General features: G+C 38.6%; 2 protein-coding genes across 4 annotated transcripts; both read left to right on the plus strand.

The window, feature by feature from the left end:
• Positions 1-4390: 4390 nt before the first annotated feature.
• Positions 4391-207889, plus strand: LOC131031610 (1,4-alpha-glucan-branching enzyme 1, chloroplastic/amyloplastic). 3 transcript variants are annotated; one of them, XM_057962766.2, is made up of 14 exons: positions 4391-4645; positions 19396-19518; positions 19667-19892; positions 20033-20102; positions 20348-20617; positions 20729-21635; positions 21973-22089; positions 22497-22559; positions 74052-74159; positions 122319-122420; positions 185897-185964; positions 186144-186225; positions 207156-207272; positions 207423-207889. In XM_057962766.2, exons 1-14 carry the CDS (start codon positions 4586-4588, stop codon positions 207510-207512), a joined length of 2403 nt encoding a protein of 800 aa, XP_057818749.2. In that variant the 5' UTR covers positions 4391-4585; the 3' UTR covers positions 207513-207889. The 3 variants fall into 3 exon arrangements, with proteins under 3 accessions (XP_057818749.2, XP_057818751.2, XP_057818750.2); XM_057962768.2 differs by having other exon boundaries at positions 4494-4645; positions 19430-19518; XM_057962767.2 differs by lacking the exon at positions 4391-4645 and adding an exon at positions 4907-4966.
• LOC131033135 (uncharacterized) lies at positions 194336-197696 on the plus strand. Its single transcript, XM_057964271.2, has 5 exons — positions 194336-195176; positions 195289-195587; positions 195697-196094; positions 196218-196629; positions 196740-197696. Exons 1-5 carry the CDS (start codon positions 194440-194442, stop codon positions 197342-197344), a joined length of 2451 nt encoding a protein of 816 aa, XP_057820254.2. The 5' UTR covers positions 194336-194439; the 3' UTR covers positions 197345-197696.
• Positions 207890-288358: the final 80469 nt, after the last annotated feature.

Below are 288358 nucleotides of genomic sequence, written 5' to 3' on the forward strand. Positions count from 1 at the left end.
CCCTTAAGATTCCAATAAGATAATTGCAACCATTAAAGGGAAAATCATTATTAGTATTTCAAAAAGAGATGAGACACATAAAATACCTCCTTGTCAATGAGATGAGCTTCATAGGACCAAAGTTGCTTTTGAAAATATATAGTAGATTGTGTGAAGTTTTCCCACACCAACAACACTTGTGCTTTGGTGGAACATCTATCATTCTTGTTGGTGACTTGGCACAACTGCCACCTGTTATGGACAAGCCTATCTATGCATCACACCCAAATGCCAAATTCCTATGGGAGCAATTCACTACAATTGTTACATTACAAACAATATTTCATCAACAAGGTGACACTCAAACTCAGATTGATTTCCGTCAACTATTACAAAATATGCGTGATGCAAAACCAATTGAACAAGATCGTGAATTATTAATGAACCACATGAACAAAACACTATGTCTTGACGAACAAAATGAATTTTACTAATCAATGCACCTATACTCTACCAATGATTTAGTGAGGACACACAACAAGAAAATGCTTAAACTACTAAATCTTCCTGTCACACTTAGTCTGGTGATAAAAAACACACATTAAACAATATGGTTATAATGATGCTGACCAACTCCTAAAATAACTCCTGCTATGTAGAGGCCAAAAAACAATGTTAACAACTAACCTGTGGATGTAAGCAAGCCTTGTCAATGGGTCACTAGGAGAGGTGCTAGATATTGTGTACACAATTGGCTCTAAACCCCCAAATTTACCTTTTTATGTAGCTGGACTCGATTTGATAATTAGAATGGCCCACCTTGGAACCAAAATGATCTAAAAATTATACCTATAGTTCACCCATATCCCTAGGTAATCATAGACAAGTACTGCTATCCATGGCATGGGCGATCACCATACATAAATCCCAATGACTAACACTACCCAGTGCAACAATTGATATAGGTAAAACATAAAGACAAGAGTTAACTTTTATAGCTATATCAAGAGTTAAATCAATAAAAGATCTATTTATAGAACCACTGTTGTCCTTTGATTGATAGTCAAGAATGAAAAATAATTCATACACAATTAACAGGAAAAAGGAGGAGTCCCGACTACATCAACTCTCATTGTAATGAGTAAAGGTACACAATTGTTTAATGCTTCCTTTCTTTGCTTCCTTTACTTTTACATTTCTACATTTTATACCTTTTAAATAACACCATCCATACATTCCTCCTTCAAATCCACTAACTTTTTGTTTCAATGTGTAGAATCTGTAATACCCTAAAAATGGTCACCTAAACCATAGGCCCCTAATCTCGGCTACATCACCAAGGTCCTAACCAAAGGTAATTAAGTTAATCATGAGCACCTAATTAATTAATTCTTAAATCATCAATGTCACATGGCAAGTAAATCATTCTATATTAATTAAATATTTATTTAATTAATTAATCATTCCAAGTAAATAATTTTAATCAATTATCCTATTTATTTAATTAAATATCTTAGCATATTTAATTAATAAATCAATTTGCCATTAAATCATTAAAAATGAATTAATTTGGAAAAAAGAATTAATTTGAAAAAAAATGAATTAAATTGAAAAATCTCAGAAAAACAATTAAATCAATTAAATATCAAAATTGAATAAAAATATAAAATAAATCAATATTTCTGATTTTATCTTAAATTTAGTTCAATTTCCTTTTAAGCTGAGAAAAACAGCCAATCACATCAATTCACCTGGATTGTGCTTCCTCTTGGAGAATTTCAACCGCTCATCATTAATTGATTTTGATTGTTGGTGTCTCTCTCTGGATTTTCTATAAATTCAAGCTCTCATCTCTCATTCAGATTACCTTGGAGATTTATTGTTATTATGTTGTCTTTGCTCTAGGATTATTGAGATTTTGTGCATTGAGAATATTACATCTTAGTTTATTGCAAATTAGTTTAATCATGACTGCTTTAATTCATCTAGCTCAATATTCACTCATCTAGCTTAATCTTGCATATCTTGCATCCATTTAGCTCAATTTTGTGCTCATATAGATTAACTCCTTCATTTAGGTGTTGTCTAGTCAGTGGTGTTGCATAGAGAAATTTGAGAGCAAGATTAAAACTCACATCTACTAGAAGGCAATAGGTCGCTTTGTAATGGTTTTATTATTCATTGATTATTGATTTACTAGCTGTAGATGTATAAAAATGACCATATTCCTAAATGAATATTCAATGATTCATTTTATTCTCATTCCTCTATTTAGTTAAATCTAATTTAATTAAACCACCCACATTCTTCTATTTTATTAAATAAATTATTCAATTTATTTAGTTAAATTCACTTAAGCCCTTTATGTCATTTAATTAAATAAATCATTTTATTTAATTAAATCCCTTCTTCTTACTTTTAATTAAATTTACATTTAATTAATAGTTTACCCCAAATTGAATAAATCTAATTTATTTAATTTTCCAATTTGCAACCAAATTGAAATAAAACAATTTATTTTAATTAATCATATTATCCCTCATCCACTTGCATTTTCCTACATCTCCCACTTGCCTCCTAAACCCTATTCCTAATTTATTCTAGAATCCATCTAATCCTAATCAATTAACCCAAATCTATTCATTATCCCCTTTCCCTAAATTTGAGGAGGTCACTTCTCAAATTTGGAGTAAAGTCTTCTAAAAGCATTAAAGCTTTTAACTTGTTAAATACCCCCAAATTTGGAAGGACTCTTACAAATTTGTCCCCAAAGTCTTCAAACCATTAATAGTTAACTAACCCTCAGTGGCATGGTTAGAGACTTTTTGCCTAACTTAACCCTTATCTAACCTAGGGGTCTCATCAAGCATTCATTGCTTGGACCATGTTATCCCTTTAACCATTGCACAAGAGTTTATCCTTTGGGTAAAAGCTTAATCCATTGGATAATCCTAACCTAACCTTAACTCTTACCTCCTAGGGTAACCATGAGGTATTCTCAAGCATTTAATGCTTCTTTCATCTCCTCTCAAACAGTCTTATGTTGACAATTATCACCATTTTGTTGGTGAAAATTGTAAACATGGATTGATAACTTTCAATCTTGACCCTTGATTAACTCTTTCAATCTTGACCATCCATTGCCCTATTTTCACTATAAATAGAGCTCTCATTCCTCCATTTTAAGGATCCATGCAAGCTTTTAGTATCTCATTTATGTTCCAATTTATCAATACATCTAGCTTCTCTTTGTAATAGGAATTAATCTAATAAGCATTTTAGATTATTTCCTTTACCATTAGCTTAAATCGATTAACTAGTATATCATGTTAGGATAGTATTGCTACTAACCTTGTCATCTTATAATCTAGTTTACTTCATTTGTAGAATCATGCATAGATAGGATAAATTTCATGGTACAATTAATCTAAAGCATCCCTCGTTCTTGCATTCGTTATCCCTAAGCCACTTTGCTCAGTGATCTGAGAGCAAAGACATTGATTTGAGGGACCTTATGAGATAGATAACCATGGAACCAACCTTGAGAAGTTGAGTCATTCTTCATGACTCCATAACTTGCACCAAGAAGTCCCGTGGGTGTGTGAACAAGCTCTTTGAGACCATATTTTCACATTTTAAGTTTCATTGACCCGCTTTTCCCGCACACACTAGTCATGCATGCAATGCCTTAATTGAAGTGTTGTGTATTCAGATACAGAGGTCCACTTTTCACACACACAAAATCAAATCAAAGAATAACCAAAAAACTTTCCTCAACATCACCCTCTGCAACCACAGGAAATAGTGAACTTAGAATCATGAAAATTGAAATTCACAAAAATAAACATTCTTCTGATTCAATATGACCAAATATATAATATTGATATTTTTTTAATATTGTCAAATAAGATTGTATATAAATACTTTCTTTCAAAATACACTATTCTAGAAAAATCACATATCAATAAAATCATCTTCAAATAATAGCAAGGAGATAAAAGCATTTGTTATAGATAAGTTTCGCAAGTGCACTTGGGATAAAAACCTTGGGAGAAAGAAAAAATACTGTATTGAAGAGTTTAACCCCACTTGTAATTATTAGCAAAAGACGTACAACTATATTAACATCTTGACAACTAACTCTTGGGATAATCTTTTCAGTGAGGGAATTGTTGAGAAGCTGGGAGCACTTATCATCACGCTGCATAAGAAGAGAGTTGAAATGCAGAGGACAATCAGTGTTTAATCCAATGTAGTTGGCAGTTTTGTCCCATAAACTATATTTAATCTCGTGAACGTTAAAATAATTATTTTTTCTTCTTCTTCTTTGCATCATAATATTATAACTTTCAAATACTTTCTTATCGCGTAACCCCACCTCCTTAGAATGCAAGTGCTAGTATAAAAATAAAAACAAAATAGACGACTTCAATATAGGCCCGGGTCCCATCCCCGATGTCCAAAATATCTAGACTGGACACCGACGGGAAATGTCTTTACTTGACATCAAGGGGAAAGAATATCAGCAGTTATGCTTAAAATAAATATGCGAAGTAGGTTGGCCTGACCGTACAAGGGTGGTCTGAGTGTTGCGGTAAGAGGAAGAATGCATATACATGCAACCGGCTTTCCTGCAAATCATCTCTCGTGGGCTACCTATGCCAAGGTTCTCTTTTCTCCCTTCCCTTGCCCTGTTCTCTGAGTGTTGTTACACTAGGAGATTGCTGGGATATCAAAGATCCGCTTTTTACTCTTGTTTGTCTCGATAATTTAAGTTTTTTTGTTATATTGGTTCTTGGATTGCATTTCTCTAGTTGAACATTTTCTATGAGCAGGTATCATCGTCGTTTGAATTTCTAAGTTGGTTTTAAGCACAGATGAATCAAGATGAATCAAGGTGATCTGATACAAGTATCTACTTAATCAGGACCTACTAAGAAGCTAAAAGTAATCAGAAATGCTGCACGTCATCAATGTTCAGAGCTGGGTGTGTTTTTATCCAATTTTGATTTTCCTAAGAAACTTGTTCTAAAAATGAGATTGCAAATTCTTGTTCAAGTTGTTCTAAACATGAGATTGCAAATTCTTGTTCTTGTAAGCGTTCCTCTGGACGACCCCCCCGAGGCAAGCTAAAAGGGGAGGTTTGCCGTTGAAATTTTAAAATTGTAGCCTCTTCCAATTTATTGTAATGATTTTAATAGCTGCTCTCTTACAGTCCGCCTGCCGTCCTCAAGCTTTTTTGCCGTCTTCGGGACGCCTCTTCCCATCCCGGAAACTCGGAGGAACACTGGTTTTTCTCCCTTCTATGTCTATCGTGATAATAGTTCATTTTCTCTGTGGTGAGATAGCAGGAACTATATCGAAATTGATGCATACCTATGGAGAATAATTATGGGTGTCTCTGTAACAGTAACCGAGCCCAAGTGTGCCACAAACAGATGATCATAAAAAGTAATGATTTGTGGCAGATTGGAACACAAAATTGTATAATTTTGTACAGCGTTGTGTGCCAAAACCATTTACTCATAATAGTGGATTCAGTTCATGTTTTTGGATAGGAAGAAAAATATACCAAATTGATCCGAATTATGGATTCAGATGATAACACCTAAGTGAGAACCTGCGGTATTGTGGATTTGTTTACACAAACAAGGTAAACACAAAATTGAAGCAAGCCAAAAAGTAATTCATTCTATTCGAAAATTCAACATATAACAATTCATGAGATTCCAAAGGTCACCAAAACCCCTTGAGAATCGAAACTCAACAGTCATATTTGTTTATTACATAATAAAATAAAAAACTACGAAATTTTCAAAAAAAACTATATCAAATTTTGTACTAACTTTGACTAGACCTAACTTTCTACTCAGGACTCGAAATTGCGAGCCGTTTAACTCGTTGGAAAGGTCTCCAAGAGTTGAAAGCGAAGTCCTGAAAGAGCCTGCCTACGACAACGCTCTAAAGGACCGAGCAAAGTTTCAAGGGTTGAAAATGCCCTGAAGGCCTTAAAAAATCCCAATTACTAACATGTAGAAAAAAACTAGGAAAAACATGAAAATATTTTTTCGATATTTCAAAATTGTTTCTAATCATTACTTCCCCTTTGAAAAGCAATGGGCCCCATTGCATCAACACTCTGGATGAGATGGGGAAAACGGAGCTGAAGCTGCTCCCGGGTAAACCACTTTCCTTGTTGAGCAATCTGCACTGCTCGAACCACTTTGTACAGATAGATCTGTTGCTGTTTGAGGGTTTTCATCATGGTTTCCACAATCTGATCACATTGCAATGGAGAAGCTGCTCTTGGATTCAATTCTGTAGTGGAAATTGCTTCTGCCACATTTGCAACATCTAATAGTGGGGGAAAATATGACTTCAAGAGTTTCACATTGAAGACTTGTTGAAGACCCAGAAAGGGGGGTAAATTGAGCTCAAAAGTTTTGTCACCAACTTGCTTGATGATTGTGTATGGCCCATAACACAGAGGCCGAAGCTTCCTATTGGCACCCTGCAATCGTTCTTTCTGGATATGCAACCACACCTTGTCCCTAACTTGAAAATTATGGGGAGTATGATGCTCATAATGTCTCTCCTTATATTTCTTATTGGTATGCTCCAAGATTTCATGAACTTGTTGTTGCAGATGATGAATTCTATCAATGAACTGTGTTGCCTTATCTTCCTCCTTATCAACACGTGGAACTAGATCAGGTTGAATAAGTGGTATGGAAACACCCATGGGTGCAAGTGGTTGATAACCAAGACAAACCTCAAATGGGCTGTCACCAGTCGAACTGTGAATTGCCCTATTGTAGCTATGCTGAATATATGGAAGACTTTCATCCCATGTGCGGGGATGTTTTGAGTGATACATGCGTAGGATGTGAATGATTATCCGATTCACTACCTCTGTTTGGCCATCTGTTTGAGGATGGAAACCAGTAGACTTTGTTAATTTTGTGTCCATCTTCTCCCATAGTGTAAACCAGAACTTACTAAGAAACCTGCTGTCCCTATTTGAAATAATGGTATTCGGTAGACCAAAATGAACCTAAATGTGTTCAAAGAAAAGCTTTGCAGTGTCCTCTGCAGAAATTGTCTTTTTACAAACCACTATTACTGCCATTTTTGAGAACTTATCTACCACAACATACACACAATCGTGGCCTCTTTTGGTGGCAGGAAGACCAGACATAAAGTCCATAGAAATTGAATGCCAAGGTTTTTTAGGAACAAGAAGTGGCAAATATAGTCCAAGTTTACGATTGGCAGGCTTAGCAATAGCACATGTAGTACAAACTTGAATATATGAAATGACATCATTTCTCAACTTTGGCCAATAAAAATACCTCTGAAGTATAGCAGCAGTCTTACCTATGCCAAAATGACCAACAACCTTACTATAGTGAGCTTCCCATATCAGCTTTTTGCGTTCTGCATTGGGCACACAGATTTGGCCAAGGTGACAAAGCATTCCATCCTGCAAATAGAAGTCATTCACTTGATTCCCTTCACCAATTGATTATAAACATCTGCAAACTCAACATCATTCTCATACAAGCGAGCCTAGGCTTCAGTTTGATGACCACATGAGTCCAATACCACAATTACAGCTGCAATCGGAGGCCTGCTCAAGCAGTCTGCTACTTTGTTAGTGCTTCCCTTCTTGTGGCGAATATTGAGATGAAATTGTTGAAGATAGGCTGACCATCGTTGATGTCGATCATTCTGCAACTTCCCTTGTGTTTGCAAAAATTGAAGAGGTTTGTGGTCTGTGTGGATGACAGTCTCCTCACCCAAAATATAATGTTTCCACTGCTTACAAGCTTGAACGATAGCATACAATTCCTTGTCGTAAGTGGCATACCGACGCACTGTATCAGAAAAAGTCTCACTATGATATGCAACTGGGTGACCATGCTGCATGAGGACTGCTCCTAGGGCGTATTCTAATGCATTAGTTTGTATTTCAAATGACTGTTGCAGGTCAGGAAGAGATAAAACTGGTGCAAAACATAACCTTCGTTTTAACTCCTCGAATGCTTCTTGTTGAGCACCTGTTCATTTGAACTTTGCTTGTGTTCCCCCCCACAATGACTGATTTAAAGGCCAAGACAAATGGGAAAACCCCAACACAAATCTGCGATAAAAGTTTGCCAACTTGAGGAAACTTCGTAACTCTGTGAGATTTCTAGGAGATGGCCAGTCCTTAATCACTTGTATCTTCTCAGGATCAACATGGACACCCTCATTGTCAATAACATACCCTAAGTATCTAATACTCTGCATACCAAAGGAGCACTTTTCTTTGTTTGCATAAAGCCCATGATCTTGTAAAGTTGAGAGATTTTTTTTTCACATGTTGCAAATGTTCCTCCCAAGTATTGCTGAAGATGAGTATGTCATCCAGATATACCATCACAAAGGAATCAGTGAACGGTCTGAGTACATCATTCATCATTCTCATGAATGTCACTGGGGCATTTGTTAGATCGAAAGGCATCACTAGCCATTCAAACAATCCCTATTTAGATTTGAAAGCTGTCTTCCATACATCAGTTGAGTCAATTGGTACTTGATGGTATACCGATTTCAAATCAATTTTTGTGAAGAATCGGGCCCCTCTAAGTTGGTCCAAAAGGTCATCTATTCGGGGAAGTGGATACCTATTTTTGACTGAAATTTTGTTCAAGGCCCTATAGTCAATACAAAGTCTCCAAGTTCCATCCTTTTTCTTTGCCAGAACAATGGGACTGCCACAGGGTGATGCACTTGGACGAATATGTCCCTTCTCAATCAATTCTTGTATTTGCCTCTTAATTTCATTATTTTCTAATACTGATCTATGGTAGACTAATTCATTAGGCAATGGAGTTCCTAGTATCAAATCAATAGTGTGTCTCACTTGGCAGTGCGAAGGTACCCCAGTTGGTAACTTAAACAGATTCTCATATTTTTATCAAAACCTGATCCATTGATCTTTTCTGCAGTGTTGTGGTGTTTGGGATGGCATGGGAATTATATACTGATTTCCTTTCTTCTTCAGATCGAATCATCAATAATATGAATGTTCCCGTTCTGGCAACCAACCTCCTACATTGCTTAGCACTAATCAAAGATGTAGAGTATACAGGGCTTACCTCTGGTATTCGGTACTTCTACTCACCCAATCTGAATGTCACGCTGCGAGGTCTGGACTCATAAACACCATGGTGCTGGTACATATATGGTTGTCCCAGCAGAACATCACAAACATCTAGAGGAGCTACATCACAGATTACCTCATATTTGAAAGGCTTTATAGAGTATGAAAGGCGACACTGCTGGTGCACTTGAATATCTCTCCCTTGACTCACCCATCCCATTGAGTAGGGCTGTGGGTGTGCTGTTGTTTTTAGATTCAATCTCTTCATAGTCTCTGCTGATATTAGGTTCTTTTGACTTTCACTATCAACAATAAAGTGCAGGGCTTTTCCTCCGACCCACATTTGTGAATGGAACAATCTTTCCTCATCCTCCCGAGGCAATATCTTTGTAGTAGCTACTGTTGCATATGGATCAGCCTCAATGGCCTGTTCATGACTTTATTCTGTGCAAGATTCTGCCACCTTAGGTTCTGCCTTGTCCTCATGCGTCTCCATCATTAAACTTTTTATAGTTCTGCAATTTTTTGTGTTATGAGAGGGACTTTTATGGAATTCACATGACATACCGTTCTCTTGTGCCTTCTTCATACCCCATGCCTTTTTCAGTGGTGAATTGGGAGCAGATTCCTTGGAAGTTTGTTTCCATGCAGTTTTGCAACCTTCACCCTTCCATTTGTTGTTTGCGAAGTTTTCCCTCCTTCCTTTCTGTTTGAATTTCTCCTCAATTTTTGCAGCAAATTTATATGCACTAGGTAAAGTTTCTGTGTTCAGGAATTCCATTTCGGTTTGGATATACCTATGGAGCCCACTTTGATATTTCAGAACTCGGTGCTCCTCTCAATCTTTGATGCCAAACTTTGCTGCTAAAGCATGAAACATATTAGTATATTCCTGAACAGTTTGGTCCTTTTTTTATTGAAGCAATTGCCACTGCATATATTTCTGTTTATATGTATCTACAGGAAAATATCCTTCCTTTATGTGCTCCATGAATTCTCCCCATGTGGGATTTTGATAAAAAATAAAAGTACTGCCAGTTTCTACTGCCTTGGATGCTAACTTTGCTTCCCACGAATCTTTCACATGATTTTCAGCTTTGAGAAGAGCGAAGGTAATTTTCTCTTCATTTGAGAACTGGTTGACAGAGAAATACCTTTCCAATTTTGAAACCCAATCATCAACAGCATCCGCATCAATCTTTCCTTGAAACGTGGGTATATCGAAATTCACTTGCACCTTGAATGGTGTATACCCTGTGAATGGTGGGTTTGCTTGTGACCCACGACTTTCCAGCATTTGCTTGAACTGCTCCATCATTTCTTCACGTTGTTTTGCTAATGCATCTGCAACTAACGCCTTAATGTCATTGTCGGTCTGTAACTTAGCCATTTGCGATCGTGTGCGTCTCAAAGAAAGTTAGTCTGAAGGATTTCTTGTTTCCAACCCCAATCTTTGATATGTTGATCGTGTGCGATATGACATACATGAGCGAACTTGCTCTGATACCACTGATCCGAATTATGGATTCGGATGACGACACCTAAGTGAGAACTTGCGGTATTGTGGATTTGCTTACACAAACAAGGTAAACACAAAATTGAAGCAAGCCAAAAAGTAATTCATTCTATTCGAAAATCCAACATATAACAATTCATGAGATTCCAAGGGTCACCAAAACCCCTTGAGAATCGAAACTCAACAGTCATATTTGTTTATTACATAATAAAATAAAAAACTACGAAATTTTCAAAAAAAAAACTATATCAAATTTTGTCCTAACTTTGACTATGTTAATGTAGATTAGATTTCTTAGTAGATAGAATTAGAGGTATCTTTTAATTTTATGTTTCACAAATGATGCTCTTACTAACCTATGAATCTTGTAGGTTGCTGCAAGTGTAAAGAGGAAATAATAAATGCAAACAGTAAGTTGATTTGCCAAGTATGATTATATTGCTGAGTGTGAAGAATGGACCGATCTTCAAAGGCATGTACTTATCGATTGCTGTAACACCTTTCACTGATCTATTCGTGGATTATATATATGGGTGAGAAGACACATCGATGGATAGACATGTCTACACACGCGTGGAGACATGTCTCCACCGATATGTCTATTCATTAATTATTACAAACATCATACTGATTCATAATCGGTAGTTTATAATCCATTAACACAAAACCGATTCATTTACAAAACCAATTCTAATCGATAGTTTACAATTCATTTAACACAACTGATTCACAATCGGTATGTTAAAATGATGAATCATTAATCGATATACATTATCGATTATGGTAAATCGATACACATTATTGATTGTGATGAATCGATGAAAGTAGTCGATACACACTATCGGCAGGTTTCAGATCATGCACGATATTCAATGCAGATTGGTAAACACAAATTTATACTTGGAAGATGATGATCGATGTATGATCAGCCATTTGATCATTCAATCGAATTGAGCTTATTCATAACATGATTATTAATGTATGTATATTAATATATATAATAATAATAAACTCAATTATTATTATTATGTATATTGGTATACATATATATAAATCATTCCAATGATGTAAGTCTCATTCATGATCATATTTATCTGACTGAAGCTATCATCATTAACACTCCCTCTTAGCTAGGGAGGATAAAATCTATCCAAGAGTATAACACAATAGATCCATTAATTGTGCAGGAAGGGAGATACCTTATCGAGATATCAGGAGATATGGTATAACCGGGAATATCAAATCACATGATATTCACCATATCTCATAAATATCCATTTTTATGGTATGTGCACTTGGCATCATGTCTCATGATGCCTACCATAATGGATATCAGATCATGGCATATCCACGGATATTAAGATTCATAATATCCACCATGATGATCTCTTGCAGAGTTATTATGGTTTCTTCTGATGTATTCTGATGTAAGTGAATTTAGGAAATTGAATGAACCATGCACCATGTTTCTTCACGAGTTCTTGTGCTTCTAGAGATAGTCGATGGTGGATACCTCCTTGTAATGTCCTGGTGATATGCATTATGAAAGTATCGTTGACCAGCTTGTAGTAATTCTTAGGTGGATGATGCAATTGGGCATAAGAATCACATACTCTTATCTCTCCGGGTCCTCTCCCAACAACTCCTCTGTGTGGTAATCCTACATATTCAAAACATCTGGCTAAAGAATATATAACATATGAACTCATGTGGAATGACTTAGTAGGGACTAGCCTCCTCAACTGCACATCTAGGTTATTGCTAATAATCCTAGCCCAGTTGATCATTCCTTTCCCTTGAACGATCACTTGTATAAAGAAGAACATCCACCTGTCGAAAAAGAAGGCTTGGGAAGCACCTACAATTCGATTGAGCATGGTTATCAAGTCCCTGAATTCCTCTTGGAAATCAATTCTGTGAGGCGTATTAGGTATCTTATTCGAGCGAGGCCTACTCTTGAGTAACCAATTCTTATTGATGAAGTTTAGACAGGTATCAGGGTCATCTTCGTAGATAGATTTAGCTCCTTCTATGCTCTTGTAGATCATATCTCTCAGTTCCGAAAGATGAAAAGCTTCACTTATAGCTTCTTTTGAAAGATAGGCGAGGATAGTTCCATCCTTGACTATGATTGTCCTTGAATGTGAATCATAGTGCCTGACACATTCGATCATTAGCTCATGACATTTGACTGGGGGAGGGAAGCCTGCGGCCTTGATGATGTCACTCTCAATTATCTTCTTGGCTATGGGTGATGGCTTGCCGATGTAGGGTGCTTCTCAAACTTCTTCACATTGAAGTTCCTTAAGTTGGTGTCTCCAATACTGCTCCATTTGGATACGATCCTTGTCTCCAAGTCGTCGCTCTTTTGATCTTCTTTAATGAGAGCTTGCCGGGTAGCGGATCCACTTGCCTTGGGGGCCGCCATTTGCTACCTACAAAAGGCTTAAGTTAGGTTTAGGTATAGTACCCTAGATAGGTGATTTGAGATCTTTTAAAGAAACAATTGAACTTTAATTTGAAAATAAATTGATAAACCCTTAAAATTATGAATTTTCAAAATGATATTACCTATGAATCAAACTAGATTACTAAAGACTTATCCTTAAAAAAAAAATGATATAGAAATTTGAATCAGATCTTCAATACATCTTCAAAAATCAGATTGTACATACCTTGTCCTTGATTTTAACTATCAACCTGAAAAGATGGGTAAAATAGGGAGATTGCTGCTGGATTCGCCTTCTTTCCAAGTGATGTTCAAAGGAGTTCACAAGCTTCAGGTCTGCTCCTCAGGTTCGCCCTTGCTGACTCAGACCTTGACCAGCCTTCCTGAATCAGAAATTCGCCTATACCTGCTGCAAATTGCTTCTCCAATTCTGCTCCTCAAATTCGCTTAGGAAAAATGAGTGAATGAATGATTAAATATTTCAAAATCTATCTTTCCTTTATAGGGTGTTTTCACTCTTTTCCTAAGAGGCCGACCTCTTAAGTAAATAAAAAAATAAAAAAAAACCATCTCCAAGCTAGCCGACCTACTATTAAAGCTTTAAAAAAAATATTCTTGGGCGGCAAAGAGTGAATTTTTTAAATTTTAAAGCCCAAAGGTCAATTTAGGCAATTTGACAATTGTTTAATCAAGGCGAATTTGCATTATTTATTAAAAAAATGAGGTTTGATTAGCAATTTAAGAGAGGAATAATGTGTCTTGAATGTGAATTGCTTGTGAATCCTTTGAAGAGACATAGGCAACCCTAGGAGATGTTGAGGTTTCTTCAAGATTTGATGTTTGCCATTTTACTCCATCTTTCCATTATTTCACCATCTTAATCTTTAACCTCTCAATGTTCTTGCCATCATGACCTTGCAACTTGCCTTTTACCTAGCTCAAACAAGGTGAAAAATAGGGATTTCAAAGGATTTCGCCCTGGACCCTTTGGAAGGGTCAGGAGCGATTTTTATGATTAGGTCCAAATTCCATCATTTCTTTACTCCAAATTGTTTCCCAAGGCAAGTATATACTAGTCTTCTCTCCACCAAGGCCTAGGAATTCATATTTTAGCCTCCATCATGAGCAAATTAGGTGATTTTGAGAATTTCGCTTTGGACCCTTTGGAAGGGTTAGGAGTGAAATTCATGATTTGCTTGTTTTTCCCTCACTTAGCTTCATTCTTCATCCCTTAAGCCATTAAGAACAAGTCTTTGGGCTTCAAAATTGATTGGGAATGCACTAGCTTGTAGATTGGAGCAAGGAATAGTGTCTTATGAAGAAATTCGCTCTGGACCCTTTGGAAGGGTTAGGAGTGATTTTCTTCCTTTAGGTTGAATTCTACCTTCTTCTTACCTTGCTTTCCTTTGACTCTCACCTTTGGATCCCTCTCTCACGAAGACAACACTTGTTTGACCCCAAAAAAGGCCTGAAAGGAGAAATTCGCTCTAGACCATGGCCAAGGACATGACCTATTTAGGATTTCGCTCTGGACCCTTTGGAAGGGTCGGGAGCGAAATTCATGCTCTAGCTCAAAACCTTCACTTTTGGTGGTCACAAGCTATTCAAAGGCATGCCTAGGGGTATCTTCAAGCTCAATTCACCTTGAACAACGTTTGTCTTAACACAATTGGAAGGAAAAAGAGATTTTGAGAATTTCGCTCTGGACCCTTTGGAAGGGTCAGGAGCGAAATTCAAGATTTCGGCTTGACTCTTCATTTCTTCAACTCCAATCTTCTTTGCAAGGCAAATATACATCACTCCACTTCCATCCACGCCATAAGAACCAAAGTTTTGACCTCATCTAAGGGGAAAATAGGTGCTTTCAAGAATTTCGCTCTGGACCCTTTGGAAGGGTTAGGAGCGAAATTCCTAATCTTTGACAAAAACCTTTATCTTTTTCACTTTCAATCACTTCCTATGGCGAGAGTGTATCATTCTATCCCCACTATGCCCAAGGAATAAGGATGTTGGTCTAAACAAGGAAGGAAAAAGTGCTTATGGAGAATTTCGCTTTGGACCCTTTGGAAGGGTCAGGAGTGAAATTCTTCTAAGTTGACTCCACACTTCTTCCATTCAATCCACCTTCAAACTTGATCAAAGTCACCTCTCCTCACCACAATCGAGTCTATTTGCCATCCACTTAGCTCAAAATCCTCACTTTTCAATGTCTTAGGCAAAATAGAGGGTCAAATTGAGGATTTCAGTCTGGACCCTTTGGAACGGTCAGGAGCGAAATTCCTATTTTGGGTTGATTTTCACTATTCCATCGCCTCAATCCACCTTTCAAAGGCAAGAACACATCAAAGTCTTTCCAACCATGCCTTAGAAGTCAAAAACTTGGCCATAACAAGTAGCAACATAGAGGTTATGTGAATTTCGCTTTGGACCCTTTGGAAGGGTCAGGAGCGAAATTCATATTTTGAGCTTATTTCTCACTTCCTTTCTCCTTTCCATGCTTTGGACATAACTTCTCAAGCCTCCTTCAATCATCATCAAGTGAATTTGCTTCTCAAATTGGCATTAAGTTCAAGATTTTGTGAAGAAATAGGGTCTTACAAGAATTTCACTTTGGACCCTTTGGAAGGGTCAGAAGCGAAATTCCTCCTTGGGCTCAAATCTTGACTTCATCTCCCACATTTCCTTATCCAAACAAGTGCTTTGCTTTTACTAATGCCTGGGAATGAGTTAGTTCCTAGTTTGGGTCAAGGTGGAGTGTCTTATAGAGGAATTCGCTCTGGACCCTTTGGAAGGGTCAGGAGCGAAATTCCTATTCTAGGCTCAATTTACCTTGAATTTGACTTGAGGGCGATCTTGGAGTTATTTTTGCATGTGGCGCCATTGTAGTGAAGGAGAGATTTTGCCTAGAGGTGTTTTGGGCACCATTATTGACAGATTGAAGACATTTTTGTGAGAACACCATTGCTGGTCCAGTCTGAAACACCATTTCCAGAATTATTCTTAGACTGAGATATCATTCCTAGATATATGAAAGTATATACTAAACTGAAATATATAATTATGGTTTGTATGATTGGATATTTGCTGTGCCGCCTTTTCTGAAGATGCTGTTAATATTTGCTGCCAAAGAGCTAATTTACGGGTTTTCTTTATGTATAAACAGATACGTATGTCTACTGATGTATATGAAGTTATGAACAGATAGTTTGCTGTTTATAAGCTGATATGTATATGCTCTGAGTCTTTACACAAACATATATGTAGAGTAGTCTAAGTCCTCAATCTGCTGTATCATTTACAGTCTGATCACTCAGAGCTGTTTGCGTATATTATAGTATATGTACCAATAAAGTATATATACATGTATGATCATCAAGACTTAGTTGTCTATTGTCTGTAGTATCAGAATGGGATCATAATTAATATATCACATAATGATATGTGTATCACCCTCAATAACCTATACACTTCTTTGACATTAATGACAATTTTCCATCAAATAGTAGTGAGCAGGTGAAAAATTTGATATGTGAAATTTACCTGCGTAGTTTGTGCTCGCTAATAACTTAGATTTGAATCCCAACCCTTATGTAGGGGATGCACAACTAAGATCTTTCTTGTCTTATGCACAAAACCATCTCCAATGGGTGGTAGAATAATTTTTTTATGAGGCCAAGGAAATCAAAATCAAAATCTTCATTAGAGGGGAACATATCTCTGTAATGTAAATATGGGGGAATGCCTATAAATTAATTAATACCATTAAAACTAATCAATTGATAGAAGATATAAGATTTGAAGTGCTAAAGGCTGCAGAAAACATTTGTTTGAGGATTTGGAGGGAGAAATGGCATGCTAGTGGAGATGGCAGATGTTACCCCCAAAGTTGAAGTGTAAAGAACCCTTGGGGTATCTAGCATTTCGGGTGCAGGATACAGGGATATGGTGGATAGATCTGAAATGACATTCTTCTATTATCTAGACACCTATCCTAGGGCGGCAGCAAAAGAATCCCTAGACACGTCCAGTGACATGATGGGAGAGTATGGAGGAGTATCAATCAGAGGATATTATTCCCCGGGCTCCACATTACACCCTATTTCCCATGATCTCACCAGACCAACAAGCTCTTTTCAATCTTAGTTGCATAGAGGTGTGTAAGAAGGTAAGTCATGGGGGAAATGATGAGGCATGAATATAATCTTTATTTTTTGTAACTTCTTCCTTGATTTGCCCTTGTTTTAGCCCAATCACAGTTGAGAATCCTTTATGATGTTTGAAACGATTTATTTTCATTAAAGTCTTAAGGAAGACAAACGGACTTTCTCTCAAAGACAGCTCCTATTCTGTATCTTGGAAGATATGGTGCATGACAAAGAACAGGTATTAAATGCTATATGACATGCCTTGTAAACTGGTACAGGCCAAGCATATTTGTAAAGTACACTCATGAAGCACTCATCAGTTTCTATCCTATTATGTAATCTATATTTTTATACCACATGTTATTAGTTTTTATGGTAATTAAAATGTAATTTGAATAATACTAACCTAGAATTTAGAGCTTACATTTAGTATACAAAATCAGAATCTGATATGGCAAGTCATGCTTAAATTATTGTCTATGCCCATTAAGGTTTTTTGTTGTGGATAAATATGAACACTACTCTGTCTAATTTGAGTCTGACTAAATTTTATGCTGTGATATAATTTGGTTTTGCTAATAAACGTGCATTCAGTTGGCAAGATTATCTTGCTTCAGGTTTATTTTAGATAATATCTGTGGATTTTTCAGGCTAGTTGCATAACAGCTGACAAATGTATTTTCTTTTTATAGTTTCTTGACAAAGATTCTTAAGAGTAAATGAAAGTTACCTTTTGAAAGGCAAAGCATTCTGTGTTGAATGACATGGAATGAGCCGCTTACTGATACTAATGATTATTTTGATTATATTGTTCATTGGGATTTGTCTTGACTCTTAGGTTGACTCACCTCTATTAGAGGAGGAAAGAATAGGTATCACACCTGTTATTAATCTTAACATTTATTAGACTATCAGTATATCTTTGAGTAAGAAACATAGTGGGCATTGTCTGGAGCAAGGTTGAAAAACTCGGACTCGGCAAGACCAAATTTTTTTAAAAACTCGGGACTCGCCAAAACTCGGGGAAAAACTCGGCAATACTCGGCAACTTTATCGAACATTTGAAAATACATTTTTAAAAAAAATATTATTCAAAACCACACATTTTTTTTAATATATTAAGTTTTTTTTCACCCCAAACAAATAATAATGTTCAACTTTCAAACTTTCAATAGCAAATGCCAAAAAACACCTATATTATAATTTAAAATTTAATCTAACTGAATCGTAGGAGATTTTTATTTGAATTGCTTGTTTCAATATGAAAAGAATTCATAACAAACCTGCAATCTTGCTCTGAAATCTGCGATTTGTGCCCTCGCCCGTGGTTTTACGATTACCTCCCCTGGTCACATCAAAAATCTGCAATCTTTGCTCTTGCAATCGTCCATTTTGTGCCCTAGTCACGCACGATTTTTTCTGCACTGGTTGCGTTGTCTTTTTCACCTTTTGTCGCGGCTTGGAATGAAAATAGAAGACGCGTTTTAGGTTTTTTTTTAAGTTAAAACTTAATATTGTTTTTCGTGCTGAATATTTCCCCCTGTTTTTGCTATTTTCTGCGATTTTTTCGCTCTAAACTCGCTGCGATTTTATCAGATACTCGGCGCTGAGTATATGCGCGAGTGACTTGCGAGGGTTTATGGCTCGCGAGTACTCATGATTTTGTTTTGACGCGCCGAGTTTTGCAAGCTTGGTCTGGAGTTTGCACATTTTTTTTGGTTCACATAACTATGGTCCTTTTCTGCATTGATAATTCTCCTTGATTGACGTATATGACACAATTTTCTTTTCATCTGGTGCATTTGATTAAGTTCTTGTTACAGTACAGTTCAACTATGGCATGCCTTTGAAAACTGGAAGACTGTTGGAGATACATTTAATGGCTATTACTCTAGAATTTGTCTCTTTGAAGCATTGACTGAATATTTGCAATGGATTGCAATTGTAATCTGAAGAGTACATTTGCCCGCCTGGTTTTTTACTATTCTTTTGAAAACTCTAAAACTCTTTGTTTCCACTGGGACATTCTGGGAAACTAGATTCGACTATTTACTTCTAGTGTATAATCCCCAATTGAATTTAATATTGTGGGTGGCTTACCATGGTTTTATATGATCATACAAACTCTTAATAATTATGTATTTTATTGCCTTCTCAGACTCCTGAAAGAACATGTTTTTCTACAAAAGCAGATTCAAGATGTCAATTCAATAGGTGTAAATATTTGCCTGGAAAGAGTGTTCATCAGCACTTGCACATTCCGATCTTAAATGGAAGAAGGGTACACATTCAAACCACTTGAACTAGATAGGTTGAAAGATCAAATTGATTGATGGATGACTATGTATAAGTTTTTGTGCATTTAGATAACTCTCATGAAGGTATAATTACAGTTCTGACTTTGTTACTGTGGGTGGCATACCTGATAGTTTTCTGTAAGGAAGCATTTTTTGACAGCAAATGCTATTGGTCTGAAAGACGAGGAGTCTTCAATGAAAAAAACTATTGAAGAAGAGTTGAGAAATTTAGGTGTGCTAAATGTGGATCCATCCTTGGCTTCACATAAAGCTCATTTGCAGTACAGATATAAAAACTATTTGCAACAAAAGCAAGCAATTGAGAAGCATGAAGGAAGCCTTGAGGAATTTTCTCAAGGTTAGGGAATTTGTGATATTGTCAAATATAATGCTAATTGAAGTAGCTATGTGGTAGTTCTTTCTGTGCTAGTTTAATCTTGCATGGCACAAACTGGTATAGTAGATCTCAGATATTGCATGTGTTCTTTTGTTTTGTAGGATATTTGAAATATGGGTTCAATCGAGAAGGAAATGATATTGTATATAGGGAATGGGCACCTGCTGCTCGGTGAGTTTGAGTTGTTTTTTTATATAACCTTACATAGAGGAAAACAATCTGAACAATTAACTCAATTATTACCCATATTATGTGGTAGAAGGAACCATTTAATTTTTGATATTATGGTCATGATAATTATTCATAATTTAAAATTTGCTATATTTCAATACTAAATTCATTTTCACCAATCAATGTTTTGTTATACTGTCTACTTATTTGTAATAAAGGTCACAGTAAAAGGTTTTTGGCTATAGGGAAGCTCAGCTTACTGGAGATTTCAATGGCTGGAATGGATCTGAGTACCCAATGGAAAGGGATCAATTTGGTGTTTGGTCAATTTACATTCCTGATAAAGATGGGCAGCCTGCTATCCCACATGGTTCAAGGGTGAAATTCCGAATGAAAACTTCTGATGGGATATGGGTAGATAGGATACCAGCCTGGATCAGGTATGCAACTGTGGATCCTAACAACTTTGGTGCAGCATATGATGGAGTTTATTGGGATCCACCGCCTTCTAAGAGGTGACTTTTTTTTGACAATATGCTATATTTTCTAGCTTTGAAGTTCACATTTCTAATTCAAACATCACTCTTTGCAACTGTCATCTGATGTTTTTAATGACATCTGCCAAGGTATGAGTTCAAATATCCTCAAACACCAAGGCCTGAGGCTCCGCGTATATATGAGGCTCATGTAGGAATGAGTGGTCCAGAACCACGTGTGGCATCATATTTGGAATTTGCAGAAAATGTACTCCCTCGCATAAAAGCAAACAACTATAACACAATTCAGTTGATGGCTGTAATGGAACACTCGTACTATGGATCATTTGGATATCATGTCACAAATTGTTTTGCTGCAAGTAGTAGATCAGGAACACCAGAGGACCTGAAATTTTTGATTGATAAAGCACACAGTTTAGGTTTACATGTCTTAATGGACATGGTTCACAGTCATGCTAGTAATAATGTTACAGATGGTCTGAATGGTTATGATCTTGGTCAAAGAGCAGAAGAATCTTATTTTCATACAGGAGAGAGGGGATATCATAAGTTGTGGGATAGTCGGCTATTTAATTATGGAAATTGGGAAGTTAAACGATTTTTACTTTCTAATTTACGCTGGTGGCTTGATGAATTTCATTTTGATGGTTTCCGTTTTGATGGAGTGACTTCGATGTTATACCACCATCATGGCATCAACATAGGATTTACAGGCAATTATAATGAGTACTTTAGTGAGGCAACTGATTTGGATGCTGTAGTCTATCTAATGCTGGCTAATACACTAATCCATAATATCCAGCCTAACGCAACAGTTATTGCAGAAGATGTTTCGGGTATGCCAACTTTAGGTCTGCCTGTTTCTGAAGGTGGAGCAGGATTTGATTACCGCCTAGCAATGGCCATTCCAGACAAGTGGATTGAGTATTTAAAGCATAAGCCAGATGAACAGTGGTCCATGAAGGAAATTGTTTCTACGCTAACAAATAGGAGATATACTGAGAAATGCGTTGCATATGCAGAAAGTCATGATCAGGTATTTTTCCTTATCTAGACAGTTTTCACTACACCAGACACATTTGTGAGTTTATGAGATTGTATAAGATATTGACAGTGAAATATTATGGGTAAGTAATACAAGCTTCATATTTAGGTCGAGAAGACTTAGAAATGGGCAGATTATTGGACTGTCTCCTTCATGTTTTAGTAGTTCTACTTTTTTTTTCGCTCTTGTAACTCTAAAATCTGTTTAATATTCATCAGAATTTATATTAATCTTTGTTGATTTTGATTCTGTAGATAATATTTATTTATTTTCCTTAAGCAACATATTCTATTAACACAGTGCTACATATTTGTCTGTGATTGCAAAGTCAATTGTTGGCGATAGGACTATTGCATTTTTATTGATGGACAAGGAAATGTACTTTGCTATGTCATGTTTGCAATCACTTTCCCCTGTTGTTGACCGTGGGATTGCGCTACATAAGGTTTGTAATGTTATCCTATGGCATGGTGAAATGTGGCTCATTTTACATCAAAAGCCTTATTTGGTGACATGGTTGAGTTTCCATATAGAGGTTATATTCTTTGCTTGATTTACTTTTTACAGAACATCTATATAGAATATTTTCACCTTTGGATTGCATATAATAAACTGATTATAACTGTAGTTATATAGAAAAAAATAGAGAAGCTACTGTCATGATATACAATTTCATGTTCAAGAATATTTTGTTCATGTGTTGATTTATTATTATAAAGGGATCTCTGTAAAAGTATTTTCATCAATAATTTTGGAACAGACATCAACATAATTATAATGATAAAGCAAAGAATAAAGGTTGGTGTCAGACTATACAGTATCTTACATTGGAGCATTTTGTTTGATTCACAGATGATACATTTCATAACAATGTCACTAGGTGGTGAAGGTTATCTAAACTTTATGGGAAATGAGGTATGTACTGGGACCTTTTCCTTTATCTTTACCGTAGGCTTAAGAAAAGTAACACATTCTATTCTTTATACATAGCCTTTCTGCAATACATATTTAAGAGTTAGCTAGTAGCCTTGGCCAAGTGCAACACGCTTCTTTTACCTCTTGCAGGGTCCTACCATTTTATGTAAAATTTATTCTCATAAATTTTGCAGGCCTGATATTAATAATCTAGATTGATGATGTGAGTAACAGCTAAAAAAATATCTTAAATACTGTATAAATCTTCTAATAAAATGTTCAAATTTTAAGAAGCGTAGAATTTCAAGAAGCAATTTTCCAGGATAATACATTGGAGCTGGTTATACCAGTGATGAAATTTGAAAGGCTTGTCAAAGTTCATTTTGATGACACAATCTTATACCCTTCAGTATTGAAGTATTAAAAATAAAATAACTTTCCTTGCTATTGACATTTGTAAATAAAAATCACACACAGATAATACTCTAGGAGAATACATATTTCACACAGATAATATTCTAGGAGGATGGAAATTTCACACAGATAATAATCTAGGAGAATACATGCACATATTACAGAATACGATGCCATTAATGATAAAAAACTTGCCAAACACTCACAAAACCTGTGATTACTAGCTAGTTGCAGTGTGGCCTGAGTAACTTACGTGGGAGTGAGTTTTGGCGAGTTCTAGGCTGGAACTTGAAGTGAGTACTTGTGGGCACCTAATGAGTGAGAGTTTGCATCCTGGTCTGCACTTTTCATGTGGGAATGTGGTAAAAGCACAGTTCTTTCATTTCTTTTTAAGCCTTCCACACTTTCCTTTCTCACTCACAATGATCATGGTAAATATCCAAGATGAGAACCCCATGTTAACAAATTCTGAGATTTGTGATGAACCCTTGCTGGTTCAACTCTTCAACCTGCTGTAATTTGTAGATCTTCTTTGTAATTTTTAATTATTAAGATGGTCTTTTAGAAATAGACAGAAGTTGCAGAAGAGGGTTTCTTTAATTTGCAACACATATTGAATAATACATGAATTTAATCAACTGAAACAATGAATTGAAAAATTTAGAAGCATACCCGTAACTCCTTAGCCAATTTATTGAAAAGAAAGAATAAATCAGCAACCTACAAAGTTCTGATTTTTATTCTGGAACAATTCAGATCTGCTCTTAGTTAAATACTAGGACACCCAAATAGTGAAAGATGGTGCCAATAAATGAGCAAGCTGTGTGTCTGGGAAAAGAAGCCTCCAAACCACAGAAGAATCAACAACAAAACAGTAAATAGGAAAACCCTACAACAAATCTGCCTTGTAAGAAGCCAAATCTACCCCAATTCAATTCAGTTTGACTTCTGAATGAAGCCAACCAAACTACAACAATTCGATTGATCTTTCACAATCTCGAAGCTACAAAATTCTGAAGAATGCACGCTTTCCAAAACTGGTCCAAACCCTAGCCGCCATAGCCAAGTACTCAGGAGAAAATGTCAAATGCTCAATATCAAGAATGAGGTTTAATTTCCATCTTGGCTGCTTGAATACCCAAAAGGTTTGATTTTTGGCAATTAGGGATTTAAAAATAATAACTTGCTTTTAGGGTTCCCAACTTAACCCTAAAATCCACGCCTAGCTTAGGAGATAATAAATCTTCACTTAAATAAATTTAAGTGATGCACTTTATGATTTTATATTAATATTTCATTAAAATATTAATTGCCTGTGGAACCACTAAAAAATTCATATCTCTCTCATTGTTGCTCGGAAACTGAATCTGTCAGAAGCTAGGGTCACAGTTCGCCATGCCAATGAAAATAGGACCATGTCTATTTTTAGCAATTTTTCCCTAAAAAATAGGAAATCCTCATAAAGTGTCAGAAACTGATGAAACGAAGACCAAAACTGAACTCAACACTGAACTAGAACAAATAGACAGACCACTCCTCAAGATACTGCATTACTGACCCCTTTATCCATACTCTGTTAGCCTACAAGGGTCCAAAAATAAGCTAACTCCTCAATCCCAAGTCCCTGACTAGGATGGGGACATTACAGTCCGCCCTCCCAAAATTTGCTTGTCCTCAAGCAAACTCAATGCTGGATGCTGTAAAATGCTATCACAATCCCAAGTAGCATCCTCTATCAGCAGATCCTTCCATTTAATAAAAAATTCCCTGATGACACTTCTCCGCAAATGATGTTCTCTGAACTCCAGAATGGCCTCAGGTACTAGCACTAACTTCCCCTCATCATCTAAGGGTGGTAGAACTGCAGATGGAACTATCTGTTGTCCCAATGCCTTCTTAAGGCGTGACACATGGAACACATCATGAACTTTACTATCAGCCGGTAAATCTAACTCATAAGCCACCTGGCCAACTCGCTTGGAAATCCTGAAAGGACCATAGTAACGTGGCTTGAGTTTCTCTGAGCCCTTCTTTCTAAGAGAGGACTGTCTGTAGGGTTGTAGCATCAAATACACCATATCCCTGATCTCAAAGGATCGCTCAACCCTCCTTTGATCAGCATATTGCTTTTGCTGATTCTGAGCTTTCTGAATATTATCATGAAGTGCTCTCATAATATCCTGGTTCTCCTATAGTAGATTCCCAACACTCCGTACTCGGCAATCGTTCATCAATAAATCCAGAAAACTAGGAGCTTCATATCCATACAAAGCTTTGAAAGGTGTCATCTGAATAGTCATGTGGTGAGTGGAATTATAACAATACTCGCACAAATGTAACCACTTCACCCAAGCCTTCTGCTGCCCTGAGATGTAGTTCAGCAGGTATCCCTCCACCCACTTGTTGACAATCTCTGTTTGTCCATCAGTCTAGGTGTGGTAACTGGTACTCGGAGTGAGCTTTGTCCCGCAAAGTCTGAATAACTCCTGCCATAAGTGACCCATAAATCTGCTGTCCCTATCATTGACAATACTCCGAGGTAAACCGTGCAATCTAAATACCTCATGAAAGAAAAGATCAGCCACCTGTCCAGCGGAATAAGTAGTCGTGATCGGAAAAAAAGTGCATACTTAGTCAACCGATCAACCACCACATATATGCTGTCTCTCCCTTGGGCTTTTGGCAAGCCCTCGTAATAAAGTCCATAGACACGCATTCCCACTTCCTGTTAGGAATAGGAAGTGGCTGAAGTAATCTTGCAGGGAAGTTGTGCTCCTGCTTGTTCTGCTGGCAAACAGAACACTATCTGACGTACTGAAGAACATCAGACTTGAGACCCTTCCAAGAGAATCTCTCTCGTACCTTCCTATAGGTCTTAAAGACCCAAGATGTCCAGCCATAGGTGAATCATGGAAAGTCCTCAATACTATGCATTTCACCTCAGAACCTGGAACTAAAAATATCCTCTCTTTGTAAATGATGAGGTCATCCACAAGAGAGTACCTGATGTCCTATACTGTTCCATCAATAATATTAGATGCCCATAGATTCTTGGCATACTCTGCTATAATCAAGTGTTTCCAATCTTCGTACACAGCTGCCATGGAGCTCAATTGGGGGCGGTGAGATAAAGCATCAGCAACAACGTTCTGAGTCCCTTTGACATAGGAGATGTCAAAATCATAAGACTGTAACTTGCTGACCGACTTCTGTTGACGCTCATTTAGATCCCGTTGTCCAAGAAAATGCTTCAAACTATTATGATCAGTTTTGACACAAAACTTGTTGCCAACTAAATATTGCCTGAATTTGGCCATTGCATACATGATGGCCAACATTTCCTTATCATAAATACTATAGCTCCTCTCTGGACCCCGAAGCTTCCTGCTCTCATAAGCTATAGGATGACGATCCTGCATAATTACTGCACCAATACCCTCTCCACATGCATCACAATGAAGCTCAAAAGGTTTGGTGAAATCGGGTAAAGCAAGAACTGGACATGTAGTCATCAATTGCTTGAACTTCTCAAAACACTCCCGTGCGAGAGGTGTCCAAACAAATGCACCCTTCTTGGTTAAATCAGTGAGTGGTGCAGCATGTCGTGAAAAACCACTAACAAACCGACGGTAGAAGGCACATAAACCAACAAATCCCTTGAGTTGAGTCAGGGTCTCAGGAGTAGGCCAATCAACGATGGCACGAACCTTATCAGGATCCATGCGAACACCCTCTTCGCTGATTATGTGACCCAAATACAAAAGTTCTGCCATTCCCAATGCACACTTGGACTCTTTGGCGTAGAAGGACTCCCTGTCAAGTATGCCTAAAATAGTATCCAAGTGAACCAAGTGCTCCTCCCAAGTTCTACTATAAACCAAAATGTCATCAAAGAAAACCAAAACAAATCTCCTCAACTGAGATTGGAAGACCCTGTTCATAGTGGACTGAAAGGTAGCTGGTGCGTTGGTCAACACAAAAGGCATAACCAAAAACTCATAGTGTCCACAATGACATCTAAATGCAGTCTTCTCAATATCCTGCTCCCTGACACTGATCTGATGATAACCTGTTCTTAAATCAATCTTGGAGAAGTAACAAGCTCCATGAAGCTCATCTAACAACTCATCAATGCGAGGAATGGGATACCTCTTCTTTATAGTCTTTTTATTCAGCATACGGTAATCAATGCACATTCTGAGTGTACCATCTTTCTTTTTCACCAAAACAACTGATGAAGCGAAAGGAGATTTACTCGGCCTTATGTGTCCCATTGCTAGAAGTTCTTTGATAGTTTTCTCAATTTCATCTTTCAATCGCTTGGGGTGCCGGTAAGGTGTAATCATAATGGGTTTGGTGCCCTCGTCAAGCTCAATAATGTGTTCTATGCCTCTATCAGGAGGCCTACCAGGAGGTATGTCACTAAACACCTTTGTATGCTTAACTCTAAGCTCCTGAATATCTGAATGATAAGGTGTTTTATGCTGCTCCTCATAAGTAGGCATGAGTTTACACTCTGTTGCCCAATCCACCATGTCATGCTTGACAAGTCTCTCCATTCTTTTAAGAGTGATTAATTTCAAGTTGCTGGCTTTGATAGCTTTAAGAACATGATTAGTCCCATCAACCTTGAATTTCATCTCCATATCTCTGAGGTTGAGTGTAAATTCACCTATGGCATGAAACCACGTCATGCCAAGAACCACATCCGTATTTCCCATGTTAACCACATAAAAATCAGCTTTGAATTCATAATTATTGAGTTTCATGGGTAAGTCTGAAATCATTCTATCACAAGTCAGCACATTACCATCAACAACTTTCACCCTTATGCCTTCAAACTCTTGAGTTTGAATCCCACGCTTCTCCACCAACCGTGCATCTATGAAATTATGAGTTGCACCTGTATCAAGTAGAGAATGACTCTTTGACGAGCCAAGAGTCCACACAACCTAAAAGAACATTCTCCTTTTATGCTAGACATATGAACTTCCCGTAGATCGAATTCTCCTTCATTTTCAACCTCCTTTTCTGCATTTTCAGTCTCAAAGTCATTTTGATCAGCTTGCTGGTCCGTGTTATCAATCATGTTTTCTCCCTCATAAAACCACTCCATATTCCTATTTTGACCCTTAGGCTTGAGGGGACAGTCATGGTTTTGATCATAAGGACCCTTACAATGAAAACATAGCCTCATTCTATGCAAATCATTGAGTGTTTCCCTATCCAAAGGCGCTGTAAACTTCTTCCCTTGTTCCGCATTTTCTGATTTCTTTTGATCATACTTGCTGTCATTAAATGATGAGGATGGTTTTGAGTTGTTAGGAGTGAACTTACTACGAGGAGCGGTAAGTTCCATGCTGCGTGCCTTCCTCATGGCTTCTTGCAAGGTAGGGGGATCAAAAACCTTAATCCAACCTTTCATAGGCTCATAAAGACCTTCAACAAAAAGAATGACCAGTATTCTCTCTGAAATGTTAGTTACCATAACTGAAAGCTTCTGAAATTCACTAATATAAGATTCCATGCTGCCCATTTGTTTCAGCTGAGCTAAATCCCTGAAATACAACTCTGGATCTCTTTTATCAAAACGCTCAACCAATCTATCAGTGAATTCTTGGTATGTAGTAATAAGGTCATGATGCAAAGTCACCATCCCATGGTGCCACCAATCATGGGCTACCCCATCCAAATGCAAAGCTGCAAACTTAATAGCATCTTCTTCTGACATAGGACGTAGATTCAGGAAGGTATCCAACTTGCTAATCCCAGCTCTGGCTGTAACACTACCACTGCCATCAAAAGTAGAAAGTATGAGCTTGTTGATTGCATATTTGAGATCATTAGTTTTGTTCCAAGGTTTCTTGTCATTCCAATTCCACTTCTTGTTGTGTTCCCTCTTTTGACTCATAAACCTGTCAAAGTTAAGATGTTCCTTAACTCTCGGTGGTAATGCATCCCATTCATCATGAAGTGTGGTTACGTTAACTGTAAAGGCCACCTCATCTTCCTCCTCAGCCACGTCCTCTTCTTCAGGTTCATTTCTAACAAAAGTTGGGCGTGTAGGCCTATCATAGGTGTGTGTGGGAGTCACTCTTGCCCTTGGGCGACCAACAACACTACCATTTTCCTCCTGTTTCTGATTATGCCCCCTTGGCCCAGTGATCTGTTGTATGGTTGTAGTCAACTGTTGCAACACATTTGCCACTTGTCGCTGCCCTGTTACTAAACCCCTCATAATAACTCCGGCATCTTGGTCCTCATTGTTCACAGCCTCTCTGCGTGGCTCATCATCATTCCTGTCCCCCATAATTTCCAAGGGTATTTCTTCAGTTTGATTAGAATCACCTTGTAAATCAGGTCTCCTGTGTGTGTAATACCTGTGAGGCCCAGTCTGTTATTGATGCATAAAAAAAATAAAAATTCTAACTCTCTAGGAAGGCAGGATCAAAGCTCTGATACCACTGTGATGAACCCTTGCTAGTTCAACTCTTCAACCTGCTTTAATTTGTAGATCTTTGTAATTTTTAATTATTAAGATGGTCTTTCAGAAATAGACAGAAGTTGCAGAAGAGGGTTTCTTTAATTTGCAACACATATTGAATAATATATGAATTTAATCAACTGAAACAATGAATTGGAGAATTTAGAAGCATACCCGTAGGTCCTTAGCCAATTTATTGAAAAGAAAGAATAAATCAGCAACTTACAAAGTTCTGATTTTTATTCTGGAACAATTCAGATCTGCTCTTATTTAAATACTAGGACACCCAAACAGTGAAAGATGGGTGCCAATAAATGAGCAAGCTGTGTGTTTGGGAAAAGAAGCCTTCAAACCACAGAAAAATCAACAACAAAACAGTAAATAGGAAAACCCTACAACAAATCTGCCTTGTAAGAAGCCAAATCTGCCCCAATTCAATTCAATTTGACTTTTGAATGAAGCCAACCAAGCTGCGACAATTCGATTGATCTTTCACAATCTCAAAGCTATTGAATTCTAAAGAATGCACGCTCTCCAAAACTGGTCCAAATCCTAGCCGCCATAGCCAAGTGCTCAGGAGAAAATGTCAAATGCTCAATATCAAGAATGAGGTTTAATTTCCATCTTGGCTGCCTAAATACCCAAAGGGTGCGATTTTTGGCAATTAGGGATTTAAAAATAATAACTTGCTTTTAGGGTTCCCAACTTAACCCTAAAAGCCATGCCTAGCTTAGGAGATAATAAATTTTCACTTAAATAAATTTAAGTGATGCACTTTATGATTTTATATTAATATTTCATTAAAATATTAATTGCCTGTGGAACCACTAAAAAATTCATATCTCTCTCATTATTGCTCGGAAACTGAATCTGTCAGAAGCTAGGGTCACAGTTCGCCATGCCAATGAAAATAGGACCATGTCTATTTTTAGCCATTTTCCCCTAAAAACTAGGAAATCCTCATAAAGTGTCAGAAACTGATGAAACGAAGATCAGAACTGAACTCAACACTGAACTAGAACAAATAGACAGACCACTCCTCAAGATACTGCATTATTGACCCCTTTATCCATACTTTGTTAGCCTACAAGGGTCCAAAAATAAGCTAACTCCTCAATCCCAAGTCCTTGACTAGGATGGGGACATTGCAAGATTGCTGATTTTGAGAGGAATGGAGGGTGTAAGAGTCATTGGATTGGATGACATCATGGTTGATGATGATGACAATCGTAAGGAGTCATTCCCTTCTAAATTGAGGGTGGAGATGCAATCAATTGTGAGGACCCAAACCATCACTAGGAATCTATATGGGGAAGAAAATTATAAACTGTTGTAACTTTCATTCAATTGCGATTTTTGATGATGATTGAGACATTTTCATGTTGATGTGATATTGTACTATATTTTTATCCAAATCTAATAAAAAACACTTCCCCAACACTCTTCAAACTTATTTTCTATGTTTTGTTATTGTATTTTGTCAAGTCCCCTTCAACTTGTGTAATGTCCCATTTTTGATAGGTTTGGAAAATTAAATATTCCATAGGGTTAAAAGTATTCAAGGATTAAATTATTTAGTATTATGATTCAAAGTATAATTAAAATAATATTAAATAATTATTGACTTTAATTAAAGTCACTAATCAATAATGCTGCGGGAAAGGAAGGTAACTGAAAATAATATTATATTAATGTCTTTGGGGATTGATGAAGTTAGGCAATTGATAATTTTCTTCGGTAGTGAATGATCTGCCCTGGGTGGGCTTGGAAGAATCATCCGGATTCTTCAGATGAGCTTATATTGGAGAAGATTTTGTGGAAATCAGTGAAGTCTTTGTGGAGGACTGATTTTGGACATCTTAGAGCTTTACAGAATTATTAAGGTATTTATTTGTGAATAAGTTTATCTCTATTATGTTGCTGCATAGCATTATAATGAGAATATCGTCTATGACATTATTTGGCATTGCATAACACTATGGTTCTGAGCGAAAATTCCTAGTGGTGGTTATTATACTTCCGCAAACACACTGCATCCTTCGGGTTGATAGAGTTATATTGGAGATATTGAATATTCTGGTACTGATAAACACAATAGAATAATCACAACAGCGGAGGCATTATTCACGAATAAGGGGAGGGCTCGATATTTACAGCGATAATATTATTGCAAGCTGGAATAAGTAGTGCGGCTACTGAAATGTATATATGCTTGGCATGGAGTTGGGTAGTAATATTCAATATCATGTCATATTTGATGAATCACATCATATTGTTTCCTTGGTGAGAGTTTTGTTTCTCATTTACCCGATTCTTTTAAGTTTGGTGTATAAAGTCTTTTTAATATAAATGTTATTGCCATGTTTTTTCTGTTGAACACAACTTCTATCGAGATTCCTGTAATTTGGTCTGCCTTCCAAATTTGAGGGACAAATTCCCTATATGCATAGTCGGACTGCAAGTGTATTTGGCATGAGATTCAATCAGGGCTTGTTGGAAATGTTGTCATTGATGTCAAAAGTGAATAGACGAGATTGAGAAGATTGTCATTAAAGTCAAAGGTGTACGGAAAAGATTGAAGAAGGAATGTCACATGGGTATTATATGTGATGTGCAATCTTGCACATGATTATACAAGGAAAGTTTTTGGAGTTAGTTTTGCAATGGAAAAGCAATTGAGAATTAACATGAATATAAAGATAATGCTGGAAATAGAAAAAGACGAAAGAGAATAAGACAAAATAGAATTAATCAAAATAGCATAAACAACATTTTAGAAGGCATCGATTAAGATAAAGATTGGATAATGAAAAGGTAGTGGTTTTTATAAGGGTTATCTCTCTTACAAGAGATGCATCCTCTCACTAGGATATGGAGATATAAAAGATGTTTGTGAATTAAGGAGAAGGTGTGAGTGGTGTGTAAAACATGTAATATAAAATTTAAAATACACTACAGATCCATGGATAGAATGCAGATTTGAGAAATAATATATATGCAAATAATTGCATCAAGTTTGTGAATAAGTGGGATGAAAATAAAATATATAATGTGGTCATAATAAATATTTGAAAATAAATAAAATGTTTAAAGAGCAGCAATTAGTTTATAAAAGGTAAGATTATTAACAAAGGGTTGTATCTTTTCAAAGAGTTCTCTTTTCTAAGAGATGCCTCTCTTCATGGAGGGATGAAGATATAAATTAAATTTGTGAAATGTGGAGAATATGATGTGGAAGAAGTGAGAGATGTGTGTGGAATATAAATAGAAATATATTAGCATATGAAGAGCAGATCTTAAGGAGTATATTTGTGGATTTTATGAAGGGATTTTGATTACTGTCAGAGTGAATTTAAAGGCAGACATGATGGCAGATTTATGGGCAATATTGTAGCAGATTTGTGAACAGACTTATAGCAAACCTTGAGGAGAAGAGAATATCATAAAAAAGGAAATATAGAGACAAGGCAGATTTCTAAGGAAGACATATACATGATCAAGACAGATTTGTAAACTAAAAGACACATCCATTCAAATAGTTGTCTCCTTTCTTAGAGATGCATCATTTCATGAAGATATGAAGATATAAGATTGAGTGAGATTTGTGGAGTTAAGTGCAAGTGGAGAAAAAGATATATACATACCAGCAGATTATACATAAAGAAGACATAGAAGATCATTCAATATGCAGATTTGAAAGAGGAAAATATGCATGATTTGAGTGAAACAATGAAGTGAATAGAAAGAACACTCAGAGATCAAGTGTGGAGAGAATATACAAGCACGTGTTGAATCAGCTTTGAGCAGATTTGTAAAACATATATGAGAGATCTGTAATGGATATATATTGAAAAGATAAGGAGAATATATGGAAAGAATATGCAAGTGTGTGTGAACATACAAGTATGTGTATATTATTGTTAATGAGAAGAAGAGAATTATAAGGTGAATATATGTAGGAGATAAATTATATAATCATAATGTCCATCATCCGTTGAAGGAGCAACATAGACGGTGGTACTTTGCTTTGGAAGTTGGTGCTTCCTAAAGGAGAGATTGTTGTCTCTGTCTAAGTTGGTGCTTAGCAGTGGGGGTTTGTGCCTCTAGTGGTTTGGTGCTCACAAATTGAATGAGGGGTTGGTGCCCAAAATTTGTAAAAAGAAGAATAATGTAAGAAATATTTATGTCATGATTTTCTCCCGCAAGGGTTTCCATATAAATCTCATGTTCTACCTTGTATTGTGTAATTGCTGCATCTTATGTTGTTGAATTTGTGCAATTGATATGCTTATGGCATTAAGTTTTAAAAGGTAAAAATTGTTGTTATACTGATTCACGACCCCTTCCACCCCTCTCGGTATAACTGTGCTCATCAAGGCTGACTTACACATCTGGCTTGGTTTTGATCTAATGCGTGAAGGAACAGATTGTATTTATATTGCCACCACACCTTGCATAGAAGGAACAATAACATTGTTGGGTGGTGAACCTTGTATTGCCTATGATGGATATTGGGATGCTCTTACATATGTGGTTGCTTTCTTCTATAGGAAAAAATCTGGCGTAATTTCATTGGTGTGATCACTTTTTGAAGCACTTTGTACACAAGATTGTAATATCCCTTGTATTATGTTCATATTCCATATATATACATATATCCATTCTATTGACTCCTTTAATTATTTGTGTACATTATTACTGTTAAAAGATAAATATCTTTAATAATGGTTACTGATTATTGTATTATTTACAATTAATATAAATGCTGTATTATATATAATTTATTATTATTGTATTAATTACAATTTATTATCATTAATAATATGGTATCATTAATATATACATTTCCTTTTAATTTAAATGGAATTATTTAATATGTGCATTACCTATATCAAACTAGTTTATTACAAAAGCACCGATGATACTACCAATGCTTTGGGCTGTGTTAAGAATAACAAATTTAAATCAGAAAAACACGACTCTAAGGGGGAGTCATATCCTTTAGGAAGGGTCATAGCCAGTCAAAGATATTAAATAACTCTGACCACCTTCCTCCAGCAACACACACACACGGAAAAAGTAAGAGAGGAGAATATGGGAGAAAGAAGAGGTCAGTATTCACATTGAATGGGAACTCTACGGGTATGGATATAAGGGCTGCTAATAATATCATTTGATGTTGTTTAATAATGTAAATACAATTTAACATTGTAAATACAATCAATACTATGAATACAATTTAATATTATTAATGCAAGTTAATAAAATTAATACTGATAAGACAAATTAATATTGTTATTAATACAACCAATACAACCATTCATTAACAATCAATTTAAAATTCATATAAGACATAGAATGTAAAAGAAATCTGAAAGTATTACTATAACAAGAATACATAAAGGGTAATTAACATAAAATTAATACTAGACAAGCTGATGACATTAAAACACTACCAATATTGATAACATTCATTTCATAAATGATAATACAACATAATGCTGTTAAGAAATATAATTAACAATTAATCTAAGTTACCGGTTCCGGTTCGGATTCGGGTTCGGATTCGGGTACGGGTTCACGGATTCGGCAAAAAAAAATAATTTTTGGGTACGGGTACGGGTTCGTCCGTACATATATATATATATATTTTAATTTTTTTTAATATATATATATATATATATGTTCAAACTTCAAACATCAAAATTATATATGTTCACAGTTCAAACATACAAATATGAAACATCAAACATACAATGTAACTTTCCCATACAATGATACATAGATGATAACAGATAAATCATAAATCCATAAATCATTAAAAATATTGTTTTTTTATTGTTTTTAAATGCTTGCTAACCCGTGGGCCTTGTTTTTGGGAACCCACGGGCTTGGGTTCACCCGGGTCCTCCTGGGTTCGCCCTGGGTCCCACCCGGGTCCTGGACCCACAGGGAACCCAGCCGCCTGGGCAGGACCCGGGTGGGACCCAGAGCGAACCGGACCAGGACCAGGACCGGGCACGGACCAGGACCAGGACCCAGCCAAAATAGGGGAGAACCGGTATCTGAGCAATTAATATTGTAGTGGACATAAATATTTATGACAACATTTCTAAACATGGTAAGGGGAAGTGTGAAAGTGTCACGAGAGGGGTATAGTTTATGGACACTCTTCTAGATACGCCACCTCAAAGTGGGAGAAGATGAGCTCATAGAGGCCAAAGGAGTACAAAGGGTACGACCTTTGGGTCTAGGAAGAGATGGTTTCTAGGGCACTCTCCGCAATCTTTCCCTTCTTCTCCACCATGGCTCACAAAAACAAGAAGTAAAATTGTTAAGGTATTAGAATGATAACTAGATGAGGGCCAAAGGCACCTTATTGTTGAAGTGAATCAATCATAAGAGGTTAGAGGTTGATATGATGGAGGGGAACGATGTAAAGCCCTCACTAGGTATGCCACCTCATGATGATGGTTAAGGACCATCGGTTAAGGACCACATGAGGCCATAGAGGATAAGGTCTTCTTGTTGGGCCTAGGGTAGAGGATACTTGGGACACCTCATCATGTCTTCCAACTTGTTAGAGTTATCTTTTATTAGCTAATAATTATTTATTTAATTATTAGTCTATTATACTCTATGCTTAAGCTAAACTTAGGAATCTTATAATTCTTTAGCGTTTTCTCCTTTAGGGTTTTAAGTATCCTTTTATAAGGATTCTCTCTTTGTATTATTATAACAACTGTAATTATTGAATTGCATTCTTGTTGGACAATCAATATGACTCCTCTTTTCTGGATCTTTGAATTTTGGCCTCCATAGCTTTTTTGCTTCTCTCCTTCTGTGACAGGTTTGCATGCAAGTGATCTTTGGGAGCTATAGAGTTGATTTTTCGTCAACTCCAATATGGTATCAAAGGTTCAGATCTGCATGCCTCTATTCTCTTCATGAGAGATTTTGGGCCTTGTTCTTCAGATTTGTGTATTCGGGGGTTTGTTCAGTTGCTTTTTTCCATTTCCGGGGGTAGCTGATTTTTTGGTACATTTTGGTGCCAAAAGGACCTCAGGGTTGGATTCAAGAGGCCGATTCAACGAATTTTGATATATAATTCGACCTATTTCGGTGATAAGGGCATCTGGCCCATGATTTTTCATTGGCACGCTTTACGAGGCACAAAAATCCGTACGGCTGTACCAAATGCGTCAAAAAATTTTCGTCCCCTCTTTATGCCGTAAAAGAGGGGTTTTTTTCTTTTGGTTGTAACTTGGTGATACGGAAGTGCTTTTTCAAAAACTTTATATTGTCGGAAAACTCTTTTCGAGCTCTCTTCAGATTTGGAGGTTTGATCTTCTGATTTTTCTTTTTTGATGGTGTTTTTTGCTATCAAAGATAAAAGTTCCTTTTTGCACTCCGGGAGACATAACTTGAGCATCTGAACTCCGTTTTTCAAAAACTTTATATCGTTGGAAAGCTTGTTCTGTGCACTTTCCAGTCATATGAGTTTTTTTTTCAGATTCTGCTCGAGGTACATTTTATTCAGTTTTTTGCTTTTCAGGACTGGTGAATATTTTGGATGTTTCAGGTCATGGGATCTCTTTCTTTGAGTAGGATGTCTCGTCTTTGGCTGTTCTTTCTGTATTTCCAACCTTATGTCTCTTCTGATCATTGTAGACATTTTTTTGTAAGGATTTTTATTTATGCAAACGCACTGAGATAAAGTGCCACTATGCATTGTATACTTGAGATTTTGCACATCTTGTGCCTTATTGTACATGCACTACATTATGAAGTGCCATGGGGGGTTGATGTTTGCCTTTGTTTGCCATCTACCTTTGTCACATGAGTGTTCCTTCCACGATATTAGCCTCATGATGTGTGTCAAGTGAGTGTTCCTTCCACGACACTATGTACTTTCTCTGCACCTTTGATGTTCGTGGTTCTTCGTCATGTAGTTCTTGTTGGCGGTTCTTTTCAATGTACCTGTCCCTCTCCCTTTTCAACATTATGGGGAGGTTTGTCTTGTTATTCTAATGCTTCCTTGGTTCGACTGATCAACGTTTCAAGCTTTGGTGTTTTATGCCATCTGTATCTTTGAGTTCAGTTGTTTGCCTTTGTTTGCCATCTGATTCGAGTAGTGTCATTTGAGGTTACTCATGCAGATTACAGTCTTCTCTACTTGGTCATGTTCTATTTCAGTGGAGGTTCTTCAGATCAGCAGTTACTCTTCGACAATGTTTGCAGCTATTTCATGCTTTAGTGGTGTTCTTCATGCTCTTCTTTTTGTTCCTATCTTCTGGAACACTCTTGTTTGGAGGCTTCTTAGTCCTTCACTTGAGATTTCATCTCTTCTTGGAGAGGAGTTTTGTTCCCATAGGGTTTTCTCCTTTTTCTCCACTTTACAGAGATTTTATTGTACTGGGGTACTGTTGTGACCATTTCACACATCGCCCCATTAGAATGGGGACCCCCTCTTTTTCGCTTTTGTTTTGCTTGTTTTTCTCTCTGCTTTTAGGGTTTTGAGTGAGTGAGTTGTCTGTCTGGGCTAGGGCTAAACCTTAGGGGTTTCTTTTGGATGTTATTCAAGCTGAGTCCAGTCAAATTTTGAAAGTTGTTAAGCGTCCTCCCGAAGAATCGAGATGATTGAAATAGGATAAGCCTTTCAGGAAAGTCAAATGGGTCTTAGGTTAGGTTTAATCAGGGTTTTTTAGGGTAAAATCCAATTTTGACTAAGTGTTAGCATTTTGAAGGTGAAATTGTGTGTTCTTGCCTAGGTAAGTTTTGATCAAATTTTGGAAGTAAGATGATGCCTGAAACAGAGAAATCGCTCTTGACCCTTGTTGAGGGCCTAGGGCGAAATTTATCCTAAGTGCAAATTCTTGTTTTGAGAGGGCTTGCTAACTGGTTCTTGGCCTTGAAAATGACCTGACTCTGCCTTGTGAAGTGATTGGAGACTTAAATTTTGAATAGTTTAGCCAGAAAGGGTAAAATCGCTCTTGACCCTTGCTAAGGGTCCAGGGCGAAAATGTTATTTAAGGCATATTTGTCACTGACTTTTCTAATTTGTTTTGTGCAGGGTCTCCAGGAGGGATGATTGGACGTGACTTGATGCTTTTGAAGATTTGAAGGCATGAATAATGATGAATTTTGAAGGCTAAGAAGGGAAAAATCGCTCCTGACCCTTGCTGAGGGCCCAGGGCGAAATTTTGATTTCCCTCATCTTGTAGTGAAAAAGGGACCAAGTGTTGGGCATGAATGGAAAACGAATGACTTTCTTCACCCGCCTGAAGGAGTTTTAACTTAAAATGATGAAGGATCTTATTGGAATCATCAAAATCGCTCCTGACCCTTGCTGAGGGTCCAGGGCGAAAAAACTTATTGGAGTCATTCTTGACCTTGTTTGGTCAAATTGAGATATCAAAGGCATGGTGGAGGATGAAATGAGCGTGATAAAGTATCCAGACTTGATTGAAGATGATGAATTGAAGGAGTTTTGCCCAAGAAGATCAAAATCGCTCCTGACCCTCTCTAAAGGTCCAGAGCGAAATTTTCAAAAGGCACATTTTCTTGCGAAGTCAAAGTGATTTTTATAATTGGAATAAATGAAAGCAAGTGTGTTTTACCCCTTGAATATAACTTGGACACTCAACGACGAAGCAATCAAGCCAGGTTTGAAAAATAGCTCCTGACCCTTGCTGAGGGCCCAGGGCGAAAAGCCTAATATTGGACATTTTTGTCCGAGTTTGGACAAATCTAAGCCTAGACGTGAGCTTGAAATGATGTTTAAATTGCCTCAAAGTGAAGAAGGAATGTTAAGAATGCAAGATTTGAAGGCAATTATCAAAATCGCTCCTGACCCTTGCTGAGGGTCCAAGGCGAATTTCTAAGTTTCTCTCCTTTCTTTGAAGAATTAAGACAAAATCTTGTTTGGATAGAAGGAGGACGCAATGTGTTATGCCTTAGAGGCGATTTGGAGTCTAAAGGATGAAGGGCTATGTCTAAAACCAAAAATCACTCCTGACCCTTGCTGAGGGTCCAGGGTGAAAATCATAAAACCAACATATTTCCTTCAAAATTGTGCTAAGGCAAGATTGTGCTAAGGAAGAAGCCCTTCAAAAACATGATGAATGATGATTTGCCTAGAGAGGTTGATGATGCTAAGCCAGGAAGCAAAAATCGCTCCTGACCCTCTCTCAGGGTCCAGGGCGAAAATTTTGAAAACTCCCATTTTACCTTGAAACAACAAAGCCAATTTGGGTGAGATGGATAAAGCAAGGACATTGCCAGGTGATGAATAAAATTTCAATGAAAGGTGATGGAGAATTAAGCCCAATTTGCAAAAATCGCTCCTGACCCTTGCTAAGGGTCTAGGGCAAAAAGCCTCAAAATCACACCTTTTCTCCAAAATTTGATAGAGCTAAGTCTGGAAGCCAGTGAGAAGATCTATTTGGAATGTCTTGAAGAGATTTTGAACGTTGATGAATGCTAATTTTGAGCAAAAAATGGAAAATCGCTCCTGACCCTTGGAGAGGGTCCAGGGCGAAATCTACATTTCCACCTATTTTCCTCATGCAAAATGTCAAATTTTGAAGTACAACACCTTAACTGGATATCAATTTACCCTCCAGAATATTTTCAAATCAAGGTGCTAAGTATTCAAGGCTAAAAACAAAAGTCGCTCCTGACCCTCAGAGAGGGTCCAGGGCGAAATCATCATGGAATTTCATCAAGCCTTGTTTTAAAAAATTAATATTCTCCAGTTTGCATTTGATCGCCAAAATTATAAATTTTGAGGCATTTGGAAAATTAAACTTAAATTCGCATTAAATTAAAAGCATTTTAGCATTTAATAAATTAATTTTGAGCCTTGAGAAAACCGAAATTTTAATTTGGAGGCATTTAAAATTAATTTTTATTAAATTAAAGTTCAATTAATAAGCGCTCAAGGCATTATTTTGCTTTTATTTGCCAAGTCGGCCACCCCTTTTGGAGATTTTATTTATTTATTTTACCTCCTTTTTGTCAAGTCGGCCTAGAGGAAGCAAGGGGTAAGCGCTCTATATAATAGGGATGCTTTGATCAAGTTTAATCATTCATTCAATCATCCTTTTAAGTGCGAAATTGGAGAGCTGATTAGAGGTGCGAAATAGAGCTTATTTGGAGCAAGTTTCTTCTAAGTGTTGAAGGCTAACTAAGGTGGAGTTTATTCTTTTCAAGCTAGAGGAGACGCAATTCATCCAAGAGAGGGCTTTGATCTAAACTTTGCCTAGTGAAATCCATTACTTGCATCATTTTTTAGAGTTAGTACTCAAGAGGAGGTATAGCGAAATTATCTTAGCATCCTTGTGTAAGATTTGATTTTTTAACACTTTTTTGGAGAAGTCTAAGTGTTGATTAGTTAATTAGGAAATGATAACTTTAGACTTATCATGAAGTTTCCTAATTAATATTTTTAATCTTCCTTTTAAGTCTTAATTTCTATACTTCAAGATATAATGCTTAAGAACTAATTTTGAAATGTTGTGTAGGTGTCAAGATGGCGACTCCAAAGGCAGGAGCATCTACTAGTCGCCCGGCTCTCATCAAAGAAGATCAGAGGAACGATGAATTGGAGACCAGGATCGTGTCCAAATGGAGTAATATCGGAGACACCAACTTAGGAAACTTCAATGTAAAAAAGTTTTGAGAAGTCCCCTACATTGGCAAGCCATCACCTGTTGCGAAGAAGATAATTGAAAGTGGCATCATCAAGGCGGCAGGTTTCCCTCCAGCAGTCAAGTGTCATGAGCTAATGATCGAGTGTGCCCGCCATTATGACTCACAATCAAGGTCGATCGTATCCAAGGAAGGGAACACCTTAGCTTATCTTTTAGAGGAGGCTATAAGTGAAGCTCTTCATCTTCTAGAGCATAAAGATATGATTTACAAAAGTTTAGAAGGAGCCAGGTCAATGTATGAAGATGATCCTGACACTTGCTTGAATCTCATCAATAAGAACTGGTTGCTCAAAAGTCGTCCTCGCCTGAGCAAGATTCCCAACACACCACATAGGATCGACTTCCAGGAGGAGTACAGAGATTTGATAACTTTGCTCAATCGAGTTACAGGGGCTCCTCAAGCCTTCTACTTCGAAAAGTGGATGTTCTTCTTCATCCAAGTGATAGTCCAAGGAAAAGGAACGATTCATTGGGCTAGAATTATTAGCCATTGTCTGGATGTGCAGTTGAGAAGGCTAAGACCTACTAAATCATTCCACATGAGCTCATATGTCATATATGCCTTGATCAGGAGTTTCGAGTATGCAGGGCTACCTCACAGAGGAGTGATCGGAAGAGGACCCGGAGAGGTGAGAGTTTGTGACTCTTATGTTCATTTGCATCATCCTTCTAGAGGTGACTACAAGTTAGTTAATGACACCTTCACGATGAACATCACTAGGATATTGCAAGGTGGGATTCATAATCGACTATCTCTGGAGGCACAAGAACTTGTGAAGAAGTATGGTGCATGGTTCATCCAGTTTCAAAAGTTTACATATATCAGAGTTCATGGGTGTCCTTCACCTCCCTACATGTTGCCGAGGTATCCGACAGACAGGATAGTGCTACTTGAGGTGACCAGACAGTTGGCAGCTTATGCAAAGGCATCTAGACACAAGCATGGAAATGGAGTTCCCGTGCCCATCATATTAGGGAATTCAGTTGAGGTATGTCCTAATACTCAAGCCTTGGATAATGCAGAGAAGGAATTGGCTCTATATTCATTCACATTCTTTGCCTCGAGGGAGAATTTTGATCCTCATGGTTATATGGAGGAGACAGTTGGTAAGAAGTACAAACACGAATTTCAGGTAGAGGACTTTTGGATGAATCTCTCAAGTGATTTAGAGGTTAAAAGAAAGATGCATTCCAGGCTACCCTTAGATCTCATCAGGAAATGCAAAGTTTATAGACTAGCTGATCAAGCACAGGATAGCGGTAGACATCTCCAGTCATCTTATGACAAAGAAGACAAAGCAGTGAAGATGGATTGGAATGAACCTAAGGTTTTGGATTTGAGAGCCTTGATGGCTCCTGTTTTATCATGTACTCGCAGATGGGTGGATGTACAACATCAGAAATTGAGAGAGCAGAACGTGTCAATGACTTTTACTTTGGAGGCAAGACCAGAAGAAGGAGAAGCAAGCGTGAGTGAGAACACTTCTCATCCTAGAGGTGCAAAGAGAAAAGAAAGACCTGAAAAAAGGGAGTCTTCCAAGAAGAAGCAAGAGGCCAATCGAGATCACCCATCAAGCACATCTTCTTGACATGAAAAGAAGGCAAGCCAAGGAGAAGGTCAAGGGAAGATGGTACCTGAAGTTGATGAATCTATGGAGTCCATGGTACAAAATGATAAGCCTGAAAAGGGGCAGACACCTCAGCATTCATCAAGTCAATCTCCCCAAGTTGATGAGCTGCATGAAGAGAAGAATGATGATGAAGCGACATCTCCTCTCCGAGAAGATGAACTATTGCCTAAAGAAATACAAGTGAGAGAGACAAGATCCGCCATTCCAGATTGGTTGAAGGAGAGACTGACAAGGGTGATTGTGATTGAAGAAGAAGAGGATGTGATTGACTTAGAGAACCTCATAGGGAATTCTCAAGAGGTAACGGAGAAGAAGAAGGCCACCAAGATGTCCAAGGTGATCAGAGATGAGACAGGATCTAGGAAATTGCAGATAGCTACACCAGTAGTGGACAAGTATGAAGGTGAAATTCTTGCAGATGAGTATGATTTAGAAACATTTGAGCTTGGTCCACTCACTACTGAGCAAGCAATGGAAGAAGCAACTAATTCATTTGAAGCACTTAAAGACAAACTTAAGGAAGAAATGGAAAAAAATAGGAAGCTTGAGAGAGAGGTCGGTGCTTGGAGAGGCTATTTTAGTCATCTCAATCAGCCCTTGAGACGTCAGGATCCAGCAGTATCTCCTTTGCAGGCACTTCCTCTTGAATCAATTGGCGAAGCAGAAAGGATCAAAAACTTGGTTCAGCTTATGAGCTCTTGGATTGATAAATCCCACACGGTAGCTGTTGAATTTGCAACAAGAATGATGAAGACAATCCATCGAGCTATCTAGGTCCTTGAGATTATCCACAATCTAATGATAACTGTAGCCGCTTTCGCTCACACTAGAGATGTTATCATTCCGGTCCTGCAAGTAATCAGGCAAACACCAAGGAGGATCCTGGCACAAGAAAAGATAATGGATGGAGGAACTCACAACCTACTACAGTGGTCAGCTCTACTCCAAATGAAAGAGGTTCTTTTCAAAGACATCAACACCAAATGCAGTCAAATTGAAGGTGTCATCCATCCAATTCAGGATAAGGTGTTTGAGGTGTTGTGTACCATTCTTGGCAGGCGGATCGAGATTGAGACAGATGTGGACCTCCAAGAATTGGAAGAGAGAGTCAAGGTCATCTTTTGCAAAGATGAGAAGGTCATCACAGATGAGCAACGAGACCTAATGTTCACTACCATGCTCCTGATTGAGAAGATCAAAGAACTCGAACCCGGATGGGAAACGACTCTTCTCACGGCTTTTGATCAAGTCATTCACTTGGAGGAACAAATGAGGAATCTTCCTGAGATTCCTATTGCTGAGATTGAAGGAATTGTGTCCAGATTCGTTGGATATGCTAAGAAAGAGCATAGGAAGGGGAACAAAGTTCTAGAAGAAAGGTTGTTATAGGATGATGTGGCATCTTAATTCTCATTGGTCTATGTTTCCTCGACTTTTGTGCCAATTAAATATTTGGCTATGCATTTAATAATGTTCATCTAAAAGGGGAACTTTTTGTAACAAACCCTAATTAGGGTTTAGGTGTCAGATTATCAGCCATTGATCTTCTTTCGATCTGGGCCATTCATTGTAATTGAGGATGCTATATATACCCTCACTCATTTTCATTTTGTCATTAGATGATTAGCAATTAGAAGAAGATTATTAGAGCTTAGAAGAGCTTAGAGAAAAAAGTTATTTTGTAGCAAGATTGAGTAGTGAAGAAAGAATTTTGAACAATTGTTGTCCATTTGGCTTTGAGATCAATAAAATATTGAAGTTATGGTGTTTTATTGCAATTCTTGTGGCTATTTTCATGGTTGTTTATCTTCTTGAATCATTCTCAGTCGAAATAGTATTTAAGTTTGAAGGACTAAGTGTTGTACTTGATCTTTGGTGGGATTCACGTTCCAAACCACTAGTTTCTTACTGATTGTAAGGACGCCTTGTGTGGTCAATTGGAGATATTGAGATTGTTTGAACCTTCAATCATTATTGAAATATTTATATGTATCTTTATGATAGTATCTATATCTTTGATGATTTGAAAATCACTAGTCACCTTAGAAGATCGCATCGATTCTAGTAGAGTTGTAATTCCTTGGCAATACTGAAATTGGTAGAATCTTACCAAGTCTAGACTACATTGAGTCATTCTTAGGATTAGATTAGAATTCATCTCTTGAAAACCCTATCTTTTGCTATTTTTTGAGAACCTGTTAACATTTAGGAAAATCCTGTTCCTGCAGATCGAAAATACGTAAGGCCCCTTGAAGAAACAACATTCACAACGACCACTGGTGCTTATCCACACGTAGAGATCCTACAATGAAGAACCTTGAAGTCACCCTGATTGATCCTTTTCGCGATATCTTCAGCATTCAGAGACTTTATTCAAGAGAGGATAAGGTACCATTTGGGTATTTTATTCTGTGTTTGGTTGTGTACAAAATACACGTCAACAGGTACCTCATCAGGCCTAGTTGCCGGGACCCATTGTTGCTTTCATGCATTTTTTTACATGCTTTTTTAGTCTTTAGTTGTTTTTAAGCTACTTCCTAAGTTCATCTTAAAGGGGGTTGTTAGAGTTATCTTTTATTAGCTAATAATTATTTATTTAATTATTAGTCTATTATACTCTATGCTTAAGCTAAACTTAGGAATCTTATAATTCTTTAGGGTTTCGAGTATCCTTTTATAAGGATTCTCTCTTTGTATTTTCATAAAAACTGTAATTATTGAATTGCATTCTTGTTGCACAATCAATATGACTCCTCTTTTCTGGATGTCTGAATTCTGGCCTCCATAGTTTTTTTCTTCTCTCCTTCTGTGACAGGTTTGCATGCAGGTGATCTTTGGGAGCTGTAGAGTTGATTTTTCCTCAACTCCAATACAACTCAACCTTCATTATGATTGACTTCCCATGTAATTGTTGATATTGATCGTGTAGATCTACATATACATATTGTAACCCTAGAATTGGATGTATTTCATGAGTTATATCCACATTGTTGTCTAATATCATTGGGAGTTAAAAAAAAATAGGCTTATCTCATCCCATTCTTAAATGAATATTATATCCCTAACTATGTTTGCCCTTGTTCCATTTTGGATTTGTGATTTTAGGGCAAGAACTAGTGCATCTACAAAAATGGGCTCAGTTATCGGGTTCGTCGGTTTTGGGCTCCAAATGCAAATCGGGTCTGTGCGGGTCCAGGTTCGCATTGAGTTTGCCAAGGTGAACCTAGGGCGAACCCACAACCAAAATGGTGAACCCTGGCCGGACCCAGGCGTGGACCTGGGCGAACCCACGGGCTTGGCTAGTCAAATCACCAAAAAGTGACATTTTTATAATAAAAAACTATTTTTTTTTTGCCTTTTTGAGGCCAAAAACCTTAATCCGCATCTGGCATTGATCAATGATGAAGTAGCATACTATTAAATGTATTTCTTTAAATTTTTGCATATAATATGTATATGCATATATATATATATATATATACGTGTACGAACGAACCCAAAAGGCAATTTTTTTTTTCCCGAACCCATGAACAAGGTTCGCTTCTTTGAACCCAATCCCGAACCTGAACTGGTAACTTAGAAAATGGGACATTACAAAGATTGCATCAATGGGAAAGATTTTCAAAAGACACCAAAGGATGCAACTAGTTTGGGGAAGAATTGCTTACTCTTTGTGGCACTTTTGATTTAATCATTTGCAATGGTTTGATTAGATGGGCAAAGTTAGGTAGTTTCACTTGCAACACTTACAATGGGACAAGCGTGGTTGACTACACAATTTGCTTGTATAACTTATGTGAGAAAATTGAGGAAGTTGTGATTGATGAGCACCTATGGGATTGAAAATCAGATTATAGACCAATTTATTTAAGTTTGTTGTGGGTAGAAAAGAAGCAGTACGAGGCAAAAACTCAATGCTCTTAGCAACCACATTCAAAGGGAAACATTCTTTTTACTCAAGAAAATGGTAGCATCTTCAAGGCTACACTTGAGAGGCTTTTTAAGGGGGAGAAATCCCATTTCATGATCTCAATAGTCATGAGTTAACAAATCTGATCCATGAGGCTCTTACAAAGTGCAAAAGAACAAAAAATCAAAAATCAAAGGCAAATTGCTTTCAAGTTAATGCATGGTTTGATGAGGAATGCAAAACAGCTAGGAGAATTTTAAGAGAGTCAAATAAAGAAGAGATTGACATCAAAGCTTAGAAGCAGATTTTAAAGAAAAAAAGAGCTGATTTTATAGATCACAAGGAGAGAAGAGCTAATTTTCCTTGGCAAAAATAATGTGATGTCCCCTTCTCCATGACAGTCAGTGGTAGCAGAGGATTAGCCTATTATACAGCCCGTGTAGGCTAATGAGGATGGTTAGAGGGTCTTCTGAGGGTTGTATCACCTCCACAGTTTAGAGTTTTGTAGGATTGGCTTTTGTTTGGCATCATTTGGACTCCATTTGCTATACTTTTTCCATACTATTTATAGTAAGCCAGAGGTGGATTGAGAGGGGACCTTTCTATTTTTAGAAAGTGTTTTTGGTCACATGGGGAAATAATTGGAGAGACTCCCGTTTCAGATGACATATTAAAATGTTGAGTATTTATGGAGTTATTTATATTTTTGTGGCCAAATTATTAATAATTTATTTAATGGCTGATTATAAAGTTATAATTTAACTTAATAACTTCACTTGAGGGTCTAGGCGTCATGCGAAGGGGGCCACATTATTAATTATTTATGTGCACAATACTCGAGATTATCAGTTATGGTACCTGGCATTAGCGAAAGGAGATTGGTTTTTTGGATATCTTCTCTAGTGTAGACTTGTGGAGCCAAGGGTTTTTGCAAACTGATCATTTGGGAACGAAAACTGCCTATGATTTGCATAACTGAGGAGGTGAAAGATCTTCCGAGGGGTTGCAGTTGAGAGTGGGAGATAATTCAGTCTTCCATGTTGTGCCTATCGATATTTGTTGCATATTCATGGTAGTTGGTTTCATGGTGTAATCAGCACACCATCTTGGGTCACCTAAGAGCATTGATTTTCATTGGAGAAGGAAGGCAATTTGTTTGAAGATCATTTGGAGGTGACATCTAGGAGAAAGCTGGTCAAATTGCAGGTCTGAGACAAATCGGGTTTCATCCACCAAACCCACGATTTTTCTCTTATTTCATTATTGAAGCATCACATCAAATATTGGAGGACAGCGCTAGCATAAGGGATGAAGGGCGATCCTTTTAGGAGTATTTTGAAGGAGTATTAAGAGGAGATCAGTGCCCAAATCAGGTCTGAAGACAACTTGTATGAGGCATCTAACTCCCCATGAATTTGCTCTTAGTCTTCCATCTTGACATCAAATCTCACCAAGGAAGGTAGCGCTACACTTGAGGGGAGGAGGCAATCATTCTAGGAGAAAAGGTGAAGACTTGGCAGCTGATAATTATTTATTTTCAGACCATCATGTGCAGCAGGGGCGATTCTGAGGAATAATTCGATTGGGCATATGTGAGGGCACCAAAAGATTGGATATTGATTGCTTCTTCAGGTTCCTTTTGGCATCATTCTCCTTGTAATTTCTTGTTGTATGCAGACCACCATAATTGCCATGTGTTTGCAGATTTTCTGAGCATTCAATGGTTGGTTGCTAGGACCTGGGATACATGTTAAGAGCATTGTAATGAACATATCGCCTCAAGAATAAATAAGGAGTAGTTAGTTTGCATATCACTGTTCATTGTTAAATGGTTTCATGCCAATTGTTTGATGTAATTACAGTCAGCTGTAGATTCATGGTTTGCATCCAAATTTGGTGTGATAACATTATAAACTAGTTGCATAATCATTTAAGGAATTCTTCTATCATTAGGAAGTTGTTGCTAGTCATACATTGATGCATATGTGGAGTTGATAAAAGAGGACTATTTACAAATGGTTAGAGATAGGGACAGGGCTATCCAATTGCTGAAAGATCAAGATAGAGAGATTGCTGACCTTTGTCTACTTTTGAGTGGGCATAGTCACTCTTCTCATAATCCAGAAAATCAATCCCTTGTAGCAGCTACTCGTAGAGAAGGAGATGAGACAAATCAAGACTTGATAGTAATTGATGACTACAATGAAAAAGAAGATTCTAAAGATCTGAATTGGGACAGTGATATTCCTCCTCATTCTTATGAGATTGCATTCCTTACACATGGAAGAATTTGTGAAGATGAATATACAAGTGTGAGACATGAAGCTTGCATTGAAGAGGTACTTGGAAAGGGTGAAGACTTTACACAATGGTATCATTTGGAACAGCGTGGAGGTGTTGTTTAGTTTGTGAACAATCCTTTGTTTGAGGTAGACGCTACATGGTCATGTGATAATCCACTCTTCGAGATAGATGTTGATCGCTCTCACGACCCCAGTTCCGAGGTGAGCATTGATCGTAGTGTTTGGGATCCTAGCAGTGCATCGGGATTTCAGACAAGACTCGCGGAGGAGTTTTTAGCAGTGCATATGGTGAGGAGTGCATACAACTTCACATTTGATCCTCATGTACATGATTTATTCCAGATGCACGGTTCTGTGGCACATGTGATGGACAGTTTGTATGACAACATATTTTTTGCCAAGTTTGGAAGTAAATAAGATCAGTGTTTTGAGTTGTTTCCACTTGAGACTCTTACTCCAATGACATCTGATGGCGAGGATGAGTTGATTCAACAAGTTCAGCTTGATGTGCTAGTGTTACAGGAGTTGTTGGGTGACTATAGGGACATTGCACAGGTCTTTACTTGGGATCTAGCTGGAGGAGTTTATTTGCAGTCGAGATTGCTTGGGGACAAGCAATTTCAGGTGGGGCGGATTGTAATGTCCCCTTTTTAGCAGACATGGATTTTTGGATGATTAGCCTATCATGTCCGACCCTCGTAGGCTAATGAGGATGGTTAGAGGGTCTCCTGAGGTTTGTATCATCCCAAGTGTTCAGTATGCGTCAGTTTGGTCTTCGTTCGACATCATTTGCAACACCATCAATTGCAGATTTGAAGAGTTTGATCAAACTTTGGGGTTGCTTTTTCGCAACACCTAGCTCCAGCAGTTGATAATCATCATTTTCGGGTATGCAAATCTATGTAATGGGTTCATATCTTTAAAGGAGAATAAAATATACATTTGCAGCCTGTTGGTTGAAAATTTTGTACACTTGGAAAATATACAAATTGGTGGTTTCAACCACAGTGTGTGAGTAAAACTCTCCTAATTAAGGGAAGGCTCCCCCTATCTATCTACAACTTAAAAATAAAATGAGATGGGACAACAGTCTTTCTTCTTACAAGAAAGCCAATATCCTTTTCTCTTCACATAAAAGTGATAGCAATTTGATATAAAACAACAGTAACAACTTTTTGAAATGAAATGAGAGAAAGGAAATGAAGTTTCCTGAAAGCTCAAAGACTTCCGTCACTTCCTTCGGGACGGGACAACAATATCAAGCTCAAAGTCTTGATTATGTGAAGTGGAATCTACCCTTTTCTATACTAATTCTATCAAGAACAAATTATAACAGCACAAAGACTGAAATATCTTATTCTTTCTACACAAGACAACAAGAACAAGTGTGAGCTCAAAGACTCACAGCTATTTCTCACAAGATCTACTTTTAAACTCTCTTAAGAACAAGTGCAAGCTCAAAGACTGCAAATCAAATTCGTTTAAGCTCTCAAAGAAACACTTGCAAGAAAGGTAATATGGAACCCAAACTCAAGAATGTAGCACAAAGACTCAAAGCTTGAGCAATTTTTTTCTATTCCTTTCAATTCTTTAATTTACACATAAAACTTAAAAGATCAAAGACTTCTTTGCTGCAAATTTGATAGAGTTTTTGCTTGCTTTCTAAAACTTGTTAAAACAAAATTACAAATGCATAACTAAAACTATTCCATGTGTCTAAAGACACGACTCTAACTGCATCATCCTTTGTCTGTGATGATCTTCATGTCGCTTCAGGATGCTAGATCTTGAAGTATTCTGGATTGGTAAAGACATCTTGAACCAGAACAGGAACTTGCATCCTTATCTTCTTGCTTGGGGTCGTACTAGCTTTTCAAGAGGGAAAGGGCTGCCTTCCTCTTTTCATGTCATGACCATCTTTGTCTTGAAAGCATTCTATGCTCTCAACCATGAATTGTTGTTGTATCTCTTCTTTGTATCATCCTCCAATCTTGAAATCTGCTTGCAAAATAAGGCCCATGCCTTAATCTATTGATTTGGTAGGTCGTGTGTGCAAACCAGACTGATAAGGGAAGGGATAAATTGATGCAAAAATGGGCTCACAAGTGAATTTCGGGTTTTTGGAAGCTGCATTACATGTGTGGGAAAAACAAGAGCATTAACTTGCAATTGTGGAGAACAAAACATGAAACTTCATATGTGTAATGGGTAACTACAAGTTTGCACTTGTAATTGGACCTTTAAAACTCATTTCCAAGTGTTTTTTGAGTGCATTTTGGACCAATTTTGGGTTCTGGATGGCTGACTGCAAGTGAAGACTTTAAATAGGAAAAATGAGTGAAGGTGTGAAACGAGTGGATGAACTGGTGGGAATGGTATGTACGGATGATGGCAATAAACATGAATGAAAATGAAAAGATTTTGGGAAGATCATCTTTATGAAAATGGGAAGAACTTTCAACATGTAATCCGGTTTTAAAAACCCGATTTTGGGTATTTTTCAACTTAGAAACTTGGAATTTCACCAAAAGATGATTAAAATATTCCAGTCAAAGGGGAAGATCAATTATTTTCATCCTACTTGCAATCGGGATTTAAAATCTCGAATGCAAGTAAAGAGGGAAAATGGAGAAAGACAATGCAATTTGCAAATTTCTTTGCAAACTTGGAACAAAGGGGAAAATCTCTCACAAAAACCGATTCTAGGCAAGAACAAAACAAAACTAACATATATCATGAAGAGAAAGAATCTCTTATAGACAAAAGAAGAGGATTCAAACCCTAGCCACGTTTTTAAGAAAACGCCATATGTAGCAAAAACGGCTATCAAAATGGCATGAGAATTGGTCAAATCTTCATCCACAAGCAAAAACGACTAAGGAGGAAGAGGATTCGTGGCACATTTCAAAGGCAAATCGTGGTATTTTCAAACACGTTTTTGCTATTAACATGCCATAAAAACAGCGATAATGTCTTCCAAATGGCATGGAGGGAGTTTCAAAATGCATGAAATCGAAACGCCTTTCTCCTCCTCGAATTTCTCCACAAAAATCGTTGGAAATCTTCAGAGGGTCCCCATTTGCAATGGGGCGATGTGTGAAAAAAAGGTCACAACAGGTCTAAGTCTGCCATTAGGAGATGATTGAAAGATGCAAAACAAGAATTGTTGATAAGCCTCTATCTCCGCCAATGGTGACCCCGTCCTCCTTTCAATTCACATGACAAGCAAAAAAAAAGAAAAGAAATCCATATCACCCTAGGTCCGCCAAGCTAAGGAGTGAAGTCGGCTGAGGTAGGTTTTTTTGAAGTAGTTTAAAATCGGGCTATTCATCAAGGGGTGTGACCTTACCCTTGGATCCCTATATCAGTGGGCTATTGCAATATCATTTTAGTATTAATTCAAAGCAAATAAGGCAGAGTGAAATTAGAGCAGAGCAGAGCTACCTAAAGATCAGGTCTGAAACAATCTTTCAATCAGCAATTGGTGGATTCAATCATCATCCAAGGCGAATTTAAAGTCTGATTTTGTGTGAATTTATTGAGGCCTCGTGTCAATGGGATTTTGAAGGCAGTCTTTATCACTCTTTGGTGTGGATTTGCCCCAGCAGTTGTGTGAATCTGTTATGTGCCTCTTTGTGTGAGATTTGCAAGGTTTTTTCCACCTATTTTCAGGGTTCTAATAGCAGCGAACTGGTCTTAGCCCTAGTGCGAATTTTAAGCGGGCCTTGCTAATCACCTTAATCAGTCAAGGGTAGATTGATTAAAGCAAGTTTCACCTATATCTTGACCTGGTTTTTGCTTACATTATCATTTTTCTAGTCAGAAGTGAAGTTTGAAACCATTTTACTAGGCATTTGAGAAGAGTAAAGGTATTCAAACTTATTGCTTCTGGATTTGATTGTGTATGCAATTTTTTTATAATCAACGTTTCAAATCACACTTCCTGATTCATCATCAGGATGACCAAGAATTCCAAGGAGATGAAATAGTGAGTTGCAGATCTGATTCTAAATAAAAAGAGGGAGGTAGGGAATGCCACAAAAACCAAGGATAACGATCAAAATAAATTAAGAAAAAAATAATAAAAGAAAACAAGAAAAACAATACTCGAGAATGCAAAAAGATAAAAACTTAATAGCAAAAATAGCAATAAGAAATCAAAGAAGGAAAGACAAACGGAAGAAATAAAAAATAAAGGAACCCAAAATAGCCTACCACACTATAAATGACAACACAAATAATAAAATAAAAACATATAATTATAATATAAATACAAATACAAATATAAATATCAATATGAAAAAACAAAAAAACAAAATAAAAGAACCTACCTACAAGGAAAAAGCAAATGCTTAATATAAACACACACAAAGACATATATATATATATATATATATATATATATGAACCTACATCCAAAGAAAAAATAAAAGATATATAAATATGTATTTGAGTGTATATATAAGAATCGACATACAAAGAAAAAACAAATGAAATATAAATGTGTGTAGTTTATATACACACACGCACGCGTGCACATAAATATGTATACCTATGTGTATATATATGAATTAAAATATAAGTATATGAGTAAATGTGTGTGTGTGCGACACACACACACACACACACACATATATAAACACAAAAAAGTAACCTCAAAGAAGACCCTAAGAAAAAGCAAATGAACAAAGAAAAAGAAAAAAGAACATCAATTGTGAGAGACGAATAAAATATTATAAGAAATGAAACACCTCTAAACAAAAAGAAAGCAACTAATGAACGAAGAAAAAAGGAAGGAGAAACAAGAAAAGGAAAAAAAAAAGAATCGAAGACCCTATAAAAGGAGAGAAAAAAGGTGGAAAAATGCTAGAACAAAGTGCAAACACAAGGGAGGGGGGGCGGGAGGAACAAGTTGGGGAAAGGGGAAAAATGCCAAGGTGGGGGAAGGGGAAAAAAAGTCAAGAGAAACAAAGAGAAGCGGGGGCAAGGTGGAGAAAGGGGAAAAAAGAGAAACAAAGGGGGAAGAGAGAGATCAACAAAGGAAACCATGAAAGGAAAGGAGTGAGGTCATGAAGGGGGGCGAAGATGGATTTTGAGGATGGAGAGTAACGGATGCCAAGAGCGACTAATGTTCTGTTGGTTGAAGATTTTGTACACCTGGGGGATGTGCAAAATTGTGGTTTCAGCCACAGTGTGTGAGTATGATACTCTCCTAATTTAGGGAAGGATCCCCCTATCTACAAACTAAAGTAATCTAATATGGATGGGACAGCAGTCTTCTTTCAAGAAAAACTATACTCTTTTCTCTTCACAGAAAAGTAATAGCAATTGGAAATAAATAACAACAAATACTCTCCTAATTTAGGGAAGGCTCCCCCTATCTACAAACTAAAGTAATCTAATATGGATGGGACAGCAGTCTTCTTTCAAGAAAAACTATACTCTTTTCTCTTCACAGAAAAGTAATAGCAATTGGAAATAAATAACAACAAATACAGAAATGAGACTTTTTTGTAGGATTTTTGGAACATAAAGAGAAGCAAAGTTTTCATGAAGGCACAAAGACCTCCGTCACTTTCCCGCGACGAGAAAACAGAAATGAAAGCACAAAGTCTTCAACACTTCTACTGTCCTATCAACCTTTGTAGATGATTTTCTAGTAACCAAACACAGTATGTAGCAGCTCAAAGTCTAACTACATGATGCACTTCACCTTACATGCACAAGTCTTAAAAATAGAAGCAACACAAAGTCTACAAGCTATCTTCCCTTTTGAGCTTTCCACACTAGCTTCAAATATGATAAGCAACTCAAAGTCTACAAGACCAAATCCGAAAACCAAATATATAACTCTAAATACAATTAGCAGCTCAAAGTCTGCAAGATTGAATTTAAATCTCTCTTGAACAATAGAACAAAAATCACAATCAACTCCAAAAAATGTCGTCACATAACAACTTGAATTGGCACAAAGTCTCAACACAACTTGCCTCTTTTATTGAAAGCAATCTGATTTACATCTAAGCTCAAAGTCATAGAGTGCACATACAAACTGGTAGAATTTTGTTGCATTGCCAAAAGATAAAAATTACAATAGATCCCCTCAAGTATTTATAGGAGAGGAGCCTTGAGAAAAAGTTGGGAGGATCCTAACTAACTTGAGAAATTCTCTTAACCACCATGACTTATTCCAACTACAAACCTAATTGAACTCAACTTGTAGTTGCTTTACATGAAATTACAAAAGTGTGAGTGATGAGTTAACTTGCAATTACAAAGTTTTTTTTTTTTTTACATGTAACTTGTCAAAACAAAATTACAAATGCATAACTAATCTAAGTGTCCAAAGACACGACTCCGACTACATCATCCTCTTTTTGTGATGATCTTCTTGCTGCTTCAGGATGTTAGAACTTGAAGTATTCTGGATCGGTGAAGACATCTTGAACTGGAAATGGGAATTTGCATCCTTAATGATCTTTGTGTCCTTGGCAAACGAACTTCAACCTTATCTTCTTGCTTGGGGTAGTATTGGCTTTTCAGGAGGGAAAGGGCTGCCTTCCTCTTTTCATGTCATGACCATCTCTCTCTTGAAAGCGTTCTATGCTCTCAACCATGAATTGTTGTTGTATCTCTTCTTTGTATCATCCTCCAATCTTGAAATCTACTTGCAAAATAAGGCCCATGCCTTAATCCATTGATTTGATAGATCGTGTGTGCAAACCGAACTAACAAGGGAAGGGATAAACTGATGCAAAAATGGGCTCACAAGTGAATTTCGAGTTCTGGAAGCTGCATTACATGTGTGGGAAAAACAAAAGCATTAACTTGCAATTGTGGTGAACAAACATGCAACTTCATATGTGTAATGGGTAAACACAAGTTTGCACTTGTAATTGGACCTTTTAAACTCATTTTCAAATGTTTTTTGAGTGCATGTTGGACCAATTTCGGGTTCTGGAAAGCTGATTGCAAGTATACTTTAAATGGGAAAAATGAATGAAGGTGTGAAATGAGTGGATGAAATGGCGGCAAATGATAATGAGAATGGAACGTGTGAATAAGGGTAATGAATGCGGATGAATAAGGAAAGAATTTTGGAATATCATCTCTATTTTAACCTCAAGAGTATGGCAAAAACCTTCACTTGTAATCAGGTTTTTAAACTCCGATATTGGAAAGACAAGCTTTTAACAACTTTGAAACTTGAACTTTTGGCAAAAGATGACGTCTTTTCAACAAAAGGGGAAAAAATCACTTTTTCATCTTACTTGCAATTGAATTTTAAAAACCCGAAATGCAAGTAAAGAGGGAAAAACGGAAGGGGAAAGACAATGCAATCCTTAAATTACATTCAAGACTTGGATAAAAATGGGAAGATCTCTCTCAAACCCGAAATGAAAAAGAACAACACAAACATAAACATGATCAATCAAGGAACTTCAAAACAACAAAAATAAAATAAAGACAAAACTGAAAACGAAACATACCTTGCTTGATCAAGATGCCCTCCAAAGAGATGGAATAACTTTGGAAGAAACAATCAGCTCCTTAAATAGAAGGCAAAATGAAAATGTTGAAACCTGTGATGTCCCCATCTAAACAATCAAAACATGCTAATGCCCGCTCTAAAATAGAATTTAATAATAAACAATAATAATACAATAAAAATATAAAAATATATATATAAAACCAATTCCTTATATAGAAAGCCTTTTGATTGATTTCAGATGCATAAAACAACTCCCATATAATTCAGATGCTATACCTCATACAGGGAATATTTTCTGATTATTTCTATTTTTAATCCTTGGAGCTGATATTTATATTTGGGTCCTTTGCCCAAGTCCTTGTGGGCCCCACTTCTCCTTTCTTAATGGCTGTTAGCGGAAGATAATGGAAAGACCCAAGAAAACACAATTAAAAATTCTTTACTCACTGGTTCCTTGAGCTTGATTGCTGCTGCTATTTTAAGTGTCTAGCATATCAAATGGTAATCTTTATGGCAGACCAGATCTGACACATGTCAGAGTGGTCTCCCTAGCAACAATATAAAGTCCTTCAAACTCTTCTGAAGTGAAATACGAATCACACACTGAGCCACATAACTTCTTGTCTTCATTCACACAACACAATTTTAAGGCATATCATTTCCTATGCTGTCAAAATAATAATCTTTAGAAATTTTGCCACGCTCAAGTATTCATCAGATGCCATAACACATAAGCCTGATTAGGAAATTATTCAGTCACCACGTAATTCATATAAACTATCTAACCGACAAATAACTAAATGGTGCGATTAAGCATTCAGTGTTTATTAACCTATTTGGATTTGAAGGCTAATCAATTACATAGTGTAGGGACGTGAATCTAATCGATTATCATAAAGTTAATGAAATGGTATGATCAAGGATAGATAAGAGAAGCGATTAGAAAAAGACAAGAGACGTGTCTCTGTAGACACTATTCCTCATCATACATTAAGATGATTCAAATTCTTTCCAAGGGGGAAGGAATAAGGTGGTTTATGAGTGGTATCGGTATTGGAATCTGCTCTAGTCGAACATCTGCCTTAGGCACATTCAGGTTGTATGGATTAGAGGAATGGAATTGGAAATCAGAGACGACACCATTTGCTGTAAGGGAAGAATATATGATTTATCTTTGCGTCTGAATGCTCAAGTAGAATAACAGAATTCTGAATCAGCATTCAACCAAATCTCTTAAAAGATCACAGGTAGATCAGAATTCATCACGTAAGCAAGAGGATCTTGTATATCAGGAACAGTGATAGTCAACATCCCACCAAACCATTACTGGAGACAGATATTAGTTTGACAAGGACCTGAAGCAGTGATCAACATACGACTTCAGTTTAACTGTCTTATATCATCATCAAGGATAATAACAGAGAATTGTTTGCACAGTATACTGTGCGTATATTTCAAGGAGATATCAGAGATAACAGTTTACCCGTACATCAATATTGATATATTCTTTTAATCTTGTATAATATAAGATTCATCTGATACATACCAACATATTATGAACTGTTTACATATCACTAATTCATTACAATTACGATCCATATACATAAGACTTACACAGTTAGTTGAGCACTGGGAGCACTATCCTTATGCAAGCTCGGTCAACAATCCAATTCTAGCATAAAGGGAAAGGTACAAATGTGGTGTTTTGGAAGACAATCGTTATATACATTTAATTGTAAGAGGGTTGTCAATGAAAGCATTATATCAGAGGAAGTGACAGCAAGAGATTTGGATCATGTATCATCTACTCCCAAGAAGCTATCAAGATAAGTTTAATCTTCTAAATTATTCTTAGAATTTTAAGTTAAATATTATAAGGAAATATATTCAATTTTGATAAAGTTATATCTATCAATATATTACGACTCTCACTTCAAGTTAAAATTTTTGGGTGGTAAACCCCAAAAGGGGACATTACAAAATCCTAGCCACGTTTTTGTCAAACTCAGATTTTAACCATAATCACCAAAAACGACATGCAAGAAGGAAGAAGAATGAATCCAGACACCTAGCAAGGGTACGTGGTGAAGCAAGGAAGCAAAACGTCTAGGTTAGAGAGACCAAAACGCCTTCCTTCATGCTGCAAAAACGGCTCCAAAGGAGGAAAACGTGGCACATAACCAGCAAAAACGCCTATCAAAATGGGCAAAACGTGGCACATAAACCAGCATAAAAGAGATAAGAATCACCACGCCTCCTTCTTGAATGCATTCATCCACAAAAATCGGTTTGCAATTCCTCGAAAATTCGAATTCCTTGGAGAAAAATCAGGTCGGGTTCTTGGGAAAAAAGAATATGTTTAAAATGTAAGCAAAAGACATCAAATCGGGTTTGTAAATCCCCTTTACAAGATTTAATTTGCTTCACTTTTCAACTCATAAGGCAAAATTGGGTTTGTGAGAGAAAAGAACAAGAAGACATGTCAAAATAACTTGTAATAGGTAAATAAAATCCCCTTTACAAGTTTTAATGACTTAAAAAAAGAACTTGCCACAGGGAAATAAAACTCCCTTTACAAGTGACTAAAAACATAAAAAATGTTATAGGGAAATAAATCCCTATTACAACTAAAAAGTAACTTTAAAACTTGTAATAGAGAAAAATAATCCCTACACAACTTAAAATCATTTAAGTAGGAACTTTTAAAAGAAATTACAAGTTCTTTTTAAACTTATAATTTTAAATTCACTTGCAATTTGTCCCAAAAGTTCCTACAGTGACTTTAAAGACATAATAAGGGGGGAATAAAAAGTAAGTTACAAGTGACAAGTTTTAAATAAACTGCACTTGTAATTGTTTTAAAATTTCCCTACAATACTAAAACAAGAGAAAATTAAAACTTGCAATCAAAGGAAAATTTCCCACCTGCAGTTAGGAAGAAAAAACCCGAAATTGAAGGAAAGACATAGCAAATGAACTCGAAACGCGATGAAATTTGAAATGCGGATCGAGGATGGAACGAAGATCAGCCCTGTTTAACCAGAGGCAATTTTTTGCCCCGGGAAGTGTGCCAGAAGAGAAAAATCTTCAACTTGCAGGTGATTGCTCTGAAACCCAAAATTGCACAAAAAGCTAGGAAAAGGAAGACCAAAACTCACCAAAAATTGGAAAATGATGGAAAAGACACCCCGCAATGATTTGACACTAACAATATAACCATAGATGACACACTCGCAGAGTACTCGGCGAGTTTCAAAAACTCGCCGAGTTTTTGAGCTTTGCGAGTTTTTCTGACTTTAACTCGTAGCAAAAACTCGGCGAGTTTCTTTTAAAAATTCGGGTAGACTAAAAAGAGGCCGAAACATGTGAAAAAATTTGGTCTCTCCGTCAGGATTCATATATGGAATATAACATTTAAGTATAAGAATTATACTTTAAGTTATATTCCATATATACTGTCAGGATGTTTGAGAGTGGTTTCGGACCTCCAGGAGTTATAATGCAAAATCTAGTTTTTGGAGGAATATCCAATTTTCTAGACTTAATCAAATTTCAGGATCCTTTGGCGATGCCCCTTGACCCCAACTTGGGGGCGCTGCCCCCAAACTCCCGTCGAAAAATATAGGGGGAAACTGTGCTGATGGAAGTAGGGAAAATTTAACCTCCGAGTCTGATTAGGCTCCATATAACAACATAATTAGCATTGAAGAAATCCTGGTATTATACATTTTTGAGTTGAAAGTTTGAAACTATGACTATGAATGATGAAATTTCAAATATGATGAAAGTTTGAAACTAGTTTTAGCTAGAGCTGGGAAGAGGAAGTTTTATTTACTTTTGGTTTTACAAAAACTATTTACTATTTTGCTTCCAGCCATCAGCATTTCTCATGAGGATGCGATTTTGTAGACACTTTGCATTTAAATATATCTAGAATCAGCTTGTTTCTTTTGTGTTATCATTTATGGACTCATTGCATGCATCTTCTCATTAAATTTTGCAAAAAAAATGAATTTTTAATTATAATTAAGCGTGTTTTTACGTTGCTGAGTTTTTCTCGAGTTTTCGCTGAGTTTTTTTCTCAAGGGCTTGGCGAGTCGAGCCGAGTCACGAGTAGTTCAACTATAATCTTACCCTTAGCATCTGAGGTGGTTTTGTTCAAGAGAGGGTAAATTACTTTGGTATTTTATTCTGAAATGTTATGTGGATAAAACACACATCAACAAGCCCCAAAACCAAAACTATGAGCAGCAGAGGCCTAATTTTCTAGGGTAGAACCAATGGAGCAATGCTAGGCCCTTGAACAGTTTGAATCCCATAGCTGCAAGCACCTCAAAGGCTATAGTGCCAATTCAGAACAATCTTGCACAGGAATAAGATTGGTGCATCCCATGCAATCAGCCACACAATCAGACCTTGTGTCAGAATGGTGTGTTTTCTCAGGCCCTAGTAGCACAAGAGGAGCCAACAACATCAGGGCAACAATTTGCCAACTGTCCCAGTCATACACAGGGAGATACAACTTTTATGAATTGGCAGGAGGCTGATTTTTGTGGAATGAATCAAACAAGTGGGGATAGTGTGGCCAACAACACAAGATAAAAAGGAGGGCCATAGATCCTAGTGCTAATTCTGCAGCAACAACTCAGACTCCATCTGTAGCTCAGGCTTCACAACCCGTCCTACAATCTTCAATGCCAAAGACCCCTGATAAGGTGGCTTCTCTGAGTAAGGAGCAGGATTTGACTCAAAAGGTCATGCAAGGAGAGCCAACTAAGGCTCCTATAATATCAAAACCAGAAGCAAAGGTCCTTGCTAAGGCTGCCATTCCCTTTAACATTGTTGAACAGATGAAGAGGGCCAGCCTCAATGTATCGATGTGGGATGCTCTGGCTATCCCATCTCAAAGAGACCTACTACAGGAAGCCCTAAAGGGGATGGATGTTGCAAAAGGTACCAGTCAGGGTTGCAGTTCTTCAACTTCCACAAGCTTGGTGCAACCTTTGGATGTAGAGAGTTCAAAGAAAATCAGTAAGCCTCCCCCTTTTTATTTGTCATTAATCATAGGAGATAAAATTGTTCATAATTGCATGATAGATAGTGGGGCTAGTGGTTCAGTTATGCCAAAAGAGATAGCTGACTGCCTAGGTATCAAGTATGAACCTATAAAAAGAGGGGTGGTGCAGCTTGATGGCACATCAGTTGAGACCGTGGGAGTCATTAAGGATTTGAATCTAACCTTGCATGCCTGCCCGGGTTGGAGTGTGTTGCAAGACATCTTAGTGATTGACCTCCCTGCTTATTTTGCCATTTGTTTATCTAGGAATTCATTGCCAAGATAGGTGGCTACCTATCTTCTGACTGGTCTCACATGTTGTTTAGGACAAGATATGGTACCAAAGTAACCATTAGGGCTGAACCTGTTGCCAATGATCATATAGAGCCCTATACCCCAAGTCCTATCAACATGAATTGTACTCTCCATGAGGAGAAAGAAGAAATTTTAGTAAGAGAGCCTGCAACTCAGTTGGATGAGGTTCCTGATTGCCTACTTGATGAGTGGGCAAATGCATTTCAGTTTGATCCCATTGATGAGGTCAATAATACCGGCCTGGGTACATATTGCATACATGAAGAAGACACCCCCATTCCCAATATTTCAAAGGAAGACAATGATATGCAGGGGATATGGGACATGTTCTTTGATGGTTCAAGGAACAAAAATGGTGCGGGGGCCGGTGTATTGCTGATCTCTCCTAAGGGGGAGAAATATTTCTTTTCTTTCAGACTTCAGTTTAGTTGCACTAACAATGTAGCTGAGTATGAAGCTTTGATTTTGGGTCTCCAAACAGCACAGAGGAGAGGGATCAAATCTTTGAAGGTGCATGGAGATAGTGAGTTGGTTGTAAATCAGGTTAGAGCTCAGAATATCACCAAGAGCAACCTTCTCAAGTCCTTCAAACATAGAGAATGAGACCTAATTGAGGTATTTGAGGCCTTCAATATTTCTCGTGTCCCTAGAAATCAAAATAAACATGATGATAGACTAGCAGCATTTGGTACCCAACATGACATTCCATCTCACATTGCAGCGGAGAAAGAACAACAAATCAGATTTGTGGTGAGACCTGCAGTGCTTGATAACCAAGTGAATTGGCAGGTCTTTGATTCTGATCAGCAGATTGTGAATTTCCTGCAAGATGAAGTAGAGTTCTCCCATAGGAAGCAGAGCATGCTATAGGACCAGTATGGAGATCAAATCATGCAACTTGGTTCTAACAAGCCGCTCAAGGGGCTGATCACCTTGGAAGGGATCTTCGACCATGATGATCAAATGAAAGGGAGAGCAATGAACCTGGCCGCCAAGAAAGGAGACTACAAATCAATAGCTATGTCGGAAGGAAAAACTCTCAATTTGGGGAAGGTATGTTCCCAATTAGATCAAGATACTTTTGTCACTCTCTGTCAAGAGTATAATGATATTTTTGGTTTTACCTATGAGGATCTAAAAGGGTTTGATCTTGGTCTAGCTCAACATACCATAGAGCTAGATCCTAATGCTAAACTAGTTAGACAAAAACAAAGGCCTATAAATCCCAAAATTGAGCCTTTGATGAGAAAGGAGTTATCCAAGTTGATAGAATCTAGCATTATTTTTCCAATTAAGCATTCTTCTTGGGTAGCCAATCTTGTTCCGGTTAGGAAGAAAAACGGGGAAATCAAACTGTGTGTAGGCTTTAGGGACCTCAACAAACTTTCTCTTAAAGACCATTATCCCCTTCCTTCCATGGAATAAATCTTAGCCAAGGTTAGTGGCTCTGAAATATTTTCATTCTTGGATGGATACTCAAGGTATAACCAAATTTTAGTCCAAGAATTTGACCAATACAAGACTGCATTCACTACTAAATGGGGCCCTTATGCCTATTGTAAGATGCCTTTTGGACTAACAAATGTAGGTGCAACTTTTCAAAGAGCCATGGATATGGATTTTAAGGGAGTATTAGCAGAATTTGTACTAGTATATCTTGATGATATTACTGTATACTCCAAGCATGCGGCAGGCCACTTTGCTCATCTTGAGCAAGTTTTCAAAAAGTGCAGGGAATATGGTGTGTCCTTGAACCCCAGCAAATGTGTATTTGCCACTGATCAAGTTAAACTACTTGGACACATTGTATCCAAAGATGGTCTAGCCATATACCTAGAGAGAGTGGAAGCCATTGTGTCTCTTCCACTTCCACATCATAAGAAGGGACTTCAAAGCTTTCTGGGTAGAATCAACTTTGTTAGAAGGTTTATCCCAAACCTTGTAGCCTTGGTCAAGCCTCTCACAACCATGCTAAAGAAGGATTTTCCCCTCAAATGGACTAAGGAGGGGAAGGAGGGCTTTGATTAGATCAAACAGGCCATTGCTCAGGCTCCTGTCCTAGTAAATCCAAACTATGAGAAGGATTTCATCCTTTACACCTTGGGAGGAGAATCAAGTATATCTACTATCCTAACACAGTTAAATCAGGATGATTTGGAGCAGCCCATAGCTTTTCTCAGTGAAGGCCTAAAAGACTATGAACTCAGATACAACTATGTGGAAAAACAAGTCATCACATTTGTGAGAGCACTAAAAAAGTTCAGACACATGCTCTCAAACAATAGGATTCAGCTCCTAGTCCCACATGCCAGCATTAAGGATTTCTTTCTCAACAAGGATATAGGTGAAAAGAGAGCTGGATGGATCACTAAGGTCATGGAGTATGACCTTGACATCAAAATTACCAGGTTAGTGAGGGGAAGAGGACTCTGTGAGCAATTCAATTCATCTTTTGGGAAAGAGTCAGAGACCTCCCTCTTGCTGTAGGAAAAAGAACAGGTTGATAACCAGGGAGATGCACAAACTGGCTGGTTGGAAGTGATGTAGCTATCCTTCTCACTTTGATAGAACCAAGAGAAGGCATCTCAGATTGCAGTCCATCCCCTATGCCTTAGTGGATGGTATATTTATTCAAAAGAAGCCTGGATGGTGTCTTGTTGAGGTGCATCCATGGAGATCAGACTGGTAGGATGTTAGAGGAATTCCATAATGGGCCCTTTGGTGGCCATTTCTCAGCAAGAACTACAACTATGAAGATCATGAGAGAAGGCTATTATTGGCCTTCTCTATTCAATGATGCTCACAAATGGGTTAGATAGTGCAAAGAATGTGCACTTTTTGCAGGTAAGCAAGGGTTAGCTGCCCTTCCTCTTCATCCCATTTCAACTGATCAAATCGTTGCACAATGGGGGCTTGATTTCATTGGCTCTATCAATCCAATGTCAAGTGCAGGCCACAAGTGGATTTTGGCTGCCATAGACTATTTCACAAGGTGGAGAGAGGCTGTTGCTTTGAAGTATGCGACTGAGAATTCAATGGTTCAATTCCTTGAGGGGATTGCAACCAGATTTGGAGCCCCTTCCACCATCATATCAGACATTGCCAACGCCTTTGTGGGCTCTCAAATCAGCTAATGGGTAGTCCAACATGATGCGTTTCTAAAAACATCACCAAATTGTTATCCTCAAGGCAATGGCTTGGTTGAGTCCTCCGACAAGAATCTAATCAGGATCATCAAAAGGACTCTTGAGGACAATCAAAGAGCATGGCACTTAAAGTTGGGAACAACCCTGTGGACTGATAGTATTACTCCCAAGATAAGTCGGAGATTAATCCTAGTATATGGGAGGGAAGCTAGGCTCCCCCTATCCCTTGAGTTGCCATCTCTGGACCTGGGACATCAGTTGGAGCTCTTGGAAAATGATGCCTTGTTAGTAAGGTATGCTGAACTTACAGAGCTTGAAGAGGTTAGAGAGAAGGCCAAGCAGACCTTAAATGTCCATTAGGGACAGGTGAAGAGGTATTTTGATAGGAGGGCCAAGTTGAGGACCTTCTAAGTCCGAGATTTTGTCCTAAAATGGGATGCTGATAGAGCGAAACCTGGGAGACACTCAAAATTTGATGCAATATGGAGTGGTCCCTATGTGATTACATGCTGCAAGGAGGCTAGTGCTTTCAAGTTAGCCAGGTTGAATGGGGAAGATCTTCCCATTGCGGTTAATGGGATTCACCTTAAAGCATGCGCTTAAAGGGTTGTTGCAGCTTCTTTTGTAAATATTGTAATTTATGTTCTTCTGCTTTCCAACAAGTGTGCATGCACAGGCTATTCTCCAGAATGACAAAGTTTTGACATTTTGCAGTGGCAAAGATTATCTTTTGCTTCAGGTTTTGACTCTACGCCCAATGGACTTCAGGGCTACTGATCAATGTGTCAAGCAGACTTGTCATCCCTGTTGAGTCGCCAAAAATGTTGGCAATTTTTGTGCCAACCTTAACAGGGTGCAAGAAAAAATGTTCTCGCGGGATAAGAGAACAAAATGAAAACAAAGAATTTCTTATCCCGCGCATTCCTGCAAGATAAGAAAATAAAGGGAAAAGAGAGACTACGTGGGATATGGAATAAATTTAAGCATTTAAGGTTATCCCGCGGAGTTACAAGGGCAACAACGACGGCTTGTGGGATAAGAGTTTGTGAGAAGACGATGTGTTTTTTCTTATCCCGTGAGGTAAAGTGGAGACAAAGGTGGTCTCGCGGGATAAGAAAATAACGAAGGCAGGGAAGCTTTTCCCTTATCCCATGGGATGAGACAAATGCACCAAGGGTCGCACGTGATAAGCTTTCCGGGGACAAAGTGTAGGCTTTCCCCTTATCTCGCGAGGTTAGAAAGAAGTTAGAAGACAACAGTGGCGTGCAGGATAATGAATTGTCCAAGCAAAGAAGAAAACCTTATCCCGTAGAGTTGAACGAGGGCACAAATGATGTTGCGGGATAAGAAAGTAACTAGGGCCGATGTGTTTTCTCTTATCCCGCGGGGTTAAAAGGGACACAAGGAGATGTCGTGGGATAAACAAACAAGGAAAAACAAGGAACGCTTATTCCGCGAGGTGAAGCTGGGTGACAAAAGATGCTGCGAGATAAGCAAGCAAAGCAAAAACATTGCATGGCTTGTCCCGCAAAGTTATAAAGATGAAAACAACAACCTGCAAGATAAGGAAAATAAAGCAGAAACAAAGACCCCTTATCCCGCATCAAAGAAAGAGAACACTACATGGCTCCCGGGATAAGAAACAAAAGGCAAAACAAGCATTAGGCTTATCTCGTGGGGTAAAAATAGACCCACAGAGACCATGCGGGATAAGAACTCAGTGCAGCTCAGCGGTCAAACACAGCCAGGGAAGCGTGGACCCGGGGTGCCACGTAAACCAATTGTGGTCATAGGATCTTCATAAAGGCCCGATCTGACGACCATGTTTTAATCACAGATTGGGCCTTCTGGATGCCTAGGTGGAGAGATCTGGCACGTCCATCTTGCGCAAATCTCTCACATCGACGGTGGACATTTGAATTCGCGTTGGCCATTGAGTTTTGAATGCTCTGCAAGAGGGTGGTTGTCGACCCGATGGTCGAGGCCGTTCTTTGCTCAGTCGGCACCCGATTTTGTACCCGATCTCACTCCAACCACCTAATTTGCTCGCCTTTACTCCAGATTGGACCTTGCAGGCATATTTTAGACGACACCCATGCCCTCTTCAATGCAAAGCAGAGACTTTTGTTCCTGCAAGTGTTCTCGGCCTTGCTTGTTGGTAGGGATTTTACTTCACCGATGGGTTATTTTCGCTCTTCCAGAGGTAGAGGACGCTTTCAGAGGCCAGATTCAACATGCCATCAGATCATCCTCGATCCGATCTTCTTCTCCTCTCTAAGATTTTTGTAACCTAACCTGGGTGGGGTTAGGGTTTCCATCAGTGGTTGAATTCTGAGTTATGCCCGAACTATAAAGGCAATTTTGTAACCTGTTGGCAGGATCTTCTCCTCTTTTTCTCTTACAGTAATTTATGATTTTCTGCAATTGTAAAATCACCTTGTCTTTGCATCAATAAAATTTGTTTGCCTTACCTAGTTTCAGTTTATGCAAATTTGTGTATTTTTTTTACCTGTTTGTGTGAATACATCTTTTTCTTGTTTTTTTTATATCTGGGATAGTGTTGACTCCTCTTAGAGTGGCATCTGAGAACATTGTTCGTTCCTCTGCCATTGTTAAGAATTCCAACCTTGACTCAGTCTTAGAAAGCTAGACTTAGATGGAAACGTGTATCTTTTGGGCAGTTTTATTGATGTTCTGTGCAATTACAGGTGGGGGTAGATCAACTTTCAGTCTAGGTGCAAGCCTTATTTCCCTTCTTTCATGCAACCTTTCTCTCTCTCCCTTTTCCTTGTCAGAACATAGGTTAGTATTATCAGTGTTGGGTTGGTCCAACACCTGCACTTAGATTGAATAGGAAGCTGACCTTCTCCGAAGATTCAACCTCACATTTAGCAATGTCCCACACTTGAGAGGTTGATTCAATGTTTCACAAGGTTGATGATGAAGGTTTCTTGGGTCATCAAGGGTGCAAACTTTTGTGACAACAGGAACTTTAATACTATAACTTTAAGGATCACACTCTAAGGGAGAACTTCGATCCATATCATCATGTTAGGGTAGTATGTGGAAGGAAGTTTTGACATCCAGTGCATCTTGAAGACCATTGGGCTATTGCAGTCGATGATTTTGAGATAAGGAAGAAGATGTGTTCAAGATTAGCATTGAATATGATTAGACTTGAATGATCGTGTCACGTGCTAGATCAACTTGAGGATCATGGTAGGTATGTTCAACAATATTTCACGAAGGAGAAGACTAGTGCTCTTCTTGCAATAGATTGGGTTGTTCAAGAGGTCACACACCTTGATGCAATAGTTCGACTTGTGATGGACAACACAAAGAGATGGGTGAGTCAACAAGTAAACAAATTGAGAGAGAGGAATGTTCCTTTAACTTATGATAATGGGAAATGTGGAGTCTTCATTTTCTGAAGATGAAATAGTAGAGGAGTCACAAGATGTTAGCAATGATGAAGATTTGAGCATTCCAAAGGACAAAAGTCTCGAGAGAGAAAGGGACATTGCCTAGGGCTCACAACCTAGAGGATTGAAAAGGAAAGATGCACCAAATAAGTAATTACAACAGAAAAGACATAAGTCAGGGACAAGCCATTCAACAGCTAGTACTTCTTCAGTGCGAGAGGTTGACCTTTTTGTACATGTGAATGCAACATCTATTGCACAAGGCGAACCACAATAGAAGGATGGATTATCTCCAAGCTTACAGGATAGGAGAAGTATAAATGAATCTGTGGAGTCCATTCAACAAAGGAGTCAAAAGGCTAATTCTCTTCATGGTGATGAAGCCCCTCTTGATGATCAACCTATGCAAAAGCTTACAAATTCTATTGATGAAGTAATAGGAGGATCAGATGCGGGATTTCAGGATGAGGAGTTCAATAAAGGAATGATATCAGGTTTGTGAGGAACTCATGAGCAAGAAGACTTGGGTGAAGGCATTGACCAACTTGCAGTGCTCGAATGGTTAAGAGAACGAATGAAGAAGAAACCAATAGTGGAAGTTGAACCGTAGAGAAGAAGAAACCAAAGAAATACTCCAAGGTCATAAGAGAGAGTGTTGGGTCTCGCGTGGTGCAAATCGCAACTCCAAGGGTTGATAAGCCAAGGGAGCAGATCACTCTGGAGGATTCTGATGTTAGCACAATTGACTTGGGGCCAATCACCTAGCATTAGTTAGTTGAAGATTTGCAAGATTTCGTGTTTAACATGGTAGAGCAATTGAAGAAGGAAACAAAAAAGAAGAATAAGCTAAAGATAGAGAATAGACAATTAATAGACTACATGCAACGTTTAGTGAAGCCACTCCAGCCAGAAGATGAGACATTTGTGCCCCCTATAATACTCTCGAGGGAATCACTTGAGAGCATTTAAGAGATAAGGATGATATCTCGGACAACTAAGGAATGGATTGGAGGTGCCTTTGATTTGTAAAGGGAACAAATTGGTATAGATTTGCAACTCATTGTTTGTTTTATCCACAAACCTATTACATTTCTACTTCTTATCGTCGACTTGGATGGTACCTTTATCTATATGGTCTTGGACAATGTGTCTCAGACGCATATAGCGTTCTGTATCATGATCAGGCATGCGATGATGCTGGTAGAACTTAGAACCATCATACCAACGAGGGTATGGTCTGTTATTCGGAAGAGGTCTTATCTTATGGAGGGTCACTAGGTTGTCTTTTAACAATTTTTGTAACACACTCAAGTAAGAATCGGATAACTTAGTGAATACTCAATTATGTTGAGGCTCTAGTGCGTTTTTCTCAAATGCCTGAGGTATTGTGATTACATTAGCTGCAACCTTGTTCTTCTGGTATGCACTTGAGGACGATGCACTTGCAAAGGTATCAGTATGAGAATTCGATGTAGGATTTCCAAATTGAGTCAATGTATGTTGATAATCAGTGAGAGCAATGCAAAGATTAGAGAAATTTTGATTTTTTTTTAAGGGGAGCTTGTCCCTCAGTGTTGGCTGCAGATTGCCAATAAACATCCTCTGAAAGGGATCATGGTAGATATAGATTGTTACCTCACTATGAAATTAGTCAATTTCTCATCCAGTTGTTGTTTGCAATGAACAAGGTTAGCGATGGTGACCTTGCTGCCAATGTTATCCAAGAATTGTTTGAGAAATGCATCCATCAATTCATCAAAACTTTGAATTGAGTAATTCGATAAAGAGCTATACCTTTGTAATGTGGTCCCTTTGAGAGATTGGGATAATAGTTTTAAAAAAACATGATCTTGACTATGATAATCATTGCATAGAGGAAGGAAAGAATTGATTTGCAAATGAGGATCTCCATCGCCATCATATCAATCGAATTTGAGAGCCTCAATCTGTTGGGGAAGGTTAGCATTAAGGATATGTATTGCAAGTGGGTTGCGGTGGTAATATGGTGGAAGAGAGGGTTGATTAGTAGCATTTGTAAAGTTGGCAAGTTGTTGCTGAAGCTGTCACATGTTCTGCAATATTGTATTAAGGACATGATTAACGAGTAGAGGAGGTAGAGGTGAATTATGCATGTCGGTAGAATCAGTAGCATTGGCACTAGTACTAGTACTCGGGCTAACACCAACACCGGCACCAACATGAGAGCCATTATTAGTACCAGCACTAACATTGACACCAGAAGCATGAGTTGCGGAAGTAGCAGTGATAGAGCTAGAAATAGGACTAGTATACCCCAAGGGAGTTTGAGAAACACTGGTGTTCAAAATGGTGTTACCAGATAGAGGATCAGTCGTAGGACTAGTGATGTCGGACCGAGTGTCTTGAGGCTTTGGTACAATAGAAGATACATGAGACCCTACTATCGTAGATAATGCCCTAAGTACCTCCAAGCTCTATTGATTTGAGATCAACGTCTCTCTCATATTATTAATGATAGAACCGGCCTAAGGGAGAATATTCTCCCGATTTAAGAAACCTTTGAAATCCCTTAGGTTCTCCTCAAGGGATTGAATCTAATCGAACAAAACCATTAGAGCAGACTCATGATGCAGAAGAGGAGACCCCGGAGGGGTACTTTTCAGAGTATTATTTCAAAAGTTAGGCTGAGAACAAGATGTAGTAGAACCTCCCAAACCTAAACCCAGAGGAAAAGATTGAGGAGAAAAATGATCATCGGGATTAATTGTCCTCGAGAACATTGGACCAAGTTTTGTAGGGCTATACCGTTTAGGGGGAATACTAGGTCTAGAAGTCCTCATCACAATCCCTGAAGCAGTCAGGGTTGTAAAGCTCATAGACAAGCCTCACAACAATATGATTAGCTCAAGTATGAGAATGAGAGAGCATAGATGAAAGCACTGATTGTTTGTGTTTTAGAAAAAGTTTTAATAAAAAGTTTTAACAAGTTTAAATCAAGAGGTGAGTTCAATCTGGTTCACCAAAATGTAGAGAAAAATTGAATTGCTGTGAAGGGTGGTCAAACCCCTCGAGGACTCAACTTGCCTAAAGATCTGTTCAGTATTGTCCTATTTTTAGATGACCTTCTATAATGTCTATTTATAGAGATATCTGATTGTATTGGAAATCTATTTGAAGATTCCTAATTTTAGTTGATGTATTTGTGGATTGATTCTGTATTTTACGGCATGCTTTGTGTGCAATTAAATTGTTGGCAGCATAGGAACTTCATTATGCTTTTTATTTGTCTTGAATAAATTGAATGCAAAATATTGCAACTCTTATAAAAAAGTGCTTTCGGCACTTAGATTTTTGAATGGCAGTTTTTATGCTATTTTCCATTGAGATTATAGTTCAAGCCTTTGTGTAATTTTGTGTGTGTTGTTTAAGTTGATATAATTGTTTGTATTGAAAATTGTAGGCTTTTTATTCCAGATTTTATTGAAGTGTGATTGTAGCTTTATATGCAATTCTCTCCATTTTTTTTTATTTCTAACTTTTTGTGTGTAATCTAACTGTAATGCTTTCTACCCTCTACTTTTATGTAATGTCCCTTATATAATACCAAGTAATAATATCCAAGTAAAGCTTGAACCAATACTTTTATAATTTCTTTGATCTGATTTGACAAGGTTTTTGGATTATGATTGAATATATGTATATGAATATATGAATTGGAATTAACAATAATGTCACGAGTCTGAAAGTAATGTTAAAACAATAAATTCTGATATAAAATATGATCTTAATGATAACTGATAAATCACTGTTTCTGAATTGATCTAATTGTTCATGTGATGGATACTTGAGGATCTATGCCTTAAATGGATAGCTGTGTCTTATTCTTTATGCTCTTGCTAAGATTGTTGTTGTATCTGAAATCTTCAACCTTGTGCTCATGCGAATTTACCTTGTAATGGGGTGGCTTGATACCTCTGTATTACTTGGTTATGTAAAGATCTGCTACTGCAGTCTGGAATAAATCAATAACACTTCTTCACACATTCCACACCACACATTTCCAATCTTCATTTATATCTTCATATTAAACTGAAGAGAGACACCTTTTCACAATGGATGCATTCTTTCTAAGAGAGGCATCCTTCCATTTATGGATCGCAGCCCTTCTGTCATGCTTTGTTTTAATGATTTAATCTCAACACAATGTAATACAATCGCTGCATTTTTATTAAACTCGCATGTCTATAATATTCACACCTCTTGCTTAAACTCTTAAAAAATGTATCTCTCACTTAACTATTATTTTATGGATCACACCTTTCCATCAATTGTTATTTTTCTCAACCAAAAATCACTGCTCTAATTAATATTCTTTGCTGCTTTCTTTAATTATATTCACTGACCTTATAATCGCTGCTTATGCAAAATGAATCATGGTTTTTAATTTTAAATCATTAAACAGTGCTTCATATGAACTGAACAATAATTGTTATCGCTGTATGAAGATCTCACCTGATCAAGCTGCATATTATAATCGCTGTCTTGAATTATTAATCCGTAATCTTTATCACTTAGTATGTATTTATCTTCACCACCTTGGTCAGAAGTGCTTAGCATGTAATAATTGATATATTCTTCACCATTCTTACAAAATCTCTATAAGCTCGCCATGTTAATCAAATCATTCACTAATTGCACAAGTATTAATACTTTATTCTTTAAAGGAGTCGGCCAATTTTTTAAGTTTATTGTAATTATTGTTCATGTTGTTATGATTGTTGTTAATCATCTCTTTGTAATCGCTGTCATAACCATATATAGTCATTGCTTGCACTCCAAACTATCTTTGTCATGGCAACTTATGGTGAATAGAAATTTGTCCTTATGAGCAGGTTCAATGAATGTTTCTTTTCCTTGAGTATCATAGACTGTCACTCCATGGGTATCATAAGAGTTTCAATTGTATCAGTCTCATTTATAAACATAATACAAGGAGCTTTCTCACAACATAAATGTCTGCTACTGACTAATTTGGAAATGTCCTAGGCCTACCATGCCTGGACCATAAAGAGTTTCTCTTACTCGTTTGGTTCTAGAGATTAGAATTTGGATGGGAACATCACATTTTAGCTAAAGAGCACAACTACTTTCTAGCTGTTGTAGTTGTATACTTTCAAGAAAGATAAAAATTCTCTCCTCTTGAGTAGAGTTTTTGATAAGCATTGTGCCCTTGCCCAAGGACTAAAAGGATAAGACATTTGTCATTTGCATGCAATATGTGTGCAGAATCTAGAGATCTAACTTGTATATATTGTAAAAAGCTTGAGGTTGTTTCCTTAGGTGCTAGGGTTTGGTTTTGTTTTCTATTACAAGAGAGCTTCCCCTTCTAATTTGAAGAAAGGTATATCATTACACACCCATCTGTTTTGTGTTGTTTTGAAGGGGACAAATTAAAATGCTAACATTTATTTAGCTTAATTGTCAAAGTTGTTTACTCGATTATGTTCTCATTGACTAAGCAAAATATTATATGTCTGAATATAAGACAGTTGGATGGTATTCACAAGTAGGTTTTGCACATATTTAATTTACTGCCAACTTAAAGGGGATCGTTGCTTTCTTGCAGTTTGGTCATCCCGAATGGATTGATTTTCCAAGAAAAGACAACGGTTGGAGCTATGACAAATGTAGAAGACAATGGAACTTAGTTGACACAGATCATCTAAGATACAAGGTAATTTATTTGCTGGTGAAGGTGCCATATTTAGACTAACAGTAAATTTCTTGTAAAAATCTTCTAGATTAGGCTACTTTTTACTTTCCCTGGCTGATCACTATACAAGGTGTTCCAGTGCTCTCCTGAATTTTTTCTTTTAAACTTTATTATTTAAATGTTAAAAAGACCATGATTTTGTACTTATTGGCATTACAAATAATGTTAATAATGAATTTTATATGTCTTGTCCATAAATGCTAATAATTTATGAAGTGCAGAATGTGTTAGACTTAGGATGCATACATTAGTTTCTTTACTGTTATCTAAATCCATTGACATGATGCCTACATTTACTTTAGCCATTGCTTTCATCCATATACTTGTCTACTATAATTTATCGATGCTACTTACAGCTTAATTGGTTATATATAACTGATATTTGAGTCAGTTTGAACATTCATTTTTGGAAATGTGCTATTGAATTCTAGATGCAAGGAATTTATATTGTGACCACCAGAAAATTTTTAGTTTTTCTAATAGGAATTTTCTCTAAGAAGCAATCAATTGCATGTTCAAACTACTGGAGGATAACTTCTGGTTATAGACAATCGTAAAAAAAGGGGTTGTTTCTAGTTTTAGCTATGATGAAATCATTTATGTTTATGATTTCATCATGTGATCATCTTCATAAAATTTATGGAAGTTCTTAATTGTTGAGTACAGACAAGTCAGTTTTCTCTCTCCCAGTTGACTAGGCATTGGTTACATCACTAATCACGACTCTGCTGCTGGCTAGGCTAACCATTGAAAACTCTGATTAAATTCCTCTGAATATTGATCACTACTGATTTTAGTAAAGCAGGCAGTGACATCAGTGAAGCTAGGGAAGATATTATGAAGTTCGTATGACTGTTTTGATCCCTTGTTGACTGAAAATGCTGTTGACTTTATTCTGTAATGTTGACAAGAACCTGCTTCATCGACCAGAATCTGCTGCAATTGCATTCATCAGAATCTTCTGTGATGACCTGCCAGTCTGCTGATCAACAACCAAATTGTGTAGTTTAGACTTTAGCCATTATCTAAGTAGCTAGGTTGTTAAAAAACCAGAAAATAGTAAAGGCCAAAAAGTAGTCCAGCATGACAAATGCTGAAGCCCAACCAATGCTAAGGTTGGAAACTGAAAGTCTGGAAGTGCAAATTGTTGATACATGATAGCCTTGGTAAGATAAATGATTGAATGAGAGATAAATGAAGTCTCTCATTCAATCATCTATCTCATCGATAGACTAGATAAGACTTCAGTTATCATTCCTTGTCCGATAATTATTATAATTACTCTTCGATATGCTATGTTCAGATTTCATCTGATACTAATAATTATATGCATGATAACTCAAGTCTATGTAGATATTCACTTGTATACGATCTTGCTGTGATCGTATTCTTCGATCGATACATATATAACCTCGCCAATAAATCCCGATCAACACCGGGTGCGCAACCAATGCCCAAACTACCGTTTAACATTGGTTGTTAATCATAATGCATAGAATACCGATTAGTATCGGTTTTGTTTGTTAATTACATACACACCGGTTGACATCGGTTAAACGCAATTATGATTTGAAGGGGCGCGATCAAGTAATATCTTGATCGGTCATGTCTAATAGACATGACCAGTCAAGGTATTGCTTGATCTTCTTGATTGGCATATATATATCGATCGGTGATTGTGAGAAGGACATTGAAATTTGTAAATGCTCTTTCTCCATCTGCAACATACCAGATAATAATCAGATTTATTATATTGAGATATAACATATACTTGAAAGAAAAATAAACTTGAATATAACTTGCACCTTGAATTGAAAATTGAATTACATTTACATGGTATCAGAGCTATAGTTAAATCGAACCTGAGTCTATTCAATTTTGTGGAAAATTCAAGACAAGCATATATTCAACATCACATTTCTCCTAATGGCTAGCACTATCAGATTCGAAGATAGACTTGGAGGAGGTGAAGACTTCTCAGCATGGAAGTTCAGAATTCAGATAATTCTAAAAGAAAATAAAGTCGAATCATTTGTAAAAACTGAAACTACAAAACCTGAGATTGAACCTGACAAAGCAACTTGGATATAGGGAAATGAGAAGGCCATCAAAATCATAGTTGATGGGGTGAGGAATAATATTATGCCCATAATAAGGAAACATGAAACGGCCTACAACATGTTCAAAGCACTTAAAGATGCATTTGAGATATCCAATGCTAGTAGAACCTTGGCTTTAAAGAGAGAAATAAATCATATAGCTATGATCAAAGGGGAGTCAGTCAATGCCTACTTCATGTGGATATCAACCCTAAGGGATGAGCTAGCAACCCTTGGATATGAGATCCAAAGCAAAGAATTAACACTTATGTCTCTAGATGGGTTGCCTAGTATATGGGAAACATTCGTCCGAGGCATCAATGCAAGGGATAAATTTCCAAAGTTTGAAAGGCTAAAGGCAGATTGTCTCCAAGAAGAATCAAGGTTAAATAAAAAAGGAATCAAACAAAAGAATATAGATGAAGATCTTCAAGTCCTAAATACAAACTCCAATAAGAAAAGCAAGCAGAAACAATTTAGGAAGAGGAAAGGTCTTCATGGCAAGAACACCTTCAAGAAGGATCTTTCACAGATTCAATGTTTCAGATGTGACAAATTCGGACACTATGTTGCCAAATGTCCGGAAAGAGCCAAACAACAAGCCACTTTTGCCAAAACAGGAAAATCTAAAGGGGAAGATGACTCCGAGAAGTATGTACTCTACTCAACACTTACAAACCAAGCATCAAACAAGCTTAACTCTTGGGTGATCGACAATGGCTCATCCAAACACATTACAGGGTTTAGAGTAGTGCTAGACTCCATGATAGAGGAGAATGATGAGGAAGTGACTATCGAAGATGATTCCACACATCCAGTCAGAGGAGTTGGAACCTGCACCATCAAACTAAAGTCAGGCATATCATTGCAACTTAAAGGAGTACTATATATCCCAGGCATCAAGAGAAACCTAGTCTCCATATCAACACTAGAGGATAATGGGTACAAAGTGACCTTCATGGACAACAGAGTATTGGTTTGGCCAAAGAATTCATCTATCAAGAAAGCTAAAACCATTGGTCAAAGACAAGGCTACTTGTATGAGCTGTGCACAGAGCCCAACCTAGCCCTAATCCATGAAACTACAGATGCTAATGAAGTTTGGCATAGAAGAATAGGTCACCTGAATTTTAGAGCTTTATCATCAATGGGAAACCTTGTCACAGGCCTACCTAAGTTAAAGCAATATCATTCAGGGGCATGCAAGGGATGTGCCCTAGGTAAAAATGCTAAGGGTGTTTTTCAAAATAGTACTAGGAAAACAAGCAAAGTTCTAGAGTTAGTTCATTCTGATGTATGTGGACCTATGTCCGTACCTTCTTTAGGGGGATTTTTGTATTATGTAATATTTGTTGATGACTACTCTAGGAAAACTTGGATCTACTTTCTGAAATGTAAAGAATCAGAAGAGATCCTTAATAAGCTTAAGGAATTTAAATCACTAACAAAAAACTACTCAGGAAATAAAATCAAAACCTTAAGAACTAACAATGGGGGGGAATACACCTCAGATTTGTTTAAAGATTTTTGTAAAAATGCTGGGATTAAGAGGGAGCTTACTATACCTTATAATCCTCAACAAAATGGGGTAGCTGAGAGGAAAAATAGAACAATTGTAGAAGTTGCCAAAGGCATGATTCTTGATCAGAATCTAAATACCAATCTTTGGGCAAAAGCAACAAGCACTGCTGTATATATACAAAATAGATGTCCTCACTCCCATCTTGAAGCTAAAATCCCTGAGGAAGTCTTTACTAAAACAAAGCCAGATATCAGCCACCTTAGAATATTTGGGTATCCTGTCTATATTCATGTAGCTAAGGAGAAAAGATTAAATTAGAGCCTTCTGGAAAAAGGGAAATACTTGTAGGATATAGTGAAACCTCTAAGGCCTACAGAATCTATATACCTGGTAAGAGGAATATTGAACTGAGTAGGGATGTAATCTTTAAAGAAGACTTAGCCTTTAAAAGAGCCCAAAGCTCAATAGAACCTGAAGTCTATATCCCTACCCCTAGCATAGAGGAAGACCCTGCTCTTGAGCTTCAGAGGGAGAGTCTTGAGGAAAATGTAGGTGAAACTCAAAACCCACCTAGAGAAAATTTCAAGAAAAGACCACTATGGGCCACCAAAACTATAGAAGAAGCTCAGAAGTATGCTGCTCCTTCAGGAACCTTCAGAGAAAGCAAAAGGCCTAACAAACTCACCAACTACATTGCTTTCATGAATGATCTCTCAAAAGCAGAACCTACTAATGTATCAGATGCACTTAAACATCAAGTATGGAAGAATGCCATGTCTGAGGAATACCAATCCATTATGAAAAATGATGTTTGGGAGATTGTTCCTAGGCCAGCTAGAAAATCTGTTGTCACCTCCAAAAGGCTCTTCAAAATCAAACATGCTGCAGATGGCAGCATTGAGAAACACAAGGCTAGATTTGTAGCCAGAGGGTTCTCACAAAAGGAAGGAATTGACTATGAAGAAACCTTTGCACTTGTAGCCAGATATACCTTAGTAAGAACAATCTTAGCCATTGCAACAGCAAAAGGATGGAAAGTACATCAGATGGATGTAAAGACAACATTTCTTAATGGAGAGATTACACAAGAAGTATACCTAGAGCAACTTGAAGGGTTTGAGATTCATGATGTAGAATCTCATGTATGTAAACTCAAGAAAGCTTTTTATGGGCTTAAACAGGCTCCCCAGGCCTGGTATGAAAGAATTGACACTTATCTCTCAGGGCTAGGCTTCTCAAAGAATGATGGAGATCCAAATCTCTACTATAAGAAAAACAAAGGTGATATGCTGATATTGATTTTATATGTTGATGATTTGTTAATCACAGGAAAAGAACGCCTCATAGATCAGTGTAAGAAAGACCTTGCTAAAGAATTTGATATGAAGGACTTGGGACTCCTTCATTACTTCCTAGGTTTGGAAGTATGGCAGAATTCTGATGGCATTATACTAAACCAGGGTAAATATACCTTGGACATTTTGAAGAGATTTAGAATGCTAAACTGCAAACCCATGACCTCTCCAATGGAAACAAACCTTCATAAACTTAAGGAAGCAACAACAGAATCACAACCCTCAGATCCTACTCTATACAGGCAAATGATTGGGTCCCTGATGTATCTTGTAAATACGATACCAGATATCTGTTATGTAGTTAATGCCTTGAGTCAGTTTATGTGTGAACCAAAGGAGATACACTTGGTAGCAGTAAAACATATCATGAGATATCTACAAGGTACCCTAAAACTTGGTCTGAAATATGAAAGAGTTGAACTAGATCTACACAGATTCATAGATTCAGATTGGGCTGGAAGTGTAACTGATAGGAAAAGCACCTCAAGATGCTGTTTCAGTTTAGGTTCAGCCATGATATCCTGGATTAGCAGAAAACAGTCATTAGTAGCACAGAGTTCCACTGAGGCCGAATACATTGCAGCCTCAATGGCTGCTCGAGGGGCAGTATGGCTTAGGAAGCTGCTTGTGGGGTTATTCGGTGAACCAATGAAGCCTACAGTTATTCATTGCGACAACCAAAGTTGTATAAAACTTTCAATGAATCCGGTGTTTCATGACAGATCCAAACATATTGAGATTCCATATCATTATGTATGAGACATGGTAGATAGGAATGTGATCCAGTTGGAATACATTTGTACAGGAGAGCAGACAACAGATATTCTTACCAAACCACTTTCAATGGTGAAAGTTGAGCACTTCAGAAAAGGTCTTGGTATGATTGAAATTTAATTTGCTTTGTACTCCTATACTTATTAAGATGTTTTATGTGTAAACTTCTTTGTCATGTTAGGACTTTTATGGGTTTAACCCCCTATGTTCATATCTAAGAGGTGACGATCTCTCAAATAATGAATACTTGTATGTAGACATTATAAGGTGACGATCTTATGATGCTCAAACTAGTTATCATGTTGGATCTCTGGTATGCCATGGATGTGCCATGATTGTGTTGTGGTCAAGCATTTGGATAAAATGTTAGTGCACTTACCACAACTTGGATAAGTTGAGAATTTAACTATTCTCATGTACTTATTCCTAAAGTATTGCGTGTTTAGGCAATACTGATATCACGTTCTTAGGTGATATCTTGTCATCACAAGTTGGTGTGATGAACGTTTGTATCACACGTTTAGGTGATACTTCATGTCACGTGTTTAGGTGATGTGATTTCTTGTATCAAATGATTGATGATACATCATGTCACATGCCTAGGTGATATGGTCCTCTAGAGAGTAAGATTACGTAAGGAATACTGACCATCATTAAAAATGTGATGCTAGATATGTTGTCTTTTATTTATCTTCCCTAGCTAAGAGGGAGTGTTGATACATGATAGCCTCGGTAAGATAAATGATTGAATGAAAGATAAATGAAGTCTCTCATTCAATCATCTATCTCATCAATAGACTAGATAAGACTTCAGTTATCATTCCTTGTCCGATAATTATTATAATTACTCTTCGATATGATATGTTCAGATTTCATCTTATACTGATAATTATATGCATGATAACTCAAGTCTACGTAGATATTCACTTGTATACGATCTTGCTGTGATTGTATTCTTCGATCGATACATATATAACCTCTCCAAAGAATCCCGATCAACACCGGGTGCGCAACCAATGCCCAAACTACCGTTTAACATCGGTTGTTAATCATAATGCATAGAATACCGATTAGTATTGGTTTTGTTTGTTAATTACATACACACCGATTGACATCGGTTAAACGCAATTATGATTTGAAGGGGCGCGATCAAGTAATATCTTGATCGGTTATGTCTAATAGACATGACCAGTCAAGGTATTGCTTGATCTTCTTGATTGGCATATATATATATATCGATCAGTGATTGTGAGAAGGACATTGAAATTAATAAATGCTCTTTCTCCATCTGCAACATACCAGATAATGATCAGATTTATTATATTGAGATATAACATATACTTGAAAGAAAAATAAACTTGAATATAACTTGCACCTTGAATTGAAAATTGAATTACATTTACACAAATAACACCAAGTTACATTAAAAGGACGTATGTATCGGCATATGTGAAATGGAGGATAGGAGTTGTAGCAGAAAACCACCAATCATTCCATTGTCACTGTGAGCTATAGTCCCTGGTAGGGGAGGTAGGGATTGATTCCCTTGTAGTTGCACTTGTACCAATCTCAATGCAAGCTATGCACACAAATGTCATTATACAAGCTCAATACCCAGCACCGGAGGCAATCTTTTGCATACCCAACCATCATCAAAGCTTGTAAATGAATGTTTGGAGGTATAACTAATGCCTTGAGAAGCATATTAAGGACATCTGCTTCAGCATATTGGATGAAGAGAATGCGAGTTTGCATTAGTAGTTACAGGGATCTATTTAATGAACATTGAATATAAAGGCATAGTAATATGATGGCATACAAGTTATACCATTAGTCGTAACTTACACTTGTTGAATCAACTTGCAATTCCAAAAAACTACTTCAAATGTTGATGGTGAATTTACTTGTAGTTTATGCCATAGTGTTTTCCAAATTTGTAATGTCCCCTCTTCTTTAGTTGCCATTCAATGCTTAGATTCACCTGTCATCCATCTCCATAGGTGAAGTTCGGTGTTTGGAGATGAATTTGCTAGCCAAAGGGGTCCTAGACTTAGTCATTTTATGACTTTGGTGAAAATAATAAAGTAACTTTATAATATAAAGTTACATAAGTCACTTTTTCTAAAAGTAGAAAAAGTCAATAAAGTAACTTATAAGTTACTATTTAATTTAATAAATGATTTTATGACTTCTCCCATGGCATGACCCCCTAGGTGAAAAAGTAAATTTTTAAAAAGGTGGTCAATGTTAATGTATTAAAGACCCTTGAGCAGATCGAACTTATGAGGAGAGGGAAGATTCCATTGGAATCTTAATTTGATGCCATTAGGGGTTTGATTTGGGAGAGGAAGGCATGCGTGTGATTTGGAATCATTATTGGGCATTCTTTTGTGGTTAATTTTATTGATTTTGCTCTGCAACATTCTGCCATAGCAGTCTCAGCAGCTTGGAGGTCCAAATTGAGGACGAAAACCCTTGGTTCAAGCAGGCTGGACGATACCCCAACCAATTATCTCACTTAAGCACTCAAAAGAAATTGTTCCAGACAAAATTGAGGGTCAATTTATTCAGATTTTTGGATCAGAATTGCAAAATTGACACCAAGTGATAGATTTGAGCATTTGGATCAGAGATTGCTGCAAGAAATAGGTCACAAATGCCAGCTGTACAGCTCCCTTGGCCAACCGTACCATTCTCTTGCCTGGGAATCCATAAAAAAATAAGTTGAAGGGTTTAAGTAGGATTTTTTTGTACAAATCTGATTGTCAGCAATAGGAATAAAGATTGGACACATTCTTTCAGGCTTTCAATGCCACCAGAGAGATTTGAGCAAAACAGTGTGGAAAATTGCCCTTTTTCAGTGAAGTCTCTTGGGGGTTTGAAGGAAACAGCAACAAATTGGTCAATTTATTTTAGATTTGTTTTTGGTAATTATTTACTAGAGGAAATAAACTCATTGGAGCAGTTAGGACTCATTGATAGCTCCTATAGCAGCACTTGGACTCATTTGTGCTAATTAAGTAGCCCTCCAGGCAAGACGTTGGACTCCTGGTAGGCCAATTTTGGCTTGTATTTGGTGAATTCCATTGTTTATTGGCATTAAATAATTTCTGTTACAAATTTAGTCAATCTGAAATTTAATTTCAGTCATTAGCTTATGTTTATTACTGTCTTTCAATTGCATTACTTAAATTCCCAAGGATACATACTTTGCAAAAACATACTTAAATTCCCAAGGATACATACTTTGCAAAAACACAAAAAAAGTGAAAAAACCACAAAACAAACAAACAAAACTAATTTACTTCTCGCTGGTCAATGAATACAAAAACCAGAAAAGTAAGTTAGTTTGCTACATTCCTAAGTCAACATCTTACATTGGTATCAGAGCAATGATCCTTCCAGCCTGGGGATCATCTAAGTAATTCTATGCAACGGGGCAGATTTGGTACCTACAGATATTACACATGCAGGAGACCTAGAGTGGATTTGAATTTTGTTACGGAACCACCTTTTGGGATTAATATGGGTGATATACCAGAAGGACATAGGAGTCCACCCAAACAGGAGAGACAGGCACCAATCAATCTTGATGAGATTATGAGGAGCTTGGCTGAATCACAACCAAGAATTGTTCAGGCAATCAACAAGTTACAAGACACACTTGACAAAATGGATCTGGGAAATAATAGGGGAAGGCATAGGAGTCGTAGCAGGACAGTATCAGCTGCAGGAAGTAGGGGCAGCAGTAGAACTCTATCTTCCTTGAGTAACGCATCCTTCTCACCACGGAGAGACATGACCCATACTAGGAAAGCAGATAGGTCTATGCTCCCTCCGTTCACTCTTAGAGATGAACCACCCTTGGCTGATCCATAAAATGGAATCACCTTTTAGGACACAGTTATGGCTGCCAACGATGAGTGGGCACGTCTACCAGCACATGTTAGAGATGCATTTCCGTTGCATCAATATTGTATGCAGTGCTGTAATTTCATGAGGGGACTGAATGACAGGGGACCCGAACAACAGTGGAATAATGATCTAAAGAAGACTACAGATAAGCTGATCTTATCCACTTTTGATGGCAGTGGCTCCACTAGTGCACGAGCGTGGGTTCACAAGCTAGATATATACCTCTCCTTGAAACCTATGGCTGAAAATGAGGCCATCCAGTTTGTTGTCTTGCATTTGGAGGGTGTCGCATATGACTAGGGGCACCATGGATTGGTCACGCAGAATCATGCCCTCATTCATTCATACACAGAGTTCACAGAGAGGCTGATTTCCAGATTTGACGGGAAAGACGTGGTACTTTATTACAGGGATTTAGCTCTTCTAAAATAGTCGGGTCATGTGGATACATATATCAATGAATTTTAGCGTATAGCAGTGATGATACCTGAGATGCCTATTAGGAGGGTAGTTATGCTCTTTATAGAGGGACTTCATGAGAGATACCGTGGTTTGGGTAAAGCTTTGAAGCCTAAGACTCTGCAAGAGGCTATTCAACTCACATTAGATTTGGACACCACTCTTCCATCCACTTTTCAGCAAAACAAATTTTTTCCCAGGAACTCTAAACCCTTTCAGAAGCCTTTCAATCCACAGAAGGGTAACACATCTTCTCTTAGGCTTGATCAGGAGTTTAGAAATGAATTGAGGAGGAAGAATTTGTGTTTTACTTGTAAGGAACCTTGGGCACCGGGACACAGGTGCCTTGGCAAAGGCAAAGCTCATCTCATTGAAGTGAGCTCAGATGTGGAGGATGAGTACATACAAGACACTGATGATGAGGGAGAGCATATTGAGCCTCCCTAGATTGAGCTTGACTCTACTGATGCACAGGCTACAACCAATGTCACCATGGCCACTCTTTCCAGTTATCCTAAGTTCCATGCTTTTAGATTGAAGGGAACCATACAGGGGCAGTGTGTAGTGTGTTTAGTAGATACTGGAGCGACCCGTAACTTTATTGATCAACACTTTAGAGAAACGTGGGTTACAAACAGAGGAATTTTCAGGATGTGGTGTGAAGGTTGCAGATGGTGTAGTGTTGGGATGTACCAGGAGGATTCCTCAGCTCAGTATCCAGATGGGAGACTACATTTTGACAGATGACTTTTATGTTTTACCGTTAGAGGACTATGATGCAGTTATTGGTATGCAGTGGTTACAGGGAATTGGTAGATATGTCATTGATCACCGCAGAATGCAGTTGGAGTTCTTAGTTGATGGTAAGAAGAGAATACTGAGGGCATTATCGGATGGAGGCCCCAAGGAGGTTTCTTCTTGCAGGATGGAGACTATTATCAGGCACAGAGATATCCTTTGGGCTACACAGTGCTTTATTTCATCTAAAGCACCTTCATCTTAGGATGGCAAATCATATCACATTGATATACAACAATTTTAGATAAGCATGGGGTGGTGTTTGGTGATATACCACTTGGTGTACTGCCTGATATAGGCTTTGAGCATGTGATAGAATTAGAGGATGGAGCAAAACCAGTCATGACCACTCCCTACCGCCATCCTAAGGCTTAGAGAGATGAGATTGAGAATACCATCAGGGAACTTCTGGACATGGGATTCATTAGACCGAGTTCCTTTGCTTCTTCAATTGTGTTGGTGAAGAACAAGGATGGGACCCTATGCTTGTGTATTGACTACCGTGCACTTAATAAGAAAACCATTAAGAACCGGTATCCCATTCCACGCATAGATGAGTTGTTGGATGAGCTTCATGGCTCAGTTTATTTTTCGAAGATTGATCTTCGATCAGGGTATCATTAGATTAAGGTGTGGGAGTCTGATATTCACAAAACAGCCTCTAGGTGCCATTATGGTCATTATGAGTTCGTAGTGATGCCCTTCGGTCTCACCAACGCCCCTACTACATTTCAATCATGCATGAACCACATATTTAATAAGCATCTGTGTAAGTTTGTGTTGGTATTCTTTGATGATATATTGATTTACAACAGATCATGGGAGGAACATCTGAGGCACTTAGATGAGGTGTTGAGAATTATGGAATCTCAGTCCTCGTATGCTAAATGTCCAAATGTGAATTTGGACTCACTGAGATTTTATACTTGGGTCATGTGATAGGAGTTGATGGAGTCAAAGTCCATTAGGAGAAGATCCAAGCTATTATTGATTGGCCACCTCCTAGGAACATCTCAGAGTTGCGTGGTTTTCTTGGTTTATGTGCTTACTACAGGAGGTTTGTTAGAGGTTATTCCTAGTTTGCAGCACCATTGACAAATCTCACCAAGAAAGGGGCTTTCAGATGGACTCAGGAAGCACAAGAGGTATTTGATAGGCTTAAGCAGGTGATGAGCACTTGTTCTATGTTGGCACTTCCTGATCTCACCCAACCTTTTGTGCTTGAATGTGATGCTTCAAGAGAAGGTGTGGGTGCAGTACTTATGCAAAATCATCATCCTATTGTGTATGAGAGTAGTAAACTGAAAGAGAATGAGAAATTATACTCTACCTATGATAAATAAATGTTGGCTATTATGCACGCTCTCACAAAGTTTAGACTGTACTTAGTGGGGAGGAAATTCATTGTTAAAACTGATCATAACAACCTTAAGTACTTTTTTAGAACAAAAAGATCTCAATGAAAGGCAGCAAAAATGGGTCAGTAAGATCCAAGCATATGATTTTGACATTGAATATGTCAAGGGGAAAAACAATGTAGCTGCTGATGCATTATCTAGGAAGCCATCCATTGCTGCCCTATGTTTATTGAGTGAGATTTCAGCTGAGTGGAAATCTCAACTTTTAGTAGAGTACTCCAAAAATCAGCATGCATGTGAAATTATGGATGGGATCATTCAAGATGATAGGTACACAATTGTGGATGATGTGATTTACTACAAGGGAAGAATTTATTTAGTTCCGGAATCTAAACTGAAAAATCAGATTTTACATGCTTTTCATGACACTCCTGTAGCAGGACATCAAGGGTATGGTAAGACCTACAGGCAGATTAGAGAGAGGTTTTCTTGGAAGGGCCTCAAAGATGACGTTTTACAGCATGTAAGGGAATGTATTACTTGCTAACAAAATATAACTGAAAATACATACCCTGTTGGTCTGCTGCAACCATTACCCATTCCAGAGCAAAAATGGATAGGAATTTCGATGGATTTCATCACGGTTCTTCCCAAGGTACAAGGGAAAGATTGCATATATGTGATGTCCCCTTCTAGTTGACATCTGTCAGCTGAGTAGATTAGCCTATCACTGACCCTCGTAGGCTGATGAGGTTGGGTAGAGGGTCCTCCAGAGTTTGATTCACCACCTTTAGAGCAAGCACTCCAGGTCTGGTCTTCGTTTGAGGTCTCCAGGACCCCGTTTGTGATACTTTCTATTTTTAGCAGTCTTGCTATTTATAGCCAGTAGGTTGGGCAAGGACAGATTATGGTTTGGCAGTCTCCAGTTCAGACGGCAGGCATTTTTGATGAATACTTAGAGAGATATTAATATTTAATTATTTTTAATTAAATATTAAATAGCAAACTTTAATGTTTTAATGTTTTAAATGTCACTTTAAGTTATAACTTAAGTGAGGGTCTATTTCTCATCAGATGGGGCCAGTTTTTATATTAAATGGAAGATGATTTATTTTTGACACTTCAATAGTCAAAAATATAAATAAATAATAAAAGTTAAAATATCATTAAAGGCCAAATCGCACCTTTCTTGGGAATCGCGCCAACCGTAAATGGAGAAGATTAAAGAAGATTTAAGGTCTTCTTTTGGGGATGCTAAGTTTTGATATTTTTGTTTGGAGCTCTGAGAGGAGTTTTGGCCAAGGGTTTCAGCAGAAGATTCTTCTACAGTGATCAGAGGTATCGGTACAGGGAAACGTGGGATTCTTGTACAACAGCATCAGAGGCTATGAAATATCAGTTGATCTTGCTCTTACAGTTGGTTTCATACAAGGACCAAGTTTGTGCTTATTAGTCAGAGAGGTACCGTTATTTATCAGTATTTTGTTGCTGCAGCAAACAAGGAAACAAAGATACCCAAAGAAGATATTTTTGATGGCTGTACGGCTGCCTGGGGAGTAGAGCCAATCACCTAAGGGGCTGCGATTTGCATGTTGGAAGGATCCAAAAAAATAAATAAAATAAGGAGAAGGTGCGCCTAGCCTAGAGTCGTTCATTGAGCTACCATGCAAGCTGTTTGGGTCAGTCTGGAGTGAGTTATAGCATGCTGTCATAATGGACTGTGTATGACCAGCAAGGAAGAAATAAGGGTTTCCAAAAATTCTTGGTATTTTTTCAGTTCCTATCTTTTATTGTCTGTTTATGTATTGAGGGTAAATAAAGGTTGAATACATGCAATAAGGGTTTGATCAGTTTATTACTGAATTAGAATTGATTTCTAGCGTTTCCCTATAGTTGCTTTTTGTGCTTAAATTTGTCAAAATTATATTTGCTGTTACAAATTTGCAAAGAACACACTTGAAATGCAACAGGTTCAGTTAAACGTCAGTTGTCTCAGTTGAGGAACTTTTAAGGTTCTTACAATATATGTAGTTGTAGACAGATTGACAAAATATGCTCATTTCTTTCCCATAGCAGTAGCTTATACAGCTTCACAGATTGCTGCTGATTTGTTTTTCAGAGAAGTATTTAGGCTCCATGGTCTTCCAAAGACCATTGTCAGTGACCGTGACAGTCGATTCATGAGTTCTTTTTGGCAGGAGTTGTTTAGACTTATTGGCACAGAGTTGACTCCTAGCACCAGCTATCACCCTCAAACTGATGGTCAGACTGAGATTGTGAACAAGTGGCTTGAGGGGTATTTACGCAACTATGTGTCGGGACAATAGCGTTTATGGATTCGTTGGTTGTAGTTGAGGGAGTTTTGCTACAACACGACACATCATATGTGGTGCAGGAGCACCTAGGCCTCATTTTCAACACAGGTTTGAGAGTAAGTTTGATTTTCCTTAGCTTTGAGTGGGAATGGTTGATTAAGTTGTTTTTGTGTTGCTTTAAGTTGTTTGGATGAGTTTTGAACTCATTGTGTGGTTTTGATTTCCTGTTTTCATCTTTTGCTCAAAATTGCCAGTTTTGGAGTAAAGGATAGCCAACATGTTTTGAAGATTGTACATGTAATCTCCCTTCTAAATTTGCAGGTATAAAGGATACTAAGCATGAAGGGGCAGAGTAATGTTAAGAAAGCACAAAGCAGTCCTTCGAAAAGGAGTTCTAACAGTGTGAAATGCAGGTCCAATGTGAAAAAGGCAGTGAGAGGGCAAAATGCAGTCATATTTAACTTGACAGTGAACTATTTGTTAATTGTAATTGCCTAATGCCTTTTGTGTAGGGCAAATTGGATTCCTTCTTGTCTCTAATGTTGGCCATGTTCATATGCTTCAATTTGTAATTGGAATTCTTGCAAAGTTGTGTTTGTAGAAGGCAAAAAGTGAAAAGTTGTCAAATGTTGTATTTCCCTTATGTGCATTTTGTGAAAATCTTGTTCTTCACCTTGTGAGGTTTAAACCTTCTTGTTTATGGCTTGGTTAGTCAACAGCAAGGTAGAATTAAGTGTCTTTGAGTCATTTGGAGGATCTCAAATTTGAAATTTGGTTTTGCCAACAAGCCCTACCAAAACCCTCCTTTTATGCCCATTTTTGGGACAGTCACGGAGAAGGCCTTAGGTGTTTGCCCTCTCGGGTGAATAACTTAAGACATAAAGGACATAATGCAGACTAATGCCGTAAATATCAGACAAAGTATATCAGATGTTCTATTCATAATAAGTGTGTTTTACAAGTTACATTCCGAAGTATAAAAGGGTACCGAGGGGGTGCGAGCGCCAACCGTCGCACCGCAACTTCCACCCCTCGGTTGCCAACTAACCAAAACAATTACACATAATTAACTAATGTTATTCCCATGTACAATTATGCCGCCAACATCATCCCCCCCAAAAAGAAAAGTCATCTCCAGGTGACTTACAAAAATGGAGATAATGCAACCTATACAATATACATATCTGAAAGAGTAGGGAGGGGGCTGAGAAAGCGTCCCTGAAACAGAAGTGTGAGATGTCGGTGTCTGGGCCGCCAAGCGGGCGCGGAGCTCATACACCTGCTGAGTGCGTGCAGCCACATCCCGTTCCGCCACCAGTACCTTCTCTAAAGCTGTCTTCACCATGTGTGCGGCTTCCAGCAACTCCTTCTCTTTTGTATCCACTGCCTCTGTCGCGCAGACCAACCGAGTCTGCTCAGCTGCCAGACGAGTCTCTACCTCGGCCTTTGCTGCCCGGGTCTCAGCCGTCTCTGTGCGGGCCATCTCTAGCTGTGCCAACAACTGCGCCCTCTCGGCTGCCCATGAGGCCTGCTGACAGGCCACCTCCTTCTCCAACGCTACTCGGGCAACCTCCCTGACTGCAGACTCCTGCTGTGTACGCCTCAATGTATAATAGGCATCCCCGTAGACCTGCTCGATCTCGCGGACAACTGCCATCACCCGACTCTCCACAACGGGCTGATGCAGCCTCCAAGCCTGGAGCATCTCCTCTGTCTCCGCAGTCGGCCACCCCTGAGACTCAAAGCAGGTAGCAAAGGCTATCGGGCAGCCCACCCGCATAAACTGTAAGACCTGCTCTAGCTCCACCACCACCTGCTGCAATGCTTGAGTCTGGGCAGCGGCCACCACCCGCCTACCCCTTGTCACCATATCAGCCATGTCAGCTAGATAGGTCTCAACATCCTCCCCCATCTGTGCCGAAGGCTGTGAAGTCCCTGGTGGAACGGTCACTACTGTATCCTGCTGTGAAGGTACCGCCTCCGCCACCGAAGGTGCACCATCTCCTGGTGCCTGCCCAGCAGAGGCGACCTCCCCCGCCTCGTTCCCAACTGTGAGTCCATTTGCCTCCCCTGACGAGTCATCCAAGTCGACTACCTCCGCTCTAGTCTCTCGACACGGTGAGAATACAACAACTCCCTCCGGCTGTGCCAGTGTCATTTGAAACCGTTGTGTGAGCCAGCTCTGCATAGCCTCGAGGTCAGCACGCATCTCTGTGACCGGGGGTGGTTCGCTGTCGTCGGCTCCTCCAACAAGGAAGCAGAAACAGTCACCACTGCGTCACTACCCACGACGTCCAACCGTACGTGAGGCTCGGTATCCACCACCTCCGTCAGCCCCTGCTCCTCAGCAACCATTGCCCGATGCGGTGACTCCTTCGTCCCTGACTCTACCATGTCCTCGGTAAGTGCCGCCGTGGTTGGGCCCGGTGATGCTCCCTGTTGCCCGTGCTGGAGGGGACCAAGTGTAATAGGCGTATGGCTCTGCCCGAAGGCTGGAATACAGGTGCCGCCTACTCCAGATGATGGCACAGGCGTGCCCATCGATAATAGGGGTGGGGCAAACAGGACTCGTATAGGCTCCTCCGTCGCCTGGTTGCTATCGTCCTCCTCATCTTCCGCCTTTGAATCCTCCGCGCTGCTGGAATCCCTCTCGCTGTCAGGCTCCTTTGAGGCCGAGGCCCTATCTACCGCCCGTTTCCGCTTCGCGGAAGAGTGCCCAATGTCCAAGTGCCTCCAATACATTATTGGAGGCTCTCCTGCTGTCAACGGTCCCTGCGGCCGTACCTCCAACTCGTCCTCCGGCACTGCTTCCCGCGTGGCCTCCAGGAATAACCCTATAGCGTAATGAGGCATATAGAATGTGCGATGTTGGAGTGTCAAAAACTCATACATACGCTCTGCCAGTAACGCGGCCCGGTCATATACGATGCCATTCATCAGCCCATTCATCAGCATAATCTGAGGGAGGGCAATGTCCGACGCCCTACCCGACCCTGTCAATCTGCTCTTGATGACATCCATAATGCATCTCCAGTGGCCCTCCGCAACAAAAGTCTTACGGATTCCGCGACCCTTCGTGGCTCTAGCCACGCTGTCCAACTCTGCTGTCGTCAAGTTCCGGGAGACTAATTTAATCCACCGCTCCTCCTCCTCCCATGTCATCTTTTTGGCCTTCAAGTCTATTTTCTTGCCCTGGCTGCCCGGAATGCCGAATACCCTCGTGAAATCCCCTGCTTTGAAGGATATAGTAACATCCCTCCGGAGGTATTCAAACGTGCTGGTGCATGTATGCCTGTCGAAGGTGTCCACCATGAAGCGTAGGGCACCCTCGTATTCCCGGATAGGGAACACGGGCATCCGAACAGCCCACTCTACTTGTGCCTTACGGAGGTTTTGCTTTACCAAGTCATTGTCGGGGGTGTCCTGCCACCATTTCCGGCATTCCAATCCATTCAGGCCTTCAAAAGTAACATTCTGTGGCGTCACTGTGTTTTTCGCACTTATAGCAGCCTGTGGTGCCTTCTGTTTTTGCTTTTGTCGGGCACTGGCATCCATGGTGCCGCCTGCAACACGTACTCCTGAAGCTAAAATCCTGATACTGCTATCCCTATCCCTCTGGCTGCTACTGGAAGAAGCGTGCAGTTGTTTCTTCCAACTTCTTTTCCCTGCTGAATCCATCAATCTCTGTATAACTGATTTCCTCGGGAAAAAAAAATTGTACCCTCTTAGGCACCTCCGTAACGACCTCCTTTTTCGTGCGGCTGCTTGGTCTACCTGCGGCGGTCCTTTTTCCCTTACGTGGCTGTGTGGTTTACTTTTGGCGTGGCTGCGTGGGATTGTGCGGGCTTGGTCTCTTTGTTTTTTTTTTCCTTTTCGGCTGTTGCACGTTGCTGTGCGTAAACCTTGTTGTGCGTGTTGCGTGGTCGGCTATGGGTGTGTGCGGCGTCTTCCTCTTCCTTTATCCTTCGCGTCGCGTGGTGGCGTGGTGGTCGGGCTGTGCGGTGTGCGGTGGGTTCATGTTGCGGTTTGTTTTTATTATTATTTTAAATTTCTTCAAATTTTTTTTTTTTTTTTCAATATTTTTTATTTATTTATTTTTTTCAATATTTTTTTTTTCTCAATTTTTAGCGGACTGACTGACTGGAGGGTCCTGGTTCCCTCTGTTCGTGATAGATCTTTAATTTCGACCCGTTGTCTGCGTCTGGTATCTCCTTCCCGTCCAGTGTCCACAACTTTATCGCCCCGTTCGTGTTGACCTCACGTATCCGGAAGGGCCCTAACCATCGGACTTTGAATTTCCCAGGTTTAATTTCGTTCTTCCCGTTGAATTTTAACACCAGCTGTCCGGGAATAAACTTCATTCGCCGCAGGTGCTTGTCGTGCCACACCTTCCGTCTTTGCTGGGCTGCCTCTGTGGCCCATTGTGCCAGCATTCTTTTCTCGTCCAACTTTCCTAAGGCATACAATCTCTCCCTCAGACTCTCCATATCCCCGAGTCTGTTCTCTACTGCAATGCGAAGGCTTGGCACCATGAATTCCGCTGGCACCACCGCCTCCTGTCCGTACATGAGTTGGAACGGGGTCTGACCCGTGGTCACTTTGTAAGTCGTTCTGTAGGCCCATAGTACTGAGGGTAACCTCTCCTCCCAATCTTCCTTTTCTACCCCACAGGACTTGTAAATTACCGATACCAATATTTTATTTGTGGCCTCCGCCTGGCCATTGGCACGTGGGTAGTACGGGCTCGATAATGAGTGAAAAATCTTGAAGTCTGATGTCAACCGCCGTATGACATGGTTCGCGAAGTGGCCTCCTGGTCACTGGTCAACTGAATAGGTATACCATATCGCGCAATGATTTGTTCATAAATAAATTTCGCTGTGCTTACTGCCGAATTATCCGGGAGAGCTCGTGCCTCCACCCACTTGGTCAAGTATTCTGTCGCAACTATAATGTACCGGCACCGTCGTGTGCGGCTGGCCTTAAGAGGATGCACAAAGTCGAGTCCCCATCGTTCAAAGAATTCCTGTGCATGCGACGGGTTGAGGGGCATGAAGTCCCGCTTCAAAGGTTTGCCCGCTCGTTGGCAAGTGTCGCACCCCACGACCCACTCCCTGGCGTCGTGATGTACCGTTGGCCACCACAGTCCTGCGAGAAGCACCTTGCAGGCTGTAGTGTCTAGGCCCATATGTCCACCTGCGGGCCCTTCGTGTGCCTCCCTTAGTACACTCGAGACTTCTTCCTCCATGACACAACGCCTTAATATCTGGTCCGGCCCAATTTTGTAGAGTAACCCGTTGATGAGTGAAAAAGTCCTGCTCCTTAATACGAGCTTTCTTCGTTCCCCTGGAGGCATACCCTCTAGAAATCGGGACGTCGATAGGTACTCTCCAATCTTCCTGTACCACGAAGGGAGTACGGCTATTTGGAACAAGTGTGCATTCGGAAAATCGTTATTTACTCCCTCTGGAGGTTCCCCCGACTTAATCCGGGACAGCTGGTCGGCTATGACATGGCTTTGCCCTGGTCTTACCACAATTAAAAATGTGAACTCCTGTAGTAGCAATAGCCAACGACTTATCCTCCCCTGGATAATGGGCTTGTTTACTAAATACATGAGTGCCTAGTGGTCTACGTAAAATGTGAATGGTGTGGCCAGGAGGTAATGACGGAATTTCTGTACGGCATAGACCATACCGAGTGCTTCACGTTCTGTGGTACTGTAGTTCTTTTCCGCCTTCGAGAGCAACCTGCTGGCAAAATAAACGGGGTGGTCCAGCCCGTGTCCTCCTACTTGGGCTAATGTAGCCCCGATGGCATAGTTTGAGGCATCCACGTGAACGTGGAATTCCTTATCCCAATTCGGGTATGCCAGTATGGGCGCTCCCATCAACCTTGTCTTCAGCTCTTCGAAGGCCTTGCTCTGTGGCTCTGCCCAAATGTATGGTTCCCCTTTCCTTGTCAACTTATCCAACGGGTGGGACACCTCAGCGAAGTTCTTGATGAACCTCCTGTAGTACCCCACATGACCAAGGAAGGACTTTACCCCCGCGACGTTCGTAGGAGGTTCCATTTCTACTATTACCCGAATCTTGTCCGGGTCCGTTTTCAATCCTTCTTTACACACAATGTGTCCCAGCAATCTTCCCTGTGGTACCATGAATCTACATTTCTTCGGGTTGAGGGCCAACCGTGCCCTCCGACATCTCTCTAGGCACTCCCCGAGAGTTTTTAAGTGGATGTCCTGTCCGCTGTAAATAGACCAATCATCCAGGAACGCTTTGAAGTTCCCCACCGACATCTTATCGAAGATGTGCAAGATGATGCGTTGAAAGGTGGCAGGTGCATTGCATAGACCGAAGGGCATTCGGTTGTATGCGTACACACCGTCCTCCACCACGAAGGTTGTTTTCAGCTTATCTTCCTCTGGGATGGATATCTGGTTGTAACCCGAGAACCCATCCATGAAGGAATAGATTTCATGTCCAGCTACTTCCTCCAAGATGCTGTCGGTGAAGGGTATGGGAAACGGGTCTTTAATAGTGACAGCGTTCAGGCACCAGAAGTCTACACAGATCCGGATCTGATTGGTATCTTTCTTGAGGGAAATTACAATGGGAGACACCCATTCGCTGGTCTGCACTCTGAAGATTATGCTCGCTTCCAACATCCGCTCAATTTCATCGTTCACGCGTACAGCATAATTTTTGTTCATTTGGTAAGGCCGCTTCCTCACTGGCTAGGCTCTCGGTACCAATGTTATTCGGTGCACACATAACTCTGGGGGCACACCCTTCAAGTCCTTGTATGTCCATGCAAAGACATCCTTGTATTCAAGGAAAATTTTGAAGGCTGCGGCCTTCAACATTGGATTCCAGTCATCTCCGACAAGGATGATCTTGGGGTCACTTGTCTCCCCGAGATTCGTTTCCTTTAAATTGGCATCCTGATACTTAATGGACTCCCCCTTCAGGAATTGGTGTGCCGGTGTCTCATTCACTGCTGCCTCCCCTTCCTTGTACTCGCCATATTCTGTGGGAAATATATCTGGTTCTTCTTCGATGCTCAATACGTTGCACGAGGGTGTAAATAGTTCATAATCTCCCATTTGCCAATGGAAGAGGCCATTCAAGGAGTCCCCGTCATCCCCTGAGCATGCCTCCAGTTCTAACACCCCTTCATCACTAGGCTCCATGCGGCATCCATCTCCACCCTCCACTAACTGGTCTCCCTTAGATTTCGAGTCAGAGGAGGAGGCTAACTCCTCACTCACCATCTGCGTACGAAGATCGATCACGTACTTCCTCCCGACGTTTGCCAAGGAAAGGGTGTTCCGCTTCTAGTTATGGTTCGCTTTTGCTGCAATGAGCCATCCCCGCCCAAGAATGGCGTCATATCCTTTCTGCTTCAGAGGGATTACCACAAAATCCAGTACGAATGGCTGTGTGCCGACCATCACCTGCTGGCCCATGAGGGTACCAAGGGGTTTAATCCTGTGTTGATCTGCCCCTAGTAGGTTGAACGTAGGGGCCCACAACGTAGGCTTTCCCAATTTTTTCCATGTCGCTTCTGGGAGTACATTTACCCTTGACCCTCCATCCACAATAGTGTCTGTTAAGGTAGTCCCCAATATACCCATTTCTACCACCGTCGGGTGGCGTCCGCTGTTGACTACCAACAACATGGGGTCGACCGCGGGGCTCGCGACCTCCCTAAACACGGGGTTGGTTGTGGGGCTCCTGGCCTCCCTCGTTTTTACTTGTGGGGGTACAGAGTTTAAAATAGCCGTTTTTAGCTACGGCAAGGTCTCCAGGAGGTCTTGAATTCTCACGGGTACCTCTACCTGTAATATTTGCTGTAAGATTTCCTCTTCTCCCTTCGTCCGTGGTGGACTTGCTGTCTGGTGACTGTTCTGTCCTTGTGCGGCCATTTCCTTTGTGATCTCGTCTCTGGCCTCCCGCACTCTCTCGGTCTCCGTGTGGGGATTTGGGTAGGCAATCTTTTTAGCCTGTGCCCTTGTGATTGCCAACACTTCTGCCTTCGTAGGTTCTATGTTTAGAAGGTTTACACCAGGCTTCGGGCAATTTGCGTCCTCATGGTCGCTTGGCCCGCACCATCGGCAGAGGTGCTGAGGGTTGGCTTCCTTCGTGCAATCGCGGGCGAAGTGTCCCCACTGATTGCAGGCCCTACATTGAATCATTGGCCGGCCCTTGGCATCATACTGGATCCGGTTTCTGTTGTTGTTATTGTTATTATTTCTTCCGCCGCCGCGTCTATTATCCCGGTATCCTCTAGATGATGCCGTTGTGTTAGTCTGCTGGCCCGTACCTGCTGGTGCGGATGTTGTGGCCTGCTCCGTGAACAACACCTGGTACGTGCTTCGGGTTTTCATGTTGTATGGGCACTCCTTGGTGGAGTGTCCCATCACTTGGCAAATCTCACAGAATGCCTTCTTCGGGCAAGTACCCTTTGTGTGCCCCTCCTCTTTGCACTCGGTGCACCATATATCCCCTTCGGTCCGACTAGTGCTTTTCATTGTTTTGAATTCCTTTCTCATTCGCTCCATGTCTTTTTGGAGCGCTTGCACCCGTTTGGCAGCCTCACTGTCTCTGCTGCTTTCCTGTGACGAGTCATCCTCTTCGGACGAGCTCTGCTTCTTCTTTTTCTTCGATGTCTTGGTCTCGCTCTCGAGATCCATCGCTCTATTATATGCGTCTTCGTACGATGTAGGTGGAACAATTTTCATCTTCTTTCGGAGGGAATGCTTTAATCCCTCCACGAACCATCGCTTTTTCAACCCATCTGCTGGTTGACTCTCCATCTTTCCTAGTAGTTCCTTCAGCCACCGACTATAAGCTCGGACTGTCTCATTCTTGTTCTGCTTCGTTCCATAGATCTCTGCGACTATTTCGTTGTCATCCCTTAGGAGACGGAACTCTATCCCAAACTCCTTCTTCAGGTCGGGCCATGTGCCGACTTTAGCTTTGTCCATATCTGAGTACTAGTCTATGGCCACTCCCCTCAGGGTTGCTGGGAATTGTGTTACTCATTCATCTTGATCGGTAACACCATTTGCCGACCATATGGTTTCGCACGTTCGACAATGTCGAACGGGATCCTCCTTCCCGTCGCCATTAAACTTCGGTAGTTTCTGTTTACCTGCCATTGATGGGGGTCGTCTCCCCTGCGGTGGCTGTCGTTGAGCCCCTACGCCGCTTCCTCCAACGCTCGTGGCGTGTCCTGCGTGGGCGACTAGGGGTACCGTGTTTTGCCTGTCGTGCGTCGCACCTACAGCCGTACGGTTGCCCTCCCCTTCGCTGTCACCCGTGCCCACTCCTGGTTCCCGTTGGTGATCTTCACTCCGTGGTGTAAGGGATAAGTTTCTAAACTGATCCCGTGTCTCCTCGACTAGGTTTCGCCGTATCCTTGTTTCTTCCAGAAGCTCTTCGTGGCTCCGCGTCCTATGATGTTTTGGCGACGCGTAGAAATTTCCGTCGGCTTCTGCTCCCTCCGTGACACCTCCTTGGTTCCCCTCGGGCCACCCTTCGGTAGGTCGTCCTTCGGCCAGTTGCCTCAGCCTCCGTCTACGTTCTACTTGTTGCTCCAGAATCAAGGCCCTCTACGCGGCCTCCCACTCGTTCGTTTCTGGTTTTCTATTCCTATCTTTATTCAATAGGTTTGGCATTAATTGTCGCACCTTCCCATAACTCACAATTCATAAATCAAAATATGTCTTTTATTAATTCATCTGCTCAAATACAACTCGTGTCAATGACACTTTTATTTGAAAATACGAGGTTCACGGTTCAATTCCCTCCTGGCCTGGCGCCATCTCGTTCCGTTTCCCGTCGGCTGTTCTCTTCGTAGCGTTGCAGAATTTGCTGTCGTCGCTCTTCCTAGGCAATCTCCTCCAGGCGGGCCTGTTGTGCCAGTGATGCCTGTGCAAGCAGCCGAGGGAGGTGGTTCATCAACCGGTTTACTGCCGGGCTAACCTCTAGCGCTGTCCACACGACACTTGGTGGGATTTCTGCCTTCGCCGCCTCTCTTCGGACGTAGGTCTGAATGGCTACCTGGAGCAAAATTGAAAATTCTCGCGTTGCCATGTCTTCTCTTGTGTAAAGTTCTGTCCGCGCGTCGTCGGCCTCTGGGTTTACTTCACCAACGGGTAGGCCCATTGTGTTTGTGCACCATTCGTGTCTTCCGTTCCCGAGTACGTTTAGGCAGCGGCGCCAAATGTTTGCCCTCTCGGGTGAATAACTTAAGACATAAAGGACATAATGCAGACTAATGCCGTAAATATCAGACAAAGTATATCAGATGTTCTATTCATAATAAGTGTGTTTTACAAGTTACATTCCGAAGTATAAAAGGGTACCGAGGGGGTGCGAGCGCCAACCGTCGCACCGCAACTTCCACCCCTCGATTGCCAACTAACCAAAACAATTACACATAATTAACTAATGTTATTCCCGTGTACAATAATGCCGCCAACATTAGGGACCCCTAAACTTGGTAAATCTTCAAGAACTCCCAAAAGGGTATCCAAATATGTGATGCTTTCAGTCTGGAAGTCCATCGCTTGAGCAGGGTGAGCACAAAACCCCAAAAGGAGGGCTAATTGCTTGTAGCCTTTTTAGGCCTCAAAATTGAGTTTTTATCAAATCGGGTACACAAATGGTGGATGTAAAACACAAAAGTCATCAATGCTAGTTGAAACAAATTGTCCTCACATGAATTTAACACTTTTTGTGTGGTAGACTCCAAAACTTAGTTTTTGCATTTGAGGAGGACTTCTACATCTAAAAACGTAGAAGACAAAAGATACCATTGGGAGCAAAACTTGGTATCAATGTGTAAACCAATAAAAGGAGACCTTGTGCAGTTAGGGAGCAGGTCAGGGATAGAGGAATGAATGCCAAGAGGGTGAATAAGGAGTTAGTTTACCAAGCCAGAGTGATTATGGGGTTGAAGCCCTCGAGCAACCAAGAAGTCTTGTCTTAGGGAGGTGGATCAAGAGGAAGTGCCAGGTTGTCTATGTTCCTTTTGCGCTCTGATTACAACAACAATACCTTGAAATTAGTAAGGACCTATACTTAGTGAACATACAAGTCACTTGCGCATTCCACTTACACTATCTCCCTATCATAGTGGTATCAGAGCCCAGCTACACTTGGGAAGAAGTAGCAGTTTGACAACCATGGTGACAAATGCAGAACTAGCAAAGAAAGTGGAAGACCAAGAAGAAGAAAATAGGTTACTCAGAGTGAAGCTAGACCTCTTAGAACATAAGTTGGGTGAAGTAGAAGTGAAGGCAGATGAAGCCAGTAATAAGATAGAGGGAACAGAAGGTAAGGGTAAGCTGATAGCTATAGAGGATGAGACCCCTATACTAGACCCTGTGATAGAGAATGAACCCTTTTTGAAAGCCTTGAAGGCTATGAGTGGGAGAACACTAGAAGGAGTCCCACTATTCAGTGGTAAAATGGACCCAGAAGTGGTCATGGAATGGATTGAGGGGCTTGAGAACCATTTTGAGTGTGATGGTGTGACAGAGGCCCAGAAAGTGAAGGTGGCTAAGTCCAGGTTGAGAGGAGCTTCCTTAACATGGTGGAAGTTCATTCAGGATGAACGTGAGAAAGAGGGCAAAAGGCCCATAGCAACTTGGAAGGGAATGTTGTCCAAGATCAAAGAGGCTTACATTCCAGAGGACTATGAAATACAGCTCCATAGGAGAAGGCAAAACCTTAGGCAAAAAGAGTTAGATGTCAGCACCTACACCGAGGAGTTTCAGAAGCTATGCCTTAGGTCAAAGATCCAAGAGGATGAGAATGTCAAGGTTGCTAGGTATCTCAATGGTTTGATTGGAACATACAGGAAGAGTTAAGTTTGTTGTGCCCTACAACAGTCCAGAAGTGCTATCAACTTGCACTCAAGGTAGAGGAAAGGAGTAAGAAGAAGCAAGAGCAGCATAACAGAGGTAGAGGAAGAGGCAGAGATGGTCGAGGCCATCGAGGCAGTTTTTGGGGAAGACACATAGACCAAAGATCCCAGGGGGAATCTAAGCTTGTAGAGCAAAGCGGGGATTCTCAGAGCAAACCTAATTTTAGGGGAAGGGGATCAAGCAACCCAGGAAGGGGTAGGTCTAGTGGCCCAGGTAGAGGGTCTTATTTCTCCACAATGAAATGCTACAACTGTCAGAAATTGGGTCATTCTGCTTATAGGTGTCCTGAAAAGCCTAGTTCTTCCCATGGAGGTGCAAGAAAAGTGAACTATGTTCAGGAGGAAGGGAGTAGTATAAGAACTCCAGCAATGCACCTAGCACCCGAAGATGGTGAAAGTCTAATGATGAGGAGAGTATTGATGCAAGAACCTCATAAGTGTGAAGTGTCTCAGAGAAGAGCATTGTTCAGGATCAAGTGCAAAATCTTGGGCAAGGTATGTAAGGTGATTATTGATTCAGACTCCACAGATAATATTATCTCAGAGGAGGCAGTTGGCAAATTGAACCGACCTAGAATGAAGCACAACGAACCCTACAAGGTAACCTGGTTAAACAAGGGGCAACATGTCCTAGTGAATGAACAAGCATGGGTAGACTTCAATATAGGTGAATACAAGGATAGGATACTATGTGACATCCTTCCCATGGATGCTTGCCATCTACTATTGGGTAGACCTTGGCAATTTGATAGGAGGGCACACCATGATGGTGAAAAAAACACATATTTCAAAAGAATAGCATTGTCTACAAAATTCAGTCCCTTAGTGAAGAGACAGAGAACAGTAAACCACAGGCACCTAAAGTTCTATTAGTCAATGAAAAAGAGTTTGTCCAAACCATGAAAGAGGGAGATGGGATTGGCTATGCACTTGTAGTGAAACCTAAGGAGGATAAGAAAGAAAAACAAGTTGAGATCCCACAAAAAGTGCAGCAACTTCTTGATAACTTTAAGAGCATCATCAGTGATGGACAACCAGCAACATTACCTCCTCCTAGAGCCATTAGTCATCAAATTGACTTTATACCAGGAGCTTCTTTGCCAAACAAAGCAGCATACAAGATGACTCCTGAACAAAACAAAGAGGTAGCTAGACAGATTCAAGAGTTATTGGATCAAGGATTAATAAGAAAGAGTATAAGTCCTTGTGCAGTGCCCACTGTGTTAGCACCTAAGAAAGGGGGCACATGGAGATTGTGTACAAATTCCAGAGCTATCAACAAGATCACAATAAGATACAGATTCCCCATTCCCAGGATAGAAGATCTGATGGATTGTTTAGGGGGTGCGAGGTATTTCTCCAAAATAGACTTAAATAGTGGTTACCATCAGATAAGAATAAAAGAGGGTGATGAGTGGAAAACTGCTTTTAAAACAAATGAGGGTCTTTATGAATGGTTGGTTATGCCTTTTGGACTCTCTAATGCTCCCAGTACCTTTATGAGGTTAATGAATGAAGTATTGCAGGATTTTCTCGGTAAGTTTGTGGTAGTCTACTTAGATGATATACTCATTTTTAGTAAGACTAAAGAGGAGCATTTGAAACACTTAGCTATTGTTTTGCAAAGATTATCTGATGAGCAGTTAACCATAAATCTTGAAAAATGTGATTTTATGCAGCAAGAGCTAGTCTATCTTGGTTTTGTTGTGTCCAGTGGAGATCTTAAGATGGATCAATCTAAAGTTGCAGCCATAACAAGTTGGCCAACCCCACAATCAGCCAGTGAGGTTAGGAGTTTTCATGGTCTAGCCCAGTTTTACAGAAAGTTTATCAGAGGTTTTAGTGAGATTTGTGCACCCATGTTAGATACAATAAAAGGTGGTCATAAAGTCAAGTTTCAATGGACCGAAGCAGCCAATAAGGGGTTTGAGTTACTCAAAACTAGAGTTGCTACACAGCCAGTGCTAATCCTTCCTAGTTTTGATAAACTCTTTACAATAGAATGTGATGCCAGTCATCTTGCAGTAGGTGCAGTCTTGAGTCAAGATAATAGACCAGTTGCTTTCTTTAGTGAAAAACTGAATGATGCAAAGAAAAAGTATTCATCGTATGATTTAGAGTTATATGCATTGGTGCAGGCACTCAGGAAGTGGAGGAATTACTTGCTTCCTAAGGAATTTGTTGTGTATACAGACAACCAAGCAGTCAGTTTCTTGAATTCTCAGGATAAACTCAACCATAGATATGTGAAATGGGTAGAGTACCTACAAGCATATACATTTACTCTTAAGCACAAGAAAGGCCAATGTAACAAAGTAGCTGATGCTTTGAGTAGGAGATTGTTAACTATTTAGGAGATCCAAGTAAAGAGTATTGGGATTGATTGCTTTCAAGATTTATATCCTAATGATGATGATTTTGCTGCTGCTTATAAAGTTTGTCTTGCTTTTGAGAATCATTTTCATAGTGAGTATGCTGACTATACATTGCAGAATAGTTTGTTATTCAGGGGAGGACAGCTATGTGTTCCTAAAGGTTCCATGAGAGAAAATCTCATTCAAGAGAAACACAATGGGTGCTTGAGTGGCCATTTTGGTCTCAACAAGACCTTAGAGTTGGTTCAACGCTTTTATTACTGGCCTAAGATGCAGAGAGATGTCTGGAGGTATGTTGAACAGTGCATGGTATGTCAGAAGGCCAAAGGTCATAGCACTAATGCTCGTTTATATCAGCCACTTCCCATTCCTTCTAGGCCATGGGAGTGCATCAGTATGGATTTTGTTGTAGGTTTACCAAGGACAAAAACAGGGCATGACAATATCTTTGTGGTTGTTGACAGATTTAGTAAAATGGCTCACTTTATATCTTGCAAAACTACTAATGATGCCAGTCATATTGCTTTTCTTTTCTTTAAAGAAGTTGTCAGAGTACATGGTTTGCCATCTAGCATTGTATCAGATAGAGATGTTAAGTTTTTGGGTCATTTTTGGAAGACTTTGTAGAAGAAATTGGGTATTGACTTATCTTTTGGCTCAGCTTACCATCCACAGACAGATGGCCAAACAGAGGTGGTGAACAGAACATTGGGTAATCTCCTCAGGTGTCTCACCAAGGAGTATGGACAAAGCTGGGATCAGCTCATCCCACAGGCAGAGTTTGCCTACAATGACAGTGTAAACAGATCCATTGGTAAGAGTCCATTTTAGGTTGTTTATGGTATGCATCCAAGAGGTGTTTTTGAGTTACATGATGTGACTAACTTGCAACATGTTAGTGGGACAGCAGAAGACATGGCACAATCTCTCAAAGAGATACATGAACAGGTTAAGCAGTCTTTGCAGGATACCACAGCAAGAGTCAAGGCAAGGGTGGATGCTTCAAAGAGGGATGTCCAATTCACGGTTGGTGATTTTGTGATGGTACATCTCAACAAGTCTAGATTGCAAAAGGGAGTTCCTACCAAGTTACAAATGAGAAGAATTGGACCTTGCAGGATTTTGGCTAAGTATGGTCCAAATGTTTATAAAATTGATTTACCTGCTGATGTTTCTTTATCTCCTATCTTTAATGTTGCAGATTTGGTACCTTTCAAGGGGCGGCCTCCAGCAGAGAATCAAAGAGTTTCAGACATTTCAAATTCCCTTTCTGATCTACCTCTCCCCTCTTCTTCTTCTCCCATTCCTGAACAGGTACTTGATTCCAGAATCCTCAAGAAGACTAGAAGGCATGACTACTTTGAACATTTGGTCAAGTGGAAAGATCAACCAGCCTCTGAAGCCACTTGGATACCTGAAAGTGACTTCCCCAAGGCTGGTATTCCTCTCTCTTTTCTGCCCAAAGGAGTCACATGACTTCTTTGTCACCGGGGGAGTATGGTGCAGGAGCACCTAGGCCTCATTTTCAACATAGGTTTGAGAGTAAGTTTGATTTTCCTTAGCTTTGAGTGGGAATGGTTGATTAAGTTGTTTTTGTGTTGCTTTAAGTTGTTTGGATGAGTTTTGAACTCATTGTGTGGTTTTGATTTCCTGTTTTCATCTTTTGCTCAAAATTGCCAGTTTTGGAGTTGCCTGGCAAAATGTTGTAAAAGTGAGTTTTTAATGTGTTTTTGTTTTGAAAAGGTCTAGGCATGTTTTGTGTTTGGTTTGTAGGTGTGAGAAGTGTTCTTAGGTGTTTTGTGGGTTTTGAGATCAACCCTACACCTTCTAGGCATCAAAAGTTGTCATTTAGGCATCAAAAATGTCAAATTTAGTGTTCTTGGACATGTACCTATCCATACAGGAGGCTAACCAACCTAGAGTGGTATTTATTCTCCTGTTGGAACTATTGTAAGGGTTGTTCAATCGGAGTTACCAATCATTTTGAAAGTTTGCACTCATTTTACCTTGTTTTTCCCTAGTTTCTAACTTGATGTGAACAACAGTCCGTACACCTGCTGTACTTTTCCGTACTGTTCTTGCATTTTCAGTTTCTAATATGTTTTCTTAAACTTCTCCCTTTGGTGGCATTCAATTTCATTAAGTTTTGAGTTTGTAGCAAAATTGGTTGGATTTGACAGTTTCATTGCCTTGTCTAGGAATTTGGCAAGGATGCTTGACCAACTTGGCTTCTTGAAGTCCTAAAATGTTCATGGCTTCTCAAGAACCAGTTGGTCAATCTGTAAATTATGTAAATATGTGTTTTGGTTTCAAGAGTGCAGGTGCAAGGAGTTTTGTGGCCATGGAGCCCTAGGCAAGTATGCCATTTGGCTAGGGTCTTGCATAAGTTTGATGCTTTGCTCTCCCATAGCAATTGCATTCTTTTGGTGAATAGACCTGTTTGATGTCCAAGTGATATATGCAAGCAAAGAGGCTTCCTAAGCCTGGAAAAGGAGGGTTATATGTTTCAGTTTTGTGAATTGTAAACCAAAACAGTGAGTCACTGTTTGGTAGTAGTTTTTCCTTCCTTTATTTGCTCTCCACCATTTATTGGTGTGTGAAAACCTTGTCAATACTTTGTTTGTTTGAAAACAAGAACAAAGAGAGGTGTAAGCCCTGCCCATGGGTATTGTAAATGCCAAGATCAAACAATGATCTCTTTAGGCAAAATGATAACGCCCAGCAGGCTGTCACAGTCATCTAGGACTGATTCTTACACTGTTTTGAAGATTGTACATGTAATCTCCCTTCTAAATTTGCAGGTATAAAGGATACTAAGCATGAAGGGGCAGAGTAATGTTAAGAAAGCACAAAGCAGTCCTTTGAAAAGGAGTTCTAACAGTGTGAAATGCAGGTCCAATGTGAAAAAGGCAGTGAGAGGGCAAAATGCAGTCATATTTAACTTGACAGTGAACTATTTGTTAATTGTAATTGCCTAATGCCTTTTGTGCAGGGCAAATTGGATTCCTTCTTGTCTCTAATGTTGGCCATGTTCATATGCTTCAATTTGTAATTGGAATTCTTGCAAAGTTGTGTTTGTAGAAGGCAAAAAGTGAAAAGTTGTCAAATGTTGCATTTCCCTTATGTGCATTTTGTGAAAATCTTGATCTTCACCTTGTGAGGTTTAAACCTTCTTGTTTATGGCCTGGTTAGTCAATAGCAAGGTAGAATTAAGTGTCTTTGAGTCATTTGGAGGATCTCAAGTTTGAAATTTGGTTTTGCCAACAAGCCCTACCAAAACCCTCCTTCTATGCCCATTTTTGGGACAGTCACGGAGAAGGCCTTAGGGACCCCAAAACTTGGTAAATCTTCAAGAACTCCCAAAAGAGTATCCAAATATGTGATGCTTTCAGTCTGGAAGTCCATCGCTTGAGCAGGGTGAGCACAAAACCCCAAAAGGAGGGCTAATTGCTTGTAGCCTTTTTAGGCCTCAAAATTGAGTTTTTATCAAATCGGGTACACAAATGGTGGATGTAAAACACAAAAGTCATCAATGCTAGTTGAAACAAGTTGTCCTCACATGAATTTAACACTTTTTGTGTGGTAGACTCCAAAAACTTAGTTTTTACATTTGAGGAGGACTTCTACATCTAAAAATGTAGAAGACAAAAGACACCATTGGGAGCAAAACTTGGTATCAATGTGTAAACCAATAAAAGGAGACCTTGTGCAGTTAGGGAGCAGGTCAGGGACAGAGGAATGAATGCCAAGAGGGTGAATAAGGAGTTAGTTTACCAAGCCAGAGTGATTATGGGGTTGAAGCCCTCGAGCAACCAAGAAGTCTTGTCTTAGGGAGGTGGATCAAGAGGAAGTGCCAGGTTGTCTATGTACCTTTTGCACTCTGATTACAACAACAATACCTTGAAATTAGTAAGGACCTATACTTAGTGAACATACAAGTCACTTGAGCATTCCACTTGCACTATCTCCCTATCAATATGTCTATTGATATATCTCCTTTTCGTGCACTATATGGCTACGATGCCATAACATTCATGGATTTGGCACTTGGAGATAGTAGAGCACCACTGGCACAAGATTGGCTTCAGGAGAGCTAAGACATACTTAAGGCACTTAAGGAAAACATCCAGCGAGCCCAGAATCAGCAAAAGTTATATGCTGATTGCCATAGGATTAGAGATCATTTGAGGTTGGGGGTATGGTATTCCTACACCTCCAACCATATCGACAGAGTTCTATGAAGATGAGTGGGGTAGAGAAGCTCAAGCCCCAATTCTATGGTCCGTACCGTGTTTTGAGGAGGGTTGGGGAAGTGGCATATGAGATTGAGCTTCCACTAAAGAGTAGGATTCATAATGTCTTTCATGTGTCTTGCCTCAAGAAGGCAATTGGACAGGGCACAATGACTTCTTCAGTATTACATTCCCTTGGATGAGGAAGGGAAGTTGGTTATGGTTCCAATTGAGATCCTAGATAGGCGTGAGAGGACATTGAGGAATAGGGTTATCAGAGAATTTTTTATTAGATGGAAGGATTTGCCCATAAAGGATGCCACTTGGGAAGGAGAAGCTATTCTACAACATTCAACTCTTCAATTGCTTGAGGATAAGCAATCCCGGGAAGGGAGGACTATAATGTCCCCTCTTCTTTAGTTGCCATTCAATGCTTAGATTCACCTGTCATCCATCTCCATAGGTGAAGTTCGGTGTTTGGAGATGCATTTGCTAGCCAAAGGGGTCCTAGACTTAGTCATTTTATGACTTTGGTGAAAATAATAAAGTAACTTTATAATATAAAGTTACATAAGTCACTTTTTCTAAAAGTAGAAAAAGTTAATAAAGTAACTTATATGTTACTATTTAATTTAATAAATGATTTTATGATTTCTCCCATGGCACGACCTCCTAGGTGAAAAAGTAAATTGTTAAAAAGGTGGTCAATGTTAATGTATTAAAGACCCTTGAGCATATCGAACTTATGAGGAGAGAGAAGATTCCATTGGAATCTTAATTTGATGCCATCAGGGGTTCGATTTGGGAGAGGAAGGCATAAGTGTGATTTGGAATCATTATTGGGCATTCTTTTGTGGTTAATTTTATTGATTTTGCTTTGCAACATTTTGCCATAGCAGTCTCAGCAGCTTGGAGGCCCAAATTGAGGACGAAAACCCTTGGTTCAAGCAGGTTGGATGATACCCCAACCAATTATCTCACTTCAGCACTCAAAAGGAATTGTTTCAGACCAAATTGAGGGTCAATTTATTTAGATTTTTGGATCAGAATTGCAAACTTGACAGCAAAGGACAGATCTGAGCATTTGGATCAGAGATTGCAGCAAGAAATAGGTCACAAATGCTAGCCGTACAACTCCCTTGGCCAGTCGTACCATTCTCTTGCATGGGAATCCATAAAAAAATAAATTGAAGGGATAAAGTAGGATTTTTTTGTACAAATCTGATTGTTAGCAATAGGAATAAAGATTGGACACATTCTTTCAGGCTTTTGATGTCACCAGAGAGAGATTTGAGGAAAACAGTGTGGAAAATTGCCCTTTTTCAGTGAAGTCTCCTGGGGCTTTGAAGGAAACAACAACAAATTGGTCAATTTATGTTAGATTTGTTTTTGGTAATTATTTACTAGAGGAAATAAACTCATTGGAGCAGTTAGGACTCATTGATAGCTCCTGTAGCAGCATCTGGACTCATTTGTGCTAATGAAGCAGCCCTCCAGGCAAGGCGTTGGACCCTTGGTAGGCCAATTTTGGCTCGTCTTTGGTGAATTCCATTGTCTATTGGCATTAAATAATTTCTGTTACAAATTTTGTGAATCTGAAATTTAATTTCAGTCATTAGCTTATGTTTATTACTGTCTTTCAATTGCATTACTTAAATTCCCAAGCATACATATTTTGCAAAAACACAAAAAAAGTGAAAAAACCACAAAACAAACAAACAAAACCAATTTCCTTCTCGCTGGTCAAAGAATACAAAAATCAGAAAAGTAAGTCATTTTGCTACATTCAGGTTGAAGAAAAGTAAGTCAGGTTGAAGAAATTAAAATGGCAGACAAGTTCGACAAGGCTCAAGGTTAAGCAAATGGAATGGCAAATGATTAGTCAAAATCATTCAAGGTTGTCAATCATGGAAGATGTTTTAGCAAAATCAATGTCTGACAAGGCATAGGAGAATTGTCCAAATAAAATTGTTCGACAAATGTTAAACTCCTACCAAGGGTTAACTAACCCATGGCAAGGGTTACTCAACTCCTGGCTAAGGTTAGCTTATTCAAACACAAAAATGTCTGACAATTTTCAAAGTGCACCTCATGTCCAAGCTCAAATTGTTTGACAGATGGCAAACTCCTACCGAGGGTTAACTAACTCATGGCGAAAGTTAACAAACCCCTGCTCAAGGTTAAGCAAACAAGAAACCAAGGCGTAAAAAATGGTTTAGTATATGCAATTTTCACCATGTCCAACACTTTCAAAGTCCAAAGATGGCAAAGATTCATCCAAGGCACAAACAAACATGTCAAGGAATTTTCAAAGTCCACCTTGTCCATCATACCTTCAAAATACGCCTAGGCAAAACCATGGCACAAGGAATTTGGACAAAGTTCGCCAAAGCTTGAGAAAGAATGAGGGGCCCACTTAGGCGAAATTGAATATGACATGGCAATGAAAGATGGCATGGAAAAGAAAGATGACATGGCATTCAAAAAGGATTGAAGATAGCAAAAATGATGACTTGGCAAATAAAGCAATAAAGCAATGTGACATGTCTTCCTAAAATTCGAACTTCTAGAAGGAGATTTAAAGCAAACAAAACTTTCTAAAATTTGATGAAAGCCTCTGAGAAGAAGTTCGAACTTCTTTTAAGAAGAATAAAGCATTAAAACTTTCTAAATTTACTTCCTTGTGTGACAATCAAAGTTTAAGATAAAGCTTCTAGAAGTCTCGAAGAAAACTATAAGACAAGGTTTTATTTCATTAAAGACTTCATCATATTCCTAGCAAGGAGAAGTTAGAACTTCTAGAGGATAAAATAAAGCTTCTAGAAGCCATCTAAGAATCTATAAAGGAGGTTCATCTCATTAACTCTTCTTTCTTCAAAGCAAAGATTGAATTCTTCCTAAAATTCGCCAAAGGGAGCAGCTCTAGAGATTGATTAAGTTATCAAATTTGCAGTAGGGTTGGCAGAATTTGACTTTGGATAACAGTTTGAAGGTATAGATTCAAGGGTTTGAAGGAAATAAGTTCGATATTCTCCTCAAAATCGCCATTAATAGCAGATTGAAGGTGAAAATTCTACCTTGATCATCTCCAAAAGAAGGAATAAAGCAGATTCAAGAAAGAAGTTCGAGTTCTTCTTGAAAATCACTCCAAAGTCTGATTAGATTTTAGGAGGATTGGCCATATAAAGCAAATCTAAGGGTTTGAAGGAGACAGTCAAGAGGTTTAACAAATTCGCCATTTATAGCAGACTGAAGGTTTGCTAATAATATTCTGATTCCATCATTGATCATTCTTGAATCCGCCTTGAAAGAGAGAGAGAATCCAAATCTGTGTATAGTCTTTTTAATAATCATTCAAGCCTGCACTTCACCTTGTCCAGAAGACTATCGAATCTGCCTTTGATAAAGAAGTAAAACAAATTTGGAGAAAGATACATATCCAAGACTTGTCCAAAATCATCTTTGACAGATGCTCTTCCAAGTTAAAGGCGAACTTTTGTGTAACCTGCCCTGCCAAGAAGAAAGTAATCTAAATTTACATATCTAAGGATTTGGAAGCAAATGAAATTGGCCAACTGCTGCAATCATGATCATACCTCTAAACTTTCCTTAGAAGAGAAAGGTTATTCAAATTTGATGCACATGAGATGCCAATAAATTGAGAACTTCGCCTTGTCAAGAGGAACATATTCAAGAATGAAAACTTTTCCATAAAATTTGACATCATCCAAGTCTGCCTAGGGTTGGACAAATGAAGCATCACACAAAGATGAAATAAAAGATATGACGGGAAGAAAGACAAACTATCTGATCCATCTTGAAATTCACCATGGACAACAAGCACAATATCACAACAGCTCCCAAAATTCACTAAGCATAAGAAAAATAGTTCATGACAAAAGAGATGCATGATCGTCCAAGCTCACCAAGACACGATGGATAAAGATTCATCTAAAGATGACTGTCCAAAAGTTCTTCCAAGAATTGATCCAAGACAATCCAAGACATGAATTGTCAGGAAAAACAAGATCAAAAGACAAGAAGACATGTAATTGTCCGAACTTTCAGACCCTAAGCCATGAGGAAATTGTCCAAACCCTTGCAAGTTTGTCTAACACAAGTTCAAATCCATTCCAATTATCCAGGCATAAATGGAACATGTGAAGATGCCTAACCAGAGACCTGAAATTTGAGGACAAATTTGCCATGCCAGGAGAATAAAATTCTGATCTCAACTCATATAAAATTAGACCAGCAAGTTGGAAAATGTTTTCCGAAATTTTCAAAAATTACAATCTTCAACACTTAGAAAATTTTTGAAATTCAAAATCTCTATAAAGTTCTAGAAGATTCTCGAATAAAATCGAATTTTGAGAGAAGAAATAAAATTTTATCATTTTGGAAAGATTAAAACAAAAAGAACAAAAACAACAATAAAAAAATATTTAAAAATTAAAAAACAATAAAACAAATCAAACACTTCGAAATTTAAGAACTCTAAACTCTATATTTTCAACCAATCCTTCAGAATTGTTCATTCAGGAGACATTTGGTATACCGACGCATAGTAAAACCACCTATAAGACTAAGGAGCAGGCCTAGAGGGTTTATGATAGTTAGTCCGAACTTTGTGCTGCGAATGTAAACAAATTTTGGCTTGAGAAGAAAAGACCTCAAGGAAAGGTGCTGAAGTATTTGCTGCGTCCATTCTTCAAGGAAGAATATGATGATATCATCCTACTATTGAATAGAATAATGGACAGCTCTAAGGGCCAGCTATTTCAAACATGGATGTACTATTTCATGGATGAAATCAACTCAGGAACCAAGATATTCAATTGGTCCCGCATAATCAGTGATAACCTTCATGAGTAGTTGATGAACTTGGAAAGGACAAAAACATTCCACATGAGTTTCTACTTAATTTATTTGCTGGCAGCCACTTACAAATATTCAGGATTGATTTGCAAAGGCATAGTAGGAGGTGTTGAAAAAGAATTATGATCATATGATTGTTATCCTCAATTGCAGCTCAAGGAGAAAAGTTTTTGAGCCCATGATGCATTCTTGATGTACATAACAAGAACACTGCAAGGAGGCACTCATATCCGACTTTCTCACGAATCTAAAAGTTTAATCAACCGATATGGATCCTGGTTTATCCAATTTCCTAAGTTCACCTAGATCAGAATCCAAGGTTTCACTGGTCGTCTCTACTGATTGCCAATCTATCCAACCAACAGGATGGTCCTGCTAGAACTTCTCAGACAATTGGAGACATATCAAAGTTTCAAAAGAATAAGATAGTGTAATGTCCCCTACCTGATCTATTTAAATATACTAAAATTGATAGATTTTCTTCAATAAGTTATTAACAAGTGCTTGTCTATTTTCCTCATTAGCTGATTAATTTCATTATTCATAGTTCTTAATATAGATATCAAACCCTGCTACTACTTCAGTTTTAAGGGAGAAGGGTTTACATATGTTACCAAAGTGCTTGGAGACTGACTACAATAGGTTCCCTCAAAGATTACAGATCCAAGCCCTTACCTATCTTGGGTCTATACCTTCAAGGCTTATTGGTCGCTGATTGCCACCCTATCTTGGGACTTAACCTATTGCTTGGATTTAGACTGCCCCTCTTTGGAACATCTCAATCCCATCTTCTTAAATACGGAAAGTAATAACATGATTTAGACTATAAGTATATATATTTCTTATGTATTATGAATACGTATATGAAATTAAGTATGACTATCATACATATTGCAGTCTATATTAGTATTACTATTAATTAGTATTACTATTAATTTTGCATAAGAACATTATTGGGCTTCATATATTTAATATTAAGGATACTTATTAAACACATCCCCATGCATACCTGTAATATCCCCACTTTGAAATAGAATTTAATAATAAATGATAATAATATCCCCACTTTGAAATAGAATTTAATAATAAATGATAATAATAAAATTAAAATATAAAATGATATAATTAAATATGATTAATAAAAAATTAATTAAGTTAATGAAAAGTCAAAAGACATGAAAGGAAAAGTTGTGACTCCCTCAACAATGATATATAAAAGGGAGAAGAAAACCTCATTTGAGAGGGGGGATAAATTTGTGGATGAGAAGTGCAGATTTGATTTAAATAATAAGTGTAGATTTGATTATGAAAGGTTGTGTCCCTTTCAAATGGTAGAAATAATGAAGAGTTACACTCTTTCAAAGGGTGCTAATGGTGAAAGGGTATGTCTCTTGCCAAAGGGCATACATGATGAAGAGGTGTGACCTCTCCCTCAAATTGAGAGATATAAAGGGAAGGAATCAAAAGCATCTAGTGAGATCACCATTGATAAGATCAGATCAGAATTATTATCAAGTTACAGGAAGTAACATTTGTGTTCTTTATGGTATGCCTCCCAATTTGCAGGCGACATCTACAGTGCGAACTCCAACCGCAGGCTACAATCTGCGTACAGGTAAGAGGGGTTAAGAAGTCTTAAGGTATATATGTGTGTGGATGTGTGTGCCACACACACACATATGCATTTTTATGAATACATATATCTCTAATGATTACTTATATGAATGTAGCAATAAAGATAGGAATCTATGTAGAATATGTATGTATATTTAGGATCATTAGAAAGATTAAAGAATATGTAAACGAAGACGTAAATTATGGAATGGAAAACAGTAATGAATTATAAAATGTAATATTAATGTGATTATATGATGAAGGTTATAGGGAAGAAATTCCCTTAGCCTAATGGAGGGATTTTGATAATCCCTAGAGGGCAGTATATACTGAATATCTATATGCATATATATGGCTTGGTTGACTAAGTTCATCCAAGAAGAGACGGATCTGGCCGGTCCCCTCTGAGGACTTGGATGATGGGATGCATCATCCAAGGCAAGGAATTGACATAGGGTCTTCCTTGGATGGCTTGAGTGTAAGAAGTTACACCCAAGACAGGAATCGAATTAACCTTCGATTTCCTGGAGGGCTTGGATGTAAGAAATTACATTCAAGACAAGAGTCGAATTAACCTTCGATTTCCTGGAGGGCTTGGATGTAAGAAATTACATTCAAGACAGGAGTCAAATTAACCTTAGATTTCTTGGAGGGCTTGGATGTAAGAAATTACATTCAAGATAGGAGTCGAATTCACCTTCGACTTCCTAGAGGGCTTGGAACCAAGATGGGTTCCAAGAAGGCGAGCTTCACAGCTGCCTAAGGACATACTTTCGTATGGCAATCGTATCCTTTTTATTAGATAAAAGTTGTGATTATGTTAACTAAGTATTTTAAAGTTAGATTGCAATTTAGATTACTTCTATATATATATGTTTGTTGTATTCTAACAATCTATTTTGCAGGTTAATGATCTCTAACTAGTAAGGACATTACAATACCACCAAGAACAAGGATGTTACTGCCTGTAACTTAATAACAGTTCTGATCTGATCCGATCCATGGTGCTCTTACTAGATGCTTTTGATTCCTTTCCTTTATATCTCTCAATGTGAGGGAGATGTCACACCTCTTCATCATGTATGCCCTTTGGCAAGAGACACACCCTTTCACCATTCCCTTTGATAGAGTGCAACTCTTCATTATTTCTGCCCTTTGAAAGGGACACAACCTCTCATAATCAGATCTGCACTTATCATTTAAATCAGATCTGCACTTCTCATTTCCAAATTATTCCCCCTCTCAAATGAGGTTCTCTTCTCCCTTTTATATCTCATTGTTGAGGGAGTCACAACCTTTCCTTTCATTTCTTTTGACTTTTCATTAACTTAATTAATTTTTAATTAATCATATTTAATTATATTTAATTATTTTATTTTATATTTTAATTTAATTTTAAATATTTTAATTTTATTATTGAATTTTATTTCAAAGTGGGGACATTACAGTCCGCCCTTCCAGAATTTGCTTGTCCTCAGGCAAATGTTTATTTTAATTTCCTCAACTAAGTCATCTACCAACATGAGTTAAACAACACAAAGCATATACATGGGAAACACGAAGCATACATGTGGAAGGCACAGAGCATACACATGGAAAACACGAAGCATACATATATGCAAACACGGAGTATACATGTGAATACACACATTGTGAAATTTCTTTCTTGTTATGAGTAGAAACACAAATCAACACCAGCTTGATGCAAAAACATAAACACTCAATCTAGTTTGTGATCTCAGGTAGATTATTTAAGAATATCAAATGGAGTAAATATAATGAGTCTGATTAGCCATATCGATAAAGAGGATAGATAGCACAATGTTTGGATACTTGCCTCAAGTATTAATTAAATGGACTATGCTTAACCCCCTATTCACCATTAATGAAAGAGAAAAGATTTAGACACAACGAGACGCCCGTAGCGCTTATCAGGCCCAAGAGCGGTACACTCCCCCTTGGCCCAACTGATGGCAGACTTTCAGTCATCCACATCGGGTTGCCTACCTGACAGAGGCCTAGTTTCTGCTGACCTCATTGCTCTATCTCTCTCCCACACTAATGGTGAATGTAAAGTATACATCTATTATTAGTCAATTTGTTTAAGATTATACTGTTATCAACAAGATAATTCCATACTCATTCCCTAGTGAGACCAAGGAGAAGTAGGTGCAATAGGATGCCCGTAGCGCTTATCAGGCCCAAGAGCGGTACACTCCCCCTTGGCCCAACTTGTGGCAGATGTTCGGTCATCCACAGTGGGTTGCCTACCTGACAGAGGCCTAGTTCCTGCTATCCCATGGCCCTATTCCCTTGTATCTTACTGGGTTTGGGTATGCAATTTATCCATTCATCATTACTTAATAATTAATCCATGGTTTCTTTATGGGACTAATCCTTGTGATCTTAAAATCACATTAATAATGCAATTCAATAGTGACTTGTAATTTCAATAAATATTTGTGTTTGCATTAGCCTTCTTCGTATTCACTTCCTCAGTGAGATCAAAAGGATTTAGATGCAATGAGATGCCCATAGCGCTTATCAGGCCCAAGAGTGGTTTACTCCCCCTTGGCCTCACTAATGGCAGACCTACAGTCGCCATAGCGGGTGATGTACTTGACAGAGGCCTAACATCTGCTGACCTCATTGCTCTACCCCATTTCCTCACTAATGGTCCATATGGAATTTATGATTAATTTATTCTCAATTTAAATGCCAACTTATTTGTTATTTTTTTGTCATTATTACTATATATATATATATATTAAGTATTTTAAATGCCACATGGATATGCCTAGTTATCCACTATTCTAATTTGAATTACTCTGAAGTCATACCAATTCAATATCTATTTGGCTGATAATAATATATTTTAAATTCATTTTACGAGATGGAACCCTCGTTGCTTATCCGTCATGGTATTTACCTCTGTTTATTGACTAGAATAATTCGTTGATTGAATCTTACCCTACAGGATGGCAAGATCATGGCTCTGATACCATTTGTAATGTCCCCTACCTGATCTATTTAAATATACTAAAATTGATAGATTTTCTTCAATAAGTTATTAACAAGTGCTTGTCTATTTTCCTCATTAGTTGATTAATTTCATTATTCATAGTTCTTAATATAGATATCAAACCCTGCTACTACTTCAGTTTTAAGGGAGAAGGGTTTACATATGTTACCAAAGCGCTTAGAGACCAACTACAATAGGTTCCCTCAAAGTTTACAGATCCAAGCCCTTACCTATCTTGGGTCTATACCCTCAAGGCTTATTGGTCACTGATCGCCACCCTATCTTGGGACTTAACCTATTGCTTGGATTTAGACTGCCCCTCTTTGGAACATCTCAATCCCATCTTCTTAAATACGGAAAGTAATAACATGATTTAGAGTATAAGTATATATATTTCTTATGTATTATGAATACGTATATGAAATTAAGTATGACTATCATACATATTGCAGTCCATATTAGTATTACTATTAATTCTGCATAAGAACATTATTGGGCTTCATATATTTAATATTAAGGATACTTATTAAACACATCCCCATGCATACCACCAAGAACAAGGATGTTACTGCTTGTAACTTAATAACAATTCTGATCTGATCTGATCCATGGTGCTCTTACTAGATGCTTTTGATTCCTTCCCTTTATATCTCTCAATTTGAGGGAGAGGTCACACCTCTTCATCATGTATGCCCTTTGGCAAGAGACACACCCTTTCACCATTCCCTTTGATAGAGTGCAACTCTTCATTATTTCTGCCCTTTGAAAGGGACACAATCTCTCATAATCAGATCTGCACTTATCATTTAAATCAGATCTGCACTTCTCATTTCCAAATTATTCCCCCTCTCAAATGAGGTTCTCTTTTCCCTTTTATATCTCATTGTTGAGGGAGTCACAACCTTTCCTTTTTTTTCTTTTGACTTTTCATTAACTTAATTAATTTTTAATTAATCATATATAATTATATTTAACTATTTTATTTTATATTTTAATTTAATTTTAAATATTTTAATTTTATTATTATCATTTATTATTGAATTTTATTTCAAAGTGGGGACATTACAGATAGTAGGCAGCCGTATCTTTTCCATTCTTCGTTGGAAACATGGAGGAATCTTGTTCAATTGCACATGCAGCTGAGGGTGCTAGACTTGAAATGTAGTGGTTACCTTTTACCTTTTACCAATCCAAAATCAATTATGATCCTCACAATAACATCAAATCAATAAAGGAGGAAAGATTCGGGCATAGAGTAGATATAGAAGATTTTTGGGCAAATGCTGCTGATGAATACGAAATCAGGAAAATGTTACATTCCAGGCTATCTATAAATTTCATCAGAGAAACTCAACCTTTTCTCATACCAGATCAGTTAGAAGATAATGGAGAGAATACTCAACCTGGTTTTGATGAGCATGGACCTCTTCCTCCTATCAAGTGGTCAGAGCCGGATCATGCAGACTTAGCCACGCTAATGCGGCCGATCATGAAATATACTAGGTGGTGTATAAATCAGTAGTGTCATAGGCTGAAGCAGAAGAATATAACTTTGACATATAATCTGATGGGAGTAGCAGAAGGATATTCTTCAAATGAAGAAGCAACGCAAAATGCCAGACCAAGCGAGAATGCTAAGAGGAAGGGGAAGGCATGTGGGAATGAAGAACCAATTTAGAAAAGGCAGAGGATAGAACCATCTCATTCCGCCACATCAAGGAATGAGAAATACATATTGAATATTGATGAACCATTAATTGAAATAGAAATTCCTTCTTTAGTTCATGAGGAAAATGTAGAATTGGTCCATCAAGAAGATGAATAACCACCATCACCTACTAGCACAAAAATCCTAGAATTAGAGCATGACATAGATATTGAAGAGGAAGAGTTCCAAGAAGGGATGATTTTTTCTCTTCGGGGGATTGCACGTGACATAGAAACAAAGGATGACCAAGATGTAGAAGGCATTGAGAAGCCCACTGTTCCTGAATGGCTGAAGGAGAGATTGAAGATGAATACACCATTTGTAGAAGAGCAAGAAGAGGCTGACATGGCAGACTTCTTGGCCAGGTTAGAGCAAACTGTTGTGAAGAAGTCAGCCAAGGGATATTCTACCATCTAGAGAGATGAGACAGGCAACCGCATAGTCCAAATAGATGTGCCTAAGGTGAACAAAGCAAAGGGAGAAATTGCCCCTCATGAGTTTGAGATCACCACTTTTGACTTAGGCCCAGTCACAAAAACCCAAGCCAAACATGACTTAGATAATTCAGTTGCTTCCATAAAGGCAAAATTGGATGAGGAGAGAGAAAAAAAGAATGAGCATAAGAGAGAAATAGAGCGCCTGAAAGAGTATATCAAGTAGTTGACCACTAAGCCACTTGATCAAGCCAATCCAGAAGCTCTCTTACTCTTGGATTCACAGTAGGTAGTCAAAAATTCTGAAGAAGATGCAGTGACAGCTAGAGAAACTAGGGATTGGATGGAAAGTACAAAAGAAGAGATGTACAAGTTCATAGAAGAAATATCATCAACATATGAGCAAAATTCTTCTTTTCTTTCCAGGATTGAGAACATGGCAGAAATGTGGGCTGACTTTCAAGATGTCTAGGAAAGAATCATTCCGTGCCTTCGAGAACTCAAAGGAATCTCATCTCAAGAGTTGGTTAATCATAATATAATTGAGGCAGGGGCTGCTTATGATTTCCACAGTTGGCTCCGGACATTGGTTGCACAGAATGAAGTCTTTGAAAAGGTATAAATTGATGCTGATAAAATAGAGGAGCAGGTAAGGGCCATTCGGGATAAGACCTTCCTTATAGTTGCAGAAATACTTGAGAAAGAAACAATTCGAGAAAGGGATATGCAGTTGGAGAATCTGAAGATCAAAATACGAGACATCTTCTTTGCCATCTTAGGACTGGCCTTGAAGAACCACCTGGCGAAAATATCAAACCACCTTTCCATCAGGGATGCCTTTCGGAAGCAGCAACTAGATTGGGAATTCACCTTTTCTCTTTGTGCAAATGACTTAGAAGGATTGGAATTCAAGGTCAACCTATTGCCACTTTTCACAATGGAGGAAGTGGACCGAATTGTGTCCAAGTTCAATGAATGTCAAAAAAAAGGTATACAGTCCTAAAAAATAGCATCGTACGACACTTGTCTCCTTTGTAATTGATCTTTGATATTATTTTGGTAAACTCTATCTAGGGTTGGGTTGTTTAGATCTCAGCCGTTGATCTTAGATCGACCTCGGCCATTCATTTTTCTTTCAAAACTCTATATAAACCCCCATTCTCTCATTTCATTGTGTTGTGGAGAGATTTATGAAATTGTTGCACAGAGCTATTTGAGTAATAAAATATTCATCATCAGTATTGTTTTGAAATCTTTATATTGCTAAATGGTTGCATGGTTACATACTCCCTTCAACAATTAGATTAGATTTGCTTACGCAATTTGTTTCTAGTTGTTAGATGAATGATAGATCTGATAGTATTGACTGGTGAAATCTTGCTCATACTTTTGTTGAATGGATGATTTCTTTTCAATGTGCAAAGTTAGTTTGAGCTGTTTTTAATATGGATGTTTAACTTCTACTTGGAATGATATTGTTCAATTGTTGGTATTCTTCCTAAGTATGAAAATCTTAAGCATAACCTTAGAAGATTGCACCCGCTTTGCGTAGCTGTCTAAGTGTGGCGAAATAGAGCGTCATTACCAGTTTCACCCAGTCATTACTGTCTCTTGAGTTCTTAGAAATAGCTTAGAAGTAGTATAGAATCCCTAAACCTTCATCCTTTTTATCTTTTTGAAGTCCTAAATCGAAAATCCAAAAACATGGAGCATAAATTGTTAAATCTGCCTAAGTTCAACTTGTGAGGGATACTAATTAACAAACGCAAGTCCTTGAGATTTCCAGCACACACTACCCAAGCAGCTATCCCACTAAAGTTGCTCATTCGCACATATAGACCTTGGAGTCACCTTGTGGTCTTCTCGCAATGTTGGCACAAGTAGTGATTTTGTTCTGGAGAGGATAAGATATCCTTGTGGTATTTTATTCTAAGTGTTCGGTAGATGATAAAACGTTCGCCAAGACCTAGTTTGAAAGCTAAGTGACTAAGCTTGTGTAGGAGGCAGTTGCTATTGAACAGCAGGGTGTGTTTCAAATTATCTAGGGTCGAATCTTCTCGAAGAGACATCAATAGTGGTTGTAATGTCCCCATTTTTAGCAAAAGTGATTTGTGAACAATCAATCAGCTTAGTTTCCAAGTTTTTCTGAAGGCTAATTGGTGAACGAGGGAGATCTCCAAAGTTTTTGGGGAATGTGAGATCAGTCAAGCTGAGTTGTTGGCAGTGAGCTCAGTTGACCTTGGTGAGCCTAGTGATACTTCAGGAATTAGTTTCTGACCTTTGTGGGGCTCTCCAAACTTCTTGGAGGAGCAGTCTATTTTTAGTAAGTCACCTAGTTGCCTTTGATCATTGTCCCAAGTCTTCAGTATCATGTTGGTATGATCAGAATTTGATTTATAACTATGCACTGCAAACTTGGGAAACTATTCTAAATCAAAATCTGGATGGAGCCTATCAAGCTCATCAATCACCTGCTCGATTTCCTTAGCTCTTTCCTCATTTCACGCTTCCTAAACTGTTCTGCAACAATAAGCTGATTTTCTGTTTCTCAAAGAGCCATTTGAGTACTCTCCAAAGAATCCTTAGTAGACTTAAGCAAAGGTGACCTTATCAACTTCTTCCTCTTTCCCTTTCAATGCATCAAGTATTTTTTCAGCAACTTGATGGTATGATCCCTATCAGAAAGTAAGTTAAAGTAATCTGATATCATTGTTCCCAAAGCTTCTTTGACTGCATGCAAATCTGTAAGAGCAGATCCTCCTTTAAAACCTTTCTACCTCTCTTCAACATGGGCCTCTTAACAGAAATATTCATTGAACTTGTGTGTGCTATCGAAATGTGTTAAGGCTGCAACAACCTTATCTTCAGTGACTTTCAACTGATTCCTCATAATGTGTCCAATTATATATGCATAAATAGTTACACTTAGGAGATACAGAAAACTTTATTGAGAAATGAATGCAAAAGAAACAATATTAGAAAAAGAAATGTCCTCACTCTCTATATTTGTGATGTGCACAGTCTCCAACTTTCTCATGCTTGAATGAAATCATAAAGCTCAATAATGAATTATATGTATAGAGAACTCAGAATTTATTGTCAATTTTCAAAATCAGAAGGGAATTTTCGCCAGCAAAGAAGTAATGTTGACTTCAGAACTCAGTTTGTGTCTGATTACATTGAATTGATGATTTATCTTCAGTAAATTCATTTGCTGAAAAAATAAGCTAATGCCATTTTAGGTAATTTATTTTTTATCTTTATTATAATGCAGTTTTTACTTTTTAGCATATTATCACTGTATTTTTCATTGTGTTTGTAGTTCATGAACAATTTCGATAAAGCCATGAATGAATTGGATGAAAATTTTCATTTTCTAGCTTCTTCGAAACAAATTGTTAGCAGTGCAAATGAACAAGATAAGGCAAGTGACTAAATTTTTTGTCTCTCATGCTTTGTTTACATAATACGAGGCCTATTTTAGTCAACCTTGTCTTGCTCAGTTCTATTCTATTCACTCCAAAAATGCAATTTTGCAAATTTGCAGCTGTTATATGCTCTAGTACTTTTGTTAAGATTTCTGCTTATGCAGGTAAACTTTTGGTGTATTTTGACAAATTGTGTTTTGACTGTGATGATGCACACTGAATAAATTAGCACTGTACCAGTTTGTGTTAATTTTCTAAAGCATAAAACTTGTTTTTTAGACCAAAGCAAGATAAATTTAACCTAACTCTGTAAGGAGGTTTATCATATTGGAAGAAATATTTTAGTAACTGCACAAATATCAAGCTCTCTCCAGGACCAAGGATCTTAAATATACTCCAAAATTCAAGCAAAATATAAAAGGGTTGCGCATGTAGGTAAATTCATCTATAAAACAAAGAAATTATAATCATATTTTTTACAAGGAGAAACAAGAACCTTTTTGTATTGAATCTGTCTACTCTTGAGTAGCCTTGAGTTTTCATATTCTAGCTTTTAGTGTGCTTTTGTTAAAACCTTATCCAACTTTATTTGCAATGTTTTCAATTTGAATCCAATTATTCTTCATGCGTTTTGAAAATTTCTCTTAGATATGTCTTTTCTTTATCTTTAAGGGGATTGTTTTCAAAGTAAATGCGAACATGCTTAAATTGTGATTTTATATGGGGGCCATGCACCCCCTGTGATTGATGTATCTGAGAAGATGTTCTCCTTCTATGTATATGATTCAGTTCTATTTTTGCAAATAGTTAGGTTGGCACTGGATACATGCCCTAACATTCAAAACTACAAATGGTAATTACTATATATGTTACACTTAAAAGGATTGTAATCAAAAGAAGCTTTTTGTGACATACTCTGGTCTTGTGTTTCAATGGACAGAACCTGGTTGCAACCACTTAAGAGATAGATAATAAGGGGAAGTCATAAGAAGGATTTGATATATTAGCAGGATATGGAAATGCCTTTGAAAACATTCTGAATTACATGAGAAAGTACCGAGCGTTTCAGCTGTGCACTGTGCCTTATCACAAATCAAAGTCGACTATAACATAACAATGGTTGGAAGTAAAGAACTTCTTGGTTTGTTTTCTGCATTTGTTGAACCTTTGTGTTTATCTCCAGATTCTAGATATGTCCTGGCTTGTGTCTTTTTGTTCAGCAATGTGACCATTTGGCTGGTCAGGATACTTCTTTCAGTGCCACAAGGAGGACTGGTATTCAAATTTTGTTCATGTGGCCATAGAGCTAATTTGCTAATGGTTCTCAATGTTCTTTGGAGTGTTCCCATAATCCTTCGTGCTTCATTTTGTTCTTTAGTAAGTGAGTATTTAAATTACCTTATGGAAAAAATGGTGCATGGATTATGATCATTTTGGTGGATCTAGATAATAGTTATTTTCAGGCTCTCGTTCAAACACTGATCCTTTGAGATAATTAGTATAAGTAAGATAAAGTGGTTGGTGGGCCTGTTTGACAGTGAGCTGGTATTTTATATTGTACACTGGCTAAGTGTGAATCATTTAGGTATATTGAGAGGCTGGCTTGGTTGCTTTTTTATCAGTCTGGCAATCCACTGAAATGCTTTTATGAGGATGCATATGATACTATGGCGAATATTGCTGAGAACTGTCATGTCCCCCCTAATAAAATGATTATCGAACATATAAACATATTAATTATTTTATATAAACTCCCATCTATTTATAGAAATAATTAATATTTTAAAGCATGTCTTTTAATCTCATATTTTGTTTATAACTCCGTAAATAGTTTTAACTATTACGGGAATGTTAACTAACTGGTGTCAACAAAAGATGGGCATTCGAGATGGTGAGCACGAAAGATTTTATGAAACTATCGCTGAAGCGAAAATTGATCATCGTAAGAGATCGGAGATTGTTAGGAATTCCTTTCGCCAGCCAACTGGCCTACTGGAATTACTGATCAGTATATTGCATTACCGCAGTAGAGACAGAGGTTCATATCCGGAAGGAAGCAGTATAGGGAAGACCCGATATCGGGCTATGTTGGATAACTGCGGGTCATTGTGGCTGTCGTTGCCATTACCAGGAGCGCGGCAGTAACACCCGATAGTGGCTATCGCGTGGAGTCATTGCTGCGGTGACGGGAATGCTAACCCGTGGAATCATAGAGGAGAGACGGGAACTCGTGGAACATAGGATCACATCCGCGGAGGCAGAGGGAACTTCGCAGAGGAGTCACGGTGACAGGAAGACCAAGACGTATATCACTCTGCATCCCCAGGTGTATGTACGCGCATTGCAGGAGCACTTTCACAATTGATTGCCAATGGACGAATGAAGATAATTCTGGAGGATCACTGAGAACTGCCGACATCGCAGGTCTACAAGTGCACGGTGAATGTTAAATATAAATCTTATGTTAAATGTCTGTTCAAACAATATAGAAATGATCCATTAGTAGAGGAAGCTAATTTTGAACCGCACTGGTTTTAGTATTGAATGAAATTCATAGGGTATTTTTTAATATCAACCAATCAAATAAATGCACCTCGGTTAAATTGGTCACACCATTTAATTACAGTCAGAAATAGTAAGGAATTTTACAGTGGTATCAGAGCTTTGAATCCTGCCAGCGTGTAGGGTAGTGAAATCTTATGAAAACTTAATGCACAGTTGAGTATGCACCAGGGAAATTATAATTTCCAAAGTACTAGCGCCTGTCAGAACAGATTTACAAATTCTCCTTTAACACAAAGTAGTTCATCTATTCCGTTTGAAATTGAGGATAGCCACACAGAAACTGACGAAGAACTTATCTTTGAATCCAACATGGGAGACCCAGATAACAATAGGGATTTATTAGCTGCACTAATCAGAAGTCAGCAAGATATGCAAAATAACGTTAACAGAATGACCAATTTGATGACCCAGTTTATGGCCAATAATGTAAATGAGCACCAAAATAATGGAAGGCAGAATAATCAACATCAAAATAATGGGGGAAACAATGGGGGTAGAGATGAACAGTCAGTTAATAATCAGCCAAAAAGAACAGGAACAACAAGACCATTTATGCCTACATTTACTGCTAGAAACCAACCACCTGAAAATGAACCTACAATAAGAGAAATTCAGGAAGAAATACATCAAGACTGGTTAGGTTCCGGTGAAGAATTCAGATCATCAATGACATTTAGAGAATATTTAGATGTCCAAATGAAATATAGGCCAAGAGGACAGCGAGGAAATAATAGTGAATTACAAAGAAAAATTGGAAAGATGTCCATTCCTTATTTTGATGGTTCAGGTAAGACAACTGCTCGGGCTTGGGTGCAAAAACTAGATACATACTTCCAATTAAACCCTATGATGGAAGAAGAAGCAATTAAATATGCTGCATTACATCTTGACGGTGTAGCCCATGAATGGTGGCATCATGGACAAATAACCTTGGGCCATAATTTGATTGGCACTAATTTTGAGTTCACTGAGAAACTTATTGAAAGGTTTGATTCTAAGGATCCTGAATTACACCTTAAGGATTTAACTCAGCTTAAGCAAAATGGAACTGTTGAACAATATATTTTTGAATTTGAAAAATTGGCTATCTTAGTTACTGAAATTTCAGAAAGACACAAGATTGTGATATTTATAGATGGATTGTCCGATTCCCTCAAAGGGTGGGTTAAATCCTTAAACCCCCTTACTTTACAAACATCTGTCAAAAGAGCAAGAGAATTGGAACCATCTTCAAAAGGAAATTTTTTTAACAAAGGACCACCTCCTAAACCGGAAAAAGACAAACAACCTTTCAACAAAGATGATTTCCCTAGAAACAAGCTAGATAAAGAGGAAAGAGAAGAACTCAGAAGGAAAAAACTATGTTTCAGTTGTAGAGAAGCATGGCAGCCGGGACACAGATGTTTAGGGAAGGGGAAATTTCATTATATTGAGGTTATGTCTGACAGTGAGGATGACGAGAATGTTGATCCTAACATAGAACGAGCACCACAGAGCACTGAGTTAGAAACAGGTACCAAACAAAGAGAAGTTGTAATAGCATCCATGACAGGAACCCCACATTATAATATTTTCAGAGTTAGAGGAGTTTTGAATTGACGTGTAATTGTTACGCTTGATAGTGGTTCTACTCATAATTTTATAGATACAACACTCGTAGAAAAACGTGGTTTGCAGATTGAAAAACATGAGGGATTTGATGTTAGAGTAGCAGGTGGAACTAATTTGTCTAACACTCATAAAGTTCCTAAATTGAATATTACTCTTGGCAATTACACTGTTATTGATGATTTCTATGTGATTGATCTGGCTGACACTAATGTTGTCTTGGGTATACAGTGGATGGAAACATTAGATGAATATACACAGAGCTTTAAAAGAATGGAATTCTCTTTTAAAATTGATGATAAGAAGGTAGTCCTTCGTGGTATGTCTAACAGTGGCCCCGGGATCGTCAGTGCGAAAAGAATGGAAGCTATTTTCAGACATGGAGATGTGGCATGGTTAGCACAATGTTTAATCTCCAACAAGGTATCAGGTTTTGAATCTAAATCTTATCAAGCTGATTTGTTAACAGTATTAGATTCACATCATTTGTTTTTTAATGATATTCCTCCCGGAGTCCCACCTGATAGGGGTTTTGAACATACTATTGAATTAGAAGAAGGTGCTAAACCAGTGATTACTACTCCTTATAGACACCCTAAAACATTCAGGGATGAAATAGAAAAGGCAATTAAGGAGTTATTGGATATGGGACATATCAGACCTAATTCTAGTCATTTTGCTTCATCTGTAGTGTTGGTCAAAAAGAAGGATGGAACACTTCGAATGTGTATTGATTACGGAGCTCTTAACAAGAAAACAATCAAAAACAGGTATCCAATTCCTCGAATTGATGAATTGTTAGAAGACTTGCATGGTGCCAGTTATTTTTCTAAAATTGATTTGAAATCAGGGTATCATCAGATTAAATTAAGAGAACAAGACATTCATAAAACTGCTTTCCGTTGTCATTATGGTCATTATGAATTCTTGGTTATGCCGTTTGGTCTAACAAATGCTCCGGCAACATTTCAGTCCTGTATGAATCATATTTTTAACAAACAGTTAAGGAATTTTTTGCTAGTATTTATAGTAAAACTTGGGAAGAACATTTGAAACATACTGATATAGTCCTTGGTATCATGGAATCACAATCCTTGTATGCAAAGGCGTCTAAATGTGAATTCGGAATGACTAAAATTTTATATTTAGGTCATATGATCAGTGCAACAAGGGTACAGGTTCATCAAGAAAAGATAAGAGCCATTTTGGATTGGTCACCACCACGAAACCTTACAGAATTAAGGGGATTCTTTGGTTTATGCAGTTATTACAGGAGGTTTGTCAAAGGTTTTTCACAGCTTGGGGCACCCTTGACAGATCTTACCAAAAAGGGAGCATTCAGATGGACTGAGGAAGCTCAACAGGTATTTGAGAAACTTAAAGAAGTAATGAGTTCTTGTCCAGTACTTGCTCTTCCAGATTTTAATCAGCCTTTTGTGTTGGAATGTGATGCTTCTGGTGATGGAATAGGGGCAGTTTTAATGCAAAACAAACATCCTATAGTTTATGAAAGCAGGAAACTTAATAAACTTGAGAAATTATATTCTATCTATGATAAAGAAATGCTAGCAATCATGCATGCATTGACAAAATTTAGGCAGTATTTGGTTGGTAGCAGATTTGTGGTGAAAACTGACCATAATAGTCAGAGATATTTCTTGGGACAAAAAGATTTAAATGACAGGCAGCAAAAGTGGATCAGTAAAATTCAAGCTTATGACTTTGAGATTGAATATGTAAAAGGTAAAAATAATGTTGTTGCTGACGCTTTATCTAGAAGGCCTGAAATCAATGCATTATCTGTCGTAACAGCTGATTGGAAATCTTTATTGCTGGTCGAGTATTCAAAGAATTCTTTTGCATGTGATTTGCTAGATGGTAATATACAGGATGATAAATATAAAATTGTTAATGATATTATTTATTACAAGGACAGGATTTATTTAACTCCAGGCTCGAAGTTAAAAGAAAAAAATCTCCAATCTATGCATGATATTCCTCTAGCACGACATCCTGGATACTTCAAAACGTATCGTCAGGTAAGAGAAAGGCTCACTTGGAAAGGATTAAAAAACGATGGCCTACGCTATGTCAAGGAATGCACCACCTATCAGCAAAATAAAGCAAAACAAACGTATCCTGCCGGTTTATTACAGCCACTACCTATACCAGATCAGAAATGGGAAAGTATATCCATGGATTTCATCATAGGTTTACCGAAATCCCAAGGTAAAGATTGTATATTTGTTGTGGTTGATAGATTAACTAAATTTGCACATTTTTTCTCTATCACTACAGAATTTACAGTAGTTCAGATTGCAGAGTTATTCTTCAGAGGTGTTTTCCGATTACATGGTTTACCAAAGAATATTATCAGTGATAGAGATAGCAGATTTTTGAGCATATTTTGGGGTGAGCTTTTCAGATTGACAGGTACAGAGTTGAATCATAGCACCAGCTATCATCCGCAAACTGATGGGTAGATGGAAATAGTAAACAAGTGGATTGAAGGTTATCTTCGTAACTATGTAGCCGGTCATCAGAAGGCTTGGGTTCGTTGGTTATATTTGGGTGAATATTGTTATAATACTACCTTTCATATGTCAATTGGTATGTCTCCTTTCAAAGCCTTATATAGCTATGACGTTCCCTCTTTCTTTGATCTTGCTTTTGAGCAGAGCAATGTACCTAAAACTTGTGATTGGCTTCAAGAAAACCAAGATATTTTGTCAGCCCTTAAGGAGAACTTGCAATGTGCTCAGAATCAATAGAAAATCTATGTAGATAAAAAGCGAGTTGAACACCATTTCAAAGTGGGAGACTTGGTATTTCTTAGGTAGCAACCTTATCGGCAATCTTCTCTCAAACGTAGTGGGTTTGAAAAATTAAAACCCCGGTATTATGGTCCCTATCAGGTAGTCTGGAAGGTTGGTACAACAGCCTATGAACTTGATTTACCAGTGGATAGTAAGATACACAATGTATTTCATGTCTCCTGTCTCAAGAAAGCTCTGGGGCAACAGGTGTCAGTGTCTGAAGATTTACCTCCTCTGAATGATGAAGGGAAACTCGAAATGATACCAGAAGTAATTTTGGCCACATAGGATCGGCAATTGCGGAACAGAACTATCCGGGAATATCTCATCAAATGGAAAAATCTGCCTCAGGATGATGCCACCTGGGAAAATGAAAGAGTTTTGGAGTTGCTTGAGGGCAAGCAACATGAGGGAGGGGAGATTGTCATGTCCCCCCTAATAAAATGATTATCGAACATATAAACATATTAATTATTTTATATAAACTCCCATCTATTTATATAAATAATTAATATTTTAAAGCATGTCTTGTAATCTCATATTTTGTTTATAACTCCGTAAATAGTTTTAACTATTACGGGAATGTTAACTAACTAGTGTCAATAAAAGATGGGCAGTCGAGATGGTGAGCACGAAAGATTTTATGAAACTATCGCTGAAGCGAAAATTGATCATCGTAAGAGATTGAAGATTGTTAGGAATTCCTTTCGCCAGCCAACTGGCCTACTGGAATTACTGATCAGTATATTGCATTACCGCAGTAGAGACAGAGGTTCATATCTGGAAGGAAGCAGTACAGGGAAGACCCGATATCGGGCTATGTTGGATAACTGCGGGTCATTGTGGCTGTCGTTGCCATTACCAGGAGCGTGGTAGTAACACTTGATAGTGGCTATCGTGTGGAGTCATTGCTGCAATGAGGAATGATAACCCGTGGAATCACAAAGGAGAGACGGGAACTCGTGGAACATAGGATCACACCCGCGGAGACAGAGGGAACTTCGCAGAGGAGTCACGGTGATAGGAAGGCCAAGACGTATATCACTCTGCATCCCCAGGTGTATGTACGCGCATTGCAGGAGCACTTTCGCGATTGATTGCCAATGGACGAATGAAGATAATTCCGGAGGATCACTGAGAACTGCCGACATCGCAGGACTATAGGTGCACGGTGAATGTTAAATATAAATCTTATGTTAAATGTCTGTTCAAACAATATAGAAATGATCCATTAGTAGAGGAAGTTAATTTTGAACCGCACTGGTTTTAGTATTGAATGAAATTCACAGGGTATTTTTTAATATCAACCAATCAAATAAATGCACCTCGGTTAAATTGGTCACACCATTTAATTACAGTCAGAAATAGTAAGGAATTTTACAAGAACAAAATCTGAACAGGGAGAATGTGAATTGAAAAGTGATGCAGGACTTTCTAAGAAAAGGTAAGCTTGCGGAGTTAGGAATTCCCTTGCTATTAAAAAGTATGATAGAACAGATAAAAGGGAATCTTCTCTGATACAGTCATTGCTAGTTTTTCAAGTGATGATAGATCATCTCACTTTCATTGACTGCATATATGATGAAATTTTTTGAGCATCTACAACGTTTTGCGAAACTGAATGAGGGCAATCCAGATGGACCTCAGAATATAATACATTTTAACTGAGATGACATAACGATGCGTGAACAAATGATATGAATCCATAGTGTAGTTATTCATGAGTTATATGAATATAAAAAAGGAGAGATTTTCTGAGGGCCTTTTGGAATACCATTGGGTTAAAGGAGATCAAATGACCGAACAGTGTAAAATGTAGTTTCTTCCTGTGCATTTCCATGGGTTTGGAGTGCAGGTGCAGCATTACATACAAGAGTTATTTGAGCCACTTTGGGCAATTCAAATAGATGATGTACCATGGAAGAACATACAAAAGTATCAAGAAAGAAACATTGCATCAAGTCTTGTGACAGTGTGACTATTGACATTGAGCAAGAGACTGATGGCTTATGTTGCCCTCTTGAATTTAAGCACTTCAGTTTTACAGAAGCTGTTTCTGCATGTTCTGAGGAAGACAGAGGAAGATGCTCTCGCTATGGGAATGCTTTAGTTGGATTTTCTATAGCTTAATATGTGAAGAGGACAATTCAGCTGGGAGTTCCTTCAGAATCTTATGAGAGTTGAATAAGTCATATATCCAATGCCTTTAATTTTGGTTGGCTTTCATCAAATACAACATCATTATGCAGCTTAGTGTAATGCTACTTTTTCCCCAAAGTTAATTTATTATTTACAGCAGATCTAAATATGGTTAATGCTAGAGTTAACATAATTTGCAATATGTAATGTTATCAAAAAATATATAAATAACAATTTACACTATAAATGTGATTATTAATAAGAATTGCAAAATAACTAATAAGTATTCAATACAATAAATTGAATAAAAGACAACATGATTCAATTATATTATCATTAAATTCATATATTCTCAATATCTTTTAACATCAAGGATTTCCAATACTTATCTGAATCTTGAGCACTTGGAATGACCATTCTCACCCTAGGAAGATTTCAGTGCTTTTGGCCCTCATAGCTGTGGTACATCTAGGAGGAACTGGTTTTTATTTAGAATCAACCTAGATGCTTCCCAAGCATTAACATAGTATGCTCTCGAGTGATAAGTCAAAATGCTCAACAACACCTGGCTAGGACAATCCCAAGTGTACACTGTACCTTGAATTGGACAACACTGTGTGCCCCTTCTCCCATTCCCATATCCCACCAATCCATTTTCTTCTTCTTCTTTGAGTGATCTCCATGTCCTTTCCAAGTCTCACAAAAATGAACTATATAAGCCTTTAAGGGTTGGTTTTCAAACCATCACACTCTTTCACAAAGGTTGCCTTTAATTATCATTTAGTAAATATATTTATTCCTCTCTTTTAAAATACTTTTTCATAAATTTTTCTTCATTAATCTTAATTTTAACCAAAGTATCATATTGTCCTTTATTTTTCCATCTCCTCTTAATGCTTCCATAACTTTATTTTCACTTTGGGGAAAAAGTTCCATAACACTTAGGCTTAAGGATTCCTGTGAACTTTCAACGTGTAAGCCTGTTGTGACGTTTTCACACATCGCCCCATTGCAAATGGGGACCCATGTTTTTTGCTTTTTAGGGTTTGTTTTTTAGGTTTTTTTAGGGTTTTGTTAGTTAGCCTTGGCATTTTGAGTGTCGCCCAGGGGATCACAAGGATAGCAAGTCCGGCTTGAGTGATGTTCTGATCCTGAAAATTTGGCTGAGTCTGGAATGTCCTGATCCTGAAATTTTACTAAGTCTGGAAACTGAAAAACCTCCGAAAACTAGATTTTGCAATATAACTCCTGGAGGTCTGAAACCACTCTCAAACATCCTGAAAGTATATATGGAATATAACTTAAAGTATAAGAAAGAGGAATATGTTTCTTCTTTCTTATACTTAAATGTTATATTCCATAAAATTTATCCTGATAGAGAGTTCGAAAAGTCAAATTTCGCTCCTGTCCTTCACTGAGGATCTAGAGCGAACTTCGCTCCTGTCCCTCCCAGGAGGACCAAGGCGAAGCGCTCCTGTCCCTCGCCAAGGGTCCAGAGCGAAAATGCTTATTTGAGCCATTCCTGACCTTGTCTGGACGAATTGAGGCATCAAAGGCATGGTGAAGGACGAAATGAACATGATAGAGCATCTAGACTTGATCAAAGACAATGAAATGATGAAGTTTTTGCCTAGAAGGTCAAATTCGCTCCTGTCCCTCACTGAAGGACCAGAGCGATTTTCTTTATATGCACAATTTTAGACCTTTTTTGGACATTAACTTTTATTCATAGCATTAAGTAAGATGATATCTTCCTTAGCCAAGACATTTTTTGATGAAAATTGTAACGATTTGGCCTAGAGAGCAAATTTCGCTCCTGTCCCTCAGTGAAGGACCGGAGCTTAAAATCAAATATTGCTTTGTCCTTGCAGGATTTTAATGACTTGACGATTTGAAGAGGTCCAAGGAGATGCATTTTACCAAATGAATATAACTTGAAGTGCCGTCGTGAAGAAAAATGAACCAAAATGCAAAAATCGCTCCTGTCCCTCAGTCAGGGACCAGGGCGAAGTCTATTGTAGCTCCCGTCCCTCTCCCAGGGACTAGAGCGAAATTCTTCATAAGGCACGTTCTGGGCAAAGATCAAGCAAGTCTTAAGTTCGAAGGCAAGAAAGGAGGTGAGTTGAACCCGTTGAAGACAAATTGAAGATTATGAAACATCAACAAGGGACCCAAATGCTCAAGTTCGCTCCTGTCCCTCACCAAGGGACCAGGGCGATATTTGCTAGAACACTTGTTATCCTTTGAAGATCACGTCAAAGCAAAGTTGCACAAAGTTTAAAACATCATTTGGAAGGCGATACAAAGGAGGAGAACGTTAAAATGTTACCAATTTGAGCTTGAAATGGAGAAAACATCAAGATCGCTCCTGTCCCTCTCCAAGGGACCAGGGCGATGATCCTCTAAACATCAAATATGCCTCGTAGAAGTCAAATGAAACAAGCGTGGAGTGGAGAAATGATGTCATTATTCGCCTTATGATGAAGATTGGAGATCGAAGATGCAAAATCAAGGAGAAAGCATGAAGATCGCTCCTGTCCCTCTCCAAGGGATCAGGGCGATATCACATCTAAAGGGCATTCGTTTGCAAAAACAAGTCAATCAAGCTCGAAATCCCTAGCAAAAATGGCAATTTCAACGTAGGAATGAAGATTTTGAACGTCAAAAGTACAAGGATCGAGACTAAAATGGTAGATCGCTCCTGTCCCTCAGTCAGGGACCAGGGCGATGAGGTTTGAATCTTCCCACTTTTCCAATTTTTGCGCTAAACAAACATTTTGAATTTATTTAAATGCTAGAAAATTCGATAATTTGAAAATTTAATTAAAAATGGCATTTAAATATTGCGCTTGATCATTAATTAATTATTTTTGCCTTGCAAAAAAAGATCGAATTTATTAATTAAAAAAACGATGGCATTTAATAATTAATTATTAATTAATTAAAAAATTAAATGGAGCGCTTGGTTTATGAAAGTCGGCCTTTATTATTTATTAAAAATCATTTAAATTGTCTTATTTTATAAAAGTCGGCCTAAGTGAATTGGTGGTGTAAGCGCTTATAAAGGGTGGTGAAGATTGTTATTTTCACATTACCATTTTATCATTCAAGTGCGATTTGAGGAAGACAAAGGAGTAGTGCGAATTGTGTGTTAGAGGTGCGAATTTCATTTCAAGCAAAGGAAGGCGCTAATATCATCAAAGGAGTGCGAACTTAGTTTCCACTTGAGCGAACTTGCCAAGGACATTGAAGATCACGTCAAGGACATATCAAAGGTGGCGAAGTTCCTAATTTGAACATGAGATCACGTTGAAGCCATCTAATATCAATTTTGCCTAGGCGAATTTTCTTCATTTTGCATTCTAGAGTTAGCTCTCAAGAGAGGTATGGCGATATGGATTTATTGTTTTGATTTTGAACGTTGATCGTCATAGCTTAAATTTTGAATTGTAATAGCTCAATCGTTTTTTAGGAAATAATAACTCAAGGATTTATTATGAAGTTTCCTAAAAATTAATCTAATCTATGTTATATGTTGCAAAATCATGTTGCTAATTTTGAAATGTTGTGTAGGCATCAAATGGAGATCTCATCAAGGAAAATCAAGCCGGATCAAGGACGATCTTCGCCGGGACGATCAAGCCAGGACAGGGGCGACCTCTTCCAATCCAGCATTCCAAGGCGAGGTACATCATCATTCTGCACATCAAGGACAAAAGGAGTTAGAACAAGAGTTAATTAAAGATAGCCTCTCAACGACATCAAATTGAATATCTAGCAAGCTACAAGTGTCAGATGAGGTGGCATCCCAGTCATCACTCCTCCAGTCAGTGTGGTCCACCTCAGCATGTCCAAATTCAATGTACCTAACTCATGGGGGGTGGCACAAACTCCTATGTACCTACCCCGGCTATCCATTGGTCGATTTTTCTAGAGGAGACATGTGTCCAAGCAATACAATTTTATCATTGGTCGAGCATTAAATGTTATGTAATGGTTGTAACAAACCCTAATTAGGGTTTTCATTGTTGAATCTTGGCCATTGATCTCGAATTGATCTAAGCCATCAAATTGTATTGTGGGCACTATATAAGCCCTGACATTTCATTTTGTGAAGAGAGGAGAGAGAGTTGTAAATAATAGAAAGCAGTTAGTAGATAGAGAGTAGTTAGAAATTGATAGAATAGTAATTAGAGTAGAATAGGAGGACAAGGCAAGAAATTGTTGCCATTGATTGTAAACAAACTCCATTTTCATTGAAGTAATGGTGAAGTGTGTCGTTTCTTGCAATTTGCATGGTTTCTTGTTGAGTCTTCAATCCTAGATGGTAGATGATTAGATGAATGAAGGAAATGCGATTGATTAATGGTGGAATTCGTATATCCATACTACTAGCAGTTTGTTGATTGCAGACTTGCCTTGTGTAGTCAACTGGAATCATTCAGCTTAAGCTCAATTTCAATTTGTCGCTTCTTCATTGATATGCATCAACTTGATGGTGTCTATGCCTGCGGTGATGATTTGAACATCATAAAACTTCCCTTAGAAGATCGCACTAGCCTTGTGGAGATGGTCCATTGATGTCAAAACAAGACCTAGTTAGAGTTTCATCAAAAATCAAATCATTGCTCCTACATTCTTAGTATTAGGATTAGATCTTCTCTTCGCCCTCATCCTTTTTCCATTTTTTCAAATCTAAGCCAGTAAGAGCCTGTGTTCCAGCAAAGCAGATCGGAAGTTCAATCATCAGATGTAAGTCCCCTTGTGATTCCAGCAAATCACATCATACCACTGGAGTTTATCCACACGTAGAGACCCTACTAACCAGAACATTGGAGTCATCCTAACTGATCCTTCATGCGAATCTTCAGCAGTTAGAGACTTTATTCAAGAGAGGATAAGATGCCTTTAGGTATTTTATTCTATGTATGATGGTGTACAAAATACACGTCAACAAAGCCTTACAACTATTCAACATATGGAGCAGACCTTGAAGTTCAAGGATTGCATGAATTCAGTTTTATCATGAGGCACTTGGAGGTAGTGTTTGATTGCAACTTTTTTATTGCTTCACTGCCTAGTTGGTCCAGGAGATTACATGACTTAGAGCACATGTAGTGATGCTACCTTTGTTGCCTTTCAAGCCACTGTGGTTTGGATTTTACCAGTTTCATCACCATTTTCCATGCCTCTGTCAGAGAGGTCTTTTCCCAAGAATATCTTGCACACCAGTTTTCTCTCTGTCATATGCACTTGCTGTACTTGTGAAAGATCTAGATCTGTATGGGCCTTTATATCATAATTTCTCTCATTTTAAAGGGACTATTAAATTATGGAAAAGATCTTTAAGGTATATTTTAATCAATAGTTATAAGACTCAGACTTGGCAAGCTGATTCTTGACTCGGACTTAGACTCAACCTTGACACTTAGACTCAGCGAATTGAAGAACCATGAAGTATATAGATTTTTTAAGGATCTAATGATTTTATTATGCACTCTTTAATAAATCAAATTTGAAGGCATAACAAACCTATCAACTAGATGCTACTTTGATCAGATATACAAGTATACATCGATCAAAATATTACAAAAGCAGATTTGAGTTGTGTTGTGACCATTTCACACATCGCCCCATTGCAAATGGGGACCCCTGCTTTTTGCTTTTTTTAGGGTTTGTTTCTAGGTCTTTTAGGGTTTTGTCAATTAGCCTTTGCATTTTGAGTGTCGCCAAGGGGATCACCTGGATAGCAGGTCCTGTTGGAGTGATGTCCTGATCCTGAAATTTGGCTAAGTCTGAAAGTCCTGATCCTGAAATTTGGCTAAGTCTGAAAGTCCTGATCCTGAAATTTGACTAAGTCTGGAAACTTAAAAACCCCCAAAAATTAGATTTTGCAATATAACTCCTGGAGGTCTGAAACCACTCTCAAACATCCTGAAAGTATATATGGAATATAACTTAAAGTATAACTTATACTTAAATGTTATATTCCATAAAATTATCCTGACAGAGAGTTCAAAAAGTCAAATTTCGCTCCTGACCCTCAGAGAAGGCCCACAGCGAAAAATCGCTCCTGACCCTCAAAGAGGGCCCACAGCGAGATTTTGATTTACTTCATTTTGCAATGGAAAAGGACTAAGTTTTGAGCATGAAAGGGAAATGAATGACTTTCTCCACCCACCTGAAGAAGTTTTGGCTAGAAATGATGAAGGACCTTGTTGAAAACAAAAAAATCGCTACGGACCCTCAGAGAGGGCCCACAGCGAGAAATCTTATAAGGGTCATTACAAGCTTTATTTGGTCGATTTGAGAGGTCAAGAGCATGATGAAGGATAGAATGAACATAATGAAGTATCCAGACTTGATCAAAAATGATGAATTGAAGGAGTTTTGCCCAAGAAAGGAAAAATCGCTACGGACCCTCAGAGAGGGCCCACAGCGATTTTCTTTGTGTGCACATTTTTGGACAATTCTTGGACATGAATTTTTATTCATAACAAAGAACAAGATGATATCTTCCTTGGCCAAGTGATTTTTAGACGAAAGTGAAGCATTTTGGTCCAGGTAGCAAAAAATCGCTACGGACCCTCAGAGAGGGTCCACAGCGAGATTTTCAAATATGCATTATTCTTGCAGGATCAAAGTGATTTCATGATTGGAGGGGATGGAGGAAGGCATGGTCTATCCGTTGAATATAATTTGGAGGATCAACACAAGGGGAAATCAACCCAAAATGAAAAAATCGCTCCTGACCCTCACTGAAGGCCCACAGCGAGAAATCGCTCCGAACCCTCAGAGAAGGCCCACAGTGAGAAACCTAAAATGGGAAGTTTTCATCCAAGTATGAGGAAAGCTAAGGTTAGGCATGGGTTAGAAATGATGTTTGAAAAGCCTTGAAGTGAAAAGAAATCGTTGAGAATCAATATTTTGAAGGCAATTACAAAAATCGCTACGGACCCTCAGAGAGGGCCCATAGCGATTTTCCAGTTTTCTGTCCTTGGTTTGAAGAATTGAGATAAAATCTTGCTTGGACAGGAGGAGAACGTGAGGTGTTATGCCTTGGAGGTGATTTGAAGATTAAAAGATGAAGAAATTTGCCTCGAACCAAAAAATCGCTACGGACCCTCATTGAAGGCCCACAGCGAGATTTTCAAAAAATGTATGTTTTCTTCAAAATGGTGCTAAGGTAAGGTTTGGACAATGAGAAAAGACCTCCAAGAGCAGGATGAATATTGTTTTGCATTTAAAACTTGATGATTTTGGTCAGAAAATGAAAAATCGCTACGGACCCTCAGTGAAGGCCCACAGCAAAAAATCGCTACGGACCCTCAGAGAGGGCCCATAGTGATATTGTTGAAAATCCTCATTTTACCTTACAACAACAAAGCGAATTTGGTTGGAGTGGATTAAGGGAAGGCATTGCCAAATGATGAATGAAGTTTTAATGAAAAATGATGAAGAATCGAGTCTAAATTGCAAAAATCGCTACGAACCCTCAGAGAGGGCCCACAGCGAGAAACTTCAAAATCACACCTTTTCTCCAAAATTGGATCGAGCTAAGTTTGTAATTCAGTGAAAGGACCTAGTTGAAATGTCTTGAAGAAATTTTGGAGGTGGAAAAGTGCTAAAATTGAGCAAAAAATGAAAAATCGCTCCTGACCCTCAATGAAGGTCCAGGGCGAAATCCTCAAGAAGTTTCATTAAGCCTTGTTTTAAAAATTAATATTCTCCAAATTGCATTTGGTCGCCAAAATTGCTAATTTTGAGGCATGTGGAAAATTAAGATTAAATTGACATTAAATTTCGGCATTTAATAAATTAATTTTAAGCCTTAAAAATCGAACTTCTATCTTGGAGGCATTTAAAATTAATTTTTATTAAATTAAAATTAAATATAAAGCGCTTAAGGCCTTATTTTCATTTATTTTGCCAAGTCGGCCCCCCTTTTTTGGAATTTTATTTATTTTTTAACCTCTTTTTGCCAAGTCGGCCTAGAGGGAGCAAAGGGGTGAGCGCTCTATATATTGGAGGTGTTTTTTTCACAATTCAAATCATTCAATCATTGCTTCAAGTGCGAATTTGGAAGGCTAATTGAAGGTGCAAAATCTGGTTTGCTTGGAGCGAATTTATTTCAAGTGTTGGAGACTAGAAGGAAGTGGAGTTGATTCTTGTGAAGGCTAAAGGAGGCGCATTTTATCCAAGGGAGAGCTTTGATCTACATTTTGCTTAGCAAAAGTCATCTATTTTTGCATCATTTCTTAGAGTTTAATACTCAAGAGGAGGTATGGCAAAATCATCTTGACACTCTTGTTCAAGGTTTGATTTTTGGACATTTGTTTTGGAAAATCTAAGTATTGCATGGTTAATTAGGAAATGATAACTCAAGATTTATCATGAAGTTTCCTAATTAAAATCTTAAATCTCCCTTTTAAGTTTAATTTCTACACTTCAAGATATATTACTAATTGTGAAATGTTGTGTAGGTATCAAGATGACGACTCCAAAGCCCGAAGGATCTACAAGTCGGCAGGTTCTCATCAAAGAAGATCCAGTCCAGGACAAAGATGATCTCCTCCAGCTCAGTATCATCAAAGAAGATCAAGCAAGGATAAGGGAGACCTCCTCCAGTCTAGCATTGACAAACACGGCCTTCTTCGGACTAACATCATCAGGAATGACTTCTTCCAATCCAGCATTCCAAGGCGAGGTACATCAATCATCCTGCACATCAAAGACGAGAGAAGTTAGAGCAAGGGTTCGTTGAAGAAGCAGATAGTTTCAGAAGAGTTAATTAAAGCTAGCTTCTCAGCGACATCAAATTGGCATCAACCAAGTGTCAGACAAGGTGGCATCCTAGTCATCACTCCTCTAGTCGGATAGGTCCACCTCAATGTGTCCAGATTCAATGTACCTAACTCATGGGAGGTGGCACAAACTTCGATGTACCTACCCCAACTATCCATTGGTTGAATTTTCTAGAGAAGACATGTGTCCTTAAAATGTAATTTTATCATTGGTCAAGCATTAAATGTTATGTAATGGTTGTAACAAACTCTAATTAGGGTTTTCATTGTTGAATCTTGGCCATTGATCTCAAATTCATCTGAGCCATCGAATTGTATTGTGGGCACTATATAAGCCCCGACTCTTCATTTTGTAAAGGCAGTTGGAAGCAGTTAGAAGGTAGGGAGTGAATAGTTAGAATAGTGAATTAGTCAGTTGATAGAATAGCAATTAGAGTAGAGTAGAGAGAGAAGGCAAAGATTGTTGCCAAGGTGTTGTTGTAAAAGACTTGTAAAACTTCATTGAAGAAATGGTGAAATTCATGGGTCGATTCAACAATTTGCATGGTCTCTATACTTCTCATATTTGATTTCATGTTATTAGATGAGTGGAAGAAATGTGCTTGATTGATGGTGAAATTCGTATATCCATACTACTAGCAGTTTGTTGATTGCAGACTTGCCTTGCGTAGTCAACTGGAATCATTCAGCTTAAGCTTAACTTCAATTGTCGCTTCTTCATTGATATGCATCAGCCTGATGGTGTCTATGCCTGCAGTGATGATTTGAACATCATAAAGCTTTCCTTCGAAGATCGCACTAACCTTGTGGAGATGGTCCTGGGATGTCAAAACAAGACTTAGTTAGAATTTCATCAAAGATCATTCATTGCTCTTACATTCTTAGTATCAGAATTAGATCCTTTCCTCGCCCTCGTCCTTTTTCCTTTTTTTTCAAATCTAAGCTAGTAAAATCCTGTGATTCCAGCAAATCATACGTTCAGGTCATCAAGTGTAAGTCCCCTTGTGATTCCAGCAAAATCACATCATACCACAGAGAGCTTATCCACATGTAGAGACCCTACATACAAGAACCTTGAAGTTTCTCCGATTGATCCTTTTCGTGATATCTTCAGCATTCGGAAACTTTACTCAAGAGAGGATAAGGTACCCTTGGGTATTTTATTCTGTGTTTGGCTGTGTACAAAAAACACGTCAACAAGTTGAAAGAAACATTATTTTTAAATATATAAATATTCTCAAGTGGTTAAGGTGTATAAAACTCATGGATTATAATATCCATAGTGTTGATGTGTCTAAAGTCGCATCGCTGCAACTCTATCCAGTCAATGCAGAATAGAATGTTCTCGCCGAGTATCCTATCCTCTCTTGTATAAGGAAGCCCTAATGCTGTTTGGTTTGATCATGTGGGGACAACCTCAAGGTTCCAAATGTCAGTTCTTGACTGCAGGATAGCTCAACGGTTGATGTGTTTTGCTAGGAGCACAAGGGGCCTTACGTTTTGCAACAAGCTGGTCAGTATCTAATTCTCAAACTAGGAAATAAAAGCAAAAGAGAAGGGTTTAGGAAACCTAAAAGTAATAAGACTGGTATGCAGGTAGATGGTTTCAACATAACCAATCCCTGCTTGGCCAGAATAACTCACAACCTCGCAGGAATGGTGCAATCTTCAAGGGGACTTGGAATATTTTCAGACCGCAGGAGCATGGCTAAGCACTCAATTCTGGCGCAATTGAACTAAGCACGTTTTAAAGGCCCAGGCTAACCATACACAAGGATACACAATCAACATATCTTGAATGGTATGAGCACGAAGCCATTAGATACATGCACACCAAAAGATCTATCTAAATTGTTGAAGGAAACCATGCAAACAAAATGAAACCAAGATGATAAACACCAAATCAATGTCCATATATTGATTTCATCTGCTATTACAACAATTTCTGCAACATTTCTATGCTAATCCTAAAATCTAACCTTATACAAAACTCTAACCTATTCTAATTGAAATCTACCAGCCTAACTGCCTAAAAATCTAACCCTTTACAAAAGAAAGGCCTCTGCCTTTTATAGATTTTACAGTTCGAACTGGCGGCCAGGATTGACTGCATCCAAGGGTTGCAATCTACCTCCCAAAAGTTGGCAGCTTTAACCCATGCCCACTCAATTTTCAGTTAACTACCCAACCACTATCTCAACTGCCTACAACTGTTTGCATTAATTCGGTTCTCCTGGTGGTTGGGAGTGGCTGTCCATAACTGACCTGTTTCCCCTTTGTTTCAAAATATCTTGAGTGGGGCCCACAAGCAATTTTTACATTAAACAATTTCAGTTTTTTAGGAACTGAACTTCTGGAATTAAATCCAGCTGTGTATCCTTCGAGAATGCATACTTGCTGCATTCTGAATGTTCTTCGGTCTTTGGTCTCGGTGGTGGACTTCAGCTTGGGGTCCAGCGGCACGCTTCCCAATGCCTAGTTCCGAATTCACGCTCCTACATCTTCTTCTTGGTGTCGATCGCAATCAAACCTCCAATCTAAACTTTAGGTTGATGCTTGAGCACTTCTTGATGTCGTCCTGCAAACAATCAATTTCACCTTTAATCAATCAAGTTGAAAAATTAATTAAATTAATTTGACAAATATTAAATTTTATTTAACGCCCGACTTCGCCTCGGTGAAGTTCGATCCTTGCTCTTGATTCGCTCTTTAACTTAGACGAAATTTATTCATGAGAGGTGAACTACGAGATGTTAAGTTCAATTTTGAATGCTTCACCTAAAATGTGAGATGTCTACTTCTAGCCTTGCTTTGATTTTTGGGCTTGAAAGACCTTTTGAGAGATGTCTTTCTTTTTTTGGGCATACTGGAGGTTTCGAGAGATTTTAGATGAATTTCGGCCTATGGGGCTACTTTGAGTTTTAAACTTTGTATTATGGCCATTCAGGCCAATTTTGCCCTTAAGTGGAATTTCGTGTCTTTTCTCCTATTGCGCGATTTTACTTTTGAAGGCGTTTTAGGTTGTAATGCCCTTGCAATTCGGGCCATTGGCTCAAAATGAATGATTTTGACTTGGTGTTTATTTTCGGCTCCCAAGGAGATTTTGTGAACTTGAAATTGCTTTTCACCTTTTCGGCGAATTGAGGGTTTTTTGAAAATTTAAGTTCTCTCTTTCACTTTTCGACTTAGAGAGACATTTCACGAGTTTTGGAAAGCCTTAAGTTTCGGGCCAAATAATGATATTACGCCATTTTTAGACTTGGTTTTCGGCCTGAAGGGCCAGAATATGCGATTTTAAATGATCTTCTTTCTCATTTTCAGCTCACTAAGCCCTTGCAAATTCGGACCTTTTGGCAATTCTTCCTTCTGTGATTTTCGGCCAATGAGAATGTTTTGCGCGATTATACTCCTCTGAAGATTTTCGGGCTTTGAAGAGCTTTTGTGCAATTTTTGAATTTAGGAGTTTTTTGACTTCTAATTTCGGCTCAAAAGCCTCTTTCTCGCGCTTTTTCTTTATCGACTCCTTTGCTTGCATTTCGGGATACTTTGGCAAAGTGAAGGCGCATTGGTGAACTTCGACCACCACAACTTTGGGATTGGAGCGAAATACACGATTCAAGGTTATCTTGGGCGCTAAGAGGAATTTACATGATGTAGGCTTGCTTTAGCTTTTCGGCCCTTTTGACCATAATGCACGATTTAGACTCTATTAACGAATTTGTTATTACTTTCACCTTTTCTTTTCTTTAGGCTCACTAGTCGATTTTGGCCTGAAACCACGTCTTTGCAAGCCTTGGTTATTTTCGGCTTAGAGGAAGTTTTGTGAACTTTTCGCACGTTTCGTCTTGAAACCACGTCTTTGCAAGCCTTTGTTATTTTCGGCTTAGAGGGAAGATTTGTGAACTTTTCTCATGATTCGGCCTAATAGGTTGATTTTCCAATTTGAAGCATTATTTCGGCTTTGAAAGACATTTTTAACTGGCATTTTTATCCTGGTTGAGAGGCTCCGAGTTTCATTGACAAATGCAGAAGGGAAGGCGACTCCACTTTGGTTGCCCTTTGAACACCTAAAACTTGGCCCGAAACTTTCGACTTTCTCTCATTCATCGAGTAGACTTAGACCAAAAATGGGGGTGCCTGTTTGAGAAAAATGGGGTGTGTGTGTGTGAGCATAACAAATGGCGACTCGGATGGGAAATGTTCCTAAACATTTCAAGGATGACTATCCGGATCGAACCCTAGAATCTCTGGTCTATACCCCACAAAACAACCCAAATGACAAAAGACAGATTCAAAATAAAAATGAGGTCGCAAACAGAATCAAGTCACCAACTTTGAGAATCAAGTGCGTGCAGTGACGTTCATTCCGGCTTAAATCCAGTTGAGATATCATCGTTCAATTAAGACAAGTTACGTAGGGCGACTCTAACTCCAAAAGCAACCTGGATATTGCCTCGCTGCCAACGAGCGTCCATAGCCCCGACGAGGTTATCGCCTGTAAGCTCACAAAGATTGCTCTGTTTGTGGTAAAATTTCCTTTTTGATTACTAGCAGAGGTGTCTGCATTCCCAAATCCAAGCAATCTGATATTTCTTTGCTTTTGATTTTTTCTTCTTTTGTTGTCACTTTTTCACCTTAGCTAGTAAGCAGTGAAGCCCACGTGGGATTGAGCGTTACAGTGGTCGCTGAAGTAGAGCTTCAGATTTTCAGTTGCAATGACTTCCCTTTGATAAAACGACAGACAAGCGATTTTAAACGTTTAAATGTGCAGTGATCACAACGTTGGCGACAAGACGCAGTAAGCAACTAAATTTTTAGAATGACTAAGCCTTAGACCAAATGAACTGACTATGGGGACAACCGTCAATTAGGCGCTCTACCAAAGTCGGCATCTAAGAAATGAGCCGGAAAAACTTCTTGACTTTGCACACCAAAGCTAGAAAAAGCAAACATACCCCTACAAAAACTGACAAGGAGACAACCCCTTTTGAAAGGACAACTACACTACGGAAAGAAAAACTAAACTAAGGCGAAAAACAGGGAAACTAAACTAAAAAATAGAAAACAAAACCTAAACCAACTATATACAAGGAGAAACCGACTGTACAAAATGCGGACTATATACATGCGTTCTTGACCCAGGGTGATTTCTCAGTACGTGTAGCAGTAACAGGGTAGCGGGAACAGTTCTAAGTCTGGCTTGTTTGTCTTTGTATTCCGAAAAGAAATTTTTCAGTTGGCCACTCAAGTTTAACCAGGTCATCGGGCAAAATTATCAGTTGGGGAAGTTCATTAGGTCTGTGTTTAATCCATTTACAGGTTGTTTTCCCGGCATATTCAAAATCAAATTGAAAAATTTCAAAATTAACAGCAGGAAGCAAAGAAACAACCTAGTGCAATTCTGAGTCGTGCAGGGTGTCATGCGGTGGGAGATCTTCAGCTTCCTCAGGAGGTCGCAACTGGTAGTGCAGCATCTCGCTTGCGTCCGGATTGTGCAAATCAGTGTCAGATTCTTCATTGGACTGCACAGGCTGAAAAGTAGTCTCGAATTCGAACTCAGGAAAGAGGGGTGCATCATCCGTCGGTGCATTTTCGGATTGCATGAACCATGCAGTCTTATGCGTTTCTGTCAGCATGTCTTTAAACAACAGGGACTCCTTGATTGATTGATCCTTAAAAATGTCCTTGACAGACTCTTGGACTGCATCATCCATTGGTGGAGCTGCTGCAAACTGCTCCTCAGTGTCGGGCTGATCTATGGATCTCACTGGATCATCCTCAAAAGCATCCTCTTCAGTTGCAAGGATAATAAATTCATCTACTGCCATAGTTTGATTGATTGGTTCATCTTGCTCAGCAATTGGCAACTCCATCCTTTCATCATCGGGGAGTGTGGTGTTGCATTGATTTTGCGTCCGTCTGTAATCATCTACAGTGAGGTAGGCACTCCACACTTTGCTGGTGATGCACTCCTCTAGTTCTTCTGGCAGTCCATATTTGGCTTTAACTTGACTGACTGCCTCCATGCATAATGAGCAAGTAAATTCTGAATGTGGGGTTCGGTGAATTCTGCACCACCAAGGTGACAACACGCTCTCCAAGCATAGTTCTTCTTCGAGACCAAACTGGTTCTCAATCTGATCCTTAAATCGTGTAAACTCATCAATGCTTGACAGAGGATTGGGGATATACGGTTGTATGAACTCCTCTAACTTGGGGATATCCCAAAAAAATATTTGCCCCTGCAAAGCTAACTTAATTCTTGACAAAAACGTCAAGCAATTCAACTCATCATGCTCTGACGTACCATCAATTCTACAGTGACCTGCAGATGTGAATTCGGATAATTGCTTTGGATACAATTGCAGACTCAGCCTTTGCTGGATTTGGAAAATGTCGGACCGTGGGCAGCCTTCATGAAGCAACTGACCATACCTTTTGACTCAGAATCTTTTGGTATTTTCAGATTTTCTGATTTTTTGGTTTTCCTGGTTTAACAGGGATCTTGCATATCCCAAATATAGCATTTAAATTGGCTCAATGGACTAACTTGCTGCAAGGAACCTGACAGGGCCCTCCTTCTAGCACTAATTCTGTTGACGTGTCTAAAGTCGCATTGCTGCAACTCTATCCGGTCAATGCAGAATAGAATGTTCTCTCCGAGTATCCTATCCTCTCTTGTATAAGGAAGCCCTAATGCTGTTTGGTTTGATCATGTGGGGACAACCTCAAGGTTCCAAATGTCAGTTCTTGATACTTAATTTAGAAAAAAATTGGAAGGTTATAAAAGTTAATTTTCTATCTAATTGTTACAATCTCGTCATTGATATCGAAAGCAAATCAGATTGAACGCTGTTGTACTTGCTTGATCATTGTTATAAATCAATACAATAGATGGTTAGAAATGTAACAGTGTTTGGTTTTTAATGATGAGAAAACAATACCTGAGATTCTGACTTTTTGATTATTTTTGGGACTGCATTTAAGATGATTGATCAGATTCCTCGAACTTTCTTTCAGAACCTTTCACTCATGCTGCACAGTATAAACGAAGTTTTCCACTGTGACCAGATTAATAATGCATAAGAGTTCGATTGTTTAAAGAGTAATGTTTGATTTCTAAATACCATAGATATTTATAAGAAGGATGGATGTTTGAATAAGAAGCCACGATGACAAGAAGTGGGTGGGAATTAGTTACACTTTTCTTGAGCAGTTTGGAAGTAACTCCTTATATGGTTAAGCAACTCACTTTTTGTATTTTATATGTGCCTCCTTTCATTCGGTGAATTGATGATTGATGTGTGAAAAAGAAAGTTAGTAATTCAAGAACACGTATTGTGAAGAAAGTTAGTATTTAGAAATCATTTTCAGAAATGAGTTTGATACGTTGTGAGGCATTCATATAATGGTGTTTGAAATGGAGAAGCAGCGAGAAAATCACAGCAAAGATATTTTGGTGAGGATGTATCATTCAGATTACTGAAGTCATTTTGTTTTGGAATCGGATTTTGACTGAGACATATTCTATTAGCTTTAATGGTTGTTTCAAGTGTATGTGAACAGAATTTCTGAAGATCATTGGGAATAACAGAGGTTGTAAGGGTTTATTTGCAGGGTGCAGATTTGATTGTTTCAAGAAATATTTGAAGACTCATATTGATCAGCTTGTAATTTCTCTGAAGGGTTATATTATATCATCATTTGAAAAAACTTTTATTTATCACCTTCAAAATTTGTAGATCATGTTATTGCAGTTTTAATTATATTTTACATATGATTCTGTTTTCATTGGTGTTGTAAGGGTTCTGAGTTGGTGCTCAGATTAACAAGATTGTGATTAAGAGGGTTGGTGCTCTCTAGTAGAGATTTGGTTTGGGTTGGTGCCCAACATTATTGTAAATGAATTAATTGTGAAGCTGGATTAGGACAAAAGATCCTAGGAGCATTTCTCACTGTGGTTTTCCCAAATTGGGTTTCCACGTAAAAATCTTGTGTTTTGTGTTTTTGTGATTGCATTACTTTCAGTCTCAGTTGCTATAAATTTCAAATTTCAGTTTGAAGTTGACAAAAGTTTTTGGATTAAAGATTATTGAAGTTTTACATCTACTATTGATTCCCCCCCTTCTTAGTAGTAGGTTTGAGTTCTACAAGTGGTATTAGAGTCAATGTTTGTAAAAAGACCTAAAGAGTCCAAGTAGATTCTGGGATTAGAACACATGGCTTGTTAGGAAGGTTCGTCTTCAAACAAAGCACAACTATTTGGTGACACTAATTATGCTTTTCGGAGCATAAGAATGGAAAGTTATTTGTCTTCACTAGGATTTGATGTTTGGATGTCAGTAGTTAATGGATATACTATGCCAACTCATACTATGACCGATCTTGCTGAAATAAAATGTCTATCAAAACAATGCTAGGGCAAAGAATGCTATTCTTTGTGGATTGTCTAATACTGAGTTTGTGAAGGTTATGCATTGTCAAACAGCCAAGGAGTTATGGAACAAGTTGAAGAGAATCTATGAAGGAGATGATAAGGTGAAGCAGCCAAAATTGCAAACGTACAAAGCAAAGTTTGAAGAGTTGAAGATGAAGGAAGAGGAATGTATTGCTGACTATCTGCTCAGAGTTGATGAGATAGTAAATGCAATCAAGGGACTAGGTGAAACAATGAAAGATTCAGTCATTGTGCAAAAAGTTTTACAATCCTTGCCTTGTAAATATAATGCAAAAATTTCTACTATAGAAGAGGCAAGAGATCTTAGCAAACTTTTGTTAGCTGATTTACACAGTATTCTAATAACTTATGAAATGAGAATGACAGGTGTGTTGATGTGAGTTTTATGCACATAACATTTCAGAATAAAATACCAAAGTAATTACCCTCTCTTGAACAAAATCACCTCAGATGCTAAAGGTAAGATCAACTAAAATGATTCCATGGTTTCTACATGTCAGGTCTTGACTAGTGGGTAACTCAACGGTCGATGCGAATTGTTGTGTTCACTTGGGGACTTACACAAATGTTTGAATTAACTTCATTGATCATGAATATGCGGAATGAATGTGCTAACAACTTAGGATATGGCAATGTAGTTCTGGACTTAATTCTTACTAGACTTACTAAAAGGGGGAAAAAGGAATAGGGTTCAGGAAATCTATTCTAAGCCTAGGAATGTAGGAAATGATGAACAAACTCAGTGGAATCAAACTAGGTAGGGTTTCACCAGCAAATCGAATAGATCTTGACATGAGCTTAGTGCAATCATCTAAGGTATACTTATAGATTTTCAAATTATCACTATCGAACATTGACACCATCCAAGTTGATGCTTATCAAGGGATGCATAATAATCAAAGTTAAGCTTGCATAAATTTCCAGTTGACCACACAAGGCGCACTTACCATCGGCAAGAGGCTAGTGGTATGGATTAAGGATTCCACACAAATATACTCAACAAATCTTCCACTCAATCTAACAAACATGAAAACAAATTCTAATCTAAAATTGTAATCTAACTTGGAGGAATTGAGAACCATGAATGCAAAACAACACTTGAAAGACAAAATCACCATCAAACCGAACAATGATTTATATTCAAATAGCTGCAACATATACCAACAATTCTACAAAAACTCTCTTACAAATGAGAGACAACGAGGTATATATAGAGTCTCATACAAAATGGATGGCCAAGATTAAAACTAAATCAGGGGCCAAGGTCATGCCAACAAAACCCTAGAATTGTCCTAATTAGGGTTTACATAAAAAATGGTGCCACCAACATATGGCCCAATAGAAAGATACCTAGTCATCAAATAGGGAATCTTCTAGAAGATTCCTCCCTGCATCTCTTTCTCTCCTAGCATACTCCAAGAATCTAGCCAATACAGAATCTAACTCCATGGAAATACTCGGTAAGGTATTTTGCTGTAAATCAATTACGTCCAATGCATCCGGGCAAGCATCCAAAGTGTTCTCCCAATCTGGCATGAGCTTCTGCGAACTATGAACATGAATCAACAAAGAGACCAAATCATCTATCTGACTCTTCCTCAAAGAGTCCAACTGACAAAAATACATAAGCTTCATCTTCTCTCTTAATTCTTCTAAGTGTAAACCACTAGCCTCACTGACATCAACACCCAATAACTCTTCAATTGAGTCAAGGTTCTTTGACTGAATATCATGAATTGATCCTTCCATCTTTGTAACTGAGTTGGGCGCTCTCATAAGTTGATTTCTTCATGGCCAATGAACAATACCAACCATGGAAATCATATCTATCTCCACTATGCACAACATTCTCCCTAATCAGTGTGGACTTAGGAATCTTCTTCAAAGCTCTGAGGCGTGGAAGAGTCTTCTCTTGAGTAGTCTTGAATTCTTCCCAAACTCCCTCTAAATACTAGATTTTGAACATGAGCTTCATTGTCCTATTGAATACCTGGACAAACTGAGTAAGGGAATCATCCGCCTGTTTCTTTGCACTTTCAATCCATTTCTCCACCTCCGAGAGTGTATCCCTTGCTACCTCATAGTGTGAATGTAGTCCACGATCAACTGCAATAGGGGAAATAAGGGTGGGATTCTCATGCCTTATCCCTGCAATGTATTCTCTAAGTCTGATATTCTCTTCTTTGTACTTCTCCTTTTCTTCAATCTCTCTATCCAATCTCGCACTGATTGCCCTAAGGTTATCACCAACCTCTTGAAATGCCTGCTCTTTTGTAGTACGACCAAGGGCAATTGAAGTAATCTGGAAATCCATAGGAGTAGCAATGTCTGCCGTCACACCTCCAATAGGAACAACCACATGCGCAATCTGCATTCCTATGTCATCTATACTTATGTGCGACAAAATCTCAGTTTTCTTAGGCTCTGGCTCCTTATTGCTCCTAGCCAAGTAGTCATCAATGTCATCAATAGGCTGTACCTCTATCATTTTCTCACTTTTCTCCATACTCTTCATCAACCAATCAGGAATAGTGGCCATCTCTATACCATCATTGAGACACATCTCGCGATCAAGCCCTCTCAATGCCGAGATAACATCATCATCATCGTCAGGATTATTCCTGGTCAAATCATATGCATTGTTTCCCAAACTAACCTCCAAAAAGATAGTAGGGGATCCCGACTGATCATCATCCTCATCAAGTGGAGCAGATGTCGCTGTGGCATGTAAATCTTGAATATTCTCTAGTAGTATCACTGTGTTGGAACATTGCTCAGTCTCCTTGTTTTGTTTTGCCCTTTCAACTTCCTTGATTGATGAGACACTGAGAGGTGGTGAAGGAATGATAGGCGAAGGAATGATAGTCTTTTGTTTCTTCTTCTTGACCTCCTCAATCTTTTTCCCTCTAACCTTGACTTCTCCTGGTGTGTTCTTCCTTCTCTTGGGAGCTTGACTTTCTTCATCCGCATGAATCCGGACATCACTCATAGTTCTCTGATCATCCTCGGAAGCGGATTCCTCTTGTTTCATCTTTTCATAAGTGAAGGAAACACCCATATCAACTAACTTATTCATCTGAATATCTACCCATGCTCGGGAGAAACTCAAGACCTCTCTCATCAATATACTCAAATCTATTTCTTCTGACTCTGACCAATCAGGCAATAAAATCGCCTTCATTTCATTTTCATACTGTGGATGTGTATGATCCCTGTCATCCAACACTCGGTCAGGAATGAGGAAAAGTCCACACTTCCTCATGAAATCCACTGACATTCTGGACCACATTCTTTCTCTTCATTGCTTGCTCCTCCATTAGGTTGGCCCAATAATCTTCTATGTCTACCTTGTGGATGAACTTTTCTCCCCTAATCCTTCCAACTTTCTTATCTGGATCAAATCTTTCTCGTCTCTTATATGCTGCAAGTCAATAGAATGCAAGTTCCTCACTCGCAGTGCTGGCTGCTAAGGCAAACTGGCAAACCTCTGATGTTTTCCCAATTGAAATAGGGAATGTCATCCCTGTCTTGTGCTTTTCTTTTTGGAGAGAATCAAACTCCAGAAGCTGTCTCACCACTTCCAACAAGATCACTCTATCAGAAGGATACCTAGGAAGCTTGTAGGGTTCAGATTGAAATCCATGAATCCTAAGGTATGTGAAAGTGGGAAACTGTATATACCATGATCCATATTTCTCTATCAGCTCTGTTGCCTCCTTGGACAACCTACTGTGGACTCCACCTTGCAACATCCGCGTGATGTACATTGTGAATACATCACTCACTCTCTTATAATCTTCAATTTTATACATGTTCAGCTGTGGATAACACTCATAACTCTTGAATTGTCCTTGCCCATTCTCGACTTCACCTCTACATATCAATCCTTTGTATGTAACAAATTGTGCAAGCAAGTACACCAAATAGGAAGTCATGGCGAATGACTTGGATCGCTCCACATTCCTCAGTTGAAAGTTCAGATTGTCACTTATGATTCTAGACCAATTTATCAATGTTCCTTTTAGACAATCCTGGATGAAATAGAACATCCATCCATCGTATATTGCACCCTGCGGCATCACCATCACTTGGTTAAGAAGGAATACTAAATCACTATATTCCTCTTTGAAGTCTTGTGCACATGAGTGTCTTGGAAGCCTTGGAATGATGAGTCCTAGGCTCAATCATCCACTCCTTATTCACCACGGTCTTGCACGCATCCATCTTTTTCTTATATCGGTCTTCATATTCATCCTTAGTTATATCTTTCATGTCTGCTCCACATGGAATTCCAAACACTTCAGCAATCACATCCTCAGCAAGGTAGGCAATGATGACACCCTTAGGAGTCTTGATCATTCGGGAGCGAGGATCATAACATCGTGCACACTCCAGGAAAAACTCACTGCACTGTATGGATTGGGGAAATCCAACGGCCTAGTAAATGCCACTCTTCATGATGTTCACATAGGTTGGGGAATTAATCTGACTTCCAATTCCGAACATCCGATGTCGCATCTAGTTCATGTTCCGGAAATGCATGTTCGTGTCTGTAATCTCCTTCCATCTGGATGACATCTTGGATTCCGTATTGTTGGTGTTTGTTTTATCATCTACCAAACATTAGAATAGGATACCCGAAGGTATTCTATCCTCTCCTGAAAAATCACTACTAATTCCAAGGTCTATATGTGCGAACAAGCGACTTTAGTGAAATAGCTTCTTGGGTAGTGTATGCTGAAAATCTCAAGGGGGAACGTTAACAAGTATCTTTTGAACTGCTGGACTTAGATAGATTTAGCAATTTTAGGCTCTCTTTTTTTTTTGGATTTTCTGGGATTTAGACTTTCAAGGAGGAGAAAAGAGATAGGGTTTAGGAAAGCTAATCTAATCCTACGAACTCCGGAGACGACATCAACTGGGTGCTCTCGAGAAACCAAACTTTGCTTCACCACACTAGGGACAACTACACAAAGCCGGTGCAATCTTCAATGGATTGTGCTTATGATTAAGATGTTGGGATGCACAGAGGATGGGCTCAGACTAACTTTGCACGTTGAAATGGAAATCATCCATTCACCAAAAGTATGAGTGGAGATACACCATCAATTGCCACTTATCAAATCCTTCATCCAAATTAACAACAATGAAAGCAAATCTAAATTAACTTTAACTAAGTGTTGAGGAAATTGAAACCATGCAAATCATTCAAACAATAAAGATTACAAAGCCTTAAGAGAAAGCGCATGTTGTCAGGTAATTAAGCAATAAGACATTTAATGTAATTAGAGTTAATGATGGCAGTTAACCCGTCGGTTGTCAACAGTTGACACCGGGTAACTGACCGGTCACCTTTATATATTAGCGAGTCCTTGGTCATGGAGACAGGGTTAGTATGGTCATTGCCATTGTACTAACATTATTATGAATCAATGAAGATCTGAGTTCCTCCTCCCTTCGCTTATACCTCTGTCGCCTTTCCACTTGCTGTTCAAGGATCAAGGCACGTCGGGCTACTGCACGTTCATCTATATACTCTTGCTTATTTTTGTCTTTATTCAATGTATTGGGCATTAATTCCCGTACGGCTTTATATATAACGACGAGTTATTTGCGGAAACCCGCCGCAGAATAGAGTGTACTAAAACTCAGTTGAGGGACTTAAGGGACTTGTCACACACACCAGAGGCTAGGGAAACTCCACGGAGTGGGGAGGAGGCAAGGGAGGGAGAAGACACCTGGGCTGCCAGGAGTGTCGGAGGGACACCAGGGCACGACGGTCAAGCACCTCTTACAGGATCTAACCCATCCGCAGTAGGACAGCAGCCACTAGTAGTAAAAAGACAAGGCATGGCGCAAAAACAAAAACTTCCAAAGTTCCATGGGGACGGGAAAGAAGACCTTGTCCGCCACTGTCGCACTTGTGAAACAATTTGGGGAGCGAATGGTGTTACCGATCCGGACGAGTGGGTAACACAGTTTCCCGCAACCTTAAGGGGCGTGGCCATCGACTGGTTCTCCGATACGGAGAAGGCTAAAATTAGCACATGGCCTGACTTGAAGAAGGAATTTCAAGCGGAGTTTCGTCTCCTAAGAGATGATAATGAGATCGTAGCCGAAATTTACGGCACGAAACAGAGGAAGAACGAGACGGTTCAAACCTACAGCCAGCGGCTCAAAGAGCTGCTAGGAAAAATGGAGAACCAGCCCGCAGACGGACTGAAAAAACGGTGGTTCGTGGAAGGTCTGAAGACGTCTCTTAGACGGAAAATGAAGATCGTACCTCCATCTTCATATATCGACGCCTATAATAGGGCAATGGATTTAGAAAGCGAGCAGAAGACGTCCAAGAAAAAGAAAAAGAAATCCTCATCAGACGACGATTGCTCTTCTGACAAAAGCAGTAGTAGTGACGACGAGTCTAATTGGAAGGTACGGGCTCTCCAAAAAGATATGGAGCGAATGATGAGAGAGATGAAGGCGACCAAAGGAAGCACAAGCAAAGCCGACTAAGGGGATTTATGGTGCACGGACTGCCGCAGCGACGGACACACCAAGGGGTCTTGTCCGAAGAAAGCATTTTGTGATATTTGTCAGATTGCCGGACACCTTACCAAGGAGTGTCCATACAATATGAGGACCCGTAACCAACAGGCTTTCTTTACGGAACCGTCTGCGCCAGCTAGCACGTCCTAGCCTGCGATCAACAACGCGTCGTCTGGCGGCTATCGGAACAACAGGCGAGGAGGAAGAGGCAATAATAATAATACTAATAATAGAAGCCGAATCCAATACAACGCTAAAGGGCGGCCGATGATACAATGTCGGGCTTGCAACCAATGGGGGCATTTTGCCAGGGACTGTACGGCGGAGGAAGTGCCGCAAAAACTTTGCAAGTGGTGCGGTCCGGGGGACCATGACGATGGCAACTGTCCGAAATCTAGAGTGAATTTGTTGAATGTAGAAACAGAGGATGTGCTCAAAGTCCGCCATGTTTGAAGAGGTCTTCCAAAGTCCGCCCTCCTTGGTGGAAGCCTAAAACTCCGCCCTATGTTGAGAGATGCTTAAAGTCTACCTTGGAAAGGTCATCTCAAACTCCACCCTCCTTGATGTCTCATGAAAGTCCGCCATGCTTGAGGAGGTAGACCAAAAGTCCGCCATGTTGGGAGGTAGACCAAAAGTAAGTCCGCCATGTATGTTGGAGAGGCTATGAAGAGGGAGCATAGAACTCCGCCCTATGCCTTGCTTGAGGTAACATCAAACTCCTCCCTCAAGGAGACCTTCCTAAAGCCCGCCTTGAGAGGCTTCAAAACTCCGCCCTATGCCTTGAGAAGGTAGTTAAAACTCTGCCCTTGGTGATATGTTCAAAACTCCGCCATGTCTTGTGGACTCTCCAAAGTCAGCCCAAACTTGTTGGTGAAGATGGTAAGGTCATCGAAAGTCAGCCATGCATAGTGAAGTTGAAGCCTTCAAACTCCGCCCTTGGTAACCATGTCTCAAAAGTCCGCCCTATGGTGGAGATGTCATAGAAGTCCGCCCTATCATGGGGAATGCTCAAAGTCCGCCATGTAGAGGTGTCCCAAAACTCCGCCATGCTTGGTAGAGGTCTTCCCAAACTCCGCCCCATGAAGTTGAAGCCCAAGCAAACAAACATGATGATAGAAGTCATAAAACTCCGCCCAAGCATCATGTTAGAAGATGAAAACTCCGCCCAAGCATGAAATTGAACACTTAAAACTCCGCCCTACTCTTGGAAGTCAAACAAAGTCAACAAGTTTGGAGTGATGTCATCAAATTCCATAAAGCAATTCGAACTTAAAAACCAAAATAGAAAGTTTTTTTAGAAAGGAAATATTGGAAGATTGCCAAAGATTTCGAACTTAAAAACCAAAATAGAAAGTTTTTTAGAAAGGGAATATTGGAAGATTGCCAAAGATTTCGAGCTTAAAAACCAAAATAGAAAGCTTTCAAAAAGAGAGTATTGGAAGATTGCCAAAGATTTCAAACTTGTAGCCAAATTAGAAACTTTTGGAAGATATTTTCTTCGAACTTGGAGAGATGACAACACTTTCCTAAAGAGTGGAGTTAAAATTGGAAACATGAGTTGGACGATTTTAAGTATTTCTAATTGAAGACTCAACTTTGTTTACAAATACTTCGTTGTAACTTCATTTTTACACTAAGAAAGTTCGAAGTTATTAAGGAGGGCATAGTAAAGTATTTTCAGATTGGAGTTCATCTTAAGAAATTTCGACATTACTTACAGTTGGGCAAGCTTTTTTGGCAAAAGTTTCATAGATTTTTAAGAAAAGCCAACCAGTATAAGGAAGAATTGTTGAATCCTTCTTGAATTTTCTGAGTATATTTGAGAAATTTCCAGCCTTACTTCCATCCATTTGAAGGTGAAATTGAATTCATGATGCAGATTTATGTATTTTCTGAGTATTTTTCAGAGTTTGAGAAATGATGCCTAATGAATTTATTTGAATTTCTAGGGGAGGAAAATCATTTTTTTTTGGCTAAGTATAAGAATTTTTTTGAAGTTATAACACTTTGTGTTGATTTACGATCACAACCATCCTTGAGATTGAAGGGTTTACAGATGAAAACTCAATTTTTATGGCTGAGTATGAGAACAAAATGGAATTTTCAAACACTTAGACATTTCGCAGCCCCCTTTGTCAATTTACAAATTAATTTCTAACTTTAAGTTTCATTGTCTGTTTGCAGATCCTAGGCATGATGAAATTTCAAGTGGACAAAGACGCTCCTCCAGTGTCAAGGATGACTTCGAAGTGGAAAAATGTTAGCGACACCAACCTCGGACATATCAATCTGAGGAAATTTAAGAAGCGGATGTTTGGTCTGGACAACCTTGTGCCTACCACAACTGCATGAAAGATGATGAAGAGTGGCATCGTGCATGCTGCTGGTTTTCTCCCCACCATGCAATGCACTGAATTAGTAGTTGAATGTGCTAAACATTACAACCCCACCAGTAAGGACATTGTTGCACCTGATGGAAGAGTGCTGGCGAACATCAGTGATGAGGCCATCGGAGAGGCCTTCTAGATCCCAAAGTATCACAACACGGTGTATGTGACAAAGGACGAAGCTGAAAACATGTATCACAATCACTTGGAGGAATATGACACCATAGTCAACCATTCTTGGCTGGACAAGACAAGGAAGGGCGCCTCCAAACTTCAAAGGAAGAGCCTGGTGAGAGCATACTTCAAGGAAGACATTGGAGACATGATCGTTCTGCTAAACAGGATAATGGGAAATCCTCAAGGTGCCCCATTTGAGCCTTGGATGTATTATTTCATTAATGAGATAATGAATGGAGCAAAGATGATAGACTGGGCCCGGATGATTAGCAACAACCTAGACAACCAGCTAAGGAACCTAGAAGCAAATAGGACCTTCTTCATGAGCTCATACCTGTTTTATTCCTTGGCCAGAACCTACAGATACAGAGGTCTCACTTGTAGAGGAGAAGTGGGGAACAAAAAGAACCAGTTTCCAGTCTATGATTGCTATCCCCAGCTCCACATGGAAGAAAAGTTCCATTTTAAAAGAGTGAATGATACCTTCCTCATGCACATCACGCGGACGTTACAAGGTGGACTGCACCAGAGACTCTCAAGAGTCTATGGATTTCATCAGTCGATTCAGGTATTGGTATATCCAATATCCAAAGCTCACTTACCTTAGAATTTAGGGATTCTCTGGGTCTCCCTACAAGCTTCCAACTTACCCTACCAACCGAGTTGTGTTGCTCGAGGTTGTGAGGCAATTGGAGGGGTATATGGCGATTCAAAGGGATAAATAGAAAAAGGCAGGAACTTCCTCTCTTACAATTGGTAATGGGCTGGAAACATGTCCATCGTCACAAGCTGCTGCGACTGTTGACAAGGAGCTGGCCTGGTATCCCTTTTATCAGTACAAGGCAAGAAGGAATTTCGATCCATTCCACAGAATAAAGAGGGTTGAAGGAATGACATTTGAACACAGGGCTGATCTAGAAGATTATTGGGCTAACGCAGCTGATGGTTTCGAGATAAGGAAGAGGTTTTGGTCAAGAATTCCTTTGAGCATGGTAAGAGCAACAGAGGTATTCAGAGTTGCTGACCAAGTAGAGGATAACCTTGAGCTCCAGTAGTCGGGCTTTGAAAAGATGAAGAATGAACCACTAGTTTTGATAGATTGGGCAGAAGGAGAGAAATCAGATCTAGCAAACCTCATGAGGACGATGGTTGAGTATTCTAGGTGGTGGACATCTGAAAGGACAAGGCAATTAAAATCCAAAGGTGTGACCTTGACCTACGAATTGATGGGAGTGGATGACTCTTTGTCCTCCAACCCTTGTACCTCTGCAGGTAATGCCCGAAATCCAGAAAGTGTTGGGTCTCGGAAGAGGAAGGAGTTAGTTGGAAGCTCCGTAAAGGTCACAGGAAAGATTGTAGGAGAACGAAGGGAGTCCAGCGAAGGCCAGTCCATCCTAAGTGCCGCTTCTATCGTACCCGATCAGAATGCAGTTGGGGAGCAGGAGATGAACATATGCATGATTAATGATGAAGTGAGAGTGCCTTCACCTTCGGTTGAGGAAGTAATGAAGGAAGTTGTCCAAAGTCCGGACAGAGAGCAAACTGAAGCGCCTACAGTCTTCTTAGATGGCATAGCTGCAAACCTGAGAGGGACAGATGATGGATTTGACCAGAACACCGTAGAGCAATCAACTATCCCGGATTGGCTAAGGGAAAGAATAAAGGCTAAGGTCCCCAAGGAGGCTTGTTCTGAAGAAATCATAGCAGCATTTCTGGAGAAGGTAAATGAGCCAGCTACAGCTAAACCACTTAAGACCGCCAGAAAGTGTTCTTTAATCCAGAGAGAGTGCAGGATTCAGGACAGTCCAGATAGCAGTGCCTAAAGAAGGAAAAACTAGGGACAACGTCGCCGCAGATGATTACAAGATCACCACCATAGAGCTGGGTAAGCCCACCCAAGACCAAGAGGTTCTGTATTTCGATGACTCTTGTAACGCTCTGAAGGCAAGTTTAGCTTAGGAGAAAGAGAAGAGAAAGAAGGTTGAAGAAGAAAACCAGCAATGGAGAAAGTATGTTCTCCATCTTACCAGGGCACTTAACCATGAAATCCTGGTTACCCCTCCACAGCCTCTTCAACATGAATCGATGAAGGATTATGAGGATATGAAGGGCACGTTCACACAGGTCAAGGAGTGGATTTCAGATGCTTCAGCACGTGCTGATATACTGGTAGAAAATTTAGTGTCAGCACATGAGTCGACCTCTTCACTGGTCAGCCGTATCCAAGATCTAGCTACCAATTGGGAGGACGTGGAGGAAATTCAAGATGAAATACATCCTCATCTGAAGGTTATCCGAGGTTTGTCGAAGAGAAGTCTGGTGGATGCAAGTGTCATACAGGCTGGAGATAGGTATGACTTCAACACCTGGTATTATGCCTTGGTTACCCGGAGTGAAGTTTTGAAGAAATCCGAGACCAAGTGCTTTGAGACAGAGGAGAGTGTCAAGGAGATTTTGAGCAAGGTGTTTCATGTAGCATCTGAGACTGGAAGAAAGAGAGTATAAGGGAGAAGCACTTGCAGGCAGAGAACCTGAGAGCCAGGATTCAGTCAAGCTTCTTTAAGGATTCAGGGATGATTGACAAGGGCGATCTTTCAAAGATTGCAAACTTTCTTTTCATCGATGAAAACTTTCTTGCCTAGGCGGTTGAGTGGGAAGGCATCCTCGCCACATGTACTAATGATGTGGACATCATCGACTTCCAAGTTAGCAGTTTGCCAAGTGTCACTATGGAGGAGGTCAGGCTTATTGTGTCTAGGTACATCGAATCTGCGAAAGAGGAAAGTGGACGCTCACCTCAGTAAGATTAGTAGCTGTGCCACGTGTCACTTTCTTATTCATTCAAGCTTATAGTGTTTTGGGAAACCCTAATTAGGGTTTATGGCTTTCAATCTTGGCCCTTGATCACTGTTTGATCTCGGTCGTTCATTTATTTTTGAGAAACTATATAAGGCTACCTCCTCTCATTTGGAGAGTGTGAGGCTTTTGATGTATTGTTGCATAAGGTCATTTCCAAATAATATATTGCATGTGCGCTTTCTCTTAAGGCTTTGTAATCCCTATTGTTTGAATGACTTGCATGGTTTCAATTTCCTCAACACTTAGTTAAAATTAATTTAGATTTGCTTTCATTGTTGTTAATTTGAATGAAGGATTTGATAAGTGTTAATTGATGGTGTATCTCCGCTCATACTTTTGGTAAATGGATGATTTCCATTTTACCGTGCAAAGTTAGTTTGAGCCCATTCTCTGTGCATCCCAACATCTCGATCATAAGCACAATCCATTGAAGATTGCACCGGCTTTGTGTAGTTATCCCTAGTGTGGCGAAGCAAAGTTTGGTTTCTCGAGAGCACCCAATTGATACCGTCTCTGGAGTTCGTAGGATTAGATTAGCTTTCCTAAACCCCATCTCTTTTCTCCTTTTTGAGAGTCTAAATCCCATAAAACCCCAAAAAAGAAAGAGCCTAAAATTTCTAAATCCGTCTAAGTCCAACAGTTCAATGATGCTTGTTAACGTAAGTCCCCCTTGAGATTTTTAGCATACACTACCCAAGAAGCTATTCCACCAAAGTCGCTTGTTCGCACATATAGACCTTGGAATCAGTAGTGATTTTTCAGGAGAGGATAGAATACCTTCGGGTATCCTATTCTAATGTTTGGTAGATGATTAAACAAACACCAACATGCCTCTTTGGGGAAGTCTGGAACTCAGGAGCATCCTCCATTGGCCTTTTGCCCTTTGATGTAGAAGGCTCATCCCTCCTAGGCATCACCACATTATAGCCTGATTTCTTATACATTACATATTCACCAGGAGTAATGATCTTAGCAAAGGTAGGTTTAGTCAAGATGAGTTTGTCCTTTTCAGGATCTACCTTTATTACTGCATCTTTTTTCTCATTTAGGGTTTGCATGGTCTCCTCAAAATATTCTTTTAAAAACTTTACCTTTTCCCCAAATGGATGAAAGCTCTTCAGTGGATCATAGCTTTTATCAAAATACTGGACAAAGTCAAGAGTTTTCTTATATACTAACCATTTTTCTTTCTTCACCTCTTGCTCCGTCAGATTAAACTCATTTCTTATTAAATCCTCAGGGAAGTGGAATTGATGAACTTTAGCATCACACCTGACCTTCTTTTTGAACATGCCATTGAAAAAATCTTCTGGGTCAACAAATCTTGCAACTGCTATTGCCAATCTGTAGGGCTTGAAGAACTTGTCAAAATGCAGCCAACACCCTTTAGTAATCACAAATTGGTGTGCAATGGCAACGGTTGGAAAAATTGTTCCTCTCCCCTTACCTGTCAATTCTGCATCCTACAGACCCCCAATCTGCCTTATGATCTCAGCAATACCTATTTTCGACGGGACCTGATAAGGTAGCAAATATGGAGTTCCCCTAAAGCCATACACTCTAAAAACAGTAGAACCAGGATACAAAATTATATCACCCCAATTATGCACAATTTTGATACCTTCTGCAAATTCCTTGGATCTGATAAATTCAAGAAGAACTTTTGGGATCCTGGGGTTCTCTTGACACGATAATTCTTAACCTTGATGCAAAGCATCTGTTAAACTTTAAATAGCTGGCATCTTCTCTATCCCAGGATAGATCTGCACTCCATAATTGCAATGGCATGTTTTCACCATCTTTTACTCTCAGTAAGTCCATACCCTTTGCAAAATAGTCTACACCCTTGAACAAGAACATGTGCATTAACAAAGAATACCAGCCAAAAGGTCTATCCACCTTGGCAATATCAATCCCAATCAAACCCGCATGGATCACATTTGCTAGATAAGGTGCAAAGTCATAAGCTACTGCTATAGATGGATTGAGAATTTGTGCCATCATGAGCATATAATGAGTTGGCATAGCATTTTCTGCATCCTCTCCAAAAATTTGACACAGAGAGCAATATACTCCTTTAGCCCTCAAAGTAAAAAAATTCATAGGGAAAGGTTCAACTGTACTGGGCCCTACCAATGTTAACCCTCCTATTTTTGCAAAGAATTCCCTCATTGGTCTACCCCTAAGATGATCTTTTCGAGTATCATAGACCTTCTTTAACATTTCAAAATCAATCGGCTCTAGATAATTTGAAGATTCATTTAGCCAGAAAACCCTTCTAATCTCATCAGCTGGAACTTCAATCAAAGGGCTTCCACTTACATTCCTTACAATTTTGGTAACAAAGTCATAATTCTTTGCAATTTGGGTCAACAAGTCAACATCCATAAAAACTCCAGGGACCACCAATTTCCTGACATCTAATTGCCATAGGTTGTTTGTAGGAGCAGATGGATTTCGCTGACTAAACCCCACCCTGAACAGACTTAAACCAGACATGCCTATCTAGGGATCTCTTAACCAAAGTCCTTTGTCGAACATACCATTACCAATTTGCAAGCGAGAAGATTTGGGTACAAGTTATTTTTGTTTGGCAGAACTATTCGTAGATTGAACCAACTGTTCTAAAAAATCATCACAGATAGCCCTTTCCTGATAATCTATTTTCCCTTTGAATTCCTGTCGTGGTGCCATTTTGATAATTTAGGGTTTATCTTATTTTAACATTTTGATTCAAACAACCCTTCAAATTTTCCAGAACCAGACAATGGCAATACACAAGAGCGGAAGTTGCAAATATAGCAGTCGCAGAACAATTTGTCACCAGAAAACCCACAGAAGCTGCAAACTTTGTATCCGCAAACCCTTCGTGAAAGCCTTTTACAATCAAAATCTCAAAAAACAAGATTTTATGAAGCAACCTCGGTGGCAAATCAGCATTAATTCTCATTAACCAAGCCACACCCTCTGCATTAAATTCTTTTGAAATTCAAAATTTTCGCTCCAACGGACAAAAGGGACTTTAGTGCGCTTTTTCCTTCAATCGCTGATCCACGAAGAGTAAAGAACTTGCAACTCTCGTTCACGGCTCAGCGACAACCGTTAGATCGCTCAAATCTAACATGCCCTTTAATCACTTAAAGTCTTGCGAAGAGGGCCCACCATACTATATCTGTCTGCCTTTAGTCGCGACGGGTAAAAGAATTGCATCTTCCCATCGCGGTCTCACGACTACCGTTGGATCTCTCTCTGACAACACTTTAAAGCACTTTAGCAGCTCGCACTTGCTGGGCCCACCCTTTAGTCGCTGATCCACGAAGGGTAAAGCTCCCGCTACTTTCCATCGCGGTCTTACGACCACCATAGGATCAAATCTTTATCGCTCGAACTTTAAGACACCTTCGTCGCTTGACTGCCACCGCTCCACCGCTGGATCTCCGCCCGGCCCTGCCACTGGCGGCTTGTCGCTAAGTGGCGAAGACTATTCAACGCGCAACTTCCCTTCACGGTCCCACGACCGCCGTTGGATTATTTAGATCTGCCCGACTTTTAAGAACCCGATACATGCGTTAAAGATCTTATTTAGGACTTAAGGAATATTAAAGCGTTCCAACTTTAATAAAAATGAAACCCGCCTAAGCTTAAGACTTAAATGGCCCCTTTCAACAACATAATGACCCTTCCGGTTAAGTGGTGAAAAAGGTAACGATTAAAAAGACCTTCCCTTAGGACAAGAGACATATAAAGTTTTTTTTCACGAATGATTTAAAATCATTAAACCCTAAACCCTTAGAAGCCTAAACATGCAGACTTAGAACATTAAAAATTTGCAAAAACTTTCAAAGATATCAGGAATATTACAATACCACCCAAATTACTAATAACACAAAGTTCATGGGCGACGGGTCGGAGGACCCCGTACGACATTGTAAGACACGCGTGACCATCTGGGAGGCAAATGGCAAAGACGACCGAGATTACTGGTTGAAGACATTTCTGGCCACCCTGCGAGGAATAGCAATTGACTGGTATACGGATCTAGATGCCCAGTATAAAACATCATGGAACAACTTGAAGAAGGCCTTCCAGGAGGAGTTCAAACTCCTATGTGATGACAATGAAATCGTGGCGGAGATTTACAATACCAAGCAGGGAAAAAGTGAAAAGTGTGCGGGCTTACAACAAAAGGCTGAGGGAACTGCTCAACAAAATGGAGAACCAGCCGGTTGATGGCTTGAAGAAGAGATGGTTTGTCGAAGGACTGGTACCGTCCCTCAGATGGGAGATGAAGGTGGTCCCTCTGCCCTCATATGACGAAGCATACAACCGTGCGATGGATATTGAAAGTGAAAATAAGACATCCTGAGGGAAGCGTCGGGTGAGTGATGGTGATAGTATGGATGAAGATTGCGATGGGGAATCTAAGACCGTGCAAGCACTTCGAAGGGATATGATAAGAATAATGAAAGAACTGAAGGCTGACAAAGAAAATGGCAAGGAGGGAAAGGAACTGTGGTGCAGCGATTGTAAGACAGAAGGGCACACTAAGGGGAGTTGCCCTCGAAAAACCTTCTGTGACATCTGCCAAGTAATAGGACATTCCATCAAGGAATGCCCGTACAACCTGAAAACACGGAACACCCAAGCGCTCTTCACCCAGCCCAATCACACCGTCAGCGACACCTCCGAAGTTGGCAGCAAACTCAGACGCCTCTCCTGGAGGGTACCGAAACAATCAGCGGGGTAACAACAGGTCCAACAATAACATGCCGAGGAGTAGAATTCAGTACGACGCAAAAGGACGACCCATGATCCAATGCCAGAAATGCAACGAATGGGGTCACTTTGCACGGGAATGTCAAAATGGAGATAGTGCGAGGAGTTTGTTGTGCAAATGGTGCGGTCCAAGAAATCACGAGGACACAAAGTGTCCAAAACAAAAGGTGAATATGCTAGATGTAAAGGAACCGGAGGAAGGTGTACTGGCAATCAGAAGATTGCAAAGTAAGAAAGCCACGTACCCTGACCCTCGCACGGAGAAGGAAAGACTCCGAGAGGCCAAGACAGACATCAAACGTGCAATGGCAGAAGAACAGAGGGCCTTGCACCCGGCTGCCTGTACTCCACTTCGGTCGAGACCGGAAAAAACTACCATTAAGCAGATGTTAGAGACCACTATACCCGTACGGGTATCCGACCTCCTACAGACCATGCCACAGTTGAGGATGGCCTTGACAAATGCAGCTGGTGACACCACTGCTGACTAGGAACACCGAACGGTGACAAAATCATCTAGTACGACTCCAGTGACGAAACTTGGTATGGATGCCATAGACCCTATGCTGCTCACAGTAAGCATTGGACGGAAACCTGTCGTGGTAGAAATGGAGATAATGGGGTAGAAGCTCACAAACACCATTGTGGATGGCGGGTCTGGCGTCAACGTGCTATCGGAAGAAACTTGGAGGGGTCTTGGCAAGCCTACCCTCTGGTCACCAATATTCCACCTTGTCGGTGCGGATCAGCACGACATCAAACCCCTTGGGACCCTCATGGAACAAAAGGTGGTGATTGGTACACAACAATTCTTTCTGGACTTTGTGGTCATTCCACTAGAAAGGAAAGCGTACGACGCCCTTGGAAGGGGATGGTTGATCATTGCCAAAGCCAATCATAACTAGAAAAAGAATACACTCTCGATTGAGAGTGAGGGCCATAAGTATGTGATTGACCTGAGGAACTAGGCCGTCAGTGAAGAGTTTGCATCGTTTGACTCTGACTCAAATTACTCAAACAAATGAGAGTGGGGTTCCGAAGGAGACAGAGGAGGGATGGAACCCAACGAGGAAGGATGTAATGTCCCCACTTTAGCAGTTGACCAAGTGTAAGTGCGTTAGCCCAGCTCTACATGGTCCCGAGGGCTAACAAAGGGTTTAAGGGTATCCTGGAGTGTTTTGGCCTAGTCATTTCCAGTTTGGGCTAAAACGGAGTTGATTTACTTAGTTTCAGGCATACTTACTATTTTTAGTAAGTCAGCAAGACACAACGGAGGCTAGCTTTGGTGATTGGATTCGATACTCCTTGGCGAGAGCTTTCCGACGAGCTATTACTCGCGCTATTCGGAGTCCGATTGCTAATATGTTAATGCCTGAAGTGTTATTAAAGTAACATTTAATTTAATGTTAAAATATTAAAGTGTTACTTTAATATTTATTTTTATGGGGATGTGTGCATATCAAAGGGGCACCCAAGGGAGACATAAGTGAATATTTTAATATGTTTTATATTGCACATCTTTTATCCCACATTGCTCAAGTGAGTTGGGTCGACCCTTGGAGAAAGAATAAAATGAAGCTTTTGTGGCTTCATTCGGCATGTTGAATATGAGAAGAAATTGATGTGTGAGTTGCAGATCTGTTCTTGGCATTAAGGGACATCTATCCTCTCTTGTGACATTCTAGACATCATTCCTTTGGGGTTTGGCCTTTGGAATCCATTGCTATCAGCTTCATTAGCAGGTAGATTGGGTGCATCTCCAACTACAGGCAGATTCGGTGTTTTTGCCCATACCTTCTTCACTTCTTGTCCAAATGCTTATGCCATTCTGAAGGGATGATTTTATGAAGATATTGGACTGATTGAAGACTAATTAATACTGTAGCAGCACTGTAGCGCAGCACTATTCACGTTACTGTAGCGCGACACTATTCACGTTACTGTAGCGCAGCACTATTCACGTTACTGTAGCGCGGCACTATTCATGTTACTGTAGCAGCAAGATGGGAAGTCATTGTTGGAACATTATGTCAAAAATGCTGGAGTATTTAGTGAGTTGAAAAAATCTGCTATGTATTTGATTTTATTAATTGTGGAAATAATATCATATCAACAGTAGTTCAATCTTCATGTTGCATATTATTGTAATTTCCTTCTAGTTCATGTTATGTGATTTCAAATCTATGCAAAGACTTAAAAACAAACAAACATTTCATTTCCGAAGCCATAAGGGGGTTTGAACATTAAATGGAGAAATAAGGAGTTGGATGCAAACTGTTTGACTAAATTCCTATCAGCAGTTGGTTTAGTTTTTGGGCATTCTAGGGTGTCCATTACAAAGGAGTGCTGGAATTGGATGGATGCTCTGAAGATGAAACTAGTTCATTGGCCGGACTCTTCCATTGGCAGATGGAGGACTACAAGGTATTCGACTCGGAGTGCCACATGCTGCAAATATGCGAGATTGTGGAATCAAGTGCAGTACGGAAGAGCAGTCATTTCTCCCAGAGTACAGTAGGTGCTAGAAAGGGGTGGCACGGGTGGATGACACACCAGCCCACCAGTTTGAATGACACAAACCTATCAAGTACGAGGAAACTAATGTGAAAAAATCAATGTAGGCAAGGACAAGGACCCGCAGGTGATACTTGTAGGGGATGATTGGAACCCCATACTGAAGGCGACGACTTTTAGGATATTCCTGGAGTACAAGGACATCTTTGCCTGGACTTACAAGGACTTGAAGGGGGAACCTCCGGAACTGTGCGTACACCGCATATCCCTTGTACCAGGAGCCCAACCCGTACAGAGGAGGCCCTACAGGATGAACAAGAACTACGCGGCCAAGGTGAATGAGGAAATCAACAAAATGCTGGAGGCTGGGATCATATTTAAGGTGGAGACAAGTGACTGGGTCTCCCCAATCGTTATTTCCCTCAAGGGGGTAACCAAATAAGGATATGCGTAGATTTCAAGTACCTAAACGTAGTAACAATCAAAGATCCATTTCCAATCCCGTTCACGGACAACATCTTGGAAGAAGTAGCTGGCCACGAGATATACACGTTTCCGGATGGGTTCTCAAGATACAATCAGAGATGTATTGCGGAAGAAGATAAGCTAAAGACTACCTTCGTAGTGGAAGAGGGGGTGTACGCCTACAATCGCATGCCCTTTGGGCTATGTAATGCACCGGCAACCTTCCAAAGAATAATTTTACACATCTTTGACAAAATGTCAATAGGGAATTTCAAGGCGTTCTTGGATGACTGGTCTATTTTCAGTAACCAGGACACTCATCTGAAGGCACTCAGAGAATGTATGGAGAGGTGTCAGAGAGCTAGGTTAGCTCTCAACCCGAAGAAGTGCAGGTTTATGGTACCGCAGGGAAAGCTCCTTGGCCACATTGTTTGTAAAGAAGGACTAAAGACAAACCCGAACAAGATAGGGGTGATTATCAATATGGAGAGTCCGATGAATGTAACAAGGGTGAAGTCATTCTTAGGCCATGTTGCCTACTACCGGAGATTCATCAAAGGCTTTGCGCAAGTTTCCTGGCCCCTAGACAAGCTGACAAGGAAGGGGGAGCCGTTCATATGGGGTACGGAGCAAGAAGGAGCCTTCAAGGAACTGAAGGATCGGCTGGTGAGTGCACCAATCCTGGTGTACCCGAATTGGAATAAAGAGTTTGACGTACACGTGGATGCCTCCAACTTTTCCATTGGTGCCACCCTCACACAAGTGGGCATTGGATCACCCCGTCTTCTTCGTTAGCCGACTTTTGTCGAGGGCCGAACGAAACTACAGTACAACAGAGAGGGAGGCACTCGAGATGGTGTACGCCATTTAGAAGTTTTGCCACTACTTGCTGGCTACCCCGTTCACGTTTTATGTGGACCACTAGGCATTAATGTACTTGGTAAATAAACCAATCATTCAGGGTCAGGTAAGTAGATGGTTGCTAATTTTGCAAGAATTCACCTTCACCATTATTGTGCGGCCAGGGAAGTCCCATGTGATAGCCGATCAACTGTCGCGGATCAAGTCAGGGAAGCCGACCGAAGGGGTAAACGAGGACTTTCTGGATGCGCACTTATTTCAGATTGCAGTACTACCATCGTGGTATGAGAAAATCGGCCAATACCTCTCTACTTCCACATTTCCGCAAGGGATGCCACTAGGGGAACGACGGAAATTGGCACTAAAGAGTAAGACCTTCCAACTGATCAATGGTCTTCTATATAAAATGGGACCTGATCAAATCTTGAGGAGATGTGTCATGGAGGAGGAAATCCCCAGTGTCTTGAAGGAAGCACATGACGGATTAGCAGGGGGGTACATGGGACCCGATGCAACCGCATGGAAAGTACTTCTGGCTGGTCTGTGGTGGCCAACTCTACACACTGATGCCCAAGAGCGGGTGGTCGGGTGTGACACTTGCCAGCGTGCGGGGAAACCACTCAAACGGGACTTCATGCCTCTCTTTCCCTCCCAGCCGTAGGAGCTATTTGAAAGGTGGGGTCTGGATTTTGTGGGACCTTTGAAGCCAAGCAGTATGCATAGGTGCAAATATATTGTGGTGGCTACAGAATACCTCACTAAGTGGGCAGAAGCGAGAGCCTTACCAAATAACACTGCTCTCAATACGACACGGTTCTTGTATGAACAAATTGTCACTAGGTATGGGATACCCCTTCAAATCACAAGTGAAGGGGGAGTGCATTCCGTCAACCAAGTGATCCATACCATGACCGTTGAGTTTAAAATTTTCCACAATCTCTCTAGCCCGTACTACCCCCAAGCGAATGGACAAGCGGAGGCGACCAACAAGGTATTGGGGTCAATAATCTATAAGTCGTGCGGGGTGGAGCAGGACGATTGGGAAGAAAGGCTGTCGGCAGTACTACGGGCTTACCCCATGACCTACAAAGTCACTACAGGGCATACCTCGTTCCAGCTCATGTACGAGTAGGAGGCTGTGGTACCTGCGGAATACACCGTAACAAGCCTGTGGGTGGCAGTGGATAATAGACTTGGTGACAAAGAGAGTCCGAGTGCCAGGCTTGATAGCCTGGTAAAACTAGACAAACAGAGGGTAATAGTACAGTGGGCAACGGAGGTAGTGCAATGGTGGCGAAAGTTTTGGCATGACAAACACCTACGGCGAGTCAACTTCGGACCGGGGCAATTGGTTTTGAAGTATAACGACCGTAACGAATTGCGACCAGGGAAGTTCAAAGTTCGTTGGCTCGGACCTTATAAGATCAGGGAGGTCGAGAAGAATGGAGCAATGAAGCTATCCACCTTGGACGACAATCCAATCAGGGACCTGTTGACGTGTATTTTGTACACCATCATACACAGAATAAAATACCAATAGGCATCTTATCCTCTCTTGAGAAAATAGTCTCTAACTGCTGAAGATTCGCATAAAGGATCAGTTAGGTAGACTCCAAGGTTCTTTTAGTAGGGTCTCTACGTGTGGACAAGCTTCCAGCGGTATGATGTGATTTGCTGTTTCCTCCAAGGGGCCTTACGTATTCCGAAAGCTCAAGATTTTACTAAACTAAGAAACTACTCAAAAATAACAAAAGAGTAGGGTTTGAAAGAGGTTTAATCTAATCTAACCCTAAGAATGACTTCGTGTAGACAAGACTTGGCAAGATTAAACCAACTTCAATTTTGCCATAAGATAACAACTCAATTGAAATTAGTGCGATCTTCTAAGGTAATGAAATGATATTCAATGCATCAAAGACCATGGACACTACCACGGAGGTACATATCCAAGATACAATAATGATTGAAGGTTAAAGGGACTCAAGGTATTCTCCAGTCGACCACGCAAGGCGTTCCTACAATCAGCAAGAAGCTAGTGGTTTGGATTACGAATCCTACCAAAGATCAAGTCTCACACTATGTCCTTCAAATTAACAAGCTACTTTGATTGAGCATGATTCAAGTAAATTGAACAACCATGAGGATAACCAAGAAAGTTGCAACAAAACACCATAACTTCAATATTTTATTGATTTCCAAGTCATCATATACAACAATTGCTTGAATTTCTCTCTTCAAAACTCAATCTTGCTACAAAATAAAATTGCTTCTAACTCTAATCTCTCTTCTCTATTACATCAACTATTGACTATTACTCTATTAACTCTTTTTCAAATGAAATGAAAATGGGGGTATAAATAGCATCCCCAATTACAATGAAAGGTCCAGATCGAAAGTAGATCAACGGTCAAGATCATGACACCTAAACCCTAATTAGGGTTTGTTACAAATGGCCTCCTTTTTACTGAACAATACTAAATGCATAGCCAAATATTAAATTTGGCACAAAAACCTAGGAGACATAAACCAATGACAAACAAGATGCCATGTCATCTATAACAATCTTTCATCTAGAATCTTATTCCCTTTCCAATGTTCTTTTTTGGCATATGCAATGAATCTTGTCACGATTCCTTCAATTTCAGCAATTGGAATCTCGGGAAGATTCTTCATACTCTCCTCTAAGTGGATGACCTGATCGAATGCATCTAGAAGAGCTGCGTCCCAAGTAGATTCAAGTTCCTTGGTTCTTTCAATCAAGAGCATGGTGGCAAACATCTGATCATACTGCTCATCTGTAACATTTGCGTCCTTGGAAAAGATGATCTTGATTCTATCCTCTAGTTCCTGCATATCCACATCTGTCTCGACCTCAATCCTTCTGTCAAGAATGGTATGAAGTACCTCAAATACTCTGTCCTGGATCAGATTGATCACCTCCTCAACTTGGCTACATGTAGTACTGATGTCCTCAAAGAAAACATTCTTCATATGGAGTAAGGTTGACCAATGAAACAAACTGTGAGATTCTCCCTCCAAAATCTTCTCCTGCGCTAAAATCTTCCTTGATGTGTGTCTAATAACTTTCAAAACAGGAATGATAACGTCCTTGGTATGGGCGAATGCAGCTACTGTTATCATCAAATTGTGGATCATCTCAAGAACCTGGATAGCTTGATGAATAATCTTCATCATCCTTGTTACAAACTCTATAGCCACTGTATGAGATCTATCCATCCAATTACTTGTACGTTGGACCATGTTCCTGAATCTTTCTGCTTCATTGATTGATTGAAGCGGCAATGCTTGTACTGGTGATCTAACTGGATCCTGACGTCCCAAAGGTTCATTGACGTGACTGAAATATGTCCTCCATGCACCGACCTCTCTCTCAAGCTTTCTGTTCTTCTCCATTTCATCTCTAAGCTTGTCTTTCAATGCTTCAAATGAATCGGTGGCATCATCCAATGTCTGCTCTGCTGTGGGTGGCCCTAGCTCAAATGTCTGTATATCATATTCCTCTGCTAGGATCTCACCTTCATATTTGTCTACTGCCGGTGTAGCTATCTGCAATTTCCTGGATCCAGTCTCATCTTGAATCATTTTGGACATCTTGGTAGCCTTCTTCTTCTCTGTTACTTCATGTGAGCGTCCAACAAGGCTCTCTAAATCAATTGCATTGTCCTCGTCCTCTACTACGATCACCTTAGTTAATCTTTCCTTCAACCAATTTGGGATATTCGATCTTGTCTCTTGAACTTGTATTTCTTTATGCACTATTTCTTCCTATCTAGGAGGAGATGTTATTTCATTGTCTTCTTTGTCTTCATCTAACTCATAATCTTGGAGAGATCCATTTGGTGAACCATGCTGTGCCTGCCCTTCTTCCTGCCTATCATTCTGTACCATCGATTCCATGGATTCTTCCACTTGAATTGTTCTCTTCTCTGGTCTAGAAGAAGTACCGGATGATCGATCTTTGTTGGCCTCTTGTTTCTTCTTGGAAGACTCTCTCTTTCCAGGTCTTTCTTTCCTCTTCGAACCTCTTGAATGGAGATTGCCCTCACTGGCACATCGAAGGTCTCCTTCACCTGAATTTCTAGGATTAGGATTGCCTTCACTCACACTAGCTCCACCTTCGGCAGGTTTCTCTTCCAAAGTGAAAGACATAGCTATGCCTTGTTCTCTCAACTTTTGATGCTGAATGTCAACCCATCTGCGAGTACAAGACAAGACTGGTGCCATCAAAGTAGCTAAATCCACGACCTCGGGCTCATTCCAATCTAACCTTATTGTTTTGCTTTCTCTATCATAGGAAGACTGGATATGTCTGCCACTGTCCTGAGCTTGGTCGGCCACTCTATAAATCTTGCATTTCCTGATGAAATCCAAAGGTAATCTAGAATGCATTTTTCGTTTCACTTCAAGATCATCTAAGAGATTCATCATAAAATCTTCAATCTGATACTCATGTCTAAACTTCCTGCCGACTGTCTCCTCTAAATGTCCATGTGGATCAAAGCTTTCTCTCAAAGCAAAAGATGAAAAAGAATACAAGGCTAACTCCTTCTCTGCGTCATCCATGGCTAAAGCATTAGGACATACCTCAACTGAATTACCCAAAATGATAGGTACTGGAACTCCATTCTGATGTCTGTGTCTGAATGCCTTCACATATGCTGCCAACTGTCTTGTTACTTCAAGTAACACAATTCTGTCTGTCGGGTATCTCGGCAACATGTATGGAGGTAAAGGACATCCATGCACTCTAATATAAGTGAACTTCGGAAACTGAATGAACCAAGCACCGTACCTCTTTATGAATTCCTGGGCATCCTGAGATAACCTGTTGTGAATTCCACCTTGCAACGTCCTTGTGATGTTCATCGTGAAAGTATCATTAACCAACTTATAGTTGCTCCCTGGCGGATGATGCAAGTAGGCATAGGAATCACAAGCTCTGACCTCGCCGGGTCCTCTTCCAATCATTCCTCTGTGAGGTAGTCCTGCGTATTCAACACTCCTAATCAAGGCATAAATGACATATGAACTCATGTGGAAGGACTTAGTAGCCTTGAGTCTCCTCAACTGTACGTCCAAGCAATGGCTAATCATCCTAGCCCAATGTATCGTACCTTTTCCTTGAACAATCACCTGGATGAAGTAAAACACCCACTTCTCAAAATAGAAGGCATGAGGGGCTCCTGTAACTCGGTTGAGCATGGTAATCAAATCTCTGTACTCCTCCTGGAAATCAATCCTGTGCGGTGTGTTCGGGACCTTGCTTAGACGGGGACGGCTCTTGAGTAACCAGTTCTTATTGATAATGCTTAGACAAGCATCTGGATCATCTTCGTACATTGATCTGGCTCCTTCTATGCTCTTGTATATCATGTCCCTGTGCTCTGGAAGATGGAAAGCTTCACTTATAGCTTCCTCTGAAAGGTACGCCAAAGTGTTTCCCTCCTTGGACACGATCGTCCTGGACTGTGGATCATAGTGACGAGCACACTCGATCATCAACTCATGGCACTGAACAGCTGGAGGAAAGCCGGCCGCCTTAATGATGCCACTCTCGATTATTCTCCGGGCGACAGGTGATGGCTTGCCAATGTAAGGGACCTCTCGAAACTTCTTCGTGCTAAAGTTACCCAAGTTTGTATCTCCAATGTTGCTCCATTTGGACACGATCTTAGTCTCCACTTCTTCGGTCTTCTGATCTTCTTTCATGAGAGTCGAGCGACTGGTGGATGCTCCCGCCTTCGGGGTTGCCATACCTACACAACATTTCATAATGAGAAGCTAGATTTTGCAATGAACAACATAGATTAGAGAGTAAATTTTAGGAAACTTCATGATAAGTCTTTGAGTTATCATTTCCTAAAATAAAACGATTGAGCAAGGAATTCAAAATTCAAAATTCAAAATTTAGGCCATGACGATGAATAAATAAAACAATAGAATCAAATCGCCATACCTCGATAGAGAGCTAACTCTAGAATGCAAAAAGGACAAAATTCGCCTAGGCAAAATTGAGGTATAAATGATCTTTAACGTGATCTCCTCAAGAAATCAATTTCGCCACCTTTGTCCTTGACGTGATCTTCAAATATCGCCTTTAACGTGACCTTCAAATCTTGGCAAATTCGCTCAATATAGATCTTCAAATATCACACCACCTTGGAAGTATTAGCGCCACCTTTGGATGATATTCGCACTTCTTCAAACACACTTTCGCACCACCTTTGTCTTCCTCAATTCGCATGTAGAAAGGTAAAATGATGATGTGAAAATGACAATTTCACCCTCCATATATAAGCGCTTGCACCTCTCCATTTATTAAGGCCGACTTGGTGATATAAAACAATTTTTAAACGATTTTTAATTAAATAATAAAGGCCGACCTCCATGTATGAGCGCTCCATTCGATTTTTTTTAATGATTAATTAATTAATTATTAAATGCCTTTTGTTTTTAATTAATAAATTTCGATTTTTAAACCAAGGCAAAATAATTAATAAATGCCAAACGCCATATTAAATGCTAATTAAATAGGATTTTCAAACTCATCGATCTTAGCATTTAAGGTAAATTTAAAATGTTCATTTGAGCGCCAAATTCACAAAAATGGAGTGGACGTACCTCATCGCCCTGGTCCCTTGGAGAGGGACAGGAGCGATTCACCATTTTTGTCATGATTCTTGTAACTTCCACGTTCAACTTCTTCATTTCCACGTTCAAATCAACCATTTTGTCGGGTCCTTCAAGTTAGATCGCCTTGCATGTGCGCATGAGTGGCTTTGGATGTATCATCGCCCTTGTCCCTTGGAGAGGGAAAGGAGCGATCCTAAGGTTTTCGCTTGAAATTCTCCATCTCGATATGAACTTTTCCTTGTATCATCTTCCAAATGCCATTTAAAACCTTGTGCGTCTTTATCTTAACGTGATTTTCAAAGGATATCATGTGTTTTGGCTAACATCGCCCTAGTCCCTTGGAGAGGGACAGGAGCGATCTCCATGTCCTGGCTCAAATTCGTAAACATCTAACCTTTGTTCATCGTTTATTGCCTTCCAAATAGCGTCTTTTACCTTGTCCATCCTCGCCTTGCCTTGACTTTGAAGGAGTATGAGTGTTTTTGATGAAATCGCTTTGGTCCTTGTCCAAAGGACAGGAGCGATATGAGCTCTTTAGCTTGTTTGACAACATTTGGACGTTCCAAACTTTGATATACCACCTTCAAAAGACACCTTGAACCCCTTACGACCTTGTGAAGTCTTGTCTTAACGTCATTTTTGCATAAATTGATCAATATACTCAATATCGCTCTGGTCCCTTCCTGAGGGACAGGAGCGAAGTTCAACATTGTGAGCTTGTTCTTGTTTTCTTCAACTTGCCATTACCTTCAATGCGTGAAATGACGTCCCTTGATTCCTCTTGGTGGCTTGATGCTTGTTTAACTTTCGAAATCTATGCCTTTATGCAATTTTCGCTCTGGTCCCTTCCTGAGGGACAGGAGCGAATTGGGTGTTTTAGTGTAAATCCTTTCAATTTAGCAACTTTGGATACTTCGTTCTTCATTGGGACGCTTCGAAACGCCTTTGCCACCCTTCCTCTTGACTTGGAACGGTTTTGAACTTGAGGAAAAGGCAACATACTCATTGTATCGCCCTGGTCCCTTGGAGAGGGACAGGAGCGATCCTGCTCTTGTGGACTTCACTTTACTTCATATCCTTCAAAAATTATATTCAACGGATTCGCAATGTTCCATTCCATTCATCCATGCCTTGGGATCGGTTGTAACTTGGCAAGAAAATCATCTATAACAAAAATCGCTCTGGTCCCTTCCTGAGGGACAGGAGCGAACTTAGGCATTTAGGTCCTTTGTTGGTGTTTCATAGTCTTCAATTTGTCTTCAACGGGTTCATCTCGCCTCCTTTCTTGCCTTCAAACATAAACTTGACTTGATCTTTGCCCAGATCGTACCTTATGAAGAATTTCGCTCTGGTCCTTCAGTGAGGGACAGGAGCGAATTTGACCCTCTAGGCAAAACTTCATCATTTCATTGTTTTTGATCAAGTCTGGATGCTCTATCATGCTCATTTCGTCCTTCACCATGCCTTTGATGTCTCAATTCGTCCAAACAAGGTCAGAAATGACTCTACTAAGCATTATCGCTCTGGTCCTTTGGTGAGGGACACGAGCGATTCGCCTTGGACCCTTGGAGAGGGACAGGAGCGCTTTTCGCTCTGGACCCTTGGAGAAGGACAGGAGCGAAATTTGACTTTTCGAACTCTCTATCAGGATAATTTTTATGGAATATAACTTTTCGAACTCTCTATCAGTATAAGTGACATTTCCTTCTATGTTTCTTCTTTCTTATAAGTGACATTTCCTTCTATGTTTCTTCTTTCTTATACTTTAAGTTATATTCCATATATACTTTCAGGATGTTTGAGAGTGGTTTCAGACCTCCAAGAGTTATATTGCAAAATCTAGTTTTTGGAGGTTTTTTTTTTCAGTTTCCAGACTTAGTCAAATTCAGGATCAGGGCATTCCAGACTTAGCCAAATTCAGGATCAGGACATTCCAGACTTAGCCAAATTTCAGGGTCAGGACTTCAGACTTAGCCAAATTTCAGGACATTCCAGACATCACTCAAGCCGGACTTGCTTATCCATGCGATCACCCCGACAGCACTCAAAATGCAAAGGCCAGCTAACAAAACCCTAAAAACCTAGAAAACAAACCCTAAAAAGCAAAAAACATGGGTCCCCATTTGCAATGGGGCGATGTGTGAAAACGTCACAACAGGACCCAGTGAATGGTTCGAAACTGAAAGTTTATAGAGAATGAAACAAACCTGTGATAGCGATCAACATGCTGGGATACGCTACAAAGGGAGATTGGACCATCGGGCAAAGTAGGAAGTGGAAGAAGACCCGGTGGTGAAAGCAGAGCCTTATCGAAGGGATGAAGATTGGACCAAACCGCTTACATTCATGGAAGAACGATTTGTGCCAAGGCAAGGTGTTTCTGTTCCAAGGATCCATAAACACCTGACAAATGCGTATTTTGGGGACCCAGCTGTGTGGGTACGGATTTCAGGACATTGGAAGAAGCGGGCCCCATATGAGGGTCTTCGAGAGGGGTATGTAGCATATGATATCGTTGAAGAAGCCGAAGCCAAGAGGAAAGACAAGAATGCAAATAAGGAGGAACCTACAGAAGTGGAGGAAGAACTTGACCTAGAGGAGTACGGGGCAACCCTAGGTCCTTGCTTGAAGATGGTGTTGAAAATAGAAGACTTGTTCACCATAGCCTCTCAGCCTGGCAAATTAGGAGCCGGACCAAATTCATTATATCGGGTGATACCTAACCCCACAGGACCCCCTGAGGTGAACGGAGAAAGGGTAACATGGTACCAACAGTACGGAGGTCGGTACATTGATGGGTGGTATAAGGGAGTGGGACCTGCTCCATTGGTGGATAAGATATGGGATCTGGAGTACGTGGGGACGTGTTGTGCTGAAGAATGCTATAGGAGGATGCCGCACGTATGTATGTGGTTGCATGATTCGGAGATTAAGTTAATGCCTCAGGACGATTCTTCAGGAGTGAAGAGGAACATAGAAGACGAGGATACCGACCAAGGACCAAATAAAAGGTGGAAGGAAATCACAATGAATGGCAAGGGAAAAGAGAGGAAAAAAGCAAATATCCGTATAGCGAAGAGGAAACTAAGGGAGCGAAAAGGTTATTTACAAGTGTCAAAAAAGGCGATAAGCTATCTTGTAGATCAGAAAGGGAGAACTGAACGACAAAAACGGGCCTACCTTAGTAAGTTGAAGGTACGAAAAATTGAATTTAAGAAATATTGTTGGGTAAGGATTTTAAAGCAATTTTTAAAGAAGGGGGTACTAAAAGTTGGAAAAGGAAAGCATGGAGAAAAAATAATAAGGAAAGGGTTAGAAGGTATTAAAAAATTAAAATGTAAGGCAAAGGTGATGGAATTAAGTAAGGGAAAAATACAATTAATAAAAAGGCAATTATTTTATAAAAAATTAATAAAGTATTTATGCCTAACCCTAACCCTGGAAAAACCAAATGACTATAAAAACCCTCGAGGAGTCCATTTTTACACAACATAGGCAATATTACGGTGGTGGAAGCAGAACGGGCGAAGGAGAGAAATCAAGTATAGGAACGGTTGTACGGACAACATGCAAAGCGAAGGAGTTGAATCCGTACGACGTAGAGATTGCATGTACGGATAGGGCCAAGACACAACCTGAGCATTTTAATCTGTACAGTGTACGGATTGCACGTACGGACGGGGCTGAGACACAACCTGAGCATTTTAATCCGTATAGCGTACGGACAGGGAGGCTAGAGCAAGCAGGGCAGAGCAAAGTAATCCGTACGATGTACGACGATCATTGCACGGCGTATGGTAAGACCGTACAATGTCCACGAATAGCAACGCAGGAGAGACAGTCCAAACAGTGTACACATACGGCAACGTAGAGAAGGTCATACGAACAGGAGGAAGAAGACTGTACGGTAACGCAAAGAAGGTCGTACGGACATGAGGAAGAAGACCGTACAAAAACGCAGAGAAGGTCGTACCAGTAGGAGAAAGAAGTTCGTACGATACCGTACGAGGGCCAAGGCAGAGACTAGTTGCATAAAGGATTCCAAGGTATCCATGCAGAAATTTGTGCCATCCGTATGGAACTGCGGGCAGAGTTCGCGCAAGTTGAAGTTGTACAACATAGGCTTGGCAGGGAAATTAGTACGATGGTCCGTACTAGTTGGGGCGACCCTATTCGAGCAGTAAATTCGGACTGTTATAATGGCCAAGATGCAGAAAAAGACAAAGGGAAAAATCAGCACAACAAACATAGTGCCACCATGACAGCTATGGAGCCTGGCAGCACCAACAAGAAGGCGAAGATCAAGCGAAAAGTACAAAAGGACCCAAAAGGAATCACTACAGAAAATGTGGCCTTTGAGAGCGTGACCGGCAGTGAATGTCGTACTTGGTGGGAAGAAACCCCTTTTGACCATTTGATAAAGGATTCCCTCCGGAAAGCACAGGTGGATCATGCCATTCAGATGCCGACATTCAATATCAAGGATTTCGAACCTGTGCTTCGGACTATGGTGTCTGGATACAACCGCCACGAAAGAGCCTCCATTATTCAATTCCAGGGCTGCACAGTACGGGTTTCCTTCAAGGCTGAGGACTTTAGGAGTGTATTTGGTATACCCGAGAAGGGAGCATTTGCAACAAAACCAGCCAAGAAGCTTACCAAGGAGAAAAAGAAATGGCTGCTGGACTTGGCATGCAAAGATGACCTGACGGAAGAACAATGGAAGAGTGTCTGGTCTGATAGTAGGGGACTGAAGCGTGCTTTCATTGCACCCGGAGAGTGGAGGATGTTGATGGACTTGGTGAAAAGTTGACTCACAGAGGCCAGCCCGCATCTGATATAGCCATTTGGATGATAGGACTGATGAATGGCATCAAGTGTGGTAAAGTTTATAACTGGGGGCAGCTTTTATCTGAGAGGATTCATGATTTCCTCAAACTGGAGCATAAAACATTCTATATGTGCCACCACGCCATTAGTCTGTTTCTGGATGCATTACGTTTACAAGTACCTCTAGAGATGTGGGGTACTTTTGAACCACGCAGTAGGGTGGAACCCAACAAACCATCCATGTACTATTATGTTCACTTGGACACTCTTGGTGATGCCACACAGCCAGCGAAGAGGAGGAAGCTTGACGTAGTAGTTGAGATGGAAGAAGATAGCGACATGGAAGACTCAGATGAGGAGGCAGAGGAGGAAACAAAGGAACAAGAGTGTGGAGATGAAGGATTCCGCATGGCACCACATAATGTTGGAGAAGAAGCGGAGTCACAACAACCAGAAGGGGAGGAGGAAGAGGAGCAGCCAGAGCATGGAAGATTGCGAGCACAATGGAGAAGCACTCGGGTGAAATTTACACCCCCCAAATTACCTCCTTCAACGCACTTGGTATCAGAGGAAGTACTCATAGTGGCTAGCTCGGTAGGCGACGTAAGACCAATAGGAGTACTGTTCAGGAAAATTGACGAAGGGGAGCCTCCAACACAAAGATGCATGTCGCTGCCACAGATTGGCCTGGCCGTATTCGAATCACGAACTGTACCAGCAACAGAGCGTACTACTGGGCCAACAAACCGTACGGGTAGTGACTTAGGCAGCACAGGAATGATGGACCGTATGAAGGCAGAGAGGGACATGCAGCATAATCCGGAGGGAGGGGTACAAGAGGTAGCCGTACCAGAGGAAGCTGCACCGAAGGTAGTCGTATAGGAGACAAGTATTGGTACGACATGTACTAGTACGGAGGGGGTCATAGCAATTGAGGGTAGTACGGCAACAACAGGAGGAAAGGAGTCCGTGGATGTACTGATGGTAAACGGGGAAGGAGGGGATGGCCAAGAGCAGTTGGCGGTGTTGGACACATTGGCAGATGATGAGATAGATGCATCCTTGGATGGGTGGCTCAGGCAGTTTGCACTTGCACCTCACCTTCCCACTTCGCCTTCATCCCATGACATGGCAGTTGGCCAAGGCGAGACACAGCATAGGGCCACTCCTTTCATAGATCAGGTCTAAGTTGAGATGGTGTCTGCTTAGGAGCAGGATGACGCGACTGGGGAAAGTGGACATGACGCGAAACTCATTGATGTAGAGCATAGCAAGCCTGGAGGACCACTGGAAGGTCTTCACATTACTCCTCCAGACCCTAGAGATCCAGTAGGCTCCCTCCAGCAGGTTCTTTGGGGAGTTACGAGGGATATCGAACATAGCCCGAGGTATGGCACAGTTGACTGGACGGATGGATGCCGGCAATTCAACTGCCGTTGAGAAGCTCTTGCACTTCATGACTTCGGGATGTGAGGAGGAGTTTGCACGTCACTTTGAGCAGCGGGGGTGGCCGGACAGTGTTACGCTGAAGATGGTACAGGAGTGGAAGCACATACGATTGGTGGAGGGAGTTGGCACCTTCGGGGCTAATTTGCATAGTATGGAGGGATTGTTCTGAGATGTCTACCTGCAGATGAGACAAAGCAAGATGGAACAACAGGCGCAACAGTTGTATGTAGAGAAATGGGAGAAGGAAGGGGAAAAGTGTGCGCAGTTGGCCACAGTAGAGAAGAACTTGAGGGTCGAGTTGGAGACAAAGGTGACCACTTATAAAGCCCATTGCAGTAGGCAGGAGAAGGAAGCACAAGCACTTGCAACACAGGTGGTTGATCTAACTCTACAGATGGAGCAGAAGGACAAAAAACTATTGGAGGCGACACACATGGCCAAGAAGGCACGCGAGCGGCAGCTGATTGCGGAGAAGAACCTTTAGCTCTGCACAGGACGACAGCCTTCTTCTTCAGCCACGACAAGGATGCCTCCTCCCTCTCATACGTCTTAGTTTTCTTTCTGTTTTGTCATTCCAACTCCTGTTTGTTTAGTCGTCTGGAAGACGAGTACTTTTTGGGTGGGGGGCTGATGTTAGGGGTCAATAACACATGTTAGTTTATAGTTGGTTGGGGTGTTTTATGTTTTGTTATGTATGAGTTGGTGAGAGGTTCCCGTGGGGTAGTTGGTAGTTAGTGACGGTTGGCAACCTGGCCAACTGTCGAGTCTATATAATGTGTGGATGGAACCTCGACACGCTATCATTGTATTGGCATATTTGGAATCCAATAAAGATATCATCCTTCCATAGCTGTTCTGTAATTGTTATCTATGCTTTAATATACATGAATGTTCTTGTTATATGAGTTGTTGGTACGTGTGGAATATCTCTGTTTACCCGTGAGTTTACCAACCTCACCGTAGGGACTAAACAACCAATAACTCATCTATTCCCTTGGTCTTCTTGCTAGTATAAGACATAGAAGAAACCCCATCCCATACTATTGTTTATCTTTCAAAAGCATTAAACAAGACTGTCTATCTTATAGTGACAAATTGATGCCCTTGCCCTTTTCTGCGAACTTTGACTACTTGTGGTCAACCCTAGTAAAACAAAGGTCATAATTTTTCTTGCTCTGTAGATTCTAGTTTTTCTACAAAGGGAAACTTCTAAAGATCACATCATCCTACATGGACTTGGGGATCCAATTTTCTTGTCCATCCTTTAGTATGAAGTTTGTGTCACTTGTACCTTTGTGAGGCGTATGCCTTGGAACATCAATGTTTATATATCCACTTCTAGGACATACCCTCCACACCATCTTTTTGATACAATCACCAATCGTACATTTTTATATGGTTCAAATGTTTGGGGACTTAGCTTGGGAGCCATTGATTAGGCCCATATTGAAAAGGTCCAAATTCTCATGTTGCATCCCATGATTCATTGCAAGTACATCATTCCTCGGTGCATCACTCAAGCTTTACTTTCCACATCCACAAACTCAGATCCATAGGGTGCTCAACTTTTGGTTGTGAGAGATATCCATGCTTAGTACTTTTCTCATTAGAATGGATTGCTTCACTTGTACCCAATTGTACTTGGAGATTAGGTTGCTTCTTCTTTCTATTGGCATCTCTGTTGATAATCTAATCCTACTATGTAGTCCTTAGATGCCCTATTGCCAATGCTAAAATTGGCAAAGCAATCAGCAATTCCATTGATTTCCTGTGCCTCACTTAGGATATTGTTCAACTTCCATGTCATAGAACCACAATTGTGAGCTACATCTAAGATGACCATAGAATATCCTTTAATATAGAGAAGAGATGCCACATTTTGCAGCCAATTGCAATCCGAGGGTGAGCTGCCACCCCACCTTCATTGTAAGACCCAAAAGTGACTTTTTTAGAAGCAACAACAAGAAAGATTTCCTTGATAATCACTGATCACTTCCAGATTATCGAGGAAATCTTTCTTGTTGTTGCTTCTAAAAAAGTCACTTTTGGGTCTTACAATGAAGCTGGGTGGCAGCTCACCCTTGGATTGCAATTGGCTGCAAAATGTGGCATCTCTTCTCTATATTAAAGGATATTCTATGATCATCTTGGATGTAGCTCACAATTGTTGTTCCATGTCATGGAAATTGAACAATATCCTAAGTGAGGCACAGCCCCCATTGGATACATGGTCATTTTTCTCTCAGTCGTTTTTATAGAGAAATCAATAGAATTGCTGATTGCTATGCCAATTTTAGCATTGGCAATAGGGCATCTAAGGACTACATAGCAGGGATTAGACTACTAACAGAGATACAATTGGGTACAATTGAAGCAGTCCTTTCTAAAGAGAAAAGTACTAAGCATGGATATCTCTCACAACCAAAAGTTGAGGACCCTATGGATCTGAGTTTGTGGATGTAGAAAGTAAAGCTTGAGTGATGCACCGAGGAACTATGTACCTGCAATGAATCATGCGATGCAACATGAGAATTTGGACCCTCTAAATATGGGCCTAATCAATGGTCCCCGCTTTTGTGAGAGGTTCTCTCAAAATTTTAGTTTGTGAATGCCACGTGGACGAGGGAACCATTTTACATTTTTCTTAAATGGAAGAAATGACTAAACTCTGCCAGCCCCATTAATGGGTGACTATGTAGAAAACTATTAGTCAGTGGGTTAAATTGAGGTAAACTTGAAAATGATGCCATGACAAGAAAATTGAACATATAATTTATGCAGTGAGGGATATGCTTGATGAAGAACCACAATGAAATTTGACATACAAGGTGTGAGCTCAAATCATACGAATGAACCACACAGAACAAATGTGACTACAATACATGTAGGTTGGAAGTACTTTAAAATGACCATGAGAGAGTGACACACAAGACAAATAGGAGACATATACGTACTGAATGGTAAACAGATGAGAAAGAATTTGTTTTGCAGGATCAGTGGTGCTTGAAAATTATGTAGGATAATTAGGTCCGTAGAAAGTGATGCCATATAAAATGGTTCTATTACAAAGATAAAATCTATTTGAAGGAAAAATTGTAGAACCCCAATTGTTCATAATCATCAAATTCATTTTGCACTTGTTAGAAACATTACTATAACAATACCCTTAAGTTCTTTTGTAATATTTGGTTGCATTTTGGTATTTACTTATCGACACATGCTTCTAAGAGTATTGTGGCTTGTGTAATTTACTTGGATCAAAGTCTCTAAATAAAAGTTTAAATAAAATTGGTGCATGGACTCTTTATTGTTATTCATGTTTTTTCTTGTCTAAAAAGAGTTCTTGATTTCTCTTATTTCAAAGAATATATGGAGTTCTCGATTACTTGGTAAGTGGATGGTTGTTTCCTTGGAACCGAGATAGTTAGTTATTATTAGAGAAGTGCCTTTCCTTGATTTACCCGTCATTTTGTTTATAACAAGATTTTATATTCATATAAAAGAAACCTTGTACAAATGGTATGTTAAATATTCATTATGTTATGTTTGGATCTATAATTTCAGGTGGTTGTTTTTGAACGAGGAGAATTAGTGTTTGTTTTCAACTTTCATCCAAAGAAAACATACTCTGGGTATGTTCTGGTTTTTTCCTTTTCCTTCAGTGCTTTTAATTGTCTACAGGCTATATGCTATGGCCAGGAAAGTAAGTATGATTATCAGAAAAAGCTCATATTATTTGTGTCCTTGAAGTATTTAGGTAACAAGGTGTCATGTTGGTAGCAAACTAAAGTAATAAGTTGTTATTTCCCAGGTACAAGATTGGTTGTGATTCACCTGGAAAATATAGGGTTGCGTTGGATAGTGATGCACTGGAGTTCGGTGGTTATGGCAGGGTATGAATAAATATTTGGTTTCAATTTGATTTGTTAAATTCATGTAAGTAACTGTTAAGATCCAATTAGGATGCAAATTTGACTGGCATTGACATTTAGATTGGTAAATGTCTGATACATTCAAATTAAAGATAACTTATCAGAGTGCTTGTGACTGGGAATATAGCTATCTTTAATTGCATAGGTCAAGTCAAAATTATTCTGGTATAAAAATATTCCATTAGTTTATTGAAGTAGCTTGTGTATGTGATCAAAGTAGCTTCTATTTGATCAGTTTATTGTCTTTAGAGTTTACTTATTAAAAGTTGCATGTTAAACATTTTAAATCCTAAAAAATCTCTATATTTCATGGGCTTTTCAATTTGTCAAATTTGAGAAATGAGTCCAATACCAAGTAAAAAATCAGCTTCCCAAGTTTGAGCCTTGATATATATATATATATATATATATATATATATATATATATATATATATATAATATATATGCAAAAGCCAAAATGTCCAAAATTAAATAATAAATACAGAACCGAGAGAATAGTATGGTAATTGATCAATGATAACAATAAGTTATATTAATTAAACAATGCCCATTGTCAAATCATAAATCAAAATGTAATCATTTGAAATTTTGTATATCAATGATCATAGTTGAAAATCGAAATCTATTATGAATGAACTGAAAGTTCAAAGTAGAGTCTAGGGTTCGTGTGCACCATTATTTACTGTTTTTAGATGATATTTTTACCTACCAAATATTCCTGTTGGTGATTTTGATCTACTCATTCAATCCCCGCCGCATGATGACACCCTATGTCACAGGATTCGGTGAACTTCATGTATAAAGTTCGAAATTTTCCAAATTTCACTATAATCCAAAAAAAATCGTTTAAATTCACCCTAAGTTCGTATGGAACCATGTTCAGGATTTTATCAATGAAACTACGTTCAGGTTTGGAAGAGGTGAGAAACTGTAGAACATATTTTGTCATTGATGGTTGTTTTGGATATCTTTACGCTAAGTGTTGTTTTATGTCAGCTTTATCTAGCTGTCTGTGTTTCAGACTCAACTTGATCTGAGCCTTTTGTTCAGCTTGTTCTCTGAGTTCGTATGACTCCAAGTGGCAATATTTTTTAAGTATATTTTTGTCTGTAATGGCAGAGATGTCTGAAATCTTCTGCTTTTTCAGTTGTTCTGTTTGGGCAGTGTGTTCAGAACAGTTACATTGTCCGTGGAAGCCCAGGTGGAGTCGTGTTTTCATATTTTTCAGTGTGACTGAGACAAAACATTTTATATTATGCAGTTGGAATTGATACTTGCCAGTTGCGCAGTGTAAGCTGTAACTGTTCTGCTGTTCGCAGGCTTCTGCTTATTCTTTTTCAGTAACTGTCCAACCCTGGTGAAAGGCGTTTTGGTGGTTCTGTGCCGTAATTTCAATGAGAAATTTGGTGGCTTTAGTTTGGAATGCAGCTGGAACCAAATTTGATGCCAAGTCAATTTTTTATGTGGCGTTTTGTTTTTATTTAAAAGTCGGCTTGCTGTGTTGGTGGATTTTGTCTGCGAATTCGAATCAGTTGGTATTTTTCAGAACGGGCAGTGTAGCAGAAGTGGTGTGCGTTTTTCTTCATCATTATTCTTAAGTCAGAAAAGGCGTTTTTATTTTTTTGAGTCTCGAGTGCTGATTATTTTTACTGCAGAAATCTTTGGAGATACGTGGTGTGTGGGTTTCTGATGTTTGTGCCAATTTGCTTAAAAATATACTTCAGATGATATACGAATATGTGCTGAAGATGGTCATGTAGTTGGCAGCTATTTTCAAGTTTTTGAGTATTTTGTGGTGGCGTTGGATCGGTTTCTTTCATGGAGTTCTTTTATGTTATAAAAGGTTGAAGAGAAATAGATAGTTGATGAGAATGCTGAAATATTGGTGTCCTTGTGCTGAGTTCAAACTTCATGACAATAAGGAATGTGTATTGATAAATCAGTGATATTTTACAGCTGCCTCAGACCTGTAAACATTATATCAGTATGGAATTGTGAAACTCCTTGTATTGGCTCAAGAAGAAATTATTTGAAGACCTAAATGAAAGTCTGATTACTCTGTGTAATGCAACATACTTTAGCATTTTGTGGTCAAGTATATAGAGAACTTTACAGATTAAAAGGAGCTGAATCGTCGTAATATCAATTAGTATGACATTATAGGCGGTTTACTCATTTCAGAGTAAAACTAAGAGCTTGCATGTACATTCAAATTTCTGAACTTGTACTTAGTGTGATTGGGTAGATGCTCATTAAGGTTGTAGCCTCTGTTATGAGTTGGTGCTCATAGTGTGAGTTGTAGCTCACCTTTGTATCAGGGTTGGTGCCCATTTTTAATAAATGTTTTTCAGTGCCGTGGTTTTTTACCCAAAAGGGTTTTCCACGTGATAAATCTTGTGTCTCTGTCCTTGTCCTTCAATTTTCAGTTTAGCTCATAAGTTTTTTATTCTGTGAAATACTGCTCACCCTCACCCCCACTCTCAGTATTTTCGGGTTCCTTTTTAGAAACTAGGGTCATTTTAATCGTTGACAGTTCAAACAAATGAAGTGCAGTTAACTCCGTCCACCGATCACAAGAGTGGATCATCTACAAGGTAGTCGTGCTTCCATGGTGACTTGCAAATACGCGCATCATATCCTCCACATCATAGGCTCTTCATCACGAATCACCGCACATAGCAATTTTCGTGGCTCTCCATCTCAATCGAAAGGCCGGCCTTTGTTTGGCTTCTATAACATCTAAAATCAGTATCACCTCTAGATTTTTATTCTTGGAGGAGGAGATATGCTGAAATTTTAAGGGTTTATAAAAGACATTAGCAAAATTGAAGCAAACTATGAATGTGCTTGCCGACACAGGTAAAGTATGCTTGTTGGGGTTTGAAGTGTAAAGTGTGGAGGAGGGTGAGATAAAAGTCGCTGATGAAAGTGGGAACTTCCAATAGCCAATCAGTTTCTAAGCAAGAGGAATATGAGAAGGCTGTATTAGGGTGGTCGCTTCACAATTTGGCCAAATCTAATGAAAAGTGTCGTTCAATTCACCATTTAATAGATAAAATTTATCAAATTTATTACATATATATTAATAAATTAAAGTTAAACTTTTTAACATATTTAAATTATAATGTTTTTAATTTTTAGTATTATATATTCAAGATTAATATCATGTTATATATATATATATATATATATATATATATATAAAATTAAACATTTTAAAAATATTTGTATATAAAGTTATATGATGCAATTTTTAATTTTTAATAATATATTTATAGAATTATGGTTTACAAATGACATTATATTTTATTTAGTTATTTTATAGATATATTATTTATATTTTTAAAAATTAAATTAAATATAAGGCGAATTTATTGTCGAATTTTTTTTCGAATTTTTTACCTTGTCGAATTTCATCCGAATTTTATTCGAATTCGAATTCAAACCTTGTTACTTAGATGACACCTATGTTCTCAGGGTCCTCTAACCCACCTCCTCCGTACCCTTGTGGATACAGTTAAGGTTTTGGTCCCATGCTGGTTCCCCATTGGGTTTGCCTACGGTCCCTTCCGAGCACCTTGAGTTCCTTGTGGGTCCTTAAAAGGAACTTGAGGTGCCTAGGAGAAACCCTATGTGAACTTGGGCTGAACCTAGGTGAACCTTGGGGGACCCAAAGACTGCACAAAAAAACCAGAAAAAAAAAAGTATTTTTAAAGCTTTTTTGTAAACAAATTAACACGTGTACATAATTTTGCTGTTAAGTGATAAAATTATGGAATTGACACATTTCATGAAGGTTTGTCACATAAGAAACTTGATTACAATGAGGAGGTGATGAGGAATCAAGATCTAACTCTTGAGTATGTTGACTTAGACATTATTGTTGCACAACTTGTCAAAAATATCTTTAGATGAGGCAGCTTGTACTGACATGGCTTGTGGAACTGGCATTGTAACTCATTGTGGTTCATGTGAAATTAAACCAAATGTTAGATTTTGATGCTTTTGATGAAGAGCAATATGGAGATTATTAAATATTGATTGTAATTTTTATTGTGTATTGACATTTGACAAATCATTGAATTATGAATTTATGATTTTTTTTCATTTTTGCAAACTGAGGTATTTAAATATTTTAATACATATTATATGTGTATGTGTGTGTGTGTGTATGTGTACATACATGCATGCGTGCATATACATATATACATTCTTGTACTCATATGCAAGAAAATTTATTTTTGCTATAGCACTGTACCAGGTTCCGGTACCTGCACCCATACTGGAACCAGCAACTAAGGATGATACTAATGAGCTGTTGATGATAAATCCGTACTACATTCTTTAAAAACTTGTGTTGCAGTATGTTTACTGTTTACAGGGAAAAAATATGATGCTATTTTAAAAATAAAATCTGAATCAGTGTGTTGTTGCAATGCTGATATAGTGGGGGAATCATGAGCCTTATTATAGCACATCAAGTCCTAGCAACAATGCTGTAATCCCTTTAATCATTGTGTTGGACTGTTGTTGCAGAAATCCACCAGGCCAATTAGAAGGGTAACTTCTGGTGTGTTTTGCAGCATCCCAAGGTCCAGCAAAAGCAATGGCTAAATTGTTATGGTAGTTATTGTATGAGAGGCAAAGCATGCTGCTGCAGGGAGCATGCGAAAGACCAGGATCACTAAAAAAATCATCATACAAATACTCATTGTATGAGCTGAATCACTTTGCAGTACTGTTATAATTTTAGAGTTTTTAAAATTAAAAAAAAAGGCAAATATTTTATTTCATGATTAAGAAGTCAGTCTGCAGGGGTTTTTAGGACATCCCTAAGATGCCTTTTGTAAATGTATTGTAATTTCCAATTTAATGGACAGGTTATATGCAGGATGGTGTATTTGAATTTTATATTATGTCAATGATACTAATATTGTAATCTTTCACTTTTACTGCAGGTAAGGAGAATGAACATTTATCGATTTCAATGACATCTCCTTTGATTGGAATGTTGTATAAGTAGTAGGGTGGCCACGATCAAGTGGCACCTTGATCGGACATGTCTTTTAGACATGTCCGACCAAGATGTCACTTGGTCGTGACCCCTGCTAACCAATTCATAATTAATCGGTGCTTCAGACATACCCGATAATGAATCGGTATCTTAACAGCGTTTATATCATGCCCGCTAATGAATCGGTGTCATTAATGATAACAGCGTTTATACTATGCCCGATAATGAATCGGTATAATTGCTGATGATAATAGTGCTTAATGACAATAGTGTTTTAATCATATCTGATCGATATCATATGTTAATTGTTACAGATAAAACATACCCGATTATGAATCGGTATCAAAGCATATGGATTAATAACATAAACAATAACAAAAGTTGTTAGTATTGTATGCTATCGGGTTAATACCCCGATAGCATATTAATGCCAATATGAATCGACATTAATATGCTATCGGGTTAATAGCCCGATAGTATTATAGATTGACGCTTAACATAGTTAAGAAGGTCGTAAATCTAATCCAATATTAATATCATGATTGTGATCAAAACATAAAGCATGAAATGAGCGAACAGAACATAGGAGATTACTAAGTTAGAAGGGTCTTATCTTGCAGAGGCTACTAATGCTTTAACACTCCCTCTTAGCTTTTGGAAGATAACGTAACCTGCATCACATTTCTTTTTCACAGTGTCAGTCTCCAAGAATATATATCATCTATACATATGATATGAAGTACCAACAGAACATAGGATACAAACATAAAACATTATCCTAAGTATGTGACATAGAGTGTCACCAATAATAGATTCATCATTTTATTATGACAAGATATCACCTAAACACGTGATATCAGTATTGCCTAAACACGCAATACTGAGGATAAACATATGAGGATGGTTAAGTTCTCATCTTATCCAGGTTGTGATATGTGCACAAACATTTCATTCAAATGTTTTATCACAACAGCATCATGGTACATCCATGACATACCAGAGATCTAACATGATAACTGGTTTGAGAATCATAAGATCGTCACCTTATGATGTCTGCATACAAGTGTTCATAATCTGAGAGATCGACACCTCTTAGATATGAGCACAGGGGGTAAAACCCAGAATGTCTCAACATGACAAAAGAAGTTTACATTTTCAACATCTTATTTACAAAGCAGATTACCTTTCTATCATACCTAAACCCTTTCTGAAGTGATCAACCTTCACTCTGGAAAGTGGTTTGGTCAGAATATCTGCAGTCTGATCTCCAGTATTAACATATTCTAACTTGATCACATTTTTGTCTACCATGTCTCGTACATAATGGTATGGGATCTCAATATGTTTGGATCTATCATGGAACACTGGATTCACTGAAAGTTTTATGCAACTTTGATTGTCGCAATGGATGATAGTAGGTTTCATCGGATTGCCAAACAATCCCACAAGCAACTTTCTAAGCCACACTGCTTCTCGGGCAGCCATGGAGGCTGCAGTGTATTCGGCCTCGGTGGAACTTTGCGCTACAGAAGACTGCTTTCTGCTGATCCAGGATATCATGGCTGATCCCAAACTGAAGCAGCACCCAGAGGTGCTTTTTCGATCAGTCACACTTCTAGCCCAATCTGAATCTGAGAATCCGTGTAGATTAAGATTAATTTTCTTATACTTGAGACCAAGGTTTAAGGTGCCTTGTAAATATCTCATAATGTGTTTTACTGCTACTAGGTGTATTTCCTTTGGCTCACACATAAACTGACTCAAAAAGGCATTTATTGCATAGCAGATATCTGGTCTTGTATTTACTAGATACATAAGAGACCCAATCATTTGCCTATATAGAGTAGGGTCAACTGAAGGTGATTCTGTTGCTGCTTCTTTAAGTTTGTGAAGATTGGTTTCCATTGGAGCGGTCATAGGTCTACAGTTGAGCATTCCAAATCTCTTCAGAATATCTAATGTATACTTGCCTTGGTTTAGAACAATATTGTCAGGATTCTGCCATACTTCCAACCCTAGGAAATAATGAAGGAATCCTAAGTCCTTCATATCAAATTCTTTGAATAGCTCTTTCTTGCATTGATCTATAAGATGATCCTCTCCTGTGATTAATAAATCGTCAACATATAAAATCATTATTAGCATATCACCTTTATTCTGTTTGTAGTAGAGATTCGGATCCGCTTCATTTTTAGAGAAGCCTAGTGTTGATAGATATGTGTCAATTCTTTTATACCAGGCCCTGGGAGCCTATTTGAGCCCATATAGGGCTTTCTTGAGTCTACACACATGAGATTCTGTATGATGGATCTCAAACCCTTCAGGTTGCTCTAGGTATACTTCTTTAGATATCTCTCCATTAAGAAAAGCTGTCTTTACATCCATTTGATGTACCTTCCATCCCTTTGCTGCTGCAATAGCTAGTATAGCCCTTATTGAGGTATATCTGGCTACAGGAGCAAATGTTTCTTCATAGTCTATCCCATAGATGACAAACTCGCCGAATACTCGACGAGTCACAAAAACTCGCCGAGTTTTTGCCCCTGGCGAGTAGTAACGACTTCTACTCGCCAGGAAACTCGCAGAGTTTTTGGCAAAAACTCGCAGAGTTTTTGGCGAGTTTTTGCCAAAAACTCGCCCGTGTTTTGTATACAGCCGAAAACGGCTTAAAACAAATTTGTTTTTTTGTTTTTCAATTGTGTTTTGGGCTGAGAAGGGGGAAACTCATTTGGAAGGCTTGGAAGGTGATTTGGGGTGGTTATTGAGTGATTCCAAGTGGATTTGAAGGGGATTTGAAGGGGATTTGAAGGGAAAATCAGATTCCAAGTAAGTTTTTTAATTTTTTTTTCTATGCTTTTTTAAAACAATTTGTTTATTTTTTGTTGCATTTAGATTGATTACAAATGATTCCTAGGTAGTCTAAATCATTTCTAAGTTATTTACACAAGATTTAACACAATTCTTGTTGAATTTTCACAATTTTTTTGAAGAATTTAGTTTTCAAAAAAAAATTCAAACCCTACTTTTTTTTAAAAAAAACTTCGAATGATGTCTAAATTTATTTAAACTAATGTAGATAGTTTGCTTAGTGCTAAATTGTTTAACTAAAATGTTAATTTTTTTTTGCACTTTGTATGTGTAGGTTAAGTAAGCATTAATCATGGCAAGGGAGCAATGGCCACTAGATCCATGCCCATCTGGATTTATAGGCACCCGTCCTAGAGGTGCTAGAGATGGGGCATGGAGGTATGCCTATGAGGGACCCGATCCTGGGTCAATTATATGCATACAGTGTGAGAGAATACTTCATGGAGGCATCAACCGCCTCAAATACCACCTTGCAGGAATAGATAGGCATGATGCTAGAGCATGCCCTGGGACCAATGAAGAAATAAAAAGACAAATGAATGCCCTTCTTGCAGCTGGGGAAGAGAAGAAACTGCAAAGGGAGAGGGCAAAACTAGCCATGAGATCAGCCATAGCTGAATCTCAAGGTGTTTCTATTGACCTTGAAGAGGAAGAAGAAGCACTTGAGGGCATAGTGGGCTCTCGGCGTGGCCCACGTATCCGCAAACCGACCATCAGCTCACCCATTGCTTCTGCTTCCTCTAGTAGAGTACCTGGCCGGGGCCCTGTTCCACTTCCATCACAACGATCAGGTTCGATAGGTGATTATTTTGTGCCCAGAAACACACCTGGAGGACAACCATCATTAGAGGCTAGTGGATGGAATAAGGAGGTACATGAGAAAACTGACATTGCAGTTGCTGATTTTTGGTACTTCAACAACATTGCATTCAATGTGGCGGAGAATGCTTATTGGTTGAATTTGGTGACTGCTATGACAGTTTCAGGAAAGGGGTACAAGGCCCCTTCTCGCAGGGATTTGAGTGGGAGGTTAGTAAATTACTACATAGTCCACTTGATTTCATTTTTAATTATATTTTAGATTTCTTGTTTATTAAATCAAAATTGTGTACTAATACCTAATTTCACTTTGCATTTACAGGTTGCTCACAAATGCAGTTGCTAGGGCAAGAGAAGTGATGGAGGATCAAAAAATTGATTGGGCAAATTATGGCTGCACCATTCTTTCTGATGGGTGGACAGATGGCAAGAACCGCACCATCATCAATTTTTTGGTCGCTTGCAAGGACAATGTAGTGTTCTTGAAATCTATCGATGCCTCCAACAAGGTGAAAAATGCAGAAACATTGGCTGGAATGTTGGAGCGTGTCATCATGGAGGTGGGGGTAGAGAATGTGGTGCAAATCATCACAGATAATGCAGCAGCATATGTGTCAGCAGGTAGAATCCTTTTGAATTATCACCTTTAGGCATTAGCAATATTCTCATTTGTTGTGGGCTTTGTTTTACTTGGTTGCATATTTCTTAAGAATAAATTCTTCTTTTGCAGGAAGAATCCTCCAAGAGAGGCACCCCACTCTTTTTTGGACACCTTGTGCAGCACATGTCCTTGACCTTCTTTTGGAGGACATAGGAAAACTTGAGTGGGTGACTCCAGTTGTGGAAGATGCAAGGAGGATCACTAAATATATCTACAATCACCCTTGGGTCCTAAATTTGATGAGACAACACACGCAAGGGAAAGATTTGGTGAGAGCTGGTGTCACAAGGTTTGCAACGATTTTCTTGACGTTGCAAAGCATTCTTGCTGCATTGACTTCTTTGAAACAAATGTTTGTGAGTGGAGAATGGCTTAACTCACCTTATTCAAAGAAGCCTGAAGGAGAGGCTGTCGCATGCATAGTCTTCGACAACCAATTTGCACAAAGGGCTGCAGAGATTGTGAAGGTTGTTACTTCAAAACTTTAATTTTTAAATTTTAGTTATTTTTGATTCAAGTCTCTCATTACTAATTTGTAACTTCATTATTTAAATTTTGATCTTTTTGTAATTTGTATTTTTTAATTGTAGGTGTCAGAGCCCTTGGTTCGAGTTCTTCGCTTGGTGGATGGGGATAAAACCCCAATGGGATATCTTTATGAGGCCATGGATAGGGCCAAAGAGTCTATCAAAAATTACTACAAGGGGGATAGGCTCAAATTTGATCCCATTTGGGAAATTGTTGATAGGAGGTGGAACAATCAGCTCCACCAACCCATTCATGCAGCAGGGTACTTCCTCAACCCTCGTTTTAGGTTCGGGGGTTCTTACTCAGATTCGAATGGAGAAGTCATGGAGGGCCTCAGTACATGCATTGAGAGGATGGTACCTGATGTTGAGGAGAGAGACCTCATTGTGAGTGAGCTCCAAAATTATGAGGGAGGAAGGGGTAAGCTATTCTCTTCAGAGCTGGCTAGGAGAGGAAGAACCACTCAAACCCCAGGTATAACATTTGCCATTTGGATTTTGGGATCTAAAGACTAAAATGATTGATAAATTATGTTTTCTCTTTTCTCTTTGCTTTCTAACTTTTCCATTTTATTTATTTTGCAGATGCTTGGTGGCAAAATTGGGGTGGAAACACCCCACATCTCAAAAAATTTGCCCTCAGAGTCTTATGTCAGCCTTGCAGTTCATCCAATTGTGAGCGCAATTGGAGCTTGTTTGAAGCAATCCACACGAAGAAGAGGAGCAAGTTAGCGCAGAAACGGCTCAATGACCTTGTCTACGTGCAATATAATCTTCGATTGCGCGTAAAGAAGGTAGAGGAACTAGAAGGTGGTCCAATTGACTTGGATGATATAGATCCTTACAGTGATTGGACATCACAGGAGCAGCCTCCATTGTTTTCCGACACTGACATCACTGATTTGGAGAGGCAGGCTATGGAGGAGGGGGGTGGATTTGGTTTCAGGCTGGATGACATTGAGGAGGATGAGGATGAGGATGAGGATGAGGATGAGGATTCATTGCCAGTGCCAGAGGCAGGTGGAGACATAGCTTCATCCAGGATGGAGAATGAGTCTCAATCAACCATACCGAGCGAGGAGGCACAGTCACGCCCAGTCCCACAGCAGACTTATACGACTAGACAGTCTAGACCCTCTAGTTCTACCTCTCCCCATGTTTTTTCTAGAGCTGGGAAGAGGAAGTTGTAATTGTAATTTGTGATGATGTATTTACTTTTGGTTTTACAAAAACTATTTAGTAATTTACTATTTTGCTTCAGGCTTCCAGCCATCAGCATTCCTCATGAGGATGCGATTTTGTAGACACTTTGCATTTAAATATATCTAGAATCAGCTTGTTTCTTTTGTGTTATCATTTATTGACTCTTTGGATGCATCTTCTCATTAAAAATTGCAAAAAAAATGCATTTTTTACTAAGTTTAAGCGTGTTTTTAAGTTGCCGAGTTTTTCGCCGAGTTTTTCCGAGTTTTTCCCGAGTTTTCGCCGAGTTTTTTTCCCAGGGGCTTGGCGAGTCGAGCCGAGTCGCGAGTAGTTCAACTATGGTCTATCCCTTCCTTTTGAGAAAAACCTCTAGCTTCAAATCTTGCCTTATATTTTTCAATGTTGCCATCTGCTGCATGTTTGATCTTGAAGAGCCATTTAGAAGAAACAATAGACTTCTTAGTTGGCCTAGAGACAATTTCCCATACATCATTTTTCATTATGGATTGATACTCTTTAGTCATAGCATCCTTCCATACTTGATGTTTAAGGGCATTTGTTACATTGTCAGGTTCGTTTTTAGATAGGTCATTCATAAGAGCAACATAGCTAGTAAACTTATTAGGTCTTTTGCTTTCTCTGAAGGTTCCAAAAGGAGCAGCAAACCTCTGAGCTTCTTCTACAGTTTTGGTGGCCCATAGTGGTCTTTTCTTGAGATTTCTAGGTGTGTTTTCATTTTCATTTTCAGTTTCATCTAGATTCTCCCTCTGAAACTCAGGGGCAGGATTTTCATCTAAGTTAGAGGTAGCTATGTAGATTTCAGTTTCTATGAAGTTTTGAGCTCTTTTGAAAGCTAGGTCTTCTTCAAATATTACATCCCTACTTAGTTCAATATTTCTTTGACCAGGTACATAGATTCTGTAGGCTTTGGAGGTTTCACTATATCCTACAAGCAATCCTCTTTTTCCAGAAGGTTCTAGTTTTAGTCTCTTTTCTTTAGGTATATGGATATAGACAGGACATCCAAATATCCTAAGGTGACTAATATCAGGCTTGATCTTAGTGAATACTTCCTCAGGAGTTTTATCTTCAAGATGGGAGTGAGGGCACCTGTTCTGTATATACACAGCAGTGCTGGAAGCTTCAGCCCAGAGATTAGTGTTAAGGTTTTGATCTAGTATCATGGCTTTGGCAGCTTCAACTATAATCCTATTTTTCCTTTCTGCTACCCCATTTTGTTGAGGGTTATAAGGTATAGTAAGCTCCCTCTTAATCCCATTATCTATACAAAATTCTTTAAATGAATCTGATGTGTATTCTCCCCTATTGTCGGTTCTTAGGGTTTTAACTTTGTTTCCTGAGTGGTTTTCAGTTAGTGATTTAAATTCTTTAAACCTAGAGAGGATCTCTTCTGATTCTTTACTTTTCAGAAAGTAGATCCAAGTCTTCCTAGAGTAGTCATCAACAAATATTACATAATACAAGAATCCCCCGAGAGAGGATACGGACATAGGTCCACATACATCAGAATGAACTAACTCTAGAATTTTGCTAGTTTTCCTAGTACTATTTTGGAATGCACCTTTGGTATTTTTACCTAGGGCACATCCTTTGCATGCCCCTGAATGATCTTGCTTTAATTTGGGTAGACCTGTGACAAGGTTTCCCATTTAAAATAAAGCCCTAAAATTCAGATGGCCTAATCTTCTATGCCAAACTTAATTTGCATTAGTGGCTTCATGGATTAGAGCTAGATTGGTTTCCGTGCATAACTCATACAAATAACCCTGTCTCTGTCCAATGGTCTTTGCCTTCTTGATGGAGGAGTTCCTTGGCCAGGCCAATACTTTGTTGTTCATGAACGTCACTCTATATCCTTTATCTTCCAGTGCTGATATAGAAACTAGGTTTCTTTTGATACCGGGGACATATAGTACTCCTTCAAGCTGTAAGGTTATGCCTGTCTTCAATTTGATGGTGCAGATTCCTACTCCTCTGACTGGATATGTGGAGTCATCTCTGATGGTTACGTCCTCATCACTCTTCTCTGTCATGGAATCAAGTGCTTCTCTAAACCCAATGATGTGCCTGGATGAACCACTGTCAATTACCCATGAGTTGATTTTGTTAGAAGCTTGACTTGTGAGCGCTGAATAGAATACGTATTTCCCGGAGTCATCTTCCCCTTTAGTCTTCCCTGCTTTGACAAATGTAGCATGTTTCTTGGTTCTTTCTAGGCATTTTGCAACGAAGTGTCCGAACTAATCACATCTGTAACATTGAATATGAGATAAGTCCTTCTTTGGAGTGTTCTTGCCTTGACGACCTTTTCTCTTTCTAAACTGCCTTTTCTTGTTTTGTTTGTTGGAGTTGGTGTTTAGAACCTGCAGGTCTTCATCTATATTCTTGTGTTTCATTCCTAATTTTGTTCAATCTTGATTCTTCTTGGAGACAGTCATCCCTTAATCTTTCAAATTTGGGATATTTGGACCTTGCACTGATGCCTTGGACGAATGTGCTCCATCCACTAGGCAACCCATCTAAAGCAATGAGTGTTAGCTCTTTGCCTCGGATCTCGTAGTCCAGAGTTGCAAGTTCATCTTTTAGAACTGATATCCGCATGAAGTAGGCGTTGATTGTCTCCCCTTTGTTCATGGTGATATGATTTATTTCTCGTTTTAGTGCTAGAGTTCGACTTGCATTTGATATCTCAAATGTGCTTTCAAGAGCTTTGAACATTTTATAGGCTGTCTGATGTTTTCTTATGATGGGCATTATGTTGTTTCTCACCCCATCAACTATTATTTTTATTGCTTTTTCATTTCCCTCAATCCATGTTGTTTTGTCAGGTTCATTCTCGGGTTGATCATTTTTAGTTTGAACAAATGAATCCACTTTGTTCTCCTTTAAGATCATTTGAATTCTGAATTTCCAGGCTGAAAAATCATTGCCACCTCCGAGTCTGTCTTCGAATCTGATAGCACTGGCCATTTGAAGAAATGTGATGTAGTATATAACCTTGTTCTTAAATTTGTTTCACGAAATTAAATAGCCTCAAGTTCGATCAACTTGGCTCTGATACCATGTAAATGTATTGTAATTTCCAATTTAATGGACAGGTTATATGTAGGATGGTGTATTTGAATTTTATATTATGTCAATGATACTAATATTGTAATCTTTCACTTTTACTGCAGGTAAGGAGAATGAACATTTATCGATTTCAATGACATCTCCTTTGATTGGAATGTTGTATAAGTAGTAGGGTGGCCACGATCAAGTGGCACCTTGATCGGACATGTCTTTTAGACATGTCCGACCAAGATGTCACTTGGTCGTGACCCCTGCTAACCAATTCATAATTAATCGGTATCTTAACAGCGTTTATATCATGCCCGCTAATGAATCGGTGTCATTAATGATAACAACGTTTATACTATGCCCGATAATGAATCGGTATAATTGCTGATGATAATAGTGCTTAATGGCAATAGTGTTTTAATCATATCTGATCGATATCATATGTTAATTGTTACAGATAAAACATACCCGATTATGAATCGGTATCAAAGCATATGGATTAATAACATAAACAATAACAAAAGTTGTTAGTATTGTATGCTATCGGGTTAATACCCCGATAGCATATTAATGCCAATATGAATCGACATTAATATGCTATCGGGTTAATAGCCCGATAGCATTATAGATTGACGCTTAACATAGTTAAGCAGGTCGTCAATCTAATCCAATATTAATATCATGATTGTGATCAAAACATAAAGCATGAAATGAGTAAACAGAACATAGGAGATTACTGAGTTAGAAGGGTCTTATCTTGCAGAGGCTACTAATGCTTTAACACCTTTAGGGGACATTCCTAGGAGATGTGTCCCCATAGTGAAGTGATATCCTCAATTTTTGAGAAAGAAAATGGGATGTGATAGGGACATTCTGTCCCCATTTCCCTATCCCCTAAATATCTCCATCTCAAGAAATGACAGAAAACCCCCAGGATATGCCACCACGAGACACTGGTAATTTAGTTTCACATTCACCACTGCAGAGACATCATTGTCCAAAGTCAGCTGATGAGAACCTTTCTAGAATAGAAGATGGATCTTTTCTCTTAATTTCAAGGTTGTTGATGGCTCCAAATTGCTTGAATACAGCTGTTTCCATTCTTTGACTCCATTGTGCTCTGTGAAGTACTTTCTTATAGAGGTCCACGTTCTTGAATTGCATGATGAGACGATAATTATAAGGAGCCATTACAGTTTAGCTCATCCAATGCTATAAAAGTTTCCTTTTATTCGGTCTTTCTAAGAAGTTTATTCTTCATAAGAAGTATAAGAGCTGATTAAGATGATTAACCATGACAACTGATGTTAAGCATCTCTAGAAGGGGAAACTGAGATCAAAAGATCATTCTGGCTAAACATAAACCAGTCTTTGGTTTTGGTCTTACATGTTCTTCATCCATCAGCCTGTCATAAAAGCCCAAAACTCCTCTTTGAGTAGGCCATTACTTCATAAGTCACAGGTTTCTCTTCATATACCCTAAAATTTCAGAAGCAATGAAGTACTTTATAGAGTTGGCAAATTCATGATTTACAAAAATGAAAGAATTCAACGAATATGTATACAAGTTTCATGTGTTGGACATTCAAACTGAGCGGGCTAACTGTTGATGTGTTTTTATGTACTATGTAACACAAAATAAAATACTAAGTATTCTATCCTCTCTTGGACAAAATCCTCCCAAGTGCTAAACAATATGATCAAATGGGATGACTCAAAGGTTCTGAATGTCAGGTTTGTACATGCTCTTGGATAGGCTTAGTGTGTATAATGTGATGTTTTTGGAATCACAAGGAGACTTACGTTGATACTTGAATGCTTAAATGTTGCTGGAACGTAGAGTTTACTTAATTTTGAAAAAGATAAATAGATAGGGTTTAAGAAGCTAATCTAATCCTAGAATGTAAGAACGATGGACAATCTTTGGTGAAACTCAACTAGACTTTGTTTTGCCATGCAAAGCAACAACTCCACAATGTTTAGTGCCATCTCCTAATGTAAGCATATGATGTTCAAAGCACTACCATGGACATAGACACCATCAAGACGATGCATATCAATGAAGAAATAGCAATTGAAGTTAAGCTTGAATAAATGAGTTCGGTTGACTACGCAAGATACCTCACAATCAATGAAATACTAGTAATATGAACATAGGAGCTTCACCATCAATCATACACAAAGATCTTTCATCCATCTAATTATCATCATCTACATGAGGATCCAACAAGAAAGCATGCAATTATGTAGAAGAAACAACACATTCCACCATATCTTCAATGAAAAGGACATGTATTTACAAACTTGGCAACAATTTCTGCCTTATACTCTACTTCTAATTGCTAGCTACCTGCCAATTATTGACTATTGACTATTAACCTTTGCAAATGAGAAAAGTGAGTCTTATATAGATAGCTCTTTACAATGAGTGGGTCAGATTGATTCACAATCAATGGCCAAGATTACAATATAAAAACTCTAATTAGGGTTTGTTACACCCATTGCATAGCATTTAATGCTTGACCAATGCTAAAATTACATTTAATGGGATACATGTCCTTCATTGAATTATTCACCAATAGATGGTGAGGGTAGGTATATTGAACTTTGTGCCCACATGTGGTAGTTATCTCTTTGTTGGATGAGTTAGGTGCATTGAATCTGAACACTCTCACTTGGAATGAAGTGATTGAGTTGAAGATGATTGGGCGCCACCTTAGGTTGTTCCTTGTAACTCATCACAAATGTAGGCGATTGAGGCATATCTCTTGATACTTCCAAGCTTCATTCATGAATGAGATGAAGGTAGGAGATATTCCGAATTGCCTTATTTTTGGGGATCAATCTTTCTCACTTTGATTAACTCTTTTGGAATTGTCTCCTATCTTGATCACCTTTGTATCCTCTTCTTCTATAATAATTCCTTCATTATGATGTCTCGAACTTGTCCTTGATCTCTTCTATGTGGTGAAATCTCTCTCTCCATGAGGCAAGCTGGTATCCTCATGTTGCATATACTTTTCTAGCTTGAAGTGTAATGGAAAGAGTGAAGTATATGTGTTGATTTCCTTTGATGGTGCGCCCAACACTTGCTTTATGGTGTCTTTCTTTGTGATTGAAGTTCTCCTAGCCGCTGCCTTGCATGAGGTTGAGACTTGGAGTGTTGTAATGTGTTGGACCCTCCTCCATGTGCTGAAGTCTTGAATGGTGTGATATTGATGTTGGAAGTGAGCTGATGAGCCTTCACCTTTCCTTTTCATATGCTTTGCCAGCTTCAACTTGAAAAGAGCACGGATACAAATCAAGAACAATATAAATAAAGTACTTCTTACTGCCCTAATTCTCGCCTTCAAATCATTACTTAGATCAAGAAATGACTGATTTTACTGGGGAAATGATGTTCTTAGTTCTGATTCATATCCGATTTTGCTGATTTCATGTCTGATTTGTTATATTTCAGGTCTGAGACATGTCTGATTTTACTTGATTTCAGGTCTGAGATCCGTCCTTACTCATTAGCTTTCTAAGCCATGGATTAGAAGTGACTTTAGATGGGCAGACTTTTGATGTGCTACTGACACTAGATAAGAGGAGGTCGGAGATTTGAGATTGAACTGGAATTCAGCAAGGACTTCGTGGATCTGAGGTTGAACTGGAAGTCAACAAGGACTTCACTTCTTATTCACCTCTTTCCTCATTTGTTCTTTTGCTTTAGTTCTTTTGTTTGATCAGATATTTGAATCACCTTACCTATCTTTATGAAAGCAACCCATCTTTACTATTCGGGCAGTGACACAGTAGCAATAATCCTTATTGTTTCCCTCGACCGGGTGTTTCATGGCCAAGTGGAAGTAGTCTAAGGCAGGTTGGATTTTTCAAGTAGCACTGGCAGTGGTCTTCAAGAAGTTCGGATTTTTAGGTACCCACTGACAATTGTCATATTTTTGGAGGAGTACTGACAGTTCGGACGTTTAGGGTGCATAGGAAGTTTGGGTTTTTGAAGGTGAACTTGCTATCATCAAAAGTGATCAGACTTTTTGATAGGCATTGACAATGCTTGCAAGATGATTATAGATTTAGCCCTTAGGTGGAAGTGAAAGCTTCCAACCTTGCTGCTTACACCATTTGATTATCACCCTTGATCATTCATTCAATCAACTTTAAAATTTGCGTTCTCTCACACATATTTGGTCGAACTTCTCAAGGCAAACTGGAAGTGATATCAACCTGGTCGGAGATTTTGGACCCTACTAGCAGTGGTCGGGGATTTGAGGCATAATTGGCAGTGGTCAGGTTTTTACTCCTCATTGACAGTGGTCGGACTTTTGAGGGTGGATTGATAGTGCTACAATAAGTTTGGACTTTTGGGGGTGCACTGACAGTGCTGCAACCTGGTCGCGGTTTTAGGCTTCAAGTGGAAATAGCAACTTCCAACCTTAGTCATTTGCATCCCCTTGATTAGCATCTTTGATCATTCACTTGATCAACCCTTTTAAAATCGTTCCCTCTTTCATATTTTATTTGATCCTTTGAATTCATCTTCCTATCATCATCTTAGACATATCTCTTCTACCCTTGGGTAGGGATTTGAATGTGCACTGGCAGTCACTCAAAAGGGTCACGGTTTTGGTGGTGCATTGACAATGGTTGGGGTTTTCACCCTTCACTAATAGTGGTCATGGATCCTAGGGTGCACTGATAGTGAGTCAAGGATGTCAACTTCACCTGCTCAATCACCTTGTTTAAAGCACTTCAAGTCATTGCTAGAAGATTCTATCCATGTCAATCATCACTATCTCTTAAAACATCAAGCATTCATTTCAAGAAATCTTCATCTCATCAATTGCAAATATTTCCACACCTTGGTCGGTTTTTGGATGGGTCACGGGAAATGCCTATGAACTGGTCGGATTATTGAGGGGTCACAGGAAATGACCTCCAACAGCAGGCTGGGGTTTCAAGGGGTTGTTAGCAGTGCTGATGAGAAGGGCAGGGTTTTAGGGGGTCACTGTCAGTGACCTCACTTGCTCAATTTTGTGAGTAGTGGCACTTACCTCGTTCACTCTAAGGGTCCTTCATCATCAACAAAGCCTTTTCATGGTGTTTTGGCCTTTGTCCCAATTGACTTGCATCTAATCTCTCAATTCTTATGACTCACACTTTATCTCTGACCTTGGAGGCATATGATGTTGATGATCAAATGGAATTATCATCACAAATCGTTCATTTCCTAAGCTATTGAAAGCTAAACTGACCTCAATTCCAGCTAAAGAGAGAGACATGACTAGATTACTTCCTGGCAACCTAAGGTACTGCGCCTCCTCAAGTGAAAGGTTAATAGCTAAAGACACTACAACTAACCTAGAAGGCAAAAAAAAGTGGGGGTCCCTATTTGCAATGGGGCAATGTGTGAAAACATCACAACACTAACCAGCATTTACGAAGTGTAGGCCCAACCTATAAGATCAATTTGCATGACATTTAATTGGGGGACCTTGGCATGGTGCCTATCCTATGCAACTGTTTTGTGGTTAATTAAAATCCTAATAACTTTTGGTTAATTGGCCTCTATGTTTCTACTTTGATCCTTTTAACACCATATTCGGTAATCATCAATGATTTTAAGGACCTCCTTATTCTTTTGAATTCATTAATAAGGATCACATGCATTGCAGACATATATTATATCTCCGAAGATTTCAATACTCACTAGTGTTTTTAATATTAATTTCTTTATGGACAATAACATCGTATCAACAATCCATGTATTAAAACTTAAGAGCCTGCAGTTATTTGAACAGTAGCTGATCAAGTGTTAAATCATTTCCCTTCACCATCATTCATGCATTTACCCTCAAATGTATGATCTCTAGTCATTACTGGTATTGGATTCATCTTTTATATATTTAGCATAATTCGTTTGCTTCTTTTTTCTAGAAAAGTGTTATAGTTTTCCCAGTAAATTCTTAATATACATGGTCCATTGCAAAGAAAAGATCATTCACTTTTTTCAAAATTCCAGGGAAATAATCTCTAGTTCTGTCTAGATGGCTTGTGGAGTGGTGTTCCACTTAGTGATTTAAACCTATTTTCTGTTAATTTCTTATCAAGAAATTATCCAATTTTATAATCTAATGCCATTACTTCTTGATGTCCCAAAAGTACAGCATGTTGCATAAGGCTATGTGACAGTTGTGGATTGGATTTTCAGGAATGTCTGGTATATAAAAATGAGGAAAACTTTATCGAGAAGGGATTATAAGGCTTCTGAAGAAGCTATGTAAGAATCAATTGTATTTGGACAAGAGGTTAGCCTTATTGAGGACAATGATGATACAAAATCAGGGTGAAGACGTAAAACTACATTTAAAAGATTGCTCCCTTTATTACATGATGTAACATCTAGACATGTGATATTATTCAAGAACCTAAAATGGTTAGTTTTAGAGTCACATGTTTCCATTGACATCTTAGAGACTTTTGGATGTTTCCTATCGGAAATTTCTAGTGTAATCTTCCTTATATATTGCTCAATGGATCATAAGTAAAATAGTTAAAATATTTTATTCAATATTGCATTTGTTGAAATGCAGAATGTTATCCTTTAATATGTCAGGAATCAGACAGTTTTGCATGTTGCAAAATGCATATGAATATGCTAATGAAGTCAGACAATACTGAGTATTTACAGAAGCTAATCAATCATAACTTTTACAGGTGAGTCATGATGTTGATCATTTCACTTCCCCAGAAGGTATCCCAGGGAGACCAGAAACAAATTTCAACAATCGGCCAAATTCTCTGAAAATATTTTCACCTCCACGTACATGCCTAGTAAGTAAATTTCTTGATTACTTTGAAATCAATTTTAGCTTCATGTTCATGCTTGGTAAATGGAATTCTTGATCAATTTTAACTGGCTTGAAAGTGTAGTATTGTATTGAATCAAATTCTTAACTTAAACTCTTGCCTTTTTTGTGACAGGTATATTACAGAGTTCCAGAAATTGCTGTTCCAGAGATTACTGTTGATACAGATGATAGCAACTTAGTTGATAAATCTGTTCTCCTGTGATAGGCTTAATTCTTAAATTTCTAACTAATCACAAAGACACTGTATGAGATTTCTTGACAAGCAGAGGTAATCAAATAAGCAGTGACATTTTTTCTACGTAATTTACTCTTAGATAATTAGATTCTTTTTTCATTTGCTATTTATGGACTGAGAGAAACCTTGCCAGTATGCGATGAGCTAATCTGAAGTCTTAAATATCCATCAGCCTGATAAATTATTCAGAATCATGTTGGAAATTCTGCTGGAAATTGGATTTTCCATTTTAAACAGGACATTGTAGAATGATGAACCTTGTTTGAATGAATTTACAATAAGATGTCAAATGTACACAATAGTTTTTTTGATTCAATGACATTATCAGAGAAATATTATTTACTGCCAAGCTTTGGACAATCATGGTCAAATAATACTCCTTTAAGTTAAAAGGACTTTGCAAGGATTAAGTTCAGTTGCCCATTACATGTTAATTTGTATGCTAAAAACCATAGTTTGAAGACTCTTCGAGTACTACGCAAAACTATACAAACTTCGGAGTCCCTGAGTTAGCTGAGTGTAGTAATCACCCCTAATATTTTTAATTTGATGTGTTTGCAAAATGTGAATCAATGAAGTAATTTGTTGTTTGATTACTTTTAGATTGTATTCAAGATGAGAAACAAGCATATAACATGAAACTTGGCAACATATCATAGAATAACAAGTGTTGATTACAACCAGACTTCATTCAAACTTCATGGAACATTGTCAAACATTACAAATCAGATATCAATGAACAATATTCTGAAAATCAGACTTACTATTTAATTTGCAGACTTAATATAACCTTCATTCACTGAAAAGGACTACTCAGAATTGTTTCAGCACCAAAGCACGGCATAAAATGGACTTAGGCGATTTCTTGGAGTGATAGAATATGTCCTTAGCTGCTCCAAGTCTGCTCTAGCAATCTCTGTGAACAACAGTATAAAACTTAGTTGAAGATCACTTTTCGATTCTCATAAACTCCCTTAACCCTTACAAAACCCACCCATGGGCTAGCAAGGAGGTGGCACCCAGTACTAGGGGTATTTTGGCATAAATAATTCAATTCTTCACCAAAGCTAACAAATGACCACTCAAAATGTATCGTCCAACAAAGAGGAACACTCAGAAATAATACCAATATTGATAGCAAGCCTGATCATTAAAATATGAGCCAAACTTTGATTTCCAACTGCTCAGAAAAAAAACTCCATAACTCAAAAAATTCACACCAACATTCAGAAAAAGATTTTAACAATCTCTAAACTGAAACCACACTCTAGAAATCCAGACACCACATCCAAACCATCAAACCCATATCAAAACACTAAAAATATCTTCATTCTTCTCAAGCCAAAAATCACCAACAATCAAAAAATCACTTACTATTTTCAATCCAAAGCATCAACCAACTAGGGTGGACATTTCACCACCAAAACCAGCTACCCAGAAGGATGTTGTTTTCTATCAAGCAAAAGATGAACTCCAAAAATCAACCCAACAGCATAACATTAAGTTGTCAAAGCAAGCATAACCAAATGAGAACTCAAATGAGAATACATAGAGTGAGTGAAGAATTAGGGCAACCATCTTTCAATTTAAATTCATTTTCTTACAAATTTTCTTTTCAAGGCACATGAAAGTACCTCCAAGAGGTTTGACCCATCTAGAGCTCATTGAATATAAAGTTTAACTTTATGTCTCTCCAATCTTCGCGTCCATTTAGAAGGCAATAAAATAGTCTTTTAAAATATTAAAATATCTCCATACCTTGACATCCCCTTGAAGAAGTCTTGTATTTTAAAAACAACTTAAAGTCACCATGTTACTAGGCCATGACCAAGGTCTCTCATGAACCCGTCACCCTCACTTAAGTCATAAAGCGACTTTATAGTATCTCTATGAAAACATTAGACTCACCAGGGCTAAAACTAGAAGGTATTGCAAGTTGAAAGAGAATGGAAGCCAAGACTAAGTGCTAAAAATAGACATTGGCAAAATAGAAAGTTTGTTGAAACACTCTAAAAATCACTTCTAGAGCTCAGCTTAGGACTTTGAGTCCCCTAATAATATCCACTTAGCCTACAAGAATCCAAGAATAGGCTAATGGAAAGCTCATACTGAGCTAGGTGCAAGAAGGGGACATTAGAGTCCTCCCTTTCAAAGATTGTTTGTCCTCAAGCAATCACAACTTTGGATGTTGTAAAATCTGCTCACTCTTCCATGTAGCATCTTCCACTATGAAGTTCTTCCACTTCACCAAGTATTTCATGGCAAACCTCTTTCATAGAGTACACTCCTTGAAATCAATCACTACCTCTAGAATTAGTATAAACTTGTCTTCCTCATCCAAGGGAGGCAACTCTATATAAGGAATTAGATTATGCCCAAGTGTCATTTAAAGCAAGATGTGTTGAAGACATTGTGCACCTTGCTACTCTCAAGTAGCTCAAGTTTATAAGCCACTTCTTTGGTCCTCCTAGTGACTTTGAAAGGTCCATAGAAGTGAGGCTTAAGCTTCTCTGACCCACTCCTTTTAAGAGTGGACTGCTTGTAGGGCTGCAATCTCAAATAAACCATGTCACCAACCTCAAATGTTTGTTCATTACGATGTTGATCAATGTACAACTTTTGCTAATTCAAACCCTGTTGTATATTATCCCTCAAAGATCTCATGATGTCTTGAGTTTTCTGAAGATCTTTGGCTCTAGGTACTTTGCAATCTCTGAAAAGTAAGTCAATGAAGCTAGGAGCTTCATAACATACAAAGCCATAAAAGGAGATCGTGATAGTCCTGTGAAAGGTGGAGTTGTAACAAAACTCCCCCAAATGCAACCACTTAACCCATGCCTTTTGTTGCCCTAAAAAATAATTGTGTAGGTAGTCTTCCACCTATTTATTAACAATCTATACTTGACCTTTAGTCTAGGGGTGGTAACTATTGCTAGGAGTCAACTCAACAACACACAACTTGAGTAATTCCCGCCAAAACAAGCTCATGAACTTGTTGTCTCTATCTCTAATGATGTTCCTAAGTATCCCATGAAGTATAAACTCCTCTCTAAAGAATAGATCTGCCACCTATACTATTTTATGCCCTGTTGAAATATTGAAGAAGTGAGAAGACTTGGTTTATTTATCCATTACAATATAAATGCAATCCTTCACTTGTACCTTGGGAAGTGTTGATGTGTTTTTTATGCACGTACGAACACAAATTAAAATACCAAGGTATCGTATCCTCTCTTGAACAAAGTCTCTCAAATGCTATGCTTCATGATCAAATGAGACAACTGCAAGATTACGAATGTCAGGTCTTGATGCATGGATAAGCTCAATGGTTGATGTAACAATGCTGGAATCACAAGGGGAGTTATGTTGTACATGAATGCTTGAATACTTAGACATTGTTGGAACGTGGGACTAACTCATTTAACAAAGAAAGATCAAAAGGAAAGGGTTTAGAGAGTTTAATCTAATCCTAGGAATGTAGGATGTACTGGATGACTTGGTGAGACTAAACTAAACTTTGCTTTGGCATCAATGAACAACTCCACAAAGCTAGTGCACTCTACTAAGGTAAATGTATGATGTTCAAATTACCACCAACATGGACACACTGTAATGTCCCTACTAGTTAGAGATCATTGTCCTGCAAAACAGTTTGTTAGAATACAACAGATATATATATATATAACTAGTCTAAATTGCAATCTAACTTTAAAATACTTAATTAACATAATCACAATTTTTATCTAATAAAAAGGATACGAATGTCATACGAAAGTATGTCCTTAGGCGGCCGTGAAACTCGCCTTCTTGGAACCCATCTTGGTTCCAAGCCCTCCAAGAAGTCGAAGGTGAATTCGACCCCTATCTTGAATGTAATTTCTTACATCCAAGCCATCCAAGAAATCGAAGGTTAACTCAATTCCTGTCTTGGGTGTAACCTCTTACACCCAAGCCATCCAAGGAAGACCCTATGTCCAGTCCTTGCCTTGGGTGATGCATCACATCATCCAAGTCCTCAGAGGGGACTGGCCAGATCCGTCTCTTCTTGGTTGAACTTAATCAACCAAGCCATACATATGCATATCAATGTTCAGTATATATACTGCCCTAGGGATTATCATAATCCCTCCCTTAGACTAAGGGAGTTTCCTCCCTATAGCCTCCATCATGTGATTACATTTATAATACATTTTTTGCATTTTTATTACTACTACTTTCCATTCCATAATTCACATTTACATATTCCTAATTTAGCATATATTCCATAACATATATTCAGAAAATGTCCATTATCAAATATTCACCTTAACGTATATTCCTAACTATTCATTGATATGTATTCATTAACATATGTTTATACCTATTCATTTACATCTAAAAATCATTCATTAACATATGTATTAAACTGTTCATTACTTATATTCATTACATATGTATTAAAATTTTCATTATTTATATATATATATATATATATATATATATATATATATATATATATATATATATATATATATATATATTGAGATGTTCATTATTTATATCTAATAAACTATTCATGCATTACCATTAATATAAATATTGAAATATTCATTCTTTATATTTATTAACATATATAACAATCTATTCATGCATTACCATTAATATAAATACTGAAATATTCATTATTTATATTTACTAACATATATAATAATCTATTCATGCATTACCATTAATATAAATACTGAAATATTCATTATTTATATTTATTAACATATCTAACAATCTATTCATGCATTACCATTAATATAAATATTGAAATATTCATTATTTATATTTATTAACATATATAATAAACTATTCATGCATTACTTACCTGTGCGTAACCTGCTGCCGTAGCTTCCAGACCTTCCTCTCTAACCACGTAGCAGTCCTCCTCCTCCCTCCCCCTTCTGATTCAGCATCGTTCCATATTAAATATCTTATAATAAGGAATAGTGGCAACTCTTCACTTGGAATAGACACATCCTTCCTAATTCGTGATCCTTCCTCTATGTTGATCGCATCTCTTTATATTATTAATAGATGAAGATTCGTTAAAGGATATCGACCGGTTTACTTGCTATTAATAATTATATTTAATTATAATCGATGTTCATAACTAGTCATGCGACGGGCCTTTGGTTCGATAGGGAATATCGATTGGTTGGCTGCCAACTATCGATACTCGATATTAATCTATACTTTATCAACATCCTATTGATGTCACCAACAACCGTTAACACTCATAATCGATATGTTTGATATCAATATACCAAATCGATATCCATGGGATGACCACTTATCTGATTTGTATTGGCTATGAAGATGGGTCTTCAAATGTGGTCAAATTACTAAATGTTCGCTGACTGTTTATGCATTGGTCTTAATTCTATTTAGTCGTTGTTTACTATCCGATAGTGTTAATAGTAATATTGTATAATATAATCATTGTCTTTAACTACGTTGAATCCACTGCAGATTGTTGTCAAAGTGTAATCACTACTCATCAATGATTGCTTTTATAAGATATTAATCGCGGTATTTTGAATGTACCAATCACTCCTCATTCCCCTTAATAATTGGTGCTTCTCTTTTGTATATATATGCCTCTGTCTTAAGCACATGAGTTGACAATCATTTACCTTGCATAAATATGAGCAAGGTTAATTAACCACCCTATTATGTTCTCCCCCTCCTCCAAAGAAGTCGGTCATGAATGTATATATAACATATGCTGATGTAGTCAGCCATAAAATGTTGATTATAAAGGAGGGCTCCAAAATATGGAAGGTCAACAACATTTTACTTATTTTTTCATCGAACTCGAGGAGGTTAGCTAGATCTGAGAAAATTGTGATGTCTTATAAATAAGACAATTTTCTAATCAGTATATTTTATATTTGAGGAGATGTCAGGCTGGGGACATGACACACACATCAAGGCAGTACATATCAATGTGTGGATAGCAATTGAAGTTAAGCTTAAATAAGGATTCCAATTGACCACACAAGGCGAGTTTACAATCAGCAAATTGCTAGTAGTGTGGATATGGGAATTTCACCATGAATCATCTACAAAATCTTTCATTCATCTAATCAACATAAAAGAAAATGATAATTGGAAACCATGCAAGTTGTTGAAACAACACATTTCACCATATCTTCAATGAAAAGAGTATGTTCATTTACAAGTCTTAGCAACAATTTCTTCTTCTCCTACCCTACTCCTACTCTAACTTCTAATTCCTAACTGCCTTATCAACTATTCTCCTACTCTTCTACTGCTAACTATTAACCTTTACAAATGAGAGCATTGAGCCTTATATAGATAGCTCATTACACATATGAATGACTCAAATTTATTCACAATCAATGGCCAGGATCGACAGATAGAAACCCTAATTAGGGTTTGTTACAACCACCATTACATTGACCAATGAGAGATCAGGGTGAGTAGGATAAATAATATTTGATGTAGTGCCACGTGTCACTTATTCCCTCCTTGAATGAATGTTGACTCGGTACCCTTTGATTGCACGAATGGTGACTAGAATGCCACCTCAACTTGCCTTATAGATTTGATTAACTTGTCCTTTTACCTATAACAATTTCATCCACATGTTTGGAAATTTTTCCCAATCTCAGAATCTTGAAATATTTCCTTCCTTGGCGCTCTTTGATATTGAAATTGCTTGATTTAGTTTCTGATTTCTTAATGTGAAATCCTTTGTGCTCATGTCTTGAACTTGCTTTCCTTCATTTGTTCATCATCAAGGTGAAGTCCTCTTCATGTTTGATCTAGTCCACATCTTTACCTTTGGAAATCGTTGTCTTGAAGTCCTCTTCCAATCCTTGAAGTGTTAATCTTCCTCATCCGCATTTGTGATGTTGTCCTTGCAATATGCTTGTCATTTTGGAGTTGATCCTTTATCATTTGTTGCTTTGAAGTGCTAAGCTCTTAGTATCCTCGCAAGCCGCATCCTCCTTCACCTCAAGCCTTGATCATCATGCTTTCTTTCCTCATAGCAGACCTGCAAAAAAAAAACATTGAATTAAACACCTATGGGATAAACTTTATTTCAACCTTGGTGGGAGATCGATCATCATAAGGACAGATAAGTTCCCAGAACATCCGCATTATCTCTATTCATTCCTTCACTTGGTGGAGATTTGATGCCTATAGGGACTACTTTATTATTGATCCTCATTTGAATTGATTCATCCCTTCCTTTGTGATTCTGCCCTCAAGTGGAAATTTGACCCACATTGGGACTCCTTGTCTTTGAAATTTTGTTTGATTTGATCACCATTTGATGGAGTGGAAATTCGAACCCTATCAAGACATTTCAATGTTCCTCATTTTGTCCTCACAAATAATTTTCTAGAATTAATAAAGGTTCCTATTTCTAATAGTTTTCAGACCTATAAGCTCATGAAAATCATAAATTTGTTGATGATTGTAGCTTTAGTAAGATTAATCTAACCGATGAAGTCATATATGTGAACATTTGATATCTATCCTTTCATATAGTCTAATCGACGTGTTTACCTTGATGTTAATTATAACATGATTATGAATAATCATGTGTGTGTATATATATATATATATATATATATATATATATATATATTTAATGATATATATGGATATATATAATTAAATATATACATACATGATTATGATCATTAAATATAAATCATGAAATTCTGGAGACGATTATAATCATCATTGCAAATCACCGATCTTCCTGTGATTGAATGATAAAGCGAATCGATCATATCTTGGATCGATTAAAGAACAATATTATGTACTTAATCATTAATGAAGTTGATTATGTGAATCGACTAATCTGATTATGTATTGATCAGATTATATTATATTATGATCATTAATAATGTCGATTATGTAAATCGACTAATCTGATTATGTATTGATTTGAAGTCTAACCAATATCGATTATGGAAATCGATTATACATTAAACTAACTATGTATAAATTGTATCATGCTGATTACACCAAATTTGATTATGAGAATCGAATTATTTATAATTGGTTATGAATGTCGAATATATTGATCAATGGAATGATCAATATAATGAATCGATCATCCTGCTAAACAGATCAGTATTACTTTGCTGTTTAATATCAATGATTATGTAATCATTCATTGCTTTTTAGTGGAGCATGTCTATGAAGAGACATGACTCCACGTGAAGGCGTGTCTATTCATAGATATGTCTAATCAAAAACATATATAATATGGATGAATTCGATTCTAATGGTAAGTACAGAAATCAATAAGTGCAAGCCAAAGATATCAAACATATTCTGATCAAATTGAATTAAGAGCATTATTATTACTTCAGTGATAATAATGGAGATAAAGTTGGCAAATATATCCAACTATATAAAGCAATAGCAACAAGGAAAAATTAAAATTTATCTATAGACAAATCTGATCACTTTAACATGGTATCAGAGCCAATCTAAGGAAGATCTGATCAGATTTGAAATTAAAGATTATCAAGACTATCATTTGAATCTTCTAAAATCGCATTCCTATGGCAAGCGGAGTTAGATTTGAAGACCGTCTTGAAGGAGCCTCAAACTACGTATCATCGAAGTTTAGGATTATGCTTACTTTGAAAGAGAATGAATTAGACTCATTTTTAAAAGGAGTCGTACCTGAACCAGATGAAGAAAATGAGAAACTTCAATGGAACAAAAACAATAGCAAAGCCATGAAGGTGTTAGTAGATGCCGTCAGAGATCACATTGTTCCAATTATCTCAAAGTTTGACATAGCATACCACATGTTCAAATCCCTTGAAAGCATGTATGAGATAAACAACACTAGCAGTGATCTCACACTGAAAAGACAACTTCATCATGTGAAGATGAATAAAGGAGAATCAGTTACATCATACTTTATGAGGATAACAGAGCTAAGGGACCAGCTTTCTACCATTGGTCATCAAATCGAAAGCAAAGAGTTAACAATGCTGGCTCTAAATGGACTCCCAAAATCATGGGAATCATTTATTCAAGGAATAAGTGCTCGTTCAAAACTCCCCAAGTTCGATCGATTGAAAACAGATTGTATTCAAGAAGAATCCAAATTAGTCACAAGGGGGATTAATCAAAGTACCACAAATGAAGACATTCATGTGTTGAACTCTCATTCCCACAAGAAGGGGAAGAAAAAGAACTTAAAGAGAAAGGACAAAGGTACAAGTGGAAAATGTTCATCTAAAAGGAGAAGGGACATGTCTCAAGTGCAGTGTTTCATATGCGACAAGTATGGACATTATGCTATGAAGTGTCTGGATAGGCCAAAACCTCAAGCCTCTATTGCTGAAGTTGAGAAGGCTAGCATAGAAAATGATTCCGAGAAACTTGTTTTCTATTCAGCCTTATCAAGCCAAGCATCAACTAGCCTTAACACCTAGATAATTAATAGTGGGGTATCACGTCATATCACCGGATTCAGAGAACATCTAGATAGTCTAGTGAAGAATTTAGATGAGGAAGTGACTATTGGGAATGATACTAACTATCCCGTAAAAGGAATTGGAACCTGCACTATAAATCTAAAATCAGACATCTCTCTTCATCTTACAGGGGTATTGTTTGTACCTGGGATACAGAGAAACTTAGTTTCCATCTCGGCACTTGAAGATAAAGGATATAGAATAACCTTTATGGAAGGGAAAGTCCTGGCATGGCCCAAGAACTCAACCATCAAAAAGGCTCATACGATTGGAGTTAGACATGGATGCCTTTATAAACTTTGTACTTCTCCCTCTCAAGCCCTAATACATGAATCTACAAATACAAACGAGATTTGGCGTAGAAGATTAGGACATCTCCATTTTCGTGCTCTACCTTCAATAGAGAAAATGGTAATAGGCCTACCTAAGCTCAAACCAGAACATGAAGGAACATGCAAGGGTTGTGCCTTGGGAAAGAATACAAAAAGGACTTTTCACAATAGTAATAGTAAATCCAAAAATGTACTAGAACTTATTCATTTTGATTTATGTGGACCCATGTCTGTAACCTCTATAGGAGGATTCTCGTATTATGTTATCTTTTTAGATGATTTCTTTAGGAAAACATGGATATATTTCTTAAAATGTAAAGAGTCCGAAGAAATCCTTATGAGATTTAAGGAATTCAAAGCTCTCATAGAAAACATGTCAGAAAATAGAATCAAAACATTAATAACAGACAATGGGGGGGAATATACTTCAGAAATATTCAAGGACTTTTGTGTTAATGCTGGGATTAAGAGGGATTTTACGGTTCCTTATAATCCACAACAAAATGGGGTGGCAGAAAGAAAGAATAGGACTATTGTTGAAGCTGCTAAAGCCATGATGTATGATCAAAACTTAGAAACTTCATTTTGGGCTGAAGCCTCTAGGACTGTTGTCTACATCCAGAATAGGTGTCATCATTCACTTCTAGATAACAAAACTCCCGAAGAAGCATTCACTGGGATCAAACTTGACATAAGTCATTTAAGAATCTTTGGTTGTCCAATCTACATTCATGTACCTAAGGAAAAGAGGTCTAAGTTAGAGCCCTCAGGCAAGAAGGGAATATTTGTGGGCTATAGTGAAACATCTATAGGATCTACATACCTAGACAAAGATTAATTGAACTTAGTAGGGATGTTAATTTTGAGGAAGACATTGCTTTCAGAAGATCCACAAGCAGTCATGAGATAGAAGATCAAGAGCCTCCTTAAAATATGGAAAAGGATCATGCTCCTGAGATTCAGAGGGAGGCTCATGAAGTGATGGAAAATGAAGATCAAAATGAACCCTTGATTGAATCTAGTAACACTAATGTAAATCGAAAGAGACCACTTTGGGCTAGGAAGATGATTCAAGAAGCTAAGAATTATTGTTGCATCAAAGGGATGGAAAATCCATCAAATGGACATAAAGACTGCCTTTCTAAATGGCGTAATAGAGGAGGAAGTCTACCTGGAGCAACCTGAAGGATTTTTTATACATGAAGCTGGTTCACATGTTTGCAGATTAAAGAAGGCATTATATGGACTTAAACAAGCCCCTCGAGCTTGGTATGAAAGGATTGATCAATACCTCTTGGGCTTGGGATTCTTCAAAAATGATGCAGATCCAAATCTCTACTTCAAGGTAATTAATGGTGAAATGTTGATTCTTATCTTATATGTGGATGATACAGGATAAGATCACTTAATTACCAAATGTAAGCAAGACCTAGCATTAGAGTTTGATATGAAGGATCTAGGTGTTTTACATTACTTTCTCGGATTAGAAGTTTGGCAGCAGGTTGATGGTATCACCTTGAATCAAGGAAAGTACACTATTGACATTCTGAAGAGATTTGGAATGATGGAGTGTAAACCCATGACTACACCCATGGAAACAAACTTGCACAAGTTGAAGGATGCAGCAGTAGACTCAAAATATGCAAATCCCACTCTATACAGGCAATTACTTGTAGGATTGTCTAGTAAATCTTTGAATCATACTATCATCCATTGTGACAATCAAAGTTGCATAAAACTTTCAATGAATCCAGTGTTCCATGATAGATCAAAGCATATTGAGATTCCTTATAACTATGTTAGAGACATGGTAGAAAGGAATGTGATTCAGTTGAACTATGTTAGTACAAGTGATCAAGCAGCAGACATTCTCACCAAGCCTCTCTCCAAGACAAAGGTTGAACACTTTCGGGATAAACTTGGTATGGTTGAAAATGTAAATTAAATTTGAGATTGAGTCTAAATTATTTAAAGTATTCGTACTAATAAAAATATGTTTAATGTGTAAACTCTTTTATTGTCATGTGTGTGACTCCATGACTTTATGGACCCCCTATGAACATTGTTGAAAGGTGACGACTTTTCAATAACGAACACTTGTAATTGGTTGATATTGTAAGGTGACGACTTTACAATGATCAACTTCACTATCATGATGGGTATCATGAGACTTGATATCCATGGACATGTCATGATAGTTCATATCTCTGAGGATATTATGGTAGATATCATTAAATAAACCAAAATGTTTTTTAAGAGATAGTCATGGTGGATATTATGCGACTTAATATCTGTGGATATGCCATGATCTGATATCCTTATGGTAGACATCATGAGACATGATGTCAGTGCACATACCATAAATATGGATATTTTGTGAGTTATGGTGAATATCATGTGACTTGATATTTTTTGTGTTCTTGCCATAAACTCTAGATATCATGATGAGGTGATATCTCTTCCTCTACACAATAAATGAACTTATTGTGTTTCATTCTTGTATAGATTTAATCCTCCCTAGCTAAGAGGGGGTGTAGCTTCAGTCAAATTAATCTAACCAATGAAGTCATATATGTGAACATTTGATATCTATCCTTTCATATAGTCTGATCGATGTATTTACCTTGATGATGTTAATCATAACATGATTATGAATAATCATGTATATATATATATAATGATATATGTGGCTATATATAATTAAATATATACATACATGATCATGACCATTATATATAAATCATTAAATTCTGGAGACGATTATAATCATCATTGCAAATCACTGATCTGCTTGTGATTGAATGATAACAGATAAAATGAATCGATCATATCTTGGATCGATTTAAGAACAATATTATGTACTTAATCATTAATGAAGTCGATTATGTGAATCGACTAATCTGATTATGTATTGATCAGATTATATTATATTATGATCATTAATAATGTCGATTATGTAAATCAACTAATCTGATTATGTATCGATTAGAAGTCTAACCAATATCTATTATGGAAATCGATTATACATTAAACTAACTATGTATAAATTGTATCATGCTGATTACACCAAATTCGATTATGAGAATCGAATTATTTATAATTGGTTATGAATGTCGAATATATTGACAATGGAATGATCAATATAATGAATCGATCATCCTGCTAAATAGATCGGTATTACTATGTTGTTTAATATCAACGATTATGTAATCGTTCATTGTTGTTTAGTGGAGCATGCCTATGAAGAGACATGGTTCACGTGGAGGCATGTCTATTCATAGATATGTCTAATCAAAAACATATATAATATGGATGAATTCGATTCTAATGGTAAGTACAGAAATCAATAAGTGCAAGCCAAAGATATCAAACATATTCTGATCAAATTGAATTAAGAGCATTCTTATTACTTCAGTGATAATATTGGAGATAAAGTTGGCAAATATATCCAACTATATAAAGCAACAGTAGCAAGGAAAAATTAAAATTTATCTATAGACAAATCTGATCACTTTAACAAAATTCAACATTAGGTAACACAAATTCTAGAAAATACAAGGGATTTGATCAAAATTTGGAAAATTTGTCCTCAAAAAACCTGATTTTCAAACTTAGGATAAGTCTGATTGCAATAAATAAGTCTGAAAACACCCTTGTAAACTCAAAAAATGACATGTTTGATGCAATCTTAGGTTTGATTTTTGAGTATACAGTTTGAGGACACCCCTGGAAATGGTTGATTTAGGTGCTGGAAAGTTGTCTCAAATTTGATTTTCTGAGTACCAAGTTTGAAGACAACCCGGTATACCCAGAAAATGACTGATTTGAAGCTCAAAAAAGTATAACCAAGTCTGAATACACTCTAAAAATGGTGTATTAAAGTCTGATTTTTTTATATTGACGTCTGAATACACCCTGAAAATGTATGATCTTGGCTGCCCCAACACGTCCCAGGTCTGAATTCTGAGTTTGGAGGTCTGAATACACTCAGAAAATGACAAATTTTAGATGTAAGAGTTACAACAAAGTTTGGTTTTTTGAGGACAAAATTTGAATACACCTTCCAAAGGTCTGAAAATGTCTCCCAAAAGTTTGAAAATACTCAGAAAATTATTGATATTAATGGCTAGAAGTGGTCACAACCATGACACACCTCCACGCTTGAGTTGTTTTGCCTTTACAAACACCAAATGGTCATGCCTGGGCTCAAACAAGTGGCTGAAAATGATATCTCAGTCTAAGAATTTTTTTGGAAATGGTGCTTCAAATTGAACCAGCAATGGTGTCTTTGCAAAATACCTTCAATCACTCAACAGTGGTGCCCAAAACAAAGTCGCCTTGCACAAATGATGGATGGAAATGGTCTGAGAACAAATCACTGTTTGTTGGGAATGGATTTTCAGATTTGCACCAGCAATGGTGCCCAAGAACAATGTCACAAACATGCCCAACAATGGCATCAAACACCAATGTAAGCAAAATAGCCCTTTCAATAACAATGTTGCACTTGAAAATTATTCCAAATTGCCCATGATTGTGGCACAACTAGCCACAAAAATAAAATTGTTGCTCCTAGCTATGGTGGCGCCACATACACAAATCATCTCAATTAACAATGGCACTTGGAAATCTTTTCATCAATGGCACAATCAGCTACACTTGGATAATTTTGATCCTTCAAACCAGCAATGGCGCCTTCACTAAGCCTTCAACCTATCAAATCAATGGCAATATAATAATAGTATAATGTTGGTTGGGTACATTTATTAATGCTTTTGCCTTGAGAGTACACCACACAAGCGATGTGGGATAAACAAATAATTGCTCATTATTAAAAACTCATAAATCCAAGAGACTATATATGTTATGCTCTTCGAGGACATGCCAAATGCCACAGATCAGATTTGGAGCAGAATGGTGTGGAAAATGAGCGAGGCATGGAGTTGATCCAAAAAATTTAGTGGACCCAGAGAAACCAGAGTATCCAGAGAGACCTTAGAAGTAATCAGAGCTTTCCGAGGACCCAGAGAAATCAGAGATTTCAGAGAAACGAGCGTTTCCAGAGGTCTCAGACAATCCAGAGATTCCAGAGGAACCAGAGTATTCAAAGAAGGTTCTGGGAAGGCTTTCCTTCGCGCTCATCACGACCAAGCTCCTCTTTTGATCATTGCCCTGATGGCTCCTGGTGAGCAAATGATCAAAATCGTCTAGCAAATAAGCAGACTAAAGATCAACTCTACAGCGGTTTAAAAAGGCAGAATCATGAGAAACATCGAAATGTTGGTTTTCCTCACCACCCAAGTTCATCCGCTTTTTAGAATGATGCGTCTCCAAAATACCCTAGCTTAGATTCTTGGGCAAGTAAAGTGGCAACAGGTCCAAACAACATCCCTCTTCAATCTAGTAAGCCCAGCTTTGCTCCCTCTAAACAAGCCTCTCTATTCCAAAAACAGACTCACCCTCTATGCATTCAAACCCACTTCTCGGACCCCAGAGTTTCGCCTAGCCGCAGGGATCATAGGGTTTCAGGCTTCAAAAAACCCTTTCCTCCTTGGCAAGTCCCTCCCTTTGAACAGAAACTCCAAAAATGGAATAGGAGAGGCATGGGGAGTAAGCTTTTTGTTCTACCTTCGTATTCTCTAAATCCAACAATTGCTCGCCTTAAGGAGAATGCCCCTTTTTGTTCAATGGTGCGACTGCCAAGGGAATAGCAAAGATATCATGTCCTGGTGGACCTCTTCTTTTCCAGGAATGATCTCAGTCAAACCATTGCAGAATGATTTTTTTCTTTTTAGAGTGTGCAGACTCTACGTTGAAAAATGCAATCATCAATGGCAATCTACTATTTTTTCAAGGCTCGACCTTCCATTTCCTGGACTGGAAACCAGGCTTTGATCCAACAAATCATAGATTTCAGAAATCTCGAGTATGACTCTCTCTAGTTGGTCTTCCATCTGAGTTTTGGTGTTCGGAGGCCCTTTTGAAGATAGGAGATGCTTCAGGATCTCTAGTGGGCATTGAGGAAGACTTCCCGAATGGCCTCAAAGGGGATGTGGCCAATATCTATGTAGAGATAGATCTAAAACAAGGCTTTTACAGTGAACTAGAGGTAATCTTAGAAGTGGGTATATGGAAGCAGAAAGTTCTGAGATTGGGAAAGGAGATCCCTAGCAAATGCGTTCTTCGAAATCAAATTATTCGAAACTGCTTGTTGGCAGCAGCTAGAGGTGCATTATCTCCACTCCAAGCAGTTGCAGTTTCAAATAATAATGGCTTGAATCCACAATAGGGAGGTCAAGGGATTGGCAATTCCAACGGATCCGCCTGTTTTAGAAGTTGTTCTTACAACCGATGATATGAGTCTACATATGGAGATCAAGGGATTGGCTTCCCCAACTGATTCTCTTGTTCCTACAGCCTCCCGCCATCTTCAAACTCCAAGACCCTCTCGACTCTCAGATGATATGTTAGCAAACTCGAAACAATCTCTTCCAAGTGCAGGGTCTCTTTCTCCTCCCCTCCTTCCTCCATCTTTTCCCCCTCTCATCCTGTCCCCGATAGTTAAGATTCAACCCAATAAAACTACAAGGAGTTTGTTTGGTCAAAAGAAAACCCCTTCTCTGATTAGAGGTGCCTTTAATATATTCTCTCAGAGTCCCAGAAAGATTTTAAAAAGAAAAAATAAACTCAGGTGAAAGCAACCAAGGGGTGCTCCAGCATTAATAGAATCAAGCAAAGGTAAATTTATGCCTCTAGCTAACATCTTACAGGAGGAGGATGTTATTGCTAATGACATCAAAGCTAACTTGGAGGTTGAAGATGAGTTCTACATCTCAGAAGGAAAGATGTCCCCAGGTAAAGCCCTGCCCAATTTGCCTCTTAATCCTCTTCTTTCTCCCTTGGAGTCTCCCTCAAAGGATATCCCTGTTTGCTCGGTCTCCCCAGTTATAGAGCCTCTGTCATCAAAACATTTCTTCAATCTATCGGCTGAGCTCCCTTATCCGCTCTTGTTGTCGCCTTCATTGATTCCACATGATCTGGATATGCCCATGGATCAAAAGACTCAGAGACTCCTCCAGGACTACATGAATGATGATGAAGATTTAGACTCAGTTCTAGATACTCCCTTAGTTTTAATGTATTCTAAGATCAAGGAGAAAAGGAAACTGGGATTGCATCAATTTCTAGAAGGAAAGGAGAAACCTGGTTTTGGATCATCTCCTCCTAAGAAGGGTCGCAGATCTTTGACTGAAGCAAGATCTCAAGATGGGGCAGCGGAGAACCAATCCAAAATTATAGACCTTTGGAAAGTAGGGAAGGGAAACCCCCTTCCTGAACAACAATGAAAATCTTGTCTTGGAATGTTAGGGGTCTCAATGCCCCTAACAAACAGAGGGTGATCAAGAGAAGGATTCTTTTGGTTAGCGCAGATGTCACCCTCCTTCAAGAAACTAAATTAGATTGCCAGCAAGTTGTTTCCTTTGGTGTTGGAATTAGCTCTTTATTTCAAGCATCTATTCAATCAACAGTTGCTTCAGAAAGGGCCTCTGGGGGTCTAATGAGAATCTGGAAGCCTTCTCAAGTTCATGTGGAAGGTGTTGCTTCTAACAGAAATTGGTTGCTAGTCGAGATCACTCACCTTCAGACAAATTCTTCGTTTTTTAATCATCAACATTTACGGACCAACATCTCCTCAAAACAGGTGGATCCTCTGGCTATCCCTTGACGGGGTCATATCCCAACTATCTGATCAACAACTCATTATAGGAGGTGACTTCAATGCTATCAGGTATGCATCAGACAAAAGGGGAGGCATTATCAGGTTAGGCAGATCTCAACAAGGTTTCAATGATTGGATAGATAGGAATGGGTTATTAGAAATTGACTCAGGGGACTCATTTACATGGACAAATAGGAGAAAAGGCTTTAGTAATATCTCAGAGAAAATTGATAGATTTTTCTAGCTGGGGGATCTCAGATCTTTTCCTTTTTTCTTTGAGTGTTCAGTTCTAGCCTGTTTAGGATCAGACCACTTCCCCATTATGCTCTCCCTTCAAGGTGTCCTTGATACCTCTAAATATCCCTTTAGATTTGAGAATATGTGGATGAAGACCCAAATTTTCTAACTTTGGTAGAAGATTGGTGGAAAGAAGAATCATTTGAAGGCTCCAAACTCTATTGCTTCATTTCAAAGTTAAAATTTGTAAAACAGAAGTTGTTGCAATGGAATTCTCAACATTTAAAAAATATCTTTTCCTTCAAAAAATCCTTAGAAGAGCAGTTGGTAGTTCTAAATGATAAAATTATTTCTGAGGGCGTGGATCAAGAATCCTTTGAACAAGAACAGAGTTTTCTCACGGAGTATGAGGATATCCTATCCTAAGAAAAAAATTTCTGGAGGCAGAAGTCCAAAGAGAACTAGCTTCGGATGGGAGACAAGAATACGAAGTTCTTCCACAATGTGACAAAGGTTTGCAGGAACAAGAATTGGATTTGAATCAAAATCAAACTATAGAGGATCCTGAAGAGAGAAATTATTGCATATTACTCTAATCTTCTAAACAATGTTGAAGGCTCCCACCTGATAGAGCAGGAAAAGTTCTTGGCTTTGATTCCAAAGATTATTACAGATGAACAAAATCAGAAATTAAATGAGAAATTATCTCTGGAAGAAGTATCTCAAGCTCTCAACCAGCTTCCTTCTGGAATGACTCCTGGCCCAGACGGCTTCCCTATTGACTTTTTCAAGAAATGCTCGCATATTTTGGGACAAGAACTTACTTAAGCCTTAGAACGTGCAAGAAGATTAGGCAACTTGCTTAGAGAAATCAACAATACGTTCATAGCTCTTATTCCAAAAAAGGAGAAAGCATCTAAGCTAGGGGATTTCAGGCCTATAACACAATTTATAAAATCCTCTCCAAAGTCATGACAAACAGAATGAAGGCCCTTATGGACTGCATTATATCAGATGAACAGATTGGATTTCTCCCTGGCCGCTCAATTTTTGATGGGGTCATTGTGGCTCAAGAAGCCATCCACACTCTTCAAAGCGTGAAGAGACCAGGTATGATAATCAAGTTAGATATTTCAAAAGCTTATGATAATGTAGATTGACAGTTCCTTTGCAAAATAATGCAGGCTTTTGGTTTTGACAAAAAATGGATGAATGCATTTCTACACCCAAATTTTCAATCTTGATAAATGGAAAGCCAACAGGTTTCTTTTCTTCTTCAAGGGGCATCCGACAAGAAGATCCCATATCACCATTTCTCTATATTATAATGGCGGAAGCTTTAGGGAGGGCAATTAAATCAAGACAATCTAACAACCTTCTAGAGGGAGTCAAAGTAACCACAAATTATGTTGTCACACACCAACAATTTGCAGATGACAACCTTCTGCTGGGTGCAGCAAAAGTCAAGGAAGCAACTCAATTAAAAATGCTTTTGGAATCCTTTGGAAAGGCCTTAGGACAAATCAGCAACAAAGAAAAATCAAAAGTTCTCTTTTTCTCCACTCCTATCCCCATACAGGCTAAGATCCTAAGAATTTTCAATTGCAGAGCAGGCACACTCCCATGCATACACCTGGGCATTTCAATTGATAGAGTATTGAGGAACACTAAGCTTTGGGATCCTCTAAAGCTAAAGATGAATCATAATACTCTTGGAAGGGGAAATGGCTTTCATGGGCTAGTAGATTAGTTATGCTCCAAGCAGTGATTTCGGCTCTTCCCATTTACCTTTTATCCTTTTTGTCTTTAACTGCTAGTGCAAATTCCTTCATCATCAAGAAGATGAGAAGTTTTTTGGGGCAAAATGCTGAAGAAAAGCAAAAAAGCGCCCTAATTGCATGGGATAAAATCATCGAACCTAAATCAATGGGGGCTTTAGGAATAAAGATCTTAAATTGCAGAACAAAGCCTTAGGAGCCAAACTAGTTTGGAAGTTCATAAAAGATCCCAAAGCAACATGGGTTAGGATGATGGCAACTAAATATCTATCAGATGAGGACCCCCAAAACCTTCTTAGAGCTAACTCTCATCTGAAGGGTTCTAGAACTTGGAACTTCATTATCTCTTGTAGAAATTTAATTTCAGACTCCCTGTCTTGGGATATTCATGATAGAACCTCTAGCCTTTTTTAGGAAGATTCATGGGGAGGATACCCTAGTATTGCAAATTCTCTTAACATTCCAATAGCAGAGCACTGGCTTAAGCAACACTAGGGATCTCGATTCAGTGATTATATGGTGTTGGAAAGGACCTCTAGCATGCAAGGATGGAGTTGGAAGTCTATGGAAGGATTGCCTATTCCAGTCGCCGAAATAAAAACAACTTTTAGATCTTATAAGAGTAAGAAATATCAACCCTAGAAGAGGGAAAGATACTCTAATTTGGGCTTCCTCGAAAACAGGTCAATATAATACCAAAGATGGCTATAGAGTTCTAGCTAACTCTCAAAATCAAGAGGAATATGACATTCCAGTTAGGCTCTTTTGGAGCAGTAAGATCATTCCAAAAGTAGGGATTTTTGCATGGTTAGCCTTCAAAAAGAGAATTCTTACAGCAAATTTTTTTACTAAAATGGGCTATGAAGGGCCCTCTAGATGCATCATGTGTAAAGCCCATGCAGAGATAGTTGACCATCTTCTCTTGAATTGCCCCTTTACCTCAAAATGTTGGCAATGTCTTTGTGCAAAATTGGGGTGGATATCAGCATTGCCTAATGACATAATTTCCCTTTTCCAATGTTGGCCTCTCTCCGAAGAAAAGCACTTTGAGCCAGATTCTAGAAATTTCTCCATCCTGCCTTGTTTGGGAAATTTGGAAAGAAAGGAATCAAAGACTCTTTGATAATAAAGCGAGGAGATTTGAATCAGTTTTAAGCTCAATTGAAACCTCAATTGTTGAGACAGTAAACTGCAAACTAGCTTTCTCAACAGACTTGTCCAAAATTTTCTCCTCTTGGGATGAAAGTATAAAAAATAACTGGCAAGGAATCAAGATTCCTCCTTCATTTGGGCGAAAACCTAATGCTTGAAAGGAAGCTATTTGGACTCCTCTTAAGCACGGATGGTTAAAACTAAATTTTGATGGAGCCTCCAAAGGTAACCCAGACCCTTCAGGCATAGGATATGTGATTAGAGACCACTCAGGATAAATCATTGGAAAAATGGCCAAGCTAATTCCACCGGACACCAATAATATAGCAGAATTTAAAGCTTTATTGTTAGGCCTATTGGATTGCATCAATCATGGGTTAAGAAACATCATAGTGGACGGAGATTGAGAGATAGCAATCAATGCAATCAAATTGCAGCTGTAGACGCCTAAAATTGTCATGTCTAATTAAATAAATATTTTATTTATTTAATTATCTAAATTCTTCTATTAATTAAATAAATCTTTATTTATTTAATTAATTCATTTATCCTCTTCTAGCCTTATTTCTCATTTAAATAAATACATTTATTTATTTAAATTATCCTTTTCCTAAATTAAATAAATATCTTATTTATTTAATTATCCCACTTCTTCTATTATTTAAATAAATCTTTATTTATTTAATTAATTCATTAACCTTTTCTCCCTATGACACATGTCATTCATCTCTTAATTCCTACACTACCTACCTCTTTCATTATTTTATTATTTCTTTTACCTACCCTATAATCATAGCCGACCTCCTTTTACACCTCTCAATCTTATCCCTCCATTTCATATAGTGTCTTCTATATAAGGAGATGCTTCCTTCATTATCAGACCCTAATGAATCATCTTAAGGACTTGACTACACTACGATCCCACTTGCAACCACATTCCGTTCTTTGTTGAGCTCTTGTGCACATAAAATCTGAGAGCAAATATATCAAGCAAGATCAATGGAGATAGGAAGAATGGAGATCAAAAACCCTATTGGACATGTGATGGTATAATCTTTGTGATTTCATGTGATTTGCATTGTCTTAGGTAATCTTCATATGTTATGGTGGATCTTTGTTGATTGTTAGGCTAGGGTTTTGTGGTTGGATTCATTTAGCCTTTCAATTTTGTTATTGTTGTTATCCATTTTCACCATATACATTTTGGCACGCCCGGTAGGACACTTGTCCCTTTGCATTTAACCTCCTTGTTGCAGATCTTGTGTTTTTGAAGTTGCAGATCGGACATTTTCGGCAGCATTTTCGGTATTTTCGCGTCTACGCACTTCCGGATCGCGTTTTTTATTTTCAGGCGCGTCTGCGACAACTGGATCCACGTCTGTGTTTTTGTCAATATTTCATTTTGCAGGTTCCAGGGAGGCGCGTCTGTGTTACTGAAACACGCCTGTGTCGTTTTCACCTGTGTCTGCGTACAGAAAGCGCGTCTGTGGTTTTTAATCGTGTCTGTGTCTCACAGAACCGCGTTTCTGTTGCGGAGTCGCATCTGCGTAGGCGGTAATCGCGTCTGTGTATTGCTTGTTTCAAAATTTTGGAAATTTTATTGATTCGGTTTTCGGATTTTGCATTTAGGGTTTCAGATCTGGTTTATTTTGAACTAACATTTTCAGATCTAGCTAACACAATTGGTGCAGCTTGTCTTGGAAGCTAAATCGTTTGGTTGAAGGCCCCTATTTTCACAGTCTTTTGGGTTTTAAAATTTACCTAACTTGTGTGTCTGCAGGAAGGGGTGATTATTTCAAACAACCCAAACTACTAACAACTCTTTGTTGCAGGTCCTTGGCAAGAGTTTTTGATTTTTATTGTGTGCCTTGTTTTCATAGACTAGCAAACACTTCAATTGGTGCACTAAAACTAAATCATTATCTTTTGTGTCTTGAGCAATAGGCTCTTTTTGTTTAATCTTTAGAGGGTCTGTCTTCCCGTGTGGTCATTAGGACTACTAGTGAGAAGAGAACGACCCAAGTGGTAGCAAAAGAAAAGCCATCTTCATCCGAACCACTATAATCAAATGTATTCATGGTGAAAACTATGAATAACGTGTGCTGATTAGTTCATACCGACACTATGTCTCCCCATAAACCCGTTTGATCAAATTTATTTGATCAGTTGTAGGGCGTAACACCTACCGGCTGGGAGTCTTCTGTATTTACAGAGCTGAAAGTGCCGCATGTATGGCCACACGAGCAGATGCCCTTACTAGCACCTTTTTGTTTTAGAAGCCCAAATCCTTCTAGTTGTTGGGGCAGGAGGTCGGACCTCTGGTAGCGGCCCACACACATACGGTTCTTAGTAGAGATACAAAGTTCGCCATGGGGAGTTTTCATGGGGACTGATGCTTGGCTGACCCGAGAAGTGAGTGCTAAGGGTGGAGCCAGTGAGGTCAAGCATCTAAGTATCCGCTCTGAATAGCGTAGCCTCGGGGGTAAAACCCTATGTGGGATCAACAACTATTGTCTTGGCCAGCCATAAGAATTGTGTTTGACTTATTTTAAACATTCAAACATTCAAGACCAAACAGCAAAACATTGTGTTTTTTGTGTCTTCAAGTGTATGCAAAACAATTTTACATCAAACAACACACTTTTCTTGGAGTCATTTTGAATCTAGACACTTGCAAACATTGGGTCTTCATCAACACTGTGTCCTCTTGTCACAAAAATCAGTCAAACAGTCAGATTGAGTCACAACAAAACGACTTCACAGATTGGAAAAAATTGCACAAATTTTACAGAAACGCGTCTGTGTCTATTTTAACAGCGTTTGTGTTGTCTAGGCGCGTCTGTGAAGGGTAGAATAGCGTCTGTGTTTATAACAGCGTCTGTGTGGAATATAAACACGTCTGTGTCGGGTAACCGCGTCTGTGCAGTATACAGGGGCATCTGTGTTCCAACAGTCAACATTGCATTTGGCAAACAAAAAAATCTCAGAAGCGCGTCTGTGTTAAACAGAGGAGCGTCCATGTCAGGAAACTGCGTCTGTGAAGTATACAGTCGCGTCTGTGTCCAGAATTGAAAAACTGTTACAGTCCAGCAAGCAAACACAATCAGTTTCGGAATTCTTGAGCTTCCTAGGTCATTTCTCCAGGGTTTCATTTAGCATTCAACCTGTCTTTGGGTCTCACAAAGTCCATCATTGCTTCACATCTCTCATTACATTCACATTTGTCTAAACTTGAGTCAAAAGGTCACTTGCTTGTCCTCATCATACTTTGTCAACACACTACATACAACAACACTTTGCTAGGTGGTCCCTCATCAAGGTTTCTTACCTTTGGGTCTCATTTGGTCTTACTTAGGGTTAAGGTCAGCTTACCTCATCAAGAAAAACTATCCTCTCTTTGGAAGTCACACCTACTCTACTACATACATACTTGGTCTTACACTTTGGACATTTGCAAGTACACCTTAGATTCATTTACATTCCATCCAACTCTTGGTCTTCCATACTTTTTACATTTTCATCTAGTCTCACACATCTTGGTCAATACCTAGTTCATGGTTGAAACCCGTCTTCAAAAATCTAGGAGAGAAACTAAAGAGGCTCAAGAGTCCGCAAACATGAGTTCTTATGAGTATGACAATGAGATCTTTTTCAATTCTGATCATACTACATTACCTGACATGGATGTCAATAGAAACAATCCAAATGTTGAGAACATGGACACTATAAACGACAATGCTACACAAAATGACAATGTGGACAACTTTTCAGTACATTCAGCAGATGTGGAAGAATCCATTATGAATCCCCATTTCAATCGATTGGTTGAGGAAATAATGAGGAGAGATAGACAATACTTCTTACACATGATGGCACAAAGTGGAGCTAAGATACCTCATGATTTTGACATGTCTCAAATAATGGAACATAGACCTTTGCAACAACCTCACTCCAACATGGATCAAAGGAGACCTAATAGTGGAGGAAATAGAGGACCACACATGGTACCTGAATCACCATCAGCTTTGCTTCAAAAACCAGAGGTCCCACATACACATGTTCAAACATATGATACTCACCTTCGCAGACCATTATGGAAGTCTTATGGAGAAAAATATGCTCAATCACATATCAATGCTAAGGATCAACCACCAAAGCAATGGGATATTCCAAGGCATGCTCAAAATTTGGACACAAAGAAACCTCATGTCAAATTTGGGGGCAATACATTAGAACATGACATGCCTGTAGAGTATGGTATACATGGACAAAATAGATATGGTGTTCCTCAACATGAATCTATACCAAGTGGTCCATATACGCAGCATCAATATAGACCTCCTCCATATGAACATGTGTATGATCAATATCATCCATATATGCAACATGCTCCTCCTCCAATTGGTGCCTCAAGCATGGGGTATGGTCCAAGAAGTCGATCTCCACCTAAGAGCAATTTGGAGCAACAAATCAGGGACTTACAAAAGAAAATGGAGGACATAAATACACCGAAGCCAACATATACAATGAGAGACATATGTCCTTATCCATTTGACAAGAGCATTCCAATGCCTCCATTTCCTACACATTTTGTGACGCCTAAATTTGACAAATATAGAGGAAAAGGGGATCCTAAGGCACACATAAGACAGTTTTTCACAGCTTGCATTGAAGTAGCTTCAGAAGAGACATATTTGATGAGATTATTCCCACAAAGCTTAGGCGATCAAGCTATGGAATGGTTCTCTCAACTTCCACCAGGTATTAAGTCATGGGGTGACTTAGCAGAGCCATTTATTCAACATTTCTCCTACAACATAGAGACAGACATATCAGTCACTACTTTGTGCAACACCAAGCAAAAAGAGGGAGAATCTTTTGCATCGTTCTTACAAAGATGGAGAAATCTAGCTAGCAGATGCTCTTGTGAAATTCCACAAAAACAAATGGTAGAAATGTTCACCCAGAATGTTAACAAAGACATTGGCTATGATCTAAGGAAAGCTTGTTTGTCCACCTTCAAGGACGTTATTGAAGGCTTAGCGACAGAAAAGGTCTTAATTGAACAAGGAGTCATTAAGATATTCAAGGAAAACAAAGATGACTTTAAAGGAAAAGACAAGCCAAGATTTTGGAATAAAAACAAGAACACAATCAATGATGGTGTTGTAGACGCCAACACAGTGCGACCCAAATTCATCTTTTCAAGATCAAGTTCTACAAACAATCAAGTGAATACTCAAACAACTTCAAGATCACGAAGGAAGTACACCCCATTGGGAGAACCACTTGAGTCAGTTTTCAAGAAGCTAGTGGCAAACAAAGTAATCACAGTTTCAGATTTCCCTCCGTATGAACCAAAGGTCAAACCAAATTGGTGGAATGATGATGAGTATTGTGAATTTCATAAAAGCAAGGGTCATAAAACAGGTAATTGTCATCAACTGAAGAATATTGTACAAGATCTCATTGATAGAGGTGACATTGAGATTGAGGGACACTCATCCAATCAAGAACATGAGATGTTTAAGGAACCATTCCCAAAGCACGACAAGGGAAAAGCTAAAGTCACAGATGATCAAGCCAACTATACTAGAGCACCTTACAACTATGATTCAACTATCAATCATATCTCGATGGACAATCATATCTCTACTATTACCATCAAGAACAAAAACCCTGAGAATCCTCCTCAGCGACCCAAGATTGTCCTAAGAGGTGTTGGATCTTCTTCCGAACCTACTTCTGAATGTCATGTTACAACCCGTCGAGGTAAGATCACTTTGCAAGGTGCTCCAACTAAAAACACAGCCTCTTCATCAACCAAACCTGAGTATGACCTTGTAGAACAGTTAGGGAAGACACCCACGCTCATTTCAATCCTTGAACTATTACACATATCTCCCGCACATAAAGCCATTCTTGACAAAATCTTGAGAGATACAACTGTCCCTACTGATCTGAACGTGGACCAGTTTCAAGCCATGGTGGGATACCTTTCCATTCCACACTCCCTTACTTTCACGGAAGCTGATGACGCCTCTGTAAGTCAGCCGCATAATGCACCATTACACATTGAAGCCTTCATACACAAACATCGAATAAAACGAGTCCTGATAGATGGAGGAGCAGGTCTAAACATTTGCACATTAAGCACTATCACACAATTGGGATATTCTGATAAAGCTGTAAATTCTACAAACAAGATCACCATTAAGGCATATGATGATGAAGAGCGTTCATCCAAGGGTACAGTCATCTTACCTCTCAGAGTGGGACCAGTTACAAAGGATGTGGTCTGTCAAGTCCTGGATTTAAATCTCACTTATAACATATTACTAGGACGTCCTTGGATCCATAAAATGAGGGCAGTCCCATCCACATATCGCCAATGCATTAAGTTTCCTCATAATGGAGTGGAAGTAACAGTTAATGGCGATCCTAATCCATTCATATATTGCAATAACCTGAAATCAAAGACTGAGACCATCATTCCTAGTAATCGGGAGGCTGTTCCTTCGTCGGCATACATTGATCCTGAGTCATTAAAACCTTCGACATCCAAACAAGGTGAGCTTAGAGGCAAGTTTCAGGACAAAGGCATGGGGGAATATACTTTCAATCAAACCATGTACTTAAGACAAGTCATGAGTTCCCCAAAAGAATATGGAAGACCACATCCTAACAAGCAAATCTTCATCATGACGCTCAAATGGGACCCTACTACCTTTCAGAGATGGGGTGAACTAGAAGAGGAAGGTTTATACCAAATGCTTTTCAGAGATAATGAAGAGGAAACACAAGATCATGTCAATCTACCATGTGAGAAATATGGCAAAGGCTTCAAAATTCTACAAAAATTTGGGTATGATGGAAAAAGCCCTCTGGGGTTACAAAAGGAAGGCATCATTGAACTTTTACAACCTGAATTGACTTTCAAGAAGGAACGCTCGAAAGGACTTGGTTTCTTAACTTCCAAGGTCCACACCCAAAGGACAGAGGAAGCCTTACAAATCAAAGCTGCCAAAATTCAACAAGAGAATTGCTATTCCACAGATTCCAACGAATGGGAATGGGGTTCCGACAAGTCTTCCAGTGACTACGAACTCACCGAGACATTCAGAGAGCCAAATGAACCCACAGAAGAGGAGGAGTTTTAGAACAAATTCAGAGTTGGTCAAGAAACAACCCATGAGGAGTCTACACAGTCCTTGTCTCAAAGTTCTAGGTTGAAATCACATAGGATGAGAACACCTGTTCCGGAATGCGCTACTAGTGATGATAATTTGGATTCGTTCGTGATTGAGACTGATGAGGAGAGTGCCATCGATGACCTCGATAATTACCTTGACATACCCGAATATAACCACATCTTCACTCTTAGCCCCGCTAACTTCAAAGACATTAACGGCCTTCCCCTTGTTCACCACCAACTCATTGACTGGGATCATGAAGGACCTGCACAGTTGGATACATTTCAAAACGATGAAGCTTTTATTGACTATCTAGGCATACGAAACGATCTTCCCCCTGGAGACCATAAAGCGGGATACAGCATAGAACTCAATAGCGTGGCATATTTTGGTGAGGGTGTCGGACCTTCCAGTCGCAAAAATGTGAAAATAAGAACAAATCAAGGGTCTTATGGTGAAAACCACATTGTGGCGCTATCTGACCCCAAAAAAGTAAAAAGAAAGGACGTATTTGAGGGTGAAAACCTCTCTGAGGCACCCGAAGATGGAAGGCTCGACATTCTCCCAGCATCATATGAGGAAAAATCATCCATGTTGGTAGAGAAGACTATCAAAACAAATATCGGTACAGAAGAGGTTCCACACAACATATTCCTAGCTCAATCACTGACAGAGTCTGAAAGGTCAAAATTCATAAGTTTCTTCAAAGAGTGACAAATCAACTTTGCCTGGTCATATGCTGATATGCCTGGATTGGATCCGGATTTGGTAATGCATCATCTGACAGTCAAACCGAGGGCAAAACCAGTAAAACAGAAATTAAGAAAAATGCATCCACAAGTGGCATTACTAGTCAAAGCAGAACTTGAGAAATTACTCGATGTCGGATTCATACGTCCAATTGATTATCCTGAATGGATCTCTAACTTGGTACCTGTCAGTAAACCAGATCGCAGCATCAGAATTTGCACAGATTTCAGAGACATCAACAAAGCTTGTCCAAAGGATGACTTCCCATTACCAAACATTGACTTATCTCACAGCAGGCCATGAAATGCTATCATTAATGGATGGATTCTCTGGCTATAATCAGATAAGAATTGCACCCGAGGATCAACATAAAACAACATTTACTTGTCCGTGGGGAACTTTCTGCTGGAATGTCATGCCTTTCGGGCTAAAGAATGCAGGTGCTACATATCAAAGAGCCATGACTACTATCTTTCATGATCTCATGCATGTAACTGTGGAAGATTATGTTGACGATCTCTTGGTCAAATCAATAGACAGAAATATACATTTGGACATACTTTCAGTTGCCTTTGATCGGTTGGAAAAGTACAAAGTAAGATTAAACCCTAAGAAATGTGTCTTTGGAGTAACCTCCGGGAAGCTCCTAGGATTCATTGTATCTAAAAGAGGAATTGAAGCGGATCCAGCAAAAGTCAAAGCTATCTTGGAAATGCAACCACCAAAAAATATCAATCAACTTCGATCCTTACAAGGCAGACTCCAGTTCATTCGAAGATTCATAGCACAACTGGCAGATAAGTGTAATCCTTTTCAGCACCTGCTACATAAAAACATCAAATTCAAATGGGATGACAATTGTCAACAGGCTTTCCAGACGCTCAAAGATTATCTTCTAAATCCGCCAGTTCTGATGCCACCAGTTCCAGATCAACCACTGTTACTGTACATATCAGCTACTCCAACAGCATTGGGGGCACTCTTAGCGCAACAAATTGTTGAAGGCAAGGAAAAAGCAGTATACTATATCAGTCGCACATTGGTGGGATACGAGCTAAACTACACACCAATTGAGCGCGCATGTCTTGCTGTGGTCTTTGCTTCACAGAAATTACGACATTACATGCTCACTCATAAGACCAAGTTGGTTGCAAGAATTGATCCATTAAAATACCTTCTCAATAAAGCAACACTTACTGGGCGACTGGCCAAATGGGTAATGATCCTGAGTGAATTCGATATCGAGTATGTGGACAGAAAAGCAATAAAAGGACAAGCCATCGCAGATCAATTAGCAGATGCTCCCATGATAGATGATGTTCCTTTAAGTTCAGAATTTCCAGATGAATCCATTTTGACAATGTCACATGCAAAGCCATGGCAACTATACTTCGATGGCTCATACACACAGCATGGGGCAGGAGCTGGCATCCTCTTTATAACTCCTCAAGGGGATTCTATACCAAAATCATACCGCTTGTCATTTCCTTGCACCAACAATATAGCGGAATATGAGGCATTAACAACAGGATTACGAATTGCAGTTCAATGGAAGATCCAGGAACTTCGTGTTTTTGGAGACTCCCAACTTGTTATCCGTCAAGCAACTGATGATTATCAAACAAAAGATGAAAAATTAATGCCTTACAAACAAATGGTGGATGATCTGAAACAATACTTCACAAGAATAGATTTTGAGCAGATACCAAGAGAGCAGAATCGCGCCGCAGATGCCATGGCTACAATTGCTTCATTGATCGATTTACCTCCAAACGAGACCCGCTATGAGTTCTTGGTGGATAACCTTTTGGTTCCATCATATGAGATCACTCCTACTGAAATGATATGTGTTGTTGGTCCTGAATCCTAGTTATATGGTTCCATCTTCACATACCTTCGCGACAATATCTTACCTCCTGATCTATCAAATAACCAACGCCGCACCTTCATTCGCCAATCCTCTCGATATGTCATTTTAGCTGATATCCTATACCGGCGAGGTCTAGATGGCACTCTTCTTAGATGTCTAGAAAGCGACGAAGCTCAGATTGTGTTATGTGAAGTGCATGAAGGGATATGTGGTCCACATGCTAGTGGTCCTACCTTGGCCAAGAAACTCATTAGGACTGGATATTACTGGCCCAATATAGAGAAAGACTCATATCAGTTTGTCAAGAAATGTAAGCAATGTCAAATTCATGGAGACCTCATACATGCGCCAGCACAAGAACTTCAACCACTTGCGTCTCCTTGGCCCTTTTGTCAGTGGGGACTCGATCTCATAGGCAAGATTCACCCTCCTTCCAATGGTCATAAATTCATTATCACTGCCACAGAGTATTTCACAAAATGGATTGAAGCCATGCCTCTCACACAAGTCACTGGAAAACAGATTGCTACCTTCATCCTTAACTATATCATTTGTCGATACGGTATTCCTGTTTCCATTATCACTGATAACGGGCGTCCCTTCAAAAATCAGGATGTTCGTGAACTCTGTGACCGCTTCCATATTTCTCATCGTTTCTCCACACCGTATTACCCCCAAGGTAATGGCCAAGCTGAGGCGTCTAATAAAACAATCCTTAAAATCCTCAAGAAGACAGTCGACGACGTCGGCCGTAATTGGCATATCCAACTCAATCCTGTACTTTGGGCCTACCGCACAAGTGTCCGCACACCTACAGGAGCTACACCTTATTCACTTGTTTATGGCGCTGAAGCCATCTTGCCTATTGAGGTCGAGTTACCCTCTTTACGGGTTCTTTGCAAAACATCATCACTGATGAAGATTATAGAGTCTCTCGCTTACAAGAACTGGAACTGCTAGATGAACGGAGACAAACTGCTTTTAATCATCTCAAAGCTTACCAACAATGAATGAGTCGCAGCTACAATCACAAAGTCAAGCCTCGCACATTTGAGGTAGGTGACTTGGTTCTCAGAGAAAATCCTAAAAATCAACAAGACAGAGAGAAGAAGGGCAAGTTTGAACCAAACTGGCTGGGTCCCTACATTATTACAGCAGCATATGGATCTGGTGCATATCAGCTCTCAACTATAGAAGGTGAACCTTTAGAGGATCCTATCAATAGCATGCACCTTCGCAGGTTCTACACATAGCTCTTCAGAGTATCCTAATTCGAAAACAAAAAAAAAAAAATCAAAAATTTCAAAAATACAAAAAAAAAATTATAAAACAAAAAAATCGTTACTTGGTGAAAACCTGGCAAACAGGCGCCTTGTGACACAAAAAACATTGAAAAATCGAAAAAAGTAAAGAAAAATAATTTCGTCCAACGGTGAAAACCACTTCGGTGGCGCCCTGGGCAAGTACCATGGTGAAAACTGGGTCACCAGCGCCATGCGTAGAGACATTGCTCCTCCCTCCTTCAGGATTCTCTTTCATCATTTCACTTTGCACACCACTCACAACCTATTCATTCATAATAAAATTACCCATTCCCATCATGGCTTGTTATTGATCTACCCAAGATTGGTTAGCCATTCATAATAAACCTCCCTTTCCATCCATAATAAATCAGATCCTATTTGTGGCTAAGGCAAATCCTACGTCTAGTGATGGGTGTGGAACTGAGAACATCACGTGTTTCGAAGAGTACAGTTTCTTCCAACTTCCTTCAGTCTATTCGCGCACAATTCGCAATAAAGCAACATTTGCATCTCCAGTCCGCAACAAAGTTTTGTCTTCTCCGCAATAAAGTATCAGTTTCATGGATTCAGTCAATTTTAGATGAGACACAGCAGCAACAATGGGCTTCAACAAATCAAATATTTCAACAGACTCAGACAACATTATGGTTCAGTGCTATCTATCCTTTCTGTGAAAGTAAACATTGTGACCACAATCAAATAAGACTTATACAAGTGACAAGAGACACTAAACTTGAGGACTACAGTGGACGTTGGTGTCGAGTCTTGGTTTTTTTTTTATTTTATCTTTTGGTGACATGTCTTTTAGCTTTTCCCGAGATGTCTCTGACTAGAGATTCTATCTCTAGGATGTCTTTGACTAGAAAGGCGAGGATGGGGTATCGTCACCTATTTTCTTTTGCTGTCTGTGGATTGTCTCTTAGTAATGCTATGACTTGTCCAAGGATATGAGGACACTGTGAGTCTAGTATGAACTGGGGCATTCCTTGTTTGTGACTGTCTTATCTCCATGCAAATAGGTACAATGACTTTCTGGGTTGAACATATGCCTCGATTGTCATAACCTACTTGCCATAATAAATCTCAATGATGATAACGCACAAGAAGCTCTTTCACTTTCATATCTTCTGTCTTCCATCCCCCTTTCTCGATTGACTTCCATCGTCCTTCTCGAGTCCGTGTAGCCTACTATCACATGACTGAGTATAATGACACACCAAAAACATTTGCATTTCATGTAGTTGCACCTGCATTACCACATATAAGCATTTCATACATACATATAGATATCACAACTGCATCACATCCTGCACACAACACCTGTTAGCACAATTTACATTTGCATTATCATATTCATCTGCATTACATACATTCACATTTGCATCATGCATACGCATATAAAACATAAAAGAACAAAATATATTGCATTGCATCATATACATATTTGCATCCATATTATAAGCATCACACAAAACATACATCATTAAACATCTCATCACATAGGTACACATGCATATAGCTGCCGCAAAAATAAATCATCTCATATATATAATCATAAGTGTCATGATACAATGATGTCAAAAATACATATGGCTACAATCACCCGAAGGTGTCTACATCATCATACAAAAAAATGGTACAACACTGATACAATGGGAGCCCTCTATGGCTATGATGAACTCCCTCCCTCGGAGCCGCCTGGCCTCGGTGGAATCTGAGCCCTTGAGGGACCCACCCCAGGATCATCCTGCCTGTCCCCTCTATCTGGTGGTGGTGGAGGACCCATGACCCCACCACTAGATGCCTGCCTCCTCCGACTCCCTCCCGTAGCTGTCGCTGTACGCGACGGTCTATGGAAGCTCCTCGCCCGCTGATCTGCCGGCACTGCACCATAGTAGAGGTCCCTCCAGTAGCCTATCTCCTCTCCGGCCCGCAGGACATATGCATATCCTGCCCCTGTGTCCTCCGTCGCCTGTCTCCCTGCCCTCAGTGCTGTCTTAGCCTCTGTATAGCGCTGGATCGCCTGATCTCTCTCCCGCTCAGTATCTCTGAGCCTCGTCCTGAGCCGATCTCTCTCCCTCTCCAAATCCTGTATCTCATCTGCCTAGCCCTGGCAGATCTCCCTGAGCTCAATCAGCTCATCCTCCTCTGGGTCAGCCCCCCCTGCCTCTGCCTATGGCTCCCCCTCTGCGGGTACCTGCCCCTGTACCTGTACCTGTACTGGTGCCTGTACAGGTACCTGTCTCTGTACATGCCTCTGTGCCTGTACCTGTCTCCGTCCCTGCTCCTGTGCCTGTACTGGCACCTGTCCCTATACCTGTCCCTGTCTCTGTACCTGCCTGGGACCCTGTGCTGCTGGTACCTGTAAGGGCAATCCACCGCGACCCCTCACCACCTGAGCCTGTCTCTCCTCCCCACCCTCCCTCCGAGGTGCAACTCGCCTCTCCCCAACTACTCCCCTCCGCCTCCGTCGGCCTCTACCCCCATCACCTCCACCATCATCATCATCATCATCGTCCCCACCTCCATCTCCATCCAATAGCTCCCCTAGATCTGTCAATCGTGGGAATGGATGCTCTGCCCAATATGTTGAATACTCAGCATCCATCTCGGCGTCCTCAATCTCAGGCCACATGTCCCAGGGTAGGGGCACCATCTCTGCCAGCTGTGTAAGCGCCTGATCATATGACAGTAGTGGCCCAAACTGCGCCTGATCTCTGACTGTGCGAGCATACATGCTCGAGCCCCGTGGCATCCTCTGAATCCTGCCATACTGCCTGCAAACCCTGTCCACAAGCTGCCTCTCTAGCACATAGGGCGTCCGCCCAATCAGGTACCTGCTCCGGAAGGTGTAGGGCAGCTCCACTACGTCATCCTCCCACTCCTCGCAGCCTAGATATGGTCTCCATATGACCACATCGATATCATCTAGCACCTGCCGCTAGTGCTCCAACCTGCCAATCCGTGGCTGCGAGGTGATCATATCGTACAGATGCATAAAACTGCGTCCATGTCCCCTGCCTCTGAAGTGTATCGGCCTCGTCACTGGCAGATGCTCGTAAGCCCAAACCTGCAATAGTGTCACCCCGCAGCCCAATCCCACTGACCCGTGATAAACAAACTGGTGAAGCTCGTAATATAAATGGGCCAGCACACATGGTCCCCAAGCATATCTGGTGTGCTGTGTCACCAGTGTCTCCAGTGCTCCCCCCCAGCCCACAGCCAATCCCCGTGTCGCCCTGTCTGGACATAGGAATCCACTGATCGCTCCTCCGATCACAGCCGACAATGCTAACCCTGTAGCGGTCATGGTGTCCCATGCCACGTGTCCTACCCTCATCTCTAATCCAGGGTCCTGAAATACCCGTCTCAATGCCTCCCGGTCTCCATCTCGATCATAGGGGATCAAATCTCCATCGATCGGCACCCGCAGAATCCTATATACATCCTCAAGGGTGACTGTCATCTCACCCATCGGTAAATGGAATGTGCACGTCTCAGAGTGCCATCTCTCAGCAAGCGCAGTTAGCAAACCCATGTTTGCCCGAAACTCAGGCACATACAATACATGTCTCAGACCCATCTCCTCGATGGCAGCTCTGTCTCCAACCGACAGCTCAGGTCGCAACCTCTGCGTCGACGGGAATCTCTCTCGTGACTCCAGCATCGGCAAGTACTCCTGCAGTCAAGCAAATCAAATCATGTCAGTCATAGTGGCATTCACTATTTATCACAAAATGCTACTCGTTATCTAAATGCACATAGATATTTATTCTAGTGACACTCACTGTTCATCACAAAGTGTTACTATCTATTCTAGTAGTACTCCCTGTTCATCACAAAGTACTACGTGTGTGACACTCCCTGTTCATCACAAAGTGTTACTCACATTTGCACTCCCTGTTCATCACAAAGTGCTGCTCATATTTTAGTACTCCCTGTTCATCACAAAGTACTCTATCTTGGTACTCACTGTTCATCACAAAGTGCCTTGATCTATCCTAGTCTTCCTAGAGGACCTGCTTGAGTGTATCCTCTCAGCAACTTATCCAATTGACAGCATATGTTTATCACAGAACTGCCGATTTGACCTAGAAGACCAAAATTGGCATTTTTTTCAACGCAAACGCGCTTGACTGACACAAACGCGCCTACAAACTGCACAGACGCGCCCGTACAACACAGACGCGCCTGTATAACACAAACGTGCTTATACCGTGCATAAACGCGACTTGGCGACGCAGACGCCCCTGAATGACATAAACGCGCCCGCATCCGACGCAAACGCGGTTCCAGACGCAGACGCGCCTGGCACCTACACAGACGCGCCTGGCACCGACACAGACGCGTTTCAACGGTTTTTGACATTTTTTAACTCTACTTCTAAGCGCATTTATTGCTCTATTCGACATGCATTAATGACAAAATTGAATGTGTCAAAGTAAGAGGAGGTTTGGTGGTACTTACCGGCTCTCCTGCCTCTGCTGGCCTCTGAAATCGGCGAACACGGTCGAATCTATGCACGAAAGCCATTGCTGCTGACTGCTCCTGCTCTTTTCTCGCTCTGCACTTTGATCTCGTGAAGGTGTAGATGACAATGAGGATGTATTTTCCCCCGTGGTCTATCTTATAGACTGCCCTAGCCCTCATTTCTCGAGTCAGTCTTCATTATCCCGTGACTTTGTCACTTTATCCAGTCAGTCCATTCTAGCCTTTCTTTCTTATTGAGAGATTGTCTGCAATCTTTTCAGACATTTTCATCCAATCTCTCGAGGGGGCATATCATTCCCATCTTGGGGCAACTCTGTATCAGTTCATATTATCTTCTTTGAAACAACGCGACAAGCCGCATTGTCTCAAAGAGGGGCAAAATGTAGACACCTAAAATTGTCATGTCTAATTAAATAAATATTTTATCTATTTAATTATCTAAATTTTTCTATTAATTAAATAAATCTTTATTTATTTAATTAATTCATTTATCCTCTTCTAGCCTTATTTCTCATTTAAATAAATACATTTATTTAAATTATCCTTTTCCTAAATTAAATAAATATCTTATTTATTTAATTATCCCACTTCTTCTATTATTTAAATAAATCTTTATTTATTTAATTAATTCATTAACCTTTTCTACCTATGACACATGTCATTCATCTCTTAATTCCTACACTACCTACTTCTTTCATTATTTTATTATTTCTTTTACCTACCCTCTAATCATAGCCGACCTTCTTTTACACCTCTCAATCTTATCCCTCCATTTCATATAGTGTCTTCTATATAAGGAGATGCTTCCTTCATTATCAGACCCTAATGAATCATCTTAAGGACTTGACTACACTGCGATCCCACTTGCAACCACATTCCGTTCTTTGTTGAGCTCTTGTGCACATAAAATCTGAGAGCAAATATATCAAGCAAGATCAATGGAGATAGGAAGAATGGAGATCAAAAACCCTATTGGACATGTGATGGTATAATCTTTGTGATTTCATGTGATTTGCATTGTCTTAGGTAATCTTCATATGTTATGGTGGATCTTTGTTGATTGTTAGGCTAGAGTTTTGTGGTTGGATTCATTTAGCCTTTCAATTTTGTTATTGTTGTTATCCATTTTCACCATATACAACGGCTACAGGCAATTCTGGATAGCATAACTGATAATCTGGCAAATCTAGAGCAGTATGAGGTTAAACATATCTACAGAGAAGCGAATACAGAGGCAGATGCTCTCTCAAAATCTGCAGCAGAAGGCATTTCTATTCACTGGTGGAAGCAGGGAGGCAATCATCAAAGCTAACCTACAGAGATTTTAATTTTAAATTCTGCAAATGGTTTCCTCTATTTTGATGAGAGCATGGCAGGAATTCTCAAAATCAACCTAATTTGCCCAGCAGAGCCTTCCCTTTTCTTTTTTTTTCAAACTTAATCTTTGGCGTTAAAGTTTGGTGGAACGGCTACTTCTTTGAATTCAAACTTTTCTGCCAACTCTAAGAGATGAAATAGACACGCCATTAGTGACATCACTTACTCTTGGTCTTGTCAAAATAGAATTCTCCCACCCGCCTCCCGAAAAGCCAGCTTGCGGTCCGCCGTCATTCTTAGTTTGAGGCATGCGTTGTCCATGGGATAGAGATAAATCCATTAGCCAGGAAATTTGGCATGATTAGAGACAGATATCCTTCGCCACCTTTGCAGGTGGATTCATTGCAAGGCATTTCTCATAAATGCATGTTGAAGAAAGTGTCGTCAAGCCTTTGCTAAGCTTTCTTTGCAAGTTATTAACTATTCTATCTCTGCAAGCGCATTCAAAACAGGTTAAGTTGCTTCAGACCCTCGACAATCATCAAGGTGACACAGAATCTAGAAGCCATGTCTAGTGAGGAGCCGTTTGGGTTCATTATGAGTGTCTATCCAAGGCCAACTTCATGCTTTGGTGCAGACACTCCCATCTCCTTTTCGACTTCCACCCGCCAAGTTTCATTTAGGAAAATCACGGATTTAAGACTGAAGAGGATACTGCTATATCCAGAGCCAACGGTTATCCTGGTTGTAAAGCTTATCCTGGGCACTGGACATATTAGCAAGGAGTAATACCCCCACGACAACACCAGTATTTCATCTAGGTTTGTTGCCTCCCTCATGGACTTAAAGCTAGACAAGCAAGCAGTTTGGACCCTCACCAAGAGGCTATTCCCGAATGACATTCTACTGGAATTGCAAGAGATCCTTAATAAGGCGCATCATGATTTAGGGGTTCCTCGGCCGAATGAGAGAATTCTCTTCAACATTCCTGGCGAGCTTATCAAATTTTATCCTTTTCTGCTTGATCTTACTGGCAAGGACCTTGACAAGCACAGATCATTCACAGGTATGGGACTTAGATTCCTCAAATGGTGCTTTCTCGGAGAGAATCTGGAAGATTTGGGCAGGGAGGAAGAGCTCCTTGAATTTTCTATCCTTAATGGAGTCTTGCCCTCAAAAACAAAAGAGGAGGAACCCCATGTAGAACAGGGCAGGAGAGGTGGTGGCAGAGGTTCGGGTCGCAGTTCTGGTTGGGGTCGAGGACGTCCTCCTAACAGAGGCTCTGGAAGAGGTAGAGCCCCAAATCCTCCTACAGAGCCAGATGAAGACCCTTAATCAGATAGGTTTTCCATGTTGGGAGTTTTCCTTTGAGACGTTGCAGAGCCTTTAGTTGGCTGCTTGGTTTTTTAGTTTTTTAGGAAAAATTTAAGAAAATTTCTTTGTTAAAATTAAACTTTCATATACTCTGATAAGATTTTGATTATCGTAGCTCTAAACTTTGAAGGTTTTTTTTGAAAAGTTGAAGAAGTTTCATAAGATTTGATGTTTCTAAGATAAACTTATTTTCATTCTGAGCTCAAAATTTTTTGCAGGCATTGGAGTTAGTTTCCCTCTCTGTACATACTCAGGGATTTGGTTTCAAATGTCTTTCTTAGGCCCTCTGGACTTTTTGGATACCTGGACTTTTATGTTGTAATCTTTTTTGTCAATTAATATATAAATATGGCTCTGCCTTTATCGATAAAAAAAAAATATCAATATGCATTGGGATAACACATTTTGTGGTAAAATATTACACTTATCATTAAATGTTTGCAATAAGGCAAAAATAATTAAATTAAGCACACTTGTCATTTAAATCTTTCACTTGCATTTAATTCCAACCACTTGGGGAAAATTGATCCCCATCTGGACAAATAATTCCCATTAAAAATTCATCATAACTCATCACATAAGGCCTTGGGGGAAAACGACCCTCATTTGGACACAAATTTTTTATCATTTTACTTACCTTGTACAAAATCTCTTTTGGGGGGAAAAATGACCCTCATGTGGACAACAAAAACTTGTCAAAATTATTTAAAATAGCCTCCAGGGGAAATTTGACCTCCATCTGGACAACAAAATCTTGTTAAAACTTCATAAATTCATCCAAGGAAAAACACACTTCATCGAGACAACATAATCTTGTCCTCTTATAACTTTGCATCCTTCATTTTCCATCCCTAGGGAAATTTGACCTCATCTAGACAAATTGTAGCACTTGACTTAGTCATTTTTACCTCTAGTGGAAAAACGCGGTCCATTGGGACAACTATGGTGGAGACTCCTATTGCATTGGGATTTTCCCCAAAAAGTCAATCCATGAGGGAAAAAACACACCTCATCGGGACTGAGACCATTTTATCATTAAAATAACCTTTTTCGTCAAAATATGCAATGGAAAATCATTCTCCATCAGGACAACGTCCATTTATGCCCTCAAAACTCAATGGAAAAATGTCCTCCATCGAGACAACTCATTTTTAGGCCTTAATTTCATGGGAAAAAACGTATTCCATCGGGACTATGATGCTTTTCTCACTGAAAATGCCCAAACATCAAATTTTATCATTTTGCATTAGGACTTGCATCATTTTAACTGGTTTTGAGTGGGGGAAAACAGGAGTCCATTGGGACTTTGTGCATTTATGATTTAATTCACCTCCTAGGAGCGAGAAAATGACTCCTATAGGGACTCTTAGCACTTGGGCACAAAAAATATCACCAATTTGCAACATTTTTATCATTTTCACTCACACTTTGAGGCAAAATTGAAACTCAACACTTAGCAAGAATAAATCAAAACTCTTAGGCAACCTGGCATTTAGGACCGTTTCAACAATTTTAACATCCTTTCAGCATTTTGACCGACATCCTCTCATAAGTAAAGGCTAAAACTAGGAAACTATTGCTAAACTAAGACAACCTAAGTGAAACATCTACCCTGAAAAGTGAAAACATCACAACAGAAAGCCCTATGATGAAATCCATTGTACAATAGACCAACAAGGTAAGTATGCTCATTTTTATTTTGTTGGCATGCTTGACACTCACAAACATACTACTGTGATCTTCCATCCCTTTCCATGAGAATCTCTCATGGATTTGCCTATATGGCTTGTAATAAGAAAGGTGACCAACCATAGGATTGTCATGAAATACCTTAAAAATCTACAATTTCATCTTGGTTTTAGGAACTAACATTATTCTTTCCTTGTAGAAAATGGGACCCTCACTTACCTTATACTTGTCATTTTGTAATGTGCCATCTAGAATGCTACTGTCAAGAGTATTCTTTGCATATTCATCTTGTATTTGCACCTTCCAAACTATTGATATCCCTGGAATTGAGCACAAATGTGGGTGTCATGACAATTTATTAGCAACTGCGTTCCTCTTTCTTTTAACATATTCAATGTCAAAATCATAGGCTTGGAGTTTTTCTAACCCATTTTTGTTGCCTATCATTGATATCTTTCTGATGTAAGAAGTATTTAAGGCTATTATGATATGTTTTGACAATGAATTTACTTCCAACCAAGTATTGTCTTAATTTAGCCAAAAAATGAATTATGGCTAACATCTCCTTGTCATAGACTGAATAACTCTTCTCACATCCTCTCAATATCCTCCTCACAAATGTAATAGGGTATTTGTTTTGCATTAGGACAGCCCCAATACCTTCACCTGAAGCATCACACACAAGCTCGAAAGGCTTAGCAAAATTTGGAATTGCTAGAACAAGACACTTGCTCATCTAATGTTTGAAATGATCAAAAAATTGTTACACTATTTTAGACTAAGCAAAGGCTCATTTTTTTGTTAAATCTATAAGTGGGGTAACCAACTATGAAAATCCTTTGACAAACTTCCTATAGAAACCACATAGCCCAAAGAAACCCTTCAACTATGAAACATTAGTAGGTGGAGCCAATCAAGAATAGCTTTAATTTTTTTAGGGTCAACACTACTACCTTAGAGCTAATCATGTGTCCAAGACATAATAACTCTGTCATACCAAATTCACACTTAGACTCCTTAGCAAGCAAAGAATCTCTCTCAAGGATACCCAAAACCTCATCCAAATGCTTCAAGTGCTCTTCCCATGACATGTTGGAAATGAGAATATCATCAAAGAAGACCAAAACGAACTTACATAACTACTTACAGAATACCTTGTTCATGCATGGTTGAAATGTAGCAAGTGCATTAGTTAAACCAAATGACATAACAAGAAACTCAAAGTAGCCAAAGTGACATCCAAATGTTGTTTTCTCTCTATACTCCTCTTTGACCCTAATTTGATGGTATCCTAATCTCAAGTATTTCTTGGAAAAATAGATTGCTTCATGTAGCTCATCAATGTGCTCATTTGTACATGTAATGGGGTACTTGTTTTTTATACTCTTTTTGTTTAATGTTCTGTAGTCAAACATGTGCATAGTTCCATCCTTCACCAATACAATAGAAGAAGCAAATGTACTCTTACTTAGTCTAATAAGTCTCATATCTAAAAAATCCTTAATTGCTTTCTTTTTCTCATCCTTGTGTCTCTTGTGATGCTTGTAAGGTTTGGTGATGACTAGTTTAGCCCCTGCTAAATCACATGGTTAATGCATGTATCAAGAGGCATACCTGCAAGAATGCTACTAAATACCTTGTTTTACTTCATTAGCAAGCCTGAATGTGAGAAGGATGTGATCTCTTCACCTCTTTTGTAACTGAAGGCATTATAAAACACTTCATCGACCACTCAACCTGATCATGTCTAGATATCCTCTCCATACATCTGAAAGATACTACTCAAGGTCCTCCATTAGAAATACCTCTCAAGACCACATCCTACCCTCTAATCTAAATTTCAACTTTGTGGTTTGAAACTTAATTGTGATTCCACCAAATGATCAAAGCTATAGTATCCCCATCATTGCATCTATATCTCCGATACTCACTACATAGAATTCATTCTTGAATTCATAGTGTCATAACTGCAAGCTCAATTATGGGATCATCCTGGTGCAATTAATATTGAAGTTATCCACAACCATCACCTGAAAGTCATCTACCTCCTGTATCTGAAACCCTCTACGTACTACCAATCCCTCATCAATGAAATTATGTGTAGCACTTGTATCAATCAAAGGCACCAATCATTGTCTATTAAGTACTCCTCTAATGCATAGGGACCCATTCATTTGGAAACTATGTAGTTGGGCAAGCTTCCCACCATTCTCCACACTTTTTAGCCGCTTTTGTTGTTTCTTCTTCATCTTTCTCACCAAAATCAGATTGTTGGTGTGATTTTTCTGATAAAGATTCCTCTACCGAATAGTATTCTATCTTGTCAACTTTCTCTTTGGTTGCACATTTATGCCCTGGCTTCCAATGTTAATGATGATAGCTTTGGTCAAATAAATATGATCATGAATGAGACTTACATCATTGGAATGATTTATATATATGTTTACCAATATACATACATTAATAATCATGTTATTAATAAGCTAAATTCGATTGAATGATCAAATGGTTGATCATACATCGATCATCATCTTCCAAGTAAAAATTTGTGTTTACCAATCTGCATTGAATATCGTGCATGATCTAAACCTTGTCGATAGTGTGCATCGACTACTTTCATCGATTCACCATAATTGATAATGTGTATCGATTTACCATAATCGATAATGTATATCGATTAATGATTCATCATTTTAACATACCGATTGTGAATCGATTGTGTTAAATGAATTGTAAACTATCAATTAGAATCGGTTTTGTAAATGAATCGGTTTTGTGTTAATGGATTATTAACTACCGATTATGAATCGGTAATGATGTTTGTAATAATTAATGAATAGACATATCGGTGGAGAGACATGTCTCATGTCTATCCATCGATGTGTCTTCTCACCCATATATATAATCCACGAATAGATCGGTGAAAGGTGTTACAACAATCGATAAGTGCATGCCTTTGAAGATTGGTCCATGCTTCACACTCAGCAATATAATCATACTCGGCGAATCAACTTACAGTGTGCATTTATTATTTCCTCTTTGCACTTGCAACAACCTGCAAGATTCATAGGTTAGTAAGAGCATCATTTGTGAAACATAAAATTAAAAGATACCTCTAATTCCATCTACTAAGAACTCTAATCTACATTAACATCCAAGGCTCCTTGAAAGAGAAGCATAAAAAAAATTTCTTAAGTCATTTAGGGTCTCACCATCAAGCCTTTTGATTGATTTTTTCTATTGATTGGAGTCTTTTGAGAAATGTTTCTTGTCTTTTTTTGTGTGAAAATGATTTGGACTAAAAAAAATTTTTAGGTGTAGCAAGCTCTATACTCCTTGCTTTCTTTATTCCTTTGTGCAAGGATGGAAGATCAAATGTCTTAATTGACCCCTTAAGTGGCTTCATTTACTAAACAACATCACCAATCTCCTCTCTATAATCCCTAAAACCATAACACTAAGCCTTTAAAAATCTGCTATGTATCCATCCATTATACCATATTGCTTCAATTGTGCAAGCTCCCTATAATGCACCTCAAGGTCCTTATCAAATATTTCAATGAGTCTATTGATGAACTCCTTGTGAGTAGTGATTGATATATGTCCCAAAGTGGTAAGACCATGATAACACCACTCATGTGCAACTCCATCTAAATGCAAAGTGGCAAGTTTAATTACTGCATCCTCTATCATAGGTCTAAGAGCAAGAAGTTATCTAACTTTTGAAATGTAGCATCGTAAATTGTACACCTTTAATCAAGGTATCCAATTTCACGATTAGTTAGCACTCATTTTAATATGTCTCATTATACTATGCATTATAGGACTTCTATATTCATTTAATTAATTAATTAAATTTTAATCCTTTATAAAATTCAAATCACATCACACTCTATAAATTGAGCCCTTGATTCTAGATGTGCCCTTTTATTATTTTATCCTAATTTATCCTTAATCCTACCCCAATTGCAACTTTCAAAATACATTTCGCATATCTATATTCAAATTTCACTCCATGTAAATAAATATCAAATCTAAGTCATCTTTTCATCAAATTCAAATTTATAGTTTCATAAATAAGGCAAGTTTTTTCCTCATTTGAAGGGGATCTAGTATTCAAGGTGGAGATCCTTATGAAGTGAAAGTGTTGATTTTAGGAGAAGTTTCGGATCTACAAATTCATCAATTATCGAGTCTTCATCAACATCTTTTCAACCATGGAAGCTTCAAGAGACATTGAGGGATAATAACATAATCACCGACTGATGATTGGCTTGTACATCTTCTTAAGGGATTCTGTTACAAATTAGGATCTTAAGATACTAATATCCTAATCATTATAAACAAGATCATAAAGTAAATGAAATGAGAAACATACATGCATAAATATACACTTTACACAAGATATACATGGGGAAAACCCTAAACCCTATAAAGCATCATTTAATTAAAACACTTACAAAATATAGTCTATAACATGATAGACTTGAACCTGGGGATACTCCTCCAATACTTCCACATGGCCAATAATACCTCTTGTGCATAGTGATACAACTCACCATAAAACTCCAAATTCCTACACCTCTCAAATGAGAGAGAATCTCCTTAAATATAGGAGGAAAGGGGGCTTCAATAGGCACACCTTTTTAATAACCTCGACTCATAAATAATTAATTATCTAATAGTTATTAGATTATAATTATTTCAGATTGTTAAGAGCAAAAAGGAAGAAGTACATAGTGTTGATAACTTTTGATCTGAAGCAATATGGTGGATTTGGATCATTTAGATATGTTAAATATGAATCCAGATCTGATGCAGAAAAGAGACAAATAGAAGAAGTTGTAATCTGCACACTTCTAAAATTCTGATTGGTCCCATTGGAAGTAACTAATTCTCTTCCAAAAGAATTGTGCTTATAAAGCATATAATATATAAGATTTTATAACCTTATATTAGAACATTAAATACAGATGTTATAAGGATGTGACCCCTAATAACATTATGTTCTAACACTCTCTCTTAATGTTAATAGGGGATCACATGTCAATTTCAATAAAAGGAAATATGAGGTACCCCAATAACGTAGGTCTTCTTTGACAGTGATAAACAAGGACACAAATATATGCCAACATGTGCATTTTGAACTACATGAAAGTCATCTTGTCATAATTTATAATCCCAATGTTTTAAGAATGATGCTACAAGGTCTTAAAAAAGGTCTCCTCAAATTAGCCTCTCCCTAGGTTCATAATAAACTACTCGTAGGACTTAATACAGTATTTTTACAAGTGGAAGATTTACAAGGAGAAGAATTTACAATATGCCCATAGGACTTGAGCACAATTGTGCCTATTGGACTTACCAATGCCTACCTGCAATATTTAAAACAAAAAGGACTTACATATGCCTATTTGTAGGCTCAAAGGACTTACCAATGCCTATATAGCTCTTATTTCATACCTATTAGGACATACGCAGAAGTTGAAGACCTTTCTAGCCAATACTAGGTATATAGGCCGGGAAACTTTAAAGGCCTTATCCATGGACAAATCAAAGAGGGATCTTTTTCTTCATTAAGACCATGTTTTGGAGGAGATTAGATAGCTCAAAAGTAGAAACAAGGGGCTTGGATGACTAAGAAGATGATCAATAAGGTAACAAGATTTCTTCTTTTTTTCATTGAATGTTCTATGATGATGTAAACAACTATTTCTCATCTATAAAGTACAACTCTTCTGTTTCTTTTTAGTTAGTTCTTGCTTACTTTTGCAAGTATTGTAGTTTATAGCTCTTTCTAGGCAAAATGTTAATACTTGTAACTCTTTTTCAGCCACTTAGTGATTGTTATAATATTGTAATTTCAGATTTTCAAAGCAAAGAGTATGACTTCCAGAGTATACCATCGTAATGAGCCATTTATTCAATAAAATTCAAATATATGTCTTCCATATAGTTGTTCATGTTGTGTTTTAGTTATTTCCAAGCATATTTTTTTATGTTTTAAGTTTCAAAACCTCTTAAATATGATTACACAAGCATGCATAAATAATTATAGGATAATCACAAGTAGTTCATGTGTGGATAAGCTTTCGGGGTTTTTTTATTAAGAAAAACTCCTTTTTTTTTCCCTTCAAAACAACATTGTTGAATATCCCTTTTTATGAAGTATTAATGTGAGTGATGTTGAAACCATAGGTTGTGCATACAAATGAATTTTCTTTGAGTCATTGTAATTTTGAACAATAGGTATAAGTCAAAGTACATTAGATGCATCACCAAAAACGTAGTTTAGTTTTCATTTTCAAGCATTTGTCCCATTTTCCACTAAAATCAATAGTTTTAGAGTGAGTTTAGGTGAACTACCAAGGGAGCAATGCTTCATCTTGGAGGTTTGATCTCACATAAGGTACCCACACATTGAGATCATCCCCATGTTTCAATAGGTTGTTGAACTCTAAGTTCAACAAGATGCAAATCTTATTGATAATAGTTTTTGGCAAGCCTAATGGGTATATGAACTATTTTTTAGACCACTTTTAGAATTAACACACTGTTTTTTGGTGTGTACAACAATGGTTTTAGCTTTCAAGAGGCAATCAAGTCACATGCCTAGAAACTCTAAGCATTGGTGAAGATGATATAGTGCAGAACAACATATGAGAAGAATTAAAACAAGAGGAAGCTCAACCCCTTTTGAATACTTTCGACTCTGTCCACCTAGGAGGATAGGTAGGATAGTTGTTCTATCTCAAAAGATAGTTGTCTAATCAAGAAGATCATGTTTCACCTCCCCTTTTGTAAGATTCATTTTGGCTATTTCGAAGAGCCAAATACCACTGATTCCTATGGCTACACCTAGGATACAACCCTTTCTTGCATTTAATCAAGGTAGCCCTTCAAAGTTAGCCCAACATAATGATATTTTTATAGTTGCTTTGAAAAGCCTTACCTTTTTCATCAATGAAGACCAAACCACTTATATTGAGCACATAAAGGGTGTAGCCAATCTTTGTGGTGTTCATCACATAATAGAGGAGAACGTTGCAATCAAGTTACTTACAACATCATTCAAAAGGAATTCCTTACAATGGTTTAGAGGTTTACTAGTTCATTATATAACTACACGAGATCAATTGGGTGACTAGCTATGCAAAAAAAATTAGAACAAATCAAATCACTTGTCTTTGGTAGAATAGATCACCACAATTAAAAGGGCCCCTTACCAACATAAGATGGATTTCAACTCTTAGGTCCAAAAGATATGGGAAAGGATCTCTCAAATGGTAAGACCCTTTGTTGATCATGCATTTTATATTATTTGAGAGCTCTAAATAGTGACATTTTTGTTATGATTCAATCCATGGGTGGCACTACACTCCCAAATACATATGCTATTGCAATAAGGGCCAAGAATAGTCTTATTCAAGCTGGTAAAATATCCCTTTTTCAAAAAATGCAGTCACTAACACCCCTGTGAATTCCTACTATAGTTGTTGTCCTACTTTATCAACAAGAAACAATCAACCCATTAACCAAGAAAACTGAAATGAATAATAGAGCAAGAAATGAAATAAATTCAAGTAGTTTGTTGATTGAAGAAATATTACCAAGATGAAGAACAACTTGAGTTGAGCAATTACCAAAACAAGAGATGAGACAGAAGAGCTTTTGAAAGGGGAAAAACAAAGAAAAACCCCTTATTGATTTGAATGAATGACAAAAGCCTAGAGAGAGAGAGAGAGAGAGAGGCTTATTACAATGATATGAGTGAAGAATGAGATGAGTAGCATCTCTTAAGTAGAGATGAGGAGACGATTTACAAAGTAACTCTCATCTCTATGAATGCCACCATTCATGCTATGTGTGTGCAATGTGGCAAAATCCACTTGAGGAGAAAACTAATATTCCTTAATAAAGGAATTAAAAGAAATGAGTCACCCTCACACGTGTGAGATAACACAGATAAATAACATGTAAGTATTTCAAAGAAATATCGCAAACAATACAAATAAATAAATTAACCTTTCCCAAGTAAGATTAATATTCTAACACCCCCCTTAAGCTTTACTTGGGGAGTTTACATCAAACTCTTTAATGGGTTGTCAACCAAGATTTTTACAATGAATTTGGAATTTTTCTTTACATAGATTCTTAGTGAGAATATCAACAACTTGATCTTGTCATTTGCAATAGAGAAGAGAAACCTGCTTGTTTTCAATTTATTCTCTAATGAAGTGATGTTAAAGAGAAATATGTTTGGTCCTTGCATGGAAGATAGGATTCTTTGCCAAAGCAATGGCACTTTGATTGTCACAATAAAAAGGTGTTGGATCTCTTTGAGGTAGCCCCAAGTATTTAAGTGTTACACCATATGACCCCTTAGGACATCATATGCTTCTAAGGGGTCATTTGGTGTGCTAAGGGGTCGTCTGGAGTCTTGATTGGACCACACATTTATTACAAAACCATATGACCCCTTAGGACACCATACAACCCCTTAGTATATCATATGGTCCTAAGGGGTCATGTGTTGTGCTAAGGGGTCATATGGTGTCGTTAGGGGTATTGTGGGGTCCTAATGGGGTCACATGTGTTACAACATGATATGACCCATTAAAACACCATATGACCCCTTATAGCATCATATGATTATAAGGAGTCGCGTGGTGTACTAAGGGGTCGCATGATGTCGATAGGGGTTTTGTGGGGTCCTAATTGGACCACACATGTGTCACGACACCATATGACCCCTTAGGACACCATATGACCCCTTAGGATATCATATGGTCCTAAGGGGTCATATGGTGTCTTGTGGGGTCCTAATGGGACCACACATGTGTTAGAACACCATATGACCCCTTAGGTCACCATAACACCCCTTAGGAAATCATGTGATCCTAATGGGTTATGTGGTGTGTTAAGGGGTCATATGGTGTCGTTACCTGGTTCTTGTGGGGTTCTAATGGAGCCACATGTGTTAAAATACCATATAACCCCTTAGGACACCATACGACCCCTTAGGCTATCATATGGTCCTAAGGGGTCATGTGGTGTGCTAAGGGGTCATATGGTGTCGTTTAGGGTCATGTGGAGTCCTAATGGTGCCACACATATGTTACAACACCATATGACCCATTAGGACACCATATGACTCCTTAGGATGTCATATGCTCCTAAGGGGTCATGTGGTGTGCTAAGGGGTCACATGATGTTGTTAGGGGTCATGTGGGGTCCTAATTGGGGCACACGTGTTACAACACCATATGACCTCTTAGGACAACATATGCTCCTAAGGGGTCATGTGGTGTGCTAAGGAGTCATATGGTGTCGTTAGGTGCCATGTGGGGTCCTAAGGGGCCACACATGTATTAAAACACCATATGATCCCTTAGGACACCATATGACCCCTTAGGATATCATACATGGTCCTAAGGGGTCATATGGTGTCATTGTGGGTCATGTGGGGTCCTAATCGAGCCATACATGTGTTAGAACATCATATGACCCCATAGGACATCATATGGTATAAGGGGTCATATGGTGTACTGCTCAGGGACCTTATATGATGTTGTTAGAGTTCATGTCGGTTCCTAAGGGGGAGAGGGAGATTTAGAAAGGGTGGGACTACAATGTGCTAAGATATTGAGAGACAATATATATATATATATATATATATATATATATATGCATATATTTTTACATACATATATGTATACATACACACATACATGCACATATTATATACATATTTACATAGACATGTTATATACATATGTATACACATATTATATACATACATATCTATTTCTATATATTGGAATGGTTTTATGTTAACATAACTTGTGCAGATTTTTTGCTCTCTAAAATGCATCTAGGCTTTTGTTTTTATAACCCCGTACGCGCTTTTGTTTCTATAAACCCATTCGCACTTTTAATTAAAAGAAAAACTATTCACGTTTAGCACATTTAGGCTTGTGAATAGGCTTGGATGACAAGGTTGACGATTGGGAGTTTGATTTCCCTCCATTTCCTTCTTTTTTGACATGTTTTATTTTATCAAATTGGTTTATCAACTTTGTTGTCACCAGGTTTACACCACATCAACCGGGTATTTCTAAAATTGCCACCACAATTTCACCCATCTTCTGAGATTTCTAACCATATATTTTTTAAAAAAATTGAACAACATTAACATATTAATCTTGAATTTCTTTTACCAGTGTCTTCATAGTTCTCAGAGACATATGTGTACCATTTTTTTATAACTTTTGATCTACTTATCCAAATTTTAAAAAAAATATATATTATTGTAGTTCACTTGATCCTTTACACTAAAAAAAAAATTGCATTTTCGATTATTTTGGTGCAAGTTATGCTTCGTGCATGAACAAGTACCTGATTTTTCAGGATGTGCCCATTTTGAAAATTCATTAAAAAAATAACAAAAAATATACAACTTCTAGTGCTCACTCTTAACTATCTTTCTACCAAAGGATTTGTCAGAATAATAAATCTAACTATGACTTTTTTGATGTGCACGGCAAACACTATGTTATGAGAAAAAATCAAGAACTTTTTTTTGTGCGCGAAAAATTTGACCCCCTTAATCTTATCCAATTTTGAAAAATTTAGTAGTTTGGAAACTAGATTTAGAGTACTACAATATTTGTTCTTTGAGTATCTTCATATTTTGAGTGGACGAGTCTCAAATTTCTCCTCCAAGTTCAGGTTTAGCTGATTTTAAAAAAAGGTGTCCACTTATACCCCACTTTTGTACTTACCCATCAAGATGTTATTTCCCTCAACCTTAAAATAAAGATTACTATCAGTAGTACCTTTTTGAAATTCTTATTTCAACAAATACCTATCAAGTATTACATACCAATCTTTGGGAGCTTGCTTCAATCCATACATCATCTTCTCCAATTCACAAACCATATTTAGAGTGTTTGATAGCTTGAATCCTTCTAGTTGTTCTATATACAAATCCTCTTTCAGTTCTCAATTCAGGAATGCAAACTTCACATTTATCTAATACACCTTAAAATCCTTGTGTGCCACAAAAGTTAGAAATATTTTAATAGCTTCCATTCTTACTACAGGAGCATATTTTTCCTCAAAATCTATTCCTTCTACTTGTGAGTGGCCTTTACATACAAGTCTTGCCTTATTTATTAATATGTGTTCATCTTCATCTATTTTATTTTTTTCTCTGAAATACCCTTTTAGTTCCTATCACATTCTTGTCAGTTGGTCTTGAGACAAGTTCCCAAGTCTAATTCTTCTCAATTTGTTCCACTTCTTATATTATAGCTTTCATCCAATGTTGATCACTATAAGCTTCGTTTACTATTTTTGTCTGTCTTTGAAATTAAGCATAAGTTCACCTATTCTTTAGCAGTTTTAATTCTTGTTATAACACCTATGATTTTGTCTCCAATAATCTATTCTCTGAATGATTTTTCTGCAAATACCTCAGAGTCTTATTAGCAATTTTCGGAGCATCCTCCTTATCATTTTGCACTTCTATTTCTTCAAGATTTTCTTCTTCTAGTTTACCAGTACACTCATCAGAATCATATCTCATCTCTACAATTGTATTCTTTGAAGTGACTTCATCAACTTTCACATTTTTGCTTTGAACAATTCATTTTTCTTTTGTTATAACATCTGTAAACTTTTCATTTAGTAGAATACCCAAGGAATATACCTTTGTCATATCTTGTGTCAAACTTTCCCAAAAAAAATTTATCTCTTTTGATATAGCATTTACTTCCAAATACTTTGAAATATTTCACAGACGGATTCCTTCCATACTATAGTTCATAAAATGTCTTCCCATAATTCTTCTAATTTGCACTTTATTAAGTGTGTATACGGCAGTATGTATTGCTTCTTTCTAGGATATTTATAGTACACTTGCTTCATTCATCATTATTCTAGCGGGCTCTTGAAATATGTTATTCGTCCTTTCAACTACACCATTCTGTTGTGATGTCCTAAGGGCAGACAAATATCTTCTTATTTCATGTTTCTCACAAAAAGTATTGAACTCATCAAAAGTAAACTCTCCACATTTGTTATAACTCAAACATTTGATTCTTATGTCTATCTCATTTTCAACCATACCCTTGAATTTCTTAAACTTTTCTAAAGCTTCAGATTTTTCTTTAAGAAATCAACCCAAGTCATTCTAGAGTAATCATCAATTAAGAGCATTAAATACATGTCACCTTGTTGACTCCTTGTTCTAGTCAAACCACAAAAATTCGTGTTTACTAACTCCAACAATTCAGTATAAGATTGCTCCTTAACTTTAAAAGTTCTCCTTGTTTGTTTTTCGAACTTGACATTCTTTGTAGATAGCATTAGAAGTCTTTGTAATCTTTGGAAAATATCTCACAACTTGAGTTGAACTAATCCTCACTAGATTATCAAAATTAATGTGGCACATCCTCTTATACCATAATGAGCTCTCGTTGATCTGTACCATCAAGAAAATCCAGCGACTGTCATCAACTAATAAAAATTTCCATCTGTCTTCTTTCCTATTGAAATCATAGTTCTAGACCTTTTTCTGATCTACAACTATCATCCTGAAAAACAATATTATATCTATTTCCACACCTTTGACCAACACTCAAAATATTATGATTTAAACCTTAAACATAGAAATCATTGTCAATATTATGTATACCATCAAAACTGATTGAACCAATTCCAACTATCCTTGCCATCTGATCATTTCCAAATCTAACAACTCCATAAAAAAATTTAATCTTTACAAACTTACTCTTGTCACCAATCATATGATTTGAGCATCCACTAGCAATAATCCATTCATCTTTATCTCTTCTACCATGAAAAGAAGATACGACAATACCTTATGTTTAAGCAACATCTTTCAAAGATTTTTCCTTCACATTTTTGTGAGGTTTAGCAGAACAAGATTCTTCCTTCACCATCAAGAACAAATATTCATTGTCTTCTTCATGGTCACATTCATCATCAAAAATATTTGCATCTTCTTTTAACATAATAAGCCTTCCTATTAAAATTTCTTTTGAATTCCTTAATCTTTTGATTTGCAATTATGTCAGCAAATCTAGAAGCATAATGATCTATATTTCCACAACTGAAACATTTAAAGGGAAATTTAACTTTGTACTTCTCAATTCCTTTCTCCATTCTCCTCACAAATTTAACTAGTAGTACCAACTTTGTACTTTTGAATGTTCTTATGCACAAGACAACTAAGAGGGTGGTGAATCATTTGTACAAATAAACCTAATATCTTTTCCATTAAATCAGATCTGCAACAACTTAAACTTAACACTTAATCCACAGAAAGATATGAGCATGAACGGACATGAAAATAAAAACACACCATACACAATGAAACACTAGATTTGATGTGGAAGGTTCCTGTTAGGAGAAAAACCACAAAGAATGTTATTTCAATAATAAGAACACCTATTAAGGTGACACCAGTTATGGTGATTTTTATAAAGAAAGACTCACTATCAAAGGGTTCACTGCTCAGAAGAAAGAAATAAAGGCTCACTCCAGTGTTAATACATGATAGCTTCAGTAAGATAAATGATTGAATGGGAGATAAATGAAGTCTCTCATTCAATCATTTATCATATCGATAAACTATTAGGAAAAACTTCAAGCTATTGTTCTTTCATTTGATGATCATTCTTCATTTGTATATGTTCAATCTACTTAGTTCGATCAATGTTCAAACTATCGATAATCATATCATAGCATAGTATACCGATTAACATCAGTTTGCATTATAAATGTGATCACTGATTAATTATCGGCTAACCAAGTATCCCGATTTATATCGGTTGATTTATTGACAGTAAACTAATGATGGTTATTGGGATTAATATATTGTATCGGGTGGCAAAGCATACACCACTTGGTATCACTTAAGCGATCATCGATTGGTGTTAATTAACATGTTACATAGACACCGATTGGTGTTGACTAATAAGTTACGTAGACCCCGATTTGTATCGGTATGTTGATTAATGTATACACCGATTGGTAATTATAAAGTCAAAGGGTGCGATCAAGTAGTGTCTTGATCGGTCATGTCTAAAAGACATGACTGGTCAAGGCATTTCGATCCTCCCCTCATGCATATATATATATATATATATATATATATATATATATATATATATATATATATATATATATCGATATTTGTGAGGACATCAAAATCAATAAATGCTCCTCTCACCTGCCATACAAAAGAAGATAATCAGATTTATCATATAAATAGATAATACATAGATCAAGAAAATATAAACTAGAATATATCTCGCATATTGAATTGAGAATTGAACATCATTTACATCTAGGAGGTCCCACTGATGCACCTTTGCAACCGTAAAATCTATAGATACTTTTGGCTCACTTCTTCTAGTAAATAACACATGAAAGTCCACACTACTCTACACTTTTCACCGACAAACAAGACTCATCAAACAATTAGGGAGATAGATCCTCTTTCACACACCTTCATTGCATTTCACTTTATCTCAATTCATTCACATATACATGCATCTATGTCATCCTCATTAAAGTATTTTTTATCTATATCATCCTCACATATGCAAAATCTCCCAAGGTTGGCTAAGCATACCGAACGCAATTCAAAATAAGTCAGCACTAAACATTCCCGCGGTGGAGAAGAATGCAAAGAGGACCACAACACATCTTAACTAAGACCAAAAAATAACATAAAACATGCTATACAAAATGTGTAACTTGGAAATATACTTCAAAAGGGAACTTGCAAGATTGATTAATTTTCACAAATAACAAGAGAATCCTATAGAATACTTCAAAAGTTACCAATGAAACAAATAAAGGATTTAAAACTTAGAACATTATACTTTCACTTACTGTTCCATTGTTTCCTATCATCATTTGAACTTGGTTGCAAGTATTTTCTCTCAGATTGCACTGTAGTTGCTTCCAAGATGACAATTTGATGAATGGATTGATAACTGGATGTTTAATAAAAGCTAAACTAAAATGCCAAAGACACACTATAAATTGCAAAATGTTTGGATGCTCAAAACTCACGTGAATGCAAGAAAACTACTAGATGACTTAGATCCAAAATGCTTAGGAAATGCCCTTTTATAGCAAAAATCCCATGTGGCAGAGATCAACGATTGAGATTAAATCTTGCAAGATTGATGGCTTTGAAGAGAATGGTTGGAATTTGAGAGAAAAAGGGGGAAGATGTTTCTCCTACACATGTAGGATGAAGGAAAAGGTGGAAGAAGAGTCCAAGTGGCAAGATGCTCACCTTGACTGAAGATGAAGGCTCCAAGAATATAGGATGGTTGGAGAAGATTTAGGAAATGTGGGACAAGTGGAAGTTGACCAGGATGATGTGGACACAACTTCCTCCAAAGATGTAGGAGTGATGGAGAGAATATAGGAAAGTTGAAAATGTGTGTACGTACACATTATTTTATTTAGGAGATGGAAGTTGAAGATAAATATGGCTATTTAATAATTGAAAATTAATAATTTTTTTAGCCAAAAAATTGTAAGTTGGCAAGATTGAGTGATGTGGAGATGAGTTGAGATGGAAAAGAAGATTAAATAATTGTAGAATTATTTAATTAATGGAGACTTTAGAATAATTCATAGTGCATGATTAAATATTAAATATTTAATAAGATTGAATTAGAAGAATGAGTAAAAATTAAATTAATTAAACTTTTCAATTTAATTATTTAATCAAAGAATAAGCATTAAAATGAATTAAATAATTAAAATTTTCACTTTTATTGTTTAATAGAGGAATTAACATTAAATAAATAATAAATATTTATTTATTATTCATAGCCAATTTTGAGTGTATACATTTTGCCCCTCTTTGAAATATTATTGGAACAACATTGTTTAAAAGAAAATCAAGTCTCAATATTTTTGCCCCTGTTGGTGGTAAAATGCCACTAGTGTGCCCCCTCGGGAGATTAATCGTGAAATTTTGAAAATTTTTGATTGAGCAATGAATCTTGCGATAAAATGATGAAAAGGTTTGATTAAAAAGCCCCTAGCAATTAAATTTTATTTTTGTAAAATAAAATTGCCCCTCAAATTTTTATTTAAAATTAATTACCCCTTTAATAAATCAAAAAGGTAATTATATAAATCACATTGGGCCCTTTTCCACCTCATTTGCATTTTGTCTTTTTTGGGAGTGAAAGTAGGAGAGCTGACTTAGAGTGTTGAATTGTCACCATGGTGGTCCCATATGCTAACCATCGTTTCGAGCGAGTGCGGAGATATCAGAGACCCACTGTGTACAGACCCCCGGTAGGTACCCTGAACTTGACCTTGTGTTTTTGATTTGCATGATTTTTTTTCCAATTTTTTTGCATGTTTTAACTAGGTTTGAATTTTTCCATTTTATTTTCCTCATTTTAGCACTTTTGTAAGGTCTTTTAGCACATTTGTGTGTTTTTTTCACGCTTTTGGTTTTGTCACGCATATGTTTAAAGTTGTCTCGCTTTTATGAATAATTTTCACGCATCCACATTTTTCAGCGTATATGCCTAGGGTTTTCACGCGTTTACATGATTTGATAGCGCTTTTACCTTGTTTTGCGCATTCACTCGATCTTTTCACGCATATGTTAAATTGGATAGCACTTTTGTTTGTTTTGGTGCATTCACACAAAGTTATCACGCATTTGTTAGGTTCTGTAGCGCTTTTGTTTGTTTTGGCACAATACATAAAGTTCTCAAGCATATGTGATTTAGTTTAGCGCTTTCACATTTTTCCCTTGTATAATTATGTCTTAAGTCAATTTTTTTTTATGAATTGATGATTTTTTATCTAATTTTGATAAAGATAGATTATATGGTTTATAGATTGATAACCATGATTGATGGTTTTAGATTGGATAGAAAGCTCTAAGAGACCAATCTAGTCTCTAATGAAGAGATGATAGGTTAAACAACCAATTTTGATCATAGATTAATATCATGGATTCCTTGATAGATAAGATAGATGAATTGATGAATGATGATTGACTTAGACAACATTGTTTGCATAAACAGGAGAGATTAGATGTTCTTCGGTGTCATGAGCAGTTTCCCTGTATGAGGCATTTAGTTCTTGAGTTAGATGTAGCAGTCATGAGTCATATTTATACATGTGGTTTGAAACATCTCGTGTATATGTCTGATATCAAAATAAACAGGGGATTATTGAAAGCTCTTGTAGAGAGGTGGCATAGCGACCACAACTCCTTTCACCTCCCTCCTGGCGAGATTAGCGTGACATTGGAGGATGTGTATAGGATATTGTGCATTCTAATTGTTGGTGAGCTTGTATAGTATGATCATCATGAGATGGATGGGATAGCTATGTTGCGGACTATTTTTGGTGATGATTTTATTGATGGTCCTGGGATTAGATGGGAGGACATGATGTATTATGATACTCTCCTTTGCATTCTAGCTGGATTAGTTGGCAGTTTCATTTGCCAAGACAAGAGATCACATGGATTGACAATTGGTTGGGGTAGGATTCTGTTGAGCATGATATAGCATTGGATGAGATATGCTTGGGGAGTTTGTATGCTATCTCATCTATATTATGATCTTCACTAGGTTGTCTATGATGGTACAGTCAGTCTATCATCCGAAGTCACTCTCCTATAGGTGTGGTGCTGGGAGCACATTGCTATCAGCAGACCTATTCATGATCGAGTGCGAGGAGATGGACCGCCATACATTTATTTGTATTGTTGCATTCTTACCCAACACAAGCTAGGTAAGCTTGAGTACTGGAGTTGGGTTCTTGATACCATAGACGCAGTTATTTGGAGACCCTACATAGATTGCGAGCAATGGATGGACGACTCAAGGTCACTAACAGCGATCATGCATAGTAGATATTTGATTGGTCGTACTCCATTTATCATTGAGAGACAACTCATTCAGAGAGTGCTTAGATAGTTTGGTAGGCCACAGGGTGTCACCTTGTATACACGGACATATAAGGATAGGTGAGATTGGGGTCCTTCTCTTTTCTTTGATGCAGCATATGCACAGTTTATAGCCATGCCACTTGTTCCTTTTTATTTACGACCACATGTTTTAGATGTCAGGACTACTGAGGAGTATGCACGATATCTATCAGCTCATCCATTCCCTTGTATTACAGATCCTGCAGATCCTCCACCTAGATCAGGGGATGAGGATGATGATGATGATGACCCTCGATGAAGGAAGAGATGGAGATGAGAGAGATCATGAGGGGAGTGTGGAGATGAGGGGGATGATGGTCTAGGAGGGAGAGGAGGAGGTAGGAGAGGTGGTCGGGCTCGAGTACGAGGTGGACCATTTGGGCTTAGAGGGAGACACCTTCCACTACCTATTGGAGGTAGGGATGCAAGCAGGGGCGAAGGGCGAGGTGGTTTAGATAGAGGACCATTATTACATGTTCCAGGAAGAGGTGGTGGGAGAGATGGAGGAGGAGCAGATAGGGTCCGAGGGAGTGGTTCAAATAGAGGCCGAGGGAGGAGAGAGGGGAGAGGTACACCTCTTGATTTTGGGCAGGTTGTTCATGATCCAGGTGTGCTAGCAGCCCATGGTGGTTTTCATGAGGAATCTGAGGATGATGTGTCATTGATTAGGCGCAGGATTACCAGGGTAGCATAGGTGGATGCCCCAGCAGATAGAGGCACAACAGAGGGACAGGCAGCATGTGATGACAGATGCATGATGATGCACCTACGATTCAAGATGATACTAGAAATTTGAGGGCACTGATAGCACAAATCTAGGCACAGATCCAGGCTCTCACCTTAGAGAGAGACATTTCTATCGAGAGATATGGGTAGGCAGAGAGCAAGCTTGAGCACATACAATAGGTTGGCACTGGGGGACTTATTGCTAACATAGTGAGGGAGATGATACATGCTAGGAAAATCACCCACTAGCGCAAATTATATGAGAGTGTGGTTCCTCCTAGTCAGAGAGCAGGCAGCTATGTGTCCACCACATAGTGATTAGGCCGACAGTGTCAGACAAAGAGTGGTGTTGTCATGGGATCAGCTCGCAGGGACCTTGATCCAAGGATAGGACCATCTGGTGGTGCACAGCCCTCCTATCAGAGACATACATATTCCAGTGGCAGTGTTACATGATTTGAGACTTGATATTCTTTGATATTATATCATGGGAATTTGTACACTATTTATGATTTTCCTTTTATATCATTGTGTACTTGGAAATTTTTATGCTTTATGATGATATGCAAACATTGATGGACTCTATATGATGCTACTCTATGATGTTTACTTTGATATTCATGCATGATGATGTCATTATGATGATTTTACATGAGCTATATGATGATGATTTATTCTCTCCCTGCATTGATTATATGGATGATTCTTTTATTATGATGTCATGCTTCTATATGTGATGCGTTGATGATTCTATGATGAATAACTAAAATGATGATTTAATGTCTATTATATACTTATGATGATACTTATAATGTAATGCTTATAAAGTTGATGATACTAATGTGATGTCTTATTTCTATGAATATATATGTATACGATGATGTAAAATGATATGATAACATAAAATGATGATAGATGAAATGATGCTTATGCAATGGATATAATGCAATACTATCTGTAAATGCAAATGTGCTTAATGAATATGATAATGAACTAGATCAATGATAAATAAACCTAAATGATTAATGAAATGTTTGTAATGAATGAATGAATGCAAATACTATGATAATGAAATGAACCTAATGAAATGAATGCAACTAATGCAAATGTTTTTATTCATCAAAGTATACTCAATCATTATTTGTTATCCATTGATCATGAGTGATATGGATTCTTATAATGCAAATGATAATGAACACTTACAAATGAAAATGAAAATGCAAATGCAAATGCAAATACCTACCTAAATGATATTGTCATCTTTTCCATATTTTGGAATAGTGCTTGATTTCATCATTGAGCTTTTAAAATGTTGTAAGAAAATACAAGCACCTGGGTACAATTACACTAAGATGACCTGAGTATTTCTTACATGGGTTTTGATTTATCAAGTTAATACAAGCTTCTAGGTATAATGAACCTAGATGACCTGAGTACTTCTTGCATCAATAGACAAGGATTATCCCCTTTCATGTATGACTCGGCATGTCCTCGATGATATTTTGTCGATCATGTCCTTAGACAAGTACATACATTACTAATAGATAAACCACAAACAATAGACAAAGAAAAATAACCATGACCCATCATAGCTCCTCTAGTCTCATACATCGTCAAGTTACATATGGAACATGTTTAACAAAAATCAAGATACAAACATTAAATCATGCATGTCACACATATGTTCTCTTAGTCAAAATAGATATAATCATCCTGGTTAATGATTGTTGGTATGTATTGTTACTTGTTTGTTGAATCTCTGAATCCCGAGTTTCACGATTTAATTTTGTTTACGTCCTGATTTTGTTTTGCTTTGGCGTCTTACTGCTTTTTGTCTATTTTCAAAATCCAAATTATTTTTGGCTTTTCCAAAATTTTCAATGTTTTCTACTTTTCCAAGTTTTCAATGTTGCCCCCAGCTAAGTTCAAGATTTTGCCCTCAACTAGAAACAAACTTTATTACGGATATACACCAATGATCAAAACATGGCGAGATGGCTATGCCTGATAGAAAGATAAACTCATAGATAGAAGAGCCAACTGACAGATAACGTCTGTTGCCAGGTTTTCACCATCTGTTTTTATTGCATTTTTCCTCATATTTGATTTTTTTCAATGTTTTTTTTTTTTTTTTGTATTTTCTCTTTTTCACTTTTTTTTGGATTTTCTACTTTTTCACTTTTCTTTGGATTTTCTACTACTTCAAAAATAGAACTTTTTTAAGTGCATGGTATTGATTGGTTCTTCGAACCATTCATCCTCTAGTGCAGATAACTTGTAAGCTCCATATCCATATGTAGCTACTGTGATATAAGGACCCAAACAGTTTGGTTCAAACTTTTCCTTTTCCTCTCTATCTTGTTGGTTGTGTGGATTTTCCCTGAGAACAAGATCTCCGAACTGAAATACTCTAGAGTTAACTTTGTGATTATAGCTTATCTCCATTCTTTGTTGATATGCTTTCAAGTGATCTAAAGCATTCTGGTAACGTTCTTGTAACAATTCCAATTCTTGCAACCTTGATACTCTTTGTTCTGGAATAAGTCCCTTTAGTGACACACATAGAGAAGGTATCTCTACTTCAATTGGTAAGATTGCTTTTGATCCATACACAAGGAAATATGGAGTTTCTCTCGTTGGTGTACGAATGCTAGTGTGATAAGCCCATAGAGCAGGATTCAACTGAACATGCCAGTCCCTACCAGCCTCATTAATTGTTTTCTTCAAGATTTTGAGGATTGTTTTGTTGGATGCTTCAACTTGTCCATTCTTTTGAGGATAATATGGTGTCGAGAACCAATGTTGGATTTGGAATCTTTCACATAGTTCTTGCACATCTTGATTTTTGAATGGTCTTTCATTATTAGTGATAATAAAAATATGAATATCATAGCGACAGATGATGTAATTAAGGATGAAAGGTGCAATTTGTTGTCCTATCACTTTTGTTAAAGGCATCGCTTCAATCCATTTAGTGAAGTATTATGTTGCAGTCAAAATGAACTTATGTTCATTTGAAGGAGGAGGATTATTCTTTCCTGCCAGGTCCACTCCCCATTGAGAAAACAACCATGATCCTGCCAAAGGATGCAATTCTTGTGTTGGTGCATGGATTAGATTGTCGTGAATCTGACATTGTTTGCACTTTTTAACATATGTGACGGAATCTCTTTCCATAGTGGGCCAATAATACCCCAATTGAATAAGTTTCTTAGTCAGTGTAAGACCACTTGAATGTCTGCCACAAATACCTTCATGGACTTTTTTTAGATCTTTTTCGGATTTTTCAGGTTCGAGACACCTTAGGAGAGTGTTATGTAGACCTTGTCTATAAACGATATCGACAATAATGGTATAATGAGATGATTGATGGATAAAGTTTCACTTCTGATTGCGGGATAAGTTTTGGGGAAGGTGTAATATCCCCTTCTCCGCAATGATTAGTTTTGTTGTTTGTTAGCCTAGTTTGGAGGCTCGTAGGCTAGTCGAGGGTAGAAATTAGGGTTTCCTATTTTCTAGGAGGATTCTTTGGTGTTTTCAGGGGGTATATGTGGGAGTCTGATAGTTTGGATTTTGGATTCCTTTTGGGTTTTCAGAGAGCTTCCAGATGGTTCGACATGCATTTGCATCGAGTGACTTTTTCCAGACTTACTATTTTTAGTAAGTGTGACAGTTGCTCAGAATATGGTTAAAATCACTTTGGAAACACTTACTATTTTTAGCAGCATGCTATTTTTAGTAAGTATTATTTTTTAGCAATTCTATTTTTAGCAAGATGTCAGCAGGCCTATTCAGATGGCTATTTTTGGCAAGTCAATTTGAGCAGTTGGTCTTCTAGCATTTTTTTGGTGTTATTCTTGGCAAGGATTCTATAGCTCAACTCAGTGGCTATTTCCGCAAGTATTATTTTGGCAGGATCTTGTATTCACTCAGATGACTATTTTTAGCAGTTCAGATTAGAGCCCCAACTCAGTTCAGCTTTGGTGAATTCTAGCACTTCAGTCTTCGGCTCGATTTGGTAATAATCAATATTTGAGAAGGTATTTTTAATATATTAATACCTTAGGCATGAGGTATTAATATTTGATTATTTTATGGATGGGTGACTTAGGAAGGGAGAAAATATTAATTTTGTCGTAAGTCTTTTTGGGTGAATTATTTCACCTTCTTTTTCGATGCCAAAGTGCAATTTCATGAATATTATTTTTTAAGCATTATATTTATCAAAAGTGGCGATATGGATGAAAATGTGCTTAAGTTATAATGTTTTTATGTTGCAAAGTGTGGACCAAGGGAAAAGTTCGAACTTGAAGACTATGTGGTGGATTTTCATCTTGGGCGCCATATACTTGAAGGAAATGAAATGAAATAAATCGACAAAAGTGAGTGGAATGAAATGACATGTGATTTGGGTGAATTTGGAGGCATATGCATTTGAATTTGAGCCTTCAAAATTTATAAATGAGAGGCTTGGGCTTCTCATTCATCATCTATGAAGAAAATTATAACAAAGTGTTGCCAAAATTCGGAGTGAAGCTTCAGGGAATGCATACCTCCTAGCTACCACTTGGTTTCTTACTTGCAATACAACAACTAATTGAGCTTGTGATTGCTCTTCATCTAGAGGAGTAGATTTGAGGAACAATGTTGCAGATTTGTGTATGAGTTTCAGATATTTTGGAGTTTTTTCTGAGCGTTCATGTTGCTAGTCGCGGTGTGTGTTGAAGCGTGTTTTCATTCGTAGCTCCTTGTGTGTGCGTCAAGTCATTCTGGGTATTCGCTCATTCATCTCCTATGTCATGGATAATTCATCTTGTAAGTTTTTGTTGGTATTCTTGGATTATTGAATTTTATTATGCAAGTAGAAGTTTTCTGTTGTAAACACCTTATGTTGGGAGTGCTCTGGGTTGCATGTTGAGTGTTTGGGGTCACATTGTTGTTGTTTTCTAGTTCGTACTTGGTCGCTCAATGCTTGTTGTTGGTTTGGGTGTGTTCTTGGGTGATTTGAGTGGGTTTTGAGTGAGTTGGGAGATTTTTGGTGTGGATTAGTGTTGTTGGTTATGCATTTCTAGCCTGATGTCATATATATCAGATTTCCGAAAGTTGGATTTTGGGTGTGTTGTTTAGAGTGTAAGTAGATTGGGTGGTTAGGTGATAACTGGAGGTGTTGTTGCATTTGTCAGCTCATAATAAGCACTTGATTATCAAATTCCATATTTATTGTAATGTTAGTTAGTAGTACTAACAACAACATTTTGGCTTTCTGTTGTCCCACTGCATAAGTGGAAGAGGGTGGCTTAGCCGCCTTATTTAGATTAGTAATATTTCTTATATTTAGAAATCATTGTAATGAATTTGTAAAGCTGATTAGTAGTACTGATAGCTATCTTTCATATTTCTTATTGGGTTCCCACTGCATAAGTGGAAGAGGTTGGCTTGGCCGCCTATCTTGAGTTTGTAATCATGTCCTCCCACTGAATAAGTGGTGGACTTGATATTAATTTCCATTTCTTATCCTCCCACTGCACAAGCAGTTGAGTGATTGCATTCTTCAGTTATTTGGCTTGTCCTTGGCTGGTTTACCACCAAGTGATTGCATTGTTTTAATATCTCGTTGTATAAGCAGAAGGGGTTGGCTTGCAGCTCGAAGATTGTAATCATTTTCAGGTATTGGCATCTAATGATCCCCTCGACACTGTATGCTCTCACCCTCCTAGATTGGGCTCTCGGTGATTAGAAAGTGGAGGGTTACTTTCAGCAGCATTTGGTTTTCATTTCCTAACATTAACAAGTGTTGTGTTGAATGTAACTTTGTGAAAAAAATTAACAGGTATATTACAGAAGGATATTATCTTTTAAGTACAGATAGGTTTGGCTATATAGTGAGGCATCAATTCTAGATATATTGTAGACGATTTGGATATTATGGTTTTCAGGAGCAGGATAAAAAAATTATTCCACCGGGAATTCATAATGCTCTTGATTCTCTTGAGTTTGTATAAGAGATGTTATTGTCGCCATGGAATCTATTGCTTTATTCTCATGTTCCTTGGAATTTGAACAAATCTGATTTTAGTAAAAGTATTTCTTGAAATCTTCTACCAGTTTCTTGTAGGGCATTAGTTTATCATCCTTGGTTTGGTATTCATCGTTTATTTGGTTGCTAACTAGCTATTAATCTTCATAGGCATGTAACTCTTTGATATATGATTCAATAGCCATCTTGATCACAATGATCAATGCCTCACATTGTGTAGTATTATTTGTACATGGGAAGCATAGTCTATATGATTTAGGAATAGTGTGACCCTAAGGTGTTATGAATAAAATTCCTACACCTGATCCATGTTGTGTGTAGGAGCCATCAAAGAATAACTCCCAAGCCTTCATGTCGACAATGAGAACATTTGCATCAGGAAACTCAATATGTAAGGGTGCATCATCATGCAGGGGCACTTTAGCTAGTTGATCTACAATCACTTATTCTTTTATGGATTTTTGATCAACATACTCAATGTCAAACTCACTCAACACCATCACATTTAGCTAGTCATCCTGTCAATGTTGCCTTGCTAAGAAGATATTTTAGAGGGTTGATCTTTGCAATTAGCTTAACAGAGTGTGTGAGAATATAATGTCGCAACTTTTGAGTTGCGAATACCACTGCCAAGCATGTTTTCTCCAGTGTTGTATAGTTTAACTCATAGCTAACTAGGGTTCTGCTAATATAATATATTGCTCTCTCTTTCCCTTTAGTGTCATGTTGTGCCAGGAGAGATCCTAATGATACATTTGTTGCTGAGATGTAGAGTAATAATGGTTTTCCTTTAATCGGTGATGTCAACACTGTTGGATTTACCAAATATTCCTTGATTTTTATAAAAGCTTCCTCACATTTGTCATCCTATCTGAATGGAACATTTTTGTGTAACAAGTGAGTAAATGGATGAAATTGATTACCTAACTGAGATATAAACCTTCTTATTGATTGTAACCTCCCTTGCAGAGAACGTAATTGACTGATATTCTTCAGAGATTTCATTTCCATTATAGTTTGTACTTTCACTGGATCAACTTCTATGCCACGAGCAGATATGATATACCCTAGGACTTTACTTGATGTAACTCAAAAAGAACACTTTTTCGGGTTCAGTCTCAAGTTATATTGTTCCAGTCTACCAAAAATCTTGTCTAGGATCTCCAAATTCTCTTCTCTATTGTGTGATTTTGCTAATATATCATCCACATAATCTTCCATGAAGGTGTGCATCATATGATGAAAAATGGTTGTCATAATTCACTGGTAGGTAGCTTTGGCATTTTTCAGCTAAAATGGAATGATGTTCCAACAGAAAGTACCCCAAGGGCACATGAAGGCTATTTTCTCTTGATCCTCAGGGGCTATCTTAATTTGGTTATAACCCGAGAAGCCATCCATTAAAGAGAACATTTGATGTCTTGATGTGAGATCTACAATAATATCAATGCTTGGTAATGGAAAGTAATCCTTTAGACATGTTTTGTTCGGGTCCCTAAAATTTGTGCATACTCTGATACTTTTATCTGGTTTTGATACGGGTACAATAGTTGACACCCATTCTGGATATGCGATTGGTCGTATGAACCCTACATCCAACAGTTTATTCAATTATGCTTTGACAAGAAGAGCAATATGAGGGTGCATCTTTCTGATTTTCTGTTTAACCGGTTTAGTTCCTGGAGAAACATTGAGATGATGCATAATGAGATCTAGGTCAAGTCCTGGCATATCAATGTATGACCAGGCAAAGTTGATTTTCCTCTTCTTGAAAAAATTGGTAAAATCATGTCTTTCTTGTTCTGATAAGGATGCTGCAAGATGAAGAATTTTAGGGATCTCTAGAGTACCAATATTAACTAGCTCTATAGGTTCTATCAGAATAGACGATCTCTCTTGAAAATATTCTAGGAGAGTTTCAAATCTTCCGTCTTATGGCGCCTCAAGGAGGTTTTCACCATCAGATGCACCCTTTATTTTATCTTTTGACTAATCTAATGTTTCCATAAAATGGTTTTCAGCATTAGACCACCTTTGTTTTGTTATTTTACTTTTGCGACTGGAAGATTTGGCACCCTCTTGACTATAAGAAACGTTATTTGATTCACTAGTGGAAGCTCTTCTTGGTGTTACAAGCTCAACAGTGTTAAGGTATACAGATATAGCATGGTCATTAGGGAAGGTATCAATTTCAATGAGTTCATTATTCTCGCAATCAATAAGTTCTGGGTGGACTAAGGGTAAACTGTTTTCTTGATCAGTCTCAAAGGTCTCAATGATCACTACGTAGTTGTCAAAGTTTTCGGGTATGTTAGTTGAGTTAAGGATATCGCTCTCTTCAAGATATACTCTCTTGATCGCTCTCCAATTAGTTTTGGTAAAGTTAGAATAGGTAATTTGTGATTCACCCTCAAGTGGTCTATTCTCTAACGTTTGTCCCTCAAACGAATGGATCATATCAACATGTATATCTTTTGGGTAACACACCTTTACAGAAGTTATTTCAAAATTTGAGTCAGTTTCACTTCTAACTTGTAATCTACATATTTGGGTAGCTTATGCTTCTTTTCTTGCCATTTATTTCCTTCTTTCATACTCTGCTTCTTCTGGACTGATTGTTTCTTCTGTTTGGCTTGCTATCAGTTCCTCCTGACTTCTTCCCATTTTTGGTACTTGTTGACTAGGGGTAGATTTGGATTTTGTACCATTTTTTCTTTCTGATTTCTGATTATTGCTTGCTTATGTTACTTCTTCAAGTTTTCTCTTGTTTTCTACCATGTTCATCTTTTTGTTTGGTGGAAGATGTTTCTTTCTCTGTAGTAACTTTCTTTTTCCCTAAGCTTGTTGTATCTTCATTTTCTTCTCCTGACAAATTAGATGGTAAGATTAGATCCCACTCATGCTCACGTGAGTCTATTTCAGAATCACTCTCTAAAATTATGCCACTATATCTGACATGGATGTTATATGGCGAGAAGAGTTTGATGATAATTGAGACAAGTTTTGTTGTCTATTCTGATTCAAACTCCGTACTTGCTTGCACTCTTTGGATCTATTTATAAGAAGTCTCTTCTCTTTGAATGGAGATTCCTTCTTGTTGTTCATACTCTTCTTCCATTTTTTTTCTGATTGCTTCTTCAACTACTTGTTGTTGTGCGACTTCTTGTGATGATTGTTCCTTTTGTGTTGTTTTCTTTTTATGTTGATGATGTTGGTGATCTTGATTTGTTGGCAATATGCTAGATTTGGTTAAGTATTGTCCTTGATGTCAACATTGTATCCCAGTTGGAGGTTATCCCAGTTGGACCTATCCCAGTTACTCTCAATGATCATCTTGGTTTTGGCTATGATTCTGATCTAGTATGATCAGATCTTTGGAATCGGTTTTGGATGCTTATTCTGGATGGTTATATGCTTCCCACATTCTGTTGGTTCATGATTTGTTTCTCTGGTTGCTATCGCTCTTATTCCCAGTTGATATTTTCTAGTACCAATTAGCTTTACCAGTAAGTGATATTTGATGATTTGGTTAGACAATTTTGGTCTAGATTATGGGAATGGTTTCTATTGTGTTGAAGGTTATTTTTTATCGTGTCCTAGCTGTTTTGTGGTGTTGCATTGGTTGGCATGCTATTATGATGGACCTATTTGGATTTGGTTGGACTTTATGTTATTTCACTAAGGGTTTCTACCGGTTGGTAAAGCACGTTGGATTTTGGTCTTAGCAGAATTTTCGGTGGATGTAATTGTTTGCTTACTTGATTTAGGTCCATGCTATGTAATGCAAATCATAATATTGGTCTGGTGGTATGTGTGATGTAAATTTTTTAATTATGGGTTTATGGGTTTAGGGTTTAGTCGACCTTTTCAATTGAATTGATGATTTGTATTTATAGGTGACTTATTCATGTAATTGGTATCATGGATGGTTATGGGATGGTTATGTCTGCATTGTCGGAGAGTGATTTATGTGCGAACAAGGTTATATCATTTAGTGAAGGTTTGAGAAGGTTTTGTATTGCAGGGAAGACATTTGTGCTTAATCAGAACTGGATCAAGCATTAGTAGAATTAGTGGAGAAAGGGTATATACCTCATGATCCTAATTCTAAAACACCGACACCTGCTGATGAACAGAAGAGAGCTGAAAATGATGTTGAGCAAAAGAAGCATTGTTGAGTGCCCTATCTGATGAAAAGTTGTTAAATGCTAAGTAGATTTGGTTGAAAATTGAGACTCTTTATGAAGGTGACCAGGCAGTAAAGATTGCAAAACTTGAAGGTTTCTGGGTAACATATGAAACTTTGAAGATGGAAGAAGATGAGAATATTAGTTCTTTCATGGATAGATTGAATGAGATTGTCATGGGTATCAAATGTTGTGGCAAATCATTTAGTGAGGATGAGATTGTGTCAAAGGTTCAAAGAGTTCTACATTCGGCTTACAAGATGAAGGCTACTACAATCAATGAACTTTGAACAATGTCAAGTACCCATGTTACCAGAGATACATTGCTTGGGAAATTGACTGCTTTTGAGATTGAAGAACTTAGAGATCAGAGTGCTACTAAAATTGAGACTATATTTAAAGCATCTGCCTACGATAAGCAGAAGATAGATTGGAAGGAGATGTGTGCTAAATATTTGGAGGACATTGAGAGAGAAGAAAGAGAACTTGAAGAGCTGGAAGGCCTGATTGCTAGAAGAAATCCTAAAGGACCAGCTGGAAGTAAGTATGAAGGAAAAGTCCCTTTTAAATATTTTTCATGCAATAAGATTGGTCATTATGCTTCTAGATGCCCTAAAAGAGCTGTTAGGAATCATGAAATATTTGTGAGGAATTATAAGCCTAATCCGGAATATCAGAGAAAACCTAGATTCAGAAGGAATAAGGATAAATCATGTTATTACGTTGATGATGATGATGATGATGATGAACCTGTGAGTGGATCTAGCAATGGAAGCTCCAATAAAGACTGGATTTTTATTGCTATCAAGGATGATTCTCTAGAACCTGTCATTGAAGCAACTCATACTGAGGAAAAGGCTTTGGCTGCTAAAATTGAAGAAAAGGATGAATGGGTTATAGACAATGGTTGTTCACATCACATGACCGGTGACAAGAGAAAATTTCTAACATTACAAGAATTTGATGGCAGACTAGTCAGATTTGGAGACAACAAGGTGTAGCGTCATAAAATTGCAACCTTGCAATTTTCAACCGCATTTGGGTCTTCACATTGGCGAATAAATCCATAAGCCTGACTGGAGACCTGAGACATTCTCATACCTCCTGAAACTTGAATTTTCTTGCACCCCATACTTTCTACTCTCACTTCCTATCCTAAATTAGGGCAGTACATGGGCGTGGCGCCCCTATCAACCATAGGATAGGGGCGTGGTGCCCCTATCCTCCTAGGATAGGGGCATATTTCCCCTATCCTTGCCCTATTTTGGGCCCCCTCCACTTAAATCTTGCATTAGGATTGTCAATCATGAGCGGGAAAAGGTTCTCCTATGTCAGCCCATGACGGAAAATACGTTAGAAACCCTAATTGACAAGTATATAAGGAGCATTTTCCCCTCCTATTTGCATGGGATCAATAAATTCAATAGGCGAAATCAAGCGTTCAAGTGTTCAAGCATTCAAGCATCCAAGCATTCCTTTCAAGTATTGAGCATCTCAAGTCTCCTTTCAAGGCTAGGTGTTGCATTCAAGACAAGGATTCAACCATTGAAGAGGAGATCTCTTTCAACATTCAAAGCATTCAACTTCACATAATTTTTCAAACAACTCTATCTATATTTCAATTGCATCCTCCCTTGAGGTTAATTCTAATTCAAATATTTCCTTTCATTTACATGTAAGTATTTTTCATCATTTGGTTAATTCCAAGACGGGGTTTGACCTAAAGGAAAACCCCTAAATCCCAACAACATCTCCTCTCTTTTATGTGTGTAGGTTGCAGGTGCGCAACTGTAATTGCGGGTTTAGACTTCATTTTCAGAGACGGAAAAACCCTTTTCAATGCGCGGATTTTTTGGAGGACCAAGTACACTTTCAACTCAGTCCTGACAAATTTTGCTCAAATTTTTAGGGGAGCTTCATCTCGACATTTTACTAATATTTACAGGTACACAACTTCATCCCGCATCTCTATCTCAAGATATGATCACTTTTTTGTCATCTTCATACTCGGTCTCAAATTGCTTAATTCAACTTGTCTATTTTAAAAGAGGGTTACTTTACTTTCCAAATTCATTGTCAATTCACTTAGCATTCAATCTCTTTCCATTGAGATTGGATCTAGTTAATTCAACCCCCTCTTTTAAATGTAATGTGCGTGAGAGGTTGAAGAGAATCATTTGTGAAACTTCTGCTCCTTTCTTAAGGAGGGTAAATCTTTCCATGTGATCTCCTCATCTTCCTTTTCAACATGTTACATTTTGGTGAACCCAATGTCCTACATGTTTTACATTCAAAATTATTGCATATTTTTCATTCACAAGTTTAATTTTATTGCAATTTACAAAACTTAGTGGTTAATTTAATCAAACCCTAGTGGTTAAAATTGAAATTGAACTTGTGTCTTGCAAATATTGCTATCTATTGTTTTAGATCTGAAAAATTACATTACTTGTCAAATTCAATTTCTTCATTGTCTTGTTCAATTTGCAAATCAAATTTACAAAATTAAGTGGTTAATTGTTAAAACCCTAATTTTCAAAAATCAACTTGAACTTGTACAAAAATTGGATTCACGTTTAATATTTTAGATTTGGAACTATTTTCAGATTTTTCTTCTTGCCTAAAATTCAAATTTTCAATTTCTCTCTGTAGCATCATAAAATTGCGACCCTCGCAATTTCAACCACATCTTAGGCCCTCACCAATGCGACTTCATCTCTCTACTTGATTGAGACCCCTCTCTACACTTTCATTATGAACCTCTCCCATCTCAGCCTTGATGACACCTCAAGACCTTGTCCATGCCCCAAAATAGGCAGAACAGGGGTGTGGCGCCCTTGTCCTCCCTCTTAGGGTGGCCCTAAGATAGGTCTATCTGTCTCTTGAACTTCAGGGACTTAAACCTTCCTTTGTCAGCCTTCGATGGGATGAAATTTAATCCTCTTAGGCATGTATGAAAGGAGATTCAATTCCCTCATTTGATATACAAGCATACAGAAGAATAAGCAAAATTCAAGCGGAAGGTCTCCATTATCGTCATCAAGCATTCAAGTCTTCAAGCATCCATCAAGTTCTCTTCTTTGTGTGTCTTCTTCATTCATCCATTGGAGAAACATTACAACATTCATTTGCAATCATGTGTGTGTGTTAGGGTTTTGTCATGTTACATGCCATTTCATACAATATTTATGATTACATGCAAGAAGCAAAGCAACAATCATCAATCAATTGCAGATCTATAAGGTATACATTTCCATTATTTACATTTAAGCATTAGCAATTACTTTCTTTCAAGGTTGATTCCTTAATCTGGGTTTGACTAAGGCAAAACCCTATCCACAACCCTTTTCCCCTTCTTTTATGTGTGTAGGTTGCAGGTGTGTAGCTGTAATTACAGTTTTAGGCTTCATTTGTAGAGATGGAAAAACCCTTTCAGCACAGAGATTTTTCAGAGGACCAAGTACACTTTCAACCTGGTCCCAACAAATTTTCTCCAAATTTATAGGGCAGATCCGTATCAGTCTAAATATCTCAGATCCAAAGTTACAGCACGATCCTAAACCAGTAACTCCCTATTTCATCCTTTTTTATCTCCCTTTTCCACATAGTTAACAAGTCAACCCTTCCATTTACAAAAGACGGTAAATCACATTCCAACCCTTGCAATCCACTTGGTATTCACATCCTTATTCTCCTCGGATTTGGATCTAGTGGATTTAAGCCCCTCTTTTGAATGTAAACTATCTCCCAAGTGAAAATCATCCTAGTGGTTTCCTTTCTCTCTCCTAGGTGGGGAACCACTAGGATCCAATTTTCCACTTTACATTTTGGTGAACCCGACGTCTTTACATCTTAATTCTGATTTCTTATTATTAGATCTGAATAATTGTAATTGTAATTTCAAAATTTTATCTTTTTGCGAATTTTAGAGGTTAATTGCATAAAAAACCTAATTTTGCATTTTGAGAAAATTGAGCTTGTGAAGTGTAGCATTTTAGTTGCTTGTTTCAAATATGATTTCTATTTCAAAATTGCAATTCACATTTGTCTTTTCATTCTGAAAATTAAGTGGTTAAAAAGTAAAACCCTAATTTTTAAGAATCTCTATTTCGACCTTTGACTGCTAATTTGACCGATCTAGACATTTCCAAATCAGCTGTTTTTTAGATTCTGCAATAAAATCATAATTTCTATAATCCCTGAAAAATTTGGAAAATTTTGGTCAGACCGGGTACACTTTGCTCTCGATCCCTAGTTTTTTATCCGAAATTTTGAGAGACAAAATTGATTGTATTTTTCTTCTTAAATCCATAAAATTAGCGCACTTTATCAATTTTAACACCTCTTAAGGTAAAAAACAAATTCAAATTTCCACTCTTAACTTTTAAATTAATTTTCATAAAAAGGTCCTAATTTTTAGATCTTCTTTCCAAGTAAATTAAGCTTTTAATTAAGAGACTTTCAATGGCAATTAATTGACTAGATTTCTTCGCTATTTCACATATGATTACATTGTCTTTAACATATCTCTATTACAATCATGTGTTGGATAATGGCTTCGTTCATTTCCTATTGCTTCTTTTCATTCATAGCACTTGGTCATATTGTGTTGTTAGGGTTTCAAGTTCATTTCCTTTTCAATTTGATCTCGAAGCTTTTATGTATCATTTATGTTGCATTATGGTGATGTTATTAACAAAATGAATTTCATATGTCAATCACCTTAAGGCTTTTGTAGATCCCAATCTTAGAGATCCTAATTGTTGCACCTCTCCTAGGGTATCTTGTGTGAATAAGATGAGAGCTACTATATCAACCAATGATCTTTTTGAAAAAGAGCAAGCATTGGAAGACAATATGGGGCCAACTTCTTCTTATACATGTACCCTTGAGCAAGAGGGGCAAAACCAAAGTATCAACATTATTACATCTTTAGACCCTCCTCATTCTCCTAGGACTTATCTTCAACATCAAAATATATGTAGAGAGTATGATGTTATGCATTTTATTCATGATCTTTCCCCTCACATAGAATTAGGTAAAGATGAACCTTTAGATGATGAAATTGTTCATTGTCAATCTCCCAAAAAGGATAAGCATGACAAATGAAAGAAGATTATCCTTTCACATGATGTTCCTTCTTCATCTAAAAATCCTTTTATTCCCCCTTACACATCAGATTTCAAAGAAATTCATGATCCTATTCCCCAAACTACTCATTTTCAACATTCTTATAGTCGTGGCTTCCATATAATAACAAAACAAGGTTTTCAAGGACAAGGACTCGGGAAATTTGAGCAAGGAATTTGTGTCCCTCCTACGCAACCTACTACATAAGGCCTAGGAAATGAGACTCATCTCTCTATGGATGAACTCCTTAAGCTCCAATTTTCAAAAACTATCTCCAAAGGCAACAAATCAAAAGAGCCCGCAAGAATCTTTTTTCTTTAAAACGTCTTTTTTGCTCATTTCATCAAACCCATGATCATAATGTTGATGATTGCCCTGATTTTCAAAAATCTATTCAAGATGGGATAGATAGTGGCCTAGAAGAGAGGAATAATCGGACTGTGGTTGAAGCAGCTAGAACCATGTTGATCCAAGGAAAGGTTTCTCACACCTTTTGGAGAGAAGCGGTGAGCACTGCAGTCTACACTATGAACCGGGTACTCATCAAAAAGGGTAAGGACAAAACTCCTTATGAGTATTGGACCGGTAAGACACCTGTGGTTAACTACTTTAAGGTATTTGGTAGCAAATGTTACATCAAGAGGAGTGAACATCAGGGTAAATTTGAAGCTAAACGTGATGAGGGAATATTTCTAGGATATTCCACCAAGAGTAAAGCTTTCAAGTGCTACAACAATAGGACTCAGAGAATTATGGAAAGCATCAATGTAAGAGTTGATGAATCCTCTGAGAAGACTGAGGAAACCGGCAGTGAGCAAGCTGTAAATGAACCGGTTGCAACCTTCTGGGAACCAGTTGTCAGTCAACCGAGTACCAGTAATAGTGTTCCTGAACCAGTGAATGCTGATACTGATGAAGATGAGGATGAAGAAGAAAGGGAAGAAGAACCAATTAAGACCATTCCTTAGTATGTCAAGTTGAATTATGATCCCAAGCAGATCATAGGTGATAAGGATGTAGGAATCCTTACCAAAAGAAAGATCAGAGAAAACTCATGTATGATCTTTGAATTTGACCCTAAGTCATTCAAAGAGGCTCATAAAGATGAAGACTGGATCAAGGCAATGGAAGAAGAACTTAACCAGATAGAGAAAAATGGTACATGGTCCTTGGTACCCAGACCAGAGCATAAAAATGTCACTGGCACCAAATGGGTGTTCAAAATTAAGTTGAATGAGGATGGCACAGTGATTAGGAATAAAGCCAAACTGGTATGAAAAGGATATGCTCAAGAAGAAGGAGAAGACTATGGGGAAACCTTTGCTCCTGTAGCCAGATTGGAAGGAGTTCGTATGCTTCTTGCATATCCAGCTTTTAAGAGGTTCAAGGTATATTAAATGGATGTAAAATCTGCATTCCTAAATGGTGTACTTGAAGAGGAGGTGTATATTGAGCAACCAGATGGGTTTGCCCTATCTGAAGATAGTGACATGGTATGTAGGCTACATAAAGCATTATATGGTCTAAAACAAGCACCTAGGGCATGGTATGAGCGCTTACATTCCCATCTTGTGAAGATTGGATTTGAGAGAACAAGTGAAGATAGCAATATCTACTTGAAGTTTGAAGGAGATCACATCCTGATCTGTGAATTTTTTGTTGATGACATCATCTTTGGTGGAGATGACAAGATGAGTCATGAGTTTACTGATGAGATGAAGAAAGAGTTTGAGATGTCACTTATAGGGGAGATTAAGTTCTTCATTGGACTGCAGATCCAGCAGATGGAAGATGGAATCTTCATCACTCAGTCCAAATATGTCAAAGAGGTGTTGAAGACTTTTGGCATGGAAGATAGCAAACCGGTTGGTACACCGAGGGTGACCGGTTGCAAATTGACAAAAGAGGATGATTCCGCACTAGTTGATGAGAAGGAATACCGATCAATGATTGGTAAGTTGCATTATGTAGTGCATAGCAGACCGGATATTGCACATGCAGTTGGCATTACTGTAAGATTCCAAAAGAGTCCAAGAGAATCTCACTTGATTGCAGTCAAGCGGATTCTTAGGTATCTGAAGGGAACAATTGACTATGGATTGTGGTACCCATACAGCAATAATTTCAATCTGAAAGTGTTCACAGATGCTGATTGGGCAGGTAATGTGGATGACCAGAAAAGCACAATCGGTGGTGCATTCTTTCTTGGTGGTAGACTGGTCTCATGGATGAGTAAAAAGTAGAGTTGTATCTCTCAGTCTACAGTGGAAGTGGAGTATGTTGTAGCTTTCATGAACTGCACTCAGACAATCTGGATGAAGCATGTACTGGAAGGCTTCAAGATCCCTGTATCTGAACCGGTAAGTATATTTTGTGATAACACAAGTGCTATCAATATATCAAAGAATCCGGTTTTACATTCTAGAACCAAGCATTTTGAGCTTAAGTATCATTTCTTGAGGGAAAAGGTTCAGAATAAAGAGATTGCACTGGAGCATGTGTCCAGTAAGGAGCAGTTAGCAGACATATTCACCAAGCCTCTCCCAAAGACAACATTTGTGCATTTGAGAGGTGAATTAGGGGTATTGCCCCTTCAGGAGGTGAACTAAAAGTGATTGTTCCACATCAGTCAAGTACTGGAAAGAAAAAATTTTGGTTGATTGGTGTGTTGAAGGATGCTACTCCTCAGGGGGAGCAGCATGATGAAACAGAGATGATTGTACCTCCACTTTGGCATTGTTGTCAAAGGGGGAGAAGGACTGAAGTGAAAAGATATCTGTAGCAAATGAGGAGAATATGTAAGCAGAGAAGATATCTTTTGTATATTGCCATCAATGCCAAAGGGGGAGATTGTTGGCATTATGTGAACCGGCATGAAGACATAATGATATTGTATGTTGTCATTGATGTCAATATGAGACATGGTGTGACCCGGCACATGTGATAGGTGAATAGAGAGAGGAACCGGCATATGTATGTTGTCATTGATGTCAATATGAGACATGGTGTGACCCGGCACATGTGATAGGTGAATAGAGAGAGGAACCGACATATGTATGAACCAGTTTATATGCCAAAGTGAAGCAGCATATTTGTTCAAGGTGAACCGACATGTAGTTATGGGAACTGGCACATGGAAGCATTGTATGACTACCAGTTGGTAGGTAGCTTCCACTTCGGGGTTTCTGGTTGGATTACCTCAAGTCTATGTGACTCAATCGGTGATCTCTGTGTGATGAGTTAGTAGTATGATGGAGGATAGATCGTGTTGCCACATAAGCTTCGTGCGCGTGAAGGATCTTGCATGAAGAAGACTATTCCTGTCTACCTTGGGAATGTGCGAAGTTTGTCAAATGGTGATAACGCGTGATGAGTTATCAGCCGCCAAGAAATTGGTGGATAATGGACGATGGAGAATGTCTTGAGATCGATTCAAGATTGTTGCATTTAATGCAGTATGATTCAACGGTCAGGATTGAACCGCTTGAATTGCTTAACCTAACAGGTTTAGGGTTTAGGGTTTTTGCTACCGACCTATATGTTTCCTATAAGGTCGATGTTGTGTTTCTTTATAAGGTTGTTGGCAAAAGTTGTGAGTGTGTATCCAAGGGAAGTGATACGTGATTCTTGCCAGACCAAAGGAGAGAAGAGATACCTGCAAAGTGAATGTGCAGAAGGAAAAGAGGAGCCTAAACGGATCTGCATTAGCATTGAGTGTTGTTAACAAATCATTGTAATACCTGTTGATCTCTAACCACTTCAATAGTTGTAAAATCCCCTAACAAGGTAGCCTTAACTAGCTTGATTCAAAATCCATTAAATCGGGTAGTCTTAACCGGCTTGATTCAAATCCCTTAACCGAGTAACTCGAGGCTAATGAGTTCTGAGAAGCTAGAGAAGCTTAGGAGATCCTTTCAGCTATTGAGTTCTTGAAATCCTCTAACAAGGTGACCCTACCGGGTATCCCTAACAGGATCGGTTCCTACCAGAACCTATTGTAATGTCCTCAACCGGACAAGGCTCCTAACAAAGCGGACTTCTAAAGAGTTCAAAAAGTAGCTTGTGGGTATTCATCCCCACCGTGGTTTTTCCTAGTTGGGTTTCCACGTGAAAAATATGTGTGTCATGTGAAATGCTTTTGTCTTGTGATGCTTTGTTTTACCTATTAAGCACATGAAGGCTCTATGTTTTATGCCTGTCTATAAAACATATTGAACTCACTGTTGTGAAGATCTGATGGTTAAGTTTACTTGTTTATGCATGAGAATATAATGATATTGTAGTATTGAGCTAAGAGGAAAGCTTATTGAGTGACCGGTTCATGACTGATTGAGCTGTACCAGATGTTACCGGTTGCACTCTGTTTTACCGGTATCCTTGTTTGTCAGTCATTTGGAGTATTTGCTGTCAAACCAGTTTTGGACTGTATTTGTGTTTGTACTGATTCACCCCCCCTCTTAGTACCGGTTTGGTACTAGTGGTTCATCATTGAGTTATCAAAATGTAGCATCATAAAATTGTGAGCCTCACAATTTTGACCACATCTTAGGCCCTCACCTATGTGATTGCATCTATCTACTCGATTGAGACCCCTCTCTGCACTTTCATTATGAACTTCTCTCATCTCAACCCTGATGACACCTCAGGACCCTATCCACGCCCTAAGATAGGGCAGGACAAGGGTGTGGTGCCCCTATCCCCCCTAGGATAGGGGTGTTTTACCCTTGTCCCCCTTGGACAGGGGCGTAGCGCCCCTATCCTCCCTCTTAGGGTAGCCCTAAGATAGGTCTATCCGACTCTTGAACTTCGCGGACTTAGACCTTCCTTTGTCTATCTTCGATGAGATGAAAGTTAATCCTCTTAGACATGTATAAAATCAGATTCAATTCCCTCATTTGATATACAAGCATATAGAAGAATAAGTGAAATTCAAGCAGAAGGTCTCCATTATTGTCATCAAGCATTCAAGTATTCAAGCATCCATCAAGTTCTCTTCTTCATGTGTCTTCTTCATTCATCCATTGGAGAAACATTACAACATTCATTTGCAAGCATGTGTGTGTGTTGGGGTTTTGTCATGTTACGTGCCATTTCATACAACATTTATGATTGCATTAAAGAAGCAAAGCAACAATCATCAATCAATTGCAGATCTACAAGGTATACATTTCCATATTTACATTTAAGCATTTGCAATTACTTTCTTTCAAGGTTGATTCCTCAATCGGGGTTTGACTGAGGCAAAACCCTATCCACAACCCTTTTCTCCTTCTTTTATGTGTGTAGGTTGTAGGTGTGCAACTCTAATTGCAAGTTTAGGCTTCATTTGGAGAGACGGAAAAAACCCTTTTCAACACGTGGATTTTTTGGAGGACCAAGTACACTTTCAACCTGGTCCCGACAACTTTTCTCCAAATTTGCAGGGCAGATCCGTATCAGTCTAAATATCTCAGATCCAAAGTTATAGCGCAATCCTAAACCGGTAACTCCCTATTTCATCCTTTTTTGTCTCCCTTTTCTATATAGTCAACAAGTCAACCCTTCCATTTACAAGATAGGATAAATCACATTCCAACCCTTGCAATCCACTTGGTATTCACATACTTATTCTCCTCAGATTTGGATCTAGTGGATGCAAGCCCCTCTTTTGAATGTAGAGTATCTCCCAAGTGAAAATCATCCTAGTGGTTTTCTTTCTCTCTCCTATTTGGGGAACCACTAGGATCCAATTTTCCAATTTACACTCCTTTTTCCAAAATTCAAAATTTTTAAATTCAGTGGTTAGGTCCTAAAACCCTAATTTTCAAATTTAGTTGGATTTTATGTAAATTTCAATCAATTTCAACAAATCTTAGTTTTCTAGATATTATTAAAGGTGGCCCTATCCATTAGGTTTGATCTTTTTCAAATTTACAATTCAATTTCTTATCTTTTTCAAAACCCTAATAAGGTTCTATTTTGACATTCAAACCTTAAATTCGCCTATCTAAACTTC

Source organism: Cryptomeria japonica, chromosome 2 (genome assembly GCF_030272615.1).
Source record: "Cryptomeria japonica chromosome 2, Sugi_1.0, whole genome shotgun sequence".
Lineage (NCBI taxonomy): Eukaryota > Viridiplantae > Streptophyta > Pinopsida > Cupressales > Cupressaceae > Cryptomeria > Cryptomeria japonica.

Coding starts and splice junctions, on each gene's coding strand:
- LOC131031610 (XM_057962766.2), top strand. CDS start 4,586: ATGCATATACATGCAACCGGCTTTCCTGCAAATCATCTCTCGTGGGCT. Junction 122,421..185,896: donor GTGCAAATGAACAAGATAAG/GCAAGTGACTAA, acceptor CTATAATTTCAG/GTGGTTGTTTTTGAACGAGG. Junction 185,965..186,143: donor CCAAAGAAAACATACTCTGG/GTATGTTCTGGT, acceptor GTTATTTCCCAG/GTACAAGATTGGTTGTGATT.
- LOC131033135 (XM_057964271.2), top strand. CDS start 194,440: ATGGCAAGGGAGCAATGGCCACTAGATCCATGCCCATCTGGATTTATA. Junction 195,177..195,288: donor CGCAGGGATTTGAGTGGGAG/GTTAGTAAATTA, acceptor TTGCATTTACAG/GTTGCTCACAAATGCAGTTG. Junction 196,095..196,217: donor GGGCTGCAGAGATTGTGAAG/GTTGTTACTTCA, acceptor TTTTAATTGTAG/GTGTCAGAGCCCTTGGTTCG.